General features: G+C 41.3%; 1 protein-coding gene and 1 non-coding gene across 2 annotated transcripts; both read left to right on the plus strand.

Annotated features, from left to right (window-relative positions):
- The first annotated feature begins 11950 nt into the window (after window positions 1-11950).
- Window positions 11951-142892, plus strand: LOC103177884 (potassium/sodium hyperpolarization-activated cyclic nucleotide-gated channel 1). Its single transcript, XM_042339965.1, has 9 exons — window positions 11951-12338; window positions 28905-29328; window positions 70670-70831; window positions 79377-79595; window positions 100029-100175; window positions 119523-119763; window positions 124965-125129; window positions 142015-142193; window positions 142251-142892. The coding sequence occupies exons 1-9, from the start codon at window positions 12007-12009 to the stop codon at window positions 142890-142892; spliced, it is 2511 nt and encodes an 836-aa protein (XP_042195899.1). The 5' UTR covers window positions 11951-12006.
- Window positions 142893-182317: 39425 nt separating this feature from the next.
- On the plus strand, window positions 182318-182390 carry trnaa-ugc. Its single transcript has one exon. It is a non-coding gene; the product is annotated as a tRNA-Ala (tRNA).
- The last annotated feature ends 105968 nt before the right edge of the window (window positions 182391-288358 follow it).

Below are 288358 nucleotides of genomic sequence, written 5' to 3' on the forward strand. Positions count from 1 at the left end.
TGCAGAACTCTGCAGCACGTGTCTTTTCCCGCACCAAGGATTGGGAACCTATCAAACCCATCCATGCCCAGCTCCACTGCACCCTCTCCTCTAGAGAATGCAGTCCAAATCCTCATTCTTGCTTTCAAAGCCCTCCAAGGACTTGTTTCTCCCTTCAGCCTTTTTGATCCCATCGTTTTGAACTCCATCCCACAGCCCAGTCACCTCACCCCTTCCCTTGCCTCCTTCAAGGCCCGTCTCAAGACCCTCCTCTTCAACCGTGCTTTCGGTCACCAGCCTACCCTTACCCTCCCTGCCCTCCAACCCTCCTAATCCCAACCACCAGCTCGGGTGCAGATCCCTGACTATCCAGTGCCTTGGGACGTCCTCCAGGTATGTAAGGTGCTGTAGAATTGTAATTTGTTGTTGTTACTCTGGAAGTGAATGTGAGAATGAAAGAAACGCTAAATTGAATTTTAAAAAAATCATCAAATTTGAAATCATTGTGATATGCAATCTGGGAGAAACTACTATTTTTCAATAACATAGAAATAGTACGATAGCATTTTTAAAAAAAGAAAATGAATTGTATAACTTTCCCTCTCTCACAGGCTATTAGCAAACTTTTCCATCAAACAATGATAAAATAATAATAATCCTTGCCATTTGATAGAGTGCCTTATCACACCGTTGAGACTTCTCAAAGAGCTTCATAAGATTTACCGTGAAGTATAGTAACTGGATACTTTGCAGGGAAATGCAACAGCCAATATGTGCATAGCAACAAACAGCCATGAAGCGAATGCCCTCCCTTATCAGGGGAATTGTTGGCCAAGATACAAGGACAAACTCCCTTCTCTTTTAGAATAGTACCATTGGATCTTTAATATCTACCTTAACATTTCTTACATTATAGCGCTTTCCCAACACTGCACTGGAGGGGCAGCATGGACTGACTGTGAGTTCAAAGACACACTTGCAGCGACCATTGAAAGTAGAATTAAGCCAGTATTCCACCAACTGACACTGATATACCTATCGCATGCAATGACACAGGTTCAACACTGTCATGGACCAGCAGAATATCTGAGGCAAGCAGCTTCAGTCTGAACCATCCTAGCAAAATCTGTGGTGAGGATAGGAGGGAGTGTCCACCTAAGCAGAAAATTCCAACAATTTGATAATTGTTACATTGAATGTTGCATGAATCACCCCCATTGACCTGTCAAATATTAAAAAGTAATGGACTGGGCACAAAGTCAACAAATCTGGTGGAGAATTTGGCTGTTAATGCAGCTTTTACATTACGGCTTTGTTCCAGAGAGAAGCTTGACTCTCCAGGCAACTCATAATGGGAAATGGCTGAGCACCGAATTTTGTAGGACCCTTTTTTGGAGTGTTGTGTTCTCCAATTACCTCTGCACAGAAGAGATCCAACGTCTTAATAAAAAGGCACTATGGGAAATAAATCAATTCCAATGATGTTTTGCAAACCCTTTTTTTGGTTTGCCGGGTGTTTGACACATATGGAAACCCATTGCCATACACATGAACAGTATCAAAACCAGACTGAGAGTCCCACATACGTGTGACAGTTGCATATGGAATTTTCCCTGTGTCTTCCGAAAGATTCGCATATTACTTACCTAAAATCCAGAAAGTATTAAACTCAAGTTGGCAGGAGTCAAGGTCTGGGAACCACAGAATGTTCATTAGGGTATTGCTGGATTACAACCAGGTAAAACCAAATACTTTGTCATAATGACCACTGTCATGTAAGCTTCCCGCAGCTTAACCAGTTCGCTGGACGACCCTATGGATTGGGGCCTTGGCTTGCAGGGATGACAGAAGTTGAGTAGTAAGAATCCCTAATCCTAGGAGTCCTGTAGCTCAGTGGTTAGAGCACTTGCCTTGCAAGCGAGACACCTGGGTTCAATTCCAGGCAGGGTGAAACCTTGGGCAAGTTTCCTTACTCCACACGCCTAATAATAATCCCTCCAAAACAAAAAACAATAATAAATTGGTCATTTTCAATCCACAACTGTTTGTGGACATTGCTGTGCACAATTGGCTGCCGCGTTTCGCCCACAAATATACGGTCAATTCACTTTGCAGTCTATTCTGTGAAGCACTTTGTGACATCGAGAAGACGTGAAAAGCACTATATCAATTGCAAGGATTATTATTTATTCTGCCCCTGAAAGTCCTGCTAATGAGCCAGGTGGGCTGTGCTGTTATCAGAGGTGCCCTGGAATACTGCAGACCTGCCTGACTCAGGAAGCAAATTAACGAGATTGCCACAGAGGATTGACTCGATTCCGACACTCTGTGGTGAAACATGTCACCTTGGAGCCAGTTCACATTCACAGAGACTCTGTTTACCTCCACTCCCCAAGGAGGATAGTCACTTGTTGATCATTTGACATCCAACAAGCATCTTTGTGCTCTAACTAGATGAATGTGAGGTACTAGAAACTCTCTGAGAGCTTTCTAGTTAAGAGCAAGCTCAACAACAACAACAAAATTACATTTATGGAGCGCTTTTCACGTCAGGAGGACTTCAACATGAAATGCATGAGAGTACTGATAACATCTTCCTGCCCACAGTTCGGAAACACAACCCTACCCCCTGAGCGATGGTTTCACCAACTGGGGGTGTGGAGCTTAAGCAACATCTGCTTACCTCTTTGCATACCAATCAACCAAGCCCTGGATATATGAACCTGTGCACACAAAGCAGGTATTGCCTCCCAGCAGCTGTCGTCCCAAGCCACAGAATTTCCTCATCAGATCTTTGCCTGATAACATTGTGGTAGGAAAATGTTTTCAGGGCAGCTTGTGACATGCCACCAGCCTCCTCGGTGTTCTACGTGCACATCCATAACCATCATGGTGTAAGTAGCAGAATGATGTAGCGAAACGCCCACAAATTGCACACAGCAGTGTTCCACAAACAGTCGTGAACTGAAGTGACCAATTTATTATTTTTTTTCTTGAAAGATTATTATCAGGTGTGTGGAGTAAGGAACCTTACCCAAGGTTTAACACTGCCGGGAATCGAACCCAGCTCTCTCGCTTGCAAGGCGAGCACTATAACCACTGAGCTACAGGACTCCATGAGTAGCAGTGATTGTGCAAATACATTTCTAATGGTTTGGCACATGATCTATGTAAACAATTACATCAGAGAGTCCCGCGCACTCAAAACATAATTTCTTCGCTGATGCCCTCTGGAAGTGCCGAAGCAATTTAAAACTATTTGAAATGGGGAATTGAAATTTCCTTGCAAACCTCCCCCTAAAGCTCTCCGAACCTGTACACAACCTGGCATCAGGTTCAACCCTCAATTATCCTTTCTCCCCCACATCCGGTCCCTCACCAGCACCGCTTTCTTCCACCTCCGACACATCTCCCGTCTCCGCCAATACCTCACTCCAAAAGCTGTTGAAACTCTGGTCCATGGCTTTGTCACCTCTCGGCTGGACTATTCAATGTCCTCCTCATCGGTCTCCCCTCCACTACCATCCATAAAATCCAGGTCATACAAAACTCTGCCACCCGCATTCTCACCCGCACCAAACTCCACTCCCCGATTACCCCACTCCTTGCCAGACTGCACTGGTTGCCTGTCCTAGAGAGGATCGACTTCAGGATCCTCACCCTTGTCTTCAAATCCCTCCACTCCTCTGCATCTCCCCTACCTCTCTGACCTCCTCTCTCCTCAAAACAGTGCCTGTTGCCTTCGTTCCACCGAGTCTGGCCTCCTCCTTGTTCCCCGAGTCCTCTGCTCCACCCTCGGCGGCCGTGCCTTCAGCCACTATGCCCTGAGACTCTGGAACTCCCTTCTTCACTCCTTTTGCCTCTCCCCCTCTCTTCCTATTTTCAGGTCTCGGCTGAAGACAAAGGACAGAACTGATATCAAGCTGCAAATAATGATACAATAATATTCTCAATACATAAAAGAAAAATAACACAACTTGTATTTATATAGCGGCCCTCATGCAAGTAGTGTCCCAGAGCATTTTACAGTGGCTGAGCACGATGCCGAGCCAGGGGAAGGGGGGAGGGGAGGTGACCATAAGCATGATTGAGGAGGAAGATCTTCAGACCCGACCTGAAGATGGGGAAGGTGAAGGCAAGGTAGAGGGATTGAGAGAGAGCGTTTCAGAGTTTCGGGGCACAGAGGCAGAAAGCACGGACACCAATGGTGGGACGGAGGGCACGAGGGATAAACAGAAAGCCACAGTCAGTTGAAGGGAGGCAATGGATAGTGGATTGGGGAGTAAGCAGGTCAGTCTGTAAACCCACAAAGTCAAGTTTCCTTTCAATGAACATAATTTCTATCATTCAGAAATACTATTATAAAAATGCACATTTGCAACATGTTTTTTAGCAGTCACCATCATCACTTGTAGAGTGGAAAGCTGCAGCTTCCATAGCCTGTGTTCATTTCACCTTCCTTCACTGCTGAAGATTCACGTCCTTGTTCGCACAGCTAAGTGGCTGAAATGCCATTTTCGACAAATGGAGATTTACAGTTTGTTCGTCAGTAGTTTGCATTTTACCCTATCAGCAATGAGTGTCACAAGGCCTAGGTTTAGAGCCCAAGAAAATTTGTTACCAAATCCTACAAATATTGTAAAATAAAGTGATAGTAGAGTAGTAAATTGAAGTCCCAGCACTCAATCGGTTCCACTGTACAAGACATGAATCTGTCTTGCTGCTGTCATACTGGGGTTTCATTAACTTACTGTAGCTCCTTAATATTTAATTGAATAAAGCAATTTTTCACTCTGATGAGTTAATCCACACCACACTTCAGGTACAGATATCTTTGATAATATTCTACATGCTATTGAAATTATCACAGCGGTAAGTTGGATTCATCTTAAATAATTTGTTGAACACTATGTGCCAAATAATGTAAACATCAGGTCAGTATTTTGCAATATGTATTATCTTGGATGTGTCAGTGAGTAGCCTCCCCGCTCCCCTCCCGCCCCCCCACCCCACAGCCTAGTTCCTCCGATGCCATGACCTATTTGAAACCACCTGCATGCAAATCCAACAAATGGATTCAGATCCTTAGATCTAGATATCTTTACTCAGAAAACACACTCACTGTTGCGTGACTGTACATTTGTTTTCAATAAAGTTTTTATTGAAGTTTAGTTTTGAAGTTTAGAAGAACAAAAATATGAGCATTGTGCAAAATCGGTCGTCAATATAATTAACTCTATTGTTCCATTCCTTCTCATCTATAATTTGCACTTTGAGTTTTAAGAGAGTGATTAAAAAATACTTTTTAAAAAGATGCACAGTATATATTTTTTTATAATCTCTTGCATATTTCCCATGGAAACAAAATTGAGTGGAAATTAATACAATAGAAAACAAGATTAAAAAACACTTGTGTGTTTCCAATCTCTCTAACTTTTGAATGAACTCAAATTTTAATTGCACCTTTACCTGGGAGAGATGGGATGATAATCACCTTCTCTGAGATCATGTCTGCTTATCTGCAATATTAACGATAATGACCAATGTATTCCTCGAATTCATATTGTAGACACACTTCAGGGCTTTATATTTCTGAATCGAAGTTAGAAAATTCTTTCAGTGCCTGACTGTGGAAAGAGATGGAAAAGTTCCTAAACGGTGTAAAAGTTTCCTGAGGCCTCTAATCTGAAGGTCGCTACTTAATCTTGACATCAAACCAGCTTAAATAACTCAGATTGACAACTCGTATTTAAAATACCTTTAAATAAGCAGCCAGAGCATAGATGTGAGGATAAACATAAGGCTGTCACTAAAAATAAGTAAAGATCTTAAAGGTTATTCCAGTTACCATAAAGTGAATACTGTTTTATGTTTGCCCATCACTTGATCAGTCAAAATACTATAACCACCTGAAATCGGCAATGAATGTATTTTTCAGGTACAAGCTTCTTTCAAGTGTCTTCTTTCATTTGACACCATAAAATGAAACATCCTTAAAACACATTACCAAAAGATGGAATTGCATATTCTGAAACATTATTTAAAAGGCGATCATCTTCAGTTTGACTTACATTTTATTTTATTTGGAAACGAGAAAAGAGGAAAATGGCTGGTAGACTCTTTATTTGATACTGATAGATGGAATGACACATTTCTATACCATTTAAACTGTTGTAGAAGGTCAACTGCTGTCTTTACAATGTCCATGCAGCTCATGTGTTAGGACTCATGCACCAGGACTTGGCCTGTGCTAATACACCATTGTAGCAATGATAAAGTGTTGCACTATTGGAGAGTTGGCCTTCAGATAAAATGTTAAACCCAGCTGCTTCTTCAAAGTTGCAGGTAGATGTCCCATAAAACTACTTTTAAGAAAAGTATTCTCCCTCTGTCCTACCTGATATTTCTCCATTGTCCAAATCCATTAATGCACAAATTAATTGGCCATTCATCTCATTGTTCTTTGTATAATATTTATGCAGATTAGTTGCCGTGTTTTCCTGCAAAACAGTCAATGCAACTTGTTATATGATGTCCTTCCACATGCTTTGATATGACCAGATTCTATACCAATAATAATAATAATAATCCTTGCATTTGATATAGCGCTTTTCACGTCGGGAGGACGTCCCAAAGCGCTTCACAGAACACACTGCAAAGTGAATTGACTGTATATTTGTGGGCGAACGCGGCAGCCAATTGCGCACAGCAATGTCCCACAAACAGTCGTAGATTGAAAATGACCAATTTATTATTATTTTTGGTTTTTTGGAGGGATTATTATTAGGCGTGTGGAGTAAGGAAACTTGCCCAAGGTTTTGCCCTGCCTGGAATTGAACTCAGGTCTCTCGCTTGCAAAGCGAGTGCTCTAACCACTGAGCTACAGGACTCCAAGTCAAAGTTATTTTTTGTTATATATCTGCAAAAAATAAAATAGCTTGTCAAATACTTTCTTTCATTAGATGCTAATGATGATTACATATTTTGATGACTTAGTTTGATTTATTTCTTAAATAAAATATAAATTGATAACACATTACTCTGTAACGCATTATTCTGACAGGAAATCTTTTAATTGAATTTCCACGAGGGAGCTAAAGGGACAGTGATTCCATGTCGGTGCATTTAATTCTTTATATGGTTTCAGTAGAATACTTTCAGATGCACAAGACTCTAGAACAAGAGGATACAGATTTAGTGTTACAAAAGAAAATTTCAGGACAGACAGCGGAAACTATTTATTTTCTCTAAGGGTAATTTACGACTGGAACAGATCACTGGTGGTTCAGGGCAGGATGCTAGACTCATTTATAAACAGCTTGATGTTTGCGATGGGAGAGATGGGTATTTGAAAGAGTTTGATCAAATGAGTCAAAGGGCCTTCTTCATCTGAACCAATCTTGTAATCTTGTGATTTCTGGCTGTGCCTTATCATTCTGCTACCTCATATACGCAGTCATTATTTTCATATTCGGTATGTTTTGTTCCCCCTCCTGTAGCGTTTGCTTCTTTCAATTCAATCCGTGTGATTTAATTTAAATCCAGATAGCCTTTTATTCCAATTATCTGAGCAATTTCTCTCAATGTTTCCCAGTCTTACTGCTGTGTTCACATGTTATGTATCCCCTATCCTAGTGTGAATACTTTCTGAACTACATAGCATAGGGAACACTATATAGATTCATGCAACTTTATTTTATCCTGTGATCTGTGAGCTGCTTTAAAGCACAACTGTAGATGTCTCTGTACTGTTCTGGCAATGCACATCTTGCTGGGAGTTTCAACTTTTTCGATAAAAACATCCTTATAGTTTTACTGGTAGGATTCTGAGTCATTTAGTGAGGTGACCCATGTAATATAAAATCGAAGTGTTACCTTTAGCTTGTTCGACTGTCCCTCTCATTTCAGTCCAAGGAAAGGATACTTCCATAGCATGTACAATTCATTGGTCTTATCCTCCCAATTCCAAACCTCACGTGTGGTATTAACACAGTTACATATAGTCAATCAAGCATCAAATAGGTTAGGTTAGCGCTTGCATCCATGTGCATTGTATATATCTCTATGACATTTGCTTCTATGTGCCTCAATGCTGTTAGATAGAAATAAGATTAAACCAATCACTGAACTTTGCACAGGTGCAGATTTTATGCTGCAGTAAGACTCTTTCTCTTTTATGTGGTTTTATGGCAAGACATTTCTGAATAAGCTGTTGCTTCAATTCAAACATATTATGGAACTGGACCATGGCAGTTGAAAATCTGGAAACAAGGTTGAAGTTTAAAAGATTTTTTTTCAGCAGTCATAGGTATGTGGAACACAGTGTTTGGTTCAGAATGGGATTCAAGGTTGCAAAATCTATGTGGAATGAAATGTTATATGGAACCCTGCAGCTCTGCTCCTGGTGGGATGATGGGAATTCAGATTGCATGCAACCATTCAGGTTTCAGTAATGTAGATACTAATTATATCCATTTAAGCACTCCGAGACACAGTATGGAGTGAATGGCGCTATATAAATGCGAGTTGTTGTTGTTGTGGAGAACTCTATTTCCATCAGAAATGTTATATCCTCATTGAGACAGAAAAGAGATAATAACAGATCAAACAAAATGTTCTATTCAATTATTTGACATCTTTTCCACCCTAGTAAATGTGGGTGAGCTACAATAGATTTGATTGGTTTTGCAATACACCCTGTTGATAACATTTGAAATGTGGAATCAGTTTTTTCAGACTATTTGAAAGGCTGATAGCGTATTGCTTGGATGCAAAGATGCAGCTTTCTGAATACAGAATTAATCCCACAAACGTGAGCATCACAGAACTCATGAGAGAAAAAGCCATGAATGAATTGCATTTGTCCTTCATGTTGAGAACAGAAATACATATTCAACAGCTACAGTCAGATATTATTCTCACTTTATTTATTTATTATTTTTTTATTATTAATAAATATTTATTATTTATATTTATTGATGCAAATGAGGACGTTGATACATTTTCTCCTGGCCAAGGATCATCAAATTCATCACTGGCCAGCATTTGCACCTGGGCCTTTCTGGCCTGTATAGCGCAATGCTAACATTCAATGGTACATTTACCCTCTGAACTTTTGGGGGTGGGGTGAACTTTAATTCATTCTGTCCTTCAGTGGTTCAGGTCCTACGTCTCACACCGTCTCCACTTTGTCTCCAAAAGGCTTCTCCTCCAAGCACCCGGACAGTCTTATACGGTGTTTCTCAGGGCTCTATCCTTGGTCCTCTCCTCTTCATCTTCCCTCTTCCCTGAGACATCATCCGCAGACATGGGGTCAACTCCCACATGTATGCCTCCACCCTCAACTGCAGGACCACTGCTATCCTGACAGAATGTCTTTCAGACATCAAATCCTGGATGAGAGCAAACTTTCTCCAGTTGAACATCAACAAGACCGAGGCTCTCCTGATTGGCTCCCGTCAGCACTCCACACCTCAGGCACTGACAGCATTAACATCTATGGATGCACACCCCAGCTTACTAAGCCAGTTCGGATCCTTGGTGTCTTATTTGACCCTCAATTGTCTTTCCTACCCCACATCTGTGCCATATCCCGCTCTGCCTTCCCCCACCTCCGCAATATCGCCCAACTCCGCCACCATCTCACACAGCAGGCCGCCGAAACCTTCATCCACACGTTCATCACATCTAGGCTCGATCATGACAACTCCCTGCTTGTCGGCCTTCCCAACTCTTTCCTCAAGAACTCTGCAGCTCATGTTCTCTCTTGCAGCAGGCTCCGTGACCCAATCACCTCCAACCTCACTTGACTCCACTGGCCCTTCATCCCCCAGAGGATAGAGTTCAAAACACTCATTCTCACTTTCAAGGCCCTCCACAGCCTTGCTCATTTATATCTCTATCACCTGCTAACCCCATATCAACCTGACTATTCCCTCTGCTTAGCAGGCTCCAGCCTGCACCACGTCCCCCACCCGGCCCACCCATGGTGGTTCAGCCTCTCTGGCCCCACTCTTTGGAACGCCTACATTGCTCCCTCCCTTCCTCCTTCAAGGTACATTTCAAGACCCTCTTCTTCGACCTCACCTTTGGCCACCCTCCTATCCCTATCTTCCCTACCCTCCACCCTCCCTGATCCCAACACCTCCACTCGAGTCCAAATCCTTGACTGCCCAGCACCTTGGCACATCCTCCCGAAGTGAAAGGCACAATACAAATGTAATTTTTGTATTTGTGTTCTCACCGCGGAATATTGTTGACATGATGAGCAGTTAGATGCTTCCATTGGCTTTCTTTAGAACGACCATCATCTCTTTGAAGAATATTTGGAAACTCCTGTACATGAGAATGCTCAAGGATTGAAGCTACAAATTCAGAGTCAACAGATCAAATTTTAGTAATTCACTGGGGAACTACAGGTCATTTCCAAAGAATTGCTAGTCCCAGGGGATCCGACTAGCTTCCTTTTCTTAGGCTATCATGATGGAACGGAAGCAGGGAGTGGGGGAGGCTCACCACAGAGCTTGTGTTACTTCTTGTTTCACCTTTGTTGCTAATATAGTATTCACATGCCCAGTCACACCGCTGGAAATAGAAGCTATCTTTCTTGTCAGCTGCTGAGAAGTTGAAAGGTACAATTGTACGCATTTTCAGCGCAGAAGACACGATCAGACGCTTTCGCCTAATATATAACACAAGGGACTGGTAACTTTTTAGTGCTATTTGCCTTTCATCAACACCTTTCCTCGTCCGATCCTTCTGGCGGTTTGCAAGAAGCAATCCTCAAGTTAAATGCCTTCACTAGACATTTTATTTTGCCATTGACAACTATTTTGTTGATGCATCCAACGGATTTCTTTTGGGGTGTGGGTGGGGTCGACAGACTAAGATGAGAGCGTTTTTGTTTTATTTAAATGAATGCCTCTTTCGAAAATTAAAGACGATAAAAAAACAATACTGTTTGCAAATGTTTTGCCTCCTTTTCGCAGAAGGAAATAACACGTTGAGGGTGAGTTAAGTGGGTAAGGTAGTCAGGCAGGTAGGCAGGGTGTCTGAATCGACCGATTGATGCTGTCCTTAATAATAATAATAATAATAATCCCTGCATTTGATATAGTGCTTTTCACGTCGGGAGGACGTCCCAAAGCGCTTCACAGAATACACTGTAAAGTGAATTGACTGTATATTTGTGGGCGAACGCGGCAGCCAATTGCGCACAGCAATGTCCCACAAACAGTCGTAGATTGAAAATGACCAATGACCTTGTTGATGTGCATCAAAGTGCACCGAGTAATTGAACGTGTTTGCGCATGTTAATGCGTGTGTGTGTGTGAGAGAGAGAGAGGGAGAGAGAGATCCTGTCCCTTTAAGCTGAAAGGTATCAGCACAAAGTCACGTTGATTCCATGCTAAGTGGCAAAGTCACGTTCTTGGAGGTTCAAGCCATCCGTGGTGCCCGCAATCTTGACAGGGTTTGGATTGATGGTTGGCACAGAGTAAGGTAAGCTGCAGCGAGCAGTAAAAAAAAATAAGAGAGGAGGTTGGGATAATAATAATAATAATAATAATAAAAAAAATAATAACGTCAGGTTGCAATAATAACCTCCCTCCCCCTCTAAAACACCAAAAGGGGAGGATGGGGGAGCAGGCTGACAGGGGTAAGAATCAGAGCATCAAGATGAATGTGCTGCCAGGAGGGGGAGCAGCAGAAACCGGATCCGACCACAACAAAGTCGAAGAGTCCTGTTGCAGCATCAGCAGCAGCAGCAGCAGCAGGGAAGCCGATCCCAGCAAGGACACGGCCAAATGTAACACGAACGGAGATTACAGAGCGCAAGGCAGTGTGCACTCACTACAGCAGCAGCACCAGCCGCAGCAGCAGCAGCAGCAGCCGCCGGGACACCATCACCATCACCAGCAGCAGCATCAGCACCACCAGCAGCAGCAGCAGCAGCAGCCACCGCCTGCTGTGATGGAAGGGAAACCCAGACAGGGCTGTAACAGGGAGCAGCCGACAGCGCTGGGCAACATGGTCTCTGGCAGGAAAAGGAGGAACACGGGAGGGGATGAGTCGGGGCAGATTAAACAGCAGCAGCAGCAGCAGCAGCAGGAGAGTGGGAAAGAGCAGAACTCGGTTGGCTTTAAGGTGGAAGGAGGCGACGCTGCGATGATGTTCGGGGAGGAAGGCGAGGACATGCCTCGCCAGTACAGCTACATGCAGAGGCACTTCAGAGCGCTGCTCCAGCCCGGGGTCAATAAGTTTTCTCTGCGGATGTTCGGCAGCCAGAAGGGGGTGGAGAAGGAGCAGGAACGGGTCAAAACCGCCGGCTATTGGATTATTCACCCTTACAGCGATTTTCGGTGAGTGGTCGACCCCGAACAGCGAGTGCATTTCGACACCTGGAAACGGTGCAAAGGGTTGTGTGTGTGTGTGTGTTGGTGTGTGTTGTGTGTGTGTGTGTTGTGTGTGTGTGTTGTTGTGTCTCTGTGTTGGTGAATGACCGATTCAACAACCGCTCATCCGCGAATTCAGATCAAAAGAGAGAATTTTTATTTCGGGGGGAAAACCAAAACCAAATCCTGTTTGAAATCACTTGATCAACTTTGCATCCCGCTGTACATCAGTCTTTATTGCGGCCCTTACAAATTTATATATATATATGTATGTACACATATATATAAAGTCGTGATAACTGCCCCTATTATCTTAATAATAATAATCACAATTATCTTTCAAAAAATCATCATTTTTTAAAAGACTTATTAGACCCTGTAATGGTATCACGACTTGTTGGTCACTCTGTGTGTGTGTGTGTGTATGTATATATATATATGTTTCATCCCAAGAATTGGTATTTTGTCCCAAAGACCAACAAAGTTGATTTGGTTTTTTTTTAACCTGAATCAAACAAACTGTTTGCTCTCTCTCTCACACACACACACACACACACTCACTGTAATTCTAAAGGGGGAAAAAAAAGGTGATCAGCGAAAGACGAGAGCTGACTGGTTTAGCTCAGGCAGAATTGTAAATTAAATCATTGGAAGGCTCGAGGGAAAATTCCTGCCATCTGCACATTTGCAGAGAGTAAATCCGAACTGAGGTGGTGGTGGTGGTGGTGGTGTGATGATGGTGCAGCAGCAGTGGCAGCGTTTAACTTTGGTGCATTCTGTTAACATGTGGAAATAAATGGTCCCGATCGTCGCTAAAAGCAGTGATTGCAAAGTACGAGACCTCAGTCAGCAGCTGAGACGCATTTTGTGCGTCTCTGGTGTGGAAGTGGATGAAAGGAAGTGACTTTGCCGAACGGAGCAGTCGCAAGTTCTGGTTTCCAGTGGAAACTCGAGTGAGAGTTTTATTGTGTGTGTGTGTGGTGTGGGTGTGTGTGTGTGTGTGGAGCGGGGAGTCCGGGCACCTGTGGACCGTCCCCAAATTGCGCTTTGCTTTGGGGAAAGAAATGCTCCTTTTTACGCTCGGTTTCGGGGCGGCTTTGCTCGGGTCTCCGTCGGAAAGCGACCGGGGGTGGGGGGTGGGGTGGTGGGGGGTGGGGGGTTGGGGGGGGTATTGAGTTGGGATTTATTGCTGGTTTGCGAGACGAAAGGTGAGTTTTGTTTTGGAAGGGGGGAGAGAGGAGAAAAGGTTGTGAGATTGAGTCACGCTCCCTCTCTCCATCCGCACGTCGCTCTCTTTGGAGTCACATCGCTCACCTCTGTTGCAACAAAAAAAACACACATCACATCAGGACCAGAAAAACCACGGCGGAAAATAAAATATCCCGACCATTCGGCCCTCCGGCAACGATGCACCGGTTACGATCGAAGCCCAACCACACACTTTGACCGCTCTGGACTGGACTGGAGTGGGGGACTGGAGTGGGGGACTGGAGGGAGGAGGGGGGGAGCGGGAAAATAATATTTCTTAAAAAGATATCACAGAAGGTCACGCAAAGGACGCGGGCGCCGGAGTGCAGCCGAACCGAAACCAGGAGCCGTTTCTCGTGGCTTCTGGTGACATTTCGCGCTCCGGAATGGTTCACAGCGGCTGTACAGATAAATACACACACGTACATACGTGTGATTTGCCCCCTCCAGTCCCGGGGGGGTATGTAAACAGCTCTCGGCTGCAGACAGAGAGACAGAGATACCCCGTTATCTGTCAGGGGACGTGGTCCTGGTGCCCACCAACAGACCCCGGACTGCACCGACACCGCAGTCAGATCATCAACTCAGCACAAACTCTGTCCCGGGGGTGAGGTGCGCGCCTCTCGGACGCTAAACGTCGTCCCCTTAAACACGCAACGTTTAGGCTCCAACCAACTCGCTCACAGCTGCACACAGTCCGGGGGGTGTGGGGGGTGTGGGGGGCAGCGTCCGACTTTGATGGATTTCCCTTTCAATCGGTGGGAAGAATATGTGGGAGAGGCCCTTTGACGTGTGCACCTGCGAGGGGTTCATGTTACTGTCGGGGTGATCCGCAATCTCCAGTTGTTCTGCGCTGTTACGATGGTCTTTGTACCATCACCTTATCTGTGGTGCTGGTGTGTGCTCGGCTCAGCCCGGCCCAGCCCGGCTCAGCCCAGCCCAGCCTGGCTCAGCCCGGCTCAGCCCGGCCCGGCCCGGCTCAGCCCAGCCCAGCCTGGCTCAGCCCGGCTCGGCTCGGCCCGGCTCAGCCCAGCCCTTCCCGGCCCGGCTTGACTCGGCTCAGCTCGGCCCGGCCCGGCTCGGCTCAGCCCAGCCCAGCCTGGCTCAGCCCGGCTCAGCTCGGCCCGGCTCAGCCCAGCCCTTCCCGGCCCGGCTTGGCTCGGCTCAGCTCGGCCCGGCCCGGCTCGGCTCAGCCCGGCCCGGCCCGGCGGTGCAGCACAGATGGGAGCACAAGCCCCGGGGGTTAAACCTTCAAGTCAGGCTGTCTATCTCCTGCTTTTGTCCTTTCTCGTTATAAATGAAGTGACCTGTCTGTCCGCTCAGCTCTCCCACAGGCGGATATGTGGCGTAACACATCACCTCTCAGACAAAAAAAAACGCCAGCTCATTCTGCAAGGGCAGCAGGATGGGTTAAAGCTGAGATAAGGAAGTCATGGTTTGGTAAGGGGGGAAACTTTATTTTTAATGGGGAAAAAAAGGAATGTTTTATTTATGGAGCCAGGATTTCATTTGGTTGGGAGGGAAGGGGTGGGAGAGTGACTGTACTACAATATTCACCAATAGAAGGGCGGTTTGGTTGTGGGGAGAAATGTCACTGTATTTGCCAGTCATTGGAAAGGTTATCTGCATCGTGTGTTGGATAGAGTAGGTGTGTTTGGAGCTCTGTCCATCTCACACAGCACATTGATGCATTCAGGGAAGGCTTTTCTTGCTCTCATTGCCGCTCAGTGTTGCTGGTGCTGCAATCTAATATAATGCTTGGATTTGACATAGCACTTTATCACATCATTGAGATGTCTCAAAGCACTTCACAGAATATACTGTAAAGTGGAGTGACTATTTTGTGGGTGAAACGCGGCAGCCGATTGCGCACAGCAGTGTCCCACGAACAATGTCGTGGATTGAGTGAACAGATTTTTTTGTTCGGATTATTACCCCCAGAAAGCGATCGACTAACCATCGGGTTCCTATGTAATGCTAGGTGGTAAGAGGCGTATGGAGTAAGGACAGTTGCACAAGGTTTCGCCCTTGTTTTTCACTTTATTTGACTGACAGATGATTTGGCAATAGCAATCTTAGCTTTCAAGATCCCATGGAAAACCAAACTCCTGATATTTTGCTCTTTGTCTGTTTTAATCAAAAAATCACCAACATTTAAGTAGTGTGTAAATTTCCAGTTTTGCTCCTGCAGGATTGGTACATTCTGGGTTTAAAAAACATTACACTACACTTAATAAAGCAAATTAGAGTTTCTTCGGTATGGTTTAATGGGTGCCCGAAAGCACAGCATGTCAAAAGCCGCAAACAGCCAAACTCCACCAATGTGTTTCTAAAGTCAGCCACTCAACAGATTGTGTTGTTATGCTCTCTGCTGTCTGTTACATGATTACTCTCACATGTGCCTGAGAAGTTTCATTTCTCAAATTGAACTGTGCTTTCCACAAGAAGCCTTGCACTCCTGTAATATCGCCACACTTCCCAGACCATTCCGCCTGCTTTCCCAGGAACTTTCCCAATTGCTGATATTGAAATAATCCTTACATTTGATACAGTGCCTCAAAGCGTTTCACAGGATTTACTGTAAAGTGAAGTAACTTTGCGCACAGCAATGTCCCACATAAAGCCATCAGGTGAATGACAAATTGTATTTGGGGCTTGTTGGTCAGGACACCAGTAGAAACTATCTTCTCTTTTCACATAGTGTTTGGGATCTTTAACATCCATCTGAACAGGCAGACAGGACCCCTCATTCAAAGGATGGCACCCCACCAATGCAGCATACATCCAGCACTGCATTGGAGTGTTAGCATAGACTGTATGAATTTCAAGATCCGATGTGGGGCTTGAACACCCCCGACCCCATCCCATTCTCGCTATTATATATTTCAACAGATCCTTTTTTTCTTAGTCCATCTCTGTCACCCACACTCAAATTATCTGCACTGTTAACAAAATCTCTTTTTTAGTTGTATTAGGTATAAATATATGTTCGCACTTCTCTCCTCTCTCTCGATCTCTTTCACAATTGGTTGAGTACTGGATATGAGATGATGAAAATTTCTGAGTTAAATCCTAATGGGTCCCAGTTAGTGCTTCACCGTTTGTAAATTGATAAAATGATTACCATGTCTATAAAACATTTAAGTAACAAAACTTGAATTTATGTAGCGCCCTTCATGTGGGGCAGCTTCCAGGAGCCACTCCTTCATTCATTTCATGGACGATCGCAGTAAATTGCTTAAGAAGTCACATTGAGTTTGCCTGTATGCTGCTTGAGTTCAGCACTGCAATCTTCAGTACTGGAGGAGAATGCACAGATCATTTTTCCCTTCAATAGTCATGTTCAAAGGTACCACACTGATAAAAACGAACAAACACACCAATATTGTAATGAAAACACTTAAAATTAGCATCGCACGAGAGAGAACAGGATGTGAGCTACCTTTTATGAATTTGATACTTTTTTAATTCAATTTAGCCAGGTGTAATTTTATGCTTATTGATTTATTTTACCTTCCCAATTTCTATTCCCTCGTATCTTTACAATTACTTTGCAGTTAAATATCTTGGATTTTTGTGTTTTTTTTTAAAAATTGTCATTGTCCTTCCTTTTTCTCGAAGTTACATAATAATAAGGATAGTATATCATAATTCAAATTGATACTTTTAATAAAAAATAAACTTCTTAAATTCAGAAATAATTTGCTGCGATGCTTTTTTAGTTAAGGCACTTTGTGCCTTATTTTACTTGGTAGGATTCACTTTGCACTCTGCTGGTTGCACCCTTTGCTGTAACACTAAAGTGTTAAAATAAGAAAGTTAAGGGTAGGAAAAGATTCACTTTGTACTCTGCTGGTTGCACCCTTTGCTGTAACACTAAAGTGTTAAAATAAGAAAGTTAAGGGTAGGAAAAGAAGTCAGGTCAGATTAGATTTAATCAGGACGTAATAGATTTGTGGAATAAGTTACGAGGAAAGCTATTGATCTTTCCTAAGTCTTAATAATGTGAATCCCATTAGAAAACATCACGGAAGATTTATATTTTTAGCAATGAGTACAAAATAGACCGCAGTATATATAGTTGCAAAAGACAATTAAGTGTATTTCTAGTGAGGGAAGGTGTTGAAGATTATCATGAGAAGGCAGCTAGCTCGGGACCAAAAATAAAACAGATGGATTAGTTGGAACTGAAGACATTTTCCCTATCTGAAAATGCTTACCTTTTTGATTTGCTATACTCACATAAAGCAGCCGTTTGATAAACACACAAAAGACAGTTCCATGCTCGCTTTATAAAATGGCAACTTTCAAGTGCATCCAAGGACACACAAAGCATTGGCTGGCTTTTATCACTTGGAAGCATTTTTTTATAACAGGCTTTATTTTAAAATAATTGCTCTCGGCAACTCAATACCAATGTGTACGGAAACGTTCCACATACAGGGCTGCCCACATTGCCTGCTATCAACTCTACCTGTTTATATCATGGTAAAATGCCACTTTCGCCCCCAAAGAGTAAATGTAATAAAATCAACTGAGTAAGGCTTCGTCAGAACAAAGCCCCAAATCATTGCAGTGTACAAAAATATAATTCAAGTTAACCTCATGAAAGAGAGTCATTCTACCATTTATAGCTAAGGAATTGAACACAACATATTTATTATTATCATTTATTATTATTACCACAAAATACACACTCAATCCACTTTACAATATATTCTGTGAAGCACTTTGAAACATCTCAATGACATGGTCAGACGCTATATCAAACAAGGATTATTTTTATTATTACTACAACTGCATTTTGGAGCAAAGCTGCCTTAGAAACAGGTTAAATATAAAGATGATACGGTATGCAGTTTTCTTTTGAAGAACCAGTTACTTTAATATTTTAATATATTTTACAATATAATCTGTGAAGTGCTTTTAGTTGTCTCAACGCCACAAGGATTATTATTATTATTACTTTTGGATTTAATTTTAATTCCATTTTACCTGGGTGCTGAATCACCAACAACTTGCACGTATATCATCAGATGTCTGGTTCGGTATATCGTGCTTATGAGAGTGAATAGTGACAATAATAATATTTGTATTTGATGCAGTGGCTTTCACATTGAGGATATTTCAAAGCACTTGGTAGGATTCACTGTAACATGTGTTTTGAAGGCGAATGCGACAGCCACTGTACACACAGCAATGCATCACAAATAGCCTTGAAGTGAATGATTAATCTTATCTGGGGATTTGTTGGAAAGGACACTGGGAGAACATCTCTTCACATTATGTACAAAGTATATGGATTATATTAGTATATTCAAACTTTAGCAAATTATTGTAGCATAATTAGATTTAACATTAAATCCCTGTTAGGGGTAGTTTCCTTGCAGGTGATTGTGTCTTCTGCAATTCTCTGTCTCAGTATTTCAATGATGAAACAATCACTCGATTGATGACTAAGGGTGAAAATGTGTTTGTGTAAATAACTTTTGTATTTTACCTCCTTCATTTTCTTCTTTCTTACCAGTGTCTATGTGATAATTTTTCACTTGTGAAGCAGAGAATGAGCATCAGGAAGCACTACAGCCAAACCCATCCTGGTCTTCACCCTATTTCACTTTCAACAACAACAACAAGATTGCATTTAGAGCGCCTTTCACGTCGGGAGGACGTCCCAAGGCGCTGTACAGTTGGGTCAGGACCCGAGCAGGGGGGAAATGGTCAGCGTGAGAGGAGGGAAGGGAGGGAGCGAGGAGGAGGTAGAGAGTCGAGAGGGGAGGTGAAGGCACGGTTGAAGAGAAAGGTCTTGAGACCGGCCTTGAAGGAGGAAAGGGAGGAAGCAAAGCAAAGGCACTGGGGGATGGAGTTCCAGAGCCTAGGGGCTGAGAGGCTGAAGGCCCGGCCACCGATGGTAGGACGGTTAGGGTGGGGGATGTGGAGCAGACTGGAGCCAGAGGAACGGAGGGTACGGGCAGGTAAGTAGGGGGATAGTAGGTCGGAGAGGTAGGAGGGAGCGAGGCCGTGAGTGGCTTTGTAGGTGAGGATGAGGATCTTGAATTCGATCCTTTGGGGGATGGGGAGCCAGTGGAGGCGAGCGAGGGTGGGAGTGATTTAGTCGTGAAGCCTGGTGCGGGACAGTACATGAACTGCAGAGTTCTGAATGACCTGCAGCTTGTGGAGGGAGGTGCCGGGAAGGCCGACGAGGACCCCTTTCCAATAGGGGTCACTCAATAGCAGTTCTCCAGCTAGGGGCACCTTACCCATTAGGGCTTTGGCGTCCAGGGTTAACAGGAGCCGAATGCTCTGGTACATCACCCTGCGTAAGGGGCACTTTATAAATGCAAGTTGTTGTTGAATGGGAAGGAACCTGCAGCAGAGCCAGGCTGCCTGGTTTGTCATTGGCAGTGCTGTGCAGTACAGCACACACTCAAAATTGCAGAAGTCAAATTTCCTTTCAACCTTTGAAGTGCTTGAGCACATTTTTGGACAAAAGAAAAATAGCAAATTACCTTGCCCATTTATTCAAGGAATATTGATTTTGAAAGCATTTCCGGTGGTTAATTAGACCTTCCCAGTTCAGATACAGAATGTTCAATATAAATATTCACAAGTGTAGGTGGATGTCAAGCAGTGGGATAGGCCAGTCATTTGTTAACTATAAAAAAGGGATATCACTGAGTATTTAAGCAATAGGTTTTTCAGAAGTCGTAAATGATAAATTTGGTCACTACACAGAATTGTTTGGCAGGACAATAATAAAGCTCATATATTTTGTAAAAAAACGATTGTTTTGATATAAATATAATAATCGTATGAAGCACAGCATCAAAGGAATGGAATTGGAAGATCCTGGATGTATTTTTAGGAAAGAATGGCCAGATTGTGGAAAAGAAAGGGATGCATCGAAATAGCACTCAGTGTCAGGAGCACAGGTCCTTTCCTGGAAACAGGGTACAAATTGTTTGTGGATTGTGATAGGAACCCTCTAAGTGGCTGGATCACAGCCTATGCAGTGAACCTTATCAGAAGCCTATTTTCCTGGTGATATCATGCTTCTCCCACAGCAACACTTTTCTCAATCACCCTTAACCTGGACGAGGCGCTGGATGATGGTTATGAAACTGCTTTAATCCCAGTCATTATAGTTTTCAAATGGTGCCCTTCTCAGAGCTCAGAAATGTAAATAGAAGATTAAATGGTGACAGTTTGGAACGACCCATTAGAATCACTAATTTTTGCACATCTTCAGTGGACAGCTGTTTTCTCCAATAAAAATAAACAGTCAAAATAAATCACAAAAATAATTAAAAGGGAAGTTTGAAAAAAACATGAAACCTATGTTACTCTTCTATTCAGGGTTACTGGTACTATACATGCAGGCTGTGGGGCGGCCTCCAATTCCAGGGCACTAGCCTGCATGAAGGGTGCATATAAATGAAAATTGTTGTTTTGTTGCTGCACTTATTTCATTTCTGGTTGTTTGTTTGATTAGTTGTCGTCATTGGCTATTATGGTGGCCGGTGTTGAGTGATAGACTCCCGTAGTCTGTGATGTGCCACAGTGATATTGGTGTTTACTTTAGCGCTTGTTTTGGATGAGTGGAGGGTGGGGGGCAATCATCCTGTGCTGTAAACCTTGTACACTTCTCTAGCGCTTGTACTTGGCATTGACACTAATTTATTGGAACATCAGTTTCAGGAAAATGTGTGGAAATTTTATTGCTAGAAATCGATACGTAACAATCTGAATTGTTTTGATCTTGCAGAATTAAGGTTTTTATTAGTTTTTATTTTCAATTTTGTATTTTTGCTATACCTGGTACTAAAACTCAGGGCATATCACACACGAAATTTAGCCCCCTATGGTTAGAGAATACTAGCACGGCAGTTTTCTCAAATACCTTGTGTAAGCAGCTGTGAGGATGTGCATGTGAGGGCCATGGGCCAATTCACCCTCAGATTTTCCTATTTAAGCACTTTGAGGTCCTTTCGATGTGAAAGGCACTATTATATAAATGTAAATTTTATTCTTTATTTGGGGGAAGGTCCGGCTTCTATATGCCGCTTCCACCAGATGGCATGGCTGAGGCTGGCAGCTCTGTATCACAGGCAGTTTTAGGATTCCACTTTCATCCTCCCATTACGTGTTACTATGAAATGAAGCACCAATGTCATCATTTTACCCTGATTTAGCAAAGATTTTCAAATCATCACCTGGAGGTTTTTGATCAATCTTCAATTTATGCTATATATCTCGGATCTGTAGACTTACATTTTGCTCAAGGTGAATTCAGGGATTTTTTTCCTTTTGGTGGTGATTTTCTGCCTTTCAATAATCTACTGACCTTGGCAGTATGTTCAACAACAACTTTCACTTCTATCGCACCTTTCACATAGGAAAACGTCTCATAGCGCTTTTCAGAAATGGAGTGAGACCCTGAACATTTATATTGTCCCCAATATAAGCGCACGCTGTCAAGGTCAGCAAATTCACTGTCAAGGTGAAAATCAGACATAGGCTACACAAAGGTTGGTAACTTTAATGACAATTAGAGAACAGCTTCTCTAATGTTAACAGCAAGTGCCAATAGTGTAGATTATATGCAAAGTAAAATTCCCTCTGCTCTTCTCCTGCAATAATATGCCTCAGCTACATGCAAGGCCTAAGCCCACTCTGTTCTGGATTTCATGTGACTGCACAGTTTGTAAATTGTGAGAGAGTTAGAAATGGTAAAGAATAATTCACCGAACCTCATTTGATATCAGAAACTCACACCAATCTACATTCTACCGGTTTTGCTCTGTGTTGCTGTAAAAAATAGAAAATACCTGATGTGTATCGCCTGTCGATTTAAGCTGTAAGTTAAAAGTCAGCTCATGCATTGGGCAAGTCATTTCATTTAATACTTGTTGGTGAACTGATTCAGAGAAGCCCTCGCTGTAAAACCCAGCGGTCACATTTACTTCTTCAGCAGAATGAATCTTTTGGGTTAGTAAAATTTGAGCCGAGTTGAAGATGTGTGATTAACGGTCACGTGACTCATCCCTCGGCTAACACAAATAAATCTGTAGTGATTAATCAAGCTCTGAACAGGGCTGCCTTGTGTCGGAGTACTGAAGGCAGATGCTGACACAGAGTTGGCCTGATAACATTTTTCTACTGTGCGAAGGAAATGTTATTGGGCAACTATTGAAAGGCGTTTGTTCTTACTTTGGAGTGTGTGAACCTGATATGGTGTCATTGAGCAGAACTATTGTGCAGAAAGATGAATGAGACCAGCTTGTGTCGTTCATACTGGGGTATTACCACCTATTAAGGCGTAAGATGTATGATTACCAGATCACATGACTCACATTAAAGTATTATGAGGTGTTATAAATCGGATGAGCATTTACTTCCTGGAGGAGCCGGCTGTGAGGAACATGGATCTGACAACTTAAGACGTACCATTTTATGTCTCCTCAAAATGGACATGACCAAATTTAGAGATAATGAACGTTTCCAAACAAATGATCCTTTTAAGTAGATGCTTCTGATAACACTGGAGATTTCGTGCACATTAGGGGCTGAAATTTATGTAACATGTTCCTGATCACCTCCTCCCCCGATCTTCCTTATAGACTTTTCTTTCAAAATTGTAAAATACCGAGGCAGAAATTCTACCTTGGTCCAGATAACATTTCAGAGTGTACAGAATTTGCCAAATTGCTAAATTCAGTCTTAACTTTGAAGCTGGTTTCCTGCAGTTCTTAAAAGAACTTACAAAATTAAAGATAGTTGTTTAAGAATTTGACAAATTCTGTGCGCTCCAAAATGTTACATCAATGAAGTAAGTCTAGTATTAGCAATCTAGCAATTATTTAAAAGTAATTCTTAAGATGTCTACTGAGATAGCACAGCATTAATCAGTTAAATATTTATTCTCAGTTAGGTATTCAGCCGAAACAGTTTTGATTCAAGGCTGAAAATTATATGCATGTCTGTGGTCATGACTTTCTGCATTATGATATCAATGCACTAATCTTGACCTCATAATACTGCTTTACCCATATCTGCAATGCGGTGCTGGTGGATTTATTAAATAGAAGTTATTTAACATGTAGTGATTTTGTGGGAAAGAGAGGAACCAGCACTTCAAAAGATTTCTAACAGGTACATCTGCCTGTTTAGGTAAATGCTAAAATTCCCATGGAACTATTCTAAAAGAGAAGGGAGTTTCTCTCGGTATCCTGGCAAAACAATCGCCCAAATACAATTTGTCTCACGGCTGTTTGTGGGATATTGCTGTGACTAAATTGGCTGCTGCGTTCGCCTAGAAATACTCAGTCACTAACCTTCGCTGTAAAACCCTGTGAAGCGCTTTGAGACTTCTCAATGATGAGATGAAGTACTATATCAAATGTAAGGATTATTATTACAAAACAAAACCAAGTTATTGAACAAATCCTTGTTGTACATGCATAGTACACTTTAGAGTTTAGACAACGTAATCGTTTATGACATTCTCCATTTTGTGATGGATATTTAGTTTTCATTAACCCCAACGTAATCCCAATAGCTGCAGTCAGTTTGGTATCTGTTACCGGGATACGTTACTGTAAAGTGTTTTGAGACGCCACATCTTTAACGTCCATTTGAACAGGCACAGATGGGACCTTGGTTTAACATCTTATCTAAAAGATGGCACCTCCGACAGTGCAATGCACCCGCAGCAGTGTATTGGAGTGTCAACCTAGACTGTGAGTTTTGAGTCCCGACCTGAGGCTTGAACTTTCTGACCCAGAGGGGAGATTGCTACTAAGTGAACCAGGCTGACACACGCTTGGCATAAAACACTTGAAGTATGCAATTTAATGCAGGCCCTGTTGAGGCCTGAGGATCACAGTGAAGTGAATAGCAGCTCCACATATTGGAGTTGTTTTGAACAGAAATGCATCCTCTGCCCTTCATGCTCTGCAGAATATTAAAAAAATCTTTCCATGTGGAAGGTGACCAATGTCTGTTGCTCCAGTGGGAATGGTGCCCTAGTGATCTACAGCACTGTATTGTCACTAGAGCTTTTGTTCAGCATTTGATATTTCTCAAGTGTGTAATTTGATTGTTGTTTTACTGCAGAGAAGTACTAACGGGATCTGTGTGCTTCGAATAAATATACTGCACTTGGACTGGAACCAAGGCACTGAAAGACTAAAATGTTTCTTTAATAAAAGCAAATTGTTGACAACAGTACCTGGGAGATTCAACAACAACTAGGTACATTTATATAGTCTCTTTCATATTGGGAGAATATCTCAAAACCTTTTACTCAGCTAAATGAGGACCAGAGCTGGTGAGGATGAGTGGTGGGGTGGGTGTAGAGAGCTGATCAAAAGCATGGACAGAAAGTTAGCTCTGGATTTGTTATCGCACCTTTGCATGTCGTTGAGGTGTCTCAAAGCACTTCATAGGATTTTACAATGAATTGCAGTGACTGTGTATTTGTAGGCAGCCAACTTGTGCAACCAATGTCCCACAGACAGCCATGAAGTGAGCATTCAAGGGGCAATTGTTGGCTAGGACATTGGGAGAAATTCCCTCCTCATTCTAAATAGTGCCATGAAATCTTTAATATCTACCTGCACAGTTTAACATCTCATCTGAAAAAAATGCATCTCATTGCACTGCATTGCAGTATCCATCTGGACTGTGAGTTCAAAGTCACCAACATGGGGTTTAAACCCACAGCCTCTGATTCATAGGTGAGAGTGCTACCAACTGAGCCAGGCTGATGATGTTCATAGAGTTCTCTGCTGGAGATGCTATTAAAGGTGCTTTTTCTAACAGCTAGGCAACATTAACACTGTAACTTTCACCGAGAAGCATTTTGTTCACCCTATTGTGATTTCAGCTTTGAGAGAAAATAACTCAGAGGGGATCTCGTGGAGGTGTACACAATTTTAAATGGAATTGAGATGTACACTCAGAGCAGTACTTAATAATGCACTAAGACAGAAGAACAACAGGACATAGGTTTAGAGTTACAAAAGGCAAATTCAGGATAGATACCATAACGTTTCTCTTTACTCAGAGGGTAATTAATGACTGTAACAGTTGATGGGAAGGGTGGTTGATAGCAGGAGAATGAACTGATTTAATAAGAGGCTTGATCGATTCTGCAATTTCAAGATGATAGGGTGGATATTCTGCAGAGGTGAGATCAGATGGGGTGAAGTTTCATCAGAACCAATCTGTGATCTTGTGATTGGGTTCAAGCACCATCTTTCCAGCAACCCCTAATTGTTGTAGATAGTACAGGCTGACACTCAGTGCAGTGTTCGAGGAGCTCTTCATTCAAATCCCTTCATGGCGTGGCACTTCCCTGCTTCTCCGACCTGCTTCCTCCTCAACCCACTATGCTGCGTGCGCTCAATTGGCTCCGGCCTCCTGTTTATCCCTCATGCCATCCGTTCCACCATCGTTGGCCATGCATTCAGCTATTACACCCTGAAACTCGGGAACACTCTTTCTGTATCCCTCTGTCTTGCCCCCTCCTTCACTATCTTCAGGTCAAGCCTGAAGACGTTCCTCCACCTGGCTCGATGTCATGCTCTTCCATTGTTAAGAACTCTAGGATGCTACCCTGCGTGATGGGCGCTAACTAAATGGAAGTTGTTGTTGCATTGTCAGAGGTGCTGACCTTCAGATGAGATCAACAGATTTTCCTACTCCTGTTGGTTTGCTGTAGTAATCTTTGCCATTATTCATCCCGTTGTCATTGTGACTAAAGACTAAATTTAATATCAGAAATTCCAAAAGCAAATCCTTTATGTTTGGGGGAGGGTGGGGGGAATCTTGGAATCTTGAAATTCTGATCTCTCCTGTTCTGGCACTCAAATATCTCTTGGGATCTTGGTTTTAAACTGTAATTCTGTTGCACAATTTCAGCAGAAAATCTATTGGTAAAGTCTGGAAAAAAATCAAACGTCGTGATTGAATTTCCTTCAGCAATCCAGTGTTACTTTAGAACCTGCTGACGGGAACTGTAGATGTAACTACTACTGTGAGAAAGGTAACCACACAGCATGATACATGCCCAACTAGGAGCATCCTATCCATTATGGTTTTGTCTTGTTTTGTCTTGGCTTTGTCTTGTTCTCCTGACATGAAAGCAGCTATACAAATGTAATTTTGTTGTTGTTGTTCTTTGGCTGAGAATATAACTATGCTTTCAAATCTCACCAATGAGCCAGATATGCTGTGCCACCAATAGCAATGTCTTGGATTGTTCTAGACTCACTTGGCTTTGCCAGGTATCTTTATGCTGAGCTAATTTAACCCCAGGGAGACCTCTTTATCTCTGATTATTTAGGAATGTAACAAAATAATAATGAAATGTAGAAATATATATTCACGTATCCCACCCATTTTGCACAATCAACCTGAGTACAGGGCTCTCTCTTTTCCTATTTTTGAGCCTGAGATGCAGTTTGCATTTCCCTCTGCCTTGCTCATAGCCTACGTTTCTGTGGATGAGCTGATACAGGGCGACCCCATTAAAATGCATTTCATAAAATGCTGCTGCGATGTTCATCCACGAATAAAGTCACTGCATTTTACAGACATTTCTGTGAAGCTCTTTGAGATGTTTAAATGTTATAATGCATGATATCAAATGCAAGTATCTTCTTATTATTAAATATAACAATAAATCTATTTTTCCAGGCTCTGTCTCTTCTTGAGGATCTCCTTACGATTGTCTGTCCCGTCTTTCATATATCAAATTTTATTTGTTTATAAGGAATTTTATAAGCTATTCTACAGTGGATGGGATGGGGGATCAGCAGGGTATCTTAGGGGTAAATTGGCTCTGAGTTGATGCGTCAGGTAGTGGAATTTTGGAAACAAGTGGAACCTCTGTGGTGGTCTCAGCAGTCCAGTTCCTAAGCCAAGTCTGCAGTACTTGCTGTTGACCAGCTTGGCCATCAGCAGGACTTGGAAAGGCAGACCAGTTACTTGGACAGGGATTCTTCCCACTCGGCTCCTGTTAAATCTGTAACCAAAGCCCAATCAAGTAGGATGGTTCAATCTGAACAAGCACCGGGATGTTTGCCTGACAATTTTCCCAATGGCAAACTGAAGTTTAACTTAGTTTTACTCTGGGGTCCCCAAGCCTTGGGTCTTTGCAGCCTGTGCCTATTATTTTCTGGGATTAGGTGTCGCTCTAGTGAGAAAGTGCAGAATCTATTCCAAACAATATGAAATTTTCATGTGTAGATTGCACACAAATATAGAACTCTCAGCCTGGATTAGATACTCTTAAGCATGGTGAGGGGGTTCCATATCTGTCTGACCAAGCAAACTAAAACTTCCTTTGAGGAAATCATCCAAATAAAAAGTAGCTGATGATAGTTCTGAGATTTCCAGAAAACAAAACAAATAATACTTATATTGGTTCTAGAGAGTCTTACAACAACCCAAGCCTAATCCATTTTAATGAATGGATCAAGGCTAAACCCCATTGTCATTGCAGTTCCATGCTAGGGTTGAAATCTAGGGACTGAAATAAAAATGAAAATAATAATGAAATAAAAATAGCGCATGATTCAGATTGCGTACCACCTCTTACTGAAGAAGTGGAGAAATTGATCGGTATCTTATACAGTTATTTGATTGTTATTGGTTAGCTTTATTGTAGTCTGAAAATAAAGCTTCCTTTGGTGCCTTGATCTGTGCAGGAGGGGAGTGTGGTCAAACAAAGGGCACAGTTTCATGCTGATTTTAGAGTGAAATAAATATTTAATTGGTGCCTGCTTGAAAGAAAACATCTAGGTGAATTAACTACATTTAATGGGTTGTTGTGCACACTACGTTTACAGTAGTTACTTCATGTAGTCCAAGTTGGTTTAAGAGCGTGAAATACTACATATAGCCTCCAAAAGGAATATTATACGGTTTGACCTGGCCAACAATCTCCCAAATAAAATTGGTCACTCACTCTATGGCTGTTTGAGGGACATTGATGTGCGCAAAATTGGTTGCCGTCTTTACCCACAAACTACATACATTCACACCATTTTACAGTATATCCTGTGAAGCACTTTGAGATGCCTCAACAATGTGATAAGGCATAATATCAAATGCAAGTTTTTTTATTCGGAGGAAGCAGTCGAGTGGAATTTGACTAGGTGGCTCGTGGGCAGAAAAAGCAGCACAAACTCGTTGAGCCAAATGTTTTCTTTCTATGCTGCAACATAGCTGTGCCTGTTCATCTTTCACTCCTTAATCTCTGTGTTTGCTTTCTTTCAGCTTTTACTGGGACTTGATAATGCTGTTGCTTATGGTTGGAAATCTCATCATTATACCTGTGGGAATCACCTTCTTTGCGGAATCAACATCAACAGTTTGGATTGTTTTTAATATTGCGTCTGACACCTTCTTCCTCTTGGACTTGATCGTCAATTTTAGGACTGGAATTGTTGTGGAAGACAATGCAGAAATCATCCTGGACCCAAAGGTCATCAGGTGGAAGTATTTGAAAAGCTGGTTCATGTTAGACTTTGTCTCTTCCATACCAGTGGATTACATTTTTCTGATTGTAGAAAAAGGATTTGATTCTGATGTTTACAAAACAGCGAGGGCCCTGCGCATTGTGAGGTTTACAAAAATCCTCAGTCTCTTACGATTATTAAGACTTTCAAGACTCATACGTTATATGCACCAGTGGGAGGAGGTAAGGCCTTCTTTGAAATTTGTATGTAAAATTTTGGTCAAAGCTTGATTTACAATTGTGCTGTGAAACCATCCCCAAATGTTTATTTTATTTTGGAAAACAATACTCTGTGGATTTGGATAGTGCAATTAACCTTTGCTTTTTGCCCTGGGTTCAAATGTAATAGGTCGCTCCTTGGGGGGGAGGTAAGTGAGGTCTCCTTTGAGTTGATGCGTCTCTCCGTGGAGAGAGTGCGCATTCTATTCCAACAATCTATCTCTGGGATTTCCATGTGTAAGTGTGATGCATGGAAATCTCAGCTTGGTTTGGATACTCTAAAGCATGGTGATGGGTTTCCACACGTGTCAGACATCTGGCTGAACACCACCCACTCCCCCCCACCCCCCGCCAAAAAAAAGGTCGCTTTCTCTCTACCTGACCAGCTAACGATGACCTTAGCTCTGCTTTACCGTGGCGGTGTATTCATAACTGTCCTCAAATTTAACACTGGTATTGATTCAGAAATCAAACTCACACAAAGAGTTTGACCTCTGCAAGCTACAGGTCAAATGCGGTGTCTAAAGCTCTTAAAGATTTGACCAGTTGTCATTACAGTACTATTTCACTAATTTAGTTATGGCCTAATTCATATAGAAATCTTTACCAATGTTATTAAATGGAAACATTTTCTATAGTCTTTATATACCTTAAAGAACAGGCAAATGGAGACATTTATCATATCTAAATGGTAGAAGCAGCACAATTACCCTTATTTCATAATAATGTTATAATAGTATGGGAAGCCCTTCTCTAACCCTTCAAATAACCTTGAACTACCATTGTTGTTGTGGATCCCAAATTAAATGTTATTTTCATTTTTTTTCCTTTTCCCTCTTACATTTTGCAATGCTGCTTCCTACAGCCACCTTTGCTCCTTTGGGGAAGAGAGCAGATCTGACTCTTTCATAGTATCTTGTCTTGTCAGAGATTCCATCTTCCTCAATCCTGGTCGCCAGAGGCCTTTTGATCACAGGAGGAGGGAGGGCGAAAAGAGCATCACAGTTGAGCCCAATTTAGTCTTCACTCAAAGACCATAAGAAGAGTCACTGAATAGTGATTAGGAGTGGGGTATTCTAGCTGGTTTCTCCTCTTTAACCCAGTGCACTCCTTGTGCTGTGACCAGCTAACTCAACACTAACCAGGGATCAAACCTGGGACGAGAAGGGAGGAAAGGGAGAGTACATAGAGAAGCAGGCAGAAGGAAATATTGGAAGGGAATATTCTATCAAACTGTTGATGCTTTTTCAAAGTCTTTATTTCTCTGATGGTGGGATCTTTCTGGGAATGTTTGTGAATTACATGGCAATGTTTCCAGCATCAAACCTTACTTTGATGCTAGTGCAATAGACCGATGGGGATTATCAGAATTTGCATCCTCAGCTTCAAAGGACTATGAAATGGGAAGCCCATACCAGATGCCATCACACATTTCCTCGTGGTTTATGTATTTTTAATCATTTTGCTTTTTTTAAAATCACCATTTGATTAAATTATTTTGCTAAAGGCAAAAAGATATCAAGAAAATGGAGTCGGATTGTTTCAAGATTTATCAAGAAAATGTCTGACACAAAGTACAATGTTTAATGATCTCTTGTGGCAGTAGCCTCCTTGCTCACTTCTTTCTCATTCTCCTGAACAATGCAGAAAGCAGAGAATGCCCGGTAATGGGCATTGTGGGCAGTGAGCCTTTTAAAAACATTATGAAAGCGCAGACCAAATTAGCCACTTGTTGCAATCGTACCTCCAGCAGAAAGCAACAGTGCAAAACAGTGGGTGAAAAATGCAGTATTTCATAACAGATTGCATTATCAAATGTGTTATCAAATCTGTTATGCAATATCAGATTATTCCATTGCGTGAACTTGCTGCTCTTTTGCCCCTTACCCTTTGAAGAATTATAGCTATTTCAGTGTTAATTGATGTTGATCATTTCTGAGCCATGGCTTTCAAGCTTCTAACCAGCACATTTGATTTGGTGGCTATTTTGTTGCTTATTAGGGTCAAGAGGGAATTTATTAAGTATGGTGATTGTTGTTGTTCTTCTAAGACCGGTTCATGGAATTGCAGTTGCCCTAACTGGATAAATGTCATAAAAATGTTGACAACCAGATACAAGACAAGTGGACACTAGACAGGAGGTAGGGCATGTTTTAAATAGAGGGAGTATTAGAGAGGATAGATAAATAGAGATCTAGAAGCTCAAATCCATGGATTATTAAAATATATTTTGCTCGGGCACAAAATGTCAATAATACAAATCGGATACTGGCCTTTTAGCTAGAGATATGGAAAATAAAAGCAACAAGGTGATGTTCTGTTATACATAGTGTTAATCAGACCTCATTATGGGTATTGCATTCAGTTTTGGGCACCATTTGTTTTGTCATCCTCCTCAACAATGAGGAGGATGACAAAACAATCCGGCTCCACTGGCTCCCCATCCCTCAGAGGATACAATTCAAAATCCTCGTCCTAACTTTCAAGGCTCTCCATCACCTTGCCCTCTGCTACCTCTCTGACCTGCTAACCCCCTATCAACCCGACCGTTCCCTCCATTCAGCAGGTTCCCACCTGCTTCATGTCTCCCTACCAACGGCGCTCAGGTTTTCAGCCTCTCTGGCCCCACCTTTGAAACTTCATCCCACAATCCCTTTGTCTTGCTCCCTCCCTTGCTTCCTTCAAGGCATGACTCAAGACCCTCCTTTTTGACTGTGCCTTCAGCTGCTTTCCTACCTCTCTGCACTTCCTCATCCCAACCCTGCCCCTCAAGCTCGGGTCCTGATCCCTGACTGTCCAGAGCCTTGGGACGTCCTCCCGACATAAAAGGCACTTTTCAAATGTAATTTTATTGTTGTTGTCAGCTGTACAAAAGCCCATCAGCAAACCAGAGTTTCCCATATGCATACCATCTACACATGTAAGTTTCTCCCTGTCTGACATAGAGCGTGCATTCTCTCCCTGGGGAGATGCAGTCTGCTTTACCAATTCAAAAAAGCATTAATAATAATCATAAAACTTGCAATTGATAGAACATCACCCTAGGGTGATGTTCAAACATCTCAAAGCACTTCACAGGATTTTGTACTGTGAAGTGTAGTGATTATATTTTGGAAATGAATGAAGGAGCCAATTTGTGCAAAGCGATATCCCACATACAACAATGAAGTGAATGACCAATTCTATCTATGGTTGTTGGCCATAACACTGGGAGAAACTCCCATCTCTTATCAAATGGTGACATGGAATCTTTAAATTCCACCTCAACATGCAGACATGGCCTTGGTTTAACATTTCATCTGAAGGACATGACCTCTGACAATGTAGCACACCGTAGCATTGGATTGGCGTCAGCTTGGACTATATGAGGTTTCAAACCACAATCTTCTGACTCAGAGGTGAGATTGCTACCAACTGAGCCAGGCTGACACGTATAAGATTTTAAGTAGGATTGGGAAAGTAAAATCAGAACAACACTTTCAGATGCATGAAGACAATAGAACAAGAGAACCCAGATTTAGAGTTGCAAAGTGCAATTTCAGGACGGACAGCGGGAAATATTTATTTACCCAAAGGGTAATTAATGACCCGAACAGGTTACTGGGAAGAGGTCGCTGGATGAATTTAAGAAAGAGCTCGATGCTGTGTTGGGAAGACAGTGGTTGGGTATTCTGGAAGGATGAAATCAAATGGATCGAAAGGCCTTTTCTGTTACAAGCCCCTCTTGTGATCTTGTGTGAGTGGGTACAGTTTAGAGGAAACTGCATGTGTTTGGTGATTGTTCACTTTGGAGGAACAATTTATACTCCAGTGCATTCCTTCTGCCTTTTCTTCTCTCCTGCACTCCTCCCCCTCTGATTCGCCTTCAGTGCAGGTGCAGACAAATCTGCTGTTTGGCATTTTAAAAGAGTAGGTAAGCAACATTGAGAAATAAATCAACACATTACTGTTGGCATTTGACAGTTCATCAGAAGTTCGACATGGAGCCAAATATTAATGTGGACATGATCTAAAAATAACGGTGTTTTGCTGAGGTCTGAGGGTTTACCAATAGAAACTTAGAAAGCAGTCTATCCTGAAAGCTAGCAGTTTGTAGTGCATTAACACAGCATGTATTTGCGCTGCATCACTTCTTTGTTCATGTGTTGGTTGTGCTGCCCAGAGTTAGATCATAAAACTTACGATTTTCTTTTTTTCTTCTAAAGATGGAATTTGTAGGTGTATACAAGAATACTTTAACAATAATAAGCCTTGCACAAGTGGTTGATATAGCGCTGTTTCATGTCATCGGAGCATCTGAAAGCATTTCACAGGATTACTTGTAAAGTGTTGTGATTGTGATTGACTTCAAGAAAATGGATCGACTTCAAGATCCTCTCATTCATCTACAAATCCCTTCATTCCCTGGTACCTCCCTATCTTGCCAACCTGCTTATTCCGCATTTCACTACCCGCCGCCTCTGCTCAGATGGCTCCAGCTTCCTTCTTTGTCCCTCGTCATCTTTAATCCATCATTGGCGTCTGCGTTTTCAGCCACTACTCCCTGAAACTTTGGAACTCTCGCCCTCGGTCCCTCCAACTTACCCACTCCTTCCCATTTTCAGATCACAGCTGAAGACCTTAGTTTTCACCTCTCCCGACTCAGTGTCAGGCTCCACCACTGTTGAGCGCTCTGAGACGCTACCCCACGTGAAGGGCGCTATATGAATGCAAATAGTTGTTGGTGTATTTGTCGGCACATTTTGCTTGTGTTTGCAACAATCTAGTTAAAGTAAGCTGTGTTGGAGTACTGAGGGGAGAGACTCAACTGACTATCAGCAATCCCAGCTAGGCCATGTCCCAGCATAGAGAAAGGGAGTCTGTGTCCCTTTTAGTTCTTGAGACTCCGTGTATCCTTGGAGGTAAATAAAGATTGCGGTGTTTCAAAACTAATGTTGGCATAAGCTGTCAGCCACCAGGTGGCAGTACACACTCCATGTATTTGGTTAATTTCTTTTTACCTACAAAACACAGTCACTACAATAAATCCCATGGAGTACTTTGTGACGTTCTTCAGGCACGAAAGGCATAATAGCAAATGCAAGAATTAATTATTTATTTTTATTGGTTATTATTATTTTGGGATTCCTAGTAACGACACCATTTTTTAAAAAAATTTAATTGGGTGATTTTTATTTTGAAATTTATAGGCCATAAAGTCCTTGAAGTTTTTTCTTGTTCAATGTTTTTCTTTCAAAATTGATCGGTTGTGTAAGGGTAAAAAATTAAAACATGGAAAAAGATATTTAACAATGGTAATTATTTTCTCCATACCTATCCATTCGCTTCTCCCTCCAGTATTTCTATTAAATATATTTTTGCTTCAACAACAACTTACACTTGTATAGCGCCCTCCATGCAGGTTAGCGTCTCAAGGCGCTTAACGGTGGCGGAGCCTGACTCCAAGCAGGGGGGAGTGGGGAGGTGACTGTAAGCATGGTTGAAGAGGGAAGTTTTCAGGCGGGACTTGAGAGAGGGGCAGTCCTGTAGCTCAGTGCTTCGAGCACTCGCTTTGCAAGTGAGAGACCTGAGTTCAATTCCAGGCAGGGCGAAACCTTGGGCAAGTTTCCTTACTCCACCCGACTAAAAGTAATCCCTCCAAAAACCCAAAACAATAATAAATTGGTCATTTTCAATCTACGACTGTTTGTGGGACATTGCTGTGCGCAATTGGCTGCCGCGTTTGCCCGCAAATATACAGTCAATTCACTTTACAGTGTGTTCTGTGAAGCGCTTTGGGACGTCCTCCCGACGTGAAAAGCGCTATATCAAATGCAAGGATTATTATTATTATTAGGGGGCAAGGCGGAGGGATTGAGGGAGAGTGTTCCAGAGTTTTGGGGCTTAGTGGCTGAAAGCATGAAAGCACGATGGTGGGGCGGAGGGTGTGAGGGACAAGTAGGAGGCCTGTGCCAGTCGAGCGGAGGCACCGGGTGGTGGATTGGGGAATGAGGAGGTCGGAGAGGTAGCGAGGTGCCACGGAGTGAATGGATTTGAAATTATAAATGAATTCCACATTCTCACCATCCACTGCATGAAGCCTTTCCTCCTAAATTCCCTATTATATCTACTGCTAGCTATCTTATATTTATGTCATCTAGTTTTGGACTCACCAACCCTGTTCCCTTGAGAATGCTGATTGAGAGTGGCCTCGCTGCAAATCCTTCCTTATTTGCATAAGTTGGATTCGAGACATTCTGTGATTTGTTTTGATTTTTGCCACATTTATGTACACTTCCCCACACTCCAGCAGAAGAACATTGTCAGTACCGTGGAAGCATATTTAAGTAGGATTTTGATATTTTCCCAGTGGTGCAAAATTCCTTGCAGTGTGACGCAAAATAACACATCGGGAAGCGTATCTGCTAGGGCAGATTTTCCTGGAGACGTATTTAAAGTAAATAAAGTCTTGCCCAGACTTGCTGATCATGTAGACTTATCAACCTTAATTAACCCTGTGGTGCTCTTGAAAAGTACTGGATGGGGAAAAGGGATCTCATTGATGTACAATGCAGTAACATGAAGACATCACGTGGAAGGAATTTTGCATCTGAGCTGAGTTAACTAGACAATAACATTGCTAACAAACTGCCTATTTATATCTGCTGTCTCTGAAGTGCCAGGCCTGATCTAATGCCAGACAACGTAAAGTCTCAGAGGGTACCAGGTAGATTGGGTGATTTGTCTAATGCTGCTGCTCTTTGCATTAGATGTGTCTCCTGCAGCAGTGTGGAGGCCACTCTTCATTCCATACACTACCTTTGGGGATGCGGAATGAAGGGATGGGGGAATGGGGAGAGGATGTCACTCTTCCAATTTTGAATTTTCTTATTCCAAAGGCAGCAGCTGTCCAATCTCTTGAAGCATCATCCAGCAGTTGGCTGCAGAACAGCTTGTTCTGGTAGTGGTGGAGACTGCTGGCAGGCAGCCCAACTAAACCATCCCGAGCTGTGGGAACCTCTTCCTCTCCAAGCCATGTCCAGGGTATCTGACCTCTCCTTCCTTTGCATTTCAAGCTTTTTGGGATGGTCAGTGATCAGGCGTTTGCATTGTACAGCCCAACTGCCTTGACCAGTATTCAATAAAAGGAGTTTACCCTGAGAGAGTTAACGACAATACAAACAGTACAGATTTACAGTTATACAGTTTGTGGAGTCCTGTAGCTCAGTGGTTAGAGCACTCGCTTTGCAAGTGAGAGACCTGAGTTCAATTCCAGGCAGGGCGAAACCTTGGGCAAGTTTCCTTACTCCACACGCCTAATAATAATCCCTCCAAAATCAAAAACTATGATAAATTGGTCATTTTCAATCTACGACTGTTTGTGGGACATTGCTGTGCGCAATTGGCTGCCGCGTTCGCCCACAAATATACAGTCAATTCACTTTACAGTGTGTTCTGTGAAGCGCTTTGGGACATCCTCCCGACGTGAAAAGCGCTATATCAAATGCAAGGATTATTATTATTATTATTATTATTATTACAGAGTTCTGAATGGTTTGTGTCTTGTGAAGGGACGAGGTGGGTAGTCCAGAGAGCAGAGAGTTGATGTAATCTAGCCCGGATGTAATCAATGCATGGATTAGGGTATCGGAGGCCCAACAGGAGAGATAGAGGCAGAGGTGGGCAATGTTATAGAGGTTGGAGAAAGCTAAGTGGGCCAGAGCACGGATGTGAGGTTTAATTGACTGTTGAGATTTGCACAAGAAGTTCAGCACAGGCTCCTTGAGGTGGAGTGTGCTTCCAAGTAGTTTGATACTGTCAGCGCCTGTGGTGAGAAGGCACCAATGGGAGCCACTGATGAGAGAAGGCACTGATTTAAATGCTCTGAGACGCTACCCTGCATGGAGGGTGCTATATAAGTGCAAGTTGTTGTTGTTGAGCGTCCGTCTTGTCAATATTCAACTGAAGAAAGTTTGAGCTCATTCCAGCTCTAACTATGTATGTTTATACAGAAACATCCTGAGAGCAGGGATTCTTGAATTCAGTCATGATGGTGAGAATCAGGCTCTTTTATCCTCACTGTAATTTTAAGCAGGAGTAAAACGTTGCTCCAATGAGCCATCTGACTTCCCAAGAGATTTCCAACTTCAATTGGGTTCTGCATTGTATTCATCTATTTTCTCAAGAGTAAAAGCTAATCATCAGCCATGAACAAGGCAAGTCTATGTCATAGCTTAGATTGGTCACTGCTAATGGGATTCAAAGCTTTGGTCTTTGAAAGTACTGTCTTAAGTACCAATGCCCTGCTCCAATCCACTGCAGTCTTTTGATCCAGAAGGTGTTCTCCTAATCTGGTTTCACATTCAGTTGCATGCATAAAGGCTGAGAGAATCTGCTGACATTTTATTGGGAGGGGAAAGAAACAGATGTTCAGGGTTACTACATTATATAAGCCATGGCAGAAACTTTGCTGAATTTAAGATAAATCAGCTTAGGGCGAGCTACTCACTCTGTGCTGCAAATAAACAGAGATTAATGAGGACATGAGGTTGCCATTTTGTGACCTTGGTTTTTTTCCCTCATTTCAGTTGATATCCACAGTGCATTCATACATTATCAAAGAAAAACATGATGGTGAATTGGATGGGGGTATGTTAGTTTCAATGCAGCCCTGCTGAGCGCAACATTACTCTTGAAACAAAAAAATATATATTTTGTGTTTGCTACTTTACAACTGCTCAGAGTCCATCCGTGAGGATGCCTCTGAGGTAGGTCCTGTTTCAGTTGCTTCCCCTGTATGTTATTCCTGTTGCATTGCATGTTTGGGTTTGGTGAGGAGATGTCCTTTGCAGTATCCCAATGCCAGCCATGAAGTTTGACCATGCCCATTTCACATAGGTTAATACAACAGTTGAATTAGGAGTGGGACTACCTTGGAGAATTGATCTCTCTCTGAAACGACTTTGCATCAATTACAGTAACTGGGGAGAGGAAAGACAAAAACTCCCTTTTCCTTTTAAGAAGTAGGTAGCAGACAGGTTTAACATCTCATCCGAAAGATGGCTGCTCTAAAAATGCAGAGCTCCCCCAGCACTGCATTGAAGTGTCATCTTAGACTATGATCTTAGGTATCATGTTAACGCATCTCCAAGTGCTTGACAAGCAATTAGTCAAGTGGAGTGACTGCTTTTGTAGACAAAAACATGCGTAGACAAAAGCCAGTTGCACCAGGTAAATAGAACATTTGAGTGCTTGACCTTTTGGGAGTGTGAGTATTTTTGAACTTTTTCTGATTATTAAATAAAGAACAATTGACACTTTCTTTCTACAGTTGAAGAATATTGATTTGAAGTTGCTCGCTGACACATCATCATTCGGACCATTAGAAACAACAAAGCTTTACATCAAAGACAGAATCTAAATGGGATTGTTGAGATGGGTGGGCGGGGAGGCAAATGAAGTCTCAGATTTGATCTGAATGTGATTTGTTCTCATTGCAGTGAATAAAGTGGCTTCCAATCACAGGAGAGACTTGGACAGGCAGGCAGTGAAGCGGAAAGTGGATCGGCCAGGCGGGCTGATCAGGGAAGAGAACAGGGAGAGGGAGGAAGAAGGGGTAAGCAGGTCAGAGCAGAGAAGACTGAAAGAGAATAGGTTAAAAGGGAGCATAGTCAAATTGGATTGGGGTGGTGCAGAGCAATGACTATAGACTGCAGAATCCTATAGATACTGTGTTTTTTTTAGAAAGGGAATGTCTTCCTGTATCCTGTGCATAGGATCAAAGCTTTGTAGAAAGTGGGAATCCCTGAAGGGATGCGAGTTGTGTCGTTTGTAAAGCCGTGAGCTGAAGCTTCCTGTGGCTAAAAAAAATCCACCAGTCCACAAAAGCCTTTGAGGACTGAATTTCCTTTAATACCAAGAATTTAAGATAATCACAAAGCTTATTAAAGGGGTGATTAGAAAAAAAGTATTTGCATAAAGTATGGTTGGTTGTAGAATTCTTCTCCATAATCCATTGGTGAGTCCATCTATTCTTTTAAAAGAGAATGAGATAGCTGTTTGAAAAAAACAATATTATTAAAATAATAATTGCACTTAATATAGTGCCTTCCCAACTCTTCCCTCCGCAGGCTGCAGATAATCCAGAACTCTGCAACCCGTGTCCTCTCCTGCACCAAACTCCGTGACCCCATCTCTCCCACACTCGTCCGACTCCACTGGCTCCCTATCCTTCAGAGGATCCAGTTCAACATCCTGGTCCTCCCATACAAAGCCCTCCATGGCCTCGCCCCACCCTACCTCTGCGACCTCCTAACCCCGTACCAACCCGCCCGTTCCCTCTGCTCAGCCGGCTCAGGCCTGCTCCACATCCCCCAACCCACCCACCCCCACCATTGGCGGGAGAGCCTTCAGCCACTCTGCCCCCAATCTCTGGAATTTCATCCCCCAGTCACTTCGCCTCGCCCCCTCCTTAGCCTCCTTCCAGTCCCGCCTCAAGATCCTCCTCTTCGACCATGCTATCGGCCACCCCCCTTCCCCTTCCCCTCCCCTCCCTTACCCCCCCAACCCCAGCTCAGGTCTGAAATGCTGTTCACTGTCCTCCCGACGTGAAAGGCGCTATGCTGTTATCATGGTATTGAAACATCTCAAATAAATGCACAGAATTTTACTTTGAAATGTGTGTTTGCAGGCAAACACAATGTAAGGTTATGGAGAGCAAACAAGAGTCTAGGAATACATTATAATACAATGCAAATTAGATTTATATAGCTACTCAAAGTAGTTTACATTGCTGGCTGGGCACCTGAGCCAGGGTTGAGGGTGGCAGGAGCTGAGTGGGAAAGGAAAAGATGACGAGAATGCAGGAAAAGATGTAAATCGGGCTTTGAACGTTGAGAGAGAGGGGACAAGTCAGAGGGAATTCAGAGTGGAGTTCCAGAGAGCAAAAGCAGAATAGCTGAACACTGGCCTTCCAATGGTGGGGCAGTTAGGGGAGGGACATAAAACAGGCCGGTGTTTGCTGAACAAAAGGAGCAATGGAGTCAGTAGGTTTGTAGGAATCGGTAGGTTTGTAGGAGGCTGCAGTTGTTAGCTTATGTGGAGGAAAAACACTAGCACAGACTTGATAGGTCAAATGAGCTGTTTTTGTGGTGTGACATTCTGTGATGATGTTTCAGCAGAATGGTAGCCACAACTGCTGGTCAAGAGAGGGGTATAGGTGGCCGGATTTATTGCTTTAAAGGAACATCAAATTGAATATATTACATTGAAATGACTGTACTGAATATGATGTTTTCGTTAATCATTGTCAAATACCTTAAAAAGGGTTGAGATTTCTTTAATTTAAGCACACCTTTATTTATAAAGCTCATTCACAGCAAAGGAAATAAACCGTAAAATCTGTTGCTTTTGTTCTTGTCGCTTGGTTCACTCACGACAGCTCGAAGTAATTTATAGTTTGCCCTTTGGCTTTGTCCTTTCCTTGTTGGCATGAGCAAACAATCCAGTAAAATGTAGTCCTTTGCAGTCAATTAGTCTATTAGATTTATTGCTGAGCAGACACAGAGACACATGTCCCTTAATGAAGTCAACATGTGGCTGCATCTATCTTCAGCAGCTGATGTGTTCCCTGCACATCATCTCAAATCTTTATTCAGCCTCATTAGTAAGGCTCCTCTGGATGCACAAGATAGCTTTAAGTGAGTTCTTCTTTCTAGAATATATCTCTCTTTTACAGGAATTTACAAACCTGTTTCTCTCCTTTAAGCTCACTGTAATATTGGCAAGGAAGCCCCCCTTTTCTCTGACTTCTTATTTGTTCGTTAAAGTTTTCTTGTTTATTTCAGGACATATTTCAGTGTTATGTCAGTGCTCTAGATTTTCAAATATATTTATTTTTAAATACAATAGCTTTATTTCAATCTTGGGAGAGGAGTAGATCATACAACCCTTTAGTCGATTCGACCTTTGTGTCGAATTAAGGCAAATCTTTTGATCCCATTCCTTGCCTTTTCTTCATATCCCTCAATAGTTTTCGCCCACAAATACACAACCAATCCACTTTACAATATATTCTGTGAAGCGCTTTGAGGCGTCTCAATGACATGATTAAGTGCTATATCAAATTCAAGAATTATTATTAGTTCAACATTGCTAAACGTGCAGTTGAAGCAGAGCATTAGTTACTTTTGGGTGAATTTTGAGGGTAGTGCCATTGAATAGCTCTAGTTCAGGTAAGGCATACGTAAATTATCTCTGTGGTATCTCTGTGCTGCACCGTATAATATATGCTGGTGCCAGAAGTGCCGTGATGCCGCCAACCTAAGCAGAACTGTCTCCTTCGGAGAAAAGTAAAAACATTTTTAAAATGGTTATTGCTGTCGGCTCCAATACAGTCTGGTAATCGGGTTCTTATATGAGAATTCTCTCACTGTCCCGACTGCTAATGTAGTTTTCCATTTCCAGCATTAGTGAAGGGTTGAGTCTCATTCAGACCCGATGGTGCAGTGCATAGAGCAGTAGCTTCCAGACCAGGAGCTCGCTGGTTCAAATCCTGTCTGTGCTGAGTTTGCAGGTCTCAGTGTGGCGACAAGGGAAGCTTAAATGGCACCAGCTTTTCCAGCCAGGATTTTTAGTGAATCAGCCAGGGTTCTTGCTCCTAGTCCCTCTACAGAACCCTCTACTTGTGTGTGTGTGTGTGTTTGGCAGCTGTATGACGAGAGGTCAGCTTTGATTCTCTCTACAGCGGGGGTCTCCAACCTATCGATCACAGTTAATTGGCGCTCTCACTCATGATCAAAAAGCCCAGAGGAAGGAGCAATAGAAATATTTGTTATTGCGTCCAATGGAAAACAAAGCCAGTTGCACAAAGTATTTCATGCATCTCGAAAAAAAATTTTTTTTAAGCTGTGCTAAATATCGTTCCTTCCTTTTAGTTTTTATGAGGACGTGTACCTCGATCAACGGTTGGAGACTCCTGTTCTACATTCAAGTGCTCCACTGACAGTCCTCTGAACTCCTCTCCCTTTGGCCTTCATCCCTCACTGACCCCTCTTCTGCTCTCACCGTCCTCCACAACATTCTCTCCTCCACGCGCAACACCCTTGCCCCCCTCACCTCCCATACTGTCTCTTACTCTCGCTCCTCCCACTGGTTCACCAACCACGTCCACTCACTGAAGAGCCAGGTGCGGGCCGCTGAATGCACCTGCCTCAAATCTGGCCTAACGGTCCACCGACAAAGCTGGCTGGACCTCCTCAAAATCTACCGCTCCACTCTAACCTCGGCCAAGTCGTCCTTCTACTCCAGGATAATCCTGGAGGTGAAGAACAACCCCAGGCTTCTGTTCTCCACCACATGCCGACTCCTCCGTCCCCCCCGCCACCCCGCGCAGGTCATCACCTCCAACCTTCACTGCGAAGAGATGCTGGATTTCCTTGAATCCAAAATCAAGGGAATCCGCTCCGACGTCACTGCCCCTCCAACTTCCACCCACCCTTCCCTCCCACACTCCGACTCCTACCCATCCTCCCCTACACACCTTTGAACCCGTTTCCCCACCCTCTGTCACCAAACTCATCCTGTCCTTGAAACCCACCACCTGCTCCCTGGACCCCATCCCCACTCCACTCCTTATCTCCCAGCTCCACCTCCTTGCCCCACTTCTCACAGACACTATTAACCTATCCCTCTCCTCTGGCTCTGTTCCTATTCCCCTCAAAACTGCCACCATCACTCCCACATTGAAAAANCCCTCCCTTGAATGCATCACAGCTATCAAGCTACCGGCCCATCTCCAACCTCCCATTCCTGTCCAAGGTTCTCGAAAAAGTCGTCGCCTCCCAGCTGCGCTCTTTCCTCTCCACCCACTCACTTTTCGAACCCCTCCAGTCGGGTTTCCGTGCTCCCATAGCACGGAAACCGCCCTGGTCAAGGTCACCAATGACATCTTGACCATCTGCGACCAGGGCTCCCTCTGCCTCCTCGTCCTCCTCGACCTATCGGCCGCATTCGATACGGTTGACCACTCTATCCTCCTCCACCGATTGTCCTCCCACCTCAACCTTCAAGGCCCTGTCCTTGAGTGGTTTAGGTCCTACCTCTCCCACTGTCTTTATTTTGTCTCTGCAAACTGCTTTTCCTCCAGTCTCTCAGGGCTCTGTCCTCGGTCCCCTCCTCTTCACCCTCTATATGCTCCCCCTCGGTGACATCATCCGCAGACATGGGGTTAACTTCCACATGTTTGCGGATGACACCCAACTCTACCTTTCCTCTTCTACCCTCAACTCCACGACCACCGATGTCCTGACAGCGTGCCTGTCCGACATCGAGTCCTGGACGAGAGACAACTTTCTTCAGCTCAATGTGCGCAAAACTGAGGCCCTTCTGATTGGCTCGCGTCAGCGCCTCCGCACCTCAGGCGCTGACAGCATCAGCATCCAAGGCTGCACTCTCCTCCTCTCAAAGCCGGTCAGGAACCTCGGTGTTCTGTTCGACCCTGAGCTTTCCTTTCTTCCCCACATCCGCGCCACAGCTGGCACTGCCTTCCACCACCTCCGGAACATCGCCAGACTACGGCACTACCTCACCCCTCACGCTGCTGAAACTGGTCCACGCCTTCATCACCTCAAGGCAGGACTACAGGAACTCTCTCCTCGTCGGCCTTCCCGGCACCTCCCTCCACAAGCTGCAGGTCATTCAGAACTCTGCAGCTCATGTACTGTCCCGCACCAGACTACGCGACCACATCACTCCCACCCTCGCTCGCCTCCACTGGCTCCCCATCCCCCAGAGGATCGAATTCAAGATCCTCATCCTCACCTACAAGGCCATTCACGGCCTTGCACCCTCCTACCTCTCCAACCTACTATGCTCCCACGTACCTGCCTGTACCCTCCGTTCCTCTGGCTCCAGTCTGCTCCACATCCCCTGCCCTAACCGCCCTACCATCAGTGGCCGGGCTTTCAGCCTCTCAGCCTCTAGGCTCTGGAACTCTATCCCCCAGTGCCTTCGCCTTGCCTCCTCCCTTTCCTCCTTCAAGGCCGATCTCAAGACCTTTCTCTTCAACCGTGCCTTCAGCTCCCCTTGCGACTCTCTACCCCCTCCTCGCTCCCTCCCTTCCCTCCCCTCCTCGCTCCCTCCCTTCCCTCCCCCCCTGACCATTTCCCCCCTGCTCAGGTCCCGACCCAACTGTCCAGCGCCTTGGGACGTCCTCCCAACGTGAAAGGCGCTCTATAAATGCAATCTTGTTGTTGTTGTAACTACCAATGATTAATCTGAAACAGAAGTCGATGGAAACACTCAGCAGGTCAGGCAGCATCTATGGAGAAAGGAAAGTGAGTCAACGTTTTGGGTCTACAACCCATCATCAGAACCAATTCCCAGGACCCAAAACGTTGACTCGCTTTCCTTTCTCCATAGATGCTGCCTAACCGGCTGAGTGTTCCCAGCGACTTCTGTTTTTGTTTCAGATTTCCAGCATCTGCAGTATTTTGTGTTTTGTACCAATGATTAATTTCCATGGGGCAGGGCACCTGAGGACAACTAGCACTCATAGAACACAACCCCAGCAAGAGGAGGCTAGACCTGGTGTTTAGAGGCGTATACGAATGGCACAAAAATGCACAGATCCTGAACACATTATACAGTATTGATAAAAAAGAAAAAAGTCTGTTTATAATTGTGAAATAAATGCAGCTACTTTGAATCCAAAAATGTGTAAAATTGAAGTTTACTATGATAAATGAGACCTAATAGAGGTCTTCAAAATCATGAGGGGATTTGATAGGTTAGAAAGGGAAAAACTGTTTCCACTGGTGGGTTTGTCGGTGACACAAGGTCACAGATTCAAAATAGTATCTAAAAGAAGCAGAGGGGAGGTGAGAAGAAATTTTTTCACGCAGTGAATTGTTCGAATCTGGAACGCATTGCCTGAAAGGGTGGTCGAGGCCGATTCGATAACTACTTCTAAAAACGCGGTGGTTGGGTATTGAGGAGGACGGGTTTACAGGGTTATGGGGAAAGGGCTGGGGAGTGGGATTGACATTAAGTGCTCTATTCAAAGAGCTGGCACAAACTCGATGGGACGAATGGCCTCTTTTTGTGCTGTACAATTCTATAATTCTATGATTCTATGATAACTGCCATTCACCTTATCCAGAATAGGAAAGAACAGACAAAGTAATGATCTGTTTCCTATTTGAAAAAATAGACATCAACAACTTCAACCACAATTTACATTGATATAGCACCTTCACTTAAAATAACACCCCGGATTGTTACTACAGTCAAATTTAGCATGACTTCCCACTGAGCGCAAGGAGATGAGCAGCCCATTGATCTGATTGCTTTAGGGTGAATTTAGATCATGAACGAAATTTAGACAGGACAACCTGGGGATTCATAAAATACTGAAAATAACAATCCTTGCATTTGATACAGTACTTTCCTCTTCAGGAGGATGTTTTAAAGTGCTTCAGAGGATTCACTGAGTGTGTGTTTTGTAGGCGAACACAGCAGCCAATTTGCACATAGTAATGTCCCACAAACAGCCATGAAAGAAATGAACCAATTTTTATCTGTGGGGATGTTGGGCGGGCCATTAGGAAAAATCCTTCTTGGTTCGAATGATGGCATGGAGTCCTTTAAATTCCACCTGAACAGGCAGACACAACCTCAGTTTAATATTTAATCTAAAAACTTACAACTTTGATAATGTAGCGCGCCCCCAGCACTGCAATGAGTGTCAACCGAGACTGCAAGCTTATTCTTCAAAATATCACTGGATCCCTTAATGCCCACGTGAATCACAAGGCTGATTAAACTTCTGCTTAACTGCTCATTTGAAAAAGAGGATGATGATCTGGCATGAATGAATAATACATAGTACTTGCATTTAATATAGTGACTGATCATGTCAAAACATCGCAGACATCTAAAGAGCACAACAAAATGCTCCATTTGAATGCTTTGGATGCTCCAACTGCTTCTTATATAGGCAAATGCAGCATCCAGTCTATACTAGCAAAGTGGACAAATAACAATGAACTGAGTTAGCCAAGTAACTTGACTTTTTTTTGGAGTGGAGGATAAATTCAGAGGAAAGTAGAATCATGGCCAAGACACACTTATACAATTAAAATGCAAAGAAGTGAAAATAAATTTCAGAACTCAAAGAGGCGTGGAGGAGACGGTGGAGGGAGGTAGCTGAAAGAAAAAGAGTGACAGTGGAAATACTAAGTGAAAGACAGGGAGGTAGGCTGCTTGTAATTTGTAAATGTAGAGGTAGTATCTGAAACAGGCACCTTACAACAACAACTACAACTTGCATTTATATAGCACCCTTCACAAGGGATAGCCCCCTGGAGAGCTTCACAGTCATGGAGTCAGACAACAAGCCAGGGGGAGAGGCAGGGGGCAGATGACTGAAGCACGATCAAGAAGGAAGGTTTTAAGGCGGGATATAAATCCAGCTACAGTACAATACAGTACAGCTGTATCTCCTAGACTTTTTCTGAACATCTACAGAAAAAGCATAAGAACAATGCCAGGAGGTCTGAAGGCGACTTTGTGGTTATATCACAGGCAACAAAATACACAATTACATTTTACATTATATCCCCTAAAGCATTCTGAACTGTCCTCCCGATGCGTACGGTCCTATATCAAATGTAAGGATTATTATTTTTGTTATTATAATGAGACCAATTTGGTGAGGGGGAGAATTGTCATGTTAGTAAACATTCTACCAGGCAGATGGGTCAGGGTTTTGCCTGAAACTGCAATTATCTGTCTCGTGTTAAACTGAGTGACAATACTGTGTGTGCAATTGGCTGCCATGTTTCGCCCGCTAAATTCAGTTGACAATTTATTCTGTGGACTGCTTTGAGACGTCTCGATGGCGTGATAAGGTGCCATGTTTAAAATGCAAGGATTATTATTACATTATTATTACATGGTATGGATTGCAGCCGCCACATTATAACAAGGCCCCACTGTATTTCTCCCGGCAAAAACGGTCAGTTTAACCAATAAGTAAGGATCAATACAATCAAAGCAAGAGTCCTTGGGAACATCTTATATGAGCAGTAGAAAATTTCTGTATTTTTTGTCTTAGTGGTTTAATTTGATTTTAAAAGTGCAGACAAGTTTCACATAAGCAGCAGTTTTTGTTTTTATTTTGATCCTTTGTTCGTCCTCGACTCTGGGAGCATTATTCTCACTGCAACTAATGGTGGAGCAGGGCTGACAGATGCTGAGATATTATTTGCAATGTTTATAGGTTTTTCGCCCCTTTACTAGATTTGCGAGGCAAACCGAGAATGAGAGGACTCCAGTGTGACCTTCAGCAAAGGACTTTCAGTGCAATTGTAAGATCATTACTGCAGGTTTAGAAATAATCTACACTTGGTTAAAAGGAAATCGTACTGTGTACGGATATCTTGTTAAAGGACCCACGTAAATCTTTCATGCATTTTTGGCTGATAAAAACAAAACAATTATTTATTCAGGCAATTGTGTTTCTCCTTCTCTGCCTGCCGTCACAAACCTCCTGAAACATCTCTCTTTGACTGTGAATTTGATTCACATCCTTACAATCTCTTATTATATTGCCATTACTATTATTATATTCCTCCATTGGTTCACATGGTCTCATTGTTGTGACTGCTGCACCTTTCTTGAATTTCTCCCAATCGTCCTTTAAATAAAAGCTCTGTGGACTTGGATGTTCACATCTGTTACTACAGCTTAATGATGTCAGTATCTACATTAAAAGATAGTCCTTAGTAAGAAGATTGGAATTTCAAAGAATGGGGGAAAAAATTCACCATTTCCTAAATGCCATCTTCTAAAAGGGTTAATCAGCTTGTAAGCTCTCTCCCATCTGAATGATTATTTTTGTGAATGCAATGGCTTAGTGCTGTGATTCTCCTTGCTTGATGAGGCCTCTCTTGATTTTAATCTTTGGTGACTGGGATTAGATACTTTTTAGGTTTGATCAGAAAATTAAAGTTTTCAAGCAGATGTAAGGTTATCAATTACAGAGGAAGTACCGTCTTATCCAATTATGCGTGTAGCTGCGTATGTGGGTAGTAAATAAATCTACACCAATCACCTAATAGGATGAACTGAATCCTATGTAAATTGCAAATTGCTGCTACTGACGAAAGGGCTCCTCATATTAGCAGCATCTGTCCTCATAAACTTAATGGACTTTGAGGCTCCAGGTCACCCATCAGTGCTTTCATGTTTCACACTAGCAACATTAACACATCTCTTGTGTCAGATCAGGCTCAATGAGTGTTTCCTTGAAAACTTCACAATGTCACTAAAAGGCTAAAGGTCACTGTTCTGCAGTGGTCACTTAAGAGACGTGTTTAATGCCTTAAAAGCCTCAGTCTCCAGGCTTGCTCACTACACTCCAGCACACAAAGCTTCTCTGCCTGCAGTTATGTGAGAGGTGATGGGACATATGCTTGACCAATTGTTATAAGTATAAATAATCTTTGCATTTGATACAGTGCCTATTACGTCAAAAACGTCTCAAAGTCAGCTCACCGTGTAATTGTAGGCAAATGCCACAGGAAATGGGCACAGCAAGTACTTACATCAGTCATGAAGCAAATGACTGATGTATCTGGGTGACTGTTGCCCAGGCCAAACTGAGAAACTCCCTTTTCTTTTCAAATAGTGACATGGGATCTTTTACATCTACCTGAACAGGCAAATGGAAACCTCAGTTTAAAGTCTCAATGGCACTTCTGACAATGCAACAACAACAACTTGTGTTTATATAGTGCTCTTCACTCAGGATAGTGTCTCGGAGCGCTATACAGTGGGGGGGGGGGGGGGGGGGGTTGGACCCCCCACAAGGGAGAAGGGGGAGGGGGCTGTAGGTCTGGTTCAAGTGGTAAATTTTGAGGTGGATTTGAAGACAGATAAAGAGGGGATGAGGCAGAGGGATAGAGGCAGTGAGCTGCAGAAGTGAAAAGCATAGTGACTGAAGGCTCAGCCACCAATGGTGGTGTAGAGGGAGCAGCTAACACTGCAGACCTGTATTAGCTGAGTGGATAGGCCGAGCAAAGGCGTGGGCTATGCAGTGATCCTGCAGTTGTATCAGCAATATACTGGAATATCCTGCTGGACTGTTTGTTGGCTTCCATAGAATTGTTGTTTTGAATGCAGTCTTTTAGAAGAAGGTTCTCCTTCAGAGAATGCTGATTAGAAGTGGGGCCCGGAACTCAATCATTAGTAATCACGCATCAATAAAAGATAGAGGGGCTTGAATTTTTTAAGGGGTTCCATTCCAGCTGATTGGCGAGGTGATATGTGGAGTGTGCAGGGCAATAACATATCAAAGAACGTCACAATTCTATCAGATAGATCAACAAGGTCATTAAGAAGGGGTTTAAGAGAAATGGAAAATGGGTAGGGAGAAGAGAGAGCAACAACAACAAGATTACATTTGTATAGCGCCTTTCACTTCAGAAGGATGTCTTAAGGCGCTGGACACAGTACAGCATTTCAGACCTGAGCTGGGTTAGGCGGTGGGGGAGGGAAAGGCAGGGGAGGGAAAAGGGGTCGGTCAATGCCATGGCCGAAGAGGAGGGTCTTGAGGCGGGACTTGAAGGAGGCTAAGGAGGGGGCGAGGTGGAGTGACTGGTGGATGGAATTCAAGAGATTGGGGGCAGAGTGGCTGAAGGCTCTCACGCCAATGGTGGGGCGGGTGGGTTGGGGGACGTGGAGCAGGCCAGAGCCGGCTGAGCGGAGGGAACGGGCGGGTTGGTAGGGGGTTAGAAGGTTGCAGAGGTAGGGTGGGGCGAAGCCATGGAGGGTTTTGTAAGTGAGGGCCAGGATCTTGAACTGGATCCTCTGAAGGCTAGGGAGCCAGTGGAGTCGGGAGAGAGTGGGGGAGATGGGGTCATGGAGTTTGGTGTCGGAGAGGACACGGGCTGCAGAGCTCTGGATTATCTGCAGCCTGTGGAGGGAGGAGTTGGGAAGGCCGACAAGGAGGGCATTTGAATAGTCGAGCCTGGAGGTGATGAAGGCATGAACAAGAGTTTCAGCGGCCTGGGGGGGTGTGGTAGTAGCGGAGTTGGGCGATGTTACGGAGGTGAGGGAAGGCAGAGCGGGTCATGGCTTGAATGTGGGGGAGAAAAGACAGTTGAGGGTCGAATAAGACACCTAGGTTCGTGACTGGCTTGGTGAGTTGTAGTGTGCAACCATGGAGGTTGATGATATTTGTTTATTTAAAATTTATTTTAAATGGTTGTTGAGCAACCATTTCATCTACATAGAAGACTATATAAAGCAGAATAAAAAAGAGATTGGGGAGCCAAGAGACAATTGGAAAGGAACATAGCAGCAGATGCCAAATGTATCATTAAAAAAATTCTTCCAATATTGTAACAGCAAGAAGGTAATCAGGGCGGAAATTAAAATCCTGAAGGATCAAAAAGGAACTGAAAACGAGAATAAAGGGGAGTTAGATTTGGATGGTTGGAGGCTCATGGGGAGAATAAAGAAATAGCACAGATTAGTTGGGTTCAGTGGTTCTGTACTGTACAGTCTGTAATTCTACATAGAAATGACATTAAATGATGACTTCTTGGAGTTTTATCCAGGAGGACACTAACAATATGCTGTCCAGCACCCAGCACATGTCATGTGAAGTCCAGAACTTTGACATTAGTAAGACATAGGTTCCAAGTGGACTCATATGACCCAGGATGGATAAACAATACCCCAAGGTACTTTAACAGACAAGGAAGGAAGCTTGCAAAGCATTGACAGGCATATTGAGGCAGTAAAAGAACAATGAGGAGGCCCTGACACATAGGAAAAGCAAACATGGTTTACATATTAAATAAAGATGACAGTGCCAACCCTGGCAGCTACAGATCCATTAGTCTGATCTCAGTTATTAGAAAACCACTGAAATCAATACTGAGAAGTAAAATCAAAGATAACCATGTGAAAATAACCTAATAAATTACAGCCAACACTGCTTCAAAGGGGTAGATCTTGTATGACAACATTTTTTGACAAGGTGACATTGCAATTTGCCTGTAGGAAATCATTCTTTAACAAATCGATGATAAAGTATCAATGGAGACCTGTAGGGTATTGGTTAGAGCACTCACCTCACAAGTGAGAGGACTTGGGTTTGATTCCCAGGCAGAGCGAAACATTACTCCACACGCCTTTGTACACCTAGCAGTAAGTAGGAACCCGGCTGTTAGTCAAATGGCAGATTGCTTTTTCCGGGGGTAATAATCACTTAAAAAATAAACCAATAAAAAAAGTGTTCACTCAACCTACGACTGTTTGTGGGACACTGCTGTGCGCGATTGGCTGCCGCACTTTGCCCACAAAATATACAATCAATTCATTTTACAATATATTCTGTGAAGCACTTTGAGACATCTCAAAGACATGATAAGGCACTATACAATAAATAATAATCCTTGCATTTGATATAATACAAGGATTGTTATTATTATATAGGTGTCAATGTGGACATGAATGTGAATTAGACATTAGTCAAAGGTAATGAAGTAGAAGGTGGTCAAAGGGGAGCTAAATCAAAATGGGGAGAGTTATTGAGTGGGATGCTTCAAAACATCACCGTCATATTTTAACTCAGGGAAATTATGGCTTGTGAGTATTAGCTTCTGGAAGGGACTGAAAATTAAGTTATTCCAGCACTGTGGCTAATCAGGAACCATTCTCTTATCAAGACGATGGATCCTCATTAACAAGCACAGCAGAGTGATAATTACCTACTGGATGACTCACCGGCTTGAAAGTGAAATGGCTTTGCACGAATGGCTCTAGGATGTTGAGGAAAATGGAGGTGGCCAGGGTGGGTTCTGAGGAGGAGACACAATCCAACTAGTCCCCACACATACGGCATTGAAGAACCACAGGCAGCCTTTTGGGGACACTGACAGGAGAGTCTGGTATCCATGAGGAGGGACTGACTCCAGGTGACCACCCTGGTCAATGTTGTTTGTGCCTTTAGGACGTTGTGTGTACAGGAGAATGTTTCAGGACTTTAAAGACAGCTTGAAGATAAGATGAATACAACATGTACGGAAAAACAGTATCAGCTTTCAAATGGAGTCACACCATTGCATGTCCCCCCATAAATGGGGCCCATCACAATGCAGAACCCTATGAATGTGCATGTTTTATTCACAGAGGAAAATTGTAAAATGTAGCAAGCAACATAGGGTTACACAAGGAGCACTTTCAACCCATCAAAGTGCCAAAGAGTTAATCTTCCCTCTAATCCCCACTACCGTGACCTAGGAGGATTTTGGGGGAGGGAAGAACTCTTGTGGTTTTCATACTCTGCATTATGAATGTCAATAGGGAGCACATACTTTGGTTCCGTACCTTGCACATTCTTTTCTTGCAGCCTCCACGCCATCATCTTCACTTTCCCTTGAGTCAATCCAACCAACAGCCAAGCAACCACGCCCGTCTTGAACGAGATCTTTGATTACAAGTCACTCTGTCATGACTGTTGAGGTGAACCATAAGGAGGATGAAGAAAAGGAGGGCAAGGAAGAGGAGAGTGGTGATCACCTCTACTCAGTAAATTACACTCAGTCTTTGTGTAACAGTCCAGTGCTGCAGCAAACACTACAACTGGACAGTGTTACCCAGATCGAGGCATCTCACAGGACAAGGTAGATAATGGGACAGCAGATGCTGGGGCACTTATCACTGAAGAGGTTAGGAGAAATAATGGTGAGAAATGTTGCTACACATTGAGGCACCTACAGAAGGGTTGTTTCAATGTGCAACAACAAAGGTTTCCTGGGGGTGTGGAGATGTGAGACAGTGAGGACATTGGACCACTGTCTCCTCTCCCTGCTTCCTGGGGAGACACAACTTAAGAGGTCCTACTCTCTGTCCTTCTCATATGTATTTGATGCGCTAAGTCAGACTAGTGTAGGGAGTTTTTCTCAGTGCCCTGAACAACAGACCCTCAATAAAATTGGTCATTCACTTCATGGCTGTGTGTAGGACATTGCTATGTGCAATTTGACTGCTGCATTCTCCTACAGAATACACAATCACTATGCTTTACAGTATATACAACGCTATATCAAATGCAAGGAGTATTATTATAATGGCCCAGTCGTAACTCTGCAAACGCATCCAAACTTCCCATAGGTATTCAGTATGTAAATTTATGCACTCTGTCTTTAATTTACTCCCCAAATTACGTGATTAACCTAACTTCACGTATCCTATGATGATCACAGAATTTATAGCCCAGCTGTGGCTGTAAAAAGTCCTTGAGACTGTGCCTACCTGGAGTAAACCCTGGTATAATAAGTTCCAATAGATACGAGTGCTAAATCCTGCTTACAAGAAGTAAAGATATATTGCACATGAATTCCATGGATGGGCTAAAACTTTCTAAGAGGAAGTTAAAAATGGGTTTGGGGATGTTAATTACTCGTTGCTCACCACGTTGAAACATTATGTGGCAGAAATAGGCAAAGGAACAGGATGCTGCACTGCATTGTTAAGTCAGTTGTGTTCCAAGCTGTAATAGTCTCATTATTTGCTCTGCCTCATATTTTGGTTTGTACTACACATGTAAAATATCCTATGTTATCCCCAGGTACCATGGTGCAATATAGGGCTGAAAAATGATAAGGTTATGTATTGCTTTTGATTATAATTTGGTCCTGATATTAATAGGTTTTACTGTGTTAATTAGATATTTAATTATATTTCATCATCAAGTGCTGTGAAGCAGTTTAGTTGCGGTAACACCACTCAGCATGAAACAATAGTTTCCCTTTTGAGAATTAGCTTAATTCTGTATAAAATGCCAAAATTTCAGCCTCTTTATATAGTCACATGATTCAGGGTATTTTTAGCTCCCCAACACTAGTGTTAATAACCATTAAAATAATGTGACATTGCATATTTCTCTCGTACAGAACACAGTGAGGGAGACTGTAATAAAGGCACTGTTTTTATGGATTCTCCATTGAAGTGCTTGTTATATCCGAGTTGTGGTGTTATATAATAATAATCTTCATAATCCTTACATTTGGTATTATGCTTTTCACCTCAGAATTACGTCTCAAAGCACTTCACAAGATGTACTGTAACGTGTAATGACTTTGTATTTTGTAGGTGAATACAGCAGCCAATGTTCCAAAAACAGCTGGGTGACCAATTTTATTTATTAATAACCCTTGTATTTGATATAGCACCTTATCACATTGTCGAGATGTCTCAAAGTGCTTCACAGGATATACCGTAAAGTGGAGTGAGAGTGCGCATTTTGTAGGTGAATGCAGTCAATATGGCCACAACAATCTCCCACAAACACCGATGGAGAAACTCCCTTCTCTTTTCGAATAATGCCATCAGACTATTAACGTTCACCTGGATAGGTAGATAAACCCAGGGTAAACATCTCTTACTTGGACAATTTTTAGCTAGGACACCAGAGAAACTCCCTTGTAGGTTATTACTTGTAGGTTCTTGTTGCTGTGTTCCAGTTTTGAGTGGTCCGTGATTGATTGCTTTATGGTTTATGTAGCCGTCAGTGGATCTGTCAGATGTTAAACCAGTACCAATGCTAGCCTCAAATGTTTCCAATTAGTTTTGTAGGTATAACCTGAGCTCCAGTGGGTCAGTTAGAAGTAACGGGTCAAATGTGCTCTCTGTGTAATATTTATCACGTTGAATGTGCTAAACGAGTTGCCCTAAACACTATTGTCATTGCTGAACTTGCTGTTATGGCACGATTCGATAAACAGAAGTGAGTTTCTTCCAGTCTCCTGGCCAACTGTCTCCGAGATAAAATCAATCATTCGCTTCATAGCTGTTCGTGGAAGATTGCTGTGCACATTTGACTGCTGTGTTTAACTACTAAGTGTACTGTTACTATACTTTGCGGTAAATCCTGCAAAATGCTTTAAGACAACCTCCTGATATGCAAAACATGCCCAAGACCAACTGCTTATTCTATACAAACAATATGACTTAAAATATATAGTTTATTCATTTCTGCTGGTACAGAACTTTGTGTGTTTTGGGTTTGACAAGAGTGACCTACATTCTTTAAATTCTTGATCCTTTGTAACTTTTTCTACTTTGAACTCCACTGAGTAAATTCAACTCAAATTTGCATTGAGTAGAGCTGGCAGCTACATTGTATGGTCACAGAAAAAATAAGAACATAAATGGTGGATGAGAAACAGCCATTTGGCCACTAAATCTCCCCCTCTAATGATTTAACTCTCTTGTCATGGTATTTATTTCTATTTTGAATATAGCAGGTGCTATATTCAATGCAAGGATTATTATTATTACTTTATTGGCAGTGCTTGCAAATGGCTATGGGGAAAAGTTTGGGCTAACAACAACAATAACAACTTGGATTTATATAGTGCCCTCCACGCTGGACGGCGTCTCAGAGCGCTTTGATTAACAAGGTTGTGGACTTTGATTAATGGTAGCATGATACGTACCAACCAAAAAAGCAAGAAAAAACTGTGTATTCAACATGCAGCACTGAGCAACCAACTATGCAACAACTGGCCTGTTCACATCCAACAGGCTAACCAACGACATTTGTACATTCCGTATCTCTTGGTTCTATCTGAGTTCAATACAGCAGATCAATCCCATTGCAAAGCAGCAGGCATGTATCCTGGACAAGTCACTGGCAGGCTTCATTTACCTACTCCTTTGTTCAGACTTGGCATAGACTCTCAGCTGCTTTCCTTTGCGCATGGTCAATTCAATTTAATTGAAAGAACTTAGAATGTAATGTATACTTTGGAGTAAATTATAAATTTCACTAGTCCTAGGAACAAAAGGCAAGCCTGTGCGATCATTGCACATTGCAGCGAGGCTCTTCTAAGAATTTGTTTTAAAGTCATCTTCAAAAGAGGAATGAATGACTATTGAGGTAAAAACAGCAACCTTTAAGGAAAACTATAAGCGAGTCTCATTTGCTCTTTTCTTCAATTACCTTTTGACATTTTTACACTTGGATAAATATTCTTAGTGAAAACTGAATATTAGGTGTAAATGGTAAAAATATACTTGTACATTAGAAAATACTGGAGATCCAAATATCATTAACTATTATATTCATCAAGACTTTGTGTTCATCGTCAAGGCTTCCACTCCAATGCAGTGGCAGGGGAGCACTGCATTGTTGGAGGTACAAGTAACCTCAGGTGAGACGTTGAACTGAGGTCCCATCAGACTGTTGCAGTGGACATTACAGACCCATGGCACTATTCAAAAAAGAGAAGGGAGTTTCTCCTGTGGCCCTGGTCAACAATCCCTCAAATAAAATTGGTCACTCACTCCATGGCTGTTTGTAGGATATTGCTATGTACAAATTGGTTGCTGCATTTCCCTTCAAAGTGCCCAGTCCCTGCACTTTACAGTAAATTGTGTGAAGTGCTCTGAGACATCCTGAGACTTATTTTCAAGAGACTGTGAGACTACTTTTATTATTTTAGTGGCAGTGCTTACAAATGGCTGTTGGACTGTAAGAGAAAGTTTGGGTTGAATTAATAAGACCTTTCCCGTGTTTTTTTTATGGATTTCCACTTTTAACCTCAAGAGTTTGACACAATTCAGTTTCATTTCTGATGATTCTCGCTAATTTGTTTCTCTCTTAACATACAATGAATCCTGGTAATTGCTCTCTGAAATGAGTCACCGTACCTGGGCTCTGCTTTGCAGCAGTGAGGAATTTAATTTTTTTTGTGTTTTTGGAACTGCACTTAGTGACCTAAATGAATCAATCATGCTTATATTTGATTTGCCAAGATGATACAGTACTTTGCACTCCTCAGGAAAACATACAATAGTTTGCATGGAAATTCAGGCATTAGGTTCTGCAGATGGAAGAAAAAATGTTTTTATTTTTAATAAACCTGCATTTGATATCGTACCCTTCACATCGGTAGGACATTTCAAAGTATTTCACAGGATTTACTGTATAGGTTTTGGACGTCCTCCTTACGTGAAAGGCGCTATGCAAATGTAATTTTGTTGTTGTTGTAGTGCAGTGACTGTGCATCTGGTAGGCGAATATCATCCAGACTTAGTAGAGAGCATTTTCATTTCTGAATCAGAAGGTTTTGTGTGCTTCACTTTGAGCTCACAGTCTAGGTTGACACTACAATGTGGGAAGTCCTGTAGTATATTGGTTACCTCGCAAGAGGAGGACCCGAGTTTGGTTCCTGGGTAGAGTGAAACCTTAGGTACGTTTCCTTACTCCACATGCCTGTTTACCTAGCAGTAAGTAGGAACCCAGTTGTTAAGTTGTTTAGCGGATCGCTTTTCTGGGGGTAATAATCCCGTCAAAAAAATATATAAAATAATTTGGTCACTCAATCCACGACTGTTTGCTGTGCGTAATTAGCTGCAAAATTTCGGCAACAAAATATACAGTCAATCCAATTCACAGTATATTCTGTGACGCACTTTAAGATGTCTCAACAGCATGATAAGGCGCTACATCAAATGCAAGGATTAAATGCAGTGCTGAGAGAGTCATGTGGTATGGTAACCTTCGGATGAGACAGGGCTACACCAAAGCCTGTCTGCCAGTTCAGGTTGACATTAAAGATCCCATGGCAATATTCAAAAAGAGAAGGGAGTTCCTCCCAATATCCTGGTCAACAACAACTTGCATTTATATAGCGCCCCTCACGCAGGGTAGCTTCCCAGAGCACTTGGCGGAGCACAATGACCCCGAATATTACAATAAATTTGTTATTCACTTCATATGTGGACATTTCTGTGTGCAAATTGTCTGCCGCGTTTGCCTACAAATGCACTTGACAGAAAACTCCATGAAATGCTTTGAGATGCTTCAACAAGAGAAATGTAAGGATTGTTTTATTATTGTTGTCATTATCATCATCAGATGGTATAGAACAATTGACATTCAGAATGAAAACGTTTGATCAATTTTTCCAGATAAATTCATGGCAAGTTAATATTTATAGGTATCGTCCAACTGGAATACAAATTGGAACTGTTTTGAATTTAGAGGAATACATTATGAATAGTACTGCAGATTTTAAACTACAGTTTACCCCTGCCCATAGGATTATGACCCCTAGTGGTAGTTACACTCAGTGCTGCAGGAACCCTTTTTAAAGATCTCCGTTAGAAAATGGTTGGGGAGAAATTTCAAGTTGGTCTATATTTACTCTATTAGCATTTCAGAGTATCCAGAATTTTGCAAATTGCTGAAGTCAGCCTAAACTTTGAAGCATTTTTTAAATTATTTTTAAACAAACTTATGTAAACCTGGCTTCAAATATAAAGACTGAATTTATGAGTTGCCGAATTCTGGAAGCCACATTGAACTTCTGCCCAGTATTTCATGGAGTCATAGAAATTATTGTATAGAAGAACATCATTCAGCTAATTGAGCATAGACCCAATGCTAACTCCTCTACTGGAAGTTTTACTTTAATCTCATTCTCTGCTCCTTGTAACCTTTTATATTAGTCCTTTTTAAATACTTATCTTTCTTCCGCCTTTGTCTGTTCCACTCCTAGACACGGAAACAGATTTTGTTTTCAGAGAATCCATAGTGATGAGATGTGTTACTAATGGCCCTCCAGGAAGGAATTTTCACAGGGTAAGAAGCTGTCAGTCAAAAAGTGACCAGATCAGGGACAGTTATTTCCTTACTTTACTTGGTGAGAAACCAAGTTTCAAAGGTAAAACAGTTTAAAAGAGATATGTATCATCTGACTCCACTGGCTCCCCATCTCCCAAGAGGATCGAGTTCAAGATCCTCATCCTCACTTTTAAAGTCCTCCACGGTTTTGCTTCTCCCTACTTCTGAGACCTGCTAAAATCTTACCAACCCGCCCCATCCCTCGGTTCGGCAGGCACTGGCGTGCTTCAAGTCCCCCGCCCTGCCCGCCCCACCATTGGCAGTTGGGCCTTTAGCCTTTCTGCCCCCACCCTCTGGAACTCCATCTTAAAGTCCCTTCGTCTTGCCCCTTTCCATGCCTCCTTCAGGGTCTGTCTCAAGATCTTACTCTTTGACCGTGCCTTCAGCATCCTCCCATCCCTACCCCACCTTGACCCCACCTCTTTTGAATCTAACTTGGGTTCAAACCCTCGACTATCCAACACCTTGGGACATCCTCCCGATGTGAAACATACAATATGGATACAATTTGTTGTTGCTGTAGTGAGGTAAATGCAAGATTTTAGTCAAACACTATCTTTTGCTATTTGCCAAAATAGGGAGACATGAACCAGGAAATTACAGATCAATTTATCTCACCTATGTTGTCAGGAATATGCTTGAGTATTATAGGGGATGTTATCAGTACTCAACAAGAGAGACAGAAGTAACCAACCTGGATTTCAAAGAATTGGGTTGTACCTCAGGAATTTACCAGAATTCTATGAGAAAGTAACTAAACTACTAAATACAAATAGTTTTTTTAGTCACAAAATGATAGAGATGGAAATACAGTAAAACTCCTAATAACTTTGTGGAGTCCTGTAGCTCAGTGGTTAGAGCGCTCCCCTCGCAAGTGAGAGACCTGGGTTCGATTCCCAGCAGAGCGAAACCTTGGGCAAGTTTCCTTACTCCACATGCCTGATAATAATAATAATCCTTGCATTTGATATAGCACTTTTCACGTCTTCTCAACATCTCAAAGCGCTTCACAGAATAGATAATAAAGTGAATTGACCGTATATTTGTGGGTGAAAAATAATAATCCTTGAAGAAAAAAAACAATAATAAATTGGTCACTCAGTCCAAGACTGCTGTGCGCAATTGGCTACCGCGTTTCGCCCACAATTATACAGTCAATTCACTTTACAATATATTCTGTGAAGTACTTTGAGATGTTGAGAAGACGTGAAAAGCACTATATCAAATGCAAGGATTATTATTATTAATAACTCGTCGCTCCTAGAGAAAACGGCTCAGTGACGAGTTATCCAGAGTGGCCAGTTAGGTTTATGTATAGATACATAAATAAATGTGGCCGGGATAATTGACAGCATAACGCCTTAACTGGTAGTGACAAGTTAAGCCAGGGTTGAGTTATCAGGAGTTTACTGTATCTTTAGTTTTAAAAAAATCTTCCCCAAGGAGCTGCCTAACTGACTATCAATCACACCCACCACCACTCCCCTGTCTCTGTGCCGAGACTGACAGTATTCTCAGATGATTGTCAGCGTGCTTCAAAAGCAACTGGAATCCTTTCTTTTTACCATTACCATTTTACCCATAACATTTTACTCTTTCAGTGCTATACTGTAGCATACAAAACTCTGCCGCCTGCATTCTTACCCGCACCAAACTCCGCTCCACGATTACCCCAGTCCTTGCCAGACTGCACTGGCTGCCTGTCCCATAGAGGATCGACTTCAAGATCCTCACTCTTGTCTTCAAATCCCTCCACTCCTCTGCACCCCCCCTACCTCTCTGACATCCTCTCTCCTCAAAACAGTGCCCGTTGCCTTCGTTCCACCGGGTCTGGCCTCCTCCTTGTCCCCCGAGTCCTCCGCGCCACCCTCAGCGGCCGTGCCTTCAGCCACTATGATCTGAGGCTCTGGAACTCCCTTCCTCGCTCCCTTCGTCTCGCTCCCTCTCTTCCTATTTTCAGCTCTCGGCTGAAGACCTTTCTTTTCGACTGCGCCTTTGGTCACCTTCCTCCCCCTCCCCCTGGCTCAGCCCCAGGATCTGTTACTGTAAAGCGCTCTGAGACACCGTCCAGCGTGGAGGGCGGGTTTTAAATTCGAGTTGTTGTTGTAGCTTGCTTGGATTTCCAGAAGGCATTTCTAAACATCCACATGTGAGACTTTTACACAGTGCTAAAGCTGATGGTGTTAAATGCAAATGAGCTATTTGGATTTAAGACAATAAGTCTTAACAATAGGAAGCAGAGAACAGTGATAAATGAAAAGCATTAGTTTGGAGATAGTGAGCAGAGGAATTGCACAGGAAGTCTTTGCTGTTCGTACTGGTTATAAACGACTTGGGGGACAGCGCTTCTTGTAATAGTATAAATTTTGCTGAGTAGACACTTTAATAATATAACAAGGTTAAATAGAATTCTGGAAAATATGGAGCAATTCAAATGATAGACAAATTATACTTTGTGGGCCAAAAGGAGTTGGAGATGGATTTATATGTAGGTAAAGGCAATACATGTTGGACCAAGAAACTGTAAACACATGTCCATAATAAAGGCCATCAGTAGAGGTGGAGAAGAAAAACTATATGGATGTAAATATTGATCAGGAACTGAAGGTTTCCCGTCAGTGTTATGCTGCTGTCAACAACGCCAATTCTTGCATTCTATTCTTGCATCTTAAGAGCATTTGGCTATAAATAGAAGGAACTTGCTATAACCTTGTCAAGCTACATTGGATTACTAGGGCCTAAAATGCAGCATTCGCTAATAGGATTTCTTAATAGGGAGTCTGAGTGGGAATTCCCAACAGGAAGCATGTCACGCAGACTTGTGTGGTCTACATTCTGAGCGTAGATGTCACCAGAGTATTGTTCCCACAAGTTGTCCTGACGCACGTAAGCTTTCCTTATTAAGGAATCCTCGTATCAATCGTTATGTTGTGTTTGATTTTGGAGGACACCCTACCTCCCAAGGACATTGGCGCAATGGAGATTGTTCAGCGAAGATATACAAGGCTGTTTCTAGAATTTATTGCTCTGTGTTATGAACTACTAACCACCTCATGAGAGGGCAATGCAGGAGAGGGGGAAGGGGTGGTGGAGGAGGGGGAGACACCTGACAAAGAGAGACAGAAAAAGTCTCAATTTCCAGATCCAGTGCACTGGTGACAATTTTAAGAGAGGTTTGCTGACCTGGAGATGTCATTTTCATGGAGCGGGGATTGGGGAAGAGAGGCTTGTGACTTTTAATTAAAAGGTGAAGACACTGGAGAGAGGGAGGGGCATGGGTGGGTTTGGGCAAAATTTAATCGCAAGACTTTTTGAAAGGATTATGTTTCATGCCTGGTCTCTGCAAGGGGCCTGCACAGGTCCAGAAGTCTGTGCAGAAGAGAGCAACGATTATGATCTCCAGTGTTAGAGGAATGAGCAATGATAACACAAGCAAGGTATCTTCAGTCTTGAAAGGGGATGCCTCAAAGAGGGAACCTTGCAGAGGTGTACAAGATTTTAAAAGGGATTGAGAAAATGAAACCAGAACAATACTTCAGCTGCACCTCTTGCCAAACAAGAGGACACAGGTTTAAGTTTGTGAATAGCAATTTCAGAACAGACAGCAGGAAATATTTCTTTACCCAGATTGTAATTAATGACTGGAACAGGTTACTGGGAAAGGTGGTTGAGGCCAGGATACATTTAAAAAAATCCCTATGATTTTGATAGGAAGACATTAGGATGCGTATTTTGAAAAGATGAGATCAAATGGGGTGAAGGGCCTTCTTCATCTGAACCGATCTTCTGATGACGTAAATCTTGCCTGAAGTATAACCAGCATTATCCTTTCAGCCTGGCATATTGCCCAAAGTTGCTCAACCTTTTTTGTTCATGAGAGCCTGATCCAAGCCTTATTGAAATAATCAGATATGCAGACAATGTAAATAGATGCAAACAGAATATTATACTTAAACCATGAGAGCTCAACTGAAGGTCATTGTTTAAAAACTTGAAAATATCGAACAAAACTATAGGTGATTAGAGTATATTTTGTCACAGAGAAGTGGATGTGTGGAACAAACTCCTATCAAAAGAAATTGATTCTGCATTAAATAACTCCACACAAAAAAGAATTGATTAATTATCTGTCTGAGGACTATAATAACAATTATAACCCTTGCATTTGATATAGCGCCATATCACATTGTCAAAACATCTCAAAGTGCTTCACAGGATTTACTGTTGAGAGAAGTGACTGTATTTTTCAGGCAAATGCCACAGGCAATTTTCACACGGAAATGTCCCACAACAGCCATGAAGTGAATGACAAATTTTATCTGGGGGAATGTTGGCCAGGACAGCAGGTGTAGAGAGTAAATGTAAATAATGCCTCATTTTTGAGTAATGAAACTGGACCTTTTTTTGCATTTTAGAATTTTACACATAACAGGCACAAAATACCATTCAGTTGTAGCCTGTACGGGCATTTTGTCTTACAACTGTAGATTTCGCAGAAAATCTAGCCTCAATTTGGAAGCCAGTTTTCTGTAGTTCTGAAGAGAAGTGGCTTCTAAATTAAAGTAGAATTTAAGATTTTTCCATTAATTCTGTATGACTTTAAATTTCAGGACAAAATAGTCTCACAGGCTAAAACTAGGGAGAACTTGAAGCCTTAGATGTGCTATTATATACCACTATCTGTTGAGGGTTAAATGCAGACTATGGTGATACCTGCCATTTGCCGCATTGGCAAAGGTATTGCGTGTTATGCTGACATACATGTATTATGCACCATGTGTAAACCATGTGTAAACACCCACGCAGAGGAAATTGCAGATGCCCTTAATTATCTCAATTAACAAAAATGTATTAAATATGTGATAACAATCAATCCTGTTCAATGGTTGTTAAATAGATAATTAAGTGCCTGTAATTTGCTTGGTACACTTGGGCTTACATATGGTTTGCACATGGCTCTCAATACATTCAAATATTGTTATGTTGAATTATTATTCATACTATTTATTTTAGGATTTCTTACAATTATGCAAAATAGCTTGTAGATTTGAAGCTGTGTTAATCTTCCTTTGGATTTCAGAGTTTCAAATGATGATTTAACTTGGTCATTATAGCATGACCCCTAGTGGTAGCCTCACTCAGTGCTGCAGAACTCCTTTTGGAACATGGTATTTATAATGAGTTGTGTGGTAATTGGCCTGTAGGGAGGAATTTTGAACAGAATGAGTTATCTCATCATTACCAGTGAGGAGCTGTAATGTACTGAGAGAATGAGAGAGTCTTTGGGAAAGAGGTGTCTGCCATTTACTGTTTCAGAAGAGAAATAAAGAGATAATGTGTCTCACTGTTTACAGGGATGGTTCAGCTCCCTGTTTACAGAAGTGGTGTGTCTCATCCTTTACATGGATAGTAGTTTAGCTACTGTAATTGTGTGAGATTTAAGAATGCAGACCTGGTAATAATAATAATAATCCTTGCTTTGATATAGTGCATTATCAGTAGTTGGAATAACATAATAATAATAATAATAATAATCCTTGCATTTGATATAGCGCTTTTCACGTCGGGAGGACGTCCCAAAGCGCTTCACAAAACACACTGTAAAGTGAATTGACTGTATATTTGTGGGCGAACGCGGCAGCCAATTGCGCACAGCAATGTCCCACAAACAGTCGTGGATTGAAAATGACCAATTTATTATTGTTTTTTGTTTTGTTTTGGAGGGATTATTAGGGGTCGGTATTGGGACCACTGATGTTTTTGATCTGTATAAATGACCTGGACTTGGGTATAGGGAGTACAATTTCCATGTTTGCAGATGATACTAAGTTAGGAAAAGTAATAAACAGTGAGGAGGATAGTAGCAGTCTGCAAGAGGACATAGACAGACTTATAAAATGGGCAGACACATGGCAGATGAAGTTTAATGTGGAGAAATGCAAAGTGATGCATTTTGGGAGGATGAGGAGAGGGATATATAATGGTAGAATCTTAAAGTGGGTGAAGGAACAGAGAGACCTGGGGGTTCATATAAGTAAATCTTTGAAGGTGGCAGAGAAGGTTAAGAGGAGACTTAATATGGGGGATTTGATAGAGTGGACAAGGAGAACCTATTTCCATTGGCGGGTGGGTCGGTAACCCGAGGACACAGATTTAAAATAGTTGCTAAAGGGACGTAGGAAAAAAATTTTGACACAGCGAATTGTTCGGATCTGGAATGCATTGCCTGAAAGCGTGGTGGAAGATGATTCGATAACAACTTTTAATAAAGAAGTAGATAATTATTTGGGGAGGAAACATTTGCAGGGCTATGGGGAGAGAGCGGGGGAGTGGGATTCATTTGGTTAGCTTTTTTCAAAGAGCTGACAGACACAATGGGCCGAATAGCCTCCTTCTGTGCTGTATATTTCTATGATTCTATGAATATGGTGCCATGGAGGAGCAATGCAAGAGAGTTTAAAGAGAGTTCTGTATTTTGGACAAAGTGGTGCACAGCAATTGAACATGGAAGGTTATATAGTATATCACTGCATATTTTACTGATAATGGCATGATTACATTGACAAAAAGTTGCTTTCATCTGTTTTATGTTAAATCTTAAAACAACCATTTATTCCTAACACTGGATCCAAGGGATTGTTTGATAGGAGAGCAGAAGTTCATTGCTCTAACATATGTGTACTGCACCCAAGGCATGTACTGATTCAAGAGGGAATTGACAACAATGGGGATTTGTGGGGAAAGTGAGACAGAGACATACTTCTATGACTTCTGTCTATTGACATCTGAAATGGACCAAAATGAGATTTCCATTACCCACTTCATCCATTCTTATAATTAAAAACAGCCCAAATTACACTGAATTATGGCTACTATTGGTCTGATAGAGCAGATCAGCATGGTGACCTACAGTTAACTAATAGAGTCGATTTGGAGTTTCTATTCAACGATCCTGTTTGAAACCACTGCATATGATCATTATATCACTATATTCCTCGCAAATTATACCATGCAGATGCAAGTAAGGGAGCTCACACTAAATGGGATGATATAGAATGTGCTATATTTTGTGTGAAATTGAGGCTGTAAATGAGAGTAATTGTTATTGCTCCCCAATGCTATTTACAAAGTAAACTACTACAACGAATCTATTGCTGTTAGATTTTCATTTACTTGTGCTAATTTATGCTCAAGTTTTATAAGTATGTCCCTTTATGGTTAAATGGATGAATTTCATTGATAAATATATGATAGAATGTATGAAAAAACTACAGAATACAATTTGAAATTTCATTCAGTCGTTTAAATATGAATAAGGCTTCTTGCTACTAAAGTGATTGTAACTGATGGAAGTAGTTTCATACAACAAAGAGCCAAGGTCAGTCCCTCAAATCTCTAGTGCTAAATCACAAATATCCTCAGAACTAGACACATTGGGAGCCAAATTGTTATTTTCTGTATAATTTTGCTTTGTCTTATTAATAGATGTTTTTAAATTAAATTGCAAAATAATGCAGTTTTAATAGGTAAACTATATTAGATACTCTGTTGCTACTCTTAGTGTCTAATAATCTGCATGGTTTATGGAAACAGAATGGTACCACAGTCTGATGTTGTTAGGTCTATTTTCTCTTGGAACAGAATAATAATCCTTGCATTTAATATAATAATAATAATCCTTGCATTTGATATAGCGCTTTTCACGTCGGGAGGACGTCCCAAAGCTCTTCACAGAACACACTGTAAAATGAATTGACTGTATATTTGTGGGCGAACGCGGCAGCCAATTGCGCACAGCAATGTCCCACAAACAGTCGTAGATTGAAAATGACCAATTTATTATTCTTTTTGGTTTTTTGGAGGGATTATTATTAGGCTCTGTGTGGAGTAAGGAAACTTGCCCAAGGTTTCGCCCTCTGCCTGGAATTGAAATCGGGTCTCTCACTTGCAAAGCGAGTGCTCTAACCACTGAGCTACAGGACTCCACAAATATACCTTAGCACGTTGAAACATCTCAAAATGCTTCTCAGTAATTATTGCTAAGCGTATTGACTGTATTTGTAGGTGAACACAGCTACCAATTTGCATATAGCAGTGTTCCACAAATAGCCAGTTAGTGACTTGAGGAATGTTCAGCGCACTAAGAGAAGCATCTTTTCTTTTCAAAGGCTTTTTTTCACCATTGGCGGGAGAGCCTTCAGCCACTCTGCCCCAACCTCAGGAATTCCATACCCCAATCACTCCACCTCGCCCCCTCCTTAGCCTCCTTCAAGTCCCGCCTCAAAACCCTCCTCTTCAATCATGCCATCGGTCACCCCCCTTCCCCTCCCTTCTCCCCACGACCCCAGCTCGGGTCTGAAATGCTGTCTAGTGCCTTGGGACGTCCTCCCAACGTGAAAGGTGCTATACAAATGTAATCTTGTTGTTGTTGTTCAAATAGTGCTATGGATTCTTTAACATTCACCTGAACAGGCAAATGGGACCTCGACTTAATGTCCCATCCAAATGATTGCACCTGCAAGAATGCAGTACTCCTCCAACACTGCACTGGAGTGTCAGCCTAGATTGTGAGCTGTTGAGCTAAAAGTCCACAAACTAGGAGCACTGAATGAGGGAAACATAGATTGTTAGTCAGTGGGGGCTTGATAATACGTTTGATTCAATGTGGTTGCAGGTTGACCTAATAAACCATCTATATGAGTCCACAGGGCAAAACAAGTCACAATTCAGCATAATGTGGACAATGTTTACTGTCATAAGAATGGATGAGGGGCTAATGGACATGCCATCCTAATCTATATTCAGTGGCAGTGGGCGGAAGTTGTAGGAATGTGCAGAATTGGAAGAGAATCTGACCGGTCCAATTTTCAAACACTGTACCATCTTTCCACTTAACCCCTAACTTCCCATTACTATCAAATTGTTATCAAATTCCCCCTTGAAAATGCCCAAACCACCCACCTTCACTGCCTCCCAGGGCAGACTGTTCCATATAATAATAATCCTTGCATTTGATATAGGGCCTTATCATGTCTTCGAGACATCTCAAAGCACTTCACAAAATAGTAATAAATCATAATAATCCTTGCAATTTACTGTAAAGTGAATTGACTGTATATGTTGTAGGTGAAATGAGGCAGTCAATTGCGCACCACAGTATCCCACAAACAATCATGGATTAAGTGACCAAATTATTATTTACATTTTTTTAAGGGGTTATTCAATTTAAATTGTCTATTAGTGCTCCCTCTTTGGCATTTGAAGCCATTATCCCTTGTAGATTGTGTTGAATAAGGTCTGGTTTGGATAATCTAAAGCAGGATGATGGGTTTCTGCATGTGTCAGACACCCGGCTGTTCAAAATATGCAGAGTTTGTCACCGAGCCAGGGAGAGTGGGGAGGTGACCATGGGCATGATCGAAGGTGAAGGTCTCCAGGTATGAAGATGGACAAGGAACTATATCAGTATAGCTATATAAGCTACAATGGCCCTATATCAAATGCAAGGATTATTATTACTAAATTCTGAGCTGAACCCATTAGTTCTGTTCTGGGGGATCTCTACTATCTGCCCGTGCTGCTAGATCAGTTCTGAAAACTTTTTCCATCAATACAATACAACTTCCATTGATATAGTGTCTTTCAAATCACAAGAACATCTCAAAGGTGTTTTACAAAGTTGGATGTGCACCCAGGGCTAGGTTGGGTGGGGATCCGGGAGGGGTTGGCGGTAGAGGAAAAGATGCCCGTAATGTTCAAGGCTCCCTTGGATCAAGGCTCCCTTGGATCAATGCCCCCAATTTGATCTTTTGGAATCCTTCAGCTTGCCATTGAACAGTTCTGCTCTATACTTGGGTCATATTACTAGCTGAAGAAAAGAGTTGGATTACATCTGTGGATTTAAATTGATGCATTCAGTAGATAGTCATTTTCACTAAATAAAGAAATCAACTGAGAAGTTGGGTTGTTTACGATCCTCAAATGAAGCACCCAAGTTCAGGTAAGGTATTGAATTCTGATTTAACTCTTTCTATTGAGGAATGCTTGATACAGTCACAAAGTGCAGAAAGTACAGTGGACCTTATTACATTCACCCTTTGAGTGAAAAACTTCACAAATTCATTAATTTCAGGAATCCCAATACCTGCTCCTTACACCGTTGAAAAGAGGAGCAGGAGCTATTTAGCACAAAGGGAAGAAGTTGTTCCCCAGCTGAATTCTCTGTGTGTTAACTACCAACTAATTTCAATTATTCATTTTTCCTTCAGGCCAATAACGTTTCAACGATTCATTGTTCATTATCATTACCTGCTTCCACTTGGCTGAACTACACATTCATGTGTAATGAAGAAGTGGATTTTAATATGTTTATCCTGTGAGTTTTGTTTTTGTTGGAGCGGGAGCAGGGCTCACAGCAAACAAAATATCGGAAGAAGCACTTTCTGAACAATGACGTACTTGTTGGTTATAATTTATGTTGAATTGATCCTGGGAGTTGCAGCTTTATCAGTTCTGATTATGAACCTTAAATGTTGCATTCTGTTTGCATTCAGCCTTCAGGAAATTAAGTGAAAAAGATAGGAACTTCCTCACAGAATAACATTCAGTTGTAGGTCCCTGGGTCAAGCAAATGTTTTTTCTCAGTCTATCAGTTTGCCAAATTTATTAGTCTCTTGATTTTACTTTACTTTTTTGCATTGCAACAACAATGTAGGACAATCAGCCGGAATTCACCAAGATAGCTGGGTGTTACAGTGTGAAGATCTTTATGGCTGTCCTCAAATAGCTAAGTGCAGAAGCTTTGTTAATGTGTGTTCTGGTGCTATCTCACAGTGTCATTGGAGTCTGAAATATAGGTTAGGCTAAGCCCATAGGTTAACCATTCTGTGATTCTGTGTTCATATAGGTGCAGAAGCCCTTATAATTTGTGATTAATGACCTATCATTGGTGGTTGACCTTTCAGCCACAATGTTCTGGAACTCCCTCTCTACCTCTTTGGCTGTGTCCTCAGACACCTTCTCCCATTTCCCCCAACTCCCAATTTGTTCGGTAACCCACAGTGGACATGTTATTCTATTTGAAATAGTTGTAGAAATAATTCTGGCATTTGATAAAGTGCCTCTAATGTTGAACCATTGCAAAGCATTTGACAGAGAATTGCTATCAAGTGAAGTGACTGTTCTTGTATAGAAATGTGGCAACCATTTCACTCACAGCTAGGCCCCAGCAAAAAGCCATGTGACTAATTGATCCAGAGAATCAGTGGTCAGGACACCAAGAGAAACTTCCTTTTCTTATCATATAGTCGTGTTGTGGGTTCTTAAAACTCATCTGACCAGGTTTATGGAACAGGAATAAGTTTAAGTTGTTGTTGATGTTGAAAAGGACTGCAGAATCACTTGTAATGTTTTTCATTGGTAATTGTACAACTGACTGCTCCTGCATGATAGAAACATGGTTATGGGCTATTAGTCCAACATTTTAGACCCCAACATTGTTGTACTGCACTTAACGATGAAAGGCGTTTTTTGCATAGATGTCAATTTAAATGTGTGCGACAAAATGTACTAAAGAAAATGTATATTAAATACTAATTTCTTTTTGTGTTACCCTTTCAGATTTTCCATATGACATATGATTTTGCCAGCGCAGTGGTGAGAATATTTAATCTGATTGCAATGATGCTTCTGTTATGCCACTGGGATGGTTGTCTCCAGTTTCTAGTACCATTACTCCAGGATTTCCCCCCTGATTGCTGGGTGTCCCTAAATGGTATGGTTGTAAGTATTGTTATTTTTTTTTACCTGTATTCCTATTGTCAAGCTTATTAGTCAATGATTTTGTCATTCAAGGATCTTTTATTAATAACGACTGGATAAACTGGTTTGTTTTTCCCTGGAAAAGAGAATCTAAAGAGGACACCTGATAGTGGTCTCTTAAATTATGGGGAGTTTTAATAAAGAAACCAAGAAGAAATTATTTCCATTGATCAATGAGTCAGAACTTGATGAGGGCATAGGATTAAAATAATTACCAAAAGAACAAAGGGAGGAAACACTTTTTTATGCTGGGGGTTTGTTAACATTTGGAACATTTGATCTGGAACCATGGTTGATGCAGTATCCACACAAGCTTTAAGAGGGAATTAGATAAATATCTGAAAGGGAGAAGTATAAAAGGGTATTGCCAAAAGGGCTGGGGTTAAAGAGTTAATGTTAGCAATAGATTATTTTGACGAGCCAGCATAGGCACAATGGGCTGAAGGGCCTCTTTCCATCCTATAAATTTCCACAGTTCTATCTCTATGCCGGGATAAAATGTAACACATAGTTGGTCTTGATTTCTCACTTTGAATGGATGTTTTAAAGAGAAAAGAGATACTTGGGGAGTCAGTATTTCAAGGCGTATGGGGAAAAGGAGGTGAAAAGGGGATTAAAAGATCTGCCATATTCAGGACTCGACAGGATGAATGGCCTCCTGTTCCTATGTTCTATAGTTTAGCATTTACGGCCCGTCAAGAGCATATTCTTTCTCTGAGATGTTTCCTACTGTTAGTTCTTTCAGTGCCATTGCACTAGTTTGTGATATTATGTTCCTGATTTATATAGTGACTGCAGAATAATGGCACACCTAGTACATGAGAGCAGCATGCCTGAGACGAGCAGAGCTTTGGATAATGGAGCAAAAATTGCTGAGCCCACAATTTTATTTTAAACTTAATTTCTCATGTTATTTTTCCCCATGCTCGCGGTCTAATTCGTTATCTATTTATATCGCCTTGACACTGGGTTAAGAAAAATAGCACACAGTGGAGGGGTTGCAGGCCTGGCACCCTGTTTGTTTTATGAAAAGAAAAGATAAATTAGTACCACACACCAGAATACTTCTTACCCGCTACAGTCAGGCAGAAGAACTGTGCAGCTGGATGTGACAAGATTAGGAAAACTGAGAGGGAGCAGTAGACAGAAATCATTACATTGTGTTCCACATAAATTTTTGTTAATGAGTGCATTTGTCGAACCAAACCCCAAACTTCTTAATGATAAACTGTAATCCAAAATTTGGTTTGGGTTAATTAATGACAGTACAACTGAATAACATGGAGAGAGCTTAAGACAATAGAGTCCGTACACAGAAATCAGTTTTGATATTATTAGAATTATGGCGATGGAAATTTGTGGCCTTTCTTAATAACATTCAATGAATAAGGACATGGAGTTGCACAAATGGAGGCTTCTTCTAGTAACTGGAATAATTGGTTCGTGTGGGGTATAAACATCGGCATGGACGAGTTGGGATGATTGGCATGTTTCAGTGCTGGAGATTCTATGTAATTCACAATGACCTGGGGAGACTTTGGCTGAACCCAATCTGCTTCCGGAACTGAGTTTCCATGGATTGAGGGCTAATCTAATGTAATTCTGTATTAAGGAACAACATAAATAAAGCGAGGAAAATAAGACCTCTTTAAACTTAACGTATGAAGAGCTTAATGGGGATAAAAGCCCATTGATATATTGTGTACAAGTTGGGTTGAAAATTGAAGGAGAAAAACACCAGCCCCTTTGCTGCACTTCAGAAAGCACCAGTACCCATTCATGTCAGTAAGAAGCAGAAAAGCTTTGTCTTAGATCTTGTATCTAGTCATAGTTTTTCTCTCCCTTTTGTTGGATGGAGTCCACATTGGAAGATTGGGTGTTTAACTTTAACAGAAGCCAAGTTCATGCCAGCCTTTGCCTGCACAGTAACACTTATTCGGCTCCATTCAAGGCACATTTCAGGCCATGTTTATGTTGTTTCTTTTTAATATGTGCATCACAATTACAATTTTCTCCCACAAAATACATAGTCAATCCATTTTACAATATATTTTGAGAAGACTCAACCACGCGATAAGGTGCTATATCAAATGCAAGGATTATTATGATTATTATGACAATAGTAAATTGAGTTACTTTGGGTTCTCCATGTACGGCGATGTCTTGGAACACTTAACACGGACTGAGTTGGACACCAAACAAGAGAGAGGAGGGGTGCACTACAACAGCTTGAATTTATATAGTGCCCTTCATGTAGAATAAAGTCTCGGAGCACTTTATAGTGCTGTGGACAGAATTAAGCGAAGGGGAGGGGAGAAGGAGGAGGTGACCATAAACGCAGTCAAAGGGATAGATTTAACCTTCAGATGAAAAAAATGCACTCAATTGGCCTATGTATTGAGAAAAATAATTTGGGAAAACAATCGCACACCTTTCCGGAGTTTGGTTTTTTATGTTCATTAGGCAAGCACAAACATCACATTATATATGGCACGGATCTCTGAGGGATAATGATGGCCTCTATTCATCATCCAGAAATAATTCCCCACAGCACACAGTACGTGCAGCAGTGGGAGCAAGAGAAATTACAACTCCCACACTTAGGGCAGAACGGTTCTGAAGTGTCTGTTTTTCAAGTGTGACTGAAGCTGTTAGCTAAAGATCTGCTTGTTTACAGTCATTATCTGCAGTGTGAATTTAGCTGTGTTTGCATTTTCCATCGCTACCGGGTTCCTATTTGCTTTGACTCAGTTTACCCCTTGAGATGAAACCCCATTCAGTCTTGGCCTGTGAGACATTTTATATTAAGATTTAAGATTACGCAGATTTATAACAATAATAATAATCCTTGCAATTGATATAGCACTTTTCACGTCTTCTACACATCTCAAAGCGCTTCACAGAATATACTGTAAAGTGAATTGACTATATTTTGTAGGCGAAACGCGGCAGCCAATTGTGCACAGCAGTGTCCCACAAACAGTCGTGGATTGAGTGACCAATTTATTATTGGGTTTCTTTTTCTTGAGGGATTATTATCAGGCATGTTGAGTAAGGAAACTTTCCCAAGGTTTTGCCCTGCTGGGAATCAAACCCAGGTCTCTTGCTTGTGAGGCGAGTGCTCTACCACTGAGCTACAGGATTCCTAAAAGGACATTTTTTTAAATTCACTTTTAATCCCAAAGCTTGATTTCTCTAAAATTACCAGGAGGTCATTGCAACATAAAACCTTTTGTCAACTTGCCTCGATTGCTAGCAGTCTTGCTTCTGAGGCAGAAGGTTGTGTATTTAAGTCCCATGTCAGGACCTAGTTCACAGTCTAAGCTGAAAGACCAGTGCAGCGCTGGGGTAATGCTGCATTGTCAGAGATGCTGTCCTTCGCAGGAGACATTAAAAGCGAGATCCCGGCTGCCTTTTCAGTTGGATTTTAAACTTTCCACAGTACATCTTACAAAGAGAAACAGGTTTCTGATGTACAAGTCACTATCCCAGGGAAAAATTGTGGGCCTTATGGTGAAGACTCTTTCTCCACTGACATATTTTAATGGGAGCCCTGTCATCTTCCTGGGGAGAGTTAAAGAAGTCAGCAATTCCAGTAACACATTAGCAGCTTGTTGCTACCATTGACACACCATACGCTTACCCGTATCGAAAGTGTTAGTAACATCGTTCAAAAATATTAATTTACTTTATACCACATCCCAGCCAGCATTTTGTAATTCCAGCAAAGCAGGAATTGTGAAAAAATAGAGAGTTGAGTTAATATAATTTTAGGTACTGCTGAAAATGCACAGCGGGTCAATAAACATGTGAAAGCAAAAAGGTAGGTTAATAGGTAGGTTAATAGCTAAAGTGTCTAACTCCTCCATTTGTTGAGTAGCCAACTGTAAATTTTCAGCACTTACAATTACTTTCTTTTTTTTGCTTATACATTGGGGTCAAACGTGGGGCATTCGCTACTGAATTTGAAATGGTTCACAAATGTCAGTGCTGCTGATAATTGGGTGTGGGTATGATTGGATGCAGGAACTCGACCTGAGGTGTCTGGAGAGGACCATGTTCGATTCTGTGTTTGCATTTTCCATTGAAATTGAATTGAGTCCCTGAAAGCTAATTGCTGCCGGGGTCCTATTTGCTATGACTCACTTTAGCCCTTTAATCCCTAAATGCCAGGAAGCACTTTAGCTTCAAGCAAGAGGAGTTTCTGTGGAGTTCTGTTGTGATGTACATCCAGTTTGCTCCACAATCAGCCCGGCTCAGTTGGTAACACTCTTGCCTCTGAGTCAGAAGATCATTCATTCAAGCCTCACATAGACCATTAAACCTAGTACCATGCTGGGAAGCACTGCATTGTCAGAGATGCCAGAGAGGCAATCTTTAGATGAGAATTTAAAGCACAGTCCAGTCTGCCTGTTCAGGTGGATGTTAATTACCCACATGGCACTAAAAGTGCATTGAAAAAGAGAAAACTAGAAAGAAGTTTGTCTGGTGTCCTGGCTAACAATCCCCTGAGTTGGAATCCATTCGCAAATTATTACAGCCTAAAATTTCACCTAGGCTCAGCCTAAAGACCATTTTATCTTAAAGCAGAAGATTACCCAAGAACTGTGGGACATTCTTAACTTCATTTATAGTTTGGAAATCGTTTTCCCCCAGTTCTTAAGACAAACCATATTCATTTGAATGAGATATTCAAAATGATACAACAACTTGCATGTATATAGCAGCCTTCATACTAAATGCATCTAGGGAGAGCTTAGCAGTGGTGTGGTTTGATGCCCAGCTGGAAAGAGAGTTGATTGAAGGCATGGTTGAAGAGGAAAGTCTTCAAGTGTGATTTGAACGTGGGCAATGAGATTCAAAGTCTCAGGGAACAGTGGCTGGAAGAACCCTGTCAATGGTGGAGCAGAGGGGCCAAGGGACATGCAGAAGGCTCAAGCCAGCCGAGAGAAGGCAGCGGGTAGTGGAGTGGGGTGTGAGCAGATTGGAGAGATAATGAGCTGCCAAGTGAAGTGATTTGAAAGTGAGAGTGAGGATCATGAAATCAATATGTTAAGTAATTAAAGGAATTTGCAGATTCGATACGGGACAACTCTTCCCTTTGGCAGAGGGATTAATTTCAACGGGAGGCTTAATCTTAAAGTTAGAACCAAGATGGTTTGAATGGACGTTAGAGAGCATTTCTTCATGAAGAGGGTTGGGAAGATGTGGTATGTTCTGTCCAGAAAGCTGTAGAGATGGAATCAATAGGGATGTTTTATAAGAGAGACACTGGCTAGAAGTATAAAGTGATATAGCAAAAGGTTGGGGCATTAAGATTAAAAGATCTGCCAAGATCTAATAAATTGGTGGAATAGGCTTGATGGGTTGAATGGTCTCCTCCTGCTTATCTTGTTTTCCTATATTCCTAACCAGCTTCAAAATTAAGATTCAATTTAAGAATTTTACACAGTTGTGCACAATCTAAAATGTTATGGCAAAATAGTCTTACCAATTAAGAGAATATTTCCTCCATAAAATAAATGCCCTTCATAAATTTTTCATGAGATTGTATTATCCTGAATTCAAATCTTCTCAAACTTTTATAACCAGGAATTTATGTGGGAGAGATCATACTTGTTAGAAGGGCATTGCCTTGTCCTGTAATCTTCCTGTAGCCAAACCTGTCATTTGTTCCTCAGTCACACAGTGAGTCATCATGGGTTATCTGGTACAATAATAATAATTAATAATAATAATCCTTTGCTTCCCAGAATGTACTGCAAAGTGAATTGACTGTATTTTGTGGGGGAAAGATATCTGGTCAAATCAACGTCGCAGCATACAAGAAGGCCATTTATTTCATCGAGCCTACACTGGTGCTGGCTCCAGCACTGGAGCTAACTGCTCCACTCCTTGTGTTTTGCTCATACTCTTTTATACTGTTCCTTTTCAAATATTTATCCACTTGTTAAATACATTAGAGCTGATATATACTAATGAACCAATAGACATTAGCCACTTGAAAAATACCAGTCTATCTGTAATGAGAATAGTAAATAATAATAATAATCCTTGCATTTGATATAGCGCTTTTCACCTGTTCTGGACGTCCCAAAGCGCTTCACAGAATACACTGTAAAGTGAAATTGACTGTATATTTGTGGGCGAACGCGGCAGCCAATTGTGCACAGCAATGTCCCACAAACAGTCATGGATTGAAAATGACCAATTTATTATTGTTTTTGGTTTTTGGAGGGATTATTATTAATAATAATATTATTATTATTAAACCAATGTCTTTACATTGCCACCCTACTATTAGACAAGCATGAAAATATACCTAACCTATATAACTTATAAGATTTTAAATGGAACTCAGAACAATAGTTTTGAATGTACCAAAACAGCAGAACAGGAGGACACAGTTCAGGGTTGATAAGGGCAATTTCAGGACAGGCACTCGGAAATATTTTGACTGTAATTAATGAGGGGAATAAATTACCAGGAACAGTGGATGAGACCAGGACCCTTGGGTAATTTAATAAACAGTTTGATGCTATGATGGGAAGGCAATTGGTCGAGTATTCTGGAAGAATGAGATCAGATGGGTTTCTTCATCTGACCTTCTCTTGCGATCTTGTGAACCTATTGCCCCAAGGTGAGAGAGGTTGATGTTTACAGCGCTCCAGTGAGAAGGTATTAAAAAGCAATGCAAGATGAAGAGGGTAACTTCTAGGTAAGTTCCTGTCAGTGTCACCTTTTTTAAGGAGTGATGATGGGGAAAAAAGGGGCCATTATGTATGTTAAAATGGAAAGTGATGTTAGTTAGCTGGGCAAGACAGACGCTACATGGTACAGTACTTGGGCTTGAGGGGCGCTTTCAGAATAGGTCAGGCTGTCCTTGTGGTATGACTAATTTATGAGTTCATTCTTTATCTTTATCTCTCTAAGTATGAAAAGCAAGAGGAAGATACGTATTACATGGATTATTCATACTAATTACAAAAACACCCATTAACCCTATAAAGCGCAGAGATGCATGTAAAGAGACAAGGATAATATACCCCATTATAATTATGCTCTATTGATGTATGCCCCTCATATACATAAACAACCTAAGGATAACAATTTTGGATGCTTCTTATTGGAGTTAATGTTATATCAAGTTATATCAAATGACATGTTACAGGAACAGGCCATTTGGCCCAAGTAATTTGTATCACGAGACTCAAACACTACCCAGTAGTGTTTTTATCATTTTGGTCACCCTCGATGTATTTCGATACATCAGAATTCCTTTAAAATATACTGCGACCAGTGTCAGTCTTTGGTCTCAATTCAGTTTGGTTGAACTATACTGCCCTGTTAAACTGCATCGGATGATAAGATCTGTAAACCAGATTAAAGTTGAGTAGGTTACTCTTCGCCTTTCATGGTGACTGGAAACTAATGGTTTTGCAGGCCGTATTGACGCTAGTTGGAAGGTACATTTTCTCCTCTATTTCACTTAGGATCAATTCAGAACAGATGGTCGGAAAATTAGAATTGCAACATCAGTATTTTTGCATGACACATCCACCCATATATTATCGTATTTTTATCATCAATTCAGCTCCATGTACAGTACAGATCTGTCTATACTGTTCCTTTCTTCTATTCAGTATGAATCTGAACTACAAAGATCTAAAGAGTCTCAGCTTGGAATCCCATCCTCTGCTGAGTTAGTTGATCTTGGGCTGGGGTAGTGGGGCAATAGTGGGGGTCCAATTGGCCTTAGTGCCCAGGGCTAGGACATCTGGGGAACATGGGCCCCATTCATCGCTATCCATTGACCCCTGATGAAAAGTACACATGTGTAGGCATTGGGTAAGATGAGATCAAGCTCAGCTAAAATGTCCAATCCCTACTCTGCCAATTTCCCCCCACCCCCACACTCTGCTTCATGGTAGAATATCTTGTTATCACTGAGAGTCTAGGCTCACTCGTAAAGAATTGCCACTTGGGCAGAGGCTTGGAAGTCAGCCAGCAACTGTAGACCAATAACCCAGGGAGAATCAGAATCAGAACATTCAGCAAAGGGTGTGTGAGGGATCCCAGCTACGGCTGTCTCATCTATGTATGTATCTTGGTCCGAATCAAAGCACAGGGATGTATTTATATCCGTTGGCATAGTTTTGTGTGACTGAGGCGATTAATCGCAAAAAAGAGAATTAAGTCTGGGTGAAGCAGCAGAGAGGAAAATGAATGAGATATGAAGGTATAGGTGGGAACAGAATTATAGTAACAGATTGTGCTCTACAACTTGAACTACTAAGCTTAAAAAATCAGAACAGAACAGTGGACACTAAGTCTCTGAAGATCAGGCAGCATCTCTCAGGCATGAAGGATATGTTGGCTCAGGAATCAGTGATCCATTACACTTCTAATAATAAAATGGAAAATAAACTCTTTCGTAACTTTATGCTGACTGGGTGAATTTGTGTTTCTTTTCTCTCCCTCCCTCCTACCCCCTTCCCCTGTGCAGAATGATTCATGGGGGAAGCAGTATTCTTACGCACTGTTCAAAGCAATGAGCCACATGCTCTGCATAGGTTATGGAGCCCGGGCGCCTGTGACTATGTCTGACCTCTGGATAACGATGCTGAGCATGATCGTGGGAGCCACGTGCTATGCAATGTTTGTCGGCCACGCCACCGCCCTCATCCAATCTTTAGACTCCTCACGACGACAGTACCAGGAAAAGGTAAGAATAGAAACACAAACTGTAATGTTTTACACTCCATGCCTAATTGGATGGTAATCTCTTAAACATCTCACATTTAGGAGCTGCTGTTCTGTGTTCTGGAGTGCGCAGGCTGGAAAGCCCAAGAGTAAAGATAAGACAAAGACAGCTTGTGTATTGACAGCACAGGTGAAACCTCCATCCGCGCACACACATACACTCTTCACTACCATTTTTTTTCACAGAGAAGTACAATAGCAGAAAGATCTTTGTTGCATCTCTGGAAAATAGTCCAACTAGATTTTTTTGTGCACTTCAGACATAGATTTGCTAAATATGGATTTTCGTTGTCTTCATTTGTGTCCGCTTATTTTTTTGAGAAATGACAGCCCTTGCAATGCATGTAATGATAGATGGATTGTTACTGTGGTGCATAAATCACCCACTGCTCAATAACAGGAGTGTGTGGTTCATTCCCGGAGTTATTTGATCTAATCTGAATGCTAAATGGGTATCCTCGCAGTGAACCAGCCTGATTTATCAGCTTAACAGCAACAGTTTGCGTCATCCAACCACTTTGCCCGGACTTTGACTTGGATTTCAAAAGATAATCAAAATAAAGTGTTTGCTTTGTGAAAGATGGTGAGAAATCATTCAAGAGGTGTTGATAAAACATTGGCTGTACTGTGACCGTCCCCCAGACAACACTTATAATAATAATAACAACAATAATAATAATCTTTGCATTTGATGTGGCATCTTATCACGTGAAAACATTTTAAGCCACTTCACAGAGTTTTTCTATAAAGTGTCGTGACTCTATTTGTAGGCAAATGCAGTAGCGAGGTTGTGCTCAGCAACATCCCCCAAAAAGCTATAAATGACCTTTTTTTAGCCTTGAGACCAAGGCACTTGGGGGAAACTCCATTCTCTTTTTCAAATCGTGCCGTGGGATCTTTAATGTCCATCTGAACAGACAGACTCACCAGAAGGACAGCTCCTTTACCAATGCATCGCTCCCCCAGCACTGCATTGGAGCATCAGCCTAAACAATGAGTTCAAACATGGGGTTTGAACTCACAACCTTCTGGCTCAGAGACAAATATGCCACCAGCTGAGCCAGGCTGACATAGTAGTTTATTTCTTGCTATTCCAGGAGCTAGCCCTGGCTTCAGAACTCCCTACTGGATGTTGATACAATTTTAGCACTTGCTCACAGTGCAGCGCAACAAGCTGGACGTTACAGAATTTTTGCAATGATGGAAATTTTGATATTTTGGCTATTTGCTCATTACCCCTGGCACCCTTTAAGCTGTGCCTTGTGCAATTGTCAGAAACATAATTAAAATAATCCATACATTTGACACAGCACTTTCATGTCAGGAGGACAACTCAAAGCACTTCACAGAGTACACTGTAAAGTGATATTACTGTATTTTGTAAGTGAAAACAGCTGACAAATTGTGCACAGCAACGTAAAAGCCCCTTTATTACCCAAAAAGACAAAACATGGTATCACGTCTTTTTGAAACTAGAGTTGAACATCACATTTGGGCAAGGTTTTTTTTAAAGCTACAGATTATCTATACTCACTCACTAAGTGTTTAGAGGCATTAAGGTCTTCAAGTAATAGATGGACTTTAGCATGTAAGAGCTACAAATGGAACCTATTCATTCCATTGGAATTTGCCAGTCTGCATTGTCAACAAGCCAACAGATGGTACTAATGACCAGGAACAGGAGTGAAGCACATGTCATGATAAAGGTATTTCTCAAACCTACTCACAATTAGTGGTTGCACGAAAGGAGGGCATGCCAATGGTCAGAGCTTTGAATTCAGTGTATGCTTCAACAAACAAATAAGGACATTTGAATTCAGCATCCGTGCTGGTGAAAAATTATGATTTGGTGCTTGGCTTACAAGAAGCTCAGGTTCACAGTGTGAACCTGAGCTGAATGAATAACAAATGTAGACCCAGTTCATACAGTGAGAAGTGACAGCTGTCAAGGCAAGGAGTCTAAAGCCATTACACACTGATTTCACTCCCAGAGCTCAAGCGAAATGAGATGCAAACAAAAGCTTTTTTTTCAACTGAATCTCGAGTAGGATTGGCAAATTGCAACATTCAAAAAATGTCAGAGGGCAAAGAGGTCACATCTGGATGTAAATTGTGCCATAACTTTTGTGTGTCGGAATGACTCATTTGCCAAAAGAGTTAAAGTCACTTGTTCTCTGATTGACATGAACTCTTAGCAGATAATTTTATTCATGAGCAAAGGTTGAGAATTGTTTTCTAGGAATGTGTTATTTGCATCCGAGTACTTGGCAGGCTGTTTAATAAGCCACCGCATTGTCATGTTAACAAATGACATTAATAAAGGGAGAAGAGTAATGTTTGGATTATTGGTTTGTAAAGTCAGTGAATAGTTCAGCCACACATTATGACAGAAATATCTACTCTACTTACTGGCTGCTGCAGCTGCTCCAAAGAACATAAAAGCTAGAGATTTAAAGGTATCTGCTTTGATGCTGACTGATTAAATCATAATAATCCACAGAGACATTACTGTAGAATAGTAGTGCAGTCCAGCAGCGAAGTCCGACTTGCTCATCAATTGAGGGCTTCTCGTTACTTGCTCAGTATTAAGTGCAGTAAATTTGTAGGGCATTAAAGTTAAAGAGGGAAATGCTATAGGGAGTGATTTCTTCACAGAGTACTCCTCCATCCATATTATTTTGGAAAGAATATTTAACACGGCTTCCTACACTATAAGTGTTTTATCGGTCTATCGGCAACATTTTTCTACTATGGGTTTGGGCCGTCTGGCCTACCAGAGACAATGGTCTATAGAGTATCCCACCTCCATCCTTCAACAAGCCATTGCATTCTGAAAGCAGCCAGCATATTGGACAACAACAACAAAATTACATTTATACAGCACATTTCACATCAGGAGGACGTCCCAAGGCGCTGGACAGTCAGGGGTCATGACCCGAGCATGGGGGAGGGGTGGGATAGGGGTGAGGGAAGGCAGAGAGGTGGGAGGGCGACTGAAGGTACAATCAAAGTGGAGGGTCTTGAGACCGGCCTTGAAGGAGGCAAGGGAGGAAGAGAGGTGAAGGGATTGTGGGATGGAGTTCCAGAGTGTGGGGGCAGAGTAGCTGAAAGCCCGGCCATCGATGGTAGGGCGGGTCGGGAGGGAGATATGGAGCAGGCCGGAGCCCGCTGAACGGAGAGAGTGGGTAGGTTGGTAGGACATCAGCGGGTCAGAGAGGTAGGAGGGGGCAAAGCCATGGATGGCCTTGAAAATGAGGACAAAGATCTTCAATTCGTTCCTCTGAGGGATGGGGAGTCAGTGGAGTCGGGCGAGGGTGGGAGTGATAGGGTCACAGAGCGTGATGTACGAGAGTAAAAAAAGCTGCAGAGTTTTGGATGATCTGCAGCTTGTGAAGGGAAGACTTGGGAAGGCCGATGAGGAGGGAGTTTCCATAATCGAGCCTTGATGTGACGAATGCTTAGGTGAGGCTTTTGGCAACCTGAGGAGTGAGGCAGTGGCGGAGTGGCAATGTTGCAGAGGTGGTGGTAAGCAGTGCCGGTCATGGACCAGTCCAAAAACTGATATTAACACATAATAATAATAATAATAATGATAATCCTTGCATTTGATATAGCGCTTTTCACGTCTTCTAGACGTCCCAAAGCACTTCACAGAATATACTGTACAGTGAATTGACTTTATGTTTGTGGGCGAACGCAGCAGCCAATTGCGCAGAGCAATATCCCACAAACAGTCGTAGATTGAAAATAACCAATTTATTATTGTTTTGTTTTGGAGGGATTATTAATAGGCGTGTGGAGTAAGGAAACTGCCCAAGGTTTCGCCCTGCCTATGAGCTAGAAGAAACGTTTACAATTGTTACAAGGTGTAGCAGAATGCCCACGCCGTGCTTAAAATACTCTCAGTCTCTCCTTCAAGATTAAGTCATTTGAGTGTCAGTTTGCTTCACTTCGTAGCACTTTCGCCCTTAGGGTTATGAATTCAGTTTTGAGCTCATAGACAGAGCTGATAGTTCTGTGGGGGTTTATCTGCAGGCTGATAGTCCTGGGGAGTGTGACCTTGTCAGAGGTGACCTTCGGTTGAGATATTACGACTGTTTGCTAAATCCTTTTTGTTTGTTTTCATGCTAGCCGTTAAGATCCATTGACACTATTCCAAAACAAGAAGGGAACTTCTCCCAGAGTCCTGGCCTCCAAATTTCCCAGATTGATTGGTTATTTGCCTAATACTTGTTTGTGGGGCATTTGCTGTGGGCAAAATGGCTGACGCATTTGCATACAAAACAGTCACTACACTAGACAGTACTTGGTTTTGAAATGTTTGTGTCAGAGCCAGAGTGAGAGCCAGAGTGGGGGTGAAAGATATTAGAGTCGGAGGGAGGTGACCGAAAGCTCAGTCAAAAAGATAGATTTTTTGCAGAATTTTGGAAGTTAAGAGCAAAGCAGAGAGACAGTTACAGAGATCAGATGTAAAGTGACTGAAAGTGTGTTTGCAAACACATAGGTGAAAACATGAGACAGGCCTGAGTTATTAGTGGGTTAAGCAGGAGGAACATAGGAGATCATGGAGCTAGAGTGAGGCGAAGAGATAGGGGTTAAAATTTAGGTCAAGGATTTGCAAGTCAATCTGCTGGGGAAGAGGGAGCTAGTGGAGTCTGGTAACTTTGGGGGTGATAAGCTTGGATGATGTGGGAAAGCATCCAGGTTGCGGAATTTTGGATAATTCAGAGCTTGTGGAGGATTGAGCTAGGAAGGCCAATGAGAAGATCATTGGAGTAATCAAGGTTGGAGGTGATGAAGACATGGATGGGGATGAGGTAGAGATGGAGACGGGCAATATTGCAGAGATGGGAGAAAAGTGAACTTGCTCAGGCACCAGATGAAAGGCTTAAAGCAGAAGTGCAAGTCAAAAAAATTGTGGATATTGTGTAAATTTGATATGAGGACAATTAAAAACGGCAGCATTCAGTGTAACTGGTTATTTCCCATTTACGTTTGATGTTACATTTAATATATTTCTAGAAGCCGTTGCATGTCACAGAATTCTACATTACAGCCAGCATCAATGCAATCACTTTGCTCCTGCAATACTTTCCCAGCCCATATTTCATGCAGAGCTGTATTGCTCACCAAGAAGCTTGCACAGAGTTCCTAGAACCTATCATCTACCGAGTGAGCTGAATTGCCTCATTTATGTCAGAATCAAGGCAGTCCTCTATGGTGCTATTGGTGGTACTGTTCCTCAGCCAGACAGGTCTGCAGTATTCCAGGGCACTACTGATGACAGCAGTGGTTCATCGGCTGGACTTGGAAAGGCAGACTAGTCTCTTGGGGCAGGGACTCTTCTCACTCAGCTCCCATTAACCCTGCAAGCCAAAGCCCTAGCTAGACAAGCACCAGCAAAGCTTGCCTGCCAGTGCTCTCAATGGGACGCTATACAGTTTTATTAGCTGGTTAAACTCCGCAATACCCCATGCACACTCTGAGGTTCCCAACCGGTGGCTATTGCCAACCTGTGCCCAATACATTCTGTAATTAGGCAAACAGGATGCATCCCTACAGGGAAAGTTTACACATTCCATTCCAACAATCTATCTCTGGAATTTCCATGTAAATGTGGGACATATGGAAATTTCAGTTTGGTTTGGATACTCAAAAGCATTGTAATGGTTTTCTGCATGAGTTAGACACTCGGCTGACCACAAAATAAGTGTTAGATTAGTGCAAGTGATGTTAGTGGTGTTCCCAACTTCAAACTAAGCTTGTGGATTCAGTGCAATGGAGCCATCACAAAGAACTGTGCATCATCAGATTCAATTCATCTTACTATCGTCCACTCAACATCATTCTTTCTCAGGACTTCAATACTATGGTGCTTATTCTCAATATTCCTTTTCTTCTAGAATCTCTAGGCTTTAAAATCCTACATCTAACGTCTAACCTTGTGACCCCTTTGTTGTTATCTCCTTCACAATTGTGACTCACCGCATGTCTCCTAAACTAACTTTAACTTTAACTAACTTTGACTCCCAACTCTTTTCTCATGTCACTTCCATGAGCCTGAATAATGGACTAAGTTCCTGCTAAATTGGTATTTCAATTAACCATTCAAATCTAATGAGTGTGCGAGTCTTGCATCCACATCTGCATGCTGTAGTTTGCTGAAGCAGGATTTGTTGCACTGAAACTTGTGGGTCTCCAATGCTCACTTCTACTTCCTGTTGATGCAGCCAAATTCTTTCCCTGAAGGGAAGGGTAAGAGGAATGCTTCATTATTCCAGTGCAGATGGTCTCTTCAACTCCCCAATGCTTTGGCTTAATCTTCAGGGAGAATATAAGAACAAAGAATCACATCTGTATAAGTTTATGATGTGCTCATCACGAACAAGGCATGATTTAACATACATACAATATTCATAAATATATTTCAAAATTAATTTTGTTTTGAAGGTCATACACTACTAATTGAGTAATGTGCTTTATGAATGTATATATTAATGGAAACACTCAATAGATTTATTGGTAATCCCACTCAACATCATCACCTTCTATAGCTTCTAAAGGAGCATCCAGATAGGGTAGAGGATTTCCTTTCCTTTAGGTTGAACATTTCTTCCTCCTCCTCCATGGAACAAACCTGGCAGCTAAAACCAATCTTTTCTTTTGTTGTCTTTTTCCACATCATAGAATCATACAATCTTACGTACTTTCCTATGAAGCGATGATCAGATCTGTAAGCAGTATTTCAGGTGTGGTAAAATCAGAGCACTGTGCAGCTTAAGCATGACTTACCAGTTGCCTCTGATTATGAGGTTAAACATCGACAGCGTTCACTTTTTCCCTATCCAGCAATATAGAACTAGTAATGTCTGATAATTTGGCGCATACAGGAGAACATCACATGGGAAATGGATGATCAAATTTCCTTATTCTTCATGCAATGAGTTGCCTTAAAATGTAAAGGCATCAGATACAATCGGAGTCATTATAAATGGACGATATCATTCACATGTGTGTTGGCACTTGCAGCAGTTCTACATGATACTCTTAACGTGCAGGCTGACAGCTGGTTGAATCGCTTTTAACTAGATGTGCATTATTTAAAATTTTAGTGGAGCTTGAAGTTATAAACTTGAAATTGTGACTGCTGTAGCTTTAAGAAAACATTTTGATTATAAAGCAATCCACATCTGCTTAACAATGCACCCATATGTTAACAGCAAGTAATACTGTGAGAAAGTATTAACTACAGAATCAATGATCAAGCTTATTTCTTCCACCGATCATTCATAACCTTGCCTATGGTGCAATCCACACTTGCATTGCTCCATTCTATCTCCTGGGACAATGTTTAGTATAGATATCACCTGATCTGTTTGCACATAAGCCAGGTGATTTGGGGGTATAAAAGGAAATGAGTCATAAGATTGTTTGATTTGTGGGGTCCTAAGGGAGAACATATGTGAAAAGATAGGCAGTTCTAGGTGCTGAACGCCAGATCAGAAACCTGATGTATCGGGATAGCTTTGATCAGTGAGAATATTTATTAAATGAACAAACAGAAAACAGACTGTGGCAGCTTTCAAAGCCAAGCTTCACCAAATTTTGAAGAAGAATCTTTCGTTGGTTTGAAAGCTTAAGTCTGTCGCTGCTCACATATCCTAATCTAACAAGAAGAGGCTGGAGGCACTGGGATCTTCTGCATTGAAGTAGTTTGTTAAATACTTTAGATTTCAAATATTATTCTCATTCTTGAGTTTTTGTATATTTGCAGACAGTATTTCGTTTACAATATAGACTTCTGGTTAGTGTGGTAGTTGTACAGCAGATTGGACACTGAAAGCATTTCTAAGATCAGCCTGGCTCAGTTGGTTGAACTCTTGGTTTGAGTCAGAAGGTTGTGGGTTGCTAGTCTCCGCGCAGTCATCACATAGTCCTTGCTGAGCTCCACTGGCTGCCTGTTGCACAACGGATCAATTTGAGGATCCTCACTCTCACTTTCAAATCACTTCACGCCCTGGCACCTCCTCAGCTCTCTGGTCTGCTCACATCCACCGCCTTTGCTAACCTCAGGTGTTCTGCATATCCATTGTCCCTCTCTGCTCCACCTGTGGCGGCTGTACTTTCAGCCACTATGCTCCAAAACTCTGGAATTCCTGTCTCAATCTATCCATCTTGCCCCCTCTTTGTCCATCTTCAAATCACACCAGAAGACTTTCCTCTTCGACCATGCCTTCGGACACCTCCCCTCTCCAACTCAGTGTCAAATCATATGCCTGTTAAGTGCTTGAAATGCTAATTGAGTGAAGGACTCGCACAAATGCAAATTGTTGTTGTTGTTGCACTGCATTGTTGGAGGTGCTGTCCATTTGATGAGATATTAAACACTGTCTGCCTGCTCATGTGGATGTTGAAGATTGTTTAGCACTATTGGAAATGAGGAGGGAATTTATTCTGATGTCCTAGACAACAATCCCCAAATACCATTTGCTTCATGGCTATTTTTGCTGTGCACAAATTGGTGTCGATTTTGCCTACAAATACACAGTATACTAATAGTAGACCCTGTGAAATGCTTTAAGATTTCTCGATGGCATGATAAGGCACCATATCAAATACAAGGATTATCATTATAAGCATACCAAAGTCAGACAGTGCCCCAGAATGACAGTATGTTCCCCTGCAACATTTTTTCATTATCGCCTCTGGTACCAGTATTGCCATGATTGCCATGGCGGAGTCCTACAGAAAACTCCACAGTTGAACTTAGTATCAGGATATAAGAGTTGGCTGCATTAATCATCAGCCAAAGTAAGGTCATGCATATATGGATACAATACAATTTACAAAAGTTAAAATTTATTTATGCACCTTTCCCATCAGGAGGATGTCTCAAAGTGCTTTTATACAGGTACATGTGTAAAGTCAGTCTGACCTGCCTTATTTCTTAGAGAAGACTCACAAAGTAGAAAGCAGTAACTCAATAAAATCCAATTTAGTGAGAATGAAGTCTCAAATAGAATTAAATGGTAAGGATGGATTGCAGAACAATCCTAGTATTACATGGTTCAGATGATTTATATAACCTGCCTGAGGTTCATAATGTTACGTCAATCCCTAGTTTTGGTAACTGTCTTGTGCTTTCTGACAGTCTATCTTTTAGATTGTTTGGTTTCATAGCCTCAGTAATGCTTTAGAAGTAACTGCACAATACCATGCCTGGTTTGTTCGCTGTAGGATTGGATTTCTTTTTACCCCCCAGCGTTGTTTTGTAGCCAGCGGAGCACTGAATCACATTATTCAATGTTTCATAACTAATAATAGTGGCTTGACTGATGTAAAACCAGTCAGGATCTCAGCAAGACAAGATCTGGGTATTTCCGTAATGTGCTCGTTCATGTGAGACTTGCAGTGTTTGGTGGTCTTGAGAGATATCCCATGTTCCCTAGCTATCTTTAGAACAGATTAAAATCAATACACTATATAATATACAATATATTCTGTGAAGATCTTTGAGATATCTCAAGGATGTGATAAAGCGCTATGTAAAATGCAAGGAATATTATTATTTTATTTGAAATTCTGTAATTTTTCTTCTGGTTGTTCATTCCATAATCAAGGGTATCTGTAATTCCCTCTTTGTGCTTACATTTACATTGTTTGGCGCAACCTGATGATGGCATGAAACCTACACGGACGCACAATCCACCTTGTGAAGCCAGTGTGGAACCTCAGTGTCTTGTTTAACTCCCAGATCTTTCAAATCCCATATTGTGCTCCAACTCGCTTAGCTTCCCTTTACTTCCAAAATATTGTCCGCCTTCGCCACTACTCCACCCCGGACCATTGATACCCTCATCAATGTTTTTAATTCCAAGCTTAACTTACCCAATGCTGGACTTCCTAGCTCCTCCCTCCACAGGATGCAGACTATCCAGAACTCTCTAGCTCGTGTCCTCTCCCGCACGAGGCTCCACGACCCTAACACTCCCACCCTTGCTTGGCTCCACTGGCTCTCCAACCCCCAGCGGAACAAGTTCAAGATCCTCATTCTCACGTTCAAATCCCACTTCTCTTTCCTTTTATACAATAGTCTATTTCTCTTATGCAGCAAAACTATGTTACATCGTAGTTTGCCACAATGCTGGAAACCGGTTATCTATCTAATTTTCTACAAATAGAGATCTATATCGATTGAGGTAATTTTTATTTAATCCTCGTATATTTATTAGGCAGAATAAAGTTATTTTCCATCAACAGATTGAATACACAAAGCAATACCACAGTGAACTGTGAGTGGGAGCACATTTGAGTTCCTACTGATGGTTATAACTCTATGTATCTCATGCAATTCCACTGAGCTTTTCTCTGATGTTTGAGTGTAGTGAATGTTCATCACCTGACAAAGGAGGTGTGTTAAATAACAGGTAGAAGGGATTTCACTGGGAAATCATATACGCACTAAGGCTGGAAATAGCACACAATGTATATTTCATATGGAAATAAGCAGAGTATGGTGAATTTGGCTATTTGCTGTTAAACTAGATTAAGATTTAGCTCCAATTCCATAGAGGTGACAGTTAATAAGGGTGTTGGAAGCATTTGGAAGCAGGCTGCAATGCTAAAATAATTCAGGCTGAATCATTTATTACACATGTCTTTATCAGCTGTCGCCGCTAGAGATTTTCAGATGAGATTTATCTTGTATTAACCCCCCAAAATAGCGACAGATTGATTAATCAGATGCACAAATTTTATTCAAATACAGTGATAGATTACTTGACAGAACTGAGACATCCTGATAAGGATGTACAGATGATCCTAATGACCTCACTAGGGGAAGCTGGTTGTGCAGCCTTTGTCACTGTAACATGTTTCCAAATATTAGAAGCAAAAATATTCAACATGGGCAGGAGGACTGGGTGGCTCCTTTACACCTCCCATGCACCCAGATTGGACACTTCCCAAATTCTGCTCCTGCTCCACTTCACCTCTGTGTTTTACCTTGGATATATCCATCACTAAAAGCAAGCCAATAGCAAAGCAATAGAATCCACTATGTTATATTTGCTAAGCAAAAAGTAAGAACGAGATAACCATATTCAGCCTCTCACCCCTGCCTCAAATGGAGTCCTGAAGTGTAGTGGTTAGAGCACTCGCCTCGCAAGGGAGGGGACCTGGGTTTGATTCTCAGCAGGGCGAAACCTTAGGCAAGATTCCTTACTCCACATGCCTCTGTTTACCTAGTAGTACGTAGGAACCCGGTTGTTAATCGATTGGCGGATCACTTTTCCAGGGGTAATAATCCCTCCAAATAAATAATAATTTGGTCACTCATTCCACGACTGTTTGTGGAACACTGCTGTGCACAATTTGTTGCCGCATTACACCCACAAAATATACAGTCAATTCATCTTACAGTATATTCTGTGAAGCACTTTGAGACTCTCAATAAGTGATGAGGTGCTATATCAAATGCAAGGATTATTATCATTATATTCACTGTCACATAGAGCAATAGATCAAAAGTTAAAGTAGCAGGACAGATATTTTGGCAGAGTGCCATGGCATATTGACTTGCGCCTTGTGGCTAAATTGGCTAATTTTAAAAATAAAGTGAACTTTATTGTCTGCCAAGTTTTTATTGATCCCTTGACTGTCTGCCCCAGGCCTTCACCATTATCGTGCATCAGTGCCTATAGATCAATGGGAAGACCGATAACAATTATATGATGTATTCTTAGTTCTGAGACTTCAGGTCACGTCTGTAGATTCCTTATATGACAAGTTTCGCTTTGGATTTCTTCTTGCAAGCAATAAATTGCAGGTCAGGCATTCCTTGGATTAAAATCACACTTTGTCCTTCTACCTTTGTCCTCCAACTGTACCAGATTGTAAACTGAGCTTTCAGGACACTGCGGTGACGGATGTGATTTGTTTCTACTTCTATTTGTGCAATTTATTTTATGCAAAGTGCTAGCACCAGATGGATTCATTAAATACATCTGTACTATGGCTCACACAGGAACAAACATTAGCTAAAGGTCTTCGGAGTTTCTCTTTGTGGGAAGGGAAGCATCTTGACTAAGCAAGCAGGGTCCAACCAGGGTCAACTGTGTGGGCTCGGCATCACAGACCACCTTTTCAGTAGAGCTAGATTTTTAATGTTTAAACAGTGTAGTCCAACAGCACCTTCCAGATGAAGATCAAACTGGATTCCATCTCACCCTGATCACCAAATATAGGTATTATCTTATTACACAACAACAACAACTTGCACTTATATAGCGGCCTCCTTGCAGGGTAGAGTCTCAGAGCATTTAAACCACACCGTTATTACACCGTTATATGGAATTATCCTTGCATTCAATATAGCTTCGAGTTTCGAGTAGATCTTTAACGTGCACCTGAATAGGCAGACAGGACCTCAATGTGATATCTCATCTGAAGGATAGTACCTCCAAAAATGCAGCACCCCCCTCACTCCCCACACAGATCACAATGGAGTTTTATCCGAGGCTATGAGCACAAACAACAACAACAACAAAATTACATTTGTATAGCGTCTTTTAGGTCGGAAGGACATCCCAAGGTGCTGAAAGCAGTCTGCCCCGCACACCATAGCTTGGCAGCTCCCATCACTTGCTTCTCAAACAATGAGACTGAAGGCACGGTCGAAGAGGAGGGGCTTGAGACGGGTCTTGAAGGAGGCAAGGGAGGGGGCGATGCAGAGAGACTGTGAGATGGAGTTCCAGAGGTTGGAAGCAGAGTAGCTGAAGGACACCATAGTGCTTGAACCCATAATCTTGTGATTTAGTGCTACCAAATGAGCTAGAATTGCAAAATAAAACAACTAAGCACATGGTCATACTGGAATATCTAAATAAAGCATAATCACTATTATTTTTTAAATGCCATGCTTTCTTAACTTAATTGGTGGAGATATTACCTACCGTAGTGAGTCACATTATTATGATTCACTGTATATATGTTATTGTGATTGACAGCTAGATGCGAAAAATACCAGATGCAAGCCACAGCCTCCAACCAATTGCTCCAGAGAGATCTGAAGTGGAATGAATAAAACGTTTCTATTTTCTGTTATAATTTTATATTCATATAATTTCAATTTTGTACCAAATCTATCCTGTTAGCCAGGATTCCAGGAGAAACTCCCTTCTCAATTCAAATAGTGTTTTGGGATCCTTAACATTCACCTGAATAGGCAGACAGGACTTGATTAATGTCTTATCTAAAGGACGTTAAAGGCGTGAAAGGCGCTCTATATATGCAATCTTGTTGTTGTTGTTACCTTCAACAATGCAGTGCCCCCACCACCACCCCCACCCCCCCATTACTGTACTGGAGTATCAGCCAAGAGTTCCAAGTCCCAACATGCAACCTTCTGACTCAGAGGCGAGAGCCCTAACACTGAGCCAGGCTACAGTATCAATGTACCTGATGGAGATCACAGCCAAATATTGTCAAGAGAAACAATGTAAAGGGTATCAGGAAACAACAGGGGGAATTGGGATTTGTGTAGCTCATTTAGGGGAGTTAGCCCCAACCTAGTTCAGGTAATCTTTTTCTGTTCCTCATTTTCTGATTCTAGCAATCTAATCCTTAGTCAAGTGAGTGATGTGCTTCCTGTGAGATGCTTGCCTCAGATCTGTGAACTCATTGTGCTTGGCTGTGCGCAGTTAGATTTTCTTCTATGGATTAAGCAACTGCTGTGATCACTACTCTCTCCTGACACATACTATACACTTCAGATTAGTGCAGAATTGAAACTTGTCTCAAGGCTACAGATTTACAGAATGTCCAAGAATTGTGTTTTTGAAATAAGTGATAGTTCTTATTTCATTTTTTTGTTTATTCTGTTCTATGGGCATTAGAGGCTCAGAATTTCACTGTAATCTTATCTTTAAGGTTTAAGATGTGAGATTGTATAGAATTTTGGAAAATAATTAAATGAAGTCTTAATTTGAAACCCAGTTGCTGAACTCTGGCAAAGCGCCTTCCAGATTAAGACTCATTTTTTCCAAAATTCTGCATGACTTAAAACTATCCATAAGAAACATTCAGGTCTCTTTTTTGAAATTGAGTTCTTATTTATGACCACATTATTGTCATTAATAATTATTCTTGCAATTGATATTGCGACTTTCATGCCAGGAGGACACCTCAAAACAGTTGAGCATAGTGCTGCTTGTTCTATGAAGAGAATATGCCTGCAGCTGGTGGCAAAGTGACAGAGTCATTGCATATGCAAACTTTATTGAGCTTGAGTCGGATTTCATTTCATCTCTTCAGTAAAGCCATCTGGTACTCCATAGCACTTTAATTATTGCCATTCTTGAAATATTAAATGTTACCTCTTGTCGTAATCGCCCCGCTGCTACTGTGACAACAAACGTAATTTCAATTATTAATAAATAATTCTGAACGTAGTTAATTGGAGCTGCAGCGAGAATTTCATGCTTGCCTGAGTTTTTTCCATGTTCTGTCATGTTATTAAAATTTGAATACAGGACAATCCCATTGTAATGTGCCTCGCTAAAGAGCAAGTTTGCTTATAATTGTGGTTGGGTGGTGAACCTGATATTCTCTTATCTGACAATCTAAATCCCGATACCAGGATAAATGGCCTACTTTCGGGTCATCAAGTCACTGGGAATATGACTTCCTGTGGTATGCGTGCAGTGTGCCACTATCATGGCTTTCTGTTCATTGTGCTATGTGCAGGAAGCACAACTCACATCTGTTTGCAAAGGAAAAGACATCGGCCAAATGTCCTGCTAGTCCTGCGCACACAATGCGCAGGAAGTGACATCAGTGGCAACCAAACAACCCAGATGACCTACATTTTATCATTCCTTTTTATAATGTGGGCCTAAGACATTGGACCCAGACAATATGTGTCATAACGGGATTGCCCGGTGTATGACCATAAGTAAATCCCCATTTTAGCTTTGCATTAAACTGAAACATGCAATAGGGGTGAAGTGAAGCTACTATTCATTTCTCCTAAAGGAATGTTTCACTGAGAACTCGATCAGTAGCTGAACAAACATATATTTTACTCAAAATTACAACACTAGATTGAAAGGGTCACTGTCTTCATCAATAGGTGTTCCACAACCCATCTTATGTGCATTTCCAACCAAGGTGAACGTGCAAATATTGTCAGACCTTAACTATGCAAAATTTAATCCAGAGAGGGCAATGTTGCCAGCTAAGTGTAATCAATACAACATGGTTGTTGAAGATTCACTGCAATATTTATTGAGCTTTATTATTCAGTACTGAAACAATGGAGCGGAAGAAACTTCACTAACAGAAAACATCTAGGAGCCAGAGGAGAAACATACAATAATAATAATAATCCTTGCATTTGATATAGCGCTTTTCACGTCGGGAGGACGTCCCAAAGCGTTTCACAGAACACACTGTAAAGTGAATTGACTGTATATTTGTGGGCGAACGCGGCAGCCAATTGCGCACAGCAATGTCTCACAAACAGTCGTGGATTGAAAATCACCAATTTATTATTGTTTTTGGTTTTGGAGGGATTATTATTAGGCGTGTGGAGTAAGGAAACTTGCCCAAGGTCTCACCCTGTGCCTGGAATTGAACTCAGGTCTCTCACTTGCAAAGCGAGTGTCATTCTCACCATAATTTACAGTTTGCAAAATTACAAGATCAGCTTGGATGAAGGAGACCCTTCAATCCATCTGATCTCATCCTTCCAGAATGCCCACCCTACCATCTTCTCATCACAGCATCAAGTGTCCTGGCCTCAACAACCCTTCCTAGTTATTTGTTCCAGTCATTACTCAACTTCTGAGAAAGGAAATACTTGCTAGTCTGTCCTGAAGATGCCGTTTGCAACTCTAAACCCATGTCCTCGTATTGCACTGCCTTGATGCATCTGAAAGTATTGTTCTGGGTTTACTTTTTCATTTAAAATTGTGCTCCAATGTCTTCTGCCTTAATGATTTCCAGCCGCATCAACATAGATCTGGGAAGATATTGCAGGGTTGTCCTCTTCGACAGGAGTAATGGTGCAGAGACGGAAAAATACTAAATACGATATGTAATATATTCTGAATATAAAAAATATTATTAATATTGTTAAATATTATAAATAGCATATCTCTCCCTTCACTCAGTTAGCATTGGCTTGTTTCATGTCCCTGCCCCACAATCAGTAGGCAGGCTTTCAGCTTTTCTACTCCCGCTCTCTGAAACTCCAACCCTGGACTCCTCCTACTCGTTGTCTCCCTAACCTTGTTCAAGGTTCAACACCTACCGCTTTGATGCATTTGGTCATCTTCCTTTCACCACCCTCAGACTTTCTCTCCTTCTGGCCTTCCACCCTACCCAACTACTTGACCAGCCCATTTCTATCTTGCCTTTTCTTGCTACAGTTCTGTAATGCATTATTGCAAATCAACTTTGCTCGCATCGCTCCCTCCATTCCCTACTCGAACCCCTCCTGTCTAATTTTTGCCCTGCACAAACACAGCGCTCATCAAAGTCAAATGGGTTTCCCTCTCTGTTTGTACCTTCCTGTCCTCCCTGACCCATCCCCTGTGTTCAACACAATCGATCATGCTATCCTTTTCCACCATCTCGCCTCCCTCATTCATCTTAGTGGGACCACACTCACCTGGTTCAAGTACTACTTAACCAACTACCATCACTTTGTCTCCGCAAACATTTTTCCTCTTGCTCCCGCCCAGTCATATAAGGTGTACTTCAAGGCTCCATCCTTGGCCCTTATTTACATGCTCCTTCTCAACAATGTCATTGCAGACACGGGTCAGATTCCACATGTATGCAGATAACACACAAATCAACTTCTCCTCCATCTGTGACTCCAGGTTTATTTGCTTATCAGATATCAAGGCTGAATGAGTGTTAACTTCTTGCAGTTGAATGTTGACAAGACAGAAGCTATACTCTTTGGCTTCTGTCAACATCTTCTCCGGCCTGTCCCTCAGATGATCTGAATACGTGTGTAACCTAAGTGTCAGGTTTGATCCCCAGCTGTCCTTCCTGCCCCACAACCAGTCCCTGACCAGGATCACTTTTCTTCACTTCCATCACACTGCCCGCCTCTGACTGTACCTCACACCCAGCACAGCCGAAACCCTCATCCAGGCTTTCATTGCCTTCCGTCTCAATTGTGCCCTTCTCACCGGTCTCCCCAGCTCTACTATCCACAAAATATAATTGATTTAAAACTCCGCCGCCAATATACTCACCTGCACTAAACTCCATACCCCCATCAAACAAATTTCCATGTAGGGAGTCTGACTCCACTGGCTTCCTATCTACGAATGGATCAAGTTCAAGTACCTCACACTTGTCTACAAATCCCTTCATGCCCTGGCACCTCCCTATCTCTCTGACTTGCTTACTCCCTACTCCACTACCTGTCGCATCCACTCAGCTGGCTCAACCTCCTGCTTGTCTCTCATCCCTGCGCTCCACCATCAGCTGCTGTGCTTTCAGCCTCTACACCAAAAAGCTTGGAACTCTCTCCCTCAATCACTCCACCTTGCCTCATCCTTCCGTTTCCAGATCACAACTGACGACCTTCCTCTTTGACTGCTTACGGTCACCTCCCCTCTCCCCCCATGTCGGCATCAGACTCCGCCACTTGTAAGCATTCCGAGATGCTATCCTAGTGAAGGGTGCTATATAAATGCAAATTGCTATTGTTGCTTTTGTTATCTTTCCCCTCCACACCCCTTCATTCCACAGCCAATACTGTTAAGTGCTTTGTCCCAACGTGAAAGACACTATATAAATGTAAATTTGTATTTAATCCGACCAAGTTAGGAAATGGCTCCTCTGAAGGAATTGTTGTGTATATAGACTGTAAAATGAAGCATTTCTATCAACATGACTTATTTGTCATATATTTAAGAGTAGGTAAGGGCACGACGAGCCAAACAGCCTCCTTCTGTGCTGTAAAATTCTATATGACTCTAACTGGCTGAAACAGAAATGGGCGAGAGGATCCTTAATATTTGTGACAGCTGGTTGGAGCTTTAGTTGTGTGAGCCTTCCCAGAATGCACAAAATAAATTGGCCTTTGCTAAAAAGGAATATTCTTTAATAGCTTTTATCTCTCACTTTCAAGCATCTGTCTCTATTGGTAATATTTACAAATTCATCTTTCTGATGCAACTGTCACAGGCTTTAATGCTTTTGGATAGATTGAGTCGCAAAGTGCAGAGAAGTGTAGTTATCTTTCAAAGGCAAACTGGATGGAATTGAAGCAGAAACTGCCAAGAAGTAGATGTGTGGAGTATAAACAACAGCACATACTTTTTAGGCTGAACGGCTTGTTTCGGTGATGTAGATTCTATGTATGTAATTCCTCTACCTGACGACTCAAGAAATCATGTCAGGGCTGTATTTCAGAACAGTGACGTTACAAAATATGATGTGTGATATGATAATTATCACAGATGAAAAGAATCGCATCCCATAACTGCAGTTTTCACCCCATAGTATTAGCAGTACAGTGCACATACATATTATGCACAATATAGGAGATGGGAGTAGGGTGTTCCATGCATTAGTTGTCAATGCCATAGGCATACTCTTGGCTATTTAATAACCTGGATGCTGATAATGGATTATACGGGATTGGAACAAAGTCCCAATAATAAGCTTGAACCCACAATCTTCTAACTTGGAGACAAGAGTGCTACCAACTGAGCCAGGCTGATACCATTATGTCTGTTGCAATGTTATCACCCAATTTCAACTCATTACGGGTTGCCTCTGTGGGGACTCACTTCTGAATGTGAAATGGGTGTGGACTCCAGGAGGTGCTGAACCTGCTGGTTAAGGAAAAGGAGAATGTTTAATATACTAATGCAAGTTGTTCTTGTTTCTAAAATGCGGCTAACCAAAGGGATTCAACATGCACTTTCTCATCTTAATCCTGTAACTCAGTGGTTAGAACACTCGCCTCGCAAGCGAGAGACCTGGGTTGGATTCCTGGGCAGGATGAAACGTTGGGCAAGTTTCCTTACTTCACACACACGCCTCTGTTTGCCTAGCAATAAGTAGGAACTCAGTTGTTAATTGATTGGCGGATCGCTTTTCTAGGGGTAATAAAAAAAAGAATAATAATTTGGTCACTCAATCCACGACTGTTTATTTGTTTGTGTGACATGGTTGTTTGCAATTGGCTGCCGTGTTTTGCTCACAAAATATACATACAATTCACTTTACAGTATATTCTGTGAAGCGCTCTGAGACGTCTGCAAGATGTGATAAGGTGCTATATCATATGCAAGGATTATTATTATTAATGTAAGTGCGTTAAAATGTAAGGCCGGATATTATTCCATTATGCAGTCATGAATATATGTATTTTTACTGGTTTTAATCATATTACAGTGTTTGGAATGAATCAATAGTACAAATTTTCTAATTAAGCAAATCCTGTTGTGACTTGAAACAATGTCGTGGACAAATGTGTTTCTGATATACAGTTTTTACTATAATACAATTAACATTTATATTGCGCCTTTCACATTTGGAGGTCATCTCAAAGTGCTTCACACTGCTGCCTGGGTGCCTGAGCCGGGGAGGAGGAGGGGGCTTAAGTGTGGAGTGGGACCTGAAGACCCTGAAGCTGACCCCACTGAAACACTTCTTAACGTTTGAAGAGCCCAAGATTATCTGACAGTTCCTCAAAGTGACAAAATGGGCAAAATAACCAGAGGGGAAAGAGATGACGAAAATTGTTTTTACGCATCGAGTTGTTATGATCTGGAATGCATTACCTGAAAGGGTGGTGGAAGCTGGTTCAATAATCGCTTTACAAAAGGAAATTGGATATATACTTGAAAATGAAACATTTGCAAGGCTATAGGAAAGATCGGGGGAATGGGACTAATTGGATAGATCTTTCAAAGAGCTGGTACAGGCACGATAGGCCAAATGGCCTCCTGTGCTGTAATATTCATTGATTCTATGATATAGAATCATATCTCATTCTTTGAACAGTGGACATGAGTCTCATTGCTTTCACTTGTGCTGCATCTAGAGCGTGGACTGCTCTATATGCTATAGCAACCAGAACTGTACTTCTGTATTTCAGCCCACCATCAAATTGCCTTTATCAGTTCACACATTTCCCAAATTGTACTACGGTCTATATGCATTGTATGTTTGCATTGTATTCTCCTGTGTTGCTATTGTTGCTGTTGCATGATTTTCAGTGAAGTCTTTCACAACGTAAATGGTAATTTTTAAATCAGCATTTTATTGAGGTTTGCTGCTCAGAAACTGAACAGATTTTTTCCATCCAATGTTGAATAGAACATCTCATCTCACTGGTAAACATTCCCTTTTTTTACAGTATAAGCAAGTGGAGCAGTACATGTCCTTCCACAAGCTGCCTGCGGAAATGCGCCAGAGGATTCATGATTATTATGAACATCGGTACCAAGGCAAGATCTTCGATGAAGATAACATTTTGGGAGAGCTGAACGATCCCCTCAGGGAGGTAACAACATGCATTTTGAATGATATTCTCACTTTTGTGGGGTTGCTTTTATCCACTTTGTATCCGCTCTTGATTCTTGGAGTGAAAGTCAGACAATCAGTTTCATAACTAAAACCTCACTAGTTGTGGATTCAAGCCCCACATTGGTACTTTAAGCTCCAATGCTTTGCTGGCCATTCTCTGCATTGTTAGAGGTGCTATCCTTCGGATGTGACGTCAAACCAGTTCAGGTGGGAGCTAGAAAGATTCCACGGCATTATTTGAAAAGCAAAGGGAGTTTCTCCTCGTGTTCTGCCAACAATCCTTCAGATACATTTGATCATCTTGTTTGCCTACAAATGCACAGTCAGTACAATTTACAGAAAATTCTGTGAAGTGTTTTGACACTAAAAGCATTATATCAAATCTAAGGATGATTATAATAGTTATATACTTCTGGACTTCTGCACTCCTGGCCTCCAACATTCCTGCTGAAACTCTGGTCCACGCCTTTATCACCTCAAGGCTGGACTATGGGAACTCTCTCCTCGCCGGCCTTCCCGGCACCTCCCTCCACAAGCTGCAGGTCATTCAGAACTCTGCAGCTCGTGTACTGTCCCGCACCAGGCTTCAGGACCACATCACTCCCACCTTCGCTCGCCTCCACTGGCTTCCCATCCCCCAGAGGATCAAATTCAAGATCCTCATCCTCACCTACAAGGCCATTCACGGCCTCGCTCCCTCCTACATCTCCGACCTATTATCCCCCTACTTACCTGCCCGTACCCTCTGTTCCTCTGGCTCCGGTCTGCTCCACATCCCTCGCCCCAACCACCCTACCATCGGTGGCTGGGCCTTCAGCCTCTCAGCCCCTAGGCTCTGGAACTCCATCCTCCAGTGCCTTCTCCTTGCTTCCTCCCTTTCCTCCTTCAAGGCCGTTCTGAAGACCTCTTCTCTTTGACCGAGACTTCAGCTCCCCTCTCGACTCTCTTCCCCCTTCTCGCTCCCTCCCATCCCTCCCCTCACCCTGACCATTTCCCCCCTCCTCGCTCCCTCCCCTCCCCTCACCCTGACCATTTCCCCCCTGCTCGGGTCATGACCCAACTGTGCAGCGCCTTGGGACGTCCTCCTGACGTGAAAGGCGCTTTATAAATGGAATCTTGTTGTTGCTGTTTAACCATGCCTTCAGCTCCCCTCTCAACTCTCTACCCCCTCCTCGCTCCCTCCCTTCCCTCCCCTCACCCTGACCATTTCCCCCCTGCTCGGGTCCTGACCCAACTGTCCAATGCCTTGGGACGTCCTCCCGACGTGAAAGGCGCTCTATAAATGAAATCTTGTTGTTATTGTTGATTTCTCCCAGTCTCTCACATTCCTGGACTCTTCCATTTAATTTATCATGTTTCAGGCTATTCTGACAAGCTGCCAGTGCCTTCATGTTAATATAGCCAATTTGCACATAGCAATGTCCCACAAAAAAGCTGTGAAGTGAATGACCAATTTTATTTGGGGGGTTGTTGGCTAGGACAGCAAGAGAAATTCCCTGTTCTTTTCAAATAGTGTCATGGGATCTTTAATGTCTGCCTGAACAGACAAAGGATTTAACTTCTCATCTAAAGAAAGGAACCACGAAAAACACAACGCTCCCCAGCCTTAGACTAGATAAGTTCAGGGTCCCAATTTGGGGCTTGAACCACCATCATTTTGCCTCGGAGGTGAGAATGGTAACTTGACTTTAGGTGTAGAGAGGAAAAGCTTTTTTGTGAATTTGAGATATGTTTGTTTACAAATTGCGATGCATTATGTACCAAGTATGTCCAATAGCTGGGTAGACCTCACTGAATCTCAATTAACCCTCAACCCTGAGACACACAGAGCATGTCCACAATGCTCTCTTGTGGACTATCAACATGTCCTGGTGGGTGTGTTGAAAGGAATGACACAACAAGCCAACTTCTGAGAGCGCTACGTAGGTGACATGTTTATGAGTACTAAGGCTTAAGGAGGTGATGATGAGGCTTTGTCAACCCAGCTGTTTTGGAAAGGTTTGTGGCTAATATTCCTTTATTTCAATGAGTTGCCTTGCCTTTATTTCAATGAGTTGCCCCAACCGCCATGGTGGTAGTGTAGCCCTTACCTCAAGGACACCACTTGCCCTATCCCCCTACTCCTCTGGCTCTTTCCCCTCTTTTGAGCACCTCACCCTCCTATCTCTCACTCAAAATCCTCCTCCTCTACCGGCCCCCTAAAACCTCTCCCACCTTCATCTCCGATACTTCTACCCTACTAACATCTCTCTGCCTCTGCTCTGATCGCCTCATCATCCTGGGTGACGACTTCAACCTGCACTTCACCCCCTCCTGCTCCATCTCCTCGGACTTCTCCTCCCTGCTCTCCTCGCGCAACCTCTCCCTCCACATCAACTCCTCCACTCACAGTCAATGCCACCCACTCAATTTGGTGATCACCCGGGCCTCAGTGTCTCGGATGTCACCATTACCGACAAGGCCGCCTCCGATCACCACTTCATCTCCTTCACCACCTCCACCCCCTTCACCACCTCCACCAGACCCACCACCATCTTCTACCGCCCCTAGAAGAAGTTACCCCCACAATCCCTACCGCTGCCTTGGAATCCTCTGAACTCCTCTCCCTCTGGCCTTCAACTCTCACTGACCCCTCTTCTTCTCTCACCCTCCTCCACAACACCCTCTCCTACATACTCGACAATCTTGCCCCCATCACCTCCTGTACTGTCTCTTACTCTCGCTCCTGCTCATGGTTCACCACCCACCTCCGCTCACTGAAGAGCCAGGTGCAGGCTGCTGAACACACCTGCCTCAAATCTGGCCTAACAGTCCACCGACAAAGCTGACTGGACCTCCTCAAAATCTACCGCTCCACTCTAGCCTCGGCCAAGTCATCCTTCTACTCCAGGATAATCCTGGAGGCGAAGAACAACCTCAGGCTTCTGTTCTCTACCACATCTACCATGTGGAGTCCTGTAGCTCAGTGATTAGAGCACTCGCTTTGCAAGCGAGAGACCTGAGTTCAATTCTAGGCAGAGCGAAACCTTGGGCAAGTTTGCTTACTCCACACGCCTAATAATAATCCCTCCAAAACAAAAACAATAAAATTGGTCATTTTCAATCTATGATTGTTTGTGGGACATTGCTGTGCACAATTGGCTGCCGCGTTCGTCCACAAATATACAGTCAATTCACTTTACAGCATATTCTGTGAAGCGCTTTGGGACATCTAGAAGACGTGAAAAGCGCTATATCAAATGCAAGGATTATTATTATTATTGCATCCCGACTCCTCCATCCCCCCCGCTACCCCGCGCAGGTCATCTCCTCCAACCTTCACTGCGAGGAGATGCTGGATTTCCTTGAATTCAAAATCAAGGGAATCCGCTCCGCGGTTACTGCCCCTCCAACTTCCACCCACCCCCCACCCCGTCCCTCCCACACTCCGACTCCTACCCATCCTCCCCTACACACCTTCGAACCCATTTCCCCACCCTCTGTCACCAACCTCATCCTGTCCCAAAACCCACCACCTGCTCCCTTGACCTCATCCCCACTCCACTCCTTATCTCCCAGCTCCACCTCCTTGCCCCACTTCTCATAGAGATCATCAACCTGTAGCTCTCTGGCTCTGTTCCCATTCCCCTAAAAACTGCCACCATCACTCCCACTTTGAAAAACCCCCCCTTGATGTGTCGCAGCTATCAAGCTACCGGCCCATCTCCAACCTCCCCTTCCTGTCCAAGGTTCTTGAAAGAGTCGTCGCCTCACAGCTGCGCTCTTTCCTCTCCACCCATTCATTATTCAAACCCCTTCACTCGGGTTTCTGTGCTGCCCATAGCACACAAACCGCCCTGGTCAAGGTCACTAATGACATCTTGACCATCTGCGACCAGGACTCTCTCTGCCTCCTCGACCTATCAGCCACATTCGATACGGTCGACCACGCTATCCTCCTCCACCACTTCTCCTCCCACCTCAACCTTCAAGGCCCTGTCCTTGAGTGGTTTAGGTCGTACCTCTCCCACCGTCTTCATTTTGTTTCCACAAACGGCTTTTCCTCCAGCCCCCTCACTGTCTCGTGCAGTGTCCCTCAGGCCTCTCTCCTCGGTCCCCTCCTCTTCACCCTCTTGGTGACATCATCCGCAGACATAGGGTTAACTTCCACATGTATGCGGATGACACCCAACTCTACCTTTCCTCCTCTACCCTCAACTCCACGACCACCGATGTCCTGACAGCCTGCCTGTCCGACATCGAGTCCTGGACGAGAGACAACTTTCTTCAGCTCAACGTGCGCAAAACTGAGGCCCTCCTGATTGGCTCACGTCAGCGCCTCCGCACCTCAGGCGCTGACACCATCAGCATCCAAGGCTGCACTCTCCACCTCTCAAAGCCAGTCAGGAACCTCGGCGTTCTGTTCGACCCTGAGCTGTCCTTTCTTCCTCATATCCGCGCCACAACTGGCACCGCCTTCCATCACCTCCGGAATATCGCCAGATTAATGCACTACCTCACCCCTCACGCTGCTGAAACTCTGGTCCACGCCTTTATCACCTAAAGGCTGGACTATGGGAACTCTCTCCTCGCCGGCCTTCCCGGCACCTCCCTCCACAAGCTGCAGGTCATTCAGAACTCTGCAGCCCGTGTACTGTCCCGCACCAGGCTTCGCGACCACATCACTCCCACCCTCGCTCACCTCCACTGGCTCCCCATCCTCCAGAGGATCGAATTCAAGATCCTCATCGTCACCTACAAGGCCATTCACGGCCTTGCTCCCTCCTACCTCTCCGACCTACTATCCCTCTACTTACCTGCCCGTACCCTCCGTTCCTCTGGCTCCGATCTGCTCCACATCCCCCGCCCCAACCACCCTATCATCGGTGGCCGGGCCTTCAGCCTCTCAGCCCCGAGGCTCTGGAACTCCATCCCCAGTACTTTGCTTCCTCCCTTTCCTCCTTCAAGGCCGCTCTCAAGACCTTTCTCTTCGACCGTGCCTTCAGCTCCCCTCTCGACTCTCTAACTCCTCCTCGCTCCCTCCCTTCCCTCCCCTCACCCTGACCATTTCCCCCCTGCTCGGGTCCCGACCCAGCTGTCCAGCGCCTTGGGACGTCCTCCCGACGTGAAAGGCGCTCTATAAATGAAATCTTGTTGTTGTTGTTGTTGTTTCTCAAGACAGCTACAAAACCCAGTCTAGTCCTGGGGGGAGCGTTGCATTGTTGTGGCTTCTGTTTTGTGGATGGTAAATCGAGTTCCTATTTGCCTGCTCAGGACTTTAAAGATCCCATGACACTTTTAGTAAAGTGAGGAAATTTCTCCCACTGTCCTGGCCAATAAACCTCCAAATTAATTGTCATTCACTTCATGGCTTTCTGTGGGACTATGATTGCACAAATGACTGTCACAATTACTTACAAAACAGGATTCAGTTACACTACACAGGATTCACTTGTGAAACTCTCTTAAGGTGTTTCAGCTTGACAAGGCACTATGTCATGTGCATGGAATTATAATAAAAGTTGAAAGTCAAGTGTATCTTGTTTCATGTGAAGGTGGAAGGTATCAGTTCATGATCAAAGCGCATTTAAAACTTATCAACCAAAGCATTTATTCCGAGTTTCAAGTTTTGTTTATTGAATCATTAATAATGTTCTAGGTTTATATTTATTATTGTGGCATTTATTGTTGTGTATCTTTTGCCATGCTAAAATGATAGCGCTCATGTTACACAGTAGATCCATTCGACGTATGACTCATACAGAATTATGTGTAGGAACACTGTGAATTCACCTCATACTCAAACTCATCAAAAGCTCCTTGTGAAATGAAATTCAGAAATGTTATTGCAGTTTCCAGGTTATTTTGGCAAGCTGCCAATACCTTCATGTGAATGGAGTTTAGTTTGGCAGTACATTTTATTCAGTGAAAGAAATGCCACCTAATAGATAAATAAAGGAAAATAAGTTAAGCAGCAGCTTACAGTAATTACTAGAATACCTTTATCCCAATGTCTTTGGGAGGAAGAAGACCTATTTTGATCAGGAAAGAGGATTTAAGTATTTACTGCAACATTATAAATAATCTGTTCCTTTTTTATATCTAAATTGGGGTGTACTGACAAATGAACCCATGTATTTATCCCACAAAGATGTAAAATGTTGCTGAGATGCAAAATGTTGTACATTTCCATGATTTGTGATGTCTTCATTGCTAAATTTGATGAAGTACCCATCCAATGTTTTGTGGCAGTGTGGTCCTGGGTGTTGTGATGAAGTCAACTGCTATAGGGGGTTGACATAAGAAATACTGTGTGAGCCCGAAGAACATGGTTAAGGTAGATGGTTTAATGAACAGCATTCGCAATACAATATACTAGTCTTCAATGAGATGGCCAGTACCCTTTATTTGACAGTATATAATTGAATATTATATTATCTCAGAAGCATGTAAACAATTAATTTGATGGGATGAAGTGATATTAAATGTTTGCTCGAGACAGTCATTTTCAATTGAAACATTTTGAAGCCATTTTCAAAAGATATCCATTATTGAGGGCAAGCTTTCTTTTACTGAGGTTGCCAAGTTCTAGAGCAGGGAATAAAATACAATACAAAATGACATTTGTAAAGCGCTTTTCATGTTGGGAGGACGTCCCAAGGTGCTGAACAGTCAGTCAGGGATTATGACCCTAGAGGGAGTGGGAGGTGGGGTGGGCGGTTGGTTGGGATACCACAGAAGTTGGAAAGAGTTGACTGGATTAATAGTGATGTGCTTGAGTGACATGATCTTAGGTTTAGGAGCCTGTAGAATGTCTCCAGAATGTTAATGGAAGACTAAAGGAAATAAGGAATGTCATAGTTTTGAGATCTTGGCGAAGAATGAGTTAAGTAAGCAGGCATTCCGTTTCGTTTTGAGTACAGCAGACTGTGAATGTAGGTGACAGAGTGTTTAAGTTAAATCAGGAGCTTGACAGGAACAAGAGAGGAAGGTTTAGGATTTTAGAGTCAAAAAGTACAATAACACACCATTCAGCCAATCAAATTTATGCTGGTGCATTTTCCCACAAGTTACCTAATGGAATTCCATGCTCTTGTTTGTTTCCCATATTTTTATATTCATCTTCTGCAAGACTGTCTAATCCTCTTTTAAAATAATTTAAATCAATGGCCATTTCCACCCCTCTTGGCTCTCAACCCCAGCTCGGGTGCCAAGACAGGATTGTTAAGTGCTTTGGGACATCCTCCTGACATGAATGGCGCTATATAAATCAAAGCTTGTATTGTAATTTCTATTGTATAGTAATATCATTAAAATTGTGAAAGAGAAGACAGACAGCAATGGATGGGGAGGGGATACACTGAGATGAGGAGTTAGACATTGGATTTGATTTATTTTTTTGGACCACCTGAAATTCACCACAAAAATACAAAGTGAGGAGAGTTTTCCCTATATGTCGGGGATTCTTTTGTTTTCATCTAGGAAGTTACCAAATGACATTTCTGAATGAAAATAACTGAAAATTCATATTTTCTGATTTGTCAAATTGTTTTGTGAAATCCAACCAATTCCCAGCAGAAAAAAAGTGTTTCAGGTCTGATCGCTGCTTGAGACCAAACTGAAAGAGAATAGAGGCACACTGAATCTTTAGGTGGTAACTGAATTATATGTTCTTCACCTCAATGCAGACGTTATGAGCGGCTGTTGTGTTTGTCAGCTTTTCTTCCGTTACACTTAGCTATATTGTCAGCGTACTGGGTAATATCTGCCAAGAAGATGAATCAGGAAAACTCTAGGGATGAGCGAGTGGGAATTTCAGAGAATTAGGATTCAAATCTTTAAACAAAAATTTGATCAGTTTGTAATGCTGGCGGCTTTCTTTTGGTGAATCGGGAGTCTTGACACACATCTGAGACGCTTTAGGGTTTTAGCTGCTGAGAACTCATAGAAGCAGAGTTTGGGTTTGGCAGTTCTGGAATGCGTAATCCTGATCTATTAGGACATTGCTTTGCGTGGTTATCAAGAGCCGAGTGAGAACGAACACATACCCGAGATATCTCAAAAGTTTCCAAGTCACAGCAGTGGCCTGGATGTCCAAGGCCTACATAGGAATTTAACTCAGCTTTACCAAGTGTGTCACCATGAAGCCAGCTCATGCCCAACAGACCCTGCTTACATTCGCAATCTCCTTCCCAGAGAACAGTTGGTCACCAGAAAACTGAGAGACCCAGGGTTGACTATTGGCTAGTCAGCACTCCTTTTGGTGTGGTGAGCAACACAGCTGCACGCCTTGCCTCCATCCATGAGGTCACAGCTAAGGACACATTCTGTAGCCCATCAAACAGGGACTTCACCATTTGGAAATGCGAAGTAAATGGAATAGGTACATACTTAAAGGTAGCTTCTAAAACTTACTTTAGTATTAGGTAGCACATTAGGTCTATTTCACCCACAAAATACAGTCGCTGCACTTTACAGTATATCCTGTGAAGTGCTTTGAGACACCTCGAATGACGTGATAAGACACTATATCTTACCGGGTCCTGACCCAACTGTCCAGTGCCTTGGGACGTCCTCCCGACGTGAAAGGCGCTCTATAAATGGAATCTTGTTGTTATTGTTGTATATCAAATGCAAGGATTATTATGATATTATTTATAACTGGAGCACTATACAATGCTTTCTATAGCAACATAAGGACATCACTCGCATCATCGCACAGTGTGACGTGAATTCTGGAAAGTAAACTGGTTAGAGAGTTGTTCTGCAGTTGGAAGTCACTGACCTCTTTTGTTTGAAGCACAGAGGGTTGGTAGCGCAGCAAAGCTTTTAACCCAGGCTCGAAATTCTGTGTTCATGAAAAATTGAGGAAATAGAGCTAACAGCTAACAAGGGGAAAATAAGGGCCACGTTACCAGCACACAAAAACACATTGTTCTTTCAGGTTGTGGGATTGAGTTGAACACAGACAAATTGTCCGTTAGCACAGATATTCTAACTGTGGTTACACACCTTTTGATTTTCCCCTAGTGTTAATCAATAGAAGAATTTTTGAGCCCACTTTTTGGTTTCATTTTGGCACAGTTCCAGTTCTGAAAATATACAGGTAGTTTCTACAGGACATGAACTCAAGCTGTTCAGTACAATGTCAAATTTGACCTGAAGAAGCAGTCTTGCCATCAGATGCCCTTTTAGATATCAAGGCAGTTTGAGACATCCTCCGATGCTGTATTAATGCAAATTGTATTGTATCAAAGCTTCGGAAGATTCTGATTAACTTTAGTCCTCTTTTAATTCTGTTCAATTTGAGAACATAAGAATTTGCTAGGTCCATCTAGTTTGCCTTCCACCATTCTGAAAGGTCGCTTGACATGTCGTGTCCCAAATCATTTCTGCTGATTTTTTTTTGATGCTTCCCCTTTGTAGGCTGAGCAAATCCTCGGGTAATTGATTGTGATTCTGGGTTGGATTTGTGACTAAAACTAAGAGGGGGAAGGAGTTGGAGTAACTGTAGCTCAGTGGTTAGAGCACTCGCTTTGCAAGCGAGAGACCTGAGTTCAATTCCAGGCAGGGCGAAACCTTGGGCAAGTTTCCTTACTCCATACGCCTAATAATAATCCCTCCAAAAACCCAAAACATAATACAATTGGTCATTTTCAATCTACGACTGTTTGTGGGACATTGCTGTGCGCAATTGGCTGCCGCGTTCGCCCACAAATATAGTCAATTCACTTTACAGTGTGTTCTGTGAAGCGCTTTGGGACGTCCTCCTGACGTGAAAAGCGCTATATCAAATGCAAGGATTATTATTATTATTATAACGCTGATTTATAAAAAAGGCGTTAACCTCAGGTCTATAGGTGATCAGCTCAGCCATATGTCCATTCATCAGGTCTCTCAAACCTCAAATTAATTTCTTCTGTTAAATTCAGGGTGATCCAATGATAGGCCCGAGGGCCACATCCAGCCTGAGGGGTGAATTCATCCGGGCCTACCCAATCCCTCCATAATCCGTATGTTATGTTATGTTTCTGAAAGGAAAACACAAAAATATTACTTATGTGGCCCGCAGACATTTCTCAAATAGGGCATCTGGCCCTCAGCACCCTGGTTTAGATTATTACCACCATTGAACGTAGAAACAAAACTGCATTTTTATATAAAGAAATAAGAAATAAAAGCAAGACTATGCCAAAGGTTTTGTTGCAATTATTTGTTAAAAGGGCGACTGATTATAAGATTCTCCCAAGTTTCTTAATATATTTAAGAGCATATGAACATGTGGAGCATCTGGGAAAGCATAATGACATCATAAAATGAAACTTACAGGAAAGCTTTATCATTTCATTTAGAGTAATGTGTCCCTGAATTCGGCTTTATGTATTATAACCTGCCTGTAGAGTTTCTGTGAACCACATGAAACCGGTTTTTGCTGGGATCTATTTTAAACCACTCTCAGCACAGTTCCAATATAGCTCAAGCAGAGATACCAGGTCCCTGCAGAATTGAGGGCAACCTCAAAAAAGCACATTCCACCTGACTAATTAGGATCAGAGACACCACCTCATTCACTGCGCTTGTATGTACTGAGCAGGGTCAATGGTCCTTTCAGGTCCATTGAAGCAGGAAATGAAAAATACAATTAGAAAAGCTTCCACATCTTATGAAACATCAAAACAATCCAATATTACTGTTTTCCCTTCTTACGCAGTGGAAGTGATATTAAATAAGCAGAGGAGATTCATTAAGGGAAGCGGGGAGAGAGAGAGTGAGAGAGAGAGAAATTAATTAAAAAGAACAAAAGGTGATTTAGTCGTAGCACGGACACAATGTGCCAAAGGACTTCCTCTTTTGCTGAAAATGTCTACATTTCCATGAGTGATAAAGTTCAGGAAGGTGACTTTCAAACCGTGTGATCTTTGAGTTCTGTGTTCCTGTACATATTGATCAAAAATTGTTTACCCCAAGCTGATATTACACACATTTCCACTTCAGGAACACCACCTCTGCTGAATTTCAGTGGAGCCCCATTATAATGAGGTGGTTAGGATCCACTAAAATCCCAACCCAGGTATTAGCAAGGACGAGTAGCAGATCAGCTCGATCCTGCAAGATGGCTGGTTCCCGTGCTTGCAAAAATAGTAGACTTCCAGATCATCAGGTTGCCGCTGATGTCACCTCCTGTGTGCTTTGCACACACAGAGCAAGCAGTGATGTCAGTAGCTACCCAATGACCATTGTTATTGCGTAGGAAGCTAAAAGGGCTGACTTCCAGGTCATCAGATCTTCCCCAATGTCACTTCTTCCCATAATGCACAGGAAGTGATGGTGATGGTGACCTACTGACCCAGAAGCTGGCCATTTTAATACAGGAGCCAGTCAAAGAATATTAAGCGAGCAGGAAGGCTGCGCTCATACGCAGTGAATGTGATCCACACGTTATAAGGAAATGCCTTATAATGGGGCTGTACTGTTCTTAGAGAGCAAAATAATTTTACAGCTGGAATAGGTACTACTTTGTTGTTTTATGAGAATGTGCAATGCCCACACAGATTTAAAATGTCTTTTCAAATGGAACAAATGATGCTATTGAGAATTATTGGCTGAAGCACACTAAGTCAATTCGACAAACAGGCTGTCTCCAGCTTATTGTCTGAGCAACAGAGATGAACATAGTTTCCCCAGAGCTGAATCATTAACTCAACACCAACCCAGTGATGTAAAAGTCAATGGGTTATTTGTAAACCTGGAGTGTGTTGCTGATGATGTCAATGGGAACCTGTCAGTAACAGAACCAAGTGAAAATTAATTCCCCATTAGGCAAACGCACGGTATAAATATAGCAAGTCCCAGGGAACAGCAGAAGTTGGAGAATCCTACTTGTGATATCTCACTCATTTATAAAGGTTTGAGGGATCCAGCATCACAAGAATGCCTTGTGGGATTCAGTTTGAGCAACACACAGAACCCTCAACGTTACCCATGTTGGAAATCCTGTGCTTAGATTTAATTTAACTACCTTTAAGTCTTTATGTAGTGTAGTCCTTTTGTGTAGTCCTGTGGTTAGAGCACTCGCTTTGCAAGTGAGAGACCTGAGTTCAATTCCAGGCAGGGCGAAACCTTGGGCAAGTTTCCTTACTCCACACACCTAATAATAATCCCACCAAAAACAAAAATTAAATTGGTCATTTTCAATCTACGACTGTTTGTGGGACATTGCTGTGCGCAATTGGCTGCCGCGTTCGGCCACAAATATACAGTCAATTCACTTTACAGTGTGTTCTGTGAAGCGCTTTGGGACGTCCTCCCAACGTGAAAAGCGCTATATCAAATGCAAGGATTATTATTATTATTATTTATCTTCCAACTACCTAGCTACTTCCTTCTTGAAACCCACGCAGTTGTGGCTGGTAATCATCAACCTTGCAATTGATCTCCCACGATTTAAATAAGAGGGCGCCGGTGAAGAGCCTTAAGGTCAACTGTGATTCAAAATCACCCGTATCTCTCGAGTATGTGGATGGTTTCACACAATTGATAGGAATAAGAAACTCGAACAGGAAACTCATGTACACCATGGAAGGAACAGAACTTGCCAAAGGGGAAGCTGAAAGGGATCTAATCGTGTTGGTTGGCTCATCACTTGCAATGTCAAAACAATGTGAGACAATAAGCTAAACAGGATGCTGGGCTGTATTGTTAAATCAGTTGAGTGCAGATCCACAGAGGTCATGCTCAGGCCTTCCAGTGCTTTGGTCATGCTGCACCTAGTTCTGGTCACAGTGACATAATGGGGGTTGCCCAGACTATATAGGCAGTGCACAGGAGAGCAATGAGTGTGGTTTTATTTTTGGTCAGGTGTCTGACAAATGTAGAAACCCATCACCATGCTTAAGAGTATCTCAGCCACACTGAGAGTTCCATGTATCCAACCTACACATGGAAATTCCCATTTATTGGAATGGAACGCACACTCTCCTCCTTGAGAGACGCATCCTGCTTAGCGCAGGCAGGTGATCCCCTGTATTAGAAGAGTGAGATAAGCAATGGTTAGACAAGCTGGGGCTCTTCAGTCTTGAAAGTGATGACTCAAAGGGAACCTCTTAGAGGTGTATTTGATCTTACAACGGATTCAGAAAGTAAACCCACATCAATACTTTCAGAATGGCCAAGACAATAGAATATGGGGACATAGGGTTTAGAGCTGCAAAGAGCAATTTCACAACAGGCACCATGAAGTATTTCTTTACTCACGTAGTATTTAATGACTGGAACAGGTTTCCAGGAAAGATGATTGAGGCCAGGACACTGAACTCATTCACAAAAACAGCTTGGTAATGTAATAGCTAGATGGTAGGCAATTACGAGATCAAATGGGCAGAAAGGCCTTCATTGTAACCAGTCTTGTTATCTTGTGACGAGGGAAGGAAAGCATTCAATGAGCCATCCCATGCTGCTTTCACATAGCTCCGAGCAATGAGGCCAAGTAGCAGAGGACTGAATCAAGCTGTCATAGTCAGAAAGAGACTCACAGAGCTGGAGAAAATAATAAAACTGTGTGAGGGAGGAAAGATTCTACATTGGGGTATGATAATTATCAGCGCTGATAATTCTCAGATCACATAATGCATTTTCCCCCCTACTGAAAAAGGTGAAAGAACAAATTCATTTTTTTAAAAATGGTTGCTTAATGTTAATATTAACTGCAGTGTACAATTCACCTAGCAATCACCATGGTGGAGTTGCACCAGAATTCATAGCATAAGCATGTTCTATTTCGCCTTGCCTCTATTTTGTCTAAACAATATGAATAGGGCGCTATATCAAATGCAAGGATTATTATTATCATATATGTTCCAATAGTCTCCGGTGCTCAACATCCATAAAAATTCTTGAATGAACTGTCGATAGGACTTTTCAGTTTTTGGTACCATCTCCTTGAAAGTTTGGATTTTGGGAAAATTTGACAGAACTCTTGTTTTCACTGACTCAGTTAATTCTGCTTTGTGTTTGCAGTGTTCATCAGTAATTACGGAATTTGAAGTTTTCCATCTGTTCTAGTATCTGGTTGATCAGCATTGCCTTTTCAGAAGTTCTGGGTGACACATTGGGTTCTCACATTGCCCTTTCAACTCAATCAACACAGAAACAAAGTGATGAGGGATTAATCTGTGCTATTTTATAAAAGGTTCTATGTGAAATCAGTTTTACAAAATTTCCCATAGCATGCCAATAAGGCATCCCCACTTTCCCCTTGATCAAGACCTATCTCAAGGCTTAACACTTTGACCATGCTTTTGATCATCTTTCCGTCATCTTTGCCTATCCACCCTCCTCAGTCTGAATCACTTTGAGACGTCGTCCCGACACGAAAGGCGCTATATAAATATAAATTGCATTGTAATAACTTTCATTCAGAGTGCATCAAGTAGGCCTGGAGAAGGATAGTTTTTTTGTGTGTGTGTCGTAACATGTATGTTTTTTTGTGTGTGTGAACTCTCTTACTGGAGGAACGCACGCTGATTACTTAATTCCATAGAATTTAGGTGCAGGTTAACAAGAACTAAGGCTGGTGCAGTGGGGTAATGCCAGAGTTGAACCAAGTAAAATTACATAATCTACCATTGCAGTTCACTGGCAAGCTTCTCCATTGATTGCTCATACCACCAAACATGTTAAGGCAAATGGAAGTATTATACAGATCCAGTAGTTGGTTCCCTTAAGACGCAAGAATCTGGTAACCTGGTAATATTAGAGATTAAAATAAACATATTAACCCTTTGAAAACTAGACTAGTCTATGAAGGGTAACTAGTTATGAACCGATGTCAAGATGCATTGATGACATAGTGTTGATAGATCTTTGCCCAACAGAACTGGAGTTGCTTGATCCTGAAAATGCAGCAAAATTACTGTTTTGACCTTGATAAACATGCATGCACACAAACCTAAGGGAAAGTAACAGCATTGCTTTTTGAGGTGAAAGTTTTAATGCCAGTTCACACAAGGTATTTCTGTTTTGCCTTTTAGATCTTGGGCCACTGAATTAATTTAAGACGTATTTTCTTGGTTAATTGCTTCATGATGTAATTGTGACAATCCTGCTAACTACTCAGTTTTACTTAAAGAACATAATTTTTTTATGCGATACACGTAGCTGTGTAAAAACTGAATTTGAAGCATTACTAAGTTTGAATAATCACAAAAGCTTCTCAAGTGCTTGGGAACATTCACAGATCCTTCCTCTAATTACTTTGCTCCAGGGTTTATGTGGCTTTACTTTTTGCTAATTTCTGCCTCACTCCTACATTAGTTTTCACAAAACTCCATAAAAAGGTGTTTCGCTCTGACGTGTGTGGAACATTGTGTCTAAGTTTATTAGGTCAATGCTGCATTGGTTAACTCCTTCCAAAAGAACTGGATAGGAATCTGCTTGAGAACTGGACTGGATAATGTTGAGACAAGTATATAAAAACAATACAATACAATTTACATTTATCTAGCGCCTTTCATGACAGGAGGACATTTCAAAATACCTGTTGGCTGGGCATCCAAGCTTGGTATGGGAGCTGAATAGGATGGGAAGGGGAAAGATGACCAAAAGCTTGGTGAAGTCTTCAAATGGTCCTTGAACAAGTGGAGGGAAGGAGGGACTTAAGTATGGAGTTTCAGAAACTGGGGGCAGATTTTATCCTACGTGAAAGACATTCTGTAAGTGTAATAAACTGCACTTACATAGCACCTCTCACATAGGATAATTCTCAAAATAATCACAGGAACAAAGTGAAACCCCAAACAAGGTGGGAATAGGAGGTTGAAGGGAAGGCATAGTTGAAGAGGTAAGATTTTCAAGACAGGAAAGATGGATTTGAGATGGGTGGGGTAGAGTTACAGAGAGCAGGGGACTGAGATGAACAAATACTCCCTGGTCACAATGATTTGTTTGCAGTTAAAGCTGGCGGAAAGGTTGACTGTGAATTGAAGGAGGAGAGATATGGAGATATGGAATGGAGATATTTTGTTTCATTGACTTAGGGTCCAATAGATGTCATAATACAGCATTTCACATCCTCCCGACGTGAAAGGCGCTATACAAATGTAATTTTGTATTGAATATGGAGTTTACCCCCAGGAGGTCGAATGGTTCGTGAAGTTTATGATAACTTAAGGTTTAAATGGACCTTGGAGGAAGCAAATGTTAAATGACCTCTTCCTTATTCCTTGCTTTATGATGTTCCTCAACTGTTTTTTTTAACAAAGTAACATTTTAAAAAACAGTGACTTCAGGGGCTTTTGCCTATGATGTTCTCTGTATAATATGGCTCTCAAAATTCTGTTTATATGTAACTAAGTGCCAGCCTTAGTCAGTTGGTAGCAGTCTTACCTTTAAATAGAGGTAACAGGTCATTTTAACATCTCAACTGAAGGATAGCACCTCCGACAATGTAGTGTTCCTCCAGCACTATACTGGAGTGTCAACATAGACAATGTGAATCAAAGTACTGATTCACGTTAAACTTTAAAGTTGCTTTTTTTATGTAAAAGAAAAACTTTCGTCTTTGTCAAGGTGAAGGAGGGGCTTGGTGGTAGCAGATGGAACACATTCCTATATCAGGAAGCTGGTATCAGCATCAAGCACTCCAGGGTTGGTACAGTATAGTTGTGTACAGTGTAAGGATCCTTTTACTCCAGTCTAACAGCATTCTCATACCTCATCAACAATTATATTTTCCAGTCAAACCAACCTGTGGCCTCCCTCAAGGATTTTGCCACTTTAGTGCTGAATTAAGGGAAAGCTTTTTTTCCCCACCTCGAATCTACTAGGAATTGCATTGAGACTGCAGAAGTTCACTTTAAATAGAATTTTTACAAACCAGAACACATTGTAATCACATTAGTGGTCACAGAGATGAAGGGTCAATTAACTAACCCATTGTCCAGGGAGACCTAATTTTTGGAGTTGACTCATTCCATTTATGTATGGCACAAAAATATGAGTGCTGGTTTTCGGACCATTTGGAAATCTTGTCAAAAGAAGATTTACAAATTGAAAAGGGATTGCAATGTCTTCTCGCTCAGTCGATAAGTGCTCCTCATGTTGTGGCTTAACTATACAGACCAAGAAGATGCCAGATTTCATGCCCAGTCTGTGCTGAGTCAGCTAATCTCAATCAAGTTGAGTGGAGTAATTGCCGTTCATGATATTCACAGGATGAAATCAGCAATGGGAACCATGTACAAAGCAATGGGAATCGAATGCAGAGCGATGGGAACTGAGTACTGAGCATTTGAACGCTTAGTCAGGAAAGGTACCTTCCAAAGCTCTAAAAGAGCAACAACTCGAACATATATAGCAACTTTCACAAGGAATGAAACATCCCTGCGCTGAAACAATTCAAAGAGCTTCAAACAACTTTGGCATCAAGCATGTGCCCTTTTCTTTCTTGTTTAGTTTGAAAGAAAAAAACTTTGGTTTTTCACTGGTTTCCACGTGCTGCGAATTTGATGTTGCAGAAAGCACTAACACAGCCAAGCACCAAGCTTGATGCACAGCCTTTGGTTGTCAAAGCTTTTCACAGCAGCTGTGACAATGTGATGTACAGGATCCAATGGCTGCTTTCACTACATTTTTGCATAAATTGAATCCCACAGGCAGATCCATTCTAGAATCTGTAGAACAACACTTAAATTTATATTAGCCTGGCTCGGTTGGTAGTACTCTTGCCTCTGAGGTTGTGGGTTCTAGCCCCACCTAAGGACTTTGAACTCAGAGTCTTAAGATGACATTCCAATACTGTGCTGGGGCTGTGTATCATTGTTGGAGTTGCCATCCTTTCGATGAGATGTTAAACTGAGGCCTGTCTGCCTGTTCAGGTGGATTTAACGATCCATTGGCACTATTAAAAAAGAGAAAGGAGTTTCTACCTGTGTCCTGGCCAACTATCCCCCAGATTAAATTTGTTATCCCGCATTACGGCTATTTGTGGAACATTGCTGTGTGTAAGTTGGCTGCTGCATTCGCTACAAAATATATACTTTACAGTATAGCACCTAAGCACTTTGAGATGTTCTCCGATGTAAAAGGCACTACTTCAAATATATGGATTATTATATAGCTTTCACATAAGAGAATCAACTCAAAGCGCTTCTTAAAATGAAAATAATTAGAAATGAGTGAATATTATGCTCCAGCCATGTCCCACAAACAGCAATGAGATGGATAGCCAATAAGTTAGACATTTTTGGAGTGAATTTGGATGAGACAGGGATATCGCCATGATAACTGGGAGATATCTTTAGGAATACAGTAAAACAGGATGGGCCACTTCTTTTCCTGTGAATTACATGACTAAGTAATTACCTGTAATTACAATAACAACAACAACCACAAGATTCCATTTATAGAGCGCCTTTCACATCGGGAGAACGTCCCAAGGCTCTGGACAGTTGGGTCAGGACCCGAGCAGGGGGGAAATGGTCAGGGTGAGAGGAGGGAAGGGAGGGAGCGAGGAGGGGTAGAGAGTCGAGAGCGGAGCTGAAAGCACGGTCAAAGAGAAAGGTCTTGAGACCGGCCTTGAAGGAGGAAAGGGAGGAAGCAAGGCGAAGGCACTGGGGATGGAATTCCAGAGCCTAGGGGCTGAGAGACTGAAGGCCCGGCCACCGATGGTAGGGCGGTTGGGGCGGGGGATGAGCCAGAGGAACGGAGGGTACGGGCAGGTAGGTAGGGGGATAGTAGGTCGGAGAGGTAGGAGGGAGCAAGGCCATGAATGGCCTTGTAGGTGAGGATGAGGAAGCTGTACAAGGAATTACCTCTTTGTTTTTCTCAATGTTGTACCATTTCCAATAGTAATAATTGCATTTGACATTGTACCTTATAACTTTAAAACATCTCAAAGCATTTTATAGGGAATTGGCGTGAAGTATAGTAGATGGGTATTTGTAAGTGAATTGCAGACCTAACTTGCCCACAACAATATCCCACAAATAGAAAATAAGTGAGTGACCAGTTTTATCTGGAGGATTGTTTGGCAGGCACTGGAAGAAGTTTCCTTTTCCTTTTGAATAGTGCCATGTGATCATTAATATCCATCTAATCAGTCAGACATGATATTTAGTGACACATCCAAAATTCCAGATGTCTTACAAAGTTCATTCAAAGAATGCTGTTTAGGAGAAAGGATTTGATTTGTTTGTTCATTCTTGTATCTCTCGATTGACGCCTTTTTCTTACACAGATGTGAGGTGAGCTGAGACATGTGGGGATTGTGAAGGAATATTCAATGCAGTGCATATTAATCTTCTGCTTTGCTGCACTTCAGTAAAATTCTCACCCCCTTTCTTCCCAGGAGATTGTCAATTTCAACTGCCGCAAGCTGGTAGCCACCATGCCCCTCTTCGCCAATGCTGACCCAAATTTTGTGACTGGCATGCTGAGCATGCTACGATTTGAGGTATTCCAACCTGGAGACTACATTGTTCGTGAGGGCACGATAGGCAAGAAGATGTATTTTATCCAGCATGGGGTTGCTGCTGTCATCACTAAATCCAGCAAGGAAATGAAGCTATCGGATGGCTCATACTTTGGAGGTCAGTGTCAACATTTTCTTATTAAAACCAAAATGGTAAACGCGATAGCTTAAAGAAAACTGCAACACAAGGCCGTCATACACAATGAATTATATCTTTATAACTTTGTATGTTATTATTAACTTCAGGCTGGTCACAGCTGCTCTCCTATCTTTTATGAGACATTCATTAGTTTTTAACATTAAGGGTTTCTCTCCCTCTCTCTCTCACTGTGCCGCCTCCCCCAGCTGGGAGGTTGAGGGCAATGCTTTGTTCCCACATCTCCTTGAAGTGGATGTAATAAAGTTTGCTTGAGTTCTTGTGGCTTTTGCAGACTATCCACTGAATAGTCTATCCACTGGATAGCTGTTTTATACAGCGCCTTCAGGAGGATGCCTCCAAGCGCTTCACAGGGTTTAACTGTAAAGTGTAGTGACTAGGGGTTTCAAACCCGATACCAGGATCCTGTATGGTAAGGGTGCTCCCAAAATCCAGGGATTCATTGAAGAGAATATTGAGGGGTGGAAAGACCTGCCCTCCTCTTCTGCCCTGACTCGGCTTTTATACAATCCCCAAATCCCGGGCCACAAGTTGCCCAAAGACAGCATCTCCAACATTACAGTGCTCCCCTAACACTACATTAGGGTGTCAGCCTGGACTTATGAGTTCCAAGTCTCTATGTGGGGCATGAACCCATAACATTCAAACTCAGAGACGAGAGCACTACCAACTGAACCAGGCTGACACATGGAGTCTCAGGAAGTCAGCTTCAGTGAGCGACTGCAGGCTGTTTATGTTTATTGCACATCAAAATGCATCAGCACCAATGAGACGACAACAAGAAGATGTCTCTGTTGATGTCTGCATTCCTCAGCAAATCCCTTAGCACTGCATTGTTGGAGATGCTGTGCTTTGGATGAGACGTTAAACCCAGATCCCATCAGTTTTTCAGGTGAATGTTATGGCACTATTTGAAAAGAGAAGGGTGTGTCTCCTAGCCAACAATCCCCAAATAAAATTGGTCACCATGGTTGTTTGTGGGGCATTACTGTGTGTAAAATTGGCTGTTGCTTTCACCCACAAAAACACAGTCATGACCAGTGGTTGCAATAACGGTGCCCTTTTGGAATTTCGGGATTTTGTCACAAGGTTGGTGTCAGCATTCCTCAGCAATCCCATGAGTAACTCCATGCAGCTCTTCATCAAAAACAACAACAGCTTGCATTTATGTAACTCACTTCACGCGGGGTAGCGTCCCAGAGCCCTTAAACTGGCAATTCAACACACAGCATTGCTGATGATGTAGTGTTGCATATGCAATATGATGTGGGTGCTGAATCGTCCGAGTTTGCAGACCTTTGGATGAGACATTAAATCAAGATTCCATTTGCCTGTTCAAGTGGACGTTAATGAACCCATGGCACTTTTGAAAAAGAGAAGGGAGTGTCTCTCAGTGTACTTCCCAACGTTCCACAAATAAAAATTGACCATTCACTTCATAACCGTTTGTGTGACATTGCTGTGCACAAAATAGAATTGATTATCCTTGCTCATTTTGCTCTTCTATTCTAAGCACATTTCACCAAGCAGTAGAATTTCAGTCCCAAATATTTGTTCCCTGTTCAGTCTTCTCATCTCCAGTGAATCCAAATTGCAGATCAATGAGCCTTTCCTCATAACTAACCTCCTAATTCTTGCTCTAACCAATAAGTTCATGACAAAGTAGATCTCCTGACAGACAATTACAACTTACTATAGTCACATAATAGCCAACATCGGGTTTGACTGGCAACCTAGACAAGTCAGACAACAGCAGCAATTTACATTTGTATAGAACCGTCTGACAGAGTTCTACAGAATGAGATTAATTTGAAATTAAGCGAATGTTGTTTCATTGGCAAATGTGTCAGATAATTTGCACCTAGCAATGACATACAATGATGTGAGTAATAACTACTAATAATAACATTCTGTTACAGTCAGGATCTCGGTTTAATATCTTACCCACAGGACAGCACCGTCCAGCAATGCAGTGCACCCCCCAGGATGGCATTGGAATGTCAGCTGAGATTATATAAATTCATAGTCACAATGTGGGTCTTTAATAGATCTCAAGTGCTAAGCAAAAATCTTGTTCTTACTATTTTACCACCGTAGTTTAAAGTAGAAAACTATTCAGAGTTCCAGTAGAGAGGTTGTTGGTAAAAATAACTAAAATGTAGATTGCAATCTAAGTAACATTAGATATTTTAAGGTAGACATACCATTGAAAAGCAAACCACGCTCTGGGTTTCAGCAAATGTTTTGGAAACCTTGCCAGGTCCTATATTGACAACTGGAAAACTGGTTAGATCCCTCTCCCACTCATTAATTAGTGAGCCGTACTTGAAGGAACCTTTTTGTGCATGATAAGGGAAACCAGGATTGAGGTTCCAGTTTAAGGCTTGACCAGCCTTCCAACACTCACTGTCAAGGCAATCACATAGAAGAATGGTCACATAAACTGGGTGCCAGAGAACTGCTAGTGGTCGCAGAGCTGTACTCCAGCACATTCAGGAGAGGAGAGTGGGAGGAAAGGTTAGCAAATTGTCAAGAGAAATCCTTCTGTTGCCTGGGGAAAAGACACTCAGCAACGTTAGCAATATTCTTCCAGACAGCTGGAATTTCAGAAAATGCTATTGTGCAGTTTTACAATCTACGCCCCAGGTGTGGGTTGAAGGTTAAAGCCACAGCGCACCTTCCAAGAGTGATGGAGGCTACACGGAGCAGTAGACTGAGAGGGAGTGCTCACTTCTCAAATGCTCCATTTTCAATATTAACTCTTCGAATTCTGGCAACCTGGTACATACATATGGTGAAAAACCACAGTTAATCATCCTGTGAATGAAATGCAGTAATGTTAATTTATAAGTTTCTCACTAACATTAGTCTCTTGGATCCCCACTATTTCTGGTAAGTTTTTTGTATCTTCCAACGTGAAGACAGAAGCAAAGTATTTGTTTAGTGATTCCCCAATATAATTTCTCCTGTCTCTGCCTGTAAGGGACCTACATTTGCTTTTGTTAATCTCTTTCTCTTTATATACTTGTAAAAGTTCTTACAATCTGTCTTTATAATGGTTGCCCTAGTAACTCGTAATATGAATGTAATAATAATATTTTATGCATTCACACTCAGTCAATGAAAGCAATGACCTGCCTTTGTGCTGATATATTCAGACGGATATTCTCAAGGTTCAGTCCTTGGTCCTTCCTGAGTAATAGTTGATCTCAGTTAGGGAAGCCACAACAATAACTTGCACTTCAAAGCACTCAACAAATGTAATAGAGCATAGCAGAGATACAGAGATTGCCCTGGGTAAACTTAGCCACGGTTCCTGCTCCTGATCACAATGACACCAGCTGGAAATATCAATACCGGTGAAAGTGAGCTCAGCAGGGTTGGTTCTTGTGCTTGCTCCCTCGATCAAATAACCAGCCAATATTCGCTGGACTCCCACGTTATAAATGGTCACTTGGGCAAGATCCTGGAGGATTAGTCAAAGATAGTTATGTGTCAAGTATTAAGAGGTATGTGATAAAGGTGGAGAAATTAGATTAAAAGATTTGCCGCAATCTAATAAATTGGCAGAATAGGCTTAATGAGCTGAATAACAACAAGAACAAAACTTGCGTTTTTAGTGCCCCTCAAGCAGGATAGCATCCCAGAGCCCAGAGAATAATGTTTTCCTTTTCCTATGCTCTGAACTGTTCACTAGCAACAATCAGTGGCACAAGGAGAGAAAGAGAGAAAATTGGAAGGAAAAATAAAGCAAAACGTGTGAATCTTTATTTAAAACTAATTTTGTGAGAACATTCATTGCTTTGGGACCAATTCTTTACTTTACTTTTAAAAATGCCACTGAGGTGTGAAATTGTATCAATAATGTTCCCAATAATGAGAACGTTTTCTAACCTTCTGAATACTTTCCTGACGCTGGCTTCTTCGGATGTAAATATCGGATTTGTGCAGCCAGTTGGAGATGAGTGACGGGGATTCTCATAGTCTCTATTAATCATCCAATGTGCGTAGGTTCTGAGTACATTGAGTACCACTAAATCATCCAGCTCAGGTCAGCCTTCACCACAGCAGTGCAGTGCTGCACACACACACACAGCGGGGGTAGAGTCCCTGCTACTATCTGCTCTCCACATTAATACAACCAACCACTGCTAAATCCAGCTTCTAAACAGCAAGATCTTGGCTAAAATTACAAGACATTTGCTGCCTAAAATCAATCAGGAAAAGATTCATCCCTAAAAATAACTACTCAGGGAAATAGAGTACTGCGGATGGTTCAATATAATGTTCAAAAGGTATGTTATGATCACTTACCCCCCAGATTTCTCCACGATGACTAATCTTCATGTGTTAGTTTAACCAATGAATGTCAGTGGGCTATTTAATCAGAGACGGTTATCACAGCCAATGTAGATGCTGCCCTTATCCAATGGCAATACACATCCACAGTTACACACAGTGCATCTTACACATACACACAATGCACATGCACACCCTACATGTACACAACTGACTCATCACCCCACGAATGCACACACCATCCATAGACACACCATCCATACACACATGTCCAAATGACAAGTTGTTATTGTCCAATGAACAGTCACTTCTTGTGACAGTAATTACCTGTGAAGCTCTGCGAGACGTTTCGATGTTATAATAATCCTTGCATTTGGTATAGCGAGAGTGCTACCAACTAAGCCAGGCTGGCAGTGTAGTACAATGTAAATTTACACTTGTATAGCGCCTTTCACATTGGAAGGACATCCCAAGGCCAGGGTTTGCATCCAAACTGAAGGTGGGGGCCAAAGCAGGTGAGGGGCAAGAGGGTGAGAAGGGAAAGATGGACAAAAGTGGGGTCAAAGAAAAAAGTCTTCAGACGGACCTTGAAAGAGAATAGGGAAAGGGTGAGGCAAAGAGACTCTGGGATGGAGTTACAGAGAGTCGGGGTAGCTGCACTGAATGCCCGACTGCCAATGGTGAGGCAGAAGATGTGAAGCAGGCCAAAGCCTGCTGAGCAGAGGAAGCAGGTGGATTTGGTAGGGTATGAGGAGGTCACAGAGATTGGTTGGGATAAGACCGTGGAAGAATTAAAGATTAGGCATACTTCCAGTTACAGCTGCTAATAGATGTTATATGTATAACTTTTTCTCTCTCTGCAGAAATCTGCTTATTAACAAAGGGCCGACGTACTGCCAGCGTGAAAGCCGATACCTACTGTAGGCTGTACTCACTCTCCGTGGACAATTTCAATGAAGTGCTGGAGCAATACCCAATGATGCGAAGAGCATTTGAAACCGTGGCAATCGACAGACTGAACAGAATTGGTAAGTTTAAATTTAAGGTGATTTTATCAACACTCTTTTGCCAACGAAATGTCTAGTGAAACTACTGAATTCTGCAGTGCACAAACCTCATTCACTTGGAATCTTGGGGCTGAATTTTGTCTTGCTGCAGAGGAAAGTGACTTTGTTGATGCGTGCTCACATTAGGAGTCTCATTTTCCAAGCACACAACAGCAAATTCGCTGCATTTGGAGGCAAGAGGAATTTCGTACCTTTAAAGTAAAGCTCCTGTATTGTCATAAATATATTTGCTTGCACGCAAAAACAATTTTAGACGCCAAACTTTAGAAACTAATGCCCTTATTGAGAAACCTGCGTAGAAAGGCCAGTAAAGATAACAGCAGATAACAGGCCATTTAACCCCCACCCCCCCATCACCTCCAAACAACACTTATAACTTAAAATGCTTGCAAGCAAAATGGTTCTGAAAATATAGTGGCTTAAAAGTCCAACTCAATGTTTCATGGCAAAAGATTTATCCTGTGGGATAAGACATTTTTTAAGACATTTTCCATTGTTCAACTCTTTTTAAAAGAAACACAAAACTCCAACTTTATATTTTATTTTTCATTATTTGTTTTCACATCATGACCCCCCGCCCCCCAACAGCCCCTAATCTCTGCCTATCTGAGCACATAGGTGTTTGAGAATGAATTCAAGAGTGACGCATTTGGTTTGCAATCTCTATTTGCGCCTTGCTGCTCTGTAGCTTTCCTGTTGCATGAAAGGGCAGTAATTGGCAGTGTGTGTGTGTGTTGGGGGTGGGGGGTAATTGGAGAACAGGAAAGGACTATGGCATGTGTCAGAACTTGAAGTGTAGAGTACAGTGTCACTTAGGCAGGGGTGTGGGGGGTGTAGGAAGGTGGGGGAAGTTATATTGCCCATGGGTTAATCGATCATTTCTAAATCATAAAGTAACATCTAAGGTTTCATCTAAGGTTCTGAAGTAAAATCCCACCCATGGCCAGAGAACTCTGGTGTCACAATATCATTGTTAAATTAAGTGAGCCTTTGAACTTCTCCATAATTGTGCCTTTGATTTGTATTTTTTCTCAGGTATTTTTGCTGTCTCTGGTCTAATAATTTTTCTCCTTGCCTTACCAGTTAATATTTACCCTGCTTTGGGGTCAAATATAATAATCTTAAGTGCAAAGATTATTATCATTATTAATGATACACAGCAGTTTCCAATGGGGGGAGAGATTCCTTATTAGGGAATCTGAGTGAAGATTGTTTAAGATAACAGGAAGTGCAGCCCGCTGACCCACAGGATACAGAATGCTTTGTAGCAGAAGTCTTGGCATTGTTGTGATGCGTGTTTATCTTCATTATGAAATCATTATGAAATTTGGACCCTACAGTAGTTTTTTTTATTATTTCAATAATTTGCCTTATATATTTACTATAGTGATATAGCAGAGACCTGGCGAACTGGATAATCACTCATTTGAGCAACACTTCACATGAGATGTGGACATGAAGTGCTGCTCAAATGTGCACAAAATACTTTAGTTCCTCGCCTTCAAGACCCTCCATGGTCTTGCTCATTCCTACCTCTGTGACCTGCTGATCCCATATCAACCTGTCTGCTCCCTCCGCTCAGCAGGCTCTGACCTGCTCCACGTCCCACCCCGGCCCGCCCCACCATTGGTGGTCGGGCCTTCAGCCTCTCTTCCCCCACCCTTTGGAAGTTCATCCCACATTCCCTTTGCCTCACTCCCTCCCTTGCCTCCTTCAAGGCACATCTCAAGACCCTCCTCTTCGACCGCATCTTCGGCCACCCTCCCAGTCCTCCACTCTCCCTGATCCTAAACCCCTCCTGCTCGGGTCTAAATCCCTGACTGTTCAACACCTTGAGACGTTCTCCCAACGTGAAAGGTGCTATACAAATGTAATTTGTATTGTATGCATGCAATGTGACCAAGCATGCTAAATTGTCACTCGTAATCCGAGAGGCCTAATGCGCTCATGTTGTAGGGAGTGCTCTTATGAGGTGAGTTACAGCACATTATGGAAGGAGAGTGGAGAGAATCTTAATGTGGAGTGCAGCAATATAGCTGACCTGACTCTACCAGCAAGTGCCACAATTGAAAAAAGGTTCTATTTCCCAACCCTGACATTCAGGACTTTGATAAACATAACAATTCACCAGATATTCTCAAATCATATAACAGAAGAAAAGACTTCAAACCATCAGTAGGGGCTCTAGAGACACTATGTTATTCAAAGGCCTCTGCTTGTGCAGGAGTGAGAAACAAATATTTCTTTCGACCACAAGAGAGGTAAGAATAAAGAACACCATTTGATCTCATCTTTTGCCACTTCCATTACAACATCAAACTATTTCTTGAATGAGTGTGTAGTCCTGCGAACCAATTCCCACTGTTGATTTTAATCTGTGTAAATAAATGTTTTTAACATAATAAAAATAAATAATAATCCTTGTATTTGATGTAGAAGACATGTCAAAACGCTGTAGAGTGAATTGACTGTATTTTGTGGGCAGAACATTACCCTTCTTGGCGCAGATTGTGTCCTGTTCTGCTACGTAAAATAATTATTTCAATGACATTTATTTGGTGAAGGTGAAAGTAATTGAAAAGTCCCTGAAAAGCTATTCAGAAACTATTTTTGAAACTGTCGTGTAACCGCAGTATTAAATAACCAAGGTGCTTTTAGTCTTATACTCCCTGACCAATAAACTCACTCATTAAAAAGATGTGCATGACCCTTACAAGATTTCAGGAGCTTCAGAAGCTTCTGTCCAATTCTTCTTGGGCCATACCAGTTTTTGCCATTTATAAACACTTTTTGATTAAAACAAAGGTTGCGGATGCTCACAACATTAGTTCAGATCGGTGACTGAAATTTAATTTGAACTAAAAAAGACTTGCAAAAGATGATAGGGTATGCTGCTGTGTGATGGTTCAGATAGAGATATAACCCTACTCTCTGCCCTCCCCCCCTCCTCCTCACACCTCTTAATAAACTTCTAAGAATTAGAAAGTTGTGTATATTTACCAAGACGTTTGATATGTCAACTCCCTGCAAGGTTAAAGTACCAGAAAATAGAAACATTACAATCTTTTCTAAGATTGTATCCACCTTTGTGAGTGGAGCTTTGCATGCACAGAAGGCAATACCATTCCCTCTTCCCATCTCTATTCATCTCTATTCACTCCCTCCCTCCCACAACTCATTCAAGGTCCATTTCAAGACGTACCTTTTTGGCCATGCTTTCAGTCATTTTTCCCCTTTCTACCCCCTTCAGCTTCCATCCCCAGCTCTGTGCCCAGCCAACAGTGTTGAGCACTCTGGGACATCCTCCTGTCGTGAAAAACACTAAATAAATGTATTGGTTTCAACTATATTTTTCGTCAATGTGATGATATTATTGCTGACTATGTTACATGCCACAATTTTGTTCCCATGTCCTGAATTTGACCAAAATTCAACAAATAAACTAAAACTGGTTCATATGCTGGGGGTCGGGGGGGAGATGAGGAAGTTTGGGGGAGGGGATGGTAGCCAAATGTGCAGTAGAAAAGAAAGGTATTAAAGGTGGGAAGGGAGAAGTGGGGCAGAGGAGCTTCAGGCTGGATAGCAAGCAGAATGGCTGAAAGCTCATCCGCTGATGATCGGATGGATCAGATGGGGAACGTGATATAAACATTGGAGAAAGGCTGATGAATGCTTTAGGTGAAGATTACAAAAAAATGCAAAGCCTTGAAGCTGGAGTAGGAGTAGATCCTTTACTCAGTGATGACTATCTGCAGTATTTGCAATGTTCATTATTTTCTTCATAGCTCTGCAGAGCTGCTTCTTTCCAGTGACCTTTATATTCTGGAGTTCCTCTCTGAATACCTTACAATTCTGTGTCCATAATTTGTTCCTGGAGAGTGTTATCTAGAATGCAGATGGTGCTGCCATCTGCGTCTTCCTGTAACGTAAAAAGTGTTGCCTCTCATTTCAGTTTGGGCTTTGGCGTACAAGCTCTGGATACTCACCAGCATTTACACAGCAGTGCAGTTAGCAAAGTGCTAAGAGCAGCATCATCTGTTGTCATGTTAGTCCATGATGAATCACAGGGGAGAATCCTTACTGCACTTTTTGTGTATTGTCTTTGAATACATTAAATGGAGCACAGCTTAGATGAATTACAACAACAAAATTATATTTGTATAGCGCCTTTCACGTCGGGAGGACGTCCCAAGGCGCTGGTCAAAGTTTCGGACCCAAGCTGAGGGTTGGGATCGGGGAGGGGGGAGGATAGGGGGGGGAAGCAGGGTGATTGAAAGCACAGTCGAAGGGGAGGGTCTTGAGATGGGTCTTGAAGTAGGCGGGAGCGGTAAGCGAGGCGGAGGGACTGCAGGATGGAGTTCAGAGGGTGGGGGCAGAGTGGCAGAAGGCCCACCCGCCAATGGTGGGGCGAGTGAGACTGGATACATGAAGCAGGCCTGAGCCCACTGAACGGAGGGAGCAAGCAAAATGGTAAAGGGTTAGGATGCCGTAGAGATAGGGGGGAGCAAGATCATGGAATTACATAGATTTTATATGAAATTTACAACAACAAATTGCATTTATATAGCGGTTTTCACATCAGGAGGACGTCCCAAGGTGCTGAGAACTGGCCATTCGGCCAACTAATCCATACCAGTGTTTCTACTAGACATGAGTCTCCGCCCATCCCAATTCCCCTCCCTAGCCTCCCCCACACCCCTATGTTCCCTTCCCTCTCACGTATACATAACTAAGAAATCAAGTTATTTCTTAGTTAATAAGAACTCTACGAAATACTTTCAATTCCAGGTGAATTGCTTTGTTTCTGGGCTTCAAATCACCAACAAAGCATTGATTATTATTATTAAAATGCATCAATGAAAAATGTTTTGTTCTCACTCATAAGGTGCCAGTGTGCCCTCTCCTCCATCTGTACACACTGTATAGAAATGTGTCATATACTTGCACTATGATTGTGATTTAATTGAAAACATTCAAAGTGACTGTACTAGTGTGCAGTTCAGCTTGAGTTAACCTATTCTAGTATTAACCTGGAGATTGATCCTGGACTAAATGGAGAGATTTAAACAGAAGATGCTTAAAAGAAACAGACACATACTTGGGTGGTATGGCTAATAAAGTGTTTGGTGAAAGGCTTGAGCATTGGGATTAAAATACCTGCCAAGATCTAATAAACTGATTTAACAGGCTGGAACGGCTGAATGGTCTCCTATTCCGGTTTTCCTTTGAGACAAATGCAATTTTATTGGCCTTGTTCATTACGTATAACAAAGAGATGAGATAGTTCTCTTTCTTGAAAAGGCTTAACACAGTTTTAAGAATTGAAGGAGCCCCACCATCACCCTGGATGAATGCATGTAAATGATTCAGTCTGAGATAAAAGTACAATAAATCACTGACCAGTACTGTTCCTTGAAGTGTCATTGCTGATATCCGCTGTCTATTTAGCTACCGTGGTGGTACATTGTGCTTTAGCTGCTGAATTAGATTGTGTCCGTGTCATGCCACTTATTGAATTTGAGAGTGAGGGTGGCTGCATGATAAAGAGGACAGATGGCAAATGGCTTTAGTACGTTAGAACTAACCACCAGGTATAATGGAGATGTCATTTGCTTTCTCAAATTAAATGCAATTTTCTGGAAACAGAAAAGCATCTGCTTTCAGGCTAGGCCAGTGAATGTTAAAATTGATTCTTGCACAAATTGAAATTTACCACAGGCCCTACTCCTCAACAATAGACTTCATTACAGCTCAGTAATATGTTGAATGGGCTATTTGGTCCATTGTGTGTGTAACTGTGCAAGCTCCCTCATTATTGGAACTATCTGCTCAATCCCGTTCCCCTGCTCTTTCACCATATCCTCTTCGCTTCGTATCTTCAGGTAATTAACCAATTTCCTTTTAAAATGCATCATCTGACTTGGGGTGGTGAACGGGAGATGTCATAATTATCAACAGTGATAATCATTTGTGGCAACACACTGCATGGTGCCCAGACGGCAGGATGGTAGGGTGGGAGGGTGGGTATTCTGGAAGAGTTGAGATCAGATGGTCTGAAGATCCTTCATCATTTGACACAATCTTGTGATATTAATAAAAGGAATAATCCTTGTATTTGGTATAGGGCCTTTCACATCAGGAGGACGTCACAATGTATGTCACAGTATATATTGTAAAGTGCAGGCACTATTTTTTTGCGTGGGCAATATTGTTTTGACAAACGTATTTTTTCTTTGGAAGGGTACAATATCCCATTTTTTGTGTAGGTGATATTGTAATAACCTTCTGTATAAACCTTCCCTTTTTTCTTCTGGTTGTGATCCTTAATTTATTATTGAGTCAGCAAAAGGAAAATTATTTCTCTATTTATCTTATTTTTTAAACTTCCATGAGACTTTTTCCCTCTTAATCTTCTTGATTCTATTGACAACTATCGCAACTTTTCAAGTCTCCCCACATAACTAGACTCTGATTACATCCTAATGAATTGTAGCTGCACCCATTCCATGGCAGTAATGTGCTTCCCATAATGGAGTATCCAAATAATAATAATAACAATCCTTACATTTGATACAGCATCTTATCATGTTGTTGAAACGTCTCAAAGTGCTTCATAGAATATTTTATAAAGTGGATTGACTGGGTATTTTGTGGGCAAAATGTGGCAGTCAATTGCACACAGCAGTTTCCCACAAATATTCTTGGATTGAGTGGTCATCTATAAAGGTCAAGGCCACATTACTGAAACTGGAGCATATCAGGAGTCAGTATAGATTAAAATATAATCTCTAATTCTAGTTAGCTGCTGTTTACCACTGTAAAATTTGTTCAACATAATAATCCACTTTTAATGCAAAACTTGAAACAAATCTGTATTGTTTATATAACACAAATGAATACTAGAATATTATTATTAATAATAAATAATAATCTGGGTTTTGAGGAGAAAAGACTAGGCAAACGTTGACCCACCTATGATGGCTCTGTGAGTGTAAATAACATAACGCCATGTGTTATTTTCATGCACGAGACAGAAACCTCCAAACTCCACATGGTCTGAGTTTGGGTGAAATTCAGTTATTTCTCAATAAAATAGAAGTGGTTCAATTCAAGCTTTTTGGGCTTACAAGTTCTCTGAGAATACTTCCATGTTATTAACCTCTGAGTTCAATTTCTATTCTCTTCTTACCTGTAGCTAAAACTTTTCGAAGACTGTGTTGGAGCCTGGAGCTCTTTCCTATTCTTGTGATCTGTGAGCTGCAGCTGAGAGTGTGGGCAAGCAATCTAACTCAATCTAATCCAAGACCTCCTCCACTCCCATTCCAACACAGATACTTAGGGTCACAGGAAAGCTGAACAGGGACCTTTCTGTGGGGAGGGAGCTGACTCTATTCTGTTCCTCCCCAAGGCATTATAGATGAGATTGTTTTTTTTCCCCTCTATTGCTGAGATGCAGCATGTTCATGCTTCTATACAGTCAGATCCCATCATATTGTCAGGCAATTTCACTGTGTAACTTTATAAATACTGAGAAAACTGCAAGCGCCTTTCCTTAGTTAGGAATATAGGAACGCACATAACTGAAAAAACCCTTGAGAACCCTTGGCCGTTTCCCAATTTCAAAATTAAAACAAGTATGATCCTGTATCTCTTGTATCATTTAATTTACCATTGAGTTTTATATATTACTAAATTTAATTTATGTGAAATTTTCAGTTTGGTTTGGATACTCTTATTCAAGGCAATGGGTTTCCGCAAGTATCAGACATCTGACTAGACAAAACCCAACTCCAGATGTTAATGCCATTTGCATGACACATGATTTAAATTGCTTCCCAAACACAGAAAAAATTAAAAATAATAAAATAATAATAATCCTTGCATTTGATATAGCGCTTTTCACGTCTTCTAGATGTCCCAAAGCGCTTCACAGAATATACTGTAAAGTGAATTGACTGCATATTTGTGGGCGAATGCGGCAGCCAATTGCGCACAGCAGTGTCCCACAAACAGTCATGGATTGAAAATGACCAATTTATTATTGTTTTTGCTTTTCGCAGGGATTATTATTAGAAAATAAGCCAGTTGAGAACCAACATTTCATTAAGCCTCTAATTTAGAGTGATTCACAAAGAGAATATTGGGGAAAATTTCTACCAAGGTCTAGATTTATTATCTTCACGTGGAAGTATTAGGCTGGCTCAGCTGGTAACACTCTCATCTCAGAGTCAGATGGTTGGGGTTTCAAGCCACATATTGAGCTGACACTCAACTGATGCTCCAATGCAGTACTGGGGAGGGGGGGGGGAATGGTGGGGGGGGAATGGTGGGGGGGGGGGCTGCATTATTGTAGGTACCATCCTTCGGATGAGATATTACACTGCCTTCAATGTTACACTGCTTTCTGCCAGTTCAGGTGGATGTTAAAAATTTATTGGAATTATTCAATAAGAGGAGGGAGTTTTTCCCATTGTCCTGGCCAACAATCCCCCAATAAAATTGTTATTCACGTCATGGTAATTTATGGGATATCACTGTGCGCAAATTAGCTGCTGCATTTCACCTACACATCACTCCACTCTATCCTTTGAAACGTTTTCAGATGTCCTCCCAACATGAAAGGCACTATACCAAATGTAAGGATTATCATTGTATTATCAGTAAGCCTTAGGTCAATTAACCTTGTGTCTGTAATTGACAAATTGCATTTGATAACAAGACAACTTCCACTCCATTTAGCAAAGTGAATTCTGTTTTCAAACTTGAAACATTGAGACTAATTGGAACAAAGGCTGGTGATCCCATTAGGGATATTGCAGCACACGAGTGTGATGTAGGTTTCATAACCATTGTCTACAATCTAATTCATGTTAATTGGAAAGGACAAGACCATAAAAGAGCAACATGGTGGAAAGTTTGCATTGTTTTCTTTTATTTATTTCAATTAGCAAATATATGATCCCTTTGCTCTGTCCTTCACAATTCACTGGAGACTTTGTTGGGTTTATTCTTTGATCTGGTCTCCACAATGAGCAATGCTCAAACCTTTTCTTTTGAAAATCCTGCTGTTTTCCCAGCTTTCTTTCCTGTTAAAATAATAATAATCCTGCATTTGATATAGAGCCTTTGATGTCTTAAAGTGCTTCGCAGGATATATTGTGGAGTTTAGCGATTGACTTTGTAGGCAGGAGTAGCAGCCAATTTGCACACTGCAAAGTTCCACAAACAGCCATGTTTATTTTTGGGGATTGTTGGAGAAACTCCCTTTTTTCAAATAGTGCCACTGTATTTTTAATGTCCACTTGGACAGGTAGATGGGACTTCGTTTAATATCTCATCTGAAGGACTGCCCCTCCAATAACACAACATCCCCACACTCCATTGGAGTATCAGCCTGGACAAAATGAGTTCAAAGTCCTGACATGTTGTATGTCGATAATGAAACTCATAGTGATAGTGACAATCATAGTGATAGTGAAAATGATAGTGATAGTATGATAGCTATAAACCTCAGCAAGAGAAATAGCCCCAATTGAAAAGTCAGCCAATTCCTGGTAAATAAGAACTCTTGATCAACAAAATACACGGTCACTCCACTTTCATAGTATATCATGTGAAGCACTATGAGACCTCTCTATGATGTAATAAGGGGCTATATCAAATGCAAGGATTATTATAATTCTCAGAGTGGTGACAGAAACAGGCAGATTCCGGTCTCCAAAGCCACTTTTTTTTTGCATGTTTTCAACTGCTGCTCTTTGAGGCTGAAACAAACAATATTATAACAACAACAATAATAATAATAATAATCCTTGCATTTGATGTAGCACCTTTCACATCAGGAGGACATATCAAAGTACTTTGCAGGATTTTACTCTAAAGTGACTGTATTTTGTAGGTGACCGCTGCAGGCAATTTTGTGCGCAGCAAAGCCCCACAAACATGAAGTAAACTAATAATAATAAATCATGTAGACTTAGTAATATAGACAATAGTAATAATATAGACAATAACGTTATTGCAATAACCCTCTCAAATGTTAGGATAATGCATATTACCTAAATATTAACCCTAAACTATAAAATGAAAAGCATAAAACACAATTAAAAATAAGAAATATTTTCATATTATTTCATGCTTTCCGTCTTCCATCTTCCAACATTTTCTCTCCTATACCTTGATTTCTTTAAAGGTATTTTTCTTTTACAGAATCTTTACTTTTGTGTAACTTTTCTAACACTCCTCCACCCCCCACCCCACCATCACCCAAAAAAACACTGTCTTATCATCATGATGTTTTTGTCATCCTGACGTGAAAAGCGCTTTACAAATGTTACTTGTTGTTGTTGTTTTCTTCCTCCTGGCTTGTGGCATCCATTTTGGGTTTTTGAGCAAGTTTCAAAATAATTAAGCCTTGAATTGGTTAAAACCCAGTTCCAAAAGCAATTTTGAAAAGCTTTGGCCACCCGAAAGAGCTCTTTAGAGGCATATGAATATACAATAAACTTATCAATTGAAGATTTTTTTCCTGAGAATAATTTTAGTCAAAGTTGTACATAATCTTTTGAATTGGAGTGGTCTCTATAATAATAATAATCCTTGCATTTGATATAGCACTTTAATCACGTTTTTGAGAAGTCTCAAAGCGCTTCACAGAATACACTGTAAAGTGAATTGACTGTATACTTCGTGGGCGAAACACAGCAGCCAATTGCGCACAACAGTGTCCCACCAACAGTCATGGATTGAGTGACTAAATTATTATTATTATTTTTTTTGAAGGGATTATTACCCCCGGTAAAGTGATCCACCAATTGGCTAACAACCGGTTTCCTACTTACTGCAATCGACAGTAGCAACCGACTACTAACAGGGTTCCTACTTGCCCAACGTTTCCCCCTGCCGGGAATCAAATCCAGGTCTCTCGCTTGCGAGGCGAGTGCTCTAACCACTGAGCTCCACAGTGTAAATCGTTTCATTGTATAGTACAGAGATAAACCTTCTGGTTAAATATTATAGAAATAAACCCGTTAGTTAGATGATATAGAGGACTTCTTGATGGGTGATATGGAGAATCCTCTGCCTGCATAGTTTTCATGTAAAATGGAGCACAATATAAAGGCTTTGCAAATGTTTTATTGCTGTTTTATGGATCAGTTTATAACTTTTCTAGCCTACTTTTAGTCCATGTACCAATCAGAAAAATGCTTAGACTAAGAGAAGATTGGACAGTACTTAATATTTATTCTTAGAAGAAATGCAAGTGCTATAGAACTAATCAGCCTTCTGGAAGGGCAGAGTGACCATAACATGATGGAATTTAACATTAAGTTAGAGAGTGATATAGTTGAATCCAAAGCAAGGGTCTTAAATTTAAATAAAGCCAACTTTGCAGGTATGAGAGAAGATTTGGCTAAAATAGCTTGGGAAATTAGATTTAAAAATATGACGATAGACCAGCACTTTCAAACTTTAAAGATATAATACATACTTCCCTGCGATCACATATTCCCTTGAAAAATAAAAATACCACGGGAAAAGTGGTTCAACCTTGGCTAACTAGAGAAGTTAGGGTAAGTATAAAATTAAAAGAAGAGGCCTATAATACTGCCAAATGGAGCAGTAAACCTGAGGATTGGGAGGGCTTTAGAAACCAGCAAAGGAAAACCAAGAAACTGAATAGGAGGGAAAAAATGGAATATGAGGATAAACTAGCTAGGAACATAAAGACAGATTGTAAGAGTTTTTACAGGTACATAAAGAGAAAGAGATCTATCAAAAGTGAATGTGGGTCCATTGCAGGCGGAGACAGGAGAAATTATAATGGGGAGTAAAGAAATGGCAGAGTCATTAAACAAATATTTTGCTTCCGTCTTCACGTTAGAGGACACTGAAAACTTACCGAAAATAGAGGTAACCTGGAGGCTAATGTTGGTGAGGAACTTAAAGAAATGAACATCAGTAAAGCAATAGTACTAGAGAAATTGATAGGAATAAAAAACAATAAATCCCTTGGACCTGATGGCCAGCATCCTAGGGTTTTAAAAGAGGTGGCTGCAGAAATAGTGGATGCTTTGTTTTTGATCTTCCAAAATTCCTTGGATTCTGGAATGGTTCCCAGTGATTGGAAGGTCGCAAACGTAACACCGATATTTAAGAAGGCTGGGAGATAAAAAATGGGGAACTATAGACCAGTTAGTCTGACATCGGTGGTAGGGAAAATTCTAGAGTCCTTAATTAGGGGCGTCTTCGTGGAATACTTAGAAAATCATAACATGATTAGGCAGAGTCAGCATAGCTTTACGAAAGGGAAATTATGTTTAACAAATCTTATATAGAGTTTTTTGAGGATTCCTCTGAGACTCCAGGAGAAACACCTCTGAGACAATAGGATGTGGGTTCAAGCCCTGACTAGGGACTTTAGAGTTCATAATTTAGACTGACTTGCTGTGATGTTGGAGATCCCATCCTCGAGATGAGACATTAAACTGAGGTCCCGTCTGCCTGTTCGGGTGGACGTTAAAGATCTTGTAGCACTGTTCAAAAAGCTCCTGGCTAACAATCCCCCAGATAAAATTGTTAATTTCTTTCAAGGCTCCATGTGGGACAGTGCAGTGAGTAAAAATAGCTGTTTGCATTCACCTGCTAATTCACAGTCACTACGCACTGTAAAGCCCTGTGGGATATCCTCTTCTTGTGAATGACACTATATCAAATGTAAGAATTATTATTATAAATAGTGAATGACGTGGAATTGTTAACATTCACTGATGTCAAGCAAGACCTTAATTTAATATCTTATCCAAAGGACTGCACTTCAAACAATCCTGGGCTCTCCAGCACTGCTTTGAGTGTCACAATGCTTATGAGCCCCAAGTCCTGATGTGAAGTTTAAACCCACAGCTTTCTGACCTGGTGGCAAGAGTGCTATAAGCTGAGCCAGGGTGACACTGTGTTTAATGGGTTTAGTTATGTACATTAATACAAAATACCCATCTGCATGCAAATCAAAATCACTTTAGATTTCAATAAAGTAATAAGAAAAGAAACCGGAAACTTTTATATTGTGCCCAACATCCCCTCCTTCTCCTCCTCCCCACCCACTCCTGTTGAAACAGAAATGTCCAGTACAGAAGGAGCCCATCTGCCTCTTTGTGTCCCTTGAGTTTAAAAATGAAATTGTGTTGTAAATTTCCATCGTCACAAAGCTAAAATCCTCCACTTCCTATTAATTACTGAAAATAATGAAAATCTTGAGGACAATCTGTTCAACAGCACTTCCCCAGGCTACAAGTCCCTACAAGTCACTCTTCATTCATTCTAACAAATCCAGGCTCATCATCAGCTCTTTAGACACATCTTAACACAGTCTTAACTACCCCCACTTGCGACATAAGCGTACCAATGATTGCTCGGGAAAGTGGAATTCAGGAGACTTCAGAGAGGACAAAATCTGCAGAGTATTTTCCTTGCGGGAGGAGGTGGAAGGTGGTTTGGGGGTAGCAGACAGACAACTACCTATTTGCTTGGAAATGATAGCATCAGTCTATTATTATGCCTCTCAAATGTGTGTCTTTTTCAAATCATTTCATGCCCTCGCACCTCCCTACCTTTCTGCCTTGCTCACCCCCCACTCCACCACCTGCTGCCTCCCCTCGACTGGCTCCATACTCCTGTTCATCCCTCGCCCCCTCCACTCCACCATTGGCGGCCGTGCATTCAGTCACTAGGCCGCAAAGCTCTGGAACTCTCTCCCCAATCCCCCTGCCTTGCCTCCTTAATCCCCACTTTCAAATCCCACCTGAAGACCTTTTTTGATCGTGCTTACAGTCACTTCCCCCTCCCTCTCCCCCTGGCTCGGGATCAGACTCTGCCATTGTTAAGCGCTCCAGGATGCTACCTCGGGTAAAGGGCGTTATATAAATGCAAGTTGTTGTCTTATGTTTCCATGCATGCACTGTAAATATGCCACTTGTAAAATCAATGCATTTCTGGTTGTGAGGTGTTGCCATGTAATCACTTAATGCTATAAAAATCAGCTTATTACAACACTTAAGAGAGGGAAATAATTCTCCCACTTATCTGTTATCACAGCAGGTATCCATTAAGGAAAGGAGGCCCTTGTCATTAAACGCTATTGAGAGCTAATAAGGCTGAGTTTAGTTAGCTGCAACTATTAGCCATAGCAGAGAGTTTGTGTCAATTCAGATAATTCCAAGCATTTCTCACTCCAATGTAACTATTTTATAACATTCAGCATGTATGATTTTCCTTGACACAAAGCAAATAAGAAACTATGATTCACTGCAGAATGTGACAAAATTTACATTGCATTCATTAGCATTCTTTAATACTATCCACCCGTTCTTATCTGTTCATAGTTAAATCTATTCGGAATTCAATCTTCCCAAGAATTCCTTGTTTTTCATCCAGATCCATGCATTAACTCAATCAACTGAATGTTAACAATCTTGTTATTCTGAGTTTCTCATTCCACTTTACTTCAGTGACTTTGAGCTGGTCACGTAGCGTTTTCATTCCATCAGCTGTTGTTGTGATTTCGACATTCAACAGGGGGTATCGAGGTTTAAAAACTAAGAGGCAACCCACAAAAATAAATGGTTAACTCATATCAGTCCAAAGTGCTGCATGAATATACGCCACTGAAATAGAAATTCACAAGATTGCGAGAGGTTTAGACTAAGAAACCCCTTCAGCACCATTTAAACACCATTTAATCTCATCCTTCCAGAATATCCACCCTCCTGTCTTCCCATTACAATATCAACTGTCTCTTAACACTGTTCCTGGTATCCCATTGTAGCCAGTAATTACCTCTGGGTAAAGAAATACTTATTGGTATCTGTCCTAAAATTGCCCTTCACAACCCTGAACCTGTACCTTCTTGTTCTGATTGTTTGTTGTATCTGAAAATATGGTTCACTTTCTCAACCCCATTTAGTCTCTTGTATGTACTGCTACAAGCCTCCCTCCAAGATATCATTTTTTCACGGCTGAGAACCCTTGCTTATTTAGTTGAAGGAATTTACCAGCAGCACAATGCAAAACTGGGAATCAAGCCTATAGCACAAGTGATAATTTCATGTCAATAATAGCTTGCAATGGCACATTTCAAATTAGCGTATTCTAAGTACTTTGAGGTTGATTTATCTGCAGATTTGTTTTTTGAAGAAAGCTGCTGAATACCATATCTTAAGTTAACATTTATACATTTTTGTCTTAACTGAGACTTTTTTCTTAGACTACGAGTTCAAAGTCTCAATGTGAGGCTTCAACCATAACCCTCTGATCTAAGAGCTCTGCTAACTGAGGCAGGCTGATACAACAACCTGACATGATGGAGGTTGGTTGTGATTGTCTCCTGTGGTCAGGTATCTTGTTGACACTCGCTGTCTCAGTTCACACATGAGATATAGTCACTTGAGTAAGATACTGGGGGATGCCAGTACTGACAGAGCAGATATCTGAGGAAGAATCAGTACTTGAGGATGGGAGAGGAGGGGAGAAAATGTTAGAGAAGGGAATAAAAAGATATCTGAAAAAAAAGTCATTCATTCTGGTCTGGTAATTTTGGAATTACACTTCCCCCATTTTACGCCCCTGCCTTCTATCCATAATTTTATTAATTTAACACAAATAATATGGACAGAACCAGGTGTCAGGATCCAAACAGTGAATAAAAGTGAGCATGTTTCCTGGATCTATAAATTTATTTTTCATTTCTACGTAGAACAAGCTTCTCATTTCACCTTTTTGTTTGTATGTTTGCAGGGATATTTAGCAAGATATGTGCGGACTTGGGTTTTCTTTTGACTTGTTGATAGTACTGTCACATGGCATGAATAGGTTTCCCCTTTTGAGTTATAACAGAGAGGATGTTCATCTTCCAAAAGACTGATAGTTACAGAGGGTCTAGCTGAGGGATGGGGAGGACTGGCCTCTGATATTCTCCACTGAGGCTCTTACTTATCTGAATCAGTGCACATCAAGTACTGTAATGGTATATGACTGAATTCAAAGAGTAAATCATATGATGACTGCACCTTGCCCATACACAGTATAATGTGCGAACCAAATTAAATCATTCAGTTTCTTTTCGAAAAGAATAGTTCAAATTGGCCCTGTAACATTCATCTTCTGGCATTGAAACCAACTAGTAATCCTCATTCTCCAGATTAATGAATCAGTTGTTTTAATTGGAAATGACAATTTCAGCTATGACAATCCAGCTATGACAATTGTATCATCCACTACATCCCAGTTAATCCATCACATTTCATCAAAGTGTTGTATTATGCTGTATAAAGTATTAACAGATGGTGGGTGATGGATTACAAGGTGTATGTGGTCCCTCCTTGATACTGCATGCACCTTTATCATGCATTCCCAGCCATCCCCTATATAATATACAAATATTGGCTGCTTTTTCATTAGGGTTGTGGTGTCAAATTGTTCCCAAGAAGGTTAACAAAATGATCTAATGTGGGTTGCTATGCCCAGATTGAAAGCCATTATTAACCTGGGGGATATTGGCGTGCTATAACCCTCTGAAGCAGTGACTATTTGTGTAATATATAATTTTTAAGATGTCAGTAAAAGATGCCATCTTTACTTTTCCAGAATGAACTACACCCAGGAATACAGGCAGATAAAGGAGGGTTCATCAGGAAAGATAGGTGGATAACCCTTACGTGTTTCTTTGGTTGTTATTGCTGAAGGGTTATCTTCTGTTATTTTATCAAATTTATCATTATGCATGTAGAATAACCCATCTGCAGTACTGTGTCATGACAAGTATTTTTTGTTGGCTTTTTGTTTCTTAAAGGAAAGAAAAACTCACTACTTCTACACAAGGTCCAAAGGGATCTGAACGAGGGTGTTTTTAATAACCAAGAGACAGAACTGCTTAAAAAGATGGTGAAGCAAGACAGGGAGATGGTGCATTTTATTGAAGCGCCCGCCACAGTATTGGGTGTGCTTGCCCCTTCGTTTTCTGGTAACTCAGTCTTCAAGGCTTCTACCCAGTCACAATCTCCGTATGCAGTTCACTTAGATTTTCAGCAGACTCCACCCCCTAGCTTCAGTACCTGTTCACCATCTTCTCAGTCGCACATGAGACAAGCCCAGCTGGTTCAGACTTTACCCAACCAGAATTCACCAACACCTAGTCCTCATCAGACGGTGGTGCCGTCTCCCAGTTCCTACTCCGCTGCACTTTCGAGCCCTCCTGTGCAGAGCCCATTAGCCGGCCGAACTTTCCAGTATGGTTCACCAAACGTATCGCAGATATCTTTGATACAGCAGCAGCAAGCACACAGCCCGACCCACAGACGTGATTCCAACAAAAGCACACAGGCTCCGCATACGAGCAGTCTCAGCAGAGAGGTTCGGTCTCTGTCCGCCTCTCAGCCCTCTCTGCCTCATGAGGTGACGCCGCTCATTGTCCAGCCTCACCCATCCTGTGGAGAGTCATTAGCATCAACATCGCCCGTAGCGTTTTCCACCACACAAGGCATGAGCTTACAAGGAGGAATCCGCACCAACGTTCCTCAAAGGGTGTCTCTCTTCCGACACATGTCCTCAGGAGCATTGCCACCAGTTCGAGGGCCATCCACTTCGGTACCAGCCCCCAAAAGGGAATCATCTACAGTCTTAAGTACAGATAGCGATCCAGGAAGACCTCGATTTCCCTCCAACTTATGACCCTGAAGGTTTCCATCGAGTGCCGACCTTGTCATGTTAAATATTGGGATTCTGCACCAATGTACTGCAAGTCAGCCAGTTCATGAGGTTAGTCGTCTCAGCCTCTGACAACTTAGACACCGCTACCCTCATGACTTGCACAGCTCAACGAATGTAAAGAATGACCGAATAAACAATTTGAACCATAATTTTCTGAGTTCTAGTAGATAATAAGTCACCAGTCTTCCTTTCTGATGGATTTTGGACTTGCTGGTTTGTTTTATAAACTCTTGTAAAATAAGAGCTATGTAACACTAACTCATCAACTGGATCAATAATATTGTTGAAACAAAATCTCTTTGAGTGCAGCAACAATGCAAAGCCAGTCCAGGACTGAGTTTTTAGAAATACATCAATGCTGCTCAGTTGGTAGTATCCACACAGTTGAGTATTTCATGCTGAGGAGCTACTTATCAAGATATCTCATGTCAGTTGTCAGCAAAACATGGGACATGACATGTTTTTTAATGAACTTTCAATAGGTAATTGTGTAAGTTGTGTTCCAGTATTATTGGTGAAGTTTCTGCATGTTCACAGGGGCCTAAGGACCAAGTGTAAACAAATCTGTCATCTCTGCTGAAAAAGATGAGACATTCCTCATTGTAGCTTCAGCAAGTGTAATGCTAATTGTATGCTTCACTTGCTTTGATTCAGCTAAAATAACATTTACCTACAACATGCATAGGGACAAAAGAAAACCAATCCTTATCTTCACCTTTAGTTTTTAAACAAATATGAATTTATAATACTGTAGTAACTAGGATTCTTTTCATTTATATTTTTCTTAATTGTACCATTATTTTGCATTAAAAGGTGGAAAAAGTTTGTAGGTTATTTGTAGGTCTGAAAGGTAGTTTTTACACAGATCCTGTCGTAGGCGGCAAGGCATCACTAGATGCCTACGAATACTGTGCTTGTTGGTGCAGTGTTAACATTACAATGTCTTACTTTATAAAACTAGCATAGATAACGCCTACAGGGCAGGTTGATCGGATCTTTTTTCATTTATATTCTTTCTTAATTTTCCATCGTCACTGTTAATGTTTTTTTTGGCGACGTGTTAATTTTAGAAATTGCAGCGTTCTGTGTATGATGCAACTCCAAAACATATCCCAAAAGAAACAATTTAAAGCCATACTCTCTCTCATAATTTCCATGAACCTTCTAAATTCTTTAATAAATGTACAATGTAAATTGCTGCCACTTCTGTTGTTTCTGTATTCTGTAAATACAAAAAAAAACAATTATTTAAAAAAATGACAAGGTCACTGGTCTTAAAACTACTTAGAAAGGTTCTGAAAAGATGCTCCCTCACACCCTTGTGGTTGGTTGTGGAATCATTCCTGAATAGCTGTTCAGGCTGTCAAACTCAGGCATGCTTATCTCTTTAGCAAGGCTACACTATTTACTCCATATTTATTGTTTTACTTAAGAATAAACCACTGTAGACATGTATAATTTTGTTGAATAAATGGTACATTAGGACTGAAACAGCAATCACCCTTTCAGTCACGTTGCTATGTGAGAGAATATGACTTTAACTGGGAAGTTTGTATTATACTCAGCACAAATGACGAGGTCATTTTCGAATTCGAAAGACTTATTACTCATATAGGAATGAAATAGCAGAAATAAAGGAAAGGGATTTGTTTCACTGGGAAATTAGGTTTTGTGAGGTCCCTTTTTGTGTCTGTATCATTTTATTTTCCTCTGTATTAATTCCTTAAGGATTTTCTTTTCAAAGGACATTCTTAAGCTATTGTGTGCCTAAACTGTAACCATTTATATATACTAAAAGTATTAAAAAAAAATCTTCTCAAATTCATGAAAAGGCATTAGATACCCAGAAAGCCAAATAGCTAATATTTTATTTTGGCATTTTGTTTTATGAGAGAAAGGGCAGGAAGGTAACATGGTCTGATAAAGGTATCCCTGTACCTATTATGAAACCAGGTTTGTAACAACTGATGATGGCACAAAATAATGTATATAGCAATATATGTGCAGAAGTTGAATAAGACTGAATAGGATTACTGTAATGTAAAGTGTAAAAACAAAACTATATATTCTGAATTCTGGTATTGACAGTCTCTGATAGTTCATCTTTGTATATATGCAAATTAAGATGTGATTATCCTACATTAGGTTACTGTGATTGTCCTGTTTATTTATTCCATGTGGCTAAAGGCTGATGTTTGAATGTATAATGCTGGATACCAATGCTATTGGAGGAAATGGTGAACGTAATCATTCTTGTTGCAAGATACCGTGGCCAGTGGATGAACTAAATGATTTATCTTGCTGTCTTTGTTTGTAATGAAAATTTGATCGACGTTCAAACATAAAAGTAGCGAAACATTAAAAATATAATGTCATCTAAGTGAAGTGCTGAACACTGAGGTTAACCATCTTATGAAACTCAAAACTTAATCTAGTCCATAAGCCACTTTAAATGATTACTGGAATCAAAACCTATTGTACCTTTCGACAAATGAGTTCTGATTAGTAACATGACCCAAGTTCTAGTGGTATCATACCTACTAGTGTATGTGTGACACAAAGAGGGGAAGATTAGATACACTAGAGACGCAAGCCTTTGAGGAAGAAAGGTGTTTAGGTACTGAGTGAAGTCCAGCATAGTAAGAGCATAAAAAGTCTGGAACGAGAAAAGGACATGTGATCCATTCAGCCCTTGTCTTCCAAAGATCATGTCCAGTCCATTCTACCTTGGGCTCTGAACAATGCCTCTGAACTCCCAGGGAAAGGCTCTGCTTTCCAAGAATTAAAACAAGCAAAATTCCAGATCACTTATCTAATCTTACATTATTGGTCCTTGGCTGGATGCTTTATCTAGTGATGGGTGTGGGAGAGTCACATACCCACTCATCTATGGAGAAACTCTTGTCTAGTATCGAGGCTTCCTTAAGCTATTTTAATTATATTTTCATGTTCTAAGATTATAGACTAAGTTAAATAACCTGGTTGAAATTGCGCTATGCATTTCTCTCCAGATTGTACATTGTCCCTTCTCAAATTTCTTTTTTCAATGCAAACCAATTTATAGTTTCACTCTTCTTGTTAGTTATTTTATTCTATGGTTCCTTTGCATGGGTACAATCAGCTTTTCAAACCCAAGCTAGTTGTCACCCACAACTTCTTGACTTAGCTCACTTTATCTGCTGCTCTTTTCACTTCTCTGCTTCTCTTCAGTCTTGCAGTCAATCTTCTTGAGATACATCCCAGGACATTAGTCTTGTTCATAACAGCTTAACTTGACAGGATATTTTCAGTAAACTATCAATATTCATATCTAATTCCTCGACCCTTTCTGCCCTTTTATATTTCTTCATCATGTACATGTTTCACCTTTCTTGTTTTAATGCCTACAATTCAATTGATGTTAAACCCTATCAGCTGTTCCTTAATACTTCTTAGCCACCCCTTTATTTAGCCCGGTTCCCTGGGGCTGCTGTGATCGTACCTTATATTCAACACATGTCCAAATCGATAGTGTAATCAGCAGCAGTCAGCATTTTTAGCAGACCATCCTTTGGATGAGATGTTAAACCTGTTCAGGTGGACATTAAAGATCCCATGGAACTATTGAAAAAGAGAGAGGAATTTGTCCTGCTGTCCTGACCAATTCCCCAAATAAAATTATTCCTTCCCCTCATCGCTCTTTGTAGCATCTTGTTGTATGCAAATTGTCTGTCTTGTTTCCCTACAGACTGCACTTTAAAGTGTATCCTTTAGAGAGCTTTGAGCCATCCTCCTGAGGTGGAATGTGCAAAATTGAACAAAATAATTATTATCAATAACGATACCAATAAACGTGATGCCCATTGTGAATTCTAATGTGTTTGTAGAAAATTAGGATAGGAAGAAAAATACTTGAGGCGGACAGCATGATAATTATCATTTAGCGTTCATTGAACTTAACTGTGTAATAAAAAAAATAAGCACATGGAAAAATGAATTATTGCTTAATCCTGCTGGAAGATAACAGCCCAAGTTCTGGTGAATTGCCAGCATATGTCACTTCAAACTGGATCTCCAACATTTGCTCTCAGACTGCATTGCGTTATGATTTTAATTCAGCTGATGTACTGGAATTGATTAATTCATTTTGGAGTTATATTATTGCATGATTTTGGAATAACTATGATCTTAAGGCTCTTCATGTAACATCCGTGGTTCAAAGCCATTTGTTTGCACAAGTTGAAAGAGAGGTTGGCATTCATTAATTGTGTACAGCTGAAAGAATGACAGACAATGAAAAGAACAAATAAAGAAGTTAAAGTTTTATTTAAAGTTTCAAGTTCGCAATTCATTACATCTGTGCTCAATTGAAAAATAAACACGGATCTGTTCAGTAATGCTAACAGTATATTGACAGAGGATTGCCTTTGCAATTTCCATTCACATCTTCAGATAAACCTTAGGGAAACAATTGGGTTGAAGGCTTTGGGAAACGACTGAGGCAAATCAGAGTTCTAAAGCCATATCTGACAAACAGTGTCTAAGGAAGCATACAAAATAAGTCATTAAGCACACCACAGTGGCTGCTATAAGTGTCTGAGAAATGAAAACAGAAAAAATAAAGGGATTATCAGCAATACAAATTGGATCTCTCAAAAAAACAAGCATGTTAAGATGTATATTAAAGCTAAGTCTGTAAGAATATGAATTACATTCTTGTCAAGGTTATCCGAGCTGATTGCCACTGCAATACAGTGCAAATTGCATATTTCACAACCACGCACACCAACCTATAGCTTGTAACAATATCCAGATAAAATGAGAGCAATGCAACAGATTGATCATTAAAATTGTGTGTTCTGTGATTCCATTAAATGCAAATGAGGGAGTAATTGTACACATGGGCTTGTGGAATTTGTTGGCAATGATTGGGAAGTGTTTGTTTGCTCATTCCAGCAATTAAAACATTTGAGAATTAGACCCCACAAGTCCAACTCTTTTTAATTGCTGCCAACACCACTTCTCACTAAAGAGGAGAAATGAAAAAAATACTGTTTCTGGGACACTGGTGTGTGCAATTGAGTATCATATTTTGCCCACAAAATAAACAGTCACTACACTTTACGATATATTCTGTGAAGCGCTTTGAAACGTCTCAACAATGAGATAAGGTGCTACATCAAATGCAAAGATTATCATAATTATTATTCTTTAATTCCACTTGGGTCTAGATTTAGTCTATTAACGTGGCAGTTTACAACATCCAGAAATTTAATAAATTCTTAAATAAGGCCTTAATTTTAAAGCTGTTGTTCCGTAAGGTCATTTTAAGAACTATAGAAAGCCGACTTCAAAGTTAAGGTTGATTTCGACTATTTGCTGAGGTACAGATGTTCTAAATTGCTACATTAATAGAGTAAATCTAGACACAAGTGGAACACCTCCTTCTAGATTCCTCAATCCCTCTTTTCCAAATAAACGACATAGATACATGGACATAGAAACAGGAATAGGCTATTCAGCCCCTTGAGCTTGTTCCACCATTTTATAAGATCATGGCTGATCTATACCTCAAGTCCAGTTGCCCGCCCATGCCTCATATCCTTTAATACTAGACCTAACAAATATTTATCTACTTCCATCTTGAATACATCCAGTCTCTTCTTGAATATGTCTATAATTACGTCCTCCAGATGTGAAAGGCACTATATAAATCCAATTTGTTGTTGTTGCTTTAATGACCTTCATGGTAATTTATTTTACAAGTCCAATATTCTTGATGTGTAACAGAAAAGTTCTGGCTGATTACTTTGCATATTGTAACTTCCTGATTTTTACCCTGGGTCTCCCATTGTTTGAAACATTTACCAAATGTAACAATTTCCCTGGATAAACATTGTCAATCTCCCTCATGATCTTGAAAGCTTTAATCAGGCCATCTTGAAATCCCCTGTATTTCAGAGAGAGAAAATCCAACTTCCTTAACTTTATCCTATAACTAGGGCTTCTGATTTTCATGTTTAGCTGATAAAAAACAATGAAACATTAAAAAAAGGAATTGGTGTTTGCCCAAAAACACCGGAACTGTTTGTTCAACTCAGAGATGAGGTTTTTTCTCTCTCACTCTGGGCAACACCTTGGTGAGCCAATTGCATATGAATCACTCTCGCTCTGGACCATGTGCGCAGATGAAATGTTTGTGCGTGAGATGAGGGAGGAACTGCACATATGTGGGGTCACCCCTCTCCCCTCCGTGTCACAGACGTGATGTCTCATTACAGGATCAAAAGCCCACCCCCCAACCTCGATTTATAAACACTCAAAAATTGCTAAAACTCCCGCCCCCCCCAAAATGAAATTGATAAACACTGAAAAACAGAAGCCCTACCGATAACATAGATTAATAAGACCTGGCATCATCTTGGATGATAACCCCTGTGGCCTCTCAAGGGCAACAAGATCAGGTGAAAACAAATTTATGCAGTCATCCAGATGTGATCTGACGAGCACCACATATAGAAATATAACTGCTGAATGCTAAATTTTGTTTGAGAAATAAAATTGCCACTGGATTTATTCCGCATGTTTGGTGACACACCGCCAAAGATAACTCAAGATTCAGTCAGCTTGAATCACGCTAAAGCACTGCTGATGACACCTGCAAAAGATGATTTCAGGAACAGTGCCATTCTTCCCCATTGCTGTATCACCGCTGGTTTAGCCTGGTTCAGTCAATAGTACTCTCATCTCTGAGTTCAAGCCTCGTCAGAACTTTGAGCTTATAGTTCTTGCTGACCCTCTAGTCCAGTCAGAGTTGCCGTCCTTCAAATACAATGTTACACTGAGGTCCTGACTGCTTGTTCAGGTGGACATTAAAGATCAAAAAAAAAAGGCAATTCTCCTAGTGTCCTGGCCAACAGTTCCCAGATAAAATTGCTCATTCACTTCATGGATGTTTGTTGGACATTGCTGTGTGCAAATTGGCTGCTGTTTGTTGGACATTGCTGTGTGCAAATTGGCTGCTGCATTCGTCGACAAATGTGCAGTCACGACACTTTGCAGTAAATCCTGTGACGCACTTTGAGACGTTTTGATGACGTTTGTATCAAATGGAAGGATTATTATATCAATGCTAAACTCTCCACTTGCAAAAAGTGTTTGTGTAATTACAGCCATGATGCAATGTATTTAAAGATTTTTATTAACCTCTCCCTTTAATTCACTTATCTGAAATTCATGCCCTCAAGTATTTTATAGCATTTTGGTACAGAACAGTACAGAACTTTTGAGTTACTACAGAAACAATTACATAATGTCACAAATCTGATTTCTCAGAAACATTAAGAAAATTGCAAAGATCAGTCATGAATCATCGTAAACTTTTGAAAAAGACACTTCCTGCCTATTAAAAACCCCAAAAATTGTTTTTTCAATTCTCTCTGAGTATACTCTGAGTTAATATGAAATGAGAGGATATGAAATAGCAGTTTGAAAGAAAGGCAAACAAGATTTGTACTTGGCTGTAGATAACAACACAATAGTACCCACATTTCATATAGTGCTTTATTATGTAAGATGGCTTAATGTTAGCAAATCTGTGACAACAACATATGAAAAAGAACAATGGGATTAATGCCCAATTCATTGGTTTTCCTTTTGTAACTTTGGAATCAGCACCAAAGAGGAGCAATAGAGAAAAAAAAATAGGGTGGAAGAAAATTGGGACTTTTGATGCATTAATTAACCACTGAACAAGCCATCTTGTCCATAATTTAAGACATTGTTTTTTCAGCCTGACTCCTTTATAATGGTTGGGTCTCAAGTCCACAGAGGGTGACATGAGAGTAATAGTTAGTAGGATATCAGCTTTACTTTGATTATTTTTGTTGAACGATATTGGTATCCCACTAAGTCCTCTAATGCCATGATCCATGGATTGGTGGCAGTATATTACTGTGGTCCACAAGTTGGCTTTCAGTCCAACTATTGTGACCGTGTTGGAGGGTTTGTAGCTATCGACTAGTTTATTTCGTTACTTATTGAGAGAGTGGAATTTTCAATAAAATGCTATTCAACACATCCCAACTCACAATTTACATTCCAATAAAGAAGAACCTGCACCTTTATAACACGCCTAAAATATAAATATCTCAAAGCGCTTCACAGTAATTATTGTCACGTGTATTGATTGTTTTTGCAAACAAAAATGGTCGTCATTTTATGCACACCAGTCACACAGAATGGCTAGTTTTTGAGAAGAGTAATGGAAACTTTAACATGCAATGAACAAGCAAACAGGATCTCGGATTTTAATCATCTTATCTGAAGGTCAGCACCTGCAACAATACAACATTCCCCAATTCTAGATAGTCTGTGAGCCCATTATGGCACTTGAACCAATATACTTGTAACCAAAAGCCAGTCTAACACCTAAAGTGTTACAAGAACAGAAGAACATTAAAGAAAAACTATTTGACTATTATTTCTAAGGGATCACAAACAAAACAGCATCCTAGTTAACTCAATTACTTCAACACCAAATGTACAACCTGTAATTTCTGGGTATGAATCTCAAGCAGACCTCTCAGCACTTTACCCTTTTTGAGTTCAGTAAAATGAACATCATGTGCAAAATATGTCCCCCTGGAGAGGGATGAAGTCTTAGTGGGGGTGAACTGGCTCTGAGGAGACACAGATCACAGAGTCAGGTTATTCTAAACAACACTCCAAGTTAGAATTAGAGTTGTAGACATGCCCTCAAGTCTGCATGCCAAAGACTCGATGGATAGACTGCTCCTGGCTGCACGGTTACAACGAAAACCATGAAAACACAAGACGCATCACAGGATATACTGTAATGTGGACTGACTGTGGATTTTGTAGGTGAAATGTGGTAACCAGATTGCGCACAACAATGTCCCACAGAGCTGTATGAAATGATCCACCAAAACCCCAGGAAGTCTATGTAATATTACAGACTTGTCAAATCCTGGCCAGTTGTATTCTATAGGTGGCATATCTATAATTTCAGGGGTAAAGGTTAAGCTGATGTTTACCTCATGCACTATCATTAAAAATAACCCTTTATCCTACTATTTTTAACAATCTTGGTACAGATAGACTCCATTATGAGTCATATAGATTATTTAAAAATCTTAGTCCATTCTCGTCTTATGATCTAGAAATCCCATCTTAACCTTCTTAACCAAATATTTATTAGTTCTCTTTTTAAATACTTTCAGCAATAAATTCTTCTGCTAAATTTTCTATACTTTTACTAATAATATAATAATAATAATAATAATAATAAACTAAGTTTAATTTAGTACCTTATCACATCATCAAGACTTCTCAAAGCCCTTCACAGGATATACTGTAATGTGAATTGACTGTGTATTTTGTGGGGGAAATATAGCAGCCAATTTGCGCACAGCAGTGTCCCACAAACAGCCATGTCGTGAGTTCCCAATTCATTTTTATTTGAGGGATTTGTTGCTCAAGAGAAACTTCCTTCTCTTTTCAAATGCTGCCTTTGAATTTTTAACATCCACCTGAAAAGGCAGGTTTAATGCCTCATTCAAAGGATGGCACCTCTGACAATGCAACACATCCCCAGCAGTGCATTGGAGTGTCATTTTAGACTATGTGATTCCAAGTCCCATGTGATTCCGACTCCCACTGCGAGGAAATGCTGGACTTCCTTGAGTCCGAATCAAGGGAATCCACTCAGCTGCCATTGCCCTCCCAATTTCCATTCCCTCCCTACCACCCCCCCACACTCCACTACTACCCATGCCTCCTTCCACACCTTTGAACCTGTCACCCTCTCCTCTGTCATCAGCACCATATCCTCCATGAAGCTCACCACCCCCACCCCTCTCCTTAAATCCCAGCTCCACCTTCTTGCCCCACTGCTCGCCGACATCATCAACCTCTCCCTGTCATCTAGCACTGTTCCTAGCCCCCTCAAAACAGCCACTATCATCCCCACCTTGAAGAAACCTTCCCTTGACCCATCACAGCTATCCAGCTACCAGCCCATCTCCCATCTCCCTTTTTCCCTGGGCTGGTAGCTGGATCCTTGAGAGAGCCATTGCCTCCCAGGTTCACTCTTTCCTCTCCTCCCACTCCCTCCATGAGCCCCTCCAATCGGGTTTCCGCGCTGTCCACAGTACGGAAACTGCTCTGGTCAAAGTCACAAATGACATCCTGTCATGTGTGACCAGGGTTCCCTCTGCCTCTTCGTCCTCCTCGATCTCTCCACTGTCTTTGATACTGTGGACCACTCAATCCTCCTCCATCGCCTCTCCTCCCATCTCAACCTTCAAGGTTCTGTCCTTGACTGGTTCAGGTCCTACAATTCACACTGCATCCACTTCGTCGCAGCAAATGGCTTTTCCTCCAGCTCCTGCACTGTCTTGTGCGGCGTTCCTCAGGACTCTGTCCTCGGTCCCCTCCTTTTCACCCTCTACATGCTCCCCCTTGGTGACATAAGAACGTAAGAACATAAGAATTCGGAGCAGGAGTAGGACATTCGGCCCCTCGAGCCTGCCCCGCTATTTGATAAGATCATGGCTGATCTTCTGACCTAACTCTAATTACTTGCCCTATCCCCATATCCCCTAATCCCTCTATTTTTTTAAAATTTATCAGCCTCAGACTTGAAAATGTTCAAGGACTACAGCCTTCTGGGGTAGTGAATTCCATAAAAACACTACCCTCTGAGTGAAGAAATGTTTCCTCAACTCTGTTCTAAAAGGCTGACCCTCAGGCTGCCGAAGCCCTCACCCACGCATTTGTCACATCAAGGCTCGATTATGGAAACTCCCTCCTCATCAGCCTTCCCAACTCTTCCCTTCACAAGCTGCAGATCATCCAAAACTCCGCAGCTCATGTACTCTTACGTACCAGCCTCCGTGACCCCATCACTCCCACCCTCGCCCAATTCCACTGGCTCCCCATCCCTCAGAAGTTGGAATTCAGGATCCTCGTCCTCACTTTCAAGGCCACTTTCACTTTTCCATGGCCTTGCCCCCTTCTACCTCTCTGACCTGATGACTCCCTACCAACCTGCCCGCTCCCTCCGGTCAGCTGGCTCCAGACTGCTCCATGTCTCCCGCCCGACCGCCCTACCATCAGTGGCCGAGCTTTCAGCCTCTCAACCCCCACACTCTGGAACTCCATCCCACAGTTCCTTCACCTTGCTTCCTCTCTTGCCTCCTTCAAGGCCAGTCTCAAGACCCTCCTCTTCAATCGTGCCTTCAGTCGCCCTCCCACATCTCTGCCTTCCCTCATCCCTACCCCACCACTCCCCCATACTCGGGTCCTGACCCCTGACTGTCCAGCGCCTTGGGATGTCCTCCCAACATGAAAGGCGCACTATAAATGATGGGACCCACAACAACAGCGACATCAAATTACACTCCTGACTCAGAGGCAAAAGTGCTACCACGGCACCAGGCTGACACAATCAATGTACATCCTAAGATAACTGAGGCAGTTCAATATGATACCTTTTTTCCTCAATTTATATTGGTTGAGCAGTACATACCCACCCAGAACAGAAACAGGGCTCTCTCAATATACACTCTCAATATAATTCCAGATGTCCCATTGATTTCCCAGGACTTGTACAGGCAAGTAACTTTGAAATGTTTGCTGTATTTATAGCGTGTTCTCCAAACATGGTTTGATTACATTTGGCAGAATAGTGGTTGAGTGCATTAGTTGGAACCAAAACTTGTTTTAAGTGCTGTAAATATATGTATGTCTTGTGCCATAGGCTTTTTATGTATACTTGTCTCCCTACTAATCTTATTCAGCATTGCCTGGGCACAGTTCACTTTCACAGGCCTGATTTCAGTCCCTAAGCTGTGGTTCTGCAACAATGTGAATGTCAGGGAAATACACTAGTTTGATGAAAGCCCATTTCCTTCTACAGTTTTGATGCCAACATAAAGGTAATTGAAGCAGCGGGGAAATGCAAATTAGTCAGACTGGAGCCTGCGGAGTGTTTATGAGGATTCACTGAATGGGTGTGTGTGGGCAGGTGGATTCTCTGATCGTGCCTGTGCACAATTTCCACGGTGATGAGTGTGGCCAATGTCATACAAACTGCATTTAGCCATCACACTATTAACACATGCTGAGCCATGATTATCAGGTCACTTGCATTGTTCCCAGTGGCGTTTTTACTGTTGACTGGACAAAGCATTCACCTGTGAAAAAACAAAGAGTTTTTTAAAAATATATATTTTTATATTTCCTGTACCAAACAGCTTTGTTCCAAACAGCAGAAAGTGACATGAGTTGAAGAAATATTTATAGGGGGGTTAAACGGCCTTGGTCCATTTGCTGTGGTGATAGTGTTTTGATATTTAAAGCCCCTTTTAGCATTTTTCTGATCAGCCGGGATTTATTGAAAAAAACAGCTTTTAATACTTATTGGTACATCTGAATTTCCGATATGTTTGCTTTTCAGAAGCCATATTATCCGATGTTATACTGCTCTGATTGCAAAGCTCCAGTCCTATCCTGGCTGTGAACCCATCTGAATGACAGTGAACTCATCAAACAAACGTTCAGGACCTTCTGCGGCAATATTGATTGTTCCGAACACAAATGGTGTTTAATTTATGAGGCTGTGAGCTACCAGATCAAATCACGGTGCTACAAATACTGGGGAACCATTACCAAAGTAACCGTCATGGAAAATATCAATATGAGATCATTGTCTAAGAATTATAGCATAGGATAGAAGTTCTTATCATGTAAATTAAGTGAAGCAGAAGCACTGGTTTTATCAGAGATTAATTCAACTAATCCTTTTATTTACAATATTTGGGGTGGGTAATCCCATGTTCTTTGCATTCCAGATACCTATGGGTCACATAAACTGTTTTCCTTCAACTAATCCTATCAATTGAATCTTTTGGAGTAACTGTTTCCTAATGTTTTCCACAGGAAATGTGCGCTTCTGGGACATTAAGAGGCTTTAAGAGAATTACGGGGAATTAAAACCAGTTTTTGTCACAGCTTGCTGTCGCTACAGATAAATAGTTTACCAATTTAAAAGCTGGGTATGCAGAAGGTAGACGGCGGAAGGGAAGATTCACTGCCTGTATGGAAATTGGATAGGTTGCTGTTACAGCAGATGAGATTAAACCATTTTAAAAAAGAATTAAAGTCTATGAGCTAACCCGAACCATATGGGAGCAGCGGCAATCCTTCGTTACACGTGTGGAAAATGGAGAGATTTGTTGATCAACAGCTTGTACATACGTATGTGATCTGAATGGAAAATAAGACAAGTGCAACATTTCCTCACAGTTGAAGCTCCTCCATTCCCAAACCAGATTAGAATTTGGATGTCAGATAAAGACACAGCGGTTTTAGCTGGTGAAACTCCACCCATGTACCTCAACTCACACTCTGGGGTCCCCAAGTCTTGTCAACCTGTGTCTAATAATCTCTGGAATTAGGTAAGTAGGATGCATCCCTCCGGGGAGAGAGTGTGCATTCCATTCCAATAAACATCACTGGAATCTCCATGTGTAGGTGGGATGCATTAATTTGGTCTGGATACTCTTAAGTATGGTGATGGGTTTCCACATGTGTCAGAAACCCGGCTGACCAAAAATAACAGCTAACATTTCTGATCCTTTGCTGTTTTAATTAGGAACAAATGAAAACAGAAACAGGATGAGGCCATTTACCCCATTCATGCCTGTTCCACCAGGTTATTATATTTGCCCTATCACCATGCCTTAATACTCTACTGTTCAAGTATCTGTCGATCTCTCATTTAAACATCTCTATTCATTCCTCTTTTACAGCTTTGGGGACAAACCATTCCACAGAAACAAATGCTTCCTGGCCCAAGTTCTAACTGCCTCAGTTCTGATTTAAGGGTTATGCCCCTTGTAATTAATAATAATAAAATAATAATCCTTACATTTCATGTAGCACCTTATCACATTATTGAGACATCTCAAGTCGCTTCATAGAATATATTGTAAAGTGGAGTAACTGTGTATTTTGTGGGCAAAACACAGCAGCCAATTGTGTGCAGCAATGTTCCACAAACAGTCGTGGATTGAATGATCAATTTTTTTGGGGGGCCGAATGGTATTAATAGAAAGTGATCTGCCAATTGATTATCAAAAGCAAGAGTTGTCCATTGTCTAACATGTCAGGTACATGTTCGATTACAATCATTATTTAATTATGGTCAATCAAATCACCCCTTAACCACTTCTGCTCCAAGGAACATAAGCCCTTTCTACAGAGGCTCTCATCACAGCTGAGCCCATTCAACTCAAGTATTAATCCAATTGTTGCTGGACACCCTCCAAAGCTAGCACATTAATCTATCTAATTGTGGTGTTTGTTTATTTCTATTTTCCTTTCCAATTTACAGATCAGGCTGTTTTGGATCACTGTTTTCTTGTACACTGCCAGTTAATGTAACAATATCAATAGAAACCATCCTAAACAAAGGGTCTCATTTGCATTACTTCTCAATAGATTTCTTAAGAAGAAATGTGTCAGGATAGGGTTTTTAAAAGATCACATGTGCTGATGAAAAGGAATGTATTCAGTGATGTTTCAGAAATTCAATGATGCATCTTTTCAGCACTTGTTGTTTTAGAAATTTGATGATTACAAATTTCTTATTAAGAAATCCTGTTGAGAAACATCGCAAATTAGATCAGATGATGGATGCAAGGTTCGAAAATCCAGTCAATCCAAAACTCTGTCACCCGCATCTCACTTGCGCTAAACTCCGTACCCCATCACACCAGTTCTAGCCAGAATCAACTGCCTCCTGCTTGACGCTCACGTCCTCCATTCCACCATCGGTGACCACGCTTTCAGCCACTACACCCCAAAACTCTGGAACCCTCTACCTCAATCCCTCCTTCCCCACCTTCAGATTGCGCGTGAAGACCTTCTTCAATCGTGCTTACGATCACCTCCTCCCGCTGATCAGCTTGGCATCATGCTCCCCAACTTGGATAGTCTGTGTGAGGAACATTATATAAATGCAAGCTGTTGTAATTGTTGTATTATATTTTGCTTGAATCTATCGAAATCATAAACCCATAATAAACAGATCCAAAGAAAAACGTATAATGTGTTTAATCTTCATGTGTCTAATCACTTTAATGGTATTTTGCTTTCATATTATAACACTTCACTGATGATCCTGTTTCTGTTTTGTTTCATATAGCAGGGATTTGCCAACTTTAAACTTAATAATAATAATCCTTGCATTTGCAGTGTCTTTCACGTCAGGAGGACATCTCAAGACATTTCACAAGATTTACTGTCAAGTGGAGTGACTGTGTATTTGTGGGCCAATGTAGCAGCCAATTTGTATACAGCAGCATCCCACAAATAGCATGAAGGGAATGATGAATTTGATAAGGGTGATCGTTGGCCAGGACACCAGGAGAAATTCCCTTCTCGTTTTGCATACTGCCAGATCTTCAAATTCCACTGAATAGACAGACAAAGGGCTTCACAGAATATGGTGTAAAGTGAATTAATTGTATATTTTGTGGGCAAAATGTCACATTTATATGTGATAAATCAAAGTAATACGAATGTTAGCATTAAAATTGATTCTCACAAGATTTATTCTCATTACTCTTACAATGTACAGCACAAATTCCAAATACTTAAATACAAGAAATTGATTATCTGCTGTATTGAACGCACACCCATATCCCCCATTCTTGTCAAACTTCAATGACTCCCAATATCTCAGCGGATTGATTTTAATATCATTGGCTTGGTTTATGTTTTTGATAAATATGAATCAAAAAACCTCAGAAGCCATTCTGGGAGCTACAATTTTGCAAAACAAAACATACTCGCTTCAAATTGTTAAACACAGAGCAGATGCTGGAATCTGAAAAGATAAAGCTATCAGAAGGGATGGTAATGCTGTGCGGATGGACAGTGGGATGGATATTCTGGAAGAATAAGTTCAGATGGGTCGAAGGGTCTTGTTCATCCAAGCCAATCTTGTAATTTTGTGAAGTGCTGTTGCCTAGTAAGCAGTAGTCAACACCAACAATAGTATTAAAAAGCCACAAGCAATATGCTATTGTGTCCAAAGTGGTAGCCATGTATTTGTACCCACAGTCTTCTCTCCCGACCACAGACACACACAGTGAGTTCCTGATCTTACTCAGAATGTAGAAGCATTAAACGAGAGACAAACACATGATCACAGGTAGGTAAGCAGCATAGCTCCTCAATGTTCCTCAACTATTAGGTAGAGGATAGTTCTGTCCATTCATTTCAATGACGATTCCTAACCGAATCAGTTACTTTTATTACTCATGATTTCAATGCGGATCAATGAGCACCCACCCTACTGTTCTCTCATCACAGGAGTCCAGTGCCCTGGCAACCTATTCTAATCATTAATTACCCTCTTAGTAAAGAAAATCTTCTTGGTACATCCTAACATATTGTTCTGAGTTTACTTGCTGAATCCCATTTAAAATATATGCACCTCTTTAAGTTCCCTTGTGAAGGTTGAGAGCCCGAGCTGGTCTAGGCATTGTTTGTAGCTCATTCTTCTACATAGGAACATAGGAACACAAAGAGGTTGTTCAGCCCTTCAAGCCTGTTCCTTATTTAATTAGAACATGGCTGATCTGTACCTCAACTAATCCACTCAATTCCAATTTCCTGCTTTCTCCTCCTATCCCTTAATATCCTGACCTAACAAAAATCTCTCAACCTCACACTTGAAGGTGTGGATGGATACAGCATCCACAGCCTTTTCGGGGAGAGAATTCCAGATTTCTACCACCCTTTTAGTGAAAAAATGCTTCTTGATTTCACTCTTAAATGGTTTGCTTCTAATTTTAAGACTATGGCCCTTTGTTTGGATTCCCCCATCAGAGGAAATAGTTTCTCTCTATCTACCCTATCAAATCCCTTTATCATGTTAAATAACTCAATCAAATCACCCCTCAACCTTCTAAACTCAAGGGAATACAATCTAAGTTTATGCTTTCCTCGTAACTTAGCTCTTTTATGCCTAGTAACATTCTGGTGAACCTGTGCTGCACCCCCTCCAGGGCCAATATATCTTTCCTGAGATGTGGTGCCCAAAACTGAATGCATTCTCCAGATGAAGTCTGACTAATGCTCTATACAGCTGAAACATAATTTCTTCCCCTTTGTATTCCAGGCCCCTTGAGATAAAGGCCAACAGTCCATTCACCTTTTTGTTTATGTTTTGCACCTGGGAACTCGTTTTTAGTGATTTGTGAAGATGGACACCCTCCACAGTTCTTAATTTCTCCCCAATAAGAAAATGTTCTGTTTTATCTTTTTTCGGTCTAGTGTGGATGACTTCACACTTTCCTATATTGAATTCCATCTGCCACAGCTTTGCCCACTCACTTAATCTACCTACGTCCCTTTGTAACTTCCTACTCCCATCTACACAACTTACTGAGCCTCCTAGCTTAGTGTCGTCTGCAAACTTGGATATAAAAGTTTCTATTCCTTCAACCAAGTCATTTATATATATGGCAAGTAGCTGGGGTCCTGGTACAGACCCCTGGGGGACACCACTTGTCACGTCCCGGCAATCAGAGAATGTTCCACTTATCTCTACTCTCTGTTGCCTCCCAACCAATTACCAAGTCACGTCACAAGGTTACGTCCGACTCCACGCACTTCCATTTTCGCTAATAATCTTTTGTGTGGAACACATGTTGTGCTAATACGAGGGATCATCATTTTTGCTTGACTTCCACTGAAAATATTGGTTCTAAAACTTATTTATTGCAGTCGAAAGCTGAGCTACTGGGTGGTGCCCCATCCTGAAGTGGACAATGAGCAGGAAAGCAAACAATATCTGTAGGACTGATGGCAACCATGGGGAGTTTCATGGGTAGCACTAGGATTGAAAAGTTGTTTGAATGACAAACCTTTACGTCACTGGCCATTTCATAAGGAACCACACAATGCAACTGCTACACTGATTCACAAGATCTGGAATTCAACCTGAGATGTCCTTTAACCTGATGTATCGACAGTCCAATGTGGCCATCTGTGTGCCAGCAAGTCTAATGGGCACCTTAGACCAGCGCCTTGGGAATTCCTCCCAGTGTGAAAGGCGCTATACAAGTGTAATTTAGTTGTTGTTGCTGTTGTTTTGAGCACACCCACTCTGACAGAGTCGGAGATGTCCACACCCATGGATAATCCTCAGGTATTGATCACCTTCAATTATTGACTTTAATTATTCGCCTTTAATTAATTATAGTATCTTGAAATCATTTATCAATAATGTGATAATTATCACCAAGGTTAAGATTGCTATTTTCACCCAAACCTGCCTTAGCAACTTTACTTTGCAATTTGTAAATAAACAATAAAAGATTATGGATCGGATTTAATTCAAAATTTGAGAACAGGACTGAGAATCCCAACAAACAGGAAAAGATGTTTGCCTTGATCTTCAAACTCGATCCTCACACATCCTTAAATCCCTTCATGCCCTGGAACCACCGTACCTCACCGACCTGTTTCTCCCTAACTGCTGCCTCCGCTCGACTGGCTCAAGCCTCCTGCTTGTCCCTTGTGTCCTTCATTCCACCATTGGTGCCCGTGCTTTCAGCCACTATGCCCTGAAGCTCTGTAACACTCTCCCCGCCTTGCACCCTCATTCCCCATCTTCAGTTGGTACTCTACTTTTCAACAGTGCCTACAGTCACCTCCCACCAGTTTGACATTGTGCTCCGCCACAGTCAAGCGCTCTGGGACGCTATCTGGTGTGAAAGGCGCTATATAAATGCAAATTGATGTTGTTGCCTTTGCAAGAGTTGCATTGCAATGCAGTTACATAACCCAATAATTTTCACGCTGCTTTCTAAAATTCATATCTCTGCATTGCCTTGTCAGTACCTATTTCTTTTGGACTATCTATCTCATTGAGGCATGCGTTATGGGGTGTTTTTTTACTGTGAGTTCACACAAAGGACCAAGCAATTCGAGTTCACACGAAGGAACCAAGCAATTCCCAAGCACATAATTTTGCAGCGAAGCACTCAAACATTATAAGCACACTTGTGATGACCTTCAGTCAGTGCAGCTGGCTACAGAATACATTAGTCACGAGATTGCCCTTAGCAAGCCATAAGAACCTTTTAAATACTAGCCACCATCAGAAATTAGAACAGGACTGATAATGCATTTTTTTGAAATGTCAGTGATAGTATCTTTACAAATAGAATACTTTTGCATTATTATAGTTAGTTTATACTGTTTAATGTGAACAGAAATGCTTTGCTTGAGTAGGACTGTCCCAAATGTTTGTAAAAAGATTTATGCAGTTACACAGCAGGCACTTTGTTCAATGATTCCCCCTTGTGCCATTATCTCAGCTTTATGCGGTGACCCCTGTGAGAAGCTGCATTTAAGACTGGCCAGTGTAATGTTGAATAAAGTACTGTGGAGTCTACCGTTGTCTATGGTGAGCTGTGATCTTATTGCTATATTAGCACTGGGTGGTAAAGAGACTCTGTCCTCAAGCCATTTCCTGCTGTGTAAATCCCCAGATTTACATGAAGTGCTTCAGCCTTTGATGCTTTTTATGTAAATCCAGAGAAAGGGAATGGCAGATGGCAGTAACTGGCTGCTCATAATATTAGACTTTCAGTTCAGAAGCGCTCTGAGGCCAAACCAAGCAAACCTAAACATCACTCTGAGCACTCGAAGCGATTTGTTTGCAAATTGCTCCACTAAGCCCCCGCACCCCCCCACCCCCCCACACACATACACACACCACTATCAACACCACCATCATCAACAGTTGACGTTTTGTACATATCACTGTGTGTCAGTGTGGCTCAGCTGGTATCACTCTTGCCTCTGGCTTAGAATATGCATTCAGGCCCCAAATCAGGAGTTTGAGCTCTTATTCTGAGCTGTTACTCAGAGGTGCCGTCCTGTGGCCCCATTTGTCAGGTGGCTGTTAACGATTCTGTTACACTATTTGGAAAGAATTTGACTTGGCTAACAATTTTTCATGGAAATCAGTCATTCACACAATGACTGTTTGAAGACCTCGCTGTATGCAAAAGCCATGTCGTCCTGAATTTTATCAGTGTGAATTGTATGCAAATGCCTTGTTTGTCTACAAATACACAGTCAAAGCACATTACTTGTGAACCACTTTGGGCCATTTTAATGTTGCAGGAGCTACATCAAATGCTAGGATTATTTTTTGTTTGGTCAGCTGTGTGTTGGACGCATGAAGAAACCCATCACCTTGTTTAAGAGTAACCAATCCAGATTTAGAATTCTACATACATATCCCACCTACTCTGTATTGGAATGCACAAACTCTCCCTAGAGGAACACATCCTGCTTACCTGATTCCAGAGTATTGGTGCAAGTTGGCTGGAGCCCCACAATGAGAGCACTATCTCACAAGCGTTTTTCTTGCCGCTTGACTCTTCCTGTTAAGGCTTTGGCTTGCAGGGTGAACAGGAGTGAGTGGGAACAATCCTGGATCTCAGTGACTATTCTGCCCCTTCAAATCCTGCTCTTGAGCCAGATTGACTGGTCTGTCACCAGCAGTCTCCTAGGGTACTGTGGACCCGGCTGGCTCAGGAACTGGACTACCGAGACCACCACAGAGCTTGACTCAATTCTGACATTCCGTTGCCAAATTTGTTACAGTGGAGGCAGTTCAGCTCCAAGGAGACCCCATTTATCCCCACCCAACCAAGGATATAGTCACTTGTTTCAAGGATTGTTATTGATATAAAATCAGTTTGTCACTGAGTCATTTGTGATACTCAATAAACAGAAGCACAAGCAATTTCTGAAAGTCATCAGAGAAAAAAACAAAGAATGAAATGCAAGACGGAGGGGAGATGCCGATTTGCACTCCTCACTATTTTGAACTTTGGCCACTTTCCTGGAAAGCGATCCGCCAATCGACTAACAACCGGGTTCCTATTTACTGCCAGGAAAATAGAGGATGTGGAGTAAGGAAACTTGCCTTGAGGTTTCACCCTACCCAGGAATCAAACTGGGGTCCTCTCACTTGCGAGGCAAGTAAATCTGACAGCTCAGAGCAAACAAGGAAGTTCGAAGTATCACCTCCATTCTTTTTGAGATTATGGTAAATTGGAGCTACTTCCTGCATGAAACCCACCACCTGCTCCCTCAACCTCATCCCTACCCTCTACTTACCTCTCAGCTCCACCTCTTTGCCCCTCTACTGACAGACATCATCAACCTCTCTCTGTCCACTTGTACTGGTTCCACCCCCTAAAAACGGTTATCATCACCCCTATCCTCAAAGCCTTGCTTGTCGGGCCTTCCCAACTCTTCCCGCCACAAGCTGCAGTTCATCCAGAACTCTGCAGCTCGTGTGCTCTCTCACACCAGACTCCTTGACCCCATCACCTCCACCTTCGCCCGGCTTCACTGGCTCCCCATCCCCCAGAGGATTGAATTCAAAATCTTCATCCCCAGCTTCGAGGCCCTCCATGGCCTTGATCCTTCCTAACTCTGTGACCTGCTGACCCCATATCAACCCACCGACAGTATTCAGGCCTTCAGCCTCGCTAACCTCACCCTCTGGAACTGTATCCCACATTCCCTTCATCTCGCTCCCTCCCTTGCCTCCTTCAAGGCAAGTCTCAAGACCCTCCTCTTCGACCGTGCCTTCAGCCACCCTCTTATCTTCTCTACTCTCCACCTTCCCTGATCCCAACCCCCTCCTGCTCAGGTCCAAATCCCTGACTGTCCAGCGCCTTGGGACATCCTCCTGACGTCAAAGGCGCTATACAAATGTAATTTTGCATTGTATTGTTATTTCACTATTTAAACCTGTCTAATACAGGGCAGTGGTTAGTCACGCATGGAAAGGTCCTGACAAATTGTTCATGACTCTAAGGCCTTGTGCCTGTAGGGTTCTGATTCAGCTTGCTCCACAGATTTCTTAGTATAACTTTCAAATAACAAAGAAAGCTTAAAAACTAGTAGATATTGTAGTTGCTTGTAGGAATTTGACTTTAGTTAGAAGGCAGTAAAATTATTAATAATCCTTACATTTGATATGGCACCTTTCACATCTGAATGATATTTCAAGCCCTTCATAGGATTTACTGTAAGAGCAGTGACTGTAAGTGAACATGGTAGCCAATTTGTGTGCTGTTGAGCAAGGACACTGGTAGAAACTGCTTTCACTTTCTGAGTAGTGGCATGAGAATTTTAACATCCACCTGAACTGGCAGTTTAAGATCTAATCCAAAGGATAGCTTCTCCTACAATGCAGTACATCCCAAGCAGTGCACTGGAACGTCTGCCTCGACTTGTGAGTTCAAAGTCCCGGCATGGGGCTTGAACCCACAACCTTCTGACTCAGAGGGAAGAGTACTATCGACTGTGACAGACTGACACGGGGTTGTTTAATTGTGTTGTTGGGGATTTTTAATCATATTCCTCTGGCATTACTGTAATGTTGCTTTAAATTACAAGTAAGACCATAGAAAGGGGTGCTGAAAACAGTTCCACAAATAATTAAAGCCTTGTCTTCTTGAGGTGTAAATGAACATTGTTTTTGGAGTAATTAGTTGCTGGATATCTTTGAAATGTAAACAATATCATCTTGTACAATGAAGACACTCTGTGGATGAATTGCTTATGAAATTTTGATGGAATAATTTCAGTTGCTGCAATGTTCCAGGGAATGTAAACACTTTATTTGCCTCATCTCATCTTCCAGTTTTAATTCACTCAGCTGCAATGCTGAGACCTATGATATACTGAAATTAATAATTTACCAAAAGCATTCATCATACCATGTCCAGGGTTTCTTTCTTTCAGTTGGATCCCGGTGAATAACTTTCTATGAATGCAGCAAGAGTTTTTGTTTTGGGGGGAAATACGTTTGAGTTCACCTTGTAAAAGTGGAAACTTAGAAGTGTGGAACTAAGAAGTTGGGTCAAAGAAGCAGAAGGATCATAAACATGCCGACAGAAATAGGTGACTTACACAGTCAAAGAGAATTCCTTCAAAGCTCGTTTTTGCAAACGTTTCACAAAGTTCAGAAGTGATTTCTGGAAAGTGCATCTGCTGTTGCTTTGTGACTGCTATCATGTTAGCACAAGCCTTTTTATAGAACTGTGAAACCAGTCATTTCCAAAAATAGCTTAAGAGTTGTGCTTCTGTTCTGCGTTGTGTGCTTCGAGGAGCCTTTGTTAGTAATATGGGGAAGCTTGTGGCATATTAGACTGGTGAGCAATGCAATGACAATTCTAAGGATGGATATGGCAGAGGATATATGGAACCTTATGTCTCAGTACTGCACATGCTTCATTGGGTCCAGTTAATACTACTCTTGAGCCAATACCAAAATTAACAGAAGATTATTGTGAATGTTTCCCGGAAAATTACTCCTACTCCAAATCTTGAGGTATTGAAGCCCAAGCATTTTGTGGACCACAAAGTTCATTGTATGCAACCTATTTGCTAAGATCACTAGCAGTGAATGCAAAGCTTAAATTAGATTGTTGGATATTCATTTTCACAGGAACTATTATGAAGCAAAAGGGCACTGACGACAATAGATTTTAGGAATGCAATACAACTGCTCAGTTGAGATCTATTATATAACCAGTCATTTATAAAAGAGTTTAAATATGTAAAGGGCAAATGTATTTGCTATGCATTGAAAATTAAATTGCAATTTGGACATTTTAACAGAAAATGGAGTGATTCAACTGAATTGTAATGAATGCACCTGATATAAGTGGATATAAAGTGTCTACAGGATGCAACACCAAAGAGGGATTTGGGGTGGATAGATCACTGAAATTATCAGCACCTAATGTGTATTATTCTGGTTGTGGAAAGCAGAAGAGAAATAGCGAGGGGCAAGCAGATTGATAATGAGAATTAGATACTTCAGTTATAAAGTAAGATTTGAGGCACAAAAAATGCACAATGGGAGAAGGATCACAAGTGATTTCACAGAAGGATTCAAGATCCTAGAGGGCATAAATAAAATGTGGTTTCAAGCCCCATGTTGAGACTTAGAACTCATTTAGTCTAAGATGACATTCCAATACAGTACTGGGAGTGTACTGCAGTACTTGGAGGTTCCTATCCTTGGATGAGACGTTAAACCAAGGTCACTTCAGTTTGTTAAGGTGACCATTAAAGATCCCAGAGCACTATTCAAAAAGAGATGGGAGTTTCTCACGGTTACCTGTCCAATACTCCCCCAAATAAAATTGGTCATTCTATTGGTCATTGATTGCTGTTTGTGGACTTTAACTGACACAAATTGGCTACCATGTTCACCCGCAAAAATACAATCAGGTTTACAGTGAAATCCTGAGAAGCATTTTGGGTCATCCTCCCGACATGAAAAGTGCTGTATCAAATGTAATGATAATGATCTGAATTATTATATAATTAATTATATTTATAACCCTTACATTTAGAACACCATGATATCTGATTTTATTTGTTCGATTAAGGCAGTATCTCTCTCACCCACGAGCTGTCAAGTGCCACAATATCAGCAGCTGCAAATCTTAAGCACGGCAAGGGGTTTCCATGCACGTCAGACACCCCCAGTTGATAAAAATTACATTCACAATGTATCAAATCATCATCTATCAGGACCAGCTGAATTTGCTTGTTATACTGCACTAACATTGTTTTCAGGCCATCGCTATGTAAACTTACAAACAAAGACAGAAACAATTGAATCATAATTTCCTCTTGTTTCAGAAGCCCAAAACTGCTGAACTTCTGCTATTAATGTACTGAAAAGATTCACAAACAACCATCTGCTTTTTAATCCAAAACTAAAAAGAAGAAAAAAAGTATGAATTCTAAAAAGTCTGACATTCATGACAGGTCAGGTGGAAAGTGAAAGAGGATAGGTTAACATTTCCAGTTTGACTTTTCATCAGAACCCTAAAATCTTTACCTCTCATTTTAGTTTGTGCGCTGATCTGTCTGCACTGCATTTGTTCCTGCAGATTCCCCCTCTTTGATTCCTGGGCTGGTTCCGGGCTTTCCTTTACTTCCACAAGAGAAAAACTTACTCCAGAAAACATATGATGTCAACGGAATGATGATTCTGAAATGAATGGTAATCCTAGAGATCTGTAGCAGCAGCAGAAAGAGAAAAATTAGGTTGACATTTCGGGTACGACGCTTCATCAAAACTCACAGTCGAAGCCATTTCATCTCTGTCACATGGTGGTTGACTTGTGAATTTTCAGCATTTGGTCAAAATTACAGCGATTTTTAATTGGATTTCTATTGGGATTTTGTACGCTTCAGCGCTCCAAGACGTTACCACTTGTGAAGGACGCTATATAAATGCAAGTTGCTCTGATGTTGTGTCCTCTCCTGCACCAGGCTCCGCAATCCTATCACCCCCATCCTTGCCTAGGTCCACTGGTTTCCCATCACACAGAGGATCCAGTTCAAGATCCTGGTCCTCACCTTTAAAGGCCTCCATGGTCTTGCTCCCCACTACCAGTGCGACCTCCTAACCCCCTACCACCCTGTTCGCTCCCTCCACTCAGCGGGCTCTGGCCTGCTTCACGTCCCCCACCTTGCTCGCCCCACTATTGGCAGGCGGGCCTTCCGCCACTCTGCACCCACCCTCTGGAACTCCATCCAACAGTCCCTCCGTCTCGGCCCCTCCCTCGCTACCTTCAAGACCCACCTCAAGACCCTCCTCTTCAACCGTGCTTTCGATCTCCCTGCTTCTCCCCCTACCCTCCACCCTCCCCCACCCCGACCCTCAGCTCAGGTCTGTAACTCTGTCTGTCCAACGCCTTGGGACGTCCTCCCGATGTAAAAGGTGCTACACAAATGTAATTCTGTTGTTGTTGTTGCTACGAGTTTTAGTTATTTACTTATTTTCTTTGCTCTATCTACACACAGGCAAGATTTTCTGTAAAATAAAGGAATCCTTGCAGAAGTGGACTATTTATCTATAATATAATATCTATGTATCCTTATAGCAAAAATTGTAGTAGTGCATAAAACATAATGTGTTTCTTGTGCTTATTAAGATAAGGATCCCTTCCAGGAATACTGCTAATTTTTCCCTTATTATTTTCTGGAATAATTCTTTTAATAAATAAATGCTCAACTTGTAAGCATCACCTCCGGGAGCTAACACAAATTCAAACCCAAGGTTTATTTTGTCTGTTTTTTGGTAATGTTTAATGCATTAAATGACACATGCCATCACCAGGCTTCCAAACCAAACTGAGAGTTCCATTCATCCCACCTATACTTGGAAATTCCAGAGGTAAATTGTTGGAATGGAATGCACACTCTCTCCAGGTTGGAAAGAGGCCAGGCTTGGGGACTCCTGAATGTGCTGGAGTCTAACCAGCTAAAACTGCGTAGCTTACCATTGATATCACTGTTAACAGGAGATGAGTGAGAAGAGTCCTTGACTCATCTGCCCTTCCAAGTTCTACCGATGAGCTAGGCTGGCAGGGCTGTCATGAGTAGTGCCCTGGAATACTGCCTGGCCCGGCAATTACTGAGACCGCCAGAGGGTGGGTTCGATTCTGACATTCTGTTGCCAAATATGTCACCTTGGAGCCAATTCAGCTCCAAGGAGACCCCAATTTACAACAAGAAGGATAGTCATTATTCTAATTACAGATAAAGCATTAAATATAAAGAGCAATACACATAAAAGATAAAGAGTAATGCATATATTGACTTTTGTGTAATGTGACCTTGCTGCATTCTTAGGAACAGTAGCAAATGATGGATTGTTAAATAAGTGGCAGCAATAGAGTTAACACACATGTGTCTGGACTGATGATTTCATGCTGCTGAGACATACAGTTAGGGGCGAATTTTCTCCATGGGTTGCTGTGGCCTTTAGGAATTGCGGTGTATTTATGCGTATGACTAGTGCGCATGGGACAAGTGTCAACTTCATACAGAGCTTCTAGAATTTAAGCAACCAATTGGAAGTTGATGGTGTGAAGCCTCAAGGCCTCTAACTGGCCTCACAATGGGCAATTAGCAGGATTACCAGTGCGTAGAGGACAGAAATGTGCCCAGACAGGGGAAAATACTGGGCAAAGAGAAGAGGGAACAACAATAACAAATTACATTTGTGTAGTGACTTTTTGGTCAGGAGAATGTCCTAAAATGCTGAAGGTTTTGCGCATGTACTTGTACATGTTACAAAATAATTGATTTCATTATTTAAATCTACAGTAAATCCCCATTTTACCAGATTCCAGGTATTCAGAATTCATGCTTAGCTGAAACCAAAACAATTTAAAAGATTTCTGCAGGTGGGAGGAAATGGAAAAAACGACAGAGAAGCAGATTCACAGTTGAGGCTGTATTTAAGAATTTGCCAAATTTCAGACCGCTCTGAAATGCTACATAAATAAACATAGACTCAAGTGAAATTTAGTTCCCTAATATGTTCTCCATAACTGTGAATCAAAGACCTAACAGGCAGGGCAGTTGGAGTAGCTAAGCACTGTACTGCGTTCTGCATTGTTATTTGTTGTAATATAATTTGAAAGTGGAGCAGAAATATTCATTACCAATTGAAAATGAATGTTCTCTTTAATTCCTGGAGGTGATCGGAACACTTGAAAGAACAGCACATTTCAATAACAGCAGCAGCAGCAGCAGCATGTGAATTACATAAGAAGAACAACCAAAGGTCAAAGCATCAGATTATAGCATAAATGTTAATGAACTGTCAATGCTGCAGAGACACATTTCATTGCCACAGTGACATGAGTAAGTGCATGCACATGTATCAAATGATATGTTCAGCCTTATTTGGCTATAAATCAACATGTGAAACAGTAAAGCTGCATAATGAAGGGTGATCACGCCATCCTGCTCGACTGCCTCACCTCCCTAATCCATTTCAATGGGACCGCGCTCTCCTGATTTGAGTCTTACTTCACCAACTGCCATCATTTTGTGGTTTTGCCCCAAAAATATACAGTTAATTTACTTCACGGTATATTCTGTGACGCTCTTTGAGATGTCTCAACATTGTGATAAGGCTCTATATCAATTGCAAGGAATATTATTATTATTATTATCATCAACTCATCTCCACAAACATTTTCTCTCCTGCCTCCACTGGGTCACCTGTGGCGTACACCAAGGTTCCATCCTTGGCCCCCATCTTTTTCGCAGTTACACGCTCCCTCTTGGCAATGTCAATAGCAGACATGGGGTCAACTTCCACATGCATGTGGATAACACCAAAAATCTACTTCTTGTCCTACAGCTGTGCCCCCAAGCCCCAGTTTCACATTTGTTTCCTTTATTATAATAGTTATAGATAGAGCATTGAATCACTATCACCAGACGCAATAATGGTAGTAACCAGGTTTCAAAGAGTAAGATAATGATCAGTTACCTGTCCCTGGGGCAGCAGCAGGTAGATGTGGGTCAGTCAGATCCGCATCTCATTGTTACTGACTGACCCTGATTCAGTATTGTGTAAAGTCCAAACCAACCAAGCAGCACATACACACTTTGTGTTTAAAGCTCAGAGGCCTGATATACTGTAGGGCATATGTTCAAACTGTTGGTTGACAATTAAAACCTTTTTATGCCAAGTGCTTTTTTCCAATTCTTATAAGAAGGCACCTTCCTGGTAAACAAAGTCAAAGCCACTGTGTTTTTCAGTATTTCTGCAGAATAAGCATTTTACTTTAACTCCGTCCGTACAAATATGTCTCAAAGCACTTCACACAGCTGTCTGTGAGCCTGAACTGGCGGGGGAATAGGGGGAGGCGAGGAAACTGAGGATGAGGCAGGGAAGGTGGCCAAAAGCATAATTGAAACGATTAGGTCAGATTGCAAAAAGATAAGATAGATTCAAAGTGATGATTACCACATTGAATCTGTGAAAAGGCATCACTGGTTTGACCCCACCCACCTGTCCGCCTGCTAACACCCACCCACCCACACTCTCAGTCTGATTTGGATACTTTTAAACTTAGTAATGGGTTTCTGCATATGCATATGCCAAACGCCTGGGTGATCTCAACAAGTGCTAGTTATTATTATTTATTATTATATACTGCAATCTTCTAAACATGCACAACAGATGGTCAGGCTACTGTTGGGAAACTGCACAGTTTTGGGCTCCTCATTGTAGGAAATATGTTAAGACCCTGGAGGCAGTGCAGTTGCTGGAATGAGGAAATACAGTTATAAGAAAAGACTTGATAAACTAGGGCTTTTTTCTTTGGAGCTCAGAAGGCTGAGATTTCAGGGAATATGATGTAGGCATACATGTTGGTGTGAGGGCAGACAAGGAAAGATTATTTCCAGCAGTCAGGCAGTCTGGAACGAAAGGGCAAAGTTTTAAAATCAGAACCAGGAGGTCCAGAACGAAGATTAGGGAAATTTTTTCACACAGAGACTGGTACAAAGCACATGAAGCTATGAATCTACGATGGAAATCAAGCTCTTTATCCTCTCAGTAGCATTGTGGAAAGTCTAGCAAAGGTTTCCAGCACTTTCAATACCACTTTCAATAAAGAAATGAAACTCTAAAGCTGTTTTCCAAAGGTTAAATATTGTTTACTTAAAGTCGATAATTGCTTCCTACCTAATTAGTCACCCATTTCCTCCTCACCTCCACCTACAACATAATATTATCTTAATACTCTATTCTCTATGGGCAGTTACTGCAGTCTGTATACCTTTTTAATCAGTTGCAAATTATTCTTCCTGAATTTGTGTAGTGTGATTTATTCACATATATTGTGTGAATGGTTATAACATCTCTGCAATCATGTGCTCTTTCATGTACAATATGTGCTGCAAACATTATGATGCTAGACTGGCTCTGTTGGTAGACTCTTGCTTCTGGTTTTGAAATTATGAGTGCATTTGAGTCTCATGGTAGGCCTCAATCGCAATCCACGACTGTTGGTGGGACACTGTCGTGCACATTTGACTGCCCCATTTTGCCTGCAGGATGTGCGATCGGTGCACTTTACAGTATATTCTGTGAAGCTCTTTGAGACATGTCGAAGACGTGATAAGGCATTATATCAAATACATAAATTATTATTATGATCCTAGCCTACCGTTTTGCTTTAAAATTGAAAGGTAGTGCAGAATTCTTGAATTCAGTCTTAATTTGGAATCATTAGGCTGAGACTAAGTGGAATTTGGAGCCAATAGTCTAGACTGACACTTGAGTGCAATACTGGGAGAAGCTCCGCATTGTTATTCAGCTTTGACATTAAACTGAAAACTGAGATCTCATCTGCCTGTTCTTTAGGTAGACGTTAAAGATTCCTTAACTCTATTCAACATGAGAATGCAGCTTCTCTCAGTGTCCTGACCAACAATTCTTTCATGTAGATTAGTCATTCCAATCATAGCTGTTCACAGATCACAAGACTGATTCAGGTGAAGAAGGCCTTGCCTTTGATCTCATCTGTGTAGAGTGGGGGGACATCCCAAGGTGCTGGATAGTCAGGAATTCGGACCCGAGCAGTGGGTTGGGATTAGGAGGGGTGGAGGGCAGAGTGAGTATGGGTAGGATGGTGACCAAAGGCGCAGTTGAAGAAGAGGGTCGTGAGACATGCTTTGAAGGAGGTAAGGGAGCAAGGCAAAGGATCTGTGGGATGGAGTTCCAAAGGTTGGGAGCAGAGAGGTTGAAGGCCCGGCCACTAATGGTGGGGCAGGCTGGGCAGGGGACATGAAGCAAGCTGCAGCCTGTTGAGTGGAGGGAGCGGACAGGTCGATTTGGTACCTGTTATATTTCCTATGAAGTACTTTGAGGCATTTTTTACATTAAAGGCACTATAAAAATATGTTTGTTCTTTCATATACTGTATCTGTGTTTCTATTGTACTGTCAAACAATGTAAGATGTTAACACCTTTTAGTCTGTACCATATATTTCCTAATACACTACATTATATGCAGAATTGTTCTCTGATGCTGAAGAAAGGAAACCAGAGGCATATCATCAATTTTAAATGCATCTTAAATTACCGTTGACTCCAGAAGCCAAAAGGCATATTGTGACAGTTGTCTAAATGAAGGTAATCCTTGGAGCTATCCAGCATTTTGCTGAACCTCTACCTGAGACCTCTCTAATGCTTGAATAGCCACTTGTCACAGCATGTCAAAATCACAAGCCTTTTGTAATTAATAGAGAAATATGCAGCCGGTATACATGAACCGAGGGAAGCAGGGATATCATGAATATGTGGAATTTGAGAGTCCAAAGGGTTAATCAAACACTTTTATTTCTACAGCCGATGTGTCTGACTCATTTAATAAGGATCACAACCCTTTAACACTTTGTGCAGTCAGCCTCAAGCCATTCAAAGAATGGCTTAAGCAGAAATGGAAGTTCTATGCAATCTTTCAGTTGCAGAAGAGTCAAGACTTGGTTACATCACTATTATATTACTTTGTTAGTTTGTTTCCAGAGGCAACTAGTAACGTAAAGCTGATTTTCCCAACTCCAGCAAAGCCCATCTCAGAGTTGAATCAGTTCTTCATAACTTATTCATTGTTAGTGAGTAAGAGAGAGAGGAGGACTGACACTATGAGAGAGAGAGAATTGACTTTGTGCACAAAGGAAGACAGAAGTTTAATACTGTGAGTACACAGTCAAATCTATTCATTTAGTATTCCGTTAAATCACTTGATTATTACAATGAAATGATAGCAGGAATTTTTAGAAAAATCATTCAATCAATGCTTTAGGATTGAATCATCACCACTATTTTCTAGGGCTCAGGCAATTTATAAATCGTGAAAAATGAATCAAGATTATTGCACTCAGGATTGCAACAGAGAAATCTTTGAGAAAAGGAGCATTGAAGAAGAAAGAAGGGGGGAAAAGTGTCCGACCTTGGCACAAGTTGTGGGTTGAGAACATACAGTGATGATAAGGTAGCAAAGTTAATGTACAGGTTTTGTGATAGCATCCCTCCCCCTCCCCCCGAGCCCCCTTTTTTGATTGTGATGTGACACCAGACAGGAAACAGACACACTTTAGAATCCAGTAGATTCAGTCAATAATAACTGTATTAATTAGCTGTTACTCTGGCTGCTGAGGTCAGCCTTCAGTGACGACAGCACTGTTATTTTTGGAATATTTTGTTGAAACCTCCTATGACACTTAAGAGCTGCAGTAATGCACCTCGGAAGCATCAACCTTGCTAACGCTCATTTGCGATAAATAGTTTGGATCCAGTTCATTGCATTAACTCATTCAGTGTCAGCAACACTGAGGTACAAACACAGGTACAATCCTCCACTGGATTGTGATTCCAATGCCAAGTTCCAGCCCAACATTGTTGTGCACAGTTTAGATCACAAAATGCTTGTGTTAGTGCCTTGTTGAAAGATTGATCTTTTTAAATTGGATACCGGTTCTTTTTAAGAACTATGAAAAAACAGTTTCCATATTAACACAAAATTTCAGAATCTTACATAAAAATTGAAAGCAAAATGTTCTATTGGCAAAAATTAGGCAGTGTTTCTGGCCTAGTCTTTAATTCCAGTCGGAATTACGCTTCATATCTTTAGCAATGCACACATAATATAATAACAATAATAATCCAATCCTTGCATTTGAGATGCACGATGGTTATTGAGAGGTCTCAAAGCCCATTCACAGGATTGTATTTGTGAAGTACAGTGGCTATGTATTTTGTAGGCAAACTGTCTTTTGTTCTCCAGATGGGGTCTGACCAAGGATCTGTATAATTGAAATATAATTTCCTCACCTTTGTATTCCAGCCCTCTAGAGATAAAGACCAACATTTCATTAGACTTTTTAATTACTTTGTGTACCTGTGAACCAGTTTTAGTGATTTGTATACATGGACACCCAAATCCCTTTGCTCCTCCACAGTTCCTAGTTTCCCACCATTAAGAAAATATTCCAATTTGATTTTCTTGATCCATAGTGGATGACCTCACATTTACCGACATTGAACATCATCTGCCAATTTTGCCCACTCACTTACTATATCTTTGAAACTTCCTGCTCCCATCAATGCAACTTACTGTGCCTCCTAACTTTGTGTCATCTGCGAATTTAGATATACAACTTTCTAGTCCTTCATCCAAGTCATTTATATATATGAAAAGCTGAGGCCCCAGTACAAACCCCTGAGGAGCACCACTTGTCACATCCTGCCAATCAGAGAACGTTCCCTTTATCCCCACTCTGTTTCCTGCCTCCCAACCAATTAACAAGCCATGTCACAAGGTTACCTATGAATCCATGCACTTTAATTTGTGTTTGTAATAATTACTTTTGCTAATAATAAAAACTGGGACTTCACTTGGATGCCAGAGGGGGTTGCATCCTAAACATTTTTTAAGGATGACAGCGAAGGTGAATTTGCATTCTGGCTGTCTGACTCAGTAAGAAAATTGTTTGTGCAATGGGAGAGTGAAGCAATGTCCATAGCCTGCCTTAATTCATTTAGTAATTTGAGGGTAATTCTCTGTGGAGCAATTTTTGAACTGAACTAAGCTGCTTTGGAACATTATGTAATGGTGATATGGGGTCAGCAGGTTGAGGAGATAGGGAGGAGCAAGGCCGTGCAGGGCCTTGAAGGCAAGGACGAGGATTTTGAACTCTATTCTTTGGGGTATGGGGAGCCAGTGGAGCTGGGTGAGGGTTGGTATGATGGGGTTACAGAGCCTGGTGCGGAAAAAGATACAAGCTTCAGAGTTCTGAATGATCTGCAGCTTGTGGAGCAAAGAGTAGGGAAAGTGATAAGGCAGGGAGTTGACATAGTCGACCCTAGAAGTGATGAATGCGTGGATGAGTATTTCGGCGGCCTGAGGGCTGAAGCAGTGGCGGAGCCGGGCAATGTTATGGAGGTTGTGGGAAGGCAGAGCGGGTTATGGTATGTATACACAAGCTCAGAACAATAGGTCTAATTAGTTTCTTACTAAACCTTCAACCTTCCACTGATATCTGCAGCAGTGCTCTCCTTTGTTTCACACCAGGGGTCACATAAAGAGATTGGCGTCTGCCTTCAAGGTTTCTATTTTTGTTTTGTTAGTTAATTTTGGACACTTTTAATTTACCATTTTTGAATCATCTCCATTCCTTAAAATCCTGAAATTGGAGATTTTTCTAACCTATTTTATATCATCTTTTGGAATTGGAGAAATGGTACAAGTGATGGTTTCTTGTAATGTATTACATCATTTAGAGCGATGAGGGGAATGAATAATTTTATTTGAGGGATTAGTAAAGACAGCAGAAGAAATGTCCTTCTCTTTTTGAATAGTACTATGGGATCTTTAATGTCCACCTGAACAAGCAAACTGGACCTTGGATTAACATTTCACCTGAAGGACGGCATCTTTTACAATGCAGTACACCTCCAGCATTGACTGGAGTGCTACCTTTGACTATATGAGTTCCAAGTCCCATTGTGGAGCTTGGAACTCACATAGTCTAACTTTCTAAATTAGAAGTGAGAGTGCTACTAATTGTGCCATCCAGATAAGCTATGAATTTGAGGAGACAAATTTCTCACACCACTAAGTATATATGGACATTGAAGGTTTGAGATTTTGTCTAGTATTGGCCTGCAAGACGAATTTTTCCTAAAAATATATTGAATTGTGGAAATTCTTAAATTCTGTCTTAATTTGGAAGTTAATTTAATTTTAAGATCTGTGTAAAACCACCTTCCAAATTAAAACTGAATTTAAGAATTTTCCAGCATTTTATGAATTCTTACATTTTGGAGCAGAATGGTCTCACAGGCTAAGATTAGCTGAAATTTCGGGCTAAGGGTTGCTAACAGGGTATGTATCACATTAGTGTATATAAAAGGTTACAGATGAAGCTTTGGATGAGACGTTAAACTACGGTTCCATCAGTCTATTCAGGTTGTTGTTAAAGATCCCACGGCCAGTCAAAAAGCAAAGGGAGTTTCTCCCAGTGTCCGGGCCAACAATGCCCCAGATAAAATTGATAATTCACTTCATGACTGTTTGTGGGATATTTCTTTGTGCAAATTGACTGCTGCATTAACTTACAAAATAAACAGTCACTACACACTACAGTAAATCCTGTGAAAGCTCTATGACACGTCCTCCTCATCTGAAAGGTGATATATCAAATGCACGTATTATTAATACTACAGCTTTACTATAATAGCACAACTGGTTAAAGAGCCAAGTACAAAGTCACCTGATATTCAAGTGCACCTCCCAGCCTCCTGTAATGTTATTTTGGTAGTGATCGATAGAGAAAAAAATGTTCCGAAGCATTTGACGTCATTGTGCCAAATTATGCAACTGCAACTCAGATTCTCTGCAGAGAGTGAAATTTCAGAAATACAGGGATTTTTAAACTCCAAAAACCTCACAATTTGTGCTGCCAGCAGTGCGATATAAACACAGTAACATTAGCTATAAGGGACCGTGAGTGAAATGAACTGGAGCAGCCTCAAGAAACTGGGAGACAGAGCTTGTATTTTGCAGCTCCTTTTTTATTGTAAAGTTGTAGCAGATTTATGTTAGTTTTAGTGATTCATGTAAAACAGAGCCAATTTTTGGGATGGTGTGAAGGACCTCTACATAATAATCCTTGCATTTTGACATGCCGCCTAATTACGTCATTGACACATCTCAAAGTGGTTCCCAAGATTTTACTAGCAAGTGTTTATGGCTGTTTGTGAGTCATTGCTGTGTAGGTGAACACAGCAGCCAATTTGCTCACAGCAATGTCCCACAAACAGCCATAGAGTGAGTGACCAACTGTATCTGGGGGATTGTGCCCAGGACAACTGTTACATAACTGGACAACTTATATAACTGTTTTATACCTCATTTGGGAGAGGGTGTTAATGCTCTACGATCAATGTAGGAAAATATTCTTTTTGCATGGACTTCCTTCACCTTAATGAGTAGAGGTCAATTTTGCTAAATGTAATTCTCAGTATTGATAAGTGCATCACTTTATAATGGCAATCCTCTGACTGTGGTGTTTATCAATCGACATTAATCAAATCTAGTACCATCTAAGAATGCCAGATAGCAGGTCTCCACATTTTAAATCACATGTTTGGGGAGAAATTCCTCCTGGGGCTAGATTTTCTCAATTTGAGAATGTCTAGAATTTGGCAAATTCTTATGTACACTCTTAATTTTGAAACCAGGTTAACATAAAAATTGCAGAAAACCAGCTTCCCAGTTAAAGACTGAATTCCACAATTTGCCAAATTCTGGACTCTCTAGACTGCTTACATAAATAGAGTAAATCTAAACCATTTTTTTCCAATTGTAATCAAGGATTAACTTTTAAGCTGTTAAATCACATTATTATTGCAAATATTTTGTCTTCTTGGACTTTTTTTTGCAATTGCATTAATTCACCCGTTTCTTTGTAATTTCAAGGTTTCAGGATTTTCTTTGGCCATTATTCCTTTACTTGAGTAAGACTGATGGAGGATAAGCATTATCTGTATCTTTTATTCTCTTTTATCAGTTAATTCTCCATGCAAAACTCCATGTGTGCACCTTAGGAATTCTGGCCATGGGAGACTTTGCAGCTAAGTCTTGTCTTGTCTTTACCTGAAATCCACACACACATGTACTTTCAGTTTCGCAACAGGGAGTCAGTCTCCAGATACCCTCTGAGAATGAGAACCTCAGCTAAGGTCAATACTGCACTAAGCATTGGGTCTGCCTCACATCAGCTATCTCAGCACAGACCTGCAACCTGCCAGTCTGAATGACCTTGTGCTGTACCCAGTGGTGACTTTACCCACTAGGCCGTCAAAGAGGCTATCACCAGCTGATTCATTTTAAATTTGTGAAATAGATCTGACACTCATTCAGAACTGGGAAAGAGATACTGCAGCATTAATAAAAGTAAAAGCTTCGAGAGCAGGAGACAGAGTGCACCCAAAAATAACACAGGTAGACTAGAGGATAAATATCACTTTATGTAGAGCGTTGCTCAAGCAGCTGAGAAAATAATCTCTGTGTACTGTACTTCTGTGGAATTAGAGCCTTCCTATTTGTATTACTTCACAGTGCTTCCTTATTAATCATTGTGCTTAAATTATACATGGTATGCTTTTCATACTCCTTTAATAATGACATTAGCTAAATAGCAAATCTTGGATGGTAATCACATTATTCCTGAAATTGTATCAACTTTGGCAACTTTTCAAAAAAGAGGGCCTTAGGTCTTCTCAGTGAAATAAAATATTTTTCATATAGATCTGCAGCAAAGATCCATTACACATGATTTGGTGCAGCTTTTCTTTAACCTTGATGAAGTCAGAATCATCTAGGACACGGACTCCATTTAAAGTGGCTTTTGTAGAGGTGTACTTGCTCAATAAGCAACTATTGGACAAAATAATGAAAGACAAAGCCAATGAAACAGAGTCACCGAGAACAAAATTTCACAACAATTTATGAATGCCGCATTAGACATTCCTGGCCAACAAAGGTAACGTATTGTTCAGACTGCACTGACAGTAAATGCTGCAGGGTTTAATCCTTGGGTGACAAGTGTTGTGAAAACTGAACTCTACCACAGGAGAGCAGGAGACAGGCAGGGGTTTCTGGCATCAGAAAGTTCAGCGTTAACATTTCAAAGATAGTTATTCACGTAGTAACATACATTTGAAATTAAGATCTGAGTTAGCTGTTGGTTATGTGAGAGAGCAAACATTATTGGTTTTGTCAAATTTGTCTGCGATTTATATCCTTCACACAAGACATTCTATTACAAACCCTTTTCCAAAATCTTTTTGTAATCTTGTGAAATTGAGACTAACTATAACACGAGCATATAGGACAAACTGTAACTCCAGCCAAAAATTTAATATGGTTTTATAACCCTGATTCCTTTTATAATAATCCTTGCATTCTTTATCACATTGTTAAAAAGTCTCCAAAAACTTCATAGGAAACATCGTAAAGTATTGTGACTGTACATTTGTAGGCACATGCAGCAGCCAATTTATGTACAGCAACGTCCCACATACAGTCATGAAATTATGACAAGTTTTATCTGGGGAATTGTTTATAATTGTTTATGATTTGGAGAACCTCCTTTCGTGTTTCAAATAGGGTCATAAGATCTTTAACGTCCACCTGAACAGGGAGATGGGACCTTGGTTTAGCATTTCACCTTTGACAATGCAGTAGTCCCACAGCATTGCATTGGGGTGTCACCCTGGATAATGAGCTCAGTCCCAACAAAAACCTTGAATGCACAATTTTATAATTTACAGGGAAGTGTGCTACCAACTGAGCCAGGCTGACTTCAGACATCTTATTAACCAAGTCCGCACATTGTTATTGTGGTGCCAATAGAATATATTCATTCATGTTGCTTTATTATGGTCATGAGGTAAGGTTGCATCTTAGCATTGAGATACAGCAATGGCATTAATGATACTTGCATGTAATGATATGCTGGTAAAGGACAACAGCCCTCTTTCCCTTCCACGCCACTTGAACACCCAATTATACAGGATTTACAGTCAAGAATGGTCGCAGATCAAATTGGAGGAAGAAGGAGCTATTACAAAGCCTTTTATCACAAGAAAGAAGTAAATCTTTTGATTCAAGAGATGCTTCAGAAAAAAATCGAAGCATTCGCCTACAAAATACATAGTCACTAGATTTTACAATACTTGTGAAGCCCTTTGAGACGTGCTCCTGACATGAAATGCACTATATTAAATATAAAGTTTGTTGATTATTTATTTACTTCCTCCTCTCAACTTCTGCAATTGACTTCACATTGTCAAAGAAATGATCATCATTCTTGTTTCTAGATGAAGTGGTGCGTGGGAGCTCCATCTACAATATTGATAAGATGGATATGAGCAAACCAACCTTTGTGCTGTATCCCTTTGCAAACTCCACAGACAATGTTAATTTCTTGGGACAAAATATTAAATCTAATCTAAACTAACACATGTGCAAAGCTTTACACAACAAAACAAAGTTGCATTTATATATACCCTTCATGCTGGGTAGTGTCTCAGAGACCTTACCACAAATGGCTGTTGAAGTCAAGCTCATAATGGCATTCAAAAGTGATTTAGAAACATGAAGGTTAATAATAAATGATGATAAAATTATTGAGGATAGTTTCAGTGGGGGTGAAGCCAGCACAAAACATGATGGGCTAAAGGGTTTACTTCTGTAGTGGGTTTACTTCTAGTGACTTTCTATACTTTCTGTGAATTTCTAACCTGTACTGAGATGCAGTTATGAGCCATGCAATTATTATAGTTGGATTCAGATAAAAGTGATGCATAAACTCAAGGCTATGTTATAAACATAGAAAACTTATTCCTCTTTCCCCAGTGGAGTCCTGTAGCTCAGTGGTTAGAGCATTCGCCTTGCAAGTGAGAGGACCTGGGTTCGATTCCCGGCAGGGCAAAATGTTGGGCAACTTTCCTTACACCACACACCTCTGTTTACCTAGCAGTAAGTAGGAGCCCAGTTGTTAGTCGATTGGCAGATCGCTTTTCCAGGGTAATAATTCCTTCAAAAAAAAGGTCACTTCAATCCACGACTCTTTGTGGGATACTGCTGCGCGCAATTGGCTACCATGTTTCGCCCACAAAACACATGGTCAATTAATTTTACATTATATTTTGTGAAGTGCTTTGAGACATCTCAAAAACATGATAAGGTGCTGCATCAAATTCAAGGATTATTTTTATTATTATTAATGATCAATATTCAAAATTCCTTACACACACTGCCATTCCCAAGGACACCTGGGAAAGAGCTGTGGGCACCTAATTTGTTCAGAAAGCAGGAGTTACGTTAATAAGAGGAAAATAATCTCAACTGAGGAAAGGGAGGATGAGAGGTATAGTGAAACTAGCCAAACAGCTGTTGATGTCTGTTGGTCACTCAGTTGCAGCCCCAGAAGATAAAGTGTTCTTTGAGGTGGTGGATTCTGCTATTTCTATTCTAGATGACCTGGGATTCAGATGTAGTTTTCAGATTCCCAATTTCAACCCAGCTCTCAAACAGGCCCTAAAGTAGATTTAGAACAATTTAGAGAGGCTGCACATGTTCACCCCCAAAACTTGCATTAACTTTGGCTAAATCAACATATAAATAGATACTTGCTAAGTAACAATAATAATAATTGAATTTGATATCAGAAGGTCACAAGATTAGTTCAGATAAGAAAGGCCCTTCAGCCAATCTGATCTCACCCCTCCAGAAATTACCTGTCCTGAAATTGTCCTTTGCAACTCTAACTTATATTCTCTTGTTCTCTGTGTTCTCTTCCTAAAGTAATGTTCTGGGTTTACTTTCATAATCTCATTTTAAATCTTATATATCTCTATGGAAGTGAATGGCCATTTTTTTTAATCTGAGGGAATGTTGGCCAGGACACCCGGATAGACTATCAATGGACATGGAGAAAAGATAAATGGAATTAAAGATTTGCCATGTATCTTATCTACTGATGGAGCTGGCTCAACAGGCTGAATGTTCTATTCCTGTTTCTGTGTTCCTATGAATCTGGCAGCTGTTTGAAGGGCTAAATGGGATATTCAATACATAAAATAAATGTCTGTGATGGCACATTCAGAAGAGTATTCTTATCTGTGTTCACCATGCACTTGGGAATGGAAGAGTAAAATAATTAACCCATCCACGAGGCATTGGCAAGCAGTCCTGCCCCGTGAGGGTAAGATTGTAATAACATGAATAAGGCATCATAAATATAGAATAAGCCAAAAATGCAATGTTTCGGGTATGTTGGGCATTGAAAACTATTAGAGTGCTTTTCTGAAGTGAAAGTAATATATAATAATATCCTGTATATTTGAAAGTGAATTGGAGGAACTATATTCGACAATTAAACTTTACTTTTTTTATACCTGATTTGTGAATATCTGGGGAGAAAAGTTTATTTTGTTGATGAAGCATTTTAGAGAGTCCATAATTTGACAAATTCTTAAACACAGCCTCCATTTTGAAGCTGGTTTTCTGTAACAAAAAATGTTACAACCCGCAGAAAAACAAAATTCATCCCAAAATATAGTCAATTCACTCTGTGAAGCGCTTTCAGACATCTAGAATATCTGATAAGGGGCTATTTCAAATGCAAGCATTACTATTATTAAAGTCTGGACAACTCTAAAATGCCACATAAATAAGTGTAGTTCCAGGTGGAATTTCTCCCAGTTAATGCAATATTGCGTATGGAAAGTGAACTAAACAGTCCACTGCACTGCATTGTTGGTGCTCACCTCAATCATTGACTACAAAATTCACCGCAACATGACATCATCTTAAACAGTCAAATAAATTGACAGCAATCAAATGGACTCTGCATCTTCTTACACCAACATCAGTCCCAGACTTTAATGTAATGAACAAAGTACTAAACTTAAAAGACTGAAAAACCTGTTCAAGCCATTGTATCAATGACTGTATCTTCGAGTATCTGTTACATTTCATTCCGCATTGTGTGTGTGATACAAGATATCAACAGCTGGGTGTTTTCAATATGTGCCTGCTCATCCTTAGTGTGGCACAACAACAAAATAACAGACGGTTAGGGGATGAATTACAAATGCTCTGTGTCACAATGAATAGTTTGTATTTGTGGGAAGGCTGACAGAAGAGCATTGCCTTGATATCAGAAGCATAGCATCTCACCAGGTAACTGTTGTTCGAGATCTAAAATTATGGAATGAAATCCATAAATGTTGACAGAAACTGAACTCATAAATCCTTCATCATAAAATTATTCATACCATTATCTGTTTTGGCAAAGCTGGCAACACAAAAAGGTTTCAGGTAGAAATGGCACAGGTATTATCAACATTGGTAACATTAGTCACTCAAACCCAGCACCACACGTCCAAATCCCTGACTGTCGAATGCTTTGGGATGTCCTCCCAACACAAAAGAAGCTATACAAATGTAATTTGTTGTTCTTGTTGTGGTAGATTGCGCTTAAGCAGTGAACACCAAACAAAAGAAAGCATCAAAAGCTAGATTCGGAGTTGGTGTTGGGCCAGATTGTGCAAGTCTAGTACTCAAACTCTATGAAGGAGACTTAGCTGCTCTCCTAACTTATCTATAGTAACCGTGCATGTCAACTGGTGCTATCTTGAGTTAAAAGAAACACTGGATATACCTCTCTGCTCCTGTCCTGGCATCCAATTGCTGGCATAGTTTCACATAGGCACTGGTCGTCCTTGCCCAAATCACCATTGTTCATGTGTGAGCCACACCACCAAGATCTTTTTGCCGACTGGTGGAATTTCACTCTGCCACTGCAGTATCTTTCTCTTCCATAATTTGCAACATCCAGTTATGAATCATGTTTCAAACCCATATTTTTATGGCTAGGTATTTTGGAATACCTTTAGATTTATAATTGGCTCACTCCAGTGCATGGAATTGAAAACAATATGCCTATTAATATTCCTTGGTCTTGTTCAGCTGAGGTGGTAACACGGACCTCTGAGTCAGACGGTTGTTGGTTCAAGTTCCACATTGGGACTTCTATATTCTAGCTGATACTGTGGTTCATTGCCTGAGGAGTGTTGCATTGTCGGAGATGTCCTTCGGATGAAACGTTAAGGTCCTCTCTGCCTATTAAGTTGAATGTTAAAGACCCCATGGAACTATTTGAAAATAGAAGGGAGCTTCTCCCAGTGTCCTGGCTAAGAATTCCCCAGATAAAATTAATCATTCACTTCATGTCTGTTTATGAAACATTGCTGTGAGCAAATTATCTGCTGCATTCACCACAAATATGGTCACTATACAGTACTTTATAGAAAAAATTCTGCAAAGCACTTTGAGATGTTTCAACAATATGATAAGGGCTATATCAAATGCAATAATTATTATTAAGTCTAATTTTATACCATTCCTTGTATAGTAAGACACTAGTGTCCGCAAAGCCAATTATCTGCATATTTGTTTATCTGCATGTGGGGATATGAGATACCAGCAGAAAAAAAGTTGGGGCAAATTTGCAGAAGAAATTATATAATTAGGTAAAAACACAGCTCGAAAACTAATTTGCTATGTATGATCTTTGTGTCCCTTGTAAGCAGTTATGAGTGCATACAACATCAGATATGTGCACAGCTTGATTTGTTTGTTGTCGTGCAAACATTTTTATACACTTACTGTTATACAGAGTGATAGAGAAAGATATAGACTTAGTTATAGGGAAAGAGAAAGACATAAAGAGCAAGAAAGAAAGAGGCAGAGAAAAAGTGTCAAAGAGAGATAGAAGGGTTGGCAAGGTTGGCATCATAGTAACATGACTCCTGACAGATCAATTAATTTTTAGGTCGCATGATAATCAATTTGTATTCTGTATGATGTCCAATTATCCACCCTGCTTGCTTATCCACAGTGGAGCAAGTCTCAATTAGTGCAGATAATCTGTATAATTACATAACACATTGTTTCCACCTATTCATTGTATTTTAGTTTTCAGTCAAACCAGTTTTCGATTCTAAAATAGCTGTATTTTGAAATGGTTCTTGAATCCCATTAGGTTCCCCAGTTTTTGTAAAAGAAGTAAATGTAACCAGTTTACATATAGTTCTGGTATCTGCATCATTTGTGCAGGTTAGAAGCAATAAATGGAGTGAAAAATGCCACATGTCCTCTCATAACATTGGTTCTATTTATCATATCTATTAAAAGTGCAATCAAACCAGCTTGATAAAGAGCCAGAAGTGAAATTTCTGCTCCCCCCNACCACTCTTGATTTTTGAGAATGGTTAGATCCGAAAACATCTGGAAGATTTCAGTGACCATTTTTATTGCTGTTTGTGGAGCCTGGCATTCGAGAGCTTCTTCCCAGGACACCAGTTTAATATTCATATGATTTCCCATAATTAGCAGTTAAAATACCACCACAAGTCTACTCCACCAAGGTCAACAGCTTTACCAACCAGTGGAATGTCAGCCTGGCACTGCAGTCCCTTGCTCTACCATAATTAGCATACTACTGTATTATTCAAGATTCAAAGAAGCAGTGAAGTATTAAGTGTATAGCTGCCATGGTGGTTCCAAATAAATAAGTTCCATGCAGTATTAGGTAGCGTTCAGGCACAATTTAAGTGTATATTCTTTCCACTTGACTCTTTGATGCCCTTACAGAATTCTGTTCAGGCATATAAGTACACTTTATTTTTTGTGTATATAAATAAAATGAGTTCCTTGTTTTTCTATTTATTTCCCCCACTTTAGGTTCACCAGCATCACTGTTCCTGGCTGGAAAAAGTGATCAAATCACCAAGAATTTTCAACCAACTCTTAATGCTCAAGTATTCTTACTATTATAATTTTTGCTATGTGTTATTGATAATAATAAGTTACAAAATGAGTGTAAAAAAGCATTTTAATGCTCCTCAAATCACCAGCACACATGGGGTTAATTGGCCCAATGAAATAATTCAATCAAACTTCTAATAAGTTAAATAAAAATCAGGAATTAATAAAACTGTTAAAAGCCACAACCTCTAAATGTGGACAGTGGTACAAGACACATCAGATCTTGAGTAATGAAATCCAGCAATCTGAAATATCTCCTAGCTGGGAAGGGAAATCTCTGTCTATAATGATACATCAGGCATCTAGTCCTTGCCTTTCTCTGACCTTGCACTGTGGAAAGAGTAACCAATCATATTTTGTGGCAGAGCGCCATTACTTACTGCCACTGCTAATGCATTACTTGGCAAACTCATAATGACCCCAACCTCCTGATAGGTCAAATGTTCGCTCTCCAGTCCTAATTTTTGTTAATTATCTAACAAATGAACCAACTGATTTTTTGGGGGGCACTGAGTATAGAGCAATACTGTTTGGATGTCACTGGTGTTGACAAGGGAACATGAGGATGTACGGAAAGCGGAAATGGACATCTTCCCACTCACCATCTAAACTTTTGCTATCAATGGCTCAAGTCATCTTACTTAATCTCCCTGAGAAGGTAACCGGCCATAGTTACAGCTTGAAGCTAAAGCTCTTTGAAATTTCTTTCTTGCTCACAAAGGCGATCAAGTGGAGCTGCAGGCCATCAACCTAACCTTACAATCTACATTATTCAACCTTGATCATTTGCTTTCCATAGCTGACATTTCAAATGTTTCAGCAGCACAGGAACTACTGTGCTCCATAGAGTGGTTGCTCATCTACATCTATGCTTTCCATTATAACCTTCAATCTGATTCTCAAGCAAATATTAATCCAGCTTTTTCAAAGCAGTTAATTCTTATAATATTTGCCTACAAAATACACGGTCACGATAGATACCGATAAATTCCGTGAAGCACTTTGAGACATCCTCCTGATTTGAAAGACCCAACATCAGTTGCAAGGATTATTATTTTATTAAATGATTTTCCTGTAAAGGCATTTCTAGTTTCTTACTGTTCCGTTTTAAAAAAGTTTACTTTTCCATGTAAAAGTACTTCCATTTCTTTGTCCTATTTAAGGTTTGTTAACTTGACTGTTGTGTACTTCCAGTGATACATTCACAGCCATGAATTAAATCAGCTGTTTACATTCACATTATTCACACCTTTCAATATACCAAAAACTTATAATTGTCTTCCATCGCTATCTTGTTTTCAGTACCTGTGAGATCATTTTCATGAGGAGGGAGCCCTCAGTTTCAGAATCATCATTGATGCTGTGTTTTAATCTCTCTCCATTGCATCAATGTATTTTTGTATGTTCCAAAAATTCAACACAATATTTTATATATGGCAATACCCATCAGTATTGCAATGTTATTCTGTGACCTTCTGCAACTTTCTGTTACCCAAATTCACCAGTGATCCCCCTGCTAAACAAATACCCACCTGCTTTATATATCCCCCCCTCACCCCCCGCCCCCAACCCCCTCCACCCTTCCCCTCACTCCACTCCATCATCAACCGCTGAGCTATCAATCACTCTGCCCTGCTCTTTGGAACTCCTTCCCAGAGCCCTCTGCCTTGTCCATCTCCACCTTCAAGACTCGTGTTAAGACTTAGCTCTTTTTGCACATTTTCAGCCATCTTTCCCTTTCTCTCCTCAGCTCCCCCCTCCCCCAGCTTGCAATCCCAATCAGTTGTGTGAAGTGCTTTTAGGCATCCTCCTAATATAACTTGTTGTTATTGTCTCTATAATCTGATTTGATTGATATTCAAATGTTTTTGAAATGCATCCCTATCTTAGTTTTTGTAATATTATTACTAGGCTTTGTTTGGAGGTATTAGCAAGTCAAGTACTTCCTTCATATCACCTCCCAATTTCTTCTGTTCCAAATTAGCCAGCATCTCTATCTCATAATTGTGTTTGGATAGAATTAATTTTATGTGAAAGGAATAGATTTATTGGACCAAATTATGTTTCTTTTGTTCCTTATTTCTTATCTGTGAAGATACAAAAGAAGTGATACATGAATTGTCCATCTAAGCCATGCAATTTGCTCACTTTTTTGGCTTCTTGGCACTTCCCATTTGTGAGTTTTTCTTCTGTCCTTTATTTAACAATTTGTATTTCTATGGGACTCTGCTGTAAGCAATATTTAGTATGCGTGTTCCATTCTTCATCCTTTGATAAGCCTCTACGTAGCATTATTACGCTCGCAAGTGATGAACTAGGAGTTTTCAATTGAACAAACGGAAATAAAAGCCATGTCATTTATCAACTATGAAGGCAGATGAGCAATCGAAAGACAGCTCATTATTTTCAAAATGCCTGCATCAACATTTTTGAACAAAAGGATGAATTAATTGTTCATTGCCACCAATTTGGGACAGAACAATATTTAGAGCTCTTTCTGCTTTTTGTTTTGGTCAGCTGAGTTTCTGACAAATGCAAAAATGCATCACCGTGCTTAAGAGTATCCAAACCAGACTGAATGTTCCATCTATGTAGGGCGCAGAAGTAATTCCCTGTGTCTGGACTGGAAAGCACGCTCTCTCTTTCTCTCTCTGGAGGGATGCACCCTGCTTATCTAAATGCCAGAAGGCCAGATGACAAAAGCCAAGGTTTCGAAACCTCAGAGTGTGTGTTAGGGGATTGCTAGAGTTTAACTATCTGAAAGCTTGTCAGTGAGAGCACTGTTTGGCAAGTTTCCTGTTGTTTGCCCAGCTAGGATCATCCAACCAGTTAGGGCTTTGGCTTGCAAGGTTAACAGGAGCTGAGTGGAAAGAATCCCTTCCCCAGTGATTCATTTCTAGCGCCTTGGGATGTCCTCCCGACGTGAAAAGCGCTATACAAATGTAATCTTGTTGTTCTATACGTTATTGATTTGTTTGAAGCTTGGTATTTTAACATCACAGATTCTATTTTATGTGCTGCTGTTAATTCCATCTGGAACTCCATCGCTTCAGCTTTGGGCATTGAGTCCTATTGGATTCTGTTCCCTTGGATACTGTTGATCACATCTACCACAATACCATAGTGTAATATTCTATATATATTATTAAATAAACTACTTTCATTAAGTACACATTGTGTCTTGTTAAGCCTCTGACCTTTGTAAGGTAAGCCAGGGATAATTAGGGCCTTACATCAGCAGTTAAGTCATTTTAAGAATTAGAGCCTTTGATCTTTACCCTTTGGAATCATTTTAATGTTGAATAATGCAGCCAATATTGTTATATTCAAAAATAATTAACTCTAGACATCATAAAATCATGGAATGTCACAGAACAGAAGCATATCATTTGGCTCATCAAGTCTGTGTTGACCTTAAAGAAATCTTTTGAAGTAAATCACAAGATGAGTTTGTTTTGACATATATTTTCAATAAAGATATTTCTGCAGCATTGAGGAAACCTAGCTGTCATTTTGCTTTCCAATACTTTCTTATTTATGTTACTGACTGCTTCTATTCCAGCAGTCTAGGTCTTGTATAATGTAATCATGATAATTATAATCCTTATACGTGGTAAAGCACCTTTCACAACATCCCAAAGGCGTGCACAGCTCTGTAAGTGTAATGACTGTTTATTTTATGGATGAACACGGCAGCCAATTGCACACAGCAATGTCCCATAATCGGTCATATAGTGAATGGTTTTTTTTATTTGACAAATTGTTGGCCAGGATACCAGAAGAAATTCACATCTCTTTCCAGATAGTGCCATGGGATCTTTAACATCCATCTGAACAGGAAGATAGGCAGGTAAATATTATGATATTTCTTAACAAATTCCAAATGACAATTATCACATTGAATCAGTTGTGGAATCTATTAAGCAGTATCACAGGCAGAGCTGTGTGAATCCCTCTTTTTTTTTGTTTGTTAACATAAATAGTAAACTCTCCGTATCATTCAAATCCAGTACATTTGAAGAGGACAATTGGTTAAAATCCTTGACATAAGAAGCTTCAGCTCTGTTAGGATTATGTGGTCTGTAGGTATGTGTTATTCTTTTCCCTTTAATGCCCCTTTCATGTTTGTACAATTGTTCAATGAACCTTGAAAATTGAGTGCTCAGAATTGTGACATGTAACCTGCATTCAAAGACCTTTAATGCAAATTAATGTGCTTGGATCCTGCCTGTTATTTTTCATTAAGGATATCAGAATTGTTAATGTGCGCAAATGATCTATTATTATTGTTCCACATGCTCGCTACTTTTGTTAGACTGAGATGAAGTGAGCAGTTATTAATTTGACATTCACAAGAATTTTTCCTTTGTGTATATCTCTTTTCTTGCTGGATTATATTCTACAGATTTCTGTTCTTTAATACAGATTTTGAGAGAGGATTGATATTTTTTCTTTGCACAGTATTTTTTTCCAAAAATAATCGCTATTTTAAAAATAGTGCCATGTGATGAATACGCAGAACAATACAATTTATATTTATGCAGCATCTTTCACATCAGGAAGATGTCTCAAAACGGTCATACAACTGATTGTGAGCCTGACCTGAGGGGAGAAGGGAAGGACTGTCAAGGAGTAAGTCTTGAGATGGGTTTTGAAGGGGGACTGAGAGAGGACAAGATAGAGGGGCTCCAGTATGGAGCTCTAAGCAGAAGGGCAGAATGACCAAAAACTTGCCCACTGATGGTTTATTATTATCAATAATAATAATAATAATAATATTTGAAGGGTTTCGTAACTCACATTGATAATTAACAATCCCATAATAGTTCCCGTTGACCTGGGGAACTGTGTATACACACTAAGATATAAGTGTATTCTTCTATGATGGCATCAATATGTTAACAAAGGTCTGAAACATTGTCACGTTCACTCAGTCCGACTCACTGACCTTATAGTATCAAGTGTGGATTCCTGGTATGAGGAGGAAGATCCAATTCTGAGTGGATCCAATTGAATCTTGTTTGATTCATTCGAAACATTCTGATGTGAATTGCAAATGGTCTCCAGAGACAGACCAGTCTGCAGAAACAAATCACTCATGTAAAAAAANTCTAAAATCACTTTTGATCTTTTCCAATAATGCTTGTTTCAAATGAAGTTCAAGCTACTGCTAACCCCTGGGTGTGCGAATTACAATTAATTTTTCACATAGTTTCCATGCAGCGTGATCCCTGAAATGCCAGTACATTAAGCAGACATATTGGCCACTGTGCAGGACGTACCATTTTCAGTCCAGACAGTACACAAAACACAATATTTGCTATATGGCTAAAGTGACACAAGTTAAGGCAGAATTATTGGAAATGATCATGTTTGTGTTCACCATCACTTAAAGGTACAACTGTTTTTGCTCCCAAATTGTGTCTGGAATCATTCAAAAGACTCAAATCTAGGAGAGACACTTCCACGTGACGCAGTCCTCTCCCTTGAATGCACTGCCACTTGTGTGATCCAGTTCTAGAGGCACCAGAAGCCCTCTAGTGGCCAGTCTTCAACTAGTAACCTGGACTGTGACTATCAATATATAAAATAATAATAAAAAATCTGAAAAATGTGGTCACTCAATCTACTACTGTTTGTGGGACACTGCTGTGCGCAATTGGCTGCCACGTTTCACCCACAAAACATACAGTGAATTCACTTTAGAGTATATTCTGTATAATGCTTTGAGATGTCTCGAAGTTGTGATAAGGCGCTATATCAAATGCAAGGATTATTATTATTTTTATTATTATTATCAGTATTCCCGATCATTACTCTCAACCCAGATCTTGTTGTCACGTAATGTCGACACATCAACTTTTCAAATGGTGTCACTGGCAAATCATCAAGTGCAGGATGCCTGACTGAATTTTCACCTCCCTAGTTTGAATGGGTTCAGGGCAATTATAGTTTTCCAACTGTTGCTCCACTCAATCTAAGATAAGCTAACTCAGCACGTACGAACAATCCAAGCTGCAATCTTTTGCTCTGTATGATTTCATGCTACATTGTTTATTAATGGCTGTGCTGATAACCTGCATTATTGCCACAAAACAACACTGAAGGAACAAATGCCCAAACCACCCATTAAAATAAGTAGTTTGGGCATGAAAATTTTTATTTATAAATAATAACCCTTTAATATATTTAATATAGAGCCTATTATGTTATAATAATAATAATAATAATAATAATAATAATCCTTGCATTTGATATAGCGCTTTTCACGTCGAGAGGACGTCCCAAAGCGCTTCACAGAATAGACTGTAAAGTGAATTGACTGTATATTTGTGGGCGAACGCAGCAGCCAATTGCGCTGTCTAAAGGTACTTTACAGTTTTCTGTGAAGACTATTGACTATATATTTAATGGCAAATTCGACAGTCAATTTGCACACAGCAACGTCCCACAAAACGTCATGTTGGCCAGGACACCGGGAAAAACTTCCTTCTCTTTTCAAGTAGTGTCACAATATCAGCAACGACAAATTAATCACAGACCAGATGTCAGTTTAATGACCGGTACAAAGGATGGCACTTTTGATAATACAGCACTCCTCCCGCAATGGACTGTCAGTCTAGATTATGAGCTCAAAGTCCTATCTTTTTGATAGAAAATGTACTCAATTGCTATTACACCCAGCGAATATCCAAGCCGGAAAAAATCTGAGCACAAGATCTTATCCGGCTCAATGTAATCAGCTGGACTGAGGAGCGTTCACATGAAGCATTACTGCCCCTCAGTGTCGAAGCTGCAATTAAAACTCTTGAACAGTCTGAACATGACAGGTAAGAGGATTAGACTTTGTCTAGATTGAACGAAGTGTGACTGTGGTTGAAATGATACCTGCATCTTCGGAAGCGATTGTCAGATATAGCAATGATGCTAATGAAAGATGGTAACACAAGATTACCATACTCTCTCTTCGTAACTAAATAATGGAGCACTCAGGTAAAATATCATTCTCAATGCTAGTAAATTTGTTTTAGTCAGCTGGGTTTCTGACACATGTGGAAACCTATCACCATGCTTAAGGGTATCCAAACCAAATTGAGAGTTCCAAGCATCCCAACTATACATGGACATTCCAGAGATGTTTATTGGAATAGAATAGAATAGAATAGAATATGCACTCTCTCCCTGGATGGACGCAACTTGCTTACCTAATTTTGGAAAGGATTAGGTGAAAGTTGGCAAGAACCAAGGCTTGGGGACCCCAGAACATCCGTTGGGGGTACTGCTGATCTCTAACCAGCTAAAACCGCTACCTTGCATTGAGAGCACTACCTGGCAAGCCCTTCTGCTGCTTATCCAACAAGGACCACCCTAACCAATAGGGCTTGGCTTGCAGGATTAACAGGAGCTGAATGAAAGGAAGAGAAGAGTGTCTGGGAAGTGGGAAAAGTCCCTGCCCCCAGTGACTGGTCTGCTCTTCCGAGTCCTGCTGATGAATTAGGCTGGCTGTGTTGTCATCAGCAGTGCCTTGGAGTACTGCAGACCTGCCTCGCTCAGGAACTGGCCTACCAAGATCGCCGGAGGGTGATCGAATTCTGACAATTTGTTGTTAAACATGTCACCTTAGCACCAGTTCAGCTCCAAGGAGATCATGCTTACTTCCCCCCCAATGATAGGTGCTAGTAAAAGGTGGGGGGGGGGGGGGCAGGTTAGGATATCAACAAACACATCATAATAATAATAATCCTTGCATTTGATGTAGCGTTTTTCACATCTTCTAGACGTCTCAAAGTGCTTGTTGAAACAAGATGGAAGGGAAAGAAAGACAAGGTGGGATGCGAAAGCAGATTTGTGGAAACAAGAAAACAATGCAAAGATAAAGGAGATGGGGTTAAAGAGATAAGAAGAGATTTTGCACTGTGCTTTATTCATAAGCAGCATATTTTTCCTGTTGAGAGTGAGTCACTTTGAGACTGCTGGATTATATGACTAAATCAGTTGAGTTTAGATACTCAGACATCATACTCTGGCTCTGGTTAGGTCGCACCTAGAGTCCTGCAGAGTCACCGTGACATAATGGGTTGTCCTGCTATAGAGGCAATGCAGAGGAGAGCAATAATAACAATAATAATTCTTGCATTTCATATAGCGCCTTATCACGTCCTCTAGATGTCTCAAAGTGCTTCACAGAATATACTGTAAAGTGAATTAATTGTATATTTTGTGGGCAAAACATGGCAGCCAATTGTGCAAAGCAGTATCCCACAAACAGTTGTGGATTGAGTGAACAAATATATATATCTTTTAAAGGGATTATTACCCCCGGAAAAGCGATCCAACAATCGACTAATAACCGGGTTCCTACTTACTGCTAGGTGAACAGAGGCGTATGGAGTAAGGAAACTTGCCCAACGTTTTATCCTGCTGGGAATTGAACCCAAGTCCTCTCGCTTGCGATGCAAGTGCTCTAACTAATATGCTACAGGACTCCACATGAGGATAATCCCCAGACGAATGAGTTACGCTCAATAATTGGACAACCTTAGGGTGTTCAGTCTGAGAAACGATGACTTAGAGAGGACTTCATAAAAACGTGTAAAAATTTAAAAGGAACTGATAAAGTAATCCCAGAGCAATACTTTAGGATACACCAAGACAGTAAAACAAGAGGACATAGATTTAGAGTTGCAATATGCTAATTCTACTTATGAAAAGACTTAAAGTGTGGATGGTTCTGGGGACAGAGAAGGCAGGAGGCTCTGTGTGGAAGCTATATGAATGCTCTGCTACATGCTGCACAATATCAGTAGAGCAGAGGCATGTGATTCTGATCTACTTGCTCCTTTGTGACACTGGGATCAAAACATTAGCAGCAAGATTCACTAACAATCCGTGGATCCTGACAGTAACTGAACATGTGTCACACTCCAACTCCAACTACTTCCAGATGCACTGAGTGACTGGTGTTCCCGCAAGTTGACGTGATGTACATCCATTTACCGATAGAATTCAATATCAACCAAACATTTTGACTTCTGTTGCGAATACTACATTTCTGATTCTCTATGTGCCATTGATGAATTCTTTCTGAGAGTGACATAGTGGGATTTGGTGCTTCATTCCCTCAGTTGTGCAGTGACTTTCCACCAGGGATAAGTTATACATCTACATAATAGAAGATGTATTGTTTATAAGACCATGCATTTAAGAGCTGCATTGCACTCTGAACTCCTTGGACACTGACCACCAATGTGTATAAGTTTTACCAAAAGCAGACGCCAACAGAATAACAACAGCAAAACATGCACTCATGGTAACAATTTTCACATAGGAGAACTTCTCAACATACTTTGCAGAGATAGAGAGGGGAGCTCGAGCAGAGTTGAACTCAGGGGTGTTGGCAGGAGATGGCCAAAGATGCAGTCAAAGAGGCTTTCAGATGGGTTTTGAAAGAAGAGAGTGAGGAAGAAAGGAGAAAGGATTTAGGGAGACAGCTCCAGAGAATGGGGACAAAGCAGTTAAAAGCACCACTGATGACAGGTGGAGGGGGCAGCGAATGCGAAGCAGACCTGCTGAGTTGACTGAGCAAAGGGATTCGGCGGGTGAACAATAATCGAGTGGAAGGATCTTCAGATAGTCTGGACTTGAAGCCCCATCTTTCAAAAGAAAAATTCAAAAGATGAGCATCTTTGACTGATGGTGTACATTTGTCACCAGAGATGAGGGGCCATTTGCACTAACCAGCTTTCTCAACTGAACACTGAAGATAATAGAGATTAATGCCCAACAAAAGATCAAAGGAAATTCAAAGTGAAAAAGGTGTCGGGTAAACCAAAGCAAATCATTGAGCCTTTTGCTATTATCAAGCACTGTTTTTACATGAACCAATGTTTGCAATGTTGATGCCTAGAAATACATATACTGTAGGCAGTTAATCACAAAATGATCACAGTCTATTTGCTTACTATTTCTTTTTGTTTATTTGGCATTTATCCAGTATTGGGTCAATGTTCAATTCGAACTCTAGCAAGATTTTAATTGAATTCTTCATTGGATTTCTGTAAGAACGCAACAAACCAGAGTGCCCCTCCAGACATAGAAGATCAGGCAAAATGAAAGCTATCACAAGCATGAATGCAATAGTCCAGACCCAAATGTAACTAATTCACGTGTGGAAACATTTAGCTTAAAATAAAAGAATTAAAGATATGTATTTCATTTGATTGGTAAGGATGCTGTAATTGTTAATAAAGTCCAAAAGTTCCATTGTTCAAGTATTTCATTTAAATTATAAAAAGAACATCATATGTTCTTAGAAAATGACAAGTTGTACTATTTACTTGTAATAATACAACTTTCATTTGATATAAGGCCTTATTAGTCAAAATGTCTCAAAGCGCTCCAAAAAGGATTTTATTGTAGAGTGTAGTGATTGTGTATTTAAAGGCAATTATGACAGCTAATTTGTACGCAGCAATATCCCACAAACATCCATGAAATGAATGACCTATTTTATTTGAGGGATTATTGAAGAAAACTGGGAAAAACTCCCTTTTGTTTTCAAATAATGCTGAGGGATCTTTAACATTCATCTGAACAGGCAGATGGGGTTTGATGACTCGGTTTAACGGACGGCACAATGCCACCTTCCCCATCAGTGTCAGCCTAGAATGTGAGTTCAAAATCCCGGTTTGGGGCTTGTTTCAATAGCCTCCTGACTCAGAGGGGAGAATGCTTATATATAACACTTTTGGATGAAGCAAACATGCATGGGAATGTTTAAGAAATACTAGACCTCTTACTATTTAAAAAAGGTGGAAAGGAAAAGATGGGGAACTATAGGCCAGTTAGTCTAACATCAGTGGTAGGAAAAATTTTAGAATCATTGATTAAGGAGGTGGTAGTGCAGTGTTTATAGGAGCCTATAATTAGGCCAAGTCAACATGGCTTTACAAAAGGGAAGTCATGTTTGACAAATCTCATAGAATTTGTTGAGGATATTTTGAGTAAACTAGATAAGGGTGAATCAGCGGATGCGGTCTATTTGGACTTCCAGAAGGCATTCGATAAGGTTAGTCCAACAGATAGGGGCCCATGGAATTGGGGGGAGCATATTAACATGGATTGGGGAATGGTTAATGGGTAGGAAACAAAGAGTAGGGATAAACGGGTCCTTTTCAGATGGCAGGATGTGACTAGTGGAGTGCCACAAGGATCAGTCCTTGGGCCTCAGCTATTTACCGTCTACATCAACAATCTAGATGAGGGCATCGAAGTTAATATATCTAAATTTGTGGATGACACAAAACTAGGAGAAAGTGTCAACACAGAGGATGACATTAAAAAAATGCAGTGCGACATAGATAGGTTAGGTGATTCGGCAGGTAGGTGGCAGATGAAGTATAATGTAGAGAAGTGCGAAGTCATCCACCTAGGCAGCAAAAACAGTAGAGGGGTTATTTTTTAGAAGGCGAGAGACTGGAATGTGTTAGCGTCCAGAGGGACTTGGGTATCCTTGTACACCAATCACAGAAAGTTAGTCTGCAGGTGCAGCAGCAATTAGGAAGGTGAACGGTATGTTAGCATTCATTATGAAAGGATTAGAGTATAAGAGTAGGGAAGTCCTGCTGCAACTGTATAGGGCCCCGGTGAGACCACACCTGGAATACTGTGCGCAGTTTTGGTCTCCTTATTTAAGGAAGTATGTACTTGCCTTGGAGGGGGTGCAGGGTAGATTTACTAGGTTAGTACCAGGGATGAAGGGGATGAGTTATGAGGATAGGCTGACCAATTTGGGCCTATATTCTCTAGAATATAGAAGAATTAGAGGGGATCTTATAGAAACCTATAAGATCATCAAAGGGCACGATAGAGTAGATAGTGGGAGATTGTTTCCCCTGGTTGGAGAAACTAAAACCAGGGGTCACAACCTTAAAATCAGAGGCCAGCCCTTTCGCACTGAGTTGAGGAAGATCTTCTTCACTCAAAGGGTGGTGAATGTATGGAACTCGCTACCCCAAAGGGCTGTTGATGCTCAGTCCTTGAACATATTCAAGACTGAGATAGATAGATTTCTTATTGCAAAAGGGATTAAGGGATATGGGGATAAGGCAGGGTTATGGTATTAGCTGGAGTTAGATTAGAAGTCCTGTAGCTCAGTGGTTAGAGCACTCGCTTTGCAAGTGAGAGACCTGAGTTCAATTCCAGGCAGGGCGAAACCTTGGGCAAGTTTCCTTACTCCACACGCCTAATAATAATCCCTCCAAAAAAAAAAAAAAAAACAATAATTAAATTGGTCATTTTCAATCTACGACTGTTTGTGGGACATTGCTGTGCGTAATTGGCTGCCGCGTTCGCCCACAAATATACAGTCAATTCACTTTACAGTGTGTTCTGTGAAGCGCTTTGGGACGTCCTCCCGACGTGAAAAGCGCTATATCAAATGCAAGGATTATTATTATTATTATTATTAAGATCAGCCATGATTGAATGGTGGGGCAGGTTCGAAGGGCTGAATGGCCTACTCCTGCTCCTACATGTTATGTTATGTTATGTTCATTCATTAAAATAGATGCTAAAACTGTGAAATTTTCAAGTTACATTTTGTAGCATATTGAAGCATTGGATAGCCGGATATCTGTTGGTTCATGACTGGCTTAACTAAACAAAAATGCTAAATATACTATGCGAAAGGAGAAGGGAGTTTCTCCCTCTGTTCTGGCCAGCAGTACTCTAGGTAAATAAATTATTCAATTCATTGTTGTGCGTGGGATATTGCTGCACACAAAATGGTGGCAATATCTGAGTACAAAATACATAGTGACTTTACTTGACACAAATGTCCCTGAAATTGCTTTGAGGTACCGTCCTTTGGATGGACTCGATGGGCCAAATAGCCTACTTCTGTGCTGTATAATTCCATGATTCGATGATTCTATATGCATGCCATCTCCACATGGAAATTTCCCTGGATCTGGAATGTACACCCAGGAGGATAGTCACTAGTTGGTCATTTGACATTTGACAAGTGCAGGTTTGACCCCTCACTAGGTGGTTAGCAGGTATCAGGGTTTGAAGAGCTTTTGGATTTCCATTGGCTAAGCACTCATGATTCAATGAAAACCAGGGTTAATTCCAACGTGATTAATTTTTGTTCTTCCAGAGATGATGCTATGCAAAATAATGTCACTGTTTCTCAGCAAGAACCATAACTTAATCCCAGCAGTAAATTAGGCCACACGATCGTCACGCGACTCTACAGGAGATGATGCCTAGGGGAGGGAACAGGAGCAATCTACTTCTATTGTCTATTAAAGGAGAAATTAATTATTTGAGCTATGGTGCATGACTCTCAGCTCTATAGAATCAAATTATTTAATGACCCAATTTGTTTGCTTGCAAACACAAAAGTGGCATTCAGGCTTTTTACTCTAGGTGCAGAATATTACAATAATTGGCTGTCTGAAAACACAGGATCTATGTGAGAATACAAGCATTCAAAATGAGTTATTTGTTCAACTCCAAAGGCCTCCTGTTTGTCCCTTCCGCTCCACTATCGGTGGCCATGCCTTCAGCCACTATGCCTCGAAACTCTTGAACTCTGGAACTCTCTTCTTCAATCCCTTTGCCTTGCCCCCTCTCTCCCACTTTCAAATCTCACCTAAAGACCTTCATTTTTGATCGTGCTTACGGTCACCTTCCCCTTCCTTCTCCTCCTGGCTCGGTGTCAGACTCTGACACTTTTAAGTGCTCCGGCACTCTATCCTACGTGAAAGGTGCTATATAAATGTAAGTTATCTTTGTGTTTGATTATTTCGAGAAATGTGTCGCAATCCATGTTTTGCAAAAACAATAACCAATTAATTAAAGATGTTTCATTATTAAGGGAAACAATTAATCTTGGAAAGAATTGTTGGATTGGCCATGTTAGAAGTTAGCAAATGTAGATCAATACTAGCTAGACTCTCCTGAGATTCCAATACAACCCCATTGCTAATATTGCATTTCTAACTCAAGTGTTGCAATGATAGCTTATGTATGCAGGTAGCAAACGAGCTGTGAATTTCAACCAGAGGATATAAAAGGAAATTCTACCTCATCTTAGTCTATATGTCTGTTTTCCTTCAAAATTTAAGATCGGTCAAAAATGTGTTAAATTCTTAAATTCAATCTTCATCAGAAAGTTGATTTCTTTTCAAGAATTGTGGAAAACTAGGATCCAAATTAAGAAGGGATTTAAGAATTTTCCACAGTTTTGCCTGAATTTACAGTTTAAGACAAAATGGTCTTAATAAGCTAAGACTAGATGGATTTTCAAGCTTCCTTACTTTAACCATGGACAGTGTAACTGGCATTGCTGTGAAGCTCACTTGTTAACATTAGTCATGTTTCCATGTTTACTATTTGGATAGAGCTGATTCTCCTGTCCTGTCAGACGCCATTGAGCTTCTTTGCAGGCACTTGAAAACATGCGAGCAAAGCTCCATTTCAACTGTAATTTCAATCTTTCCTTTTACAACAACAATAACAACAACTTGCATTTATATAACGCCCTTCACACTGGGCAGCGTTTCACAGCTCTGAACAGTGGCTAACCTGATGCCAAGCCGGGGGATGTAGGAGGTGACTGTAAGCAGGGTCAAAGAGGAAGGTCTTTTAACTAGATCGTACTGGTATCCACCAATATAATAATATAATAATAATAATCCTTGCATTTGATATAGCACTTTTCACGTCTTCTAGACGTCCCAAAGCACTTCACAGAATATACTGTAAAGTGAATTGACTGTATATATCCAAACACAAGGGCTGCTGTATATGAAAGGCTCCTGTTACTGGCTATGCAGATTTCTGAACTCTGGACACCCACTATTACTACTAAAAACCTTGTTTCTAGGAACAACATTTTTGCATTTTAATGGTTTCATCAGGCTCGGTGCTGAGTTGATCACTTGATAGAGACCAATCCCATGTTGGATTAGTGTTACAGAAAGGAAGAATGTACATTCTAATTCTTTGTTCCAGGAAGAGCAAAGCAATCTGGGGGTCAATGTATATAATTCCTTAAAGGAGGGAATGCAGGTGGACAAAACTGTCAACAAATCTAATGTAATCTTAGGTTTTATAAATAGGGCTATAGAGCATAAAAGCAAAGAGGTAATGCACAATTTTATAAAGAAAATTGTTAATTAGACCACAGTTAGAATATTGCAATATTAGAGTATTGGTCAACCCACTTTAGAAAATACTTCCAAGCAATAGAGGGCGGAGATAAGATTTACCAGGATGATATAGGAAATGAGTAGCTTGGTTAATGAGTGGAGACTAGAGGAATTGTGACTTTTTCTGCTGGAACAAAGAAGATTGAGGGGTGACCTGACAGGTGTCTTTAAAATTATGAGTTGGTTTTGATAGAGTCAGTAGAGAGAAATTATTTCCACTGGTTGGTGAGTCAGTAACTGGAGGGCATCAGTTTAAGATAGTTAATGAACAAGCAAATGGGGAGGTTACAAGATATTTTTTCACACAGAGTAGGTAGGACATGGAATGGCCTGTTGGGAGCAGTGGTTGAGGCAGAATCCATATTGACCTTCAAGAGGGAACTGGACAAATACAACAACAACTTGCATTTGTACAGCACCTTTCATAGGGGATAGTATCTCAGAGTGATTTTTAATACCTAAAAAGAGTCTGCTACAGGGGAATGGGGAAGAAAGGAAAGGTAAATGGGAATGAAAGGATTGCTCTTGAGGAAGCTGGCACCGACACGATAGGCTAATGGCATTCTTCTGTGCCGTAAATTTCTATAGACCTTTCAGAAGTTTAACTTCTGACTGACTAAATCAATACTTTGTCATTTCATGTGAGCAGCTACAATCATGATGTTTGCATAATGAGGTCTGGTTAAAAGATAGTTCTCTTATACCTAGTACTGTGCTGTTGCAGTGAAAATTGCATCCAAAACACGGGGAGAATATGGATAGTGAAGAGGATAGTGAAGAGCCAACTGCAGGAAAACATAGACAGAATGGTAAAATGGGCAGATACATGGCAGATGAGTTTCAATGTAGAGAAATGCGAGGTAATGCATTTTGATAGAAAGAATGAGGGGCGGCAATACAGGCTAGACAATACAATCTTAAGGGGGGGTAAAAGAACAGAGAGACCTAGGGGTGCAGGTAAATGAATCCGTGAAGGTGGCAGGACAGGTAGATAAGGCTGTAAAAAGGGCAAATGGGATTCTAGGCTTTATAAATAGGGGCATAGAGTACAAGAGTCAGGAGGTTATGATTAACCTATATAAAACACTGGTTAGGTCTCAGTTAGAATACTGCGCCCAGTTCTGTATAGGAAGGATGTTAAGGCATTGGAAAGGGTGCAGAGGAGATTTACGAGGATGGTACCAGGAATGAGGGACCTTGATTATGAGGAAAGGCTAGAGAGGTTAGGATTATTCTCATTGGAGCAGAGAAGGTTACGAGGAGACCTAATAGAGGTCTTCAAAATCATGAGGGGATTTGATAGGTTAGAAAGGGAAAAACTGTTTCCACTGGTGGGTGTGTCGGTGACTCGAGGTCACAGATTCAAAATAGTATCTAAAAGAAGCAGAGGGGAGGTGAGAAGAATTTTTTTCACACAGCGAGTTGTTCGAATCTGGAACGCATTGTCTGAAAGGGTGCTCGAGGCCGATTCGATAACTACTTTTAAAAACGTGGTGGATGGGTATTTGAGGAGGACGGATTTGCAGGGTTGTGGGGAAAGGGCTGGGGAGTGGGATTGACATTAATTGCTCTATTCAAAGAGCCGGCACAAACTCGATGGGCCGAATGGCCTCTTTTTGTGCTGTATGATTCTATGATTCTATGATTCTAGGAGAAGACTGAGGATGGAGCCCTGAGGAATGCCACATGTGAACTGAGCAGGGACAGAACTAGAAACGGTTAGAGGAGATGGAGTGAAGGCACTGGGACAGGTAACAACAATGAAACAATTCATCCTTGTATTGATGTAGAGCTCCAGGATGCTACCCTCATGAAGGGCACTTTATAAAAGTTTTTGTTGTTATAGCAGCTTTCACTTCAAAAAGACGTTTCATGGCGCTTCACAGGAATCACCACAAAGTGTAAATCCTCCACTTGGGTGAAGATTTATTCTATATTCAGAATTTGGCAATCTTAACTTTGAAGCTTTGAAGCAAGGGTTGTTATTTATTCCTAATACATGTTGTCTTTCTGTCATTTTTAATAAAATTCATAGAAAACATGTTTCGAAATTACGGCTGTGTTTAAGAATTTGCCAAATTCTGGACTCTCCAAATGCTACATAAAATAAATTGAATTTTAAATCAGGTGGAGTTCTGTTAAGAGGCTTCACAAATTTACTCATGGTTGTTTTCAATGTGAACAGAATAATGAGTTCCAACATTCATTAATCTAGTATCTCAGCTAAGTAAGTGCCCACGTCCACTGTCCATGGATTACAGTTCCGATTACTTTATGTGTGATACCAAATGTCTCGTTCACACACCTTTATCACCTCAAGGCTGGACTACAGGAACTCTTTCCTCGTTGGCCTTCCCAGCACCTCCCTCCACAATCTGCAGGTCATTCAGAAGTCTGCAGCTCGTGTACTGTCCCGCACCAGGCTTCGGGACCACATCACCCCATCCTCGCTCGCCTCCACTGGCTCCCCATCCCCCAGTGGATCGATTTCAAGATCCTCATCCTCACCTACAAGGCCATTCACGGCCTTGCTCCCTCCTACCTCTCCGACCTACTATCCCCCTACATATCTGCCCGTACCCTCCGTTCCTCTGGCTCCGGTCTGCTCCACACCCCCCGCCCTAACAGGTCTATACAATGGGCAAACAATGATATTTAGTCACTGAATATGTGTTGTGTCAAATATATCTGCCAAGTTTAACCTCTTTGATAATGATAATGATATTTTGCGTAACAATAAACATTTTGAGTAATAATTCTATAGATTTCTTAAATCCCCTTCAAGTCTGCCACCAAATATGTGATAGCACAACTGGTTGATAATATTTTAAAATAGCTTTCTTGCAAAAGCAAACATTCATTCATAGAGGCAATATTTAGTTCAAGAGACAAAACCAAGTAAAAACTACACAACAATACTGATAATCCTTGCAATGATATAGTGTCTTTCACTTCAGGATGTCTCATAGTGTTTCATAGGATAGTACTCTAAAGTGCAGTAACTGTGTATTTTTAGGCAATCAGTGGCAGCCAATTTGCACACAAAAATGTCCCACAAACAGCTATGAAGTAATTGATTCATTTTATCTGGAGATTGTTTGCCAGGGCACCACTGGAAAAACTTGCTTCTTTTTTCAAATGGATCTTTAACATGCACTTGGCAGACTGAACTTCAGTGCAATGTTTCATCTGATGGACAGCACCTCAAACAATGAGGTGCTCCACGGACACTGTATTGGAGTGTCGGCCTAGACCTAGAGTTCCATGTCCCACACCAAGAGATTTTTGTCATTGCAGTTGCTACACTAAAAAATCCATACATTGTACCAAGTGAGATACTGGACAAAGCGCTTTGAGACATTTGTGAAATGCTTTGATGTGTCTAGATGATGCGTTAAGGTGCTATATCAAATGCAAGGATTATTATTGTTCTAAATGGATCAGAAATCTGGGAGTTCAGCACTTTGTTTTCAGCAAGTGCACTTAATTAATTGAATCTGGGTGAAGACAGCAAGAATTTCATCAAACAATGGGTCAAAGGTTTTCTCCCCATAAAGGTAAATTAGAGCAGCTTTAAATACTAACATTTGATACAGCACCTTAACGCATCAAAATGTTTTAAAGAGCTTCATAGGATTTACATTCCCCTACGTACAGTATCTTGCCCTGACAGGCTTGCAAATATTGAAAACTCGGTGCATGAGAAGTCTTAAAGAGAAGGTTAGATGTTCCAACATCCTCCAGCACACTTGACATACAATAATCCTTGCATTTAATATAGTGCCTTCATTGTGTTGTTGAGACTTCTCAAAGCACTTTACAGTATTTTCTGCACTGCAGTGACCATGTATTTTGTAGGTGAAAGCAACAGCCAATTTGTGCACAGTAACATCCCACAAACAGCCATAAAGTGAATGATCAATTTTATCTGGGGTATTATTGGCCAGGATACCAGGAGAAACTCCCTTCTCTTTTCCAAATAGTGCCTTGGGATCCTTAACATCCATGGCCAGCGTCTTGGGACATCCTCCTGACAAGAAAGGTGCTATACAAATGTAATTTGTTGTTATTGTCAATAGGCAAGCAGGAACTCAGTTTAACATATATTCCAAAGGATAGCACCTCTGATAATGTAGCACTCTCCCAGGACTAGGTGAGTCAGCACTGCTTTGAAGTGTCAGCCTAGAGTTCAAAGCCCAATATGGGGCTTGGACAGACTTCTAACTCAGAGGTAAGAGTGCAAATAACTAAGACAGACTAAGTACATTGCATAAGAATAATCCACTAGGTCAGATTTAACTATAGGAGTTCAAGACGAGAAGATTAAAGACTCATAAAGGGATGACTGTTCTATCTGATGGTGCTGCTCCTGATATCAATTTTCCATACATAAAAGATAAAATTGTCAGGTGCTCTTACACATGCTGTGAGACAGTTATGTCACTGGACCTCAGAACTTTAAATACTTTGTTGCACATGTACGCAAAGAAGGCTTTGACACTGTGCCCCTGCCAAATAAAAACAACTATTCTTTGAATGGAAATAGCTCCTTATTTCAGGTATTTTATTCCAATAAAATGACCAGAGCTGTTCAAAGTGGAAACAAAGTCTAGGTAGATAATCTTAAACCTTTAATCTGTCTAATGTGAATTAGCAGGTAAATCTAACAGACATGGTGTGATGTCAAATACAGTTCACTCAGGAGCTACTTGGTTGATTTGGGTCATTGATTGTGGACTCGTGTTTATGAGTCACCTTCATCCACATGTGAAATCCTCTGTATTGTTCTTGACTTTTGTAATTATAATATTTTTTGAGCTAATAGCCAGGCGTATCAATGCCTACCAGTGTTCATAACAGGCCTTTAAAGCTAATTGTGTTGTGTTTTTTGGAATGAATTCTATTACTAAAATGTGACCTTCTCCTCAGCCTTAACCTTTTTACTGATTGAAGTAACTACACTGGGTTAATCATTAACTCTTATTGTGTGCTAGCCTGGCACTCTCTCCTCTGTGGTTGTGGGTTCAAGCCCCACTTTCGGATTTGGAATCACATAGTGTAAGATGACACTCCAATGCTGTGTTGGGGGGCGTAGTGGGGGGTGTTGCATTGTCGGAGGCACCGTCCTTTGGATGAGATGTTAAACTGAGGTCCCATCTGCCTGTTCAGGTGGAAGTTAAAGATCCTATTGCACTATTCAAAAAGAGAAGGGAGTTTCTCCCGGTATCCTGACCAAAAATCCTCAAATTAAAAAAAATGTTTACTCACTCCATTGCTGCCACAAACTGGGTGCTGCGTTTCACCCACAAAATATACAGTCAATACACTTTACAGTATACCCTGTGAAGCACTATGACACGTCTCTATGGACATGATAAGGAGTCTACCTAGACTCCTTGCTGAGGAGTGAGTGGGTTTCAGCGCACCTCGACAATCAGTGCTGTATTTTAAATATCAAACTGAAAAAAAAGTTGTAACTCAATATAGAATCAAAAGGATACAAAATAATAATTGGCCTCAGGTTGAAACAAATGGCAGTCACTGGGAAAAGGAAATATACACTTACCTGGAGAAGTACTGCCACCTAGTGGGTGACAGTTTATGCTGGCGTTAAATAAGATAAACTGCGCATTTTACCCCATAGAGTTAAAAATACCAGGATATATTTTGAATGATTTTTTCAGTTAAGCAACAACAAATTATATTTGTATAGCTCCTTTCACATCAGGAGGACGTCCAAGCACTCCGAGATGCTATCTTGCGTGAAGAGAGCTATATAAATGCAAGTTGCTGTTGCTATTTTTTTGTGTGCATTTTCAGATTTGAACTTTGGAACCAAATCAAGCCGATTCCTCTTGTACACAGCAGAACTATTGAAAATCTGAGCTGCATTGAACATTTTTCACATGAAGTTGAAGTCAAGGGTTACTTTAGATTTCTTGCTGGAATGAAAGCACACTTCCAACTATCTTTTTCTGACAACCATCTTAGATACTCCCACATCCGAGACTTCTGGACATTCCTTCAGGTATGGTCATACTGTCAGTATTGCCCTTTTCCAATTTTGCCTTTGATGCTGTTATGCAAGTGACCTTTTAAAGAATCAAAGACTAGAAATGCTCTCCTCTTTAAAAGGGCTCCAGGCCTTTCATTCCACAATTCTGCCCACTCTTTCATGCCATATAACTTCAATTTGCCTTTTTGGTACAGTTTCAGAATAATATCAAATGGCACTTTTTTTTCTTTGGGCAAAGAGTTCCTTTTGAAGTTTACAGCAATTTTCAATTTGGTTCCTTACACCAATGTGCTAAAGCCATAGTGACATGGTTTCTTCTATGTAAACGTGGAGGGAAGGTCAAGTCAAAACACAACGGCCACTCATCCATGTGCACCAACCAGTTCAGGTTATTTTCTCATTTTATTACAAAAGAGTCAACATTCTTATTATGTCTTCCCTGTCACGTAGCATTTCCTAGGAGGTGGAATTATTTCAAGCACAAGAATAATCCCAAACATGCACATTGATTGCACCATTTTAAGTCTTCATTCATTTCTCTTGCCATTGCAATAACTTTCCTGCTGATCATTTCCTCAAGCACATTGCAAATTTGCTCTTCCATTTACTTATAATCTGTAGGTTATAACTTTTTCCCAGAGTGCTGCCGTTAAACAGCAGTAATAGCTTGATATGCAGCTTCAAGACTACTTAACTTTCCTGCTGATCTTTTTTGAAGGAATCTTAGCGCATTCAAGGAAGCCACTCGTTCAATTGGATCAATGCTGGCTCATTTTGTGTTGTCGCTATCAAGAAAGATATGAAGCCTTGGTATATTTGTGTGGCAAAGGGTATTTCAAATCCCTTCTACTTCAAAAAGAGTACATTCTACCATCCGTCCATTGCTGCTGGTGTAGGATGTTGTGTTTCTGCACAGTGACTAATTTTATAATAATAGTAATCTTTGAATTTCTTATAGTACCTCATCACATTGTCAAGCATTTCATAGGAAAGTAAAGTAATGTTGCTATGTGTATCTAGTGGATAAATGTGGCAGCCAATTAGGCACACAGTAATGTCCCTCAAACAGTAATGGAGTGAGTAACCAATTTTAACGTGGAATTTAAATAATGGCCAAAGAAGATAAACACGGTGTGATTTATGAAGAGTCCTGACAAAGTGATGGCATTCGTACAAAAATACATTATTTTGAGGAATTCGATCCTCAGTATTATTTATAATGAGACAGAAATTAAATATTAGTCATCCATCTGGTAATAAAATATCTTGGACTCTATTTTCTGATGTCTCAGTCACCTATACAGCAAAATGAATCCAGGAGGAAAAATAACACTTTAGCTGTTCGGATATTTCAGTCACATCTCATTTTAAGATTTGGTTTCATTCTTTGGTGATCTGATTAACATTACAATTTTTAACAACTTTCATAGCGTTATATTCACCCACAAAATATAGTCACTGCACTTTACAGTATAATAATAATAATAATCCTTGCATTTGATATAGCGCTTTTCACATCTTCTAGATGTCTCAATGCGTTTCACAGAATAGACTGTAAAGTGAATTGACTGTATATTTGTGGGTGAAACGCAGCAGCCAATTGCGCACAGCAGTGCCCCACAAACAGTCGTGGATTGAAAATGACCAATTTATTATTGTTTTGTTTTGGAGGGATTATTATTAGGCGTGTGGAGTAAGGAAAGTTGCCCAAGGTTTCGCACTGCCTGGAATTGAACCCAGGTGTCTCGCTTGCAAGGCGAGCGCTCTAACCACTGAGCTACAGGACAGTATATCCTGAGAAGAGCTTTGTGACTTCCTCCCAATGTGAAAGACCCTATACTATTATTATTATATATATATATCAAAATGTAAAGATAAAATAAAAACTAAAGCATGTCTTGCACTGCATAGAGGCACTTGGATAAGGACTTTCTGCTGGGAAGTGTGAGGACTCAAACCTAGAATACTCAACAACAACAACAACTTGGATTTATATAACCCCCTCAATGCGGACGGCGTCTCAGAGTGCTTTACAGTAACGGATCCCGGGGCCAAGCCAGGGGGATGGGGAGGAAGGTGACAAAAGGTGCGGTCGAAGAGAAAGGTCTTCAGCAGGGACCTGAAAATAAGAAGAGGGAGCAAGATAAAGGGAGTGAGGAAGGGAATTCCAGAGCCTCGGGGCATAGTAGCTGAAGGCACAGCCACCGAGTGAGGAGCGGAGGACTCGGGGGATGAGGAGGAGGCCAGACCCGGAAGAACGAAGGCAACGGCTACTGTTTTGAGGAGAGAGGAGGTCAGAGAGGTAGGGGGGTGCAGAGGAGTGGAGGGATTTGAATACAAGGGTGAGGATCTTGAAATCGATCCTCTCTGGGACAGGCAGCCAGTGCAGTCGGGCAAGGACTGGGGTGATCGGGGAGCGGAGTTTGATGCGGGTGAGAATGTGGGCGGCAGAGTTTTGAATGATCTGGATTTTATGGATGGTGGTGGATGGGAGGCCGGCGAGGATGGCATTAGAATAGTCTAGCCGAGAGGTGACAAAGGCATGGACTAGGATTTCAGCAGCTTTCGGAGAGAGGTATTGGCGGAGATGGGAGATGCGTCGGAGGTGGAAGAAGGAGGTGCTGGTGAAGGACCGGATGTGGGGGAGGAAGCATAATTGGGGGTCGAACCTGATGCCCAGGTTGCATACGGGTTCGAAGAGTTTTAGTGGGAGGTCGGGCAGGTGGAGGAGGTGAGAGCCGTGAGATTTTAGATGTTGATGAGAGCCAAAGAGTATGGCTTCCTACTCAAACACAAGATCAGTGTTTTATAAGACAAACATCTGGATTGAGTGGCATAATTGCAAAAGACATTCTTCAGAGAACTGAAGGAAGATCTGAATAATTCTGATAGCTCAACCAGTAAGAATAATCCTTGAATTTGAACTATCCTTGGCCCCTGCCTCTTTCTGATTTACATGCACCTGCTGAGTAATGTATCCATAGACACAGGGTCAACTTCCACATGTTTTTGGACAACACACATTTACTTTTCATCCTCCACGATCCCAGGTCTACTTGTGTTCTGTCCTCTTGCTTGTCAGATATCAAGGACGGGATGAGCACCAACTTTCTGCAGCTGGATGTTGACAAGATAGATGCTATTTTTCTTGGCTCCTGTTCAATGTCTTCTCACCTGTGCCTCCAATCTCCTTAGTATCCCCGGCTTATCCCTCAGATTCACTGAACTTGTGCACAACCTGGGCATCAGCTTCGTTTCCCAGTGAACCTTTCTACCACACATCCAGTTCCTAACCAGGTCCATTCTCTTCCACCTCCACCATACCTCGCACGAAAAGCAATTGAAACTGTTGCTTCTTATCTTAATTTTTCCAATGTACTCCATCCCACAGTCCATTCACCTCGCCCCCTCCCTTGCCTCCTTCAAGACCCTCCTCTTTGACCATGCCTTTGGTCACCTTCCCACCCCTACTCTCCCTGCCTTCCAACCTCCTGATCCTAACCCCCAGCTTGGGTACAAATCTTTGACTATCCAGCGCTTTGGGATGTCCTCCCAACATGAAAGGCGCTATACAAATGTAATGTGTTGTTGTTGTTGCTTGTCTCTACTATTCAGAAAATCCAATTGATTAAGAACTCTGCCACTTAATTTCTCCACCTGTGCTTCTTCGACCTACTTATACCCCATTACTCTGTCTGCCCCCTTCACTCAGCTGACTCTGGCCTCTGAACCTCCCTCGTCCCTTCCGCTCCACCATTACCGGCCATGCTGTCAGCCACAAATCTCTGAAACTCTGGAACTCTCTGCCTCAATTCTTGCACCTTGACCCTCCTTGCCCATCTTCAGATCACACCTGTAGACCTTCCTCTTTGTAGCTTCGGGCATGTGCCCTCTCTCTCTCTGGCTCAATACCAAGCTCCATCACTTTTAAGCATTCCAGGAGCCTACGCTGTGAGGGTGCTATAAAATGCAAGTTGTTGTTGTTGTTGTTGAATTAAATGTTAATCTTTGCCCAGTATTTGCATAATATTATGCTGTATGGTAACTACAGTGTGCATCTATCTGGATTTATACAGATTTCACTGCACAATGGCTTGGAAATCTTTCACTACCTCATGAAATTCAAGACATTCCATATTCACCAGGAGCAGAAATTATACCTGGGACTAGATTTACTTTGCTTTGTTAGCATTTCATAGCATTCAGAAATTGGCAAATTCTTAAATAAAGTCTTTGGTTTGAAGTTTGAATGTTCTGTAAGTTCCTTTAAGTAAATCTAGGCCCCAGTGCAACTTCTTTCCCTAGATGAGTGATGGGTGTCACTGGCCTGCAGCTGTCGGCTGTGACAAAGAGTCCCTGGTTTTGCACATAACACAAACAACCCAGCAAACGTCTCTGGCAACAGGTGGGAGATCCTCACTGCTTGATTCACAGAAGCTATAGATTCCATTATAGACTTGGATCTTGTGTGTTTGAAGGGATTGTGGTGTGTTCCTCCCAAGAGACATGTCATCCCTGTCAGATGCAGCTTTCTCATGAAAGATCCTGAGAAGCCTTAAGAATCACTCAATGGTAACAAATGCGGTACACTTATCTGTGGAAGCATTAGAAATTCAGAGTTTATTGAATGTTAATGTTCGTCAGGGACTTCTCAATGCCAAAGACAGAAAATGCCACTCTTAATTAACATAATGTAGGCACACACCTAAACATCGAATGCCTGAAAGCCTTAGTAAGTGTTGTTGGCATGCACTTTGCTTCATGTACTCTGGTATTCTATTACATCTTTCCAACTGAAAAGAGACAGTAGACATTATATCAAATGCGAGGACTTTTTTTTTATTTTATTCTTTCTATCACTTGCCAGTTTCAGCAGCAGGTTCTAATGCCAAAGTGCTGTCATCATCATCCTGGAGGCTGAAGCACTGAAAAATCACTGGCTCACACTGTGACAGCTATGTCCCAGGTATCCAGCTGTCCTGTGCACTCAATGTATTTTTCTGATTGAGCTCCAGTTCAGTGCTTGGAACTTTTTCTATACAATAATTGATTTTTTTTTCTCTGCAGTTGGAAGTATTTTTATTCCGTTTCTCAACTGATGGCTTATATAATAATAATAATCCTTGCATTTGATATTGCGCCTTATCACATCATTGAGAGGTCTCAAAGCGCTTCACAGAATATACTGTAAAGTGTAGTGACTCTATATTTTGTGGTGAAACGTGGCAGGCAATTGCACACATCAGTGTCTCACAAACAGTCGTGGATTGAGTGACCAAATCATTATTATTTTTTTGAAAGGATTATTACCCCCAGAAAGCGATCCAATATATCTCATATTTCCAATGGGTCTCTCCTGACGGTAGTGTTGTTATTGGTGCCAAAGAATATTTGGTTAAATTTTCTGTTCTGTACCAGAAATATATAATATTCTAAATTTGGTCCATACCCCAAATGTCCAATCTTTATTGTCACCAACATAATGAATAATGTCAGCTTGGCTCAATTGGTAACACTCTTGTCACTGAGCCTGAAGGTTATGGGTTTAAGCCCACATCAGGACCTTGAGCTCATATTCTAGGCTGACATTCTAGTACTTTGTTGGGAAAGCTGTGCATTGTTGGAGGTGTTGCCCTTTGATATGAAATATTAAACCAAGTCTGCCTGTTCACGTGGGCATTAAAGATCCCATACCACTATTTGAAAAGTAAAATAAGTTTCTCCCATCTATGTAACAATGCCCTAGATAAAATTGGTTATTTACGTCATGGCTGTTTGTGGACGTTGCTGTGTGCAAATTGGTTGCTGCATTTGCCTATAAAAAGTCAAATCACTACATTTTATAGTAAATCCTGTGACGTCCTTTGAGATAATAATAATCCTTGCATTTGATATAGCGCCTTATCATGTTCTTGAGCCATCTGAAGTTTTTGCTTGTGTGTATTTGTGGGTAAACACAGCAGCTGATGTGCATACAGCAGCGTCCCACAAACACCTATGACGTGAATGATCAGTTTTATCTGGGGGATTGTTGGCCAGGATATTGTGAGAAACTCTCTTCTCTTTTTGAATCGTGCCATTGGAGCTTTAACGTTCATTTGAATAAGTACACAATTCCTTGGTTTAATGTCTCATCTGAAGGATGACAACTTGAACAATGCAGCATACCCCCAATACTACATTGGAGTGTCAGCCTAGGCGATGCATTGCCCTTGTGACGCCAAGGTTGCTACATCAAATCCAAAGATTATTATTATTGATGTTTTTGACAAATCATTTTGACAAGTCAAGACAAGATTTCTACACTGAACTCACTAAATCATCTTGTCAAGACATCTCAAGGAGTTTCACAAATTTTTTACTGTGGAGTGGAGTGACTGCGTGTTTATAAACAATGTGGCAGCCATTTGTCATTTTGGTTTTAAATCTGCCAGAAGTATGTTTTCAAGATGATGGTTCAGAATAGGTCATTTTCAAGTGAAATGTCCAGTTGTAACTTCAGTTGTAAGATAACCAATTTATTGATGTATCTACAACTATGGAAAGGCACAGGTACGCCTGAATAGGCAGACAAAATCTCAGTTAAACAACTGATCTGAAAGACGGCATCTCCAATAATTGAGCATTTCCCCAGCATTAGAGTGTCATCCTAGACTATGAGTTCAAAATCCCAAGATGGTTCTTGAACTGACAATCTTCTGACTCAGAGGTGAGAGTGCTACCACCTGAGTCAGGCTTCCACCCATATGTGCAACAAACGCTGATCTTTAGCAAGATTAGGAACATCTTCCAAAGTGTCACTTGTGTGGGATATTGATATATTTAAAGTTGCCAGGCAGCTTCACAAAAGGCTTGTCACTTTGCATTCGATGATTGTCGAAGCATGCACTCCATCAAGGCAGTGTGATTGCATTAAATGTTTCTATTAGCAAAAGGGCTTCAAGGTACAACAAAATCAATAATTTTGATGCATAAGTACGTCTGACAGAGAGCAAAGAGGAGCCTGGAGCTGCTTACCATCCAATGTCCATGTGAACACATTCTCCAATCTATTATCAAATAGGAAATTGGAGTATGTTTTTATCAGTGCCGTTGAATTTTCATAGTCATTTGGATCAAGTGTAAAGGACACTTCTGCACTGCTGCATGTCACTGACGGAGAAAGACATTTGAAAACTATTCTATTTTATTTCCTTGGCATGATGGCAGTAGTGAAGAGAAGCCAGTATTTGATTTTCTAATGTGTGAAGCGATAGCCTTCAGTCATCACGCCTCTAACCTCTGGAACGCCTTGCCTCAATCCCTCGCTCCCTCTCTATCTAACTTTAATTCACACTTTAACATTTCCTCTTTAATCCTCCTATAGCCATCTTCCCCTCCTATTTCATCTTGCTTGAATGAAGCCCACCACTTGCCCCCTCGACCCCATCCCTACCTCTCTCCAGACTTCCTAGCTCTACGTCCTTACCCCTGCAAATAGACATTGTCAACCCTTCTTTGTCCATCACACATTTGCCATCCCCTTCAAAATAGCTGTCATTACCCACATCCTCAAAAATCCTTCCCTCGGCCTATCGCTGTTCCCTAACTACCATTCCATCTCCAACCTGTCTTTCCTCTCAAAGGTAATGCAACAAGTTGTTGCTTCCAAGCTTTGCTGTTTCCTCGCCCTGCATGAACCTTTCCACTCCAGCTTCTGTGCTGCCCACAGTACTGAGCCTGCCATGGTCCAAGTCACAAATGGCATTACCTCCATCTGTGATCAGGGCTATCTCTGTCTGTTTTTCTTGATCTCTCTGCTGCCATCAACATTCAACCATTCTATTCCTCTCCACTGCCTTTCCCCTCAGCTCCATTTTCACGGTTCTGACTTTACTTAGTTTCATTCTTACCTATCCCAATGATCTACTTCATAACTGCCAAGGGCTTCTCCACCCATCCCACATCATCACATACAGAGTTCCTCAATATCTACATGCTTCTGTTCAGCGATGTTGTCCACAGGCATGGAGTTAACTTCCACCTGTGTACCAATGATATCCAACTCTATCTCTCTGCCTCCACTCCCGATTACAGGACTACTGCTATTCTGTCTAATTGCCTGTCATTTCAAGTCCTGGATGATAGATAACTTTCTTCAATTAAGTGTTGACAAGACAGAGGCTCTCCTGCTTGGCTCCTGTTAGTGCCTTCTCCCCGCAGGCACTGACAACATCAATCTACATGGATGCACACACCAATTCACAGAGCAGGTGCTGAACCTCAGTGTCTTGTTCGACTCTCAACATTAAACCTCACATCCATACCTTGATCCGTTCAACTTTCCCCCACTTCTGCAACATTGTCAACTTCCATCATTACCTCTCCCCTGGGGCTGCTGAGAACCTTATCCAGGCTTTTATCATGTTCAGGCTTAATTCCACTAATTCTCTCCTCATTGGACTACTCAACTTTTCCCTCCACAAGCTGCAGACTATTCAGTACTCTGCAACTCGTGTCCTCTCTAGCATTAACCTTCGCAAATATATCTAATACATATATATGTATTAACACTCGTGTGTGCATCTGTGTGCCTATGTGTGTGTTTGTGTAAATATAATGTATGAAGGGAGATTAATAATAACAGTAGACATTTGTTTCCCATTTCCTATAAGAGGTCAGCAAGTGATGTGTCCTTTAGGACTGCTGGAAATAATGGAAGGTTGTCTGCAAGGAGGAGAGCTCGAGAATTTGTTACCTCAATGCCACAGAGCTAAATCACCCATCTTTCATTACTAAGTGACTTTTAACAACTTAATTCAATTCATTAGCGCAATTGTGACACAGTAATTACCACTGCTAGAAATCCCTTCTCCATCCCGGATTAATGAACATTACTTAAACCTGGGAGAAAAAAATTATTTTTGAAAAGACTTGGGGAGAAAACTTCAAAGAAAGAGAAGATGCAGAATTGAACAGAACATGATCCAGCAGCCAGCCTGTCTCTAATCTGACATTTAAAGAGTATTTGATGAAATAGAGAGTTACTCTACCCTTCCAAGTAGTGAATTTACAGATATGGGCAAAATGCTCTTCTGATAAAGGTCATCGACCTGAAATGTTAACTCTCTTCATAAATGCTGCCTTTAAGCGATCTGAGACGCCGTCCAGCGTGAAGGACACTATATAAATGCAAGTTGTTGTTGTTGCCTGACCTGCTGAGTATTTCCAGCAACTTCTGTTTTTATTTCAGATCTCCAACAACTGCAGTAGTTTGCCTTTTGCCCTTCTGCTCCATCTGGTAAATTTTGTAGATTGGTCCCTGTGCTGATACAATTTTAACTTAGTCTTATAATAATGAAAGAAAGGCCTGCCTTATGAAGGTAAATGCAATTATGCATGCAGAATCATTTACAATTATTCTTAAACCCAAATTCACAATATTTTACTGCAAACATTTAGTTTCGAATGAGATGTTAAACCAAGGTGCAAATTGCCTGCTCAGGCGGACTGTAAAGAACCCATGTCTCTACTCTAGTAGAGAAGGAGGTTACTCCCAGTGACCTGGCCAACAATCTCCAGATAAAATTGGTTATGCGCTTCATGTATGTTTTTAAGACAGTTCTGTGTGCAAATCGGCTGCCATATTCATCCTTCCAATTTGAAAGGTGCTATATTAAATGTAAAGATTTTTTTCATATTGGACCCATTACTCTGGGATTGTATCAGTAAATACAAGGTTTATTATAGCTAATTTCAATGAATTTGCTACTCGCAGGACAGGGTACCGAATAAATGCTTGTTGCTGCTGTTGCTGATTGAGCGAATAGAATAACCTCATAAGTATACAATGTTATTCTGTGTATTGTGTTACATTTTTGATTATAATGACAATGTAGCAGATTGCTACAAGGATAGAGTTTCAAATTTTGCCTGGAAATTGTTTAGACGTAAAAATATTGATGTAAAAATACTTTGGCAGATGTTACATGTGTTATACTTCCAGAATGGAAAGGAAAGAACAGGAGAGACAAATTGAATTTGAGATGAAACAAAATGAATTTTTACTCAGTAATTCTTAGTCTCCTATGGTAGATCATGAATGTCTAGAAAATTACATATTATCGCTAACAAGCATGGGGTGTAATAGCATATGTAATAGCAGGTGTCAGCTTGGCTCAGTTGGTAGCACTCTCGCCTCCGAATCAGAAGGTTCAAACCCCAGTTGAACACAAGTTAGGACGTTGAACATATAGCTTTGCTGACACACCAATGCAGTGCTGTGTGAATGCTGCCTTGTCAGAGATGCTGTCCTTTGGGTTACATGTTAAACTGAGGTCCTGTCTGCCCATTGATGTTGTTAAAGATGGTACTAGTTTGTAAAGAGAAGGATGATTCTCCCGTGGCGAACTATCCCCAGATAAAATTGATCACTCACTTCCAAGCTGTTTATGGGGGCAATACTGTGTGCAAATTTACCTGCCACTTTCGCCTACCAAATAAATTGGGAATTTAAAGTCATAAAGTCAAGGCTGACATTCCAATTCAGAGCTAGAGGTGTACTGTATTGTTGAAGGGGGGCCCTTCTCTGGATGAAAAGTTAAACCGACTTCTATCTACCTGTTCAGATAGATGTTAAAGATCGAATTGCACTATTTCAAAAAAGGTTTCTCATGGTGTCCTGGCCAACAATTCCCCAGATAAAATTGGTCATGTAATTCATGGTTGTTTGTGGGTCACTGCTGTATGTATATTGGCTGCCACATTCCCCTACAAAATTACAGTGACTACATTTAACAGTAAGTCCAGTGATGCTTTGATCCGATGTGAAAGGCACTATATCAAATGCAAGGAATAGTATTATTTATTATTATTATTTTCATTAAGGAAGAAAATGCCATCATTATTATTAAAGAGAGAATCCCATTATTTGCCTATCCCTCCAGTCACTATCCTTTAGAGAAAATGTATGAAATGCTTTGAGACAGTCTTCTCGTTGGAATATCTGCTGACTCAAGTGGTAGCACTCTCGCTTTTGAGTCAGAAGGGACTTTGAACTCATGTCCAATACAATAATGTGGATGTGATCCATTGATTAAGGTGCATCCTTCAAGGATCCATCTGACTGTTTGGGAGGATGATAAAGATCCCATGGCACTATCCAAAAAGAAAAGGCAACTTCTCCCAGTGTCCTGACCAATAATCTTCCAAATAAAAGTAGATAAATGAATGCATGTTCATAACCTCAGACTCCAGGTAACACCTTCCAGCTGTAGTCGTTCCAAGCCATGCAGTTTCCTCATCTTGTAACCGGTATTAATCAGAAAATCTCATCAACAACAACAAAATTTCATTTATAGAGCGTCTTTCACGTCGGGAGGACGTCCCAAGGCGCTGGACAATTGGGTCGGGACCTGAGCAGAGGGGGAAATGGTCAGGGTGAGGGGAGGGAAGGGAGGGAGCGAGGAGAGGGTAAAGAGTCGAGAGGGGAGCTGAAGGCACAGTCAAAGAGAAAGGTCTTGAGACCGGCCTTGAAGGAGGTAAGGGAGGAAGCAAGGCGAAGGCACTGGGGGATAGAGTTCCAGAGCCCAGGGGCTGAGAGGCTGAAGGCCCGGCCACCGATGGTAGGGCAGTTGGGACGGGGGATGTGGAGCAGACCGGAGCCAGAGGAACGGAGGGTACGGGCAGGTAAGTAGGGGGATAGTAGGTCGGAGAGGTAGGAGGGAGCAAGGCCGTGAATGGCCTTGTAGGTGAGGATGAGGATCTTGAATTCGATCCTCTGGGGAATAGTATTAATGGGAGAACCCAGTCTTTGATATTACTAAACACACCTTTTATTGAAATATTCCTCGATCTCAATTATTTAATTTTTTTAAGAAAACAAGAACAAAGACGTGGTACTTTATCTACGACTATTACTTAGAAAATCTGTAAAGAAATAGATAGAAACCTTGCAGTGTGTGTAAGATACTTCATTCTAATATTTAAATGCTCTTGAAATGTCCAGATTGTTTCAATGATGAATTGTTGTCTGAATGACTTAGGACTGACAACAAGTGTTAAAAAGCATGATCAGTGGCAGTGAAATGTCCTTAAAGAGTGCACTAAAAAGTATTTAATTTAATTTGCCAATGAGCTCATTTGGGATGAAAACCATGCAGAGAAGATGAGAAATTTGAAATCCCATAAAGGATTATCCTTGAGAAAAGCTTAATCAGCTTTACTAATATTCACACAGAAGTAACATATTATTCCCTTATGTTATATGTATTTCTCATTCTAAACAGTGTTAGATTGTTTGGCATTATGGAAATATAGTTTTAAATTTGCAACGTTTAAAAAGTAGGAAAAATATTAACAATTTTTTTTCACTTTGATTCAAACCTACATTCTGTAAAGAATAAATGAGATGAAAAGAACAGCTTTGTTCTATTTATATTTTGGTCAGACACATGCGGAAACCCATCACTGCTTAATCCTAGGAAGTCCCATAGCATAATGGTTAGCATGCTCGCCTTGCAAGTGAGAAGACCCAGCTTCAATTCCTGAGCAGGGTGAAACCTTAGGCAAGTTTCCTTACTCCACACACCTCTGTGTATCTTGAAGTAAGAAGGAACCCAGTTGTTAGTCAATCGGCGGATTGCTGTCCAGGGATAATAATCCCTCAAAAAAACTAATACAAGCCATTACTGTTTGCAGGACACTGCTGTGTGCAATTGGCTGCCACATTACACCCACAAAATGTACACTCAATTCACTTTGCAAAACACTCAATATACCCCTCTACGACATGATAAGGCGCTACATCAAAGTCAAGGATTATTATTGTTATTGTTATTACTATCCAAACCAAATTACTGCAGGAACCCATGAGTGTGCCTAATGGTATCCAAACCAAACTACTGAAAGTTCCACATACACATGGAAATTTCCCTGGAATGGAATCACACTTTCTCCTCCTATGGTATGCCCTGCTCACCTAATCCTGGAAAGTATTAGGCGCAGGTTGGCCAAAGACAAGGCTTGGAGTTGCTAGAGCAAGCACTTGGGTACTGCTGGAGTTTAACCTGTTAAAACTGTGCAACTTGGCATTCTGAACATTGACTGGCAAGCTTTCTGCTGTTCCTCCAGCTAGGACCACCCTGATTGTTAGGGCTTTGGCTTGAAACTTTGTTCAAGGTCAGCAATGCACTTAATTGGTACCATTCACTTATGGACCACTTATTCATAACCCGTGGGCGTTTGCACACTATTCTGTGTGAAGGATGCAATATAACTGCAAATGCTAGGTCTATTAATGGCCCCTTTGCTGCCAGAGCTGAGATCACAAGATAATAATAATAATAATAATAATAATCCTTGCATTTGATATAGCGCTTTTCACGTCAGGAGGACGTCCCAAAGCGCTTCACAGAACACACTGTAAAGTGAATTGACTGTATATTTGTGGGCGAACGCGGCAGCCAATTGCGCACAGCAATGTCCCACAAACAGTCGTAGATTGAAAATGACCAATTTAATTATTGTTTTTGGTTTTGGAGGGATTATTATTAGGCTCTGTGTGGAGTAAGGAAACTTGCCCAAGGTTTCGCCCTCTGCCTGGAATTGAACTCAGGTCTCTCACTTGCAAAGCGAGTGCTCTAACCACTGAGCTACAGGACTCCACACAGGACTCCAAGATCAAGATGCCAAGATTAGTTTGGATGAAGAAGGTCCTTCAGCCATTCTGATCTCATCTCTCCAGAATATCCACATTACTGTCCTCCTATCACAGCATCAAGCTGCTTTATAATGAGTTCAGTGTACTGGCCTCAACCACCCTTTCTGACAACCATTCCAATCATTAATTAACCTCTGAGCAAAGACAAACTTCCTGGTATCTGTTCTGAAATTGCCCTTTACGAATACAAACCTCTGCTTTCTCAATTCTTTAGTGAGAGAAATCGAGGGTTTACCAACAAGAGGCAAACCTGTCCTTTTTTTCACAAAGCAACTGAAAGTGATTTATTGGTAATGTTGAACCCATAGTTTTAATGGAGCTTTTGGTCTCGTAGTTTATTTTTGTCACTTTCCATGAGTGGAAGTTCCATGGTGACTGCCAGACTAGGAAATTGCAGTAGTCCCATGTCACATCAGTCTAATTTGCAAGATTTATAAACATGACAGACCGTGAACCTTGAAAAAGACTGCAGAGATCGTCCAAGCAATTTAAAGATGCAGTCCACTTGCGCCAATGGAAGGTAAAATTGCTAGGTTATTATTATTATTATTCACAAATTAGATGGAGAGCTACCCTGTTTTTAGGTTAATTTATGCTTGCATTTAATACAGTGTTATACATGTTATCAAGATGTTTCAAAGCCCTTCAGAGGATTTTACTGTGAATAATAATAATAATGACTGCATTTGCAGGCGAACATGACAGCCAAATTGCGTACAGGAATCTTGTTGCTTTTATGCTTTCTAAATAATTTATGCTTCCAAAATAGCACATAAATACTGTTTTGAAATCAAATTCACCTACAAAAGTACACAGTTGGAACACTCTATGATAAAATCTGTGAAACGTTTTAAGATGTTTTGGCGATGTGATAAGGGGCTATATTGCTTGTTGTATATTGTCACGCAGTGGCTGTGTGACAAGAATGATTTTTATTCTAAGTATTTTGTTCACTCCTTTGGCTGAATAAATGAGCATTGATATCATGTGCCCTCCACAAAACATTGCTGATTTACTGTTGTCTACAGGTTATTACAGGTATCAGGTCATGGTATATTTTGATTATTATGATTTCATGCACTCTTCACTTCTCATATTGAAAGCTCGAATTCCAAATGGCAAGAGCCAAGTTTTATTGCCTTGACCAGGATACGTTATTTGACTGTTTGGTCACTGATTTGTGGCAGAAGAGATTTAAGATGCAATATATGGATTATAAATCACATTATCCAGTCAATCCCTCAATCCACAGATAAAGCGGGATGAAAATTTTCAAAATAACAGAACTGTTCTGAATTCCACTTTGGTGTGGAGCTTTTTCGATGAATTGGCTACTGAGGAAGGAAGTGCAAATATGTCCTTTCCATTCTAGTTTCATTAATATTAATAATAATAATCCTTACATTTGATGTAATACTTTTCTCATCAGGAGGATGTCTCAAAGCACTTCACAGAATTCACTGCAAGGTATGATTACTATATTTTTATATGCAAATACAGCAGTTAACAAACAGCCATGAAGTGAATGACCAATACTATCCGGAGCATTGTTGGTCAGGACACCAGAAGAAACTCTCTTCTCTTTTCAAGTTGTGCCATGGAATCTTTAAATCCACCTCAATAGGCAGATAGGACCTTGGTTTAGTGTCTCATCCAAAAGCCTGATTGTTATCAAAGGCAAGTTAAGGTCAATTTGTCTTGAAGTTTTATGTGTCAGACATTAAACCAACATCCCATCTTCCCGTTTAGGTGGATACTACACATTCTACGATGTTATTTGAAAACAAAAGAGAGTTTCTCCTGGTATTTTGGCTAACAATACCCCAGAGAGAAAAAAACATTAATTTCATGCATGTTTGTGGCAGATAACTGTGCACAAATTGGCTGCAACTCTGTCTACAAGTGCACAAGTCACTGCACTTTACAAAAGAAATTGTGAAGGGCTTTGTGATATTTCAACATGGTAAAGCAAACTACATCAAATTCAAGGATTATTCTACTTGACCCTAATTTCCCAGTCTATTTTTTCCTGGAATTCAGATAAAATACATGTGACTTTCTATTTCCTGTAATGCAGCAATATTAATCCAGCATTTATAATGGAATTTGGACCGGATAAGCTTCAAAGGTTTTTATTTGTGTTTACTGTGTGTGTTTAGTGTTTAGTGTGACAGATATCTCCCATTTTAGTAGAAAACCCATCCTGGACCATCTGAATATTTGTCTGGTTGAATTCTTTCTTTCTTGTGAACTACTGGTAGAATAACGGTGATCACGTTGTTAAAGCAACAAGCTGGTAGGAAGACTGTCTTCAGCAGAGTGAGTCGAATTTGAAAAAATAAAAAGACATTTTCTCTACAACTTGCTTATTGACATTTAAGTCAACCTGACTCAGCTGGCAGCACTCTTGCCTCTGAGTCAGGAGGTTGTGGTTTCAAGCAGCGAGTTGGGACTTAGAGCTCATATAGTTAAGATGATGCTCCAATGCAGTCCTGGGGTGTGCTGCATTGTCAAAGGTGCCGTCCTTCAGATGAGGCCTTAAACCAGAGCCCCATGTGTCTGTTCAGTTGGACAGTAAAGGTCCCATAGTACTATTCAAAAAGAGAAAGGAGTTTCTCCGGTTGTCCTGGCCAACCAACCACTTTGTGGTTGTATGTAGCTGGGTGCAAATTGGTTGTTGCCTTCACCCACAAAGCAGATAATCATTGTTCGTTACAGTAAATACTGTGAATCGCTTTGGGATGTCCTACTGATGGGAAACATTTTCAAGACAGAGGTAGCTAAGTGCTCTGAGACGCCGTCTGGCTTGGAGGGCACTATATAAATCCAAGTTGTTATTGTTGTTGATACCAAACAATCCAAAATTGCATTTGTATAGCGTCTTTTACATTGGGAAGATGTCCCAAGGTGCTGGACAGGGATTTGGACCCGAGCTGGGAGTCAGGATTGGGGAGGGTGGAGGACAAGGAGAGTAGCAGGGTGGCTGAAGGCTTGGTCGAAGAGGAGAGTTTTGAGATGAGCCTTGAAGGAGGCAAGGGAGGGAGTGAAGTGAAGGGAATGTGGGCTCGAGTTCCAGAGGGTGGGGTAGAAAGACTGAAGGCCCGACTGCCGATGGTGGGGCAGGGCGGGTGGAGGATGTAGAGCAAGCCACAGCCTGGTGAACAAAGGGAGTGGACAGATTGATATTGGGTCAGCAGGGAGGAGCAAGGCCATGGAGGGCTTCAAAGGTGAGGACGAGGATTTTGAACTCTATCCTCTGGGAGATGGGGAGTTGGTGGAGCCGGGCAATGGTGGGGGTGGTGGGGTCACAGATCCTGGTGTGGAAGAGGATATGAGCTGCATAGTTCCAGATGATCTGCAGCTTGTGGAGGAAAGAGTTGGGAAGGCCAACAAGCAAGTAGTTGGTATTGTCAAACCTAGATGGGATGAATGCATGGATGAGGGTTTTGGTGGCCTGAGGGGTGAGGCAATGGCAGAACCGCGCAATGTTGCAGAGGTGGATATTTTTTTTTAGGTCAGGGTATTAAAGGATCTGGGGCAAGAGCTGGTAATTGGATTGAGGTATGGATCAGCCATGATCTTATAAAATGGCGGAATAGACTTGACGGGCTGAATAGCCTACTCCTGTTTCTATGAAACAACAACAAACTAAAATTTTTTAGAAACATCTTTCGCATCAGGAAGATGTCAAGTTGCTGGGGAATTACCAAGGCAAAGGAATTCAGAGTTCCACCTTTGGCCCGAAATTTCATCTTGCTTAGCCTTTAGCATCAGTTTGTCTTAAAATTTATGACAGTGCAGAATTGTAGATAATTCTTAAATTTGGTGTTAATTTGGGAACCAGTTTTTTTTAAGAACTATGGAAAACTGGCTTTGAAATTGAGACATAAATTAAGTATTTCCCACAATTGTGCACAATCTTAAACTTTTTTTAAGCTGAAAAGCTCAGTAGCTACTGGAAACAAGGCATTGATTTGGAATGGACTCGCCTGGACTGGTGCGAATGTTCAGTGAGCTACTCTTGATAACCCTGTGTGCCACTGCCAGTCACCACTAATCTATATGCTTGTGACTCAGAGTTATGTTTAAGGTAAAACTGATATGATTATTCGATCTGAAAACGTAATCAATGTACACAGTTTTGCTGGGTCTGATGTAATACTTGTATTCAAGCACAAGCCTCTATTTTCCTTGATTTAATTCACACTGAAAATAGACTGAGCAGCACATGTACCCTTTACACTAATCCTGTCTCTTCAGGACGACAGCTATTTTATGTGACCTGCCGTGCAGACGGAGCATTTCCTGAGTTAAGCTCCATAGTAGATTATTTAATTGTCATTGCTACCAGGTCAACTGCAGAGTTTTGGAAAGAAGATAGCCATTCAGTGTAGAGATGATCCACAATTGTTACTCACTGAAACCATTCAAGTAGCTCTGCTCTTGGACTCAGTTGAATTATAAAGTTATAGCATCATAGAAACTTATAGCCCAGAATGTTACCCAGAATGCCCATCGAGCTAAGTACTCTAATTTCAATGACGTGCCTTAATTTCAATTATATGCCTGTAGCCTCTTACATTCCTCTACCAATGTTTATATATTTTCATTTAAATGTTGCTTTAGTGGGGAGGGTACAGGGGACTGTACCCACCCCACCATACCCTATACCCACCCACCACCCCACCCATACCCACTCTCCATCCCCTCCCCTATACTCAATCACTATCCCCTACCTTATACCCACCCCACCATCCGTTCCCCTATATTCACTCCACCATCCCTTCCCCTATGCAGCACAGCCATATCTCCACAAAACCCATGCTAACAGCCCATAATAATGGGGTTGAAATAGTTTCACAGAGGCAGCTCTGGAGTACACAATAGTCCAAAGCATTATTGATTACTAACCAGACTAGTTATCAATGAGAGTTAGAGGTACATAAATGTGAGTCAAAGCTCTAACTGTCAAGGTTGTCTGACCTAGTCAAGAAGGATGCCATTCCTGAAACTATCACTATTCAGTCACTATCATCATCAAACAGGCTCACTCAAGCATCATAGTCACACTGCTGCAGGTAGAGATTGAGCTAAATGCTCATTTGTACAACATGCAGTTCATGGACTGCCAAGTTTATAAGAAAAGGCAATCATTGCAAAGTGGAGCTTCATTGTCTTTCTGGCAGATGAAGGGTGGGTAGCTGATTGAGGGGGGAGTTAGGTTTACCTTAAGAAATTTGACAGTGTAATACTATTAACCAAGCATGCATCTGAGAAAATTGTTCCACTTTCAAATCCGATAAAGACAAAAGTTGAACAAAATAATGCTTGCATAATCAGTCCGTATGGCACATTGACTCACATTACTAGGCTCCTTAAAGCACTAAGTATGCTTTTCATGACAGATGCATGGGTTTAATCTGAGTGAACTAACATAATCTCTCTAACCAATGGATCAGTGAGCATTATCTTCTTTCAGATAGGAAGAACATGTCGTTATGTATTTTAACCCTATATTCTCAGGTTTGCACAGGGCTGTAAGTATTTCTGTTTTTCTGTGCAGGGGAGGATTTCTTTATGTTTCTGTGGATTGGATTCTCCTGAACAGTAAGGGTTAACTTTACATTTGAGGATTCCAGGTCTTTACATCCTAAAGTAAAGACAATGCACGACTCATGGCCATGTGACAACTGTGTAATTTGCTGTCTTTTGTACATTCACTGGAGAGAAGGTTAACAATGAAGAAAGCAGAATATTTGTTTATTGTGAGACTCACGGTATTTGACAGTAACAATTATGTAAACACGTGTAATGAGCTGCACTGCTGTATCTTATAACTACTGCTGTTTCATTCTCGGAGCATTCTGCAGCCTTTGGCTTCGGAAATGTACATCCGAGAATTCTTTACACCTGAAAAGCCTGAAGATATTTATTTTATTTTCTCATAGAGAGATCAGCACTGTTGAAGAGAATGTTCATCCTCACTACTGGCTATATCCTGCAGTAACTAATCCAAGAAACTACAGGCCAGTCAGCTAAACATTTAACCAGCTAAAATCTACATACCTTGCCACTGAAAGTACTGTCTGGCAAGTTTCCTGCTGCTTGTCCAGCAGGGACCACCTTACCCATTAGGGCTTTGTCTTGCAATGTTAACAGGAGCTGAGGGGGAAGAATTCCTACCCCTAGTAAAAATCCTTATACAATCTCACTATTGTGTTTTAACTTGTCAGGTATTTTCCCTCCAATAACAAGATTGGAATTATTTCAACCACAGCGACAGAATACAAGCTCCATGCTTTAAAATAACAGTCCAGATTAATTTAGTCAAGTTCCTTTGCGTTTGTACAATTTTTCTTTGCACTGCAAAGCTGATGACTAATGACTTGTGGTGAGTATAGTTTTGGCAGCTAGTATACCCTAGGGTCACTGAGATAGTTCAGGAGTTTAAACCAATTATTTATTACTATGAAGGAATTACACAAGAGCTCACTGAAGACTATAAAATTATCTATTACTATTTGGCACTGTCAAACTATGCTTTTGTGCAAGGACTTTGATTTGAGTGCCTGATGCAATAATAACCAGAATGTAATGTTCTACTCCGTGTGTCTGCACAAAATGTCTCCCCCGAAGCTTCATTCCAGCATGATGTAGGATATTTTATTCATAAAACAGCACTTAAGAAAAGGCTAGAGGCATTACACGATCCTTATAAGAACGAAAATGTGCAGTCGGACATATTAGACTGGGGACATGGCTCCAAATGAGTCATCACTTAAATTGCAGTTCAATATAATTTTCGAATTCTTCACCAAAGCATCGCAGCAAGTCTCTCAGCTGATAGCATTGAAATTAATATACAGAGTTTGTAAAATCTGCTCTCAAAGTACACTGTTGAAATTCAATTAGATGTTACATAAGCAATGATTTGTCTGAATTTTGTGCAGTCGTGCTATTTCATGTATTGGCATTTATAAAACTGTTGGGGGAGAACAAATACACATTTGTACCAGACAGAATTTTAACAGTACGGAGAAAACTGATTTGAATAAAAGATGCAGAAAAAAAACGGAGAAAATGGCATAAACAGTTTGTCTCATGAGTGAGGAAAACAGCTTGTGAATCAGGAGGTCATGAGTGGATGATACAGACTTTATAATATATTAGGAACCAAAGGGTAATGAGAAAGGGTAGAGAATTTGGATTACAGTAGATAACTGTGGAACAACTGGAATCAGTGCAGTCTCAATGAGCCAAATGACTTCCTTATGCGTTGTAACTTGTATGATTCCCGCTCATTTTTACATTGCAACAACAACAACAACTTGCATTTACATAGCGCCATTAACACAGTGCTGCATCTTGGAATGCTGCATGTGTCACAGATAAAAATTATAGGCACACGTGGGTCTAAATGTTGGTTAATGAGCATTGGGAGAGTAAAGGGCTGATTTTGTTCCATACTCAGTGAATTTGACTGAATGCAGCATTCGTCAGTAGGCTGGCCACTACACAAATCAAGAGATAAGAGACTAGGGCCTTAGAGTACGTACTTAGGCAGCTCAACAAGATAGTCATAGCAGCCACACAAGAGGGAAGTGGCTGCGGTAGGCTGCCAAGCAAAACATTGAGCAGACTCAGGAACTCCCAGTTTATGATGCCATGGGCCCCCCACCCCCACACCCCCATACACTCTGATCCCTCTTCCCCTCTTGTACATTGCAGGATGTTATGGAAGCGGCCATAACTGCAGGACGTATTCTGGTAGCTTGTGCTAAATGCCATCCCATCCTATAAGAAGGATGATACAGTTTGATGCTCACAACATCCATTTTCATAATAATCAATTGAGAAGGATGGATCTGGCAGGCTTGTGGAGCCTGGTGTTGGAGAGGACATGAACTACAGAGTTTTGAAGAGTCTGCAGTTTGGGGAGGGTTATGAAAGAGTTAGGAAGACGGGTGAGCAAAGATAGCAGATGGATAAGGTTCTCAGCTGCCCGATGGAAGAGGTAATGGCAGAGACTGCAATGTTGCAGGGTTGAGAGAAAACTGAATGGGTCAAGGCACATATATGGGATTAAAATGACAGTTGAGAGTTGAACAAGACACTGAGATTTGGTACTCGCTTAGTAATGTGGAGTGTGGATCCATGTAAAGTGAAGAAGCAGAGGGATGAGAAGAGATGTCTGAGAGGAAGGAGCAAGGTGATCTGAGGGGGCAGTAGACTAGGAGGATTTTGATGGAGTGAGAGGGTTGGTAAAGGATGAGGTGCTCAATGGAGGGGAGGGAGCCAGAGCACTGGGGGGATAAACCGAGGAAGGTTTGGGATACAAGGGCCACGCATCCACCATGCTGGGGCGGGAGAGTGCTGACAAGTGTAACCAGGCAGGGGGACTTTGATGAGGGTGATGGGACCAGCCAGGTTTCTGTGAGCCCAAGGAGTTTCATGAGCTCGAAAAGGATGAGATCATGGATAGTGAGAGCTTTGTTAGAGCGGGAGCAAATGTTTTGGAGGGCAATGTGAATAGGGGTATTGGTGGAGGAGGGTGCAGGGGAGGGCGTTGTGGGGGGTTGTGGATTGTGGGGGGAAAATGACTGTGGCATTTGAGTGGGGGGCAGTTTTGAATGGTGTGGATGAGGGAAGGAGGGGTTACCTTTCAGAGGCAGGGGAGATGGGCCTTGAGGAGAATGTGAGTGATGGGGCAGTGAGGGTGGCTGCTCTGGGCCAATCATTGACAAGTGCCACAATGAACCCAGTGGAGGATGCCAAGGCTGAGCAGAAGGAGGATGTGGTAGGTTACAGGAGGGAGAGAAGGCAAGGAGGGCGGTCGGAGAGAAGCACTGATTGTGAGTAGTTAAGGGTGGGGAGTAGAAGTGGTGGCATTTGGGAGGGGGCAGCTTGGGTCGGGGCAGCAGCCAAAATACGCACATCGAGACTAGAAGCAAAAGAACCAGCGGGCATTGCCAGATGCAGATATGGAGGAGGCTAGAGGAGACAAATGCAGAGAGGGGAGATAAGGATGACACTCATAGGGTAGCAGGAACCCAACCCATTAAATAATTGAGAGAGGACTGGAAAGGAGAGACATCTCAGACAGTAGAAGATAATAAAATGTCAGAGGAACAAAGAGTAGGGGGCTAATTTTGTTCCAGAGCAAAAGGAGATGGGAAGTGGATTGGGTGGCCATTAGTGGGATGGAGGAGTAAAGAAACAACAAGGAACATGAGACAGATGTCAAGCTCCACTACTGTTAAGCGTCTCCCCTTTAACAACAACAACTTGCATTTGTATAGCGTGAAGGGCACTATATAAATGCAAGTTGTTGTTGTTAAAGGAGATGAAGTAGTAGTCCAAGATGGCTTTATTGGTGATGGTGATTTTATTTTATGTTATAAAAGCACAACATACTGTACATGGAAAGGGAGTCAAGATATTCAACCTTAAGATATTCAGCCACAAATGTCCATGGATTGAAATTTGATTTAAAAAAATGTTGACCTTTTAAAACTTTCTCCAACTATGACGTTGAATACAAATTGTTTCGCACTTGAGAAATTATCTTTAATGTCATTCAGTGTGTACCGTCAGCATTGCTAAGTGGAAATAAAAGTTGTTAGAGATGAAAATGCACAACAGGGGATTCGGCAGAAAGAGATTGATGGGTTGATGTTTTATCAAGAGCTTTCTGGTCACACCTGATACAGAATCCTGCCTCCCCATCTCATAGATTACATTTTCTGTTTTAATTTCCTATATCCAGCATTCATGTTTGTTCTTTTATCAAGCAGATTGCAACGTGTTTTGTGATGAAATTCAATATAATAAAACCCAATTTTACATTTATATATCACCTTTCACTTCGAGAGGACATCCCAAAGCATTGACGCTGGCTGGGCACCTGAGCTGAGGATGGGTGCTGAGGGGGGAAGATGATGGAAAGCCCGATCAAAGAGATACGTCTTGAGATGGACCTTCAATTCATCCTATTTACAAAGTTTTAATGCATACAAATCCAGGGACAGATATTATATAACTCAGTTCCTCTGCGTATTGCAGAACCTAGAGGCAATGCTATATAGGTTACTTGTGACAGTCTTAATAAATGTTCTTGCAGAAAGAGCTGTGTGGACTAAAGTCGGATAATTGTGTCACATTGGACCATTGGGTTTTAAAATTCAATTGATTTGATGTAAGAGTGGACAAGACTGTCAGGTTGTATATTGGTCAAATTAACCTGATCTCCTTTAATAAGGTATGATTCCATGCATGCCTCTAATCGCTAGACCTTGTATCAGTGGAGTCTCTATAGACAAAGTGTATATTTCCTGTCCTGTCTCATGTTCCTTGTTGTAATTAAACTTTCTAATACAGAGCTAATGATTTCAAACCATTTCGTCCTGCAGCCTTGGAGTACGAAAAATTGTAGCATTGAACATGAAGGGGAGAGGCCCTGCCGTGATGGTCTCTAATAGGATAGATGTACAACAACAACTTGCATTTATATAGCACCCTTCATGCGGGATAGCATCCCGGAGCGCTTAAAAGCAGTAGAGTATCACACCTATCCCAGTTGATTGAATTGGGAGTAAGAATAGAAATCACCCTTCATACTACAACCCTGTGTTAACTCCCATAAAAACAATCCAAAATTATGAATCGAAAGGGTAAGAACGTCAGAGCTATCAAAGCACTTGGTCGTAGGTCAAAATAAGAAATCATAGCAATTACATTGCAACACTAAAATAAATGTACTTTCAATATGTTATTTATCTGCAATAGTTACTAAACTTGAAGGAAGCTGGTATCCAGTTAAATGTTTTGAGGCATTGGTGTGCAGATGAGCAGAGCAGACAAATGTAACAACTCTCTTTCCCGCTCAATTTTAATTTCCACAAAAACTAATCTTGCAGATAAAAAAGACCCCAGGAATTCTACATAAATCAATATTCTTGAAATAGTTTATCTTCATAAAGTAAAGGAAGCTAGTAAATTGAGAATGCTTCATTCACTGATTTACAAGTATAATCCATGTTTTACAGACTTTATAATAAGGATGCAGCCTCAGCTTATTTTTGCTGATTTTGCCCCCCCGAATAATTGACCTTTTAATCCCAGATGTGTTATTCAACAGATTTCCATCCTGACAAGATCAGAAGACAAAATCACAAGATTGGTTTGGATGAAGAAAGCTCTTTGGCTCATCCAATCTCATCACTCCAGAACATACACCCCATTGCTCCCTATCACAGCATCAAGTTGTTTTTTGCCATCTTTCATGTCAACTTATTCCAGGTATTGATTTTCTAGCCTGATTCAATCTACTTTTAATCCAAATCAAATTCCCACATCTCATCCAACATCCATCTCTTGGACATCTCCAGTTTAGGAACATGAAAGGGAGAGAGATCATTTTACAAGGGTAACATTTTACAGGGGTAGAAATTCCATAACATGACCATAGGTGTCATGAAGGGTCTGGACAACCCTGTTGTAAATTTGGTTACGCCGAAACAGTAATGGCGACGTTTCTGAGTGTTTGCTTCTAGAAGTTTAAAGTTTTCAAGTTTGAGGCTCTGACTCCGTTTCATCAAGAACAACCAGGTGTTAAGTTTCACCTGGACATGCTAGTTTCAAAGGGTTATGTCACTGTTTGTGGAGGATAGAGCTAGGGATGTCAGCGAATAGAGCATTGCAAATGTGTCAAAAGTGTGGTTGAGGGTCTCAGCATTGGGCCTGAGGTAGGGAGGCAGTAGTGATTTTGTAGAAATGGAAGAAAGCGGACTTGATCAGATCCTGGGTAAAATGTATGAAGGAGAGCTGAGGGTTGAACAAAACCTGAAGGTTCTGCACAGGCTCTATGATTTGGACGGAACAATACCAGTGCCAGAGAAGAAGAGATGCTGATGGACATGAGCAGAATGCCTTTAGTTTTGTCGACCTTGAGTTGGAGAAAGGTAAAGCTTATTCAGGACTTGATGTCTGACAAGCAATCTATCAGAGCTGGGGTGGGGCTGGAGTAAGGATAGAGGCAGAATGGTGGATCTGCCTGTCATCTCTGCATGGCTGACTCTGGCCTCCTGCTTGGCCCTTGCCCCCTCCGCTCCATCATCAGCAGCTGAACTTTCAGGTAACTATGCACCAAAACTTTTGAATTGTCTCCACCAATCCCTCCTCCTTGCCCCCTCCTTCCCCTCATTTAAATAACGACTAACGACCTTCTTCTTTGACTGTGCTCATGGTCACCTCCTATCTTCCCCCAGCTAGGTGCCAGGCTCCACCACCGTTAAGCGCTCCGAGATGCTGCCCCACTTGAAGGGTGATTATACCAGTCTTTACTTATTGACTGGTTTGATTGCAATTTTTGGCAATGTGTCACATTTTTCATCTTTCACATTTCATTTTATTTAACAATCACTCATCATTTCAAGTAGCACTAACCATGCCACACTGATAGGTTTCTGCTTACTTGTCCCTCTCAGACCATCCATCCAACCGTTGAAGGCTTTGATTCCTCACTTGGCAGAAAATACTTTTTTTGCAGTGATCAATAAGACTGAGAGTAGGACATAGACAAATGAATAATCTATGTACCAGTGAGATTAGGTAGCTCTGTGATTTATAGCCAGTTAGATAACCAAATTTACTTTTGACTTCGGTTGTCATTTGGATTTGAATCCAATGATCAATTAGCAGTCTACACTAATAAAACGACAATGTGTGTGTGTGTATTAGATAAGATCATTCTGAAGTCACTCCATTTAGTTGCGTTCAACTATGATCCAAGCAGAGATTAAGAATCAGATGACACGCATCATATTAGGAATATGTCGAACCTATGTGCCCACTGTGGAGCTATGAAATCGGCAAAAGAAGCAACCATGTGTTGCTCGCTTGGCAAGGTGAAACCAGATCAACTCACAGAGCCACCTAAACCCCTGAAAAGTCTGCTGGATGACACATCAACGGATTCTAAGCATTTGCTAGCGAACCTTAGGAAATACAATTTGTGCTTCCAGATGACCTCTTTTGGCACAACTAGAGAAATTAAAGACCCAGGCTATATACCAACATTTAAAGTGTAAGGCCAAGTGTATCACTTATCAGGATCTCTAAACGCTTTGCCTAATGAGTCGCCAAAATTCTTAAAGATCTACTTCATGTCGAACCAAGAAGAACAAGCAATGCAGTGTGGAACCAATGTTCTGGGCTTGAACAAAGCCCTCATACTGGATCTGCAAGACATGCTTCACAACAGTAACACATACATCAGGAGCTTCAGATCCACAATGGAAAGAATGCCTGCAGAAGAATGTAGAATAATCATCCATTCAGACAAGACACCTGCTGGCCAGCATGAACAAGGGTAAAATGCACCGACTGATGAAGTAGCCATCCTGATTGTGGGTGAAGAACATGGTAATATTTTTATAAATGATCTGGAACTAGAATTGCAAGCACAGTGGCTAAGTTTGCAGATGATACCAAGCTAATGACGGTGGTAGATTGCACAGCTAAACAATACAGGTTACAGGAGGATTTGAATACACTTAGGAATTGGGCAGATCGGTGGCAAAAGAAATTCAATGTGGAGAAATGTAAAGTACTTCACATGAGGACAGAAAATCCTGTAAGGGACTATTATTTGAACGGAAGGGAAATAATATGTATGGCAAATGAAAAGGACCTGGCGAGGTTCTGATTGACAATACAGTGAAGCTCTCCCAACAATGCGCTGTGGCAATGCGTAAAGCAAACCAGATGTTGGGATAATAATAATAATAATCCTTGCATTTGATATAGCGCTTTTCACATCCGGAGGACGTCCCAAAGAGTTTCACAGAACACACTGTAAAGTGAATTGACTGTATATTTGTGGAAGAACGCAGCAGCCAATTGCGCACAGCAATGTCCCACAAACAGTCGTAGATTGAAAATGACCAATTTTATTATTGTTTTTGGTTTTGGAGGGATTATTATCAGGCGTGTGGAGTAAGGAAAGGGATGTATCAGAAGATCAAGAGCAAGCCAAAATAGTGGGGTAATCCTGCCATTCTATAAATCAACGGTGAGACCATACTTTCCAGAGTACAAGAAGGATATTGGAGAAATCAAGAAGATACAGAGGAGAGCGAACCAAATGATTGAGGGAATGGAAAGACTGGACTATGAATAGCGGCTAAGTAAATTGGGCATGTTCACGCTGGAAAAGAGAAGATTGAGAGGCAACATGATTGCTGGCTTTAAGATTCTAAAGGGGCAAGACAATATAGATCATGACAGGCTGCTCCAACTTGTCCAGAATAGTAAAACCAGAGAACACAGCCTATGATTGAAGGGGGGTAAATTCAGAATGAATCTACACAAACACTATCTCAGTGAGCGAATAGTGAACTTGTGAAACAGGCTCCCTAGAGAGACGATTGAAGCAGGAAGTGTTGATTCTTTCAAACACATATAGTTTTCTTTTAGGAGATAACATTTTGGGGTAGTACATAGGTGGTTTGAGACATATGTGCATGCGACTGCCAGGAAGGTGGAAGGCGAGCTAGATGGACCTTGGTCTTTTTTGGTCTAGCATTTCTTATGTAAGGCGGGACATTGTGTTGCAGCAACATAACAGCAAACTCAATCTCAAATGAGTCTGTGTGAATAATACAATGCCCTCCAGTACCCAATCTAATTCCCATGTGATGAAGATGGCTACCATTTCCTGATATGGCAAACAAAATCCCAGCACTGGATAGTCAAGGCCCGAAAAAAAGGTCTCTGCTATGGCTCTTTACGCACACAGGTTGAAAGCACAGTCAAAGAGGAAGATCTTGAAGGAGGCAAGGGAGGGGGCTAGGCGGAGTGACTGCGGGATGGAGTTCCAGAGGGTGGGGGCAGAGTGGCAGAAGGCCTGTCTGTCAATAGTGGACGCCTTGGGACGTCCTCCCGACGTGAAAGGCACTCTATAAATGGAATCTTGTTGTTGTTGTTGAGTAGGCCAGAGCCCGCTGAGTGGAGGGAGTGAGCAGGATGGTAGAGGGTTAGGAGTTTGCAGAGGTAGGGGGTAGCAAGACCATGGAAGGCTTTGAAGTTGAGGACCAGGATCTTGAACTGTATCCTCTGTGTGTTGGGAAACCAGTCTAGTCGGGAGAGGATGGTGTTATAGGGTCACGGAGCCTCGTGCGGCAGAGGACATGGGCTGTAGAGTTCTGGATGATCTGCAGCCTGTGGAGGGAAGAGTTGGGGATGCCAACAAGCAAAGAGTTTGCATAGTCAAGCCTCGATGAAAGCACGTATGAGTGTTTTGTCAGCCTGAGGTGTGAGACAGTGACGGAGCCGGGTGATGTTGCGGAGGTGGGGGAAGGCAGAGCTGGTCATGGCACAGATGTGGGGTAGAAAGGATAGTTGAGGGTCAAACAAGACCCCAAGGTTCCAGACTGACTTAGAAAGGTGGAGTGTGCATGTTTGGATGGTGATGCTGTCAGTGTCTGAGGTGTGGAGGCACTGACAGGAGCCAATCAGGAGGGCCTCGATCTTGTTGACATTTAACTGAAGAAAGTTAGCTTTCATCCAGGACTTGATGTCTGACAGACATTCTGCCAGGACAGCAGTGGTCCTGGAATCAACAGTGGAGGTAGAGAGATAGGGTTGGGTGTCATTCGCATACATGCTGAAAGTTGACCCCATGTCTGTGGATAGTGTTACCAAGAGGGAGCATACAGATATTGTAGAGGAGGGGACCAAGGACAGAGCTCTGAGAAACACCACATGAGACGCTGCGGGAGCTTTCGGAGAAACTGTTTGTGGAGATGAAGTGGAAATGGTGTGAGAGGTAGGATCTGAACCATTTAAGGTCAGAATCATGAAGGTTGAAGTGAGAGGAGAGGCGATGGATGAGGATAGAGTGGTCAACCATATCGAAGGCAGCAGAGAGGTCAAGGTGAATGAGGAGTCAGAGGGAGCCCTGGTCGTAGATAGACAGAATGTCATTTGTCACTTTGACCAGCAACTCTACTTACTGGTGGCAAAACAGCCCATTCTGCCTTCAAGCTGCCACTGAACATTTCTCATACAGAGGATCCAGTGTGCAATATCAAGAAGGGTAGAGCTGCAGCCACATTGATCAAGGACTGTAAAACCATTGTGTGTGATGAATGCACCATGTCACACAAGTATGCCTTTGAGGCTGTGGACAGGACACTTCAGGACAACAGGGAAAACACCCAGACGATGGGAGGGATGGCACTTATTATGTTGGGAGACTTCTGCTAGACACTACCTGTCATACAACGTGGTACCCGTGCTGATGAACTGAATGCCAGTCTTAAGGCTTCCGGGATATGGGCATGTGTGGAGGAGATGAGCCTCAGGACAAACATTAGAGTACATTTTCATGCAATTCTGCAGTTGGGGCATATCCTGATCTCCTTCTGGAAATTGGGATCGCCAAATTGAGATGCCCAAAGGTTATGCGATTATTGTATAAGATATAGCAGAGCTCAAAAACAAAGTTTTCCCGAACCTCAGCCATATCTACACAAATCATGAGTGGTTGTGTCAATGAGCAATCCTTGCTCCAAAAAATGAGTCTGCCAGCGAGCACAATTACCAGCTACTTAATGACATCCCTGGCCAAGAAACTGTGTACAAGTGCATAGATACTGTTCCTGACATCAAAAATGCTGTCAACTACCCAACTGAGTTTTTAAACTCTTTGGAACCATCCGGTATGCCTCCACACAAACTCATACTAAAGCTTGGATGCTCATGCTGCTGATGAATCTAGATGCACCAATGCTATGCAATGGCACAAGGTTGGTGGTAATGCAGTTGATGCCACATGTTATAGAAGCAATTATTCTGACTGGTCAGTTCAATGAGGAAGATGTATTCGCATCCCACTGCTCTCAAGTGACTGCCTGTTTGAGTTCAAAATGTTCCAATTCCCTGTTCGAGTGTTCTTTGTCTTATTGCAAAAGGGATTAAGGGATATGGGGATAAGGCAGGGTTAGGTTATTAGCTGGAGTTAGATTAGAAGATCAGCCATGATTGAATGGCGGGGCAGGCTCGAAGGGCCGAATGGCCTACTCCTGCTCCTATATGTTATGTTATGTTATAAGATCTTCTATTGTTCATGAGCTATGACCCTTTGATAGGATCTCCTATCATTGAAGAGCTACGATCTAAACAAGCTCATCGCACTCGTATTCCAGTTTTGCTGAAGGTGTACACACAGTGTTTATGGCATGTTAAATGGCTTGTGAGTGGCATCCCTGAAATTTACATTCCATATTGGATCCTTTAGTTGCAAACGTAGCTGCAATATGTACAGCTAGTATACTATAAAGGAAGATATTCTGAGGCTTGGCACAATAGTGAATGCATGTTGTGGGAGCACTAATTGATCTTGACTTGAATTGCTTTGCACCAAGCATTCAGCCAAGCAATTCAGGCATTAATTGCCCCTTCACACGGGGCAGCATCTCGGAGTGCTGCAGTACTCAGAGTAGTATCCCAGAGCACACTCTGGGGTCATCAGCCTATTCTTAAACTCTCAGGGATAGGTAAGCAGGGTGTGTCCGGCCCACAGGAGAGAGTTTCATCCATACAAAACAAATAATAATAGTAATAATAATACTCCATGCATTTGATATAGTGCCTTATCACATCTTCAAGACATCTGAAAGAGCTTCACAGAATATATTGTAAAGTGAATTAACTATATTTTGTGGGCGAAACGTGATGGTCAATTACATACAGCAGTATCCCACAAACAGTCATAGATTGAGTGACCAATTTTTTTTTGAGGAATTATTACCCACAGAAAAGCAATCAACAAATTGACATAACAACTGGGTTCCTATTTACTGCTAAGTAAACAGAGATGTGTAGAGTAAGAAAACTTGCCCAACATTTCGCCCTGCCGGGAATAAACCCTGCCAGGTCTCTCGCTTGCAAGGCGAGTGCTCTAACCACTGATCTACAGGATAGATGTTGAACCTTCGGGCTGTTATGGATACTCAGACGAGCATGGCAGTAGTTTCCACATGTATCACACACCCACTTGATTGAACTCAAAAAGAACCTGGGTTTATACTTAGCAATTATTTCTGAGAGCATGCCTAAGGAACTCGCAATTGTGTGTTCACAACCTAATCTGCCAAACGTTTTCCAAGAAATGGATGCATGGATAGAAAATGTAATTTGAAAGACTTCAATCAGGTCTCCCCTCAATCTTCTCTTTTTCAAAGAAAATAGGCCCCGTTCAGCTCCTCTCTGCTCATAGATCAAATCATTCATCCTTGATATCATACTGGAAAACCTCAGAGCTTCACTTTGTTTCTGTGAAATGCTGTGGGTCACCTTATAATGATTCAAAATATTTTATTGGGTTTCTATAGACCTAGAATAAACTTTGAATAAATGAAGATGACCATTTTCTATTTCTGATATCAGGCAGTAGCAGGACCACATATATAGCCTCCTGACTCATGTAATTCCTTGTTTCAACTTCTAATTCATTATAGTTTAAACCAGCTCACATCAATTGTGCAAGAGGAAGCTCTTAATCTAAATGGCATTGTAAAATATATCAGGTGGGAATGTGTTGGGCAGAATATAAAACTTCACTATGGGAGGATTTTTAACAAGATAGAATGATTTGCTGGATTTATGTCTTGTATAACACATACAATTGGATAAATGGTGCAAGATTTCACTTAAATGACAGAGATGAGATCAGCAATATAAAAACACTATTTTCACTTTGCCAAAGTGTATAGGGCTCAATCTTCATTGCAAACTCAATAATAATGAACAGAAATCTAAATTCTTCCCTTTGATATTTCCCTGTACACCTCCATGAAAATTGATGATATGAGCAGAGCAGATGAATTGGGCTATTTTCATTGGAACGGAGAAGGTTGAGGGGGAGTCTTGATTAAAAAATATTTTTTCTACTAACCTGGATCGTTTTGGCATTTAAAATTCAGAGAAAATTGGCCCAATTCCAAAGGAACAGATGTGGACAATAATTCCATTCAATAAAGGCTTTTATTTTTAACCCTCCAACTGTTGACAGATCTACAGAAAATCCTTGTTTTTTGGCATGATTGGACTTGAACGGTTTCCAGCACCCACCTTATGATGTGGAAAAAATGTGATGTTACAGTAATAAAGCTATTCATATCTCAGGAAAGTTTTATGAAATTCACAATTCGAAATCTGGTTTCTTTCCTGACATGGCTACACCCCATTCCTCAACCTACTTCCTTCACTCAGCTGGCACCAACCTTTTATACATCCTTCAGTCCCTCTACTCCATCATCGGTGGCCATGCTTTCATCGACAACACCCCGAAACTTTGGAACTTTCGGCCTCAATTGCTCCACATTACACCTTCCTTGATCATCTTCAAATTTCATCTAAAGACCTTCCTCTTTGATCGTGACTAAGTCACCTCCCATATCTCCCCAGCTCAGCATCAAACTCCGCTACTTTTAAGTGCTCTGAGACATTACCCGTATGAAGGGCGCTAATGTTGTTGTGGTGGTTTTGCTGCCTAACCAGTAAAACATTAATTCTTGACAGGGGAAGAGCACAATTGTATCCCTTCCAGCAGATCGATCCTGGGAAAATAAATATTAGACATAAAAAAAACTTGGGAGGTCATTCTACAAACTACAATTTACAAAACAAAAAGTGCTTCCTCGAAAATAAAAAATGGCAGACATTGGAACCTGAAAAGGAATAAACCACTCACTTAGAGAGGTGAGCTGCCATCTAGTGACCAATAGTTAACAGGATGATAATTAAGGGACCCCAGCCCGCAAATTCCGTCCCATGATAATAGGAAGTCCTGTTGCTCAGTGATTAGAGTATTTGATTTGCAAGCGAGAGACCTGGGTTCGATCCCCGGCAGGGTGAAATTTTGGGCAAGTTTCCTTACTCCACATGCCTGATAATAATCCCTCAAAAAAAAACCAATAATAAATTAGTCATTTCAATCCATGACTGTTTGTGAGACACTGCTGTGCGCAAATGGCTGCCGCATTTCACCCACAAATATTCGGTCAATTCACTTTACAATCTATTCTGTGAAACGCTTTGAGACGTCTAGAAGACATGAAAAGCGCTAAATCAAATGCAAGGATTATTATTATAACAAGAAAGTATGGGATTCTTGGTATGATTCTCTTTAACAATAGGTTTAAGAACATTTGACCCCAATGTGAAGTTTGACAAGTTTTCAACTTTGTTTTGTGTAATTTTTACGCAGTTGAAAGCATGATTTACCATAAATGACACCATTGGAAACATCTGGCCAAACACATTGCTCACAATGTTTACAGTTGTGTCATTTATGACACAGGACAGAACGCAAAGTGAGCAGAGTTAAACAGTACATGTGAGGAACTGATGCTAAAGGCCTGGGATTGTCCTACACAGGAGAAACCCCTCTTCCTTTGCTGATGATACTGTTGGTTCATGTGGTATATTTCCGTGGGTGCTGAGAAACAACAGCAACAACAAAATTACATTTATATAGTGTCTTCCACGTCGGGAGAACGTCCCAGGGCGCTGGACAGACAGAGTTACGGACCTGAGCTGAGGGTCGCAGGGGGGAGGGAGGGGGGCAGGGGGGGAAGCAGGGAAACCGAAAGCACGGTCGAAGAGGTGGATCTTGAAGGTGGCGAGGGTGGGGGCGAGACGGAGAGACCGTAGGATGGAGTTCCAGAGAGTGGGTGGAGAGTGGAGGAAGGCCCGCCCACCGATAGTGGGGCGAGCAAGGCGGGGAACATGAAGCAGGCCAGAGCCCGCTGAGCGGAGGGAGCGGTAGGAGATTAGGAGGTTGGAGAGATAGGAGGGAGCAAGACCATGGAGGGCTTTGAAGGTAAGGACCAGGATCTTGAACTGTATTCTCTGTATAATGGGAAGCCAATGGAGTTGGGCAAAGAAGGGATGATAGGGTCGCGGAGCCGAGTGTGGGAGAGAACACAGGCTGCAGAGTTCTGGATGATCTGCCGCTTGTGGAGGGAGGAGTTGGGGAGGCCGACAAGCAGTGAGCTTGCATAGTCGAGCCTCGATGTAATGAAAGCGTGTATGAGGGTTTCAGCGGCCTGCGGTGTGAGACAGTGTCGGAGCCGGGCGATGTTGCGGAGGTGGGGGAAGGCAGAACGGGTCATGGCGCGAATGTAGGGTAGAAAGGATAGTTGAGGGTCGAACAACACCCCAAGCTTCTGGATTGGCTTAGTAAGGTGTAGTGTGCAACCATGGATGGTGATACGATCTGCGCCTGAGGTGAGGAGGCGCTGACGGGAGCCAATCAGGAGAACCTCACTCTTGTTGATGTTCAACTGAAGAAAGTTAGCTCTCATCCAGAACTTGATGTCTGACAGACATTCAGCAGTGGTCCTACAGTCAAGGGTGGAGGGAGAGAGGTAGAGTTGGGTGTCATCTGCATGCCTCTAGTAGCTCTTCCAAGTAATAATTCACCACGTGCGAGTTGTGAACAATGAGAATTTAACAGGTTCAGTCACCACAACCTTTTCCAAGTAAACTAATAGTAGGAACTTAGGCTGATTTCCCGCTCACAAGCCTAGTGACACTATGACTAATTGTAGAATCTCTGTTTTGGCAGTCAGGTTAGGCAACAGCAGAGATCAATTAACATTAGCACGAAGCTGGGAATTGAATCTGCAGCCATCTGTTCTCTCTGGCTCTTTCAAGGTTGTCTTTTCCATCTATGAATGAGAACCTTCCATAATTTCCACAAAATTTTGGAGCAGACCTGAATTGAGTTTATATTTAGAAGTAGCTAATATTTTATTACTCTGTGAGATTAGCAAAATATTTGTGTGGGAACTAATTGGTCCCCAATTTTCCTAAGACAGTGTGATGAATCTAAGAATTATACAGAGCACATCTCCTGCTATCATCATCTTTGTGAGCTTCTAGAGAATGGATCAAAGTTATTTTCCCTCTAAACTATTCACCTCTAGTAAGTACATAAGAATACAAGATTACATTTGTCTAGCGCCTTTCATAATAATAATCCCTCCAAAACAAAACAAAATAATAAATTGGTCATATTCAATCCATGACTGTTTTTGGGACACTGCTGTGCACAATTGGCTGCCGCGTTTCACCCACAAATATACGGTCAATTCACTTTACAGTATATTCTGTGAAGCCCTTTGAGACATCTAGAAGAAAACCGCTATATCAACTGCAAGGATTATTATTATTGTAAGTACATAATAATAATCCTTGCATTTGATCTAGCGCCTTATCACGTCTTTGCGATGTCTCAAAGTGCTTCACAGAAAAAAACTGTAAAGTGAATTGACTGTATATTTTGTGGGCAAAATGCGGCAGCCAATTGCGCACAGTGGAGTAAGGAACCTTGCCCAATGTTTTGCTCTGCCGGGAATCAAACTCAGATATCTCGCTTGCGAGGTAAGTGCTCTAACCACTGTGCTACACGACTCAACAGATGTCACAGATTTACCAAGAGAATGACTCTATCTCATCCATCTTTTTGAAACTCCTTAAACATATTAGCAAAAGGCAGAACAGAAACCAAAACAAAGTACTGAGTTTAAACTTGTTAAACAGATGATCGACCGTTTCATTGTTTCTATCATAAAGCATATAGTTATTTGTAGTCTTACATTCTAATCCGTTTAACTGTAGAAAGTCTAGGATTACATGTTACAATCACTTTTTGAACTGACTTAAAGACCGATGAAACTTCCCACATAAAACTGGATAACGGCAATTATTTATTTACAGACCCAAAACAACAATGGTAATAATGTTAAATACCTGCTCAGGTTCAGCATTGTCAGGTTGCACAGAATGATCTCACTTTACAATCCCATTCCAGCAGCTACGGTGAGTGAAAGAGGTAGGCCTTCGGGTGGGATGCGTTTTTCATAAACATTCAAATTATAATGGGTTAACACGTGTGATGTTCCTTAACCTTATAATTAGTAGTTTCCCTCACTCATGTTACTCTCAGCTTCTTGTCCATGCATTGTAGGTTCGCTTACAATGGATCAGCTGCTGGGCAGCCATATGAAATACCTACAGGAAATTGACTACTGTATATAGTCTGGGAACACTCAGCAGGTCAGGCAGCATCTATGGAGAAGGATTCTGATGAAGGGTTGTGGTCCGAAACATTGACTCACTTTCCTTTCTCCATAGATGCTGCCTGAGCTGCTGAGTGTTCCCAACAACTTCAGTTTTTGTTTTAGATTTCCAGCATCTGCAGTACTATGCATTTTACTGTATAGTCTGTTTCTTGATCTAGGTTATGGAAATGCTGGTTTTAAACAATGCAAATTTTACCCCATGTCATGTTGTCAACTGAATAAATTACTTGGTTGCTGTGTGGCATTAGCTGAGCATGTTGATGGGTTTTTGCATGTGTTAGACAAAAACCTGTTTATATCAACAAGGTGATAAGTATCAGCAGAGTTAATTAACACCAGGTTGCAATTATCATCCCACTGGGGATTCAATAGATAGATTATACCACATATCGAAAAGCACCTTTCCTCTCAGTAAAGTGGAGAATTTAACGAGAAAAGTGAAATAGTTTTAAAACCATGAACCAAAGACAAGGTGTGGCCATAAGTACATCAGCCTGGGTAAATTGGTAGCACTCTTGCCTGTGAATCAGAAGGTTGTGGGGTTCAAACCCTGCATAGGGATTTGGAACCTATATAGTATGCTGACACTCCAATGCAGTACTGGGTGTCTACTGCATTGTTGGAGATGCCATCTGTTAAATCAAGGTCCTGTCAAATAGTGCCATGGGATTTTTTACTTCCTGACTATACAGGTGGATATTAAAAGCCCATGGCACTATTAGAACAGAGAAGAAAGTTTCTCCCGATGTCCTGGCCATCAATCCTTCTAATAAAAAATTGTCATTCACATCACGGCTGTTTATGGGACATGTTTATGGGATATGAATGACAATGATCTGAATGATGTGAATGACAGCCAAGTGTGCAAATTGGCTGCTGTTTCTAGCCCACAAAATACACAGTCACACCACTTCATCGCGTATCCTGTGAAGAGCTTTGATGTCTCAAATGCAAGGATTATTATAATTAAATAGTTATTTTCAGAATGATGGCAATACTCACTGCAGTGTATGCCTCATTGAAATGTTGTTTAGATTAATCCACAATAGGCTGAGCCACTAGAATAATTCAGTAAGATTGCACAAAACCACATGAGGTATTCCTGAACAGGTTCCGGCAAGTGGGGATTGAGGCCAGGACTCATTTAAAAAGGAGCTTCATGCTGTGTATGGGGTATGGGGAAAGGACAGCTAAATGGGGCTAAGAGGATTGCTCTTAAAAGTGCCATCACACACAGTGGGCCAAATGGCCTTCTTCTATGTTATAAAATGTCCATGGTTCTATCTTGTGATATCTTCTATCATATTCTACTGTGCCTTCTTAAGGAAGTGTCAATGCTCCCATCTCTCTTGATCGCTACTCTTCCAAAAATTAATTCTCTATGATTAACACGGATTCAAAATTGAAAAATTCACAAATTAATTTTGGAATTTTTAACTTATTTACCTTTTGTTGTATTTCATCATGCCTGGCCTTTACTACACTACATTCTCCCCCTGAGCCAGGCAGATATGGACACCACGCGGACAGTCTCACTAAGCCTGCTTCCCCTCTTATAGACCAGCACACTCACAGTCCCAATCCCCTCCCACCTGCTCTAAACATGAATTAACCCAGGGCCAGCCATGCAGGCCAGACCTCATGCTGCCTAGTCTGAGGATAAACCAGAGCTTCCACCCTTCTAGCCCAGCCCAACCCCAGCACCAAGAGAGATGGGGACATTAATACTTCCTTAAGAAAGCACAGTAGACGCCACCACTCGAGCCTTCCTGCTATGGGGTCCTAGTGCCCGCTACGTCTCCACCCGCTCACCCCCACCATCAATTTTGCCCGGTTGCTTCAGCCGTTAAATTCTGGAACTCCTAGCCTAAATCTCTCTGCCTGCCTCAGTTCCTTTTTAGTTATTTTTAAATCCCACCTGAAGATCTACCTCTTCAACTGTGCCTTTGGTCACCTCCCCCACTCCCTTCTCCCTGCTTGGCTTCCAAGAATAGTGCTCCAAGATACTATCCTGCATGAAGGGCATATATAAATGCAAGTTGTTATTGTAGATACTGGGTTAATTGAGATGGAGGTCAGTAAATGTTTGGTAGGATGGCTCTGCTTTGAATGTACCTGTTTCTCTTTGCAAAGTGTAATTTTTGCTGAGATCCGCTGAATTCAATTAAGAATATATGACATTTTAAGGTCAGGAAAAGGCCAATAGACTCAATCAACCTAGCCTTTTTGTTAATCTCATCCTCATTTATCTGGTTTCTCACCATGTCCCTTGATCCCTTCTCTCTCCAGAAATACATCAAATAAAATCATTAATCCATGTATACCATTCAATTCAATGACCTTCCCTGGAAACATATTCCACAAGCATATTAATAATAATCCTTGCATTTGATATAGAGCCTTTTCTCATCAAAACGTCTCAAAGCGCTTCACAGAATATATTGTAAAGTGGATGGCCCGTGTATTTTGTGGGCAAAACCTGGTAGCCAATTGCGCACAGTAATGTCCCACAAACAGTTGTGGATTGAGTGACCAATTTGTTTTTAGGGTTTATTACCCCGGGGAAGTGATCTGCCAATCGACTAACAACTGGATCCCTACCTACTGCTAGATAAAACAGGTGTGTGGAGTAAGGAAACCTGCTTAATTTTGGTCCCATCCGGGAATCGAACCCAGGTCTTCTCCCAAAACAAGTCTTCTTGCGAGGTGAGCACACTAACCACTACACCATAAGACTCCATATTACTCCTTTTTTTAAAAAATTCCGGTGTTAATGATAAGAATCCTTGCATTTGATATTCTTACTCCAAACTTTTACATTTTAACCTGAGCCCCTGCAATCCCAGACATCATGATCACGGCTGGCTAATTTATATCGGGATGTTTCTTGGGTCAATTAACAACAACAACAACAAGATTCCATTTATAAAGCGCCTTTCACGTCAGGAGGACGTCCCAAGGCGCTGCACAGTTGGGTCAGGACCCAAGCAGGGGGAAATGGTCAGGGTGAGGGGAGGGAAGGGAGGGAGCGAGAAGGGGGAAGAGAGTCGAGAGGGGAGCTGAAGGCTCGGTCAAAGAGAAAGGTTTTGAGACCGGCCTTGAAGGAGGAAGGGAGGAAGCAAGGCGAAGGCACTGGGGAATGGAGTTCCAGAGCCTGGGGGCTGAGAGGCTGAAGGCCCGACCACCAATGGTAGGGCGATTGGGGCGAGGGACGTGGAGCAGACCGGAGCCGGAGGAACGGAGGGTACGGGCAGGTAGGTAGGGGATAGTAGGTCAGAGAGGTAGGAGGGAGCAAGGCCGTGGATGGCCTTATAGGTGAGGATGAGGATCTTGAAATCAATCCTCTGGGGGATGGGAGCCAGTGGAGGCGAGCGAGGGTGGGTGTGATGTGGTCCCGAAGCCTGGTGCGGGACAGTACACGAGCTGCAGAGTTCTGAATGACCTGCAGCTTGTGGAGGGAGGTGGCGGGAAGGCCGGCGAGGAGAGAGTTCCCGTAGTCCAGCCTTGAGGTGACAAAGGCGTGGACCAGGGTTTTAGCAGCGTGAGGGGTGAGGTTAAAAGTTAAAGGTTAAAAAATTAAAGGTTAAAAGTTCTGAACAAATGGTCAGAAAGCAAATCGTTGACCACAAAACCTTTACAGACCTTTGGGTTTAAGAATTTAAGATTTCAGTCTGGCTCAGTTGGAGGCACTCGTGGCTCTGAGTGAGAAAGTTGTGGCTACAAGCTCTCCGTTAGGACTTTGAACTCACAATCAAGGCTGACATTCCAATGAGTGCTGGGTGGCCACTATATCAAATGCGTGTATTCTTATCATTATTATTAATAAGATACAAACAGGAATAGACCACTCACCACATCAAGCTTGTTCCACATTACTTTAGATCGTAGCTGATTACAACTTAATGCCATTTCTCTGCCCTATTACCATATCCTTCAAACCCCCGCATAACAAACTTTCATCTATCTCCCTCTCAATTTTTTCAATTGACCCAAGATCCACAACCTTTGGATTAATGAATTCCAAACTAGGAAGAGGGGATTTAGTTTAACATCTCATCCGAAGGACGGCAACTGGCATTTTGCCCACAAAATATAGTGAATTCACTTTACAGTATATTCTATGAAGCGCTTTGAGACAAGATGTCTCAATGAAGTGATCAGGCATTATATCGAATGCAAGGATTATTATTATTATAATGTCAGCCTAGACAATATGAATTCGAAGTCCTGACGTAGGGCTTGAACCCACAACTTTCTGACTCAGAAACGAGAATGGTACCAACTGAGCCAGACTGAAACCTTATTGTCAAAAAATTAGTGAATGGAGCTCACTGATAAGGAAACATTTTTTTAAAAAATTAACAACAAGGAAAACAAATTGCTTTTATTTAGCACCTTTCATGTTGGGAGGATGACCAAAGGCATCGCAGGGTTTGCATCTGAGCAGGGGGTTGTGAAGCAAGAGTGATAGAGGGCAAGGGGGTGGAGAGAAGGGATTAAGGCACACCGTGAGAAGACACACAATTAAGAAATTCAACTGGGAAAATCTCTTCTAGGATTACTTTGCAAATATATTGCAACCACTGCCAATGCTTGCAGGCAGAATTTAATTGCTGGCACAGAAACCAGAAATAACATATCACCTTTTGTTTTCTTTCTTTTTCAAGTAAGAATAACAGAACTATGATAATGTCAAATAGTAGAAGTGTTTTGCATTGCACTTGCAGCATTCAAAGTTAAATACAATGCAAATGTAACCTACTTTAAATATGTACAGGCTGGCTATAGAAAATCTGATTGAAGCGTAATCCTGAATTTCTTATCAAACCTGTAATATCTTTTCAGGAATCAGCTGTAATCCCACTGTAATTTTAATACGCCCACCAGCAGCTCTGATTGGAAAACCCTGTGCCAAGCTGTCAATATTGGCATCACTTAAACTCTGTGGCTTGAGATAATAATAATATTAATAATAATAATTGCATTTGATATAGCACGTTATCATGTTGTTGAGACGTCTCAAAGCGCTTCACAGAATATACTGTAAAGTGTATTTTACACTTAGACTGTGTATTTTGTGGGCGAAATGCCCAGCAAAGAGAACCAAGCAACAATGACTGATAGAAGGTCATGATTGAAAGTTACCATTTCAAAGGAGAGGTCTCAGAGTGGACTTTCTCAAGGTATATAATATTTTAAATGGGATTGAGATAGAAAATCAGGAGCAATATCTGAGTCAGCAGAACAGCGGGATGCAGTTTTAGGATTGCAAAGGACAATCCCAGGACAGAGATCAGAACATATTTATTTTCCCAGAGGGTAATAAACAGCTGAATTGGGTTACCAGGGAAGGCTGATGGGACCTCAATTTAACATTTCATATGAAAAACAGCACCTCCAACAATGCAGTGTTCACTCAAATGTATTGTTAGCCTGCACTCTGAGCTCAAAGTAGAAAGGTAGGAATTCTTGAACCTGTAGATAGTATGAGATAACAACATTTTTATGATGGATTGCTGGCTCCTTTCAAAACTTTGTTATTTTGTGGCAGTATTCATTATATAGTTTTGAAACAGATTATAGTATCTTGGGAAGAGCAACAATATTCTTCTAATCTTAACCCATAAATCCACAGACGTGCAGAAGAGCAGCACAATGACACATCAGTTCATTAAACAGGACTATTGATATTTATAAGACAACTTTAGGTGTCTCAAGTGGTATGTGGATGTGCTTCACTATAGTCCTTGGAAGGTCCCCATTTCTTTATGGTACAATTTGTTCGCTGCAACATGTTCACTCAAAGACGATAGAGGAGTTTCCAGAGAGGGGATTTATTCTCTTTTGTCATCATGCTGTTGAATTGTACTTGCTTTTGGAGATGGGCAAATACATAGGTATGAAAAGGCCTGAAGGTCACAGGGATAAGAAAAGTCAAGTAGACTATGAGGTGAATAATCCAATACTTGATGTTATAATTGTCACCAATATTATTTTGATGAAATATAAAGAAGTGCTCTTTGTGTTGTTTATTGGCTGCATGCTCTCTCTTCAGAGTCAGAAGATTGTGAGTTCAAATCTCATGTTGGGATTTTGAATTAACAGCTCAGACTGATACTGCAATACTGTGTTGGCCAAGTGCTGCATTGTCAGAGGTCCTATCCTTTGGATGAGGTGTTAAACCAAGGTCATGACTGCCAGTTCAGTTGGACATTAAAGATCCTATGGCACTATTTGGAAAGAGAAGGGAGTTTCTCCTGATCTACAATCCCTTGGATACATTTGGTTGTTCACTTCATAGCTGTTTTTGGGACATTGCTTTATGCAAATTGGCTGTCGTGCTCGCTTAGAAAATACAGACACTAGACTTTAGGGTAAAATCATGTGATGCTCTTTGAGATGTCTTGGCAATGTGAATAAGATGCTATACCAAATGCAAAGGTTATTAGTACATTTGCCTTTTCTACACAATACTCTATTTGCAATCCATTTTATATACCTAGATTCATTTATATTTAACAAGTACAATTTGCATATGCATCATGTGCATATACCTTCATTTGTACTTTCTTTTTGACTTATGGAAAATGCTGCTGGTGTAATATGGACTAGCTACTGCCAGAAAGTCTGTAACAATATGCAGATAAGTGAAGATTAATACTAGCATCAACAAAGGGGAAAAGAGTCCATGGTTTAGACAACATCAAGACAGCGCTAAAGATCCTAGCAGTTCTTACAGATTACATATAACAAGTGTAACTGTATATATGTGGGCGAGTATTCAGTTCAATGCGAGAGAAGTGCTTTAAAGAAGTATATAAACAGCAGCAGGAGATAGCAGTAGGGAGTTAGAGCAAACTGGCCATGAAAGCATCTCTCTATTTTCGTTTAATTTAAAAGTTGGGTTACCCAAGTACACCACAACACAACAGATCTGAAATTTCACTTAAGTCATAGCCTTTAAACTTATTTTGTCTTAAAACTTAAGATTGTGCAGAGGTTTGAATTCTAAAAATTGAGTTTTATTTTAAATTTAGTCTTAAATTTTTTTCCAAATTAGACTAAACATAAGAATGTTCTGCCATTTTGCACAATCTTAAGTTTTTAAGACAACAAGGTGTAAAAGCTTAAAACTCTGTAAAATTTCAGGCCTGCAAATGCAAAAGGAACTGGTTAACCTGATTTATTCATTGCTGCAGGCGATGAAGCGTGATCACTTCTAACTTCCCAGTCATAGTCAGTTTTCAAGCTTTGCAAGAAACTGACAGGCCAGTCACAACTCTGCAATGTTGCAGAGGGTTTTCATGCTAATTAAGCCTTGGAGTTATTATCAGATGTTCCTGCTAGAGCATTCTATTTGCCTTCTCTCTCACAACAGCTTTGTAATATATTTGGAGGAGAACACCTGGAACAAGCTCAGGCAATAAAACATCTGAAATTTACTGAGTCAACTTCTGTGGCACATCTGGACAGTTTATATGTTAAAGTCCTTATCCCCCTCGTCACCTCTTTGGAGTGCTCCAAGATGTTATTCTACATGAATCAAAGCTCAACATTTGACTTACCCAGAAAGCATTCATGAATAAAAATTCTATATGCTTTGCCTTTGGCGATGTCAGCCACGAATATGATTTCCCATTATAAATGTGCATTCCCAAAGTTATTTATGTAACGCTCAATACGTTTTTCTCCCATCAGGGTTTAAATAATGGGCTCATATGTGGTTGTAACCTCAATCCCTATGTAAGGGCTTTGAACTCTGAGATGCTCTCAGATGCTACCCTGTTTGGAGGGCACTATATAAATGCAAGTTGCTGTTGTTGAACTCACAGTCTTGATTGCCACTCCAATGCAGCATTGGGAAGTTCTGCATTGTCAAAGGTGCAGTCCTTCAGATGAGATATTAAACTAAGGTGCTGTCTGCCTGTTCAGGTGAATGTTAAAATTCCCATGGCATTATTTGATAAAGGAGAATAAAGTTTATCCTGGTGTCTTGTCCAACTATCACAAATTAAAATTGGTGGTGTGTGAGATATTACGAAGTGCAAATTGGCTGCCGCATTTGTCTACAAATACAATCACTACATTTCACAGTAATATACTGTGAAGTGTTTTGAGGCATTTCAATGAGATAATGCACTATATCAAATGCAAGGAATATTAATAAATAATGCGGTAGATCACTTTAGATCTGTATATAATACAGAAGAAATCAAGAAAACGTACCGACCAAAAAAGTTGTCCACCATTGATGTAGTAGAAGGCATATCTTCTGAGACCCTGCCCCTTGTGAGGGTGCTATATAAATTCAAGTTGTTGTTGTTGTATCTTGTTGGTGCCAATTGAACCCCAGAACAACTCTGCTAATCTCCCATCTATCTTTAAACATGGTGGTCATCACAGAAGGGTACAGAACTGAGTAGAATCCCAATGGGATTCAAGTTCAGAATCTTCTGCATGAACCACTGGTGTGTAAAAACAATGAAGCATTTTTCTAGATCTGAATCAATGTTGTCATTGTATTTATACACAACAGGAATCTATTTATGCCATGTGCAAGCCATATGTAAACCATTTGTAAAGATGAGCAAACAATGCGTAAATGAATATGGCCAGAAGGAATCGCAGGTGCCCTTGAATATGTTAATAACAATGAAAAGGATTGCTTGCTATCTCATAACTAACAAATTATTTTATGGAATGTAATGGCCTTATTAAGGACCCCTATAATTTAATCTGTGCACATGCATTTTCATGTGGTTTACACATGGTTTACTATCAAAAGTGAATGTGGGACGATTCCTGGCAAAGACAGGAGGAATTATAATGGGGGATAAAGATATGGCAGAGTTATTAAACAAATACTTTGCTTCACATTAGAAGACACTGAAAACTTACCAAAAATAGAGGGGAACCAAGAGGCTAATGTTAGTGAGCAATTTAGGGAAATTAACCTCAGTAAAAATTTGAACTAGAGAAACTGTTGGGATTGAAAAATGACAAATCTCCTGGACCTGATGGCCTGCATCCTTGGGTTTTAAAAGAGGTGGCTGCTGAGATAGTGGATGCCTTGTTTTTGATCTTCCAAAATTCTCTGGGTTCTGGAACGGTTCCCATTGATTGGAAGATCGCAAACGTAACACCACTATTTAAGAAGGGTGGGAGAGAGAAGATGGAGAACTATAGACCAGTCAGTCTGACATCGACGGTTGGGAAAATTCTAGAATCCTTAATTAGGAACGGCATAGTGGGGTACTTAGAAGACCATAACAAGATTAGGCAGAGTCAACATGGCTTCACAAAAGGGAAGTCATGCTTAACAAATCTTTTAGAGTTTTTTTGAGGATGTAACTAGCAGGTTAGATAGGGGGTAACCAGTAGATGTAGTATATTTAGATTTCCAGAAGGCATTCGACAAGGTGCCACATAAAAGGCTGCTACACAAGATTAGGGCCCATGGAATAAAAGGCAATATATTAGCATGGATCGAAGAGTGGCTAACGGGGAGAAAACAGAGAGAAGGGATAAACGGGTCCTTCTCAAATTGGCAAGAAATGACTAGTGGAATGCCACAAGGATCAGTGTTTGGGCCTCAACTATTTAAAATCTATATCAATGATCTAGACAAGGACATAGAATTTAAAATATCTAAACTTGCGGATGATACTAAGCTAGATGGGAGAGTAAACTCTGAAGATGACACAAAAACGATTGCAAAGGGACATAGATAGGCTAGGTGAGTGGGCAAGAAGGTGGCAGATGGAATATAATGTGGGGAAGTGTGAAGTTATCCACCTAGGCAGTAAAAAGAGAAAAGCAGATTATTTTCTAGAGGGGGAGAGACTAGATAGTGTTAATGTTCAGAGGGATTTGGGTGTCCTTGTACACCAGTTACAAAAGATTAGTGTGCAGGTACAGCAAGCAGCTAGGAAGGCTAATGCCATGTTGGCGTTTATTGCAAAAGGTTTAGAATACAAGAGTAGGAAAGTCTTGCTGCAACTATATAGGGCCTTGGTGAGACCGCACCTAGAATATTGTGTGCAGTTTTGGTCTCCTTATTTAAGAAAGGACATACTCGCCTTAGAGGGGGTGCAGCGTAAATTCACTAGGTTAGGTCCTGGGATGAGGGTGTTGACCTGTGAGGATAGGTTGAGTAAACTCGGCCTATATTCTCTAGAATATAGAAGGATTAGGGATGATCTTATAGAAACATATAAGATTCTTATGGGGCTTGACAGAGTAGACAGTGTGAGACTATTTTCCCTGGTAAGAGAATCTATAACTAGGGGTCACAGTCTTAAGATTAAGGGTCAGCCCTTTCGAACAGAGTTGAGGAAACACTTCTTCATTCAGCGGGCTGTAGATGCTCAGTCTTTGAACATATTCAAAACTGAGATTGATAGATTTCTAAAGGATAGAGGGATTAAGGGATATGGGGATAAGGCGGGCAGATGGAGTTAGGTTAGAAGATCAGCCATGATCTTATTGAATGGCGGGGCAGGCTCGAGGGGCCAAATGGCCTACTCCTGCTCCTAATTCCTATGTTCCTATGCTTGTATGGCACATTGTACATCTCACAATATTGTTCAAAATATATCCTTTAATATTATCTGCCTCTGGATACCCCACCATTCAACATTTTCCTGCTGGATAAAAAAATTTCTTTCTAACACAAGAGATGAGCCTCAAGCAAAGCAACGTCAGATAATCCCTGATCATTTATTCATCAGTGTTCCCATCTTCCACCCATCAATAGAGATTCCAAACAGACAATCTCTAAGTGTTGAAAATCCTCATTTAGGTAATTAAAATACATTTTTCATTTTCTTTGTCGTCAGCTGGCTGCCTTCAGTCACAGCTCAGTGATCACATGTGCCACTAGAGAAGAGATCTAATACTTGTCTTAGTCATTTTTTCCCTTCTTGACGTATACAGCATTTAATTTTCAGCATGGCAAATAATTTTACTTCACTGTTTACTCTCGAAACTATTATCCCAATAACAAGTCAATGTAACTGTCAAAGGTAATGTGTTTTGTGTTCTCTGACATATTAACCAGTATTTTCTAACCACATAAATGATTTAGATATTACTGGACGAGAACGCTACATCTATATCGTATTTTGATATGTATTTTATGTGAGTGCACCTTGGAACCTTTTGATCTGCAAGTGTGTAATGTTTTAGCCATCTCTACCCAGCCAGCCATGTTGATCAGGCTGTTTCTGCAAGCTTTGCGTGCTGAGATTGCTCATGGTCTCCATGAAGCTGTGGATAACTGGCATGGTGGAATTCCTGAAAATTACCCATTGCAGAGATTTATCTTGCACAGTGTTACCCAAACATTTAACAGGTCAGCAGCTATTCCAATGAATGCTGTTTTGTCCTCGAGACACAAGTCATTGGAAGAAAAAGCCTGTTAACAAGAGATTAATCTGCTGCCTGTCTCGTTAGAGGTTGCATCAGATACTAAAGGAAGGCAAGCTTACATTGAAAACTAAATAACAGCAAGAAATTACGTAGTAGACTAGGTGTAATTTTATGCTATTTTGTTCCAGATGAAGTACATCTTTGCTAGTTAGATCTCGTGAAAAATCAACCGATTGGCAAAGGAGATTTACAAGGATGATACCAGGAATGAGGGACCTTGATTATGAGGAAAGGTTAGAGAGGCTAGGATTATTCTCATTGGAGCAGAGAAGGTTATGAGGAAACCTAATAGAGGTTTTCAAAAGCATGAGGAGATTTGATGGGTTAGAAAGGGAAAAACTGTTTCCACTGGTGGGTATGTCTGTGACTTGAGGTCACAGATTCAAAATAGTATCTAAAAGAAGCAGAGGGGAGGTGAGAAGAAATTTTTTCACACAGCGAGTTGTTCGAATCTGGAACGCATTGCCTGAAAGGGTGGTCGAGGCCGATAACTACTTTTAAAAACGCGGTGGATAGGTATTTGAGGAGGACGGGTTTGCAGGGTTATGGGGAAAAGGCTGGGGAGTGGGATTGACATTAATTGCTCTATTCAAAGAGCCGGCACAAACTCGATGGGCCGAATGGCCTCTTTTTGTGCTGTATAATTCTATGATTCTATGATTCTATGATGAATGATAAACTGTATGCCCATCTAACTGCATGCATTTTACCTCAGGGCACAGCCAACCCATCCAAATCACTCAAACCTCTTCACTTGACAAACACCCATTCTGAAGCACCTTAAAGTATCGCTTATCAAGATTGTTTTTGGTCAGTTGGGTGAATGACACATTTCACAAAGCACCATCATGCTTAAGAGAACTCAATTAGATTGAGAGTTCTATGTATATATGCCATCTATCAATGAAGGAAGATTTTTCTTTGCCTGGAACAGAATGCGCACTCTCTCCCTGGATGGACACAGCCTAATTACCTTATTCTGGAAAGTATTAGGTGCAAGTTAGCAAGCACAGAGGATTAGAAACTTCAGAGTGTGGTTTGAGGTTTTGTTGGAGCTTAAACAGCTAAAACAGGATAGTTTCCTTTTGCTTGTCCGGGTAGGACTACCCTACCTGTTAGGGCTTTGGCTTGTAGAATTAACAAGAGCCAAGTGGAAAGAGTTCCCAGTGACTGACCTGCACCTCCAAATCCTCTTGATAATCCAGGCTAGCTGTATTGTCATCAGCAGTGCCTTGGAGTACTACGGACTAGCCTGGCTCAGTAACCGGATGACTGAGACTGCCATAGAATGTCAATGCGATTCTGATATGCCATTGTCAAGCACAGCACTTAATAATAATAGTAATAATAATCCTTGCATTTGATATAGTGCTTTTCACGTCATTAGGACGTCCCAAAGCGCTTCACAGAACACACTGTAAAGTGAATTGACTGTTGTTTGTGGGCGAACGCGGCAGCCAATTGCGCACAGCAATGTCCCACAAACAGTCGTAGATTGAAAATGACCAATTTATTATTGTTTTTGTTTTTTGGAGGGATTACTATTAGGCGTGTGGAGTAAGGAAACTTGCCCAAGGTTTTGCCCTTCCTGAAATTGAACTCAAGTCTCTCAATTGCAAAACGAGTGCTCTAACCACTGAGCTACAGGACTCCACTTAGTTGTCAGCTCAGCTGCAAGGAGGCCTCCATCCCAAAGGATAATCACCAGTTGGTCACTTATCAAGGTGATGTATCTTACCTGTAACTTTCAAACCAGCATGAGGATATATTCATGGTAGTTATAATAATAATAATAATAATCCTTGCATTTGATATAGCACTTTTCACTCTCAAAGCGCTTCACAGAACAGATTATAAAGTGAATTGATTGTATATTTGTGTGCGAAATGTGGAAGCCAATTGCGCACAGCAGTGTCCCACAAACAGTCGTGGATTGAAATGACCAATTTATTATTGTTTTTTTTGAGGGATTATTATCAGGCGTGTGGAGTAAGGGAACTTGCCCAAGGTTTCACCCTGCCGGGAATTGAACCCAGGTCTCTCATTTGCAAAGCGAGTCCTCCAACCACTGAGCTACAGGATTCCACAGTTTCCAAACAATGCACTATTTCCTTCCCGTCTCTCAAACCTCACAAAGCTTCTATATTACTAGTTGTCCTCTGGAAGCAAGACTTTCTCCGATGACAATAATAATCCTTGCATTTGATATAGCGCTTTTCACGTCAGGAGGACGTCCCAAAGTACTTCACAGAACACACTGTAAATAGACCAATCTATTATTGTTTTTTTTTTTTTTGGAGGGATTATTATTAGGCGTGTGGAGTAAGGAAACTTGCCCAAGGTTTCGCCCTCTGCCTGGAATTGAACTCAGGTCTCTCACTTGCAAAGCGAGTGCTCTAACCACTGAGCTACAGGACTCCACAACTAATAAAGCAAAACAGTGTTTTTTGCCAGCTCTAGATTCCTCTCTGCTTGGGCCATTTTTGTTAGAAGCACCTAGAGACTCATCCTACGTGAAGGGTATTATAAAAGTACAAGACAGTGTTGTACTAATGCTTGGTTGCAGACCAGCATTGGCAGATATTTTCAACTATGTTGCCTGGGTACCTAGAAAACAGTCTGATGCAACATCCTAAAGAAGAACAAACTATAACTAGAAAGACAAGAAAAATGTCTTCACTAAAAAATAAACTGTGAGCCAAGAACTTAATCAGTAAGTAAAGATGCTTTTCCACCCTACGTAACACTATGTGTGTGCCACTAATACACTGCAAACATTAACTTGTGCTTTTGCTCTAAACAACTTGAGTATTAGTACTTACAGGTGCTCTCGCTTCACAGTAGAAGAAATGTACTAAATGAAACATCAGTATGCAAATTGCAGTTTTCCTAATTCTAATATGGATCTCCTTACAAAAAGCCATGTAACATGATTCAATATTCTTGCATTGCCATCTATTACTTGTTTAAACTCCCCTGCTGACATTTTCAATAGCATACAAATCCTTTGATTAAAAACATTAACTCCAAATTGTGTAATTCATTGAATTGACTTCATTCCTCACTCCATTTCAGAGGAGGTTAAGCTAATCATTCTCTGTGCCAGGATGTGAGTTTTTAACATCAATAATCCAGCATCAAGATAGTCTGTGCTCATGAATCTCAAGTGTTGAGCATCAATTCTGCTATTGAATTTAAAATCAATAAAAAATATAAAATGGATCTGTTCTACTGCTCATTCCTCATTCCCTCTATCCCACCATTAATGCCCAAGCCTCAGCTACTATGTAGAGCAACTTCAATGGAGTTATGTAGCTTAGTGGTTAGAGCACACCTCACCTCACAAGTGAGAGTTTTGGGTTTGATTCCAGGCAGAGCAAAACACTGGGCAAGTTTCCTTACTCCACACGCCTCTGTTTACCTAGCAGTAAGTAGTAACCCATTATTCAATTGGATGGATTGCTTTTCTGGGGGTAATGAGCCCTTCAGAATAAATAATAATAATAATTTGGCCACTCAACCCGCAGCTATTGTGGAGTCCTGTAGCTCAGTGGTTAGAGCGCTTGCTTTGCAAGTGAGAGACCTGAGTTCAATTCCAAGCAGAGCGAAACCTTGGGCAAGTTTCCTTAATCCACACACTTAATAATAATCCCTCCAAAAACCCAAAACAATAATAAATTGGTCATTTTCAATCTACGACTGCTTGTGGGACATTGCTGTGTGCAATTGGCTGCCGCGTTCACCCACAAATATACAGTCAATTCACTTTACAGTGTGTTCTGTGAAGCGCTTTGGGACGTCCTCCCGACGTGAAAAGCGCTATATCAAATGCAAGGATTATTATTATTATTGGTGGGACACTGCTGTGCGCAATTGGCTGCCATATTTCACCCACAAAATATACAGTATATTCTGTGAAGCTCTTTGAGACATTTTGAAGACATGAAAAGGCACTATATCAAATGCAAGGATTATTATTATTATTATTACTATGGCCCTACCCTCTTGAACTGTCTCACACAATCCTTGCACCTTGCTTCAGTACTTCAAGGCCAACAATGCATTTCTGCTTCAGAAAGCAACTGGGTTGAATTTCCAGTTAGCAAAACAAGTAGCGCCTTTGGCAATGTCAACCACCAGTGGGATCTCTCTATTATATTCATGCAACCCAAAAAGATGCTACATGTAACACTGACTGGAAGTACAGTCCAATCTTTGGGCATCAAATTACAATTGAAGTTTCAGGCTTCCAATTGAAATTATCATGGTTATGTTGTTTCATACATTTCTGTGGTTGATAACGTCAATAAATGTAATTCCATTGCCAGAAATGGCATATTACGGTAACATGCTTGCTGCATTGTGTGGCAACTCTGAATCTGAAAAAGATAGATTCTGTACGAGCAGAATCAACCAATATTTGATTTAGAATGTTGACCAGTGTTGCAATGGTAAGCTGTCTGGTGTCCCCAAGCCTTTGCTCTTGCCAACCTGCAGAGTGAATCCCTTTAGACAAAAGGAAATTTCCATACACATGTGGAACTCTGAATAGCGCTTTGAATACTCTTAAGCATGGCGATGGATTTCCTCACGTGTCAGACACTCGGCTAGTCAAAAAAAATCTATATTTCTATTCCTCACACATTCAACATTGTATCAATCCAATTCAACATTGGATTGTACTTTATTAGGTTGGAATCATGTGTTTGAACAATTAATCCCTCCAAGTTGTATAATTTTGTGTTTCTGACCTTGGGCGTGTTTGTTTTAATAATTTTGAACAAAAGGTCAAAAGTATAAAGGATAAAAGATTAAGATTGGATATCAAAATGTCAAGTAATTTCAAGGGATAACAATTAATTTCTTCACCAGGTGCCTGCGATTAATGTTTATCTATTGAAATACTAAACTTGTATTAGATTATACATGTCAAACAGGCATTGAATAAATAACATATTTATTATTCAATCAGTGACAGTTCTTCTGGATGTAAAACGGTCACATCACAGTTATGTATAAAATTCATTCTTATTAATCCCCGTTTGGATTTTTAAATTTTATTTCATTTCTGTGCTTCCCCAATTCAATTACTGGAGTCTCTTTCTATCTGATCTCTGTAAAAAAAAATTTAGTTAATGCTTTATACTTTCCAGTATAGTTAATGGAAAGATCCTACGGGACACAGAGAATACAAATTGGAATTGTTTTTTATTTGTGGAACAATAGATATGCTGAAGGAATAGTAGGGGAAATTGAATGATTAGGCCAAAATGATAGATGTTCTGCTGTGTGACATATCTAGTAAAGGGGTAATTCAGTAGTTTTGTCATAATGTGTTCAATGTGAGAATCATCACATTGAATATACAGCATTATGAAACCTTGCTCATTTCCATTCATGAATTATCTGCAATAACCTCCTCTAACCTACTTACGTTCAGATCTGCTCTCATGGTATTTGTAATTACCATGTCACCATCTTTGAACTTCTGGATTCTGGCAGAAGTTTATGTTGAGATCCTGTACTCACATTAATACCAATTTAATTAAATCGCAACAGAGATTTGGATTAAGAAGGCTCTTCAGCCCATTTAATCTCATCTTTCTAGAATACCCACGTATTGTCCTTCCATCACAGGTCAACTTTTTTTTTAATGAATCCAGTGTTCTGGGGTCAACCACCCTTTCTGGTAACCTATTCCAGTCTTTAATTACCCTTTGACTCAAAAAATACTTCCTTGTGTTTGTCCTGAAATTACCGTTTGCATCTGTAAACATGTGTCCCTCTTGTTCTGCTGCCTTGGCGTATCCAAAAGTAATTACAACAACAACAACAACTTGCACTTATATAGTGCCCTCCTCGCAGGGTAGCGTCTCAGAGCACTTAACAGGGGTGGAGAGTGACTCTGAGCCGGGTGAGGGGAGGTGACCGTAGCACGGTCGAAAAGGAAGGTTTTAAGGTGGGACTTGATAAAGGGGAGAGAGGGAACAAGGCAGAGGGATTAAGGGAGAGTGTTCCAAAGTTTTGGAGCATAGTGGCTGAAAGCGCGACCTCCAATGGTAAAGCGGAGGATGTTGCCAGTCAAACGGAGGCGCCGGGTGGTGGATTGGCGACTGAGGAGGTCAGAGAGGTAGGGAGAGGAGGTCGGAGAGGAAAGGAGGGAATTAATTTCTCATATAAGGTCCTTTCTGCCTGGTCAGGTTGACAGCCAAATGTGACCCCAAGGCTGAAGAGTGGAATGCTGAGCTACAGGAGTAAAATGGCTCTGCCTGAGGGAATGCTGGAGTGCTCCAGTACAGTGTGAGCTTTAGCATTTGAACCTATATAAACAGCGCAGTCCACAGAATAGGCTTGGAAGGAATAAAGCCAGGTGTAGCTGAGATTGGTAGTGTGTGAGAAAAGTCTCTAAAGGGCATTCAGTAGAGATAAATGAGGCGATCAGAAAACATGGGACATTTTGTGAGGTCCCTTCCATTTAACTTTATTGAGTGCATCTACCATTTAAAGAAGCCAAGCAAGGCTGAACTCCAATGCAATGCTGAGGAAGTGCCATCCTTCGGGTGATATATTGAACCAAAGTTCCGTTGTATCTGTTCAGAAAAGAGTATCATTCAAAAAGAGAATGGAGTGCCTACCTGGCCAACAATCCCCCAGATAAAATGAATCATTCACTTCATGGCTGTTTATTGGATGATCAAATTGGTTGCTATATTCACTTACAATTAAGCAATCACTTTACATAAAATCCTGTGAAGTGTTTTGACAAGCTGTATCAAATGCGAGGATTATTTATTTATGTTCCAGGCTATGTCATTCAATCCCCCCGTACCCCAATTTCTAGGGCAGCACAAAAAGGAGCATCAGTAGTAACAGAAAATAAATAAAGCAAGTGATCAACAACAACAAAATTACAGTTGTATAACTTGGGAGGACGTCCCAAGGCACTGGACAGTCAGTGTTCCGGACCCGAGCTGGGGGTTGGGATTGGGGAGGGTGGAGGGCAGTAGAGGAAGGAGGCTGATCGAAATCCAGGTTGAAGGGGAGGGTCTTGAGATGGGTCTTGAAGGAGGCTAGAGGGGCCGAGGCGGAGGGACTGTGGGATGGAGTTCCAGAGGGTGGCTGAAGGCCCGCCCGCCAATGGTGGGGTGGGCAAGGTGAGGGACGTGAAGCAGGCCGGAGCCCTCTGAGCTGGTTGAGAGGGGGTTAGGAGTTCATAGAGTTAGGGGGGAGTGAGGCCTTGGAGGGCTTTGAAGGTGAGGATCAGGATCTTGAACTGTATCCTCTGTGTGATGGGAAGTCAGTGGAGTCGGGCGAGGATGGGGGTGATAGGGTCACGTAGCCCGGTGCGGGAGAGGATGCAGGCTGCAGAGTTCTGGATGATCTGCAGCTTATGGAGGGAGGAGTTATGGAGGCCGACATGCAGGGAGTTTTCATCGTCAAGCCTGGATGTTATGAATGCATGTATGAGGGTTTCGGCTGGCTGTGGTGTGAGACAGTGGCAGAGTCGGGCGATGATGTAGTGGTGGGGGAAGGCAGAGCGGGTCATGGCATGGATGTTGGGTAGAAGGTATAATTGAGGGTCAAGTAGATAGCATATAGATATTGAAGAGGAGGGGACCAAGTGCAGAGCCCTGAGGACCGGCATACAAGACGGTGCGGGGGCTAGAGAAGAAATCGTTTGTGAAGATGAAGTGGAGATAATAATAATAATAATCCTTGCATTTGATATAGCGCTTTTCACGTCGGGAGGACATCCCAAAGCACTTCACAGAACACACTGTAAAGTGAATTGACTATATTTGTGGGCGAACGCGGCAGCCAATTGCGCACAGCAATGTCCCACAAACAGTCGTAGATTGAAAATGACCAATTTATTATTGTTTTGTTTTGGAGGGATTATTATCAGGCGTGTGGAGTAAGGAAACTTGCCCAAGGTTTCGCCCTCTGCCTGGAATTGAACTTGGGTCTCTCGCTTGCAAAGCGAGTGCTCTAACCACTGAGCTACAGGACTCCACCATATTGGTGTGAGAGGTATGATCTGAAGCATTCAAGGACAGAACCATGAAGGTTGAGGTGAGAGGAGAGGCGATGGATAAGGATAGAGTGGTCAACGGTATTGAAGGCAGCAGAGAGGTCAAGGAGGACGAGGAGGCAAATGGACAGAATGTTTATTTGTCATTTTGACCAGAGCTGTTTCTGTGCTGTGGGCGGCACAGAAACACGATTGGAGGGGTTCGTGAAGGGAGAATATCTTGAACTTTCAGCAGATTGGAGAATTAAAACAGTCAGAAATCAATATTTAATAAGAAAAAATTGAATTTAGTTAATATAATAAATTGTGTCTAAAACCATGCTACTTTCTAAGAGAATTTCTTATAATAATCTTTGCATTCGATATAGCGCCTTACCACATCAATGGAATGTCACAAAGCATTTTTACTGTGAAGTGCACAATGACTGAATTTGAAAGCAAACACAGCAGCCAATTTATGTACAGCAATGTCCCACATTCCAGCCAAAAAATGAATGAACAATTTTATCTGGAGGATTGTTGGGCAAAACACCAGGAGAAGCTCCTTTCTCTTTTTCATTAGTGCCATGGAATCTTTAGCATCACCCGAACAAGCAGATGGCCACTAAGTGTAACTTCTCATCCAAATGAAGGGATCTCTGACAACACTGTATTGGAGCATTAGCTATGAGCTCAGTGTCCTGATATTGGCTTCAACCCACAAACCTCCTGACTCAGAGTACTTGTGAGTACAGCCAACTGTGCTAAAAAGTTCTTAGTTAGAATTCAGAGATTAGGATTTGGGTAACTGCACACACGTCATATAGACCATCAGGAACTCAGCTGGAGTACAATCTATTTTGTAATTAGTTCCCAAGGTTCTGCACCTGTAATATTAACATATTCCTGGTTATTATTTGTGACTCAAATTCCTTATTCCTTAATTCCTTACAGAAATCCCCTTAGAAATCATCATGTGTTAGACCGCCATCACATGTCTAATTCCACAACTAGAATCCATAGTCCTTACTTTTCTTAACATAATATTAGAAGTAAGTTATAACATTTCTCCTAAGTTTTAATTTATGATGATCCTTGCATTTGATATAGCGGTTTATCACGTCTTTGAGACGTCTCAAAGCACTTCACAGAATATACTGTAAAGTGAATTGACTGTATATTTTGTGGACGAAACGCGGCAGCCAATTGCGCACAGCAGTTTCCCACCAACAGTCATGGATTGAGTGACTAAATTATTATTATTTTTTTTTGAAGGGACTATTACCCCCAAAGTGATCCACCAATTGGCTAACAACCGGTTTCCTACTTACTGCTAGGTAAACAGAGGAGTGTGGAGTAAGGAAACTTTCCCAACGTTTTGTACTGCCCGGTGAAATTTGTCTACTGCCTTGATCTTTCAGTTTTAACCTAACTAAATCTGCATTATTAATGATTGAATAAATATGATGTGTGTTGATTACTTCTGAAACACCACCGATGTCTCAAAGAGCTGCACAGAGTTTTATGCAATGTGTAGTGACTCCATTTTTAGGTGAAATACACTTTCCACACAGCAACAACAACAACAACAAAAATACATTTGTATAGCGCCTTTCACGTCCCAAGGGGCTGGACAGACAGAGTTTCGGACCCAAGGTGGGGGTCAGGGTCGAGGAGGGCAGGGAAGGAAGCAGGGAAATCAAAAGCACAGTCGAAGAGGAGGGTCTTGAGATGGGTCTTGAAGGCGGCAAGGGAGGGGGCGAGGGGGAGGGACTGCAGGATGGAGATCCAGAGGATGGGGGCAGAGTGTCCCACAAACAACCATGAAGTGAATTGTTCTATCTGGGAGATTGTTGGCCGAGACACATTGAAAAATTCCTTTATTTTTTCGAAGAGTGTCATGGCATCTTTAAAATTCACCTGAACAGGCAGACAGGATCTCCTTCCAACATCTTATCTAATTTGTGTGCTGTAGGATGGCACCAACCTTCTGACCAGAAATCCTGGATGAATTGATCCTTATAGGACTTTGAGACATCAAAAAGGGCTTCACAGAATATACTGTAAAGTGAATTGACTGCATATTTTGTGGGCAGAACGCGGCAGGGAGGGAGCGATGACGGGGTAGAGAGTCGAGAGGGGAGCTGAAGGCACAGTCAAAGAGAAAGGTCTTGGACCGGCCTTGAAGGAGGAAGGGGAGGAGGCAAGGCGAAGGCATTGGGGGATGGAGTTCCAGAGCCTAGGGGCTGAGAGGCTGAAGGCCCGGCCACCAATGGTAGGGCGGTTGTGGTGGGGGATGTGGAGCAGACCGGAGCCAGAGGAACGGAGGGTACGGGCAGGTAAGTAGGGGGATAGTAGGTTGGAGAGGTAGGAGGGGGCAAGGCGGTGAATGGCCTTGTAGGTGAAGATGAGGATCTTGAATCTCACGTTTGCGAGGCGATTGCTCCAACAACTAAGCTACAGGACTCCAAGCAATGCTTAAGAGTATCCAAGTGGGAAGAATTCCTGCCCCCCAACTGGTCTGCGCCTCCAAATCCTGCTGAAGAATCAAGCTCGCTGGAAGTCATCAGCAGTGCTCTGGAATACTACAGACCTCCCTGGTTCAGGAACATACCACTAGCGTGTGTGTCAGCCCGGCTCAGTTGGCAGCACTCTCACCTCTGCGTCAGAAGATTGTGGGTTGAAGCCCCACATCGGGGCTTTGAACTCACATAACCTAAGCTGACATTCCAATGAAGTGCTGGAGGTTTACTGCATGGTACAATGTGCCATCTTTTGCATGAATCATTAAGTCGAAGCCCTGTCTGCCTATTCAGGTGGATGTTAAAGATCCCATGCCACTCTTCGAAAAGAGAAGGAAGTTTCTTCCAGTGTCCTGGCAAACAATCCCACCCAAATAAAAATTAATCATTTGTTTTATGGCTGTTTGTGGGACATTGCTGTGCTCAATTCGGCTGCCTCGTTCACCCACAAAACTCACAGTCACTCCATTTCAAACTAATTCTGTGAAGCGCTTTGGGATGTCCTCCAGATGTGAAAGATTCTATACCAAATGCAAGGATTATTATTATTATTATTTATTAACACAGAGAATCGACTTGATTCTGACATTCTGTTGTCAAGCATATCACCTGCAGACCACTCAGCTCCAAGGAGACCCCGCTTACCTCCCCATCCCCATACTTATACTTCCCCATAATTATACTTCCCTTTGGGTCTGATCCAACTACAATGAATTAGGCTTCCTTGATTGTCCAAGACAGTCCTCTCAGGTCAAGTTTGCCAATGGCAGTCTGACTGACCCTCTCTTTTGTCTGTTAACCTTGTAGAGTCTCCCCGGAGTGACGCAGCAGAGATCAGAAATGCAGTCATGTGAGGATCTAATCTCAATTCATTTTAACAGTGCTGATGTTGCTGAATTACGCATATTTAGCATCCGAAAGAGACGTCACATCCAGTAAAATTAATATGTAAATCTGATGTGCTATTGGAATATTAAACTGGACATGATACGACAAAACTGATTTGACGATGCTTTGGCTGCAGACAATTACATTATGTCAGGTTGGATAACAGCCTACAACCACAGGAATCGCTAACAAGGACAAAGGTTAATCCTGGGAGATGCTATAAGCAGGAAAAATAATGGTATAACTTATTCTGGGATGCCAAAGGGTATATTCAAATCTTTACATGACCTCGTAAAGATATGCTGATCTAGCTTCAATAATCCTGGCTCAGCAATTTCTCGATTGTTGACGCAACATTGAATGCAACATTTTGAAAAACTCCACAGGAAAACAAAACAATACTGAATTCAGGATTTTTAAACAATAATTTAGTATAAAATATTTACAGTAAAATGGTATATTTGATAATCAGTCTCTCAATGACAACATCACACTCGTAAACATTAATATACAATATGTTATGCTTATTATTTTGCTACTTCCTGTTATAATCCTTACATTTGATAAAAATACTTTTCAAGTGACTGCACATTTTGTAGGTAATTTCTGTTCGGTGTCTTGTTGGATCAGATTTGATAATTTTTGTGAAGGGTATAGTAGTAGTAATAATAATAATATTCTTTGTCAATATAGCACCTGATCATGTCATCAAGACTGATCACAAGATCACAAGATTTGTTTCGATGAAGAAGGCCCTTCGACCCATCTGATCTCATCTTTCCAGAATACACAGGCAACCATCCTCTCACCGAAAGTCAGCAATATTATCATGTTGAAAGATATTTTATAGCAGTACAAGTTATCAATTCTTATTTTTATTCTTATTTTTGTTTGCATTGGGATGTGAAAAATGTCTAGGTCTTACTTGAGGCAAGCATCTTATGGCAAATATAACTTGAATCAGAAATGCTAATCAAAACCTTTCCAATTCAGCTTCAAGTGTAATTTATTATTGCCCTTTGGTTTGTAGGGATTGCCCCTGATTGATGTATCTCATTTCTAATCCTATTACTTTTTGTGAGAAGGTAATATTGTCCACACAATATGGATCCAGGCCGTGTAGTGTTGGCTTCTACTGGAGAGAAAACATAACAAAACACTACTTGTGTTCTAAAGCTCCTCATATTTGTCTCCTTTGATACATTTCAAATCAATGCTTTTAAATAAAATTAAGATAAATGTCTCCCACTAAAAACCAGGCTACCAATGTAATATTTCCCAGAGGTACATGCTTACACTTCTTTGAAATGAGAAACATATCAAATGGTAGTTCAACCTCTTTTTTATTAAACATACATTTAGTCTGTGCAGGGACCAGTTGCATATTTTGTGGACGAAACTCAGCAGCCAATTGCACACAGCAGCATCCCACAAACAGTCGCGGATTAAGTGACAAAACTTTTTTTTTTTGAACGGATTATTAGCCCCGGAGAAGTGATCCACCAATCAAATAACCAAACGGGTTCCTACTTATTGCTAGGTGAACAGAGGCGTGTGGAGTAAGGAAACTTGCCTAACATTTCGCTCTGCCAGGAATCACTTGCGAGCAAGTGCTCTAACCACCAAGTTAGAGGACCTTGGCTGGTTTTCCCCTTTCTAACCCTGAGAAGGCTGGGATCCATGAAATCTCCCCTTGCAGCTGACATCAGCTAACTCTGCATGGACTGGGAATCGAACCAGTGAGCACTTGGTGTGTAAGCCCCAACTCATGGAGTCCCGCAGCTTGCCTCACAAGCAAGAGGATCTGGATTCGATTCCCAGGCAGGTCAAAACTTTAGGCAAGTTACCTTATTCCACACGCCTCTGTTTACCTAGAAGTATGTAGGAACCCGGTTGTCTCGACGAATGGCTTCTCCTCCACCCCCCGTACTGTCTCATGTGGAGTCCCTCAGGGCTCTGTCCTCGGTCCCCTCCTCTTCACCCTCTATATGCTCCCCCTTGGTGACATCATCCGCAGACATGGAGTTAACTTCCACATGTATGCGGATGACACCCAACTCTACCTTTCCTCCTCTACTCTCAACTCCACGACCACCGATGTCCTGACAGCCTGCCTGTCCGACATCGAGTCCTGGACGAGAGACAACTTTCTTCAGCTCAACGTGCGAAAAACCGAGGCCCTCCTGATTGGCTCACGTCAGCGCCTCCGCACCTCAGGCGCTGACACCATCAGCATCCAAGGCTGCACTCTCCACCTCTCAAAGCCAGTCAGGAACCTCGGCGTTTTGTTCGACCCTGAGCTGTCCTTTCTCCCTCACATCCGCACCACAACTGGCACCGCCTTCCATCACCTCCGGAACATCGCCAGACTACGGCATTACCTCACCCCTCACGCTGCTGAAACCCTGGTTCACGCCTTTGTCACCTCAAGGCTGGACTATGGGAACTCTCTCCTCGCCGGCCTTCCCGCCACCTCCCTCCACAAGCTGCAGGTCATTCAGAACTCTGCAGCTCGTGTACTGTCCCGCACCAGGCTTCGGACCACATCACTCCCACCCTCGCTCGCCTCCACTGGCTCCCCATCCCCCAGAGGATTGATTTCAAGATCCTCATCCTCACCTACAAGGCCATTCACGGCCTTGCTCCCTCCTACCTCTCCAACCTACTATCCCCCTACCTACCTGCCCGTACCCTCCGTTCCTCTGGCTCCGGTCTGCTCCACGTCCCCCGCCCCAATCGCCCTACCATTGGTGGTCGGGCCTTCAGCCTCTCAGCCCCGAGGCTCTGGAACTCTATCCCCCAGTGCCTTCGCCTTGCTTCCTCCCTTTCCTCCTTCAAGGCCGGTCTCAAAACCTTTCTCTTTGACCGAGCCTTCAGCTCCCCTCTCGACTCTCTTCCCCCTTCTCGCTCCCTCCGATCCCTCCCCTCACCCTGACCATTTCCCCCCTCCTCGCTCCCTCCCCTCCCCTCACCCTGACCATTTCCCCCCTGCTCGGGTCATGACCCAACTGTGCAGCGCCTTGGGACGTCCTCCTGACGTGAAAGGCGCTCTATAAATGGAATCTTGTTGTTGTTGTTGTTGTTAGTTGATTGGCAGATCGCTGCTGTGCCAATTGGCTGCAATGTTTTGCCCACAAAATACAGTAAATACACTTTACAGTATATTCTGTGAAGCGCTTTAAGACATCTCAACAACGTGATAAGGCAGAAATTCAAATGCAAGGATTATTATTGTATATCATTATAACTCCATTCTTGACACCATTTTGAAACATTACAGTACACTAAGAAATATTTAGCAAGTATAACCATAACAGCCACAAATTTTAGCATCTACAAAGATAAAAATTGGAATCATTGGAGGATAGATATAAATTTTTAGAGGTGATTTTGTTCACAAAAATAATAGGTATGTAATATGTGTGAATAACTCTGGTTAATGAAGTGGTGAACAAGGGCACATTTCCAATGTTAATTATGCCACTAATATTTACTCACCTTGAGTGTGACTGGGCTATTATTAGAGTGAACAGCTTAGGACTAGAATATTATGTGTTTGAGCCTCATTTCCTGCAGGATTGATATGTCCATGATCGTTTGTCATTTCCAGATTTCCTAAAAATCGAAGGGAGAGGTCAGGAGAATTTTTTTTTACATGAAGGGTTATAAGAGCATAGAATACTCTTAACAAAAACAATGGTTGAACCAGAATCTATATTAGTTTTTAAATAGCTCAAAGAAACATCTGAAAAGGATAAATGTACAAAGGTTTGGGGAAACGGCAAGGGGAGCGCCCTCCACACAGGTTAGCAGCTCAGAGCGCTTAACAGTGGCGGAGCCTGACTCCGAACTGGGAGGGTGGGGGAGGTGGCTATAAGCACAGTCGAAGAGGAAGATTTTCAGACAGGACTTGAAAAAGGGGGGAGAGGGGATAATGTGGAGGGATTCAGGGACAGTGTTCCAGAGTTTCAGAGCGTAGTGGCTGAAAGCGCGACACCGATGGTGGGGTGGAGTGTGCGAGGGATGAGCAGGAGGCAGATGCCAGTCAAGCGGAAGCGCCAGGTAGTGGATTGGGGAGTGAGACAGTTGAAGAGGTAGGGAGGTGCCAGAGAGTGAAGGGATTTGAACACGAGAGTGAGGATCTTGAAGTCGATTTTTTCGGTGATGAGGAGCCAGTGGAGCCTGGACAGAACTGGTGAGATGTGGGTATGGAATTTGGTCCGAGTAAGTATGCGAGCGGCAGAGTTCTGAATGAGCTGGATCTTTTGAATACTGGAGGTGCGGAGATCGGTGAGGAGTGCGTTTGAGTAGTCCAAGCGAGAGGTGACAAATGCATGCACGAGGGTTTCAGCTGCATTTGGGATAAGGTACGGTCAGAGGCGGGCAATATGGTGGAGATGGAAGAAGGTGGTCCTGGTTGGGGACTGGATGTGGGGGAGGAAGGACAGCTGGAGGCCTAGATCGCGCACTGGTTTGGTGAGTCTGAGGGACAGCCGAGGGAGGTTGAGGAGTTTAGATCCACAGGAGTAAAGACGTTGATGGGAGCCAAGAAGTATGGCTTCCATCTTGTCCACATTCCGTCTTGTAATTGTTTGATTCCCATGATCGAATAGCACCTTGTAACTTTGACTAAGGCCGTCTCTGTACTGTGACCAGACTGGAGGGTTCATGCAGGGAGTGGCGGCAGAGGAAAAAGTAAATCTTGAAAGCAATGATTCATCCAGGGACCTTGGAAACAAAGGGAAGGTTGAAGATGGGACTGTAGTTAGAGATCGGAGATGGGAAAGGGAAAGTGTTTTGATGGTGGGATTGATGACAGCTATTGTTAAGGGCGTGGGAACTGTGCCAATGGACCAAGAGAGGTTAACAATGTCTGTTAGTAGGGGGCTAAGGATGCGGAGCTGGGAGGTAAGGAGAGGGGAAGTGATGGGGTCAAGGGAGCAGGTGGTGGGCTTCATTTGTGAAATTATGGAGATGAGAGAATAGGGGGAGATTAATGTGATGATCTGCTACGGAACTTTGTAATTCACTTTTTACATTTTTTAAAATTATGAGCTATCGTAATAGATTTCTTGAGCTAGCTGTCATAAGGAACTCAATATGAAATGCTGCAAATTTTAACTGTATATCATATTAAACTTGTCAGATAGCAAGTCAGTCCTCACTTCTTAATATATATGCATATTGGGGGTGAAAACTACAAGCAATATATCACCAGTGGTAACATCACATATCACTGTTTCAACCCAATGCCATTTGCTTCCATTTATCTCTGTGCTGTGTTTTTCTCTTCAACATATAGTGTTCCGTCTTAAGTAAAAGATCCAGCACAGATATGAAGAAAGAAACCTAAAGTGGGGAAGAGAGGATTAGGAGGGGTGGAGGCTATTGTGAAGTATAATCACTGGCGGGGACTAGTTGGGTTGAATGGTATGACTATTTGGCCCAATGGCCTGCTTCTGTACTGTAAATGTTCATGTAATTCTATGTAAAGTTTTTTTTCTCTAAATGAGTCCTGGATGCTGGGCTGGTAAACTCATTGCAGATATTAACTATCCTCTGTGTAAAGAAATAGTTCTGACTGAAATTGCTGTACACCACAATGAATGAGTGACCCCTTACCCTGCTGCCTTGTCTTATCTCCGGGACGCTACCCCGCATGAAAGGCACTATATAAAAGGGATATAGTACATAGGTAGTTTGGGACATATGTGCATTCGAGCGCCAGGAAGGTGAAAGGCGAACTAGATGGACCTTGGTCTTTTTTCGTCTAGCATTTCTTATGTTCTTATGTAAATACACTGAAAATATAATTGGAATTGCTGTATTACTGTGGTCAATTTGGGCCATGCATCTCTCCAAATCTTCCTAGCTCCTCATACATCTTGAAGACCAGCAATCAATTCAAGAGGGACCATACGGGTAATTGCCATAATAATTCAATCCAATCTATAACTTTAGTGGAATTCATATTTCTTCATCGGTTTAAATTAATCCTGTGACATTAATTAATCCTACAGTAACCCAGTGTAAATTACTTTATCTGTGTTGACTGTCACTGACTCATCCCCATGTATATTAAGCATTACTCTGTATTCCCAAGTTCTGGATTGCTTCAGGCTGACTGATGTGTTCCTTAAGGCAACAACTGAACTTTATCGGGTTACTGTACCTTCATTGAAAAATATTCCGAGGACTGTCTATCACTCATTGCAAACTAATGTCTATTGCCAGTAAGAACCACCTTTTTCCTTTGCGTACCAACAATTAATGAATACGTACACAAATATAAATACTGTTCAATATTTGAATGTGTACATTTTCCTATTTTGTGTATTTATCTGTGTGATTCTTTTTAACATAACATAACATAACATGTAGGAGCAGGAGTAGGCCATTCGGCTATTCAAGTCTGCCCCGCCATTCAATCATGTTCTATGAGGAAACTCTGTCCTCTGGAAAATGTGTCCTGGCCCTCCAATTTGGGAACAATTTACCACTAGTTTTACACATGGCCGTGACCTGGGTCACCAGCTTTGTGTCTCACTCAGTAAATAAATTATAACAATAACAATAATAATAATAATCCTTACATTTGATAAGGTGCCTTTCACTTCAGATGTTTTAAATTGTTTTACAGGATTTTACTGTAAAATGTAGTAACTGTGTATTTTATAGATGAATGCAGCAGCCAATTTAGACAGCAATGTGCCACAAATAACCGTGAAGTGAGTGACCAATTTTATCTGGGATTGTTGGTTAGGATACACATTAAATGTGATTTAATGTAATTGCTATGTTTGGATCAACTCTGCGTGTGCTACTGCTCAGTTACATCGAAAAATAATTATAAAGTAGAAACTCCCTCCGTTCCTCTTGCTCCAGTCTGCTCCACCTTTCCCTTTGACCGTGCCTTCAGCTCACCTCTCGACTCTCTACCCCCTCCTCGCTCCCTCCCTTCCCTCCCCTCACCCTGACCATTTCCCCCCTGCTCGTGTCCTGACCCAACTGTCCAGCGCCTTGGGACGTCCTCCCGATGTGAAAGGCGCTCTATAAATGGAATCTTGTTGTTGTTGTTGTTCTTCTTCTTTTCAAATAGTGTCATGGGATCTTTCATGTCCACCTGAACAGCGAGACAGGACCTGGGTTTAACATCTCATCAAAAGGACGGTACTTCCGACAATGCAGTACACTCCCAGCACTGCATTGGTATGTAAGTGTAGACTCTATGGGTTCCAAATGACAACATGAAGCTTGAACCCACAACCTTAATAATAATAATAATCCTTGCATTTGATATAGCGCTTTTCACGTCGGGAGGACGTCCCAAAGCGCTTCACAGAACACACTGTAAAGTGAATTGACTGTATATTTGTGGGCGAACGCGGCAACCAATTGCGCACAGCAATGTCCCACAAACAGTCGTAGATTGAAAATGACCAATTTATTATTGTTTTTGATTTTGGAGGGATTATTATTAGGCGTGTGGACTAAGGAAACTTGCCCAAGGTTTCGCCCTGTGCCTGGAATTGAACTCAGGTCTCTCACTTGCAAAGCGAGTGCTCTAACCACTGAGCTACAGGACTCCATGATTCTTCTGATTCAGGCTGGAGTGCTACCAACTGAGCCCGGCTCCCACATCTAAATAGCAACATCCAAAGGACGACATCTCCAAAATGCAAAACTCTATTCAAGTGTCAGAATATGTGAGTTCAAAATCCCAACCTTCTGATTTAGAAGCAACTAGGCCAGGTTCAGTTGGACAAGCACTTTATTTCCTGCCTGTTGAGCCACTTTACAGCTTTGCAAAATTCAGTCTAGGTTTACAGCAATTCTTGCTTTTCAATCAGTTGGTGGTGAGTTCAGAACCAGATATCAGGACCTCAGTTCATAGTCTAGGCTGATTGAATGCCCCAGAACGAGACCCTAAACTCCTCAGCCATTATCTCCTATAACTATCAAATCATCATAAACTGTCAGATAGGACACTGTTACATTTTCAATTGCCGATGCCTTTAGTATGACATTTTGGCAGATTTTATTACTTTTTTTAATATAAATAATGTCTCTTCCCTGCCAAGCCTATTTAACCTATCTTCATATTCATGATATACCATCTCAGTTCCACCTCTAGTCCATTTTTCGCCCAAAAAATATACAGTCAATTCACTTTACAATATATTCTGTGAAGTGCTTTGAGACATCTTGAAGACATGATAAGGCGCTATATCAAATGCAAGGATTGTTATTATCGTTCTCTGCTCACAGCCATGGTCTGTGTTGACAATAATGTCAATCCTGTCCATATCTCTAGTTTTACCTCTGATTTTGATAGTTTATTTCTAATGTTCTTGCATTAGTATAAAGGCATTTGAGATTACTCTCCAGCTCCAGCCTGCCTTGGTTTAAACCTATTGTTGTGCCTACTTACCATATAGCTCTCTCCAACAGCTGCTGTTTTCACTAAATAGCAATGAATTGAAAGATGCGTGAGAGAAAAATCCTGCTTATAAATGGGGATAAACCCTCGGATTAATTCCATCTTCAGAGAACTCTCTTGATACTCAGTTTATCTGATTAACAGAATTATGTGAAAAATATTATCGCAGTTGTTCATGTGGGGCTTGTATGGAGTGACCATGATAGAAACCTAAAACCTCCGATATATTGAGGTGAAGACTAAGATGTTTCATGGCAGATTTGTATTGTCAGAGTTACCATCCTCTGGAGGAAATATTAAACCAAGTTATTTCCCTATCTACTCAGGTGGCTTTTAAAGATCCCATTAAACTATTCAATAAAAGAGAATGGAGTTTTTCCTCTTGTCCTGGTCAACACAAGATAAAATGGTCATTAGCTTTGTGGCTGTTTGTGGAACATAGCCATCCATAAATTGGCTTGAGTATCTTCCTACAAAATCCACAGTCACTACACTCTAGAGAAATTATTTTGTTCATTGAATCATAGAACTTTAACTTCAAAGACAAAGGTTTATTATTATTATCATTCACCAACATCATTGGAGAAATTACATCCAAAGTAAACATCCAGACTCAAAGTTAAACAGATAGTAATAATCCTTGCATTTGATGTAGCGCCTTATCACATCTTCAAGACATCTCAAAGCATTTCACAGAATATACTATAAAGTGGATTGACTGTATATTTTGTGATATCATAGATACATTCGAATACATTAGAATATACAGCATAAAAACAGGCCATTCGGCCCAACTGGTCTATGCCAGTGTTTATGCTCCACATGAGCCTCCTCCTGCCCTTCCTCAACTAAGCCTTCAAGCATAACCTTCTATTCCTTTCTCCCTCATGTACCTATCTAGCTTTCCCTTAAATACATCTATGCTATTTGCCTCAACAACTCCTTGTGGTTGCACGTTCCACATTTCCACTAGTCTCTGTGTAAAGAAATTTCTTCCAACTTCCCTATTTGATATATTTGTGACTATTTTACATTGATGGCCCCTGGTTTTGGTCTCCCCCACAAGTGGAAACATCTTCCCTATGTCTAAACTATCAAAAGTTTTCATACTTTTAAAGACCTCTATCAGGTCACCCCTTACCCTCCTCTTTTCAAGAGAAAAGAGTCCAAGCATGTTCAACCTTTCCTGATAGGTGTAACCTCTCAGTTCTGGGATCATCCTTGTGAATCTCCTTTTTGTGTGAATTAATGGAAAATTTGGACATTTTGCCTGTAATCAATAAAAATAATAAAACGAATAAACTATGTTAGAGATTTATTCATAGTCATCTGATGACCCCTACTGGAAAGTCCATTTGGGTCAACGTTGGATAAAGATGGGATCAGGCTCTGATGCAATATCCTCCACAATGAAACATCTGCCGGTGCTCTCCATTTAGGTTCACACATAAAGAATTGATGTTTAGATGTAACAATAAAACTTGCATTTGGTAGAGTGCTTTATCAAGACATTGGAACATATCAAAGCACTTCATAAGGTTTACTGCAAAGTGTACTGTCTGCGTATTTGTAGGCAAATACGGCAGCCAATTTGAATACAGTAATGTCCAAAATGACAGTAATGTCAATGACCATTTTCAATTGGGAGTGGTTGGCCAGGTTACCCAGAGAATCTCTTCAAATAGTACCATGGAATTTTTAATGTTTACCTCAACAGGCAGACGAGACCTCGGGTTAACATCTTTTCCAATGGATAGCACCTCTGACAAGTCAGCCTAGATGTTTAGCTTATGTTAGAAGAGAGAAGGTAGGTGTCGATAATAAAGAAAGCATATTATCACAGAGACCAAATATGTACTAGAAAAACATAAATATTTTCTGAAGTTAATATATTCAGCATATGACATTTTATAGTACAAGGTAAACTTTGTTATTTTTTAACATATAAAACCATAATTAGATATGAACTTGGGATTATTGGGCCACTTGTTTTTCCAACAGGCCAGCATTCCTCCAGATAAATTGTTCATTCACTTCATGGCTGTTTGTGGGTCATTGCTTTGCTCAAATTAGCTACCGTGTCTTCCCACAAATACAGTCACTACACTTAGTAGCAATTCCCTAAAAAGTCCTTCGGGTGTTTCAACATTATATGTGCTACATCAAATGTAACAGATATTTGAGAAATCGTCTTGATGAGAAGGGTGCTATATAAATGTAAATTGTATTGTATTGTGTGGATTATAATTTTTATTATTATAATTGTAAGCAAAATAGAAGCCCACGGTATTAAAGGGACCGTGGCAGCATGGATACAGAACTGGCTGGGAGACAGAAAACAGAGAGTAGTGGTGAACGATTGATTTTCTAACTGGAGGGAAGTGTGCAGTGATGTCCCCCAGGGATCAGTAATGGGAGCATTGCTGTTTTTGATCTATGTAAATGACCTGGACTTGGGTTTAGGAAGTACAATTTCCAAGTTTGCAGGTAATACTAAGTTAGGAAAAGTAGTAAACAGTGAGGAGGATAGTAGCAGACTGCAAGAGGACATAGACAGACTGGTAAAATGGGCAGACACATGGCAGATGGAGTTTAATGTGGAGAAATGTGAAGTGATGCATTTTGGGAGGAAGAATGTGGAGAGGGAATATAAACTGATGGTACAATCTTAAAGTGGGTGAAGGAACAGAGACCTAAGGGTATCTATAAGTAAATCTTTGAAGGTGGCAGGACAGTTATATAAAGCTGTTTAAAAAAACATACAGGATACTAGGCTTTATAAACAGGGGCATAGAATACAAAAATCAGGAAGTTATGATAATAATAATAATAATCCTTGCATTTGACATAGCACTTTCACGTCTTCTCGATGTCTCAAAGCGCTTCACAGAATAGACTGTAAAGTGAATTGACTGTATATTTGTGGGCGAAATGCAGCAGCCAATTGCACACAGCAGTGTCCCACAAACAGTTGTGGATTGAAAATGACCATTTTAGTTTTGTTTTGGAAGGATTATTATTAGGCATGTGGAGCAAGGAAACTTGCCCAAGGTTTCACCCGGCCTGGAATTGAATCCAGGTGTCTCGCTTGCAAGGCGAGTGCTCTATCCACTGAGCTACAGGACTCCACCTGTAGAACCTTTATAAAACATTGGTTAGGCCGCAGCTAGAGACTGTGTTCAGTTCTGGGCACCACACTTTAGGAAAAATGTCAAGTTAATGGAGAAGGTGCAAAGGAGATTTACCAGGATGGCACCAGGAATGAGGGATTTCATTTATCAGGAGAGGCTAGAGAAGCTAGGATTATTCTCCTTGAGCAGAAAAGTTTAAGAGGAGACTTAATAGAAGTTTTCAAAATTATGAGGAGATTCAATAAGCTGTACAAGGAGAAACTATTTTAAGCGCTCTGAGATGCCGTCCGACGTGGAGAGCGCTATATAAATCCAAGTTGTTGTTATTGTTATTTTCGCTGGCGAGTGGGTCGGTAACCCGAAGACACCAATTTAAAATAGTTATTAAAAGAAACAAAAGGGAGGTGAGGAGACTTTTTTTTCACACAATGAGTTGTTCGGATCTGGAATGCATTGCCTGAAAGGATGGTGGAAGCCAAGTTGATAACGACTTTTAAGAGAGAAGTAGATGATTATTTGGGGAGGACAAGTTTGCAGGGCTATGGGGAGAGAGCAGGGGAGTGGGATTGATTTGAGTAGCTCTTTTCAAAGAGCTGGCACAGACACAATGGGCCGAATGGCCTCTTTCTGCGCTGTACAATTCTGTTTCTATGATAGTTATGCAACATGTTAGTTTTTACAATTAAAGTAATATGGTTAATCAGCCATGTAGCACACAATATCATCACACTTTGTCAATGGTATTTAGGGCATGGTAACCCGAGTATTCTCGTACGCTATCTCATAGCTGTTTTTGTGTGTTGAGTAATGAGATACATTTTCCATTTTTTCCCCGTTATGATTTATGCATTGTATAATGTGTACAATCCCTTTACTGCAGATATCAAACTACTGACTTCCACACAGACCTGGCATCCAGCCTTTGTTAACATATTCCTTTGACAAAATGTCTCATGGCATCTCAACACTGATTTATAGTTGTGACCAAGTTTCCTTTTTCAAGGAGAACCAAAGCTTAACCAGTGGAATGTTATTCATCACCTCGTAGTTGTTTGTAAGATGTCGCTGACATATATTAGCTGCTGTGTCTGTCTCCATAACAACATTCATTTCAGTTCCAATTAATATGATTCTGTAAATCATTTTGAGATGTCTCGTTTTCCTGAAAGGCACTGTATAGAAGTAAGATTCGCCCACAAAATACACAGTCACTACACTTTACAATATATTGGCCACTTCAATCCATGACTGTTTGTGGGACACTGCTGTGTGCAATTGGCTGCCATGTTTCACCCACAAAATATACAGTCAATTCACTTTGTAGTATATTCTGTAAAGCGCTTTGAGATTCTCGAAGACTTGATAAGGCTCAGTATCAAATGCAAGGATAATAAAAATAATAATTAATTGTATTCTGTGCAGCACTTTGAGATGTCTCAATGATGTGATAAGGCGCTATATCAAATGCATAGATTATTATTAATATAAGGTTCTCACCCTACGCTTTGGTTTTCACTTGTTTTTCTAACAGGCTTGCATTTTCATTACCTGAAATGCACCAGTGTCTGAGTTATTTAATAGTTTGGTATTCTTCAATATGTTATCGGATAATATTTACTACGCTCGGTGTTCATTTAACTAAAAAGAGCAATCTATTTCAGCTAAAGTTATTTTTTTGTGGCTGTCAGCATTACCAGGCACTGGTATGTCTTTAAGTGCCTTAAACCACTGACTTTGCAGTTTTGTTCAGCTCCCAAATATTCTGTATTGCGTCACAAATTTATTTCCAGCAAGATTTCACAACAGCCAGCTTGGATCTTATTCAGACTTCACATGTTGGCAATGGGCAACACTTGGTGCATCACAAACGGAAGCATTTCCAAATCAGGGTACAAGACCATTAAAANCAGAGAAAGTAAATTAGGTGATGAACACTTCAGTCATTTCAGTGAGATTACGCAAGGTTTTTCAGTTGCATTAGAATAACTGTGCTCTGCACCCTGTTACTTTTATCCATGTTCATTGATGCACGAGTCTGGGGGAAGATTCTTCCCACCCAGCTTCTGTTAACCCTGCATGCCAAAGCCCCAAAGGGTAGGATGGTCCTTGGTGGTCAAGCAGTGGGAAAGCTTGCCAGATAGTGCTCACAATGGCTATACGGTTTTAGCTTGTTAGATTCCGGCAATACCCCAACACAGACTCTGGAGTCCCCAAGCCTTGACTCTTGCCAGTCTACACCTAATACTCTCCCGATTTAAGTAAGCAAGATGCATAGCTCCAAGGAGAGAGTGCACATTCCATTCTAATACGTGAGAATTTCCATGCTTCGGTAGGTCACATGCAGTTTGGTTTCAATACTCTGATGGGTTTCCACATGTGCCAGACACCTGGCTGAACAAATAAAAATCCATGTGTGCCATCTAGGGATGAATCCCAATTTAAAAATATCAACAACAACAATTTACATTTATTTAGTGCCTTTCACATCTGAACAATGTACTGAGGAGCAGAGGTGATGGGTATTGGGGGGAGAAAGGTGACCAAAAATATGGTTAGAAAGCTAGAGATATAGAAGAAGACGGATTCTGAAAGTGGAAGGGGAGGGAGGTGGTAAATCAGAGAGACAAGAGGAATGAATTCCAGAGAGTAGGGGCAGAATGGTGGAAAGCTTGCCCACTGATTGTGTGATTTACAGGGGACAACAAAGCAGGCTGGAAACAGAGTGTTTCAGGAGGTTACAGAGGTGGATTGTACAAGAGAGGACTTGAACTGCAGAATTCTGGATGGACTGCAGCTTGTGTAGGAACAAACTGAGGAGACTGGCAATCATGGCATTGGAATTGTCAAGTCAGGTGTGATGAAAGCGAGGATGAAGGTCTAGATTCCAGAGTATGGAAGAAGATCGGGTCGAGGGGGAATCATAAATGAGGAATACCAAGAATGAAGAGGATTCAAGTAATAAGAAAATTAAGAGAGTAATATAGTAATGCAAAAGGTACCTAGGATTCATCATAGAAATAAATGGCTGTTTGATATTTGATATGTCAGTTTAATTAAACAACAGTGTTGACATAAGTAAAATATTACTTATTGATTTGCAAATTCATAAGGTTCATAATTTAATAATCATCTTGTGTTGGTTTATTTAAATGGATGCAGGCGATATATGTGAACTGGTTGTGTTGATTGTGAGGATAATTTCTTTTGATGAAAGCAGGCAAAACATTTGTTGTGTTAATTGTGATTTCCATTTTGTTGGAATTCACGTAAGCTGCAAATATCAAACATGAAAAATAGTACAGTAAGCAAAATATCTGCAGAAAAAAGGCAGCCATGGTTTTCAACAAACATTTTTTAGACATTGTCAACCTTACTTGTCATGATTCACTATCCACAAATGTCACTATGTATTTGGCAAGTCAGAAGTTCCAATGAATACAACAAATATCTCAAATTAGATCCCAGTATCCCAAAAACAGAGGACGAGGTAGAGAGTCGAGAGGGGAGCTGAAGGCACGGTCAAAGAGAAAGGTCTTGAGACCGGCCTTGAAGGAAGAAAGGGAGGAAGCAAGGCGAAGGCACTGGGGGATGGAGTTCCAGAGCCTCGGGGCTGAGAAGCTGAAGGCCCGGCCACCGATGGTAGGGCGGTTGGGGCGGGGGATTTGGAGCAGACCGGAGCCAGAGGAACGGAGGGTATGGGCAGGTAGGTAGGGGGATAGTAGGTCGGAGAGGTAGGAGGGAGCAAGGCCATGAATGGCCTTGTAGGCGAGGATGAGGATCTTGAATTCGATCCTCTGGGGGATGGGGAGCCAGTGGAGGCGAGCGAGGGTGGGAGTGATGTGGTCACGAAGCCTGGTGCGGGACAGTACACGAGCTGCAGAGTTCTGAATGACCTGCAGTTTGTGGAGGGAGGTGCCGGGAAGGCCGGCGAAGAGAGAGTTCCCATAGTCCAGCCTTGAGGTGATAAAGGCGTGGACCAGAGTTTCAGCAGCGTGAGGGATGAGGTAGTGCCGTAGTCTGGCGATGTTTCGGAGGTGATGGAAGGCGGTGCCAGTTGTGGCGCGGATATGAGGAAGAAAGGACAGCTCAGGGTCGAACAAAACACCGAGGTTCCTGACTGGCTTTGAGAGGTGGAGAGTGCAGCCTTGGATACTAATGCTGTCAGCGCCTGAGGTGCGGAGGCGCTGACACGAGCCAGTCAGGAGGGCCTCGGTTTTGCGCACGTTGAGCTGAAGAAAGTTGTCTCTCATCCAGGACTCGATGTCGGACAGGCAAGCTGTCAGGATATCGATGGTCGTGGAGTTGAGGGTAGAGGAAGAAAGGTAGAGTTGGGTGTCATCCGCATACATGTGGAAGTTAACCCCATGTCTGCGGATGATGTCACCAAGGAGGAGCATATAGAGGGTGAAGAGGAGGGGACCAAGGACAGAGCCCTGAGGGACACCGCACGAGACAGTGCGGGGGCTGGAGGAAACATAGCAGTCACCCCAATTGAAAGAGATTGTATGTCTAGGCTGCAATGTTGGGGCGGGGGTGTGCTGGAATATTGGAGGTGCTGTCCTTCAGATGCGATGTTAAACTAAGGTCCCATCTATATATTCAGATGGACGTTAAAGATCCCATGGCACTATTTGAAAAAAATGGAGAAGAGAAAAGAAGGAAGTTTCTCCTGCTGTTCTGGCTAACAACTCCCAAAATAAAAATGGTTATATGTTTCATAGTTTTTTGTAGAACTTTGCTGGGTGCAAATTAGCTGCCAATGTTTGCTTACTAAATACACAGTCTCTGCACTTTACAGTGAATCCTATAAAATGCGACTTTGAAAAGTCTTGTGATGTGAAAGGCATCATATCAAATGCAAGTATTATTATTAACAGCAAAGGGATAGGAGAAAGAGTTAATCAATCCTTACAATAATATTCTTCTATTTCTCCATCACCTTTTCCCTCTTTCGCTTCCCTCCCTTTCTTCACTCGGTGAGTCAACATATTTTTTCTTCATTGTCCATAAATTATGTAAATCTGTACACACTTTGTCAATATTCTGTTGTTTTTTTTTGGTCAGCCAGGTTTCTGACACATGCAGAAACCCCTCACCATCCCTAAGAATATGCAAACCAAACTGAGAGTTCCATGCATCCCACCTATACCAGGAAATTCCAGAGATGTTTATTGGAATGGAATGCAAACTCTCTCCCTGGAGGGATGCATCCTGGTTACCTAATTCTGGAAAATATTAGGCACAGGCTGTCCAGAGCCAAGGTTTGGGGACCCCAGAGTGTGCATTGTGGAGCTGTTGAGGTCTAACCAACTAAAACTACTGAACCACTTGCCATTGAAAGCATTGTCTGGCAAGCTTTCCTACTGCTTGTCCAGCTAGGACCAATTAGAGCTTTGGCTTGTAGGGTTAACAGTGAGTGGGATAACTCCATGGCCCCAGTCACTGCGGACCCACCTGGCTCAGGAACTGGACTAGAACAACAACAACAAAATTACATTTTTTGAGCGCCTTTCATGTTGGGAGGATGTCCCAAGGTGCTGGGCAATCGGGGGTCAGGACCCGAGCATGGGGGAGGGGTGGGGTAGGGGTGAGGGAAGGCAGAGATGTGGGAGGCCGACTGAAGGCACGATCGAAGAGGAGGGTCTTGAGACCGGCCTTGAAGGAGGCAAGGGAGGAAGCGAGGCAAAGGGACTGTGGGATGGAGTTCTAGAATATGGAGGCAGAGAGACTGAAATCCCGGCCACCGACGGAGCCTGGTGTGTGAGAATACACGAGCTGCAGACTTTTGGATGATCTGCAGCTTGTGAAGGGAAGAGCTGGGAAGGCCGATGAGGAGGGAATTTCCATAACCAAGCCTTGATGTGACGAATGCATTGGTAAGGATTTCGGCAACCTGAGGGGTGAGGCAGTGCCGGAGTCTGACAATGTTGCGGAGGTGGTGGTAGGCAGTGCTGGTCATGGCGCGAATCTGGGGGAGAAAGGACAGTTCAGGGTCAAACAAGTCACCCAGGTTCCTGACTGGCTTAGTGAGGTTGAGTGTGCAGCCGTAGAGGCTGATGCTGCCAACGCCTGAGGTGTGGAAGTGCTAGCGCGAGCCAATCAGAAGGGCCTCGGTCTTGCTGACGTTCAGTTGGAGAAAGGTGTCCCTCTTCCAGGACTTGATGTCGGACAGGCAGTCGGTCAGGATGCCAGCAGTCCTGGAGTTCAGGGTGGAGGCAGAGAGATAGAGTTGGGTATCATCCGCATACATGTGGAAATTTACCCCATGTCTGCAGATGATGTCACCAAGCGGGAGCATGTAGAGGGTGAAGAGGAGGGGAGCGAGGACAGAGCCCTGAGGAATGCCGCACGAGACGGTGCGGGAGCTGGAGGAGAAACCGTTTGCAGAGATGAAGTTGAGGCGGTGTGAAGGATCTGAAGTAGTCAAGGATAGAAACTTGAAGGTTGAGGTGGGAGGAGAGGCGGTGGAGGACGAGGAGGCAGAGGGAGCCCTGGTCACACATGGTCAGGATGTCATTTGTGATCTTGACCAGAGCAGTTTCCGTGCTACAACAACAACAACAACAACTTGGATTTATATAGCGCCCTCCACGCCGGATGGCATCTCAGAGTGCTATGGGCAGACTACTGAGGCCGCCTCAGAGAGTTGACTGAATTCTGACATTTCGTTGCCAAACATGTCGCCTCAGAACTAATTCAGCTCCAAGGAGACCCAGCTCATCTTGCCCCCAAGGAGGATAGTAATATTTGTATATAAAAGCTATTGATGGGGTAATACTCTACCATGTGTGTATTCAGCACGCTACCAAAATATGCAGGTGCAACAGAAAGAAAAACTTTTTTTTTAAATTGCTCCAAAAATGCACTGTGTGGGGAACATATATTGTCCTCTGAAAATCATAGTGAACTTTCCTTGGCACAACGTATGTCCTTAGGGAAATCAGATTACTTGCAACCATTTCGGATCATAGTAAACTCTTTTTAATCAATTTGAAATGCAGCTCATGTTGATAAACAAGTAGGATGCCATCCTTTCAAATCCTTCTGCAGATCAGTATATAAATTGAAACATATTTGCCATTCCTTACTGCTTCCGTTCATTCATATTTTAAAGACTTATTTATCAGCGTAGCAATGTAAAACCAAAATAACAACAGGATTAGGCAGCATTTGGATCATCTGGATTTACATAATCTGTACATAACTAGATTGAAGTAATTCAAGGTCAATGTCGACCGCACTTTCTCTCTGGCATTTGCCTCAGTGGGAAGTAGCTGTTTCCTTTTAGCATTCTCAAAACTATTTGTCTCAACCAAAAATCCAATCCTTTTCTTTATAAAAAGCTTCATAATCCTAAAGTAAGCACAATCAATGAAAGGCAATTTGATACAATCTGACATTCGCTGAATGACAGAAACAAAGAATGCAGTTTGTGCAATAATAAGGCAGTGAACTTGGGTTTTCTTACACATATGGTAATAGAGGTAAGAAAAGTCACGATCAATTTGTTGAACTGACAAATATAATTAGCAATCACGTGTAGAGAATTGTTATTCTATCTAAAAGCTTTTGCTAAGTAGCCTTAATTTAACACCTTTTCGTCAAACCGAAGTAACATTATTGCAAACGTCCGAAATCCAGTCACTCCAACCTTTATCCTTACAGAGGCTACGCCTCTTCAGTCTTGAAAAGGGATGCCTCAGAGGGACCTTATAGAGTGTATGTAAGATTTTAAATGGGATTGAGAAGTAATATCAGAGCCGAGATAGTTATAACTGGGATCAGAAGCATTTCTTCACACAGAGGGGTGTTAAAATGTAGAATGCTCTGCTCCAGAAAGCTATGGAAACAGAATCAATAGGGATGCTTAAAAGAGAGGTAGACTGATACTTGGATAGTAGAGATATTAAAGATATGCCGAAAAAAGGGTAAATTGGGATTAAAAAATCTACCAGAATCTATTAACTGATGGAACAGGGTTGATGAGCTGAATGGCCTCCTCCTGTATCTGTTTTCCTGTTTGCACACAAGTTTTAAATGGCACAAGCTTGACCTGCATTGGGACATAGTTGTCCTTGAACAGAAACAAGCACAACCAGAGTGCCCTTCGCCCCTTCTCAGCGGGGTCTGGGACACTACTCTGCGTGAAGGGTGCTATATAAATGCAAGTTGTTGTTGTTTGTCCTTCAGGACAGTGTCCAGCAAAAATTGGTGTCCACCACAACCTTGTGATACCAATATGAATCAACAATTGGGACTAATGGCCCTTGTATCTTCTAATCTTGTGGCAAACACGGAAGCGGCTGCACGGAGGGAGGGCTCCAACCAACACTGACCTGTCACTAAGCACTCTGGAGGCAGAATCTGCTTCACAGCAGCACATCTATTTGCCAAGACCCCTCACATGAGGACCTGAATTAAGCAGTTGGTGCTAAGTAAACCTGGTACACTGCATTGGACTTGGATCTTGGGAACACCAAAATGCCTGGCAAGGCGCAAGAGGTCCTGTAAAAGTCCTGCCACAGGCATTGAGGTAGCAACATGTAAATATTAAAG

The sequence above is a fragment of the Callorhinchus milii genome, unplaced genomic scaffold (genome assembly GCF_018977255.1).
Source record: "Callorhinchus milii isolate IMCB2004 unplaced genomic scaffold, IMCB_Cmil_1.0 Scaffold1, whole genome shotgun sequence".
NCBI lineage: Eukaryota > Metazoa > Chordata > Chondrichthyes > Chimaeriformes > Callorhinchidae > Callorhinchus > Callorhinchus milii.

What these genes read in the sequence shown, in the direction of transcription:
- LOC103177884 (XM_042339965.1), top strand. Translation starts at nt 12,007, where the DNA reads ATGGTCTCTGGCAGGAAAAGGAGGAACACGGGAGGGGATGAGTCGGGG. An exon ending in GACGACAGTACCAGGAAAAG is followed by an intron (nt 79,596 to 100,028) that starts GTAAGAATAGAA and finishes CTTTTTTTACAG; the next exon opens with TATAAGCAAGTGGAGCAGTA. An exon ending in TGAACGATCCCCTCAGGGAG is followed by an intron (nt 100,176 to 119,522) that starts GTAACAACATGC and finishes CTTTCTTCCCAG; the next exon opens with GAGATTGTCAATTTCAACTG.